Source organism: Tauraco erythrolophus, chromosome 8 (assembly GCF_009769465.1).
Source record: "Tauraco erythrolophus isolate bTauEry1 chromosome 8, bTauEry1.pri, whole genome shotgun sequence".
Lineage (NCBI taxonomy): Eukaryota > Metazoa > Chordata > Aves > Musophagiformes > Musophagidae > Tauraco > Tauraco erythrolophus.
This window is the reverse complement of record NC_141472.1, coordinates 43,468,932-43,757,289: the sequence shown is the minus strand read 5'-3', so window position 1 is coordinate 43,757,289 and position 288,358 is coordinate 43,468,932. Positions and strand designations below refer to the sequence as shown.

Here is a 288,358-nt window from a genome sequence, read left to right as displayed (position 1 = left end):
CTTGTCCTGCCACGGTGAGCCAGGATCTCAGGAATTACTCGTCTTGAACTTGCCTACTACAATGAAAATTACGTTTCAAACGACCCCTTGCTGTGATTTGCTCCTTTTGACACAAATCCTTAAAAAACCCCAACATTTCATGGCGTGGGCAGGACAAACAGTCACCCCAGTCCCACTAGCACTGGCTGTGTGCCCCTCTAGCCGAAACGCCAGGCCACCTTGTGTGCCACAAAGAGGAAGAAAAGTCCAAAAATTAACATAAATAAAATAAACTTTCAGTAAAACTAGCTTTTCCCCAAAAAAGCCTGTTTTTCTGCCATCCCACCGGATAGGTGGAGGTTGACTTTAACCGTGGAGCTCCTCTCACCATCAAAATACAGAACCCAAAATCTCCCCCACCACGGGGCCGGTCGGCATCCACCAAGCTGTGTCACCTGCCAGGCCGATCACAAAGGCTTAATTTTAAATAACAAGATATAAAAGGAAACTATGTCCCTGAGCGATGGTTTACTAAAACACAACGATTTCTCTCCAACGCACGTGGTGGAGGTTGGGCTTCGCTGAAAGATGTTACATGGAATCAGGGGTTTGGGAAAACATTGTTTGAATTTATGGGTACGGAGAAGAGTTCCAGCTGTACAGAAGTTACGTGCTCCTATAAATTCTGGGGTTTTTAACCGGAAGTATTTCATAAAGTTAAGTATGTTAAAATTGCAAATGGATATTCATTTTGCTTTAAGTGTAAATATTAATCACCATGCAAACATACCGGCGAGCCTTGATTTTAATATATGCAGCCAAAAGGCGATAAATTTTGCTTCAGAGCACATATTTTGCCAGCTGGGCATTAATTCGAGGAGCTCTACTGCAGCACTTTATTAAGCTCCCTGTTTATATCACGATCAGAACAAAGAGGGCGAAGTGAGAAATGGAAAAATATTGGCTCCAACCATTTACCTCTAACTGGTGCCAGCTGCTCGCTTCTCCAACGTGGCGTTAGCACATGCCAGCCCCTCTGGGGAACCCGGGATGTCATCACTCCCCAGCACACAAGTCCCCTCAACAAGGATATTTATTACTGATTTCTTAGGTCTTAAACTCTCTCATGCGCGTGCCCCACTCTATAGAGAATTCATTAATTCTGGCAGAAAGTGGGTTAAAAAAATGAAATGGTAGTCGTGGTTTTTTATGTTCAGACACGGTATACTTTTTTTTTTGTTCGCAGAAGCACAAGAAGATAAATTAATTGTGCAGAAAAATTGTATTCAGCATAAGCAAGGAGTTCAGTATCCGACTTGACTATCAAAATCTGCTGTGATGGAAAACGAAGCGGCGGGAGGCGAGACAGGTGCTGGATCCTGGGAAAAACTGAGCCGAGGGCACAGCTGAGCAAGCAGATTGGTCTGGCTTTTCTAGAATAACAACTTGGCAGTATTTACTCCCATGCTAATCCCAGATGAATTATTTCACTAGAAGTAGCTTGCAAAAAAAAAAAAAAAAAAAAAAAATCTTGCAGACACCATAACATGGATTTCCAATGAAACCTTGGCAGCGTATTGGCGCCTTTCGCTAGAGAACAGCCTGGTGAGGGATCCCGCTGGCTGGAGCTCGGGATAGCTGGTGGCAGGGGGAACGTTGGTGCTGCCACACCAAAAGCAGAGCCCACTTCAGCACGAACGGGACGTGCCTGTGTCTGAAACGTGCGGCGGGGTGAGCCCTGCCAGCCCGGCTGCAATTCCTCGACCTTTTTTTTGACAGTGAGCGATGGAACGCAGCCACCTCGAGTTTAAATATTTATACTCTGAGCTGAAACGTAACAGCTTTCCTGGGATGCTTGATTGTTTTATGTTCCCCCTCGTGTGTTTAGATACCTGTCCCTGGGAACGGCAGCTCGCTCTGCCTTAGAACCACTAATGCTTTTTGTGCTTTCCGCCGCGCACCGGAGTTTAACGCGTGCTGCGCTCGCCGGGCTCCGCAGGTAAAACGGGATTTATACGTTTGTAGGTGGCACCAGCATTCCCCAGTGCTTCACAAAACCAGCCCTGAGATATTGCAATGCCATCTGGATTTTTAAAACTCCGGTGCGGCAGGGGTGGGCTAACCCCAAGGCCACGGTGGTGGCCAGGGCATCCCCTGCGGCGGCCGGTGCCCTCCCTTCCCCAGCCCAGCCACGCAGGGACCCCCGTGCCATGGCACCGTGCCAGCCAGGCACTGAGCCCAGCCCAAGGGTAAGGCTGGGGTTTAGGTGGAGATTTGCTTCCAGGCACCTTTCCTGTGTGCTACTTGGAGCAGGCAGGGGTGAGATGAGCGAGGGGCGGCTGCTGCTCATGCCCCCTGCCAGGACACATCACTCTCCCACTCATGCCAACTTCTTAAATGACCAGTTATAGACTCAGCACCGGATTTCTGGCACTTTGCTGTTGTCCCTGCACCAGGTCCCTGCGCCAGCGAGCCCTGCCTGCCGCAGCGGCCGTATCAACCGATCATGGCAAGAAAACTGCTGCCCCTCGGCTGCCCCATCCTTGCCCACCCATTCAAAACCGTGCAACGACGTTAAAAACACCTTCCACCTCCGATGCTAACTTTCAGGTGTCTCCTGCCAGCTACAAAAAGCTGCACAGGGATTATGCAGAGAAAAACATGATTGGGCAGCATAAGCCAGCTCCCAGCAAGGGGTGCAGAGATTTCCTGGGCTGGGGGCTCCCCATCGCAGGGAACCAGAAGCAGAGAGCGTGAAATAACTAAAAAACACTTTGCCCTGATCCTTAGGAGCACCCAGTCCCACCCAGTATCCCAGACTGGGTACTGAGGAGCTATAAACAGCCTTTTTCTCTGACTCAGTATAATAAACGGGATGTTTTCAGGCTGCAGAAGTGCTCAGACGGGCACGCTGAGCCTGCGGACCGCGACCAGACAGGAGGAGACGGAGGTTTGGTGCCTCCGGCTGATAAGGTGGATCAATGACACCGGGTTTCTGGAGTATGGCCTGGGTCCCGGCTGGCGGCTGCGCCTGATTTATGGTCAATAAGCGTCGTCTGCGAGGGCTCGTATTGGAAATGAAATAACACACAGGAGGAAGGAGGGAGAGAAAGAGGGTGTCTGGGATAAAGTGGGCGAAGATAGCGTCAAAGTCGTTTCTGGAATGCACAAGGTTTGTTTTATGTGACTCTTCTTTAAGCAGTTCATTTAGCTGCAGAACAGTATTTACTGACCTCATACGCATCTCCTGCGCGTTATCGTGTCTCTGTAGAAGCAACGTTTCCAGGTTTTTGTCTTGTTTTCCTTGGCGGGGCAGGTCCGGAGCCAGCCTTTGCTGCCTGATGATGCACAGAGCTCCAGCCAGCAAGCGGAGGTGGCCGGACCCTGCTGCTGCCTTCAGCCATCTCCCGCTCGGAGATTTGCCTTCTCATTCCCTTTGGCATATTTGGATGCCGCCCCGGCTCTCCCTGAGCCTCCTCCAGCACCGTGGAGGTTCCCAGGAAATGCCCGCTCCAGGATGGGAGAACCAGCCTCCACTTCAAGCCGTGTTCTTCCACTATACATCAGCAAAATAAAATTTAACATTAGGATCAGCATCTCGCAGCCTTGCAAAAGCTGAGATGGCCAAGCAGTTGTCTCCCCCTCAGCCTGGCCAGGTTTTCCCTCCCGGATATAAACCCCTCTTGCCATGCCACATGTTTGTGCCCAGATGGGGAAAAAACATCTCAGGGTGTTCCTCGAAGTCACTGCTGTGGATTAGGATTAGGCTGTTGGCTCCAGGCAGCAGGGAAGCGTGCAGGAACAAATGGAAGCATATGCTGTTCAACCAACCTGCCCGAGAAATTTTATACACGTGCAGGAGAATCAGCATGTGGCTATTAATATTAACTCAAACTTAGGGGTTTATATTTCACACGCTGTAACACTCAGCTGGAAATCAAGTTGCTTAGTAGATGGACTGAACCTAAAAACGGTACAGTATAAAATATTTCAGTGTTTGCTTCGTTTCACATAACAGCTATTTTTATTATTAATTGCTGAGCAATTGAAACACCATTTCTCTGGAAACAAATGCATAAGAAATATGCTTCTCCTTGAGTGACATCCATGGGAAAAATAAAGCGCTACGGAAGGGAGAAGTAACAGATGTCACTCAGGCTCCCCTGTTCCCATCTCTAATTAAGTTTGGAACCAACCAGCTTTTATTAACTTTTTTTTTTTAATCATTTTTCCTCCAGCTTAAAAATACCACATTTCTGTAACACAAGCATTAGCTGCTCAGGCAATATTTACCTTTTGTCAAGACTATCTATTTGCACATATATAATATTTTTTTTTAATGTTTTTGTATGATTTTGCTATACTCTGCAGAATGAACTGCCAGGAGCAGCAAGCAGCAACCTGGCCCGGAGGAAGCCACGTGAGCCATCCTTGGGCACGGAGGAGGGCTCAAGGAACCCTGTTACTGGGGCAACACACCTGCATACGCTTGGGTCAGTCGTGACAAAACAGTGGATTTATCTGGCTTTTTGTGTCCTAGGAAAATGAGGGGGAAAAAACACTTTTTTTTGCATAAGTGCTGTGGTCATACCTTTGGGAAGGATCATATCTGCCAGAGGGTTTCTGCTGTCTTAATCTATTCCAGCAGGATCCTCCCATAAGGAATCAGTGGGAAAACACCTGGGAGGTGCCAAGCGCTCGGTGGCACGCATGCGGAAATCAGGGAAACGAGGAAAAAAGGATGAAGTCATTCTGTAGGAACGTAGGAAGTCATTCTGTCTAGGTTTTATGAACACCCACGGTGTGTTATCCGACAATTGAGATGCCACCTCCAGACATTACTGAGCTGAGCAGCAAAGCTCATCCCAGCACGGGGCTGGCTCGGACCGCAGCGTGCTCCGCTCACGCTGTTCTCTCCCACCCTCTTTACTCCTCAGCCACGGGGATTGCAGGTATAGACGTGCATGGCTTTGAAATTAGGGACAGGCAAGCGAGCACAGGCTGGAATCAAAGGTTAATGCTATTCCCACATCCCTCCCAAGGAAGCGATGAGGGTCAGTGAGTTTTCGACGCGCCTTCTTGCGGCGTTTGAGAAGCTGCGTTCCCGCTGCAGAAGCCACGGCCATGCAGTCGAGATCCGTGGGAGAGATCATCTCCAGAGGTCATGTTTCCAAAGATCACAAATGCAGCTGCTGGGACCAATCTAATTTAACTGCTAAATTAAATATGGTTACTGCCTCAGGCACCTCTGCGTAAGAGCAAGGTATAGCTGTCATGTTTCTCAAAACCAAGAATATATGTGGCAGATTTGAAACAAGAGCGCAGAAGTTAATTATTTCCCAAAATAAGAATGCTCGAAAAGAACACCTAAGTTGTGTTCCTTCTGGTTTTGCCTCCGGAAGCAGTCCATTTTCTGAGCCAAAACTGAGGATGCTGGTGCCGAGGCTTCACCCGGACCCCATTCCCTCATCTCCTGCCCAGCCGCAGCCACGCTGGGAACGGCTCCCGCATTTTCCTGGCTGTGGCACAGGGGTGGCAGGATCCTCATGTCCCCTCACCATCTCTGCTGGGGCTTGCTTTGCTGCTGTGAAGTTTAGCTCAGGGATGACGGACGTTTGGTGGTTGACCCCACCATGACCAAGCCATGGGGAGCCTGGGCACGTGCTGACCCCCTTACCTGGTCCTTATGGCAAAGGGACTGCGAGGGAGGCAGAGCACCCAAGGGAAAGATGTGCCTTTCATTAAATATAGACCCTGCTCCCCCCGTGCTCCACAGCCTGGAGAGGAGCCACAAAAACCACTTTTCTGCCAAGCGCTGGGTGGGAGCTGCTGGAGGAACTTACGGGCAATTGCATCGCTCCGCTTCCCAGAGGGAACAGAGAAATTAAGTCACTACAAAATTATGCGTGTTCCTAAGGTGAAACTGAATTAAAATGAGACCTCCAAATTGAATAAAAAGCCAAGTAAGGCTGCAAAAACGAGTAAGCCTTTCCAGAGGCTTTTTAAAGTCCTCGTCAAGATGGTCAGAACGTGCAATAATGAACAAAGGAACCGCAGTGTATGGATTATGCCCAAAAAAATTATTGACATGCAAAAATGTAATGAGAAAGCAAAGGACAAGAGGGAAAGGACAGTTTACAAGAAGCGATGACAAAACCAGCTAGAAGTGCAGAACATAACAAAGCGGTTCATCCAGGAAAAATAGTTTCTGAACAGCAGAGGGGAAAATGGTGAGCAGCCCCCCTTGTTCTCCACTTCCCTCAGCCGAAGCATTTACAAACAAGCACAGAGGACAGATGTTGCCACGATGCCCAGCTACTCGGAGCAAAGAGTTGGTGTTACTGGGAAGAGCCAGCAGGTCCCACCCCACGTGATGAAGGAGAACCTTCTCCTTGGCTGGGAGCAGCGGCAATGGGCTGCTGGGGGCACATCTAGAGCACAGCCCCATCCCACCTCCACAGCTGGCCAGCAGCTGCTCACACGCTCCCACCACAGCAGCGCTCAAAGTGCCACTGGTTTTAGAGATGCTGGCATAGAGACATGTCTTACAGTCAGGAAAAAAAATCGGGATAAACATTGTGTGCCATCAAGAAGTTAAAGTGCCATAAAACACTTTCCCTTGAGAGCAGCAGAACTTCCAGCCAAACTCCACTGTGCAAAGGCAACTCTTATCTCAGCTTACTTTTTGCAACTGAAAACGTCCAGCTGTAATAGAGGGAACACAACTGTCTTGCTTAAAAACTATAACCTTTCTGCAGGCGTTACAGCTCACACAAAATCTGTGGGAGGCACGCCAGCCGAAGGACAAACCAGGCACCAAAACCGTCGCGTTTGTGTACACAGCTACATCAGTGGATTCAGCTAAAGGATTTCCGAGTAGTTCTATTAATAAGCCCTTAGCACAGAGTTATTTGGGTTTGGATAGCATCATGAAATGTCATGACACAGGGCTGTAACACCCATTTAATGGTATTATTCAGTTCATGAAACACGGCGCAGGCAGTCAATAGAGAGAGGCGAGACCGACAGGAGAAAGGCACACATGGAGGAGAGCGATTCCCACCACGGCAGGACCTGGCTCGCAGTGAGCTCCCAGACAACAGCACCGGGTAACTGCATCCCCAGTACCCGCCAGCATTCCTGCCAGATCCCATCCATCGATCCCTACCTCGTCAACTACTTTACAAAAAACACACCGGGAAAAGACAAAAAGTATTACTCCTGTCCCCTCACCCCAGCTTTGGGCTGTTTTTTCTAAAATCTAAAACAATTGTCAGCAATATCTCCTCGTTTAGAAAACAAATGCAATTTATGACATTTTTAAACGACATCTTGGCACAAGTGGTTACGGTCCCAACGAAGCCAAGTTACATCGGTTATATGGATTTAACCAGAGCCCACCTCCCTTTGTGGTCCTCCTGTGCTGCAATGGAAGGTCTCCAGCTTGCAAGCCATGGCCAACGCGAGGCAAGTGGCAATAAGACAGGTCTGGTCCCAGCTGTGAGCTCCTGTGCCAAGGAGAGACAGAGTGCGTTGAGGAGAGGAGGGGATTTTGGCCACGCTTGCCACCAAGGGTGGCCACCGCGACAGCCCAGGTCAGCACAGGGCTCAGCTACCACCAAACACCAAAAGGCCTTTTTAAAACATCTTATTTTAATCTATTTTTTGAATTCTCCCGTACTGGATAAGAGAATGTTTCAGCTTTGTCTTCCAGTCGGTGATAGGGCTGGCCAGTGATCTGCACAAGCAGGTATTCTAACACATGGGCAACTGGACTAATTCACGTTGGTGGCTTGTGTTAGAAGGTGGCTCTCCAGTGAGAGGGTATTATTGAAAGATCCATTTCTCCTATTCCAGGATGGAATAGTCTTTTCAACAGATAGTAGGATTTCCTATTTCGTATTTTGCATTTTATTTCCTTTTTAAAAATACTGTTTCTCTGGAAGAGTCTTAGGAGAATCTTGCAAACCCCACTTCTGCTCACATGTAACGGAGCAGCCCGACCCGAGGGAAAGCGTTGCCCGGATCGAGTGCCCCATAACGTAATAGATTGTGTGGCAATTTACTGTAGCATGCTGTAATCGCTTGTGACAAAGCGCTTCCATGTGTCAGCATCTAATGCTGCTTCCCAGGACAATTGATTTTTGAGAGGGAGAGAACCTGAATTTATGTAACAGCAGGATACGATGGCATTTCCTGCACTGTTCAAATGCCTCGGGTTTTCCTCTCGTCTTTTACTTACTGATTTCGGCAGAGAAGAAACAAAACTTGCTTTATCATGGAGGTGTTTTATACAACCATGCAGTTGCCACAACAGATCCTCATGGGAGAAACACGGCACGATGCCGTGCCCGGCGAAATAAGCTGATTTTTCTCTCTTGCCTGCCTTGGAGTCGCACAGAAAAATCCATTTAGGTTTCAATATCGCTGCAGGGCAATTATTTTTTCCAGGGCACTCTTCGGTGATGCCCTGTCACTGTGGAACATCTTTGCTTGGACTTTTTTTTTTTGCACAGTTGCTGATGTCTGGTTTGAAAAGCCAAGCTACTAAACACTGACCTCCCCCCTCTCCCAGTCTGGGTACCAAACCCCCCCCACCGGACCACCGAGGCTGCAGACAGAAACGCCTCCATGGACCCACAGCTTCCAAACGCCATCAGGACTTGAATCACTAGTCCTTTCCTAAGCCAATCCTCCCAAATTTGGATGTGGCAAGCAAATTACTCTAAACAAGATTGATAAGCCCCTTGGCTTTTTGGTTTGGTTTTGGTGTTTGTGTTTTGTTTTGGGTTTTTTTGTTGTTTTTTTTTTTAAAGTACTTAGATTATTTCAGATTGTCTTGTTGGTTCTCACGTGAGGTCTCATTTCAGATTGCTCCATCCAGTAACTTCTTTCACCCGGTTTACTGTATGGTCTCTGCACCAGTTTCCCTTCCCACCCATATTTCAACCCCACAGATATGAACATGGTAGGTATCAGCAAGGGAAAAAACAAGTTCTTCACCTTTTGATTGCAAGACATTGGGGTCCCAGATACAGTCAGTCTGCTTGAGCCCAGCTTCATTTTGGAAGCAGACTGCCACCACCCTGCATTGCCCATGTCCAGCTCTCTACCCCCGACTTTCTCCTTCCTTAATTATTATTTGAAGAAAATACCGAAGCTCGAGTTTTTCACAGCCACTCCAGCACCCTGATGGAAAAGCCTGAAGACAATCATGTTAAAACTTAGATACATCCACACATCAATTCGTGTATCTCCCTGAGGAGAAGGACTTGGGAGTACTGGTGGACGAGAAGCTCAATATGAGCCGGCAATGTGCTCTTGCGGCCCAGAAGGCCAACCGCGTCCTGGGCTGCATCAAGAGGAGTGTGGCCAGCAGGTCGAGGGAGGTGATTCTCCCCCTCTACTCTGCCCTCGTGAGACCTCACTTGGAGTATTGCATCCAGTTCTGGAGCCCCCAACATAAGAAGGACATGGACCAGTTGGAGAGGGTCCAGAGGAGGGCCTCGAAGATGATAGGAGGGCTGGAGCACCTTTCCTATGAGGACAGGCTGAAAGAGTTGGGGCTGTTCAGCCTGGAGAAGAGGAGGCTCCAGGGTGACCTGATAGCGGTCTTCCAGTACCTCAAGGGGGCCTACAAGAAAGATGGGGAGAGGCTGCTCAGGAGGGCCTGTTGTGATAGGACAAGGGGTAATGGTTTTAAAATAGAGGGAGGTAGATTCAGATTGGATATTAGGAAAAAATTTTTTACCATGAGAGTTGTAGAACACTGGAACAGGTTGCCCAGAGAGGTGGTGGATGCTCCATCCCTGGAGACGTTCAAGGCCAGGTTGGATGAGGCCCTGAGCAACCTGATCTAGTTGGAGATATCCCTGTTTGTTGCAGGGGGGTTGGACTAGATGACCTTTGAAGGTCCCTTCCAGCCCTAACGATTCTATGATTCTATCTCCAAGTACTTCCCAATCTCTATTCCTTCTATAAAAGGCAACCAAAGATGTGAAAACCACCTTCATTCATTGGGAAACAATCCTTCTTGAACAAGGACCTACTCTTGGCCCATTACCAGCCTTTCCAGGCTGTCACACTGTCTGCTGATGGAGGCATTTGGGTCCTTCTCATACCCCCAAATGGGGCAGCTGTGAGAAAGCCAAGAGTTCCTGGCCCCAGATGCATCTCCTGAACCAACCAATGATGCATTTTAAAGACAAATACTGGAGCAAGGTTATGTCTGGCGGATCAGAGGCCACACCAGGGTACCTGAGAGGTTTTTATAAAAATCCCCCTGGCTCCGTTAGTGCTAAAGATGCTTCTTCTAGCAGCATTTTAGGTGTGCAGACTTCATTAAAAAAGGTCATCAGCCTTGCAGTGAAAAGCATAACAGTCACCCACAACCTGGCTTTTTTTTTTTGATCTTTTCTATTATTCACCCCTCATGTTACCAGAGGGTTCAGTCATCTGATGCTCCCAGACTGCTTTTTCCGTGATGAATTCATGCTTTGACAGGTTTAAAATTTGAAAGTCCAACTCTTCAACAACAAGCAGCAAATAAAATCAATAGTAAACACAGCATATTGAAAAGACCAGGGCTTAATAATAAAAAAAAAAAACAGACTCTGAATTCAGTAATTTTCATGTTCCAGAGAAAAAGCAGTCGATTCCCAAGAAAGATTTCATTGTCACTGCCAGAGGTTTGTTTTAAAAGGGAGGCATAATGCCACCAGCAGCCTCCCATCGCCCAAGGTCTTTGCTTGTTCCTGATAGACAATAGGGAAAAAATAATAATAAAAAAAATCTAATCACAGCAAGCTTACAATCTGCACTTCTTAATATTATAGTCTGTTGTTCCCTCTTATTGCACCATCTGCCTTTGACAACTCTCTCTGCTTCAACCTTCACCAATGCAACAGGTTCTGCCGTCGGCAGAGGCATCAACCACGAGCAGCCAGGCTTTTCTGAGACACCCACGACTCCTGCACGCAAGACAGATGGTTTGCTAACCAGGCTTAATCTGACTTCAGAATTTCTGTTCATAATCTTGCTTTAAATACACCATATCTGCATAAAATATGTTTAAGAGACTCTCGCAGCTACGTACGCTGTGATGCAGATTTAATGAAACTAATTTGATAAAAACAAGCCAAAGAAATGTGATTTTTTTTTTCATCATTTCTCTTTGCCTTGCAAATTTTAAGAATTTATTAAAAAATATTTTAGTTTGGCTTAGATCAAGATACGTGGACAATGTGGCAAACTCAGCGTCCTACATTTTGGGGGTGAGGTTCAAAAAGCATTTGGCCTAATGTTTGCCTGCAGAAAAGTCTGATTCTTTGCTAGGTTTGAAAAATCTCTGACCTTCCTTCCCAGCCACAAAATGAGAAGCATGAGCACTTATCACATAAACGGCTCTTAAAAGACAGAGAGTAGAAACCTCAAAATGATGAATAGTCACATGGACTTCTGCCTCGATTCAAGGACAGCATGAAGAAAGCATCATGGAAAACGAAAACATAGTTATGTAAAATATCTAAATACACCCAAAAAGGGGCTTATTCTGCCAGTAAGGATACAGGCGTTAGTTATCCCGGTGAGAATCAGTGAGACCTCTGGCAGCTGCTGAATATTGAAATTCATTTTCCATCAGAAGGTGACACAGAATATCCAGATAACGGTCTCCTGTAGAGCATGGGAGCATCCTATTAGCCTCATTAGAGCTGCAAAATTAACTTGAAATCCTGCAGATATGACAGGTTTACCGCTCACCCACGGGGCTTGGAACAAAACAGCAAACGGAACGTAACACACCGGTGAAGAGTCCAGGCACGCGCCGAGCAGCTCCATCCCCGCGGCGGCTGACGAGCAGATTGCACGTTAACCTGCCCCGTCCTCCGTGGAGGAGGCTCGATACACCCTACAGGCTAATTTCTGGTGATGGAAAACACACTGTTACCATGGAGCCCTGGTTGCCTTGGCTTCTTCCAAGAAAAGTTTGCAAGGATAAAAACGAAGGTAAACTTCAGATTAACTATAACCTGTCACGGGCAATGGGTATCGGGCTCTAGATCTGCTCTTGGCTGCTGCTGCTGCCCGGATTGCAGGTGCTGGGGAGACTTAATGAGTCTTCTTTTGTCCCAGCTCTCAAGTGAGGCTGAATGCTCTTCATGTACAATCAAAAATTCAAAAAAAAAAAAAAAGAAAATCTATGCAACGCTTTCTAAAATAAACTGCCTGAAGATTCAAAGCAGCGCTGGCACTTGGGCAAGATGGGACGCTGGAAAGGGATAGGGGTGGGATGCTGGAGTGCTTGAGCCTGTGATGACAAACTGCATCCCCCCGTACTGCAAAATCCTGCTGGGAATTCCCGATCCAGAGGGGGCCAGGACAGGGCCAGCCACAGCATTTACTCCCAAAGCACGAGGTTAGAGATTTTGCCCAAATCTGGTTTACACAACAGCAGCAGAGGGCAAACAGGGACCTCTGCTAAAATGAAATGGGAATGTGCATCCAGAGTCGGGGGAGTCCGGAGGGAAGGGGAGAGCAATGAGCCTGGGCAGGACCAGGCTCAGGATGGGGAGCTGGGAAGGAAACAACAGTCAGAGATTGAGGAGAAAAGCAAGCACATGGTTTTGATTGCAGCTCTTGGTGAGACTCCTGCAACACCTGAGCACCTGCTAAGGGTGGACCTAGAGGTTGCTGGAGTAGATCAAAGTGATCACCAGCCTTTTTAACAAAACTAGCCTATACCTAAGCAAGAAACAAAACATAAGAGTTCCTACCTAGCTGGTTTTGTCCAGGAGAGCATCACACTTCCCTTGATTTTCCCAAGCAGTGCTCACACCAGTCGTTACTCCGCTACCAAGCACGGGGGAACATGCCGGTGCCTCCAGCTTTGCCTAGGAGAAAGGCAGTTACATTGGCATAACACAACAGAAATCCAACAATACAAAAGATAAGGGGGTTACTGAGGTTCTAAGAATGTAGTTTATTACATTTTATAAAAAAAAGAAAAAAAAATGAAGAGCAGCACTGCAGTGCTTGATCTCATCCTCACAGTTGTGTGAACAAGGGTCAAATTTTCTGAGAAAATTCACAGAAACAATCCACATATGAGCAAGTGTAAGGTTCAAGGAGAACACAAAACAGACCTTTTCCACTCCAGTTGCATGTCCAGAACCCCAAAGTGCTGTTTAAGAATTGTCTTGAGAAGCGCTAAGATGAAATCGTTTTTATCTCTCATAAAACCCTTCTTTCCCATGAAAATTTGTGTATCCAAAACCTAGAAGCAACAGGCTCGTTCCTCGCTCATTTGAGGCTATCAAGAAAATGAGAAAGTCCACCACTTTGGGACAAACAGGGCAACACACCTGGAGACCAAATTGCTCATTTTGGCTTTGCTTGAGAAGTGCTCCAGAAGCAGTTTAAAATCATAAACCATAAAAAACTTCAGTTTTGTTCAAAAAAATGTAATGCCAAGATGCTGAGGTCATCCATCCACCTGTCCCCCTTTTTAGTATTTGTCTTCTTCACTACACCTTCTAATTCCTACTGCAAAGATATGAAGACACTGCAACCCTTGCCTTCAACTGATAAAATTATCATTTACTTTCTGTAGCACCCTAATGAAGTGACATCCTCTGGGTTCCCAGCACAAACCCCACTCGTTGAATCAACCAAAAGTGCCCGAAGCATTCATCACCTCCATGCCCAGATGTGCGTGGAAAAACATTCCTGAAGGCTGATCTATGCTTGCCCACTGCTCCCACGCCTTGAAATGCTGTGATTAATTGAACAATCTAAATCAAGAAGAGTATAGTTGCTTCCAGAGTTTGTTGACTGTAAGAGTTAGACCAGAGAGATCAGGTCGTGATAAGTCATCATTAGATTTTTCTATGGAGAATTTCAAAGATAATTGTAAAATAAGTCCTGCTCAGAGAATTTACTGTAGGGAAAAAGTTCAACAGTTCTACAGAAAAACTCTTGTGTGAAAACAGAACTGTTTATCATGCTTATCCTCTAGCAAACTAAAATTAGAAACGATTGCTGGAACAGAGAAGCAGGGTTCCCCCCTACCCAGGTGAAAATATGGGAAAAGCACCAAATTAATCCCTGGAATTATACCCAGTGCAAAGGCAGAGATAAATTTAGTAGGAAAGATGCCAGCCCCTCTCTTGTGTGGGAGGTGGCCGGAGGCAGCTCCCTTGTTACTCAAAGAGATTAATGGCTCACCTCGGTGATGGAGCTGGAGCTTCTGTTGCAAACGGAGGGACTAGAGAACTCCAGAACCAAACTCTGGATGAACCTAGAGGAGCCTCTGCAAAAGGGACCACGCAGGCATAAAAACGATTTAAAACCTAAAGGCACCAGGACCAACCGCTGCCTCGCTGGTGCCAACGCTACCCATGGCACTGACTTCAGCAGGCTGAGTATTTTACACCCAGTGCTAACTGATGTCCTGCCCCATTAGTTAAGTGTTAACGATCTGTGGAGACACCACAGGTCCATCATGTGCTAATCTCCAGACACAGGTGCTTGGAAGGATATCGAAAGTAGAGGAACAAGAACAACCTGTTTACATGACATCAAAAAAAAACCCAGTACCTTAAAAATAAAATATCTTTTTAGAAAACCTTTACATCTACCTAGTACAATAATACAGCCACTACTGAAAAACACTTCAAAAGTGGTTGCTTTCAGCTTCAGCAGATCTCTGAAAAAATAAATATGAGGCCTTAACCCTGACTTCAGTTGTTGCTATAGAATTTGGTAGACACTTTGCATACTCTCAGAAAATTTCCAAGCTGTTAGATAGGGTGGTTTTGGTTTGCTTGGGTTGGTTTGTTTGGGGTTTTTTTGTTGGTTTGTTTGGGTTTTTTTGGTTGGTTTGTTTGTTTGGATTCTAGTTTTTTGTTTGTAAGACAGTTGAGTGTAATAATAAAACTGAAAAACCCATCACACGGCTCAGAAACTGAACCAACATCCCTTTCCACAATTATTTTGTAGTAATAAGTGAAGTAATAAGCTGCAAGTAACATCCTTTGGAGTCTTTGAATTGGCAGCAGCTATTGTTTGGGGAGTTGAAGACAACAAATTAAATTTTTAGTGCTATGTTCATCAGATAAGCCTGTTTCTTCTTAAAATGGTTTAATTGGTTTTAAGGTCCAGAGGAACCACAATAACTTTACGATGCTTCTTGCTAACTGACACGGCAGTAACGCAGCCGGCACCTGCCCTGGCGGGGTGATGATTTGCACCAGAGTTCGAGCATCTCAGAGGGTTATAGCTAGTCCTTGCTTCGAGACTTGGAGGTTTCCATAATTCACCACGCAGTGGTGCTTCATTATACTCGCCCCCAAACGGCGACGCTGTTCCTACTGCTGAATTTTCATTTCCCATCGTTTCCAAACAGAATTGCCTTCTGCACAAAGCCGTTTTCTTTACACCAGTATCTTCTCATTTTACCTGAGTTTTTCCTTAAGGAGAATATTCATGTTTAAAGTAAGATAAAGTTAAATGAATATTTCTTTAAAGGAAATAATTCGGGCTGCTAAGCAGCAGTTTAGCAGCTTGTAAAAGGAACAAGTAGGAGAAAACAAAATGAGCTCTTTTAAGATCAGCTCTGTGCCGCAGTTAAAGCATAATTTAGTCTTAAAATAAGGCCAAATTCTTATCACACTTTGTGAAGGTTTTGAGAAATAGTCGGATGACTCCACCAATTTCCGTCCTAGTCTAATGGCAAGCCAACTGCATTAGCTTTGAAGACTTAATTTAAATAGTCGTTACAATTAGTGGAATGGGAGTGAGTCGGCCATCCCACTGTCGGCACGGAGGCACCCGACCGTGGCCAAACCCAGACGGATCCCTGTGCTGTACGTCACCTCCTCCGTAACAACTGCTCAAGGCAGCCAGAAAAAAAACTCATATCATGACCAGTGGGGTCGCTGCCTCAGTTTCCTCTTGTGCAACAGCACAAGGAATAACATCAACCACCTCTGCAAAACGAGAAGAAAAACCACAGAGATTAGGGGTAAAAAAATACTATTTAAATTAAATAAGCACAAAAGTATGCAGAGTACTGTTGGACTTAGTGAATAATTTACATTTCCGTTTAGGAGCAAGAGGAAGCAGACCAAGGTAAAAATGGTTTTTATCCCTGTACAGATTAGTTTTTTGATCTGTTTTATTTGATCTGAATATATTTTGTTCAGAAAATAAACATTTGAGTTTAGACTTAAACTGTTCATACCGTCTGCGCTTAAGAACTAAGAGCTACTGTTTATCTGGCCAAAATTTTTCAATACGATGAGCCTTCTGAAATGAAATGTTATTTTTTATACTTTAAATCAATCCAGTATTTGCTGAAATAAATGGAATAGCTTCAAATTCTATTTTTGGTTAATTTATATTTAATCCCATGACTAAACCGAAATTCTCCGGCCAACGGAAGCCAACTTTCCATGAGGAAATTTAATGCATTTCTACACAAGGAAGATCACGCTTGCCAGATATCAAGGCACAAAGCCTACTTGCTAAAGCTCTTCAATCAAAATGCATTGTTTGGGGCCAACATATTTTTGTAAAAAGATGATTACGGTGCCAAGGGAGACCTTCACCCTTGTAGGGACAACTACCAGTGGGTCTGAACATCGTAAGCTCTCAAGACCATGCAAAGTAGAGCTAAGTGGTCCGTGCAATTGCAGCAGGACCCAACCCAACACCCAACTGTGAGATCTTCACACCAGCCACCGGCTCAGCCCACCCAGCACAACACACACTGGCTTTGCAAGCACCCCTTGCACAGCCCTTTTGTTCACCCTCACTACGGCAGCTTTGAGGCATTCCCACCCAGCAGCACACCCAGTGTGTGAAAAACGTGTTTTTCTTTCTTTCTGTGGGCTTGCGGCGCAGGAAAATCAAGGACCAGGGGCCAGAAAGAGCCACCACCTCTCTCTCCTCTTTGCAGGCAAACACTGCCCACTCTCCCAACTATCATTTCCCTATGGGGGAGAAATTTGCCAAACCCTCATCTTCCTCCTCTGTTTTCAGCTCCTGGCAGCCCACAGGCTTTTTTTGGAATGAATATCTTTGATTTCCTACCCATAGTCAATGCCAAACTGAAGTGATGCAAGATGACATAAGAGCCCCCAGACTGCACCCAGTTTTGGGGCACCTGGAACAGCGGAGCCCTGAGAGCACTGGGGTGCAGATGGCCCCCAAAGAGTCCATCCCACCTCTCCCCCCCATCCTTCTTCGTTATAACCCAATAACGAGGCTTCACACAGGCAAGATGGAAAGTGATTTACGCAGCTCCTACACCTGTCTATTATTCATCGCCTTATTGGATAGAGGGTTATACAACTCCATAGCCTTGGGTAGCTTACAATACAATAATAAAATACAATAAACTCTATAAAGTACTTTTCCTGTCTCACATCCCAAGGCACTGTGCAAATACAATTTAAGAGATAAGGTCCATCCCGATTTTATGAGGAGAAAGTGCAGTAAACCGAGACTGAAAAAGGAACCATGACACCAGCCATAAGTTACTCTAAGTCTACATAGAGCAAGGACTGGGTTGTGTTTTAAAATGTACTTTGAGTCTTTTTTTTTTTCCCCTGACCCTTCCTCTTTAAATAGGAAAAAATTAGGAACCTGCCATAACCAGCGTGAGATGGTGTGAACACACGGACAGTGCAAAGCATCTGCCCACAAAAGCAACTGCTCAAACCTGGCGACGATCCCAGGTGTAAAATTAAATCCTTCAAAAATCGTCAGTCAAGTCTCAGGGGGCAGAGAGGGGTAGATAGGAAGATGGCAAAGATGCTAACTAGAGAAAACAGCTTTATTGAATTGATCTCTATTAAAGGGAAAATGACACCTCAAGGGCAGCAGCCAGGCAGCACCGTCTGTGGCAGGGCTTTTTTCAGAATTATCCTTAACCAGTTTTGAAACATGCAACTTTAAACGTCCTTGAGCAGACTCTCCGTGTTTTGATGCCACCATGCAGATCAGCAGGAAAAGCCAGACAAATTAAGTTGTTAAGGTTTTAAAGTTCATGTGTGGGTTACAACATGTTCCTTTTGCAGGAGACCAGACCAAATAAAGAAAAAAAAAATCCCACAACCCCCAGTGGATAAGGACTTTGTGAGTATTATTTTGTAGCAGCTGTCCAAGTGAGGTGGGAAGAAGCGCTCAGCATGGCTTGGGACACGATGGATAAGCAAAGACAGGTGCTGGGGCAAAGTCCTGAGGATGGGGAGCAGCTCCAGCATGACTGTGTTGGGTATTTCTGCAAACAGTAGGGCAATTAGCCCAGTCTTAATTAAGAGCAACAGCAATACAAGCATCAGTCTCGCTGATCCGTATCAGTCAGGGGATACTTAGAGCTGTGAGCAAAAGCCCTACATGGAGTAAGAGACCGGGCTGGACCACTCCTAGACACATCCCTAAGTTTACAACTGCCACAGGGTATGTACACGGAGCACGGGGCAGGGATGGATGCCAGCAGCATGCAGAGTTTCCCCAGAGAGGGGGGGAAAAAAAAAAAAAAAAAAATATCACACCATGAGGGTCAAAACACACAAAGAGTAGTATGAGAGGTTCAAGGCAGTAAGTTATCAAAGGTTAGCACACGGAGTAGCACGTTATTCAGCAAAACCCATAATTTAGGATACGTTCCTCTGGCAATAACCAGTTTTAATGACATTTAATGGAAGCAATTATCCTTGAGAAATACACACTGCTTTCAAATGGGTCTAAAATTGGGCTGTGTGTCCAAATTGGAGAATAAGGAGCTGAGACAACACTATCCTACTGAAAATCCATCTTAAAAGAGTCATTAATTTGGAAGACACAACATACATAAGAACTGGGCTGGGTTCACTGTTCTTCAAAAACGTGGCACTACAGTTTCCAATGCAGGTTACTTATTTTCAAGTTGAACTCAACGTCATGGTAGCTTTTAATTAAACATAATGCAAAAATAAAGCATGTGTGAAAATGCTGCTCACCTGATGCCTCCAACACAAGGTGTTTGTTGTCACCACAGTGCAGAAGTACTTTTTATTGCCATCACCTCCATGGGGTGGGTTGGATGCCCTATGCAGCCAGTTTGTGTAATTAAGGGTGAAAGTATTGGAAGTATATTTCTTTTAGAGAAAGAAGGAATTGCCTCTCAGCGTGGAGATGCACATCACATCTCCTGAACAGTGATGACTAAGAGCTTTTGCTGTTTATCCCACTCCCCTTATGCTGCTCGTTACCACGTTTTTCTATTTCTTTTTCAAACACCAATGCCTTTACTGACATGGTCACACTGTAAACAAGGCTGCTAAAGTGATCTGGATCAAGAATAGCTGTAAAAATAAAGAATAAGGAGGGAGAGACTGGTTCCAGCCACCGGACGAGATGCTCCTCATCATTGCACCCCACCGTGCCCTACAGTTCCAAAGCTGTTGTAAACGGTGGGACACAAAGGGACCAAACTGGGGTGAGGGGCCAGGACTGATTTGCCAGAAATATCCTCAGCCACGTTTGCTGCCACAGCAAATAACACGTGTCATGTTTATTCACAGAATTTCACGTTTAGGAGCATTTGAAAGCAAGTTTCATAAATCAAAGCGCTAATTCAAGATTAATGATTTTGAGCATTTTGCTACTAGAACGTGTCCAGCTTCATGAAAGCTGCCCAGAGATGCTTCTGTCAGAAAAAGATGCCAGCCTTCAGCCTACCAGCCTCTGACCACCCCAGTACATCTCCTCAATGGACCTTTCAACCAAAGCAGCCCAGCCTCAAGTCTCCTCTTCAATCCAGATTGGATTTGGAAAGAATCTTTTTCCACAAACTCCATCATAGGAGACCGAAACAGGAGAAACAAAACCAGCAGCAGAACAGTCGGCTTTCATTGCACTCGCAGGATTTGATTTATATTGCAGCTTTATTGTGTACATTGCTCAGAAACATGTGTAAATACAACTATTGCACTGCAAAACTAACAGAGCAAGAAAATAAAAAAAAATCAAGTGTGTTAGCAGAGCTGCAATGCATGTTGGTATTGCACCACTGAGAGCAATTTAAAGATTGATATTTATTTCTGGCACTATATAAATTACATCTTGGGAGCAAAATTGCAAAATAGGAGACATCGTAATAAACCAGCATTTTGTTCTGACTACTTTATTACCTTTAGAGGTGAATAAAACCAGAGAACCATGTTTTATTTTCTGTATTATAATTTGACTCTTGTTTTTCCTGAAAAAAAATGAAACGTTTCAAATCCGTTGATACCCCTAAGAACTATCCCCCTCCTACTGTGATTTTACTTTCAATGGCATTCACCAACATCACTCATGACTGGCTGCAGGAACGCAGCACAGCAATGTTCCTGCTACCCTGTTTAAATGGCAAGGTTATCTTTGGTCTGTGCTCTTTAAATTTAGCAAATCAGCACTAAATACGAGATCAAGCAGTGCACTGTTACTACAGGCTCCCTCTTGCACCTCTACTGAACGTTACTTTCCAGGGCTTTTAGAAATTATGGAATGTCAAGCATCAACCAATACATTTAAACCCAAATACAAGCCTGGTTTGACTGTTCTGAGTCACCTTCAGATGCTTGTAGATGCAGCATCTGGCCATCAGCACTGTCTGATGGGGGGAAAATCCAGGTTCTCATGAAGGCAGGCAGGTGGAGAGGGACAGCCCAGGTTTGTCAGCATCCACTGCCAGTGCAGTGCCACCCAGAGAGCTGGGGTTTTAGGGAGACTCCTAAAGTCCCACAGGGCTGGCAGCAATGGGAAGCATTATGGGAGTATTTATAGCCTATTTTACATTACAAACTGCCAACCCGTCAGCAGCAGGGATGACAGTCTGCCAAAGCACCCTTGGTTTGGACCAACACTATACACTACTGCATCCTCTGACACGTTTCATCCATCCTCTGCCATGTTGCCATTTCCCAGCGTTGTTGCTGTCACTGCAAATGGTCACACTGAGCAGAGGCAAGGGTTCCCCAGGCAGACTAGAAAGGGACATCATCTGTTCTAGAATGAGTTTTTATAAAATAAAACCAAAAAAAACGCTCCAACTGATGCAACTCTAACGCAATTCTAGCTCCTAAAATCTGGCTGATAAGGCCACTGATATCAGCTGTCCCCAGGCTGACAAGGGGAGCAAGCGAGTCAAACAGCCAGTTATACGGGCTACGTATATACATAGGTAGGCACTGTGAGGTGCCATGGGCTGGCAGTGGGGTAACATCAGCATCTCGGACACGCTCGAGCGAGTCCTTCTGCACAAGGATGTTACAGACGTTGTAACGAGGCTCAAATACTTTTTCTGAGCCAGTTGTCCAGCCACGTACAGCGATTGCTTCGGACGGCGGCGTCGCCTTGCAATAGGGCACGGAAAAGGGAAGATACGAAAACCGTGACGGCGGTGGAGGAAGGTTTAAAGCAATTGATGGCAGCCCAACAAAAGACACAAGAGGCAAACGATTTATTTGTAACCTCTTGGTTGCAATGCTTGGAGACTAACACTAAAAGTGGAGTTCAGAAGACTTGTTTTATTACAGCATAAAATAATATGATAGGGGAGAGCCTTCTTTTTTTCTACATGACTTTTAGCTGGGTAAATCAAGTTTTTAAAACCTGGATCGCTACTGTCAAGAGTATTTTCTGCACAAGATCATGGTCTGTCAGCCCTGTCACACGTACAGCTGTTGACTGTCTTCCTTTCGTTTTAAGTTTTAAACTGTCTACTTGGCACTGTACCTTTCATCTGTAACCTTTGGAAAGACGCGCCCCGTATCTTCTGGCACGCTGCAAAGATGTAAAGCTGATGTGTGGTCTCAAATGTCAGTGGATAAAACCCAACAGAAAAGCCCAGCACCAATCCTGCCAGCAACACGCTGGTGCCCAGCTCCAGCACCGCAGCTGAAAGGATGTGGGGGCCACATAGCACCCCCAAAAACACCCTTCTCAGGCAGCAGGAAAGACTCAAGCAACCTACATCAGTCACTGCCTTCATCCAAATCCAAATATTTAGTCTTTCCAAGAGATAAAGGCTGCCTTTGTGCTCGTGTCTGAGGGACCCTATTTATAAAAGGCAGGAGTTTACTCTACAGTTTGGAGATTGTCATTTTTTTTTGTGGAAAAAGCTACTTTCACTGTGTATGTGTGGCATTTTTTCAGCACTGCTGTTCGTATTAAAACAGAATTAAAGGATCCATTTGGCAAAACAAGTGAACTATTACTCACAGGCAGTAACAGCCACTGTCAGCCAGGTAACACAGAGCGGACTATTTGCATTATCCAAAATAAAGGGAGGGAAAGAAAATCAATATATTTCTCTAAAACAGGCTCCTTTTCCTAAAGTGACGTTTTTATAGTATATAATTCTAAATATTTGTTTCATCTCCAGGTTAAAAGATCATTGCTCATGTCTTGTGACTGGGTTAAAGGAACAAACAGCCCTGTAAAGTCCTGCATGACACCCCAAATCAGGCATCCTGGCCCTTCTCCCACACTCCACAGCCTCCCAACCCCACCCTGGGTCTCCCATTAGTAATTAGGCGTGCACATGCCTTGCTTGGGCAGAGGCTTGAAATTCACAACAAATCAAAATTAGACAAGGTGTAAGAATCATGGAATGGTTTGGGTTGGAAGGGACCTTAAAAGATCATCTAGTTCCAACCCCCCTGCCATGGGCAGGGACACCCTCCACTACACCAGGTTGCTCAAAGCCTCATCCAGCCTGGCCTTGAACACTGCCAGGGATGGGGCAGCCATAGCTTCTCTGGGCAACCTGTGCCAGTCCCTCACCACCCTCAATGTAAAAAATTTCTTCCTTAGATCCCATCTAAATCTCCCCTCTTTCAGTTTAAAGCCATTGCCCCATGTACTGTCAACTACATGTCCTTGTCCAAAGCCCCTCTCCAGCTTTCTTGTGGCATGGACATCTCCTCCTACTGGTGTGAAATAACTTACAGCACGTTAAACCAATCCATTGGTCAAAAAAATCTCTATGGCACTTGAGTACCCACCTCTAAGGCAGTCCAAACACACCCTCCAACTACTTCTTTGAACAATTTGCTTAATTAATACCTGTTAAATATCCACCATCGAGTTGGCGAACAGGAGCCGCTCTTTCCGCGGCAGCCTGCGACGCGCTCCCCAAGCACACGCGTGCACATCCCTGGGTTGCTCAGCTGTCAGCACAGGGATGGTGTTTGCAGGGGAAGCAAAACCCCCAGAAAAGGCACGGAGGAAAAATCCCTCCCTGCAGCCAATGGGCCTCATTAGGACGCTTTGCACAAGGCTTTGCTCTTATTTATGTCGAGCGATGCCTTAACTCTCTGAACAGTCTTTCCTCTCCGAAATCAAGGATGCTGCTTCCCAAGGTCAAGGCTTTACCCAGCACGATGAAGCCTTGCCTGAGCGTGGCTGTGTGAGCTAAGCACCGTCCACCAACGCTTGACCGTGTTGCATGCAACCAGTTAACAGGGCACCGAGGTCGCAGTGACTACCTGGCTCTATGGCAAGGTAGCAAAAGCAAGGAAACATTCCCAGCTTTACCTCTATTTCTATGGAAAGGAGCCCCTGATGGCCCTTTCCCAGGGAGGAAAGCTGGCAGAGGGGCACACAGCTCAGCACCGCTGCTGGGAAGAGCAGCCTGGAGAGTAGGTATTAAACAGCAGAGACTGTTTTATAAATACAGTGCAAATTTTAGCAGCTGCTCAGGCCTCCTGCAACCCCAGGCACATCTGGGCTGGCAGCCACGGGGCTGCAGGGGTGGCACAGCCACGGAGATCAGAGGGTCCGACCAAGGGGCCATGCCAGACCTGGCTTAATTTTTAGAAGACAACACAGGATGGAGGGGGAAAGAAAAGAGGAGATAGCTATTGACTCATTTTCACAGTTTAATTAAAATGAGAAGGCAATTGTTTGGAGCTCAAGTCATTTAGCACATGTAATTAAGCTCTTTGGTCTTACCTCACAAACGAGCAATCGTTACAGCAATTCCAGATTTGGGTTGAAGAGTTGCCAGTTTGGTTGTTCCTGCACTGCAGCTCGATGAACAGAATGGTTGTGTTTTTAATATGGGAGCCCTTGCAAAAATCTGACCTACGGAACATAAAGATGATGAAATTTATTTTAAAAATTGAATTATTTTTATCTGATAGGGACATATCTTCATCGCCAAAATTATGTAAAAAAAAAAGGACTTGCAGTCATTTTAACAATGGCACTTTTTACAATCTATTTTTGTAATACCAGAAGTATTTTGAAGAGTTACAGCATTGCCCTCTATCATTTTAATGAAGGCCAAGATCTTTTACAAAGCCAACGCGACAAGATGATATGGAAAAGAAGTCGCAGTAGTTGAAAATTACTAATTATTTTGTGTGGATGCTTAAGGGCTCAGACCTCAAAGGTGTGCTCTGCTGTGCTACGTGCTGTACAAATACATCAAAACAGACTTACCATGAGGAATATATAAAGTAAAAATACAAAAAAAAGTCTTGAGGTGAATCACATTGGGTTTTAATTGGAAGTACAAAGCAACTTCTTGGTGTCACAAGAAGTTTATTTAACTGTTTAGCAACTTAGGGCTTTTTACAGACTTTCTGGAAAGTCTAAATGGGAGGGGAAAGGGGAGCAAGTTGGGAATATGTGCAGCCCAGCTTCTCCAAGCACAAGAAAATACACAGGAGCACACATGGGAAAGAGAAATGCTCTGGGAATTGCCACCATCAGTAGGGCAGGCACAGCAGCTGGGGTAAGGGGGGGGCCAGGACCAGCAGGACCCCTGGGAGAAAAAGAGCCCGAGTTCACACTGTGAGCAGTGCACGTGTAAGGCAGTGACCGTCAGTGGTCCACGCAGAGATGGCAGGAAGACATACCAAAGCTCAGCTTGGGCAAGGGTCATGTTTGCCACCGACACAGCCTGAAGCCAGGAGCAGCCCCTGCAGCAGGGTGATGCACCCAGTTACCAGCACTGCCAGGACAAGCCTGGAGCCCAGAAATTTGGCGCAGACCAGCGCACACAACTGGTAGCCTGGAGATAACTTCTTTAATTATGGAAAACTTCTGACTCCTGCAGCGAACTGGTTCACATACCAATCTGTCATGGGATTTTCTGGAAGCCACTGCTGTGAAATTTCTTGTTTAGCCCAAACGTAACGCTAAGGAAAGTGGTGATCAATTCTGATTTGTTTTTAAAACATAAGTCGTTTTTCATCTCTCACAGTGGGACAAGCACTCTACATACAAGGGTGATGTGAAGAACCTGCAAAACAGCAGGAGGAGGGTATTCCATCTTTGTGGTCAAAGAGCTCCAGAGTTTCCTTGCCCCTTGGCTGGAAGCAGCCCCTCTATCTTCAGCAGGGCACCGCGTGGTCTTCAGATGCAGGCGCACGAGAGCTGGATGAAGAGAGCATAAAAATGCCAAGAGGCTGCACTCATTCGGCTAATTTTAGTTTCAGAGAGCACTCTAAACCCCCACTGGGTCCAGCATAACTCACCAGTGGCCTTTCAAACCACCTCAGTCATCACACATTACCAATAACTGCCCATGGCCCCATGGACCCCAGCCAGCCCTCTGCAGCACAGGCACCAGTGGGACTCACTTCCCACCACATCACTTTTAGGTCCTCCCTCACCCAACCAACTGGTCCTTCCCCAGCCTCACCTATTTAACAGGAAAATTGACCTCAGCTGATTGACATTGAGCCTTCTCCCAGTGGCATCAGACCAACTGGCCATCATCCCTGAGACCATTTATCAACACAGCACAGGGCTGTGCAGAGCATCCCCAAGTGCCATCCCCTGTCCTGAGCACAGGGGCCGTGGCCCCATACATCCCACCCAGCCCTGCTGCAGTTGCAACCACCCAAAAGGAGGAGCAGGAGGGTGGTGGGGTCAGTTTGATCTCATTTTCATCTCAAGATCTTGGTCATGTTTGGTTTTGTGGCTCAAGATACCGCTTCTCCATACAGCAGAGACCTTGGGGAAAACTTTTGCTGTTATCAGAAATGATTAAAATAAAAAATAATCTGCTTAACCTGTATTATTCCAGCCTATTAACACTTCTCTCCAAGGAGAAAAAGGAGGAAATAATGCAAAAGTCCGTGCCTTGAACTCCTTTCCTACAAGGACACTTGGACATAGGAAAGCTTGTTGTTTTAGAAGGATGCTCTTAAGAGAATATTTCAGGTTAATATTACCAGAACAGAAATCCTGCTCTAAAGGCATAGCAGGACAGGCTCTGCTCCCTCCTTTTCGAGGATAAGTCAGTCAACACTACTATTTCTTCATCCCTCACTGTTTCTTGAGATTCTTAATTAGAGTAAAATGATTCTGTTTGAGAGTTCCTGACCATTAATGCCCAATTAGCCAACAGCAAAGATCAGCCAAACACTGGTTGATCTGATGAAACCTGTCCCAGCTGCTGTCCTTGCCCCTGCTCCCATCTCAGTACAGCAGAGCTGAGGATGGTGATGCTCATCTCACACCAGAGGAGCCTTGGCACATCCAAATCATGTTTTAAAGAGGGCAGAGGTAGAACAAGACACTCTAGATTAAAGCAGGGGTTTGGCAGAATCTAGTCCAAGCAGACTGCAATGATTTACAGCTGTGAAAATTAGTTGGGTGAGTTTGGAGTGAACTCCTGAGCTGCTGAGGTGGGTTTCACTCTTCATCCCAACTGAGATGCTCAGAGAGGTCTGGCTGAGGCACCACAAAGGGTACACCAAGCCAAAACAAAAAGAACAAAATCCCAAATCAAAGGAGTAGAGGTTCAACTTGCTACGTAAGCAAACCCCTCCTATAAAAGAAGAGCTGCACAAAATCTGGTCCAAGTTCTACAGCTTCATCAAGGGGCTGATTTATTCATTCTTCAGAAGGGGAGGAGGCAGGGGCTTCACAATGACGGCAATAGTCACCTGCTCTTTTTATTTATTTCACTTTTTTCCTCCCCACATTCCGCAAACACATCTGCTGAACCCACAGCTGTGTATGTTGCCATCCACAGAAACGCCAATATTAAGAAATCTGAGTGCTGATGATGGGATGATTTGGTTATAATTCAACATTAAAGGAGGGGAAAAAAGCAAACCAATGAGGGTACACAGGAAACACAGCCAGCAGCAGTCTTACATGGATTGCATGCTTTAAAAGCCCCTTCCTGCTGGTCCTTCCTGAACCTCCCTGCTCTGTGCCAGTGACGGAGCCGCAGAGGAGCGCGGGGCTGAGCACGGATAACCCGGTGGGGCAGGAGGATGGGCGCCTGCTGCACGGGGACACCATCCGACCGCGTCCGCGCTCGCCAGCAGAACCCATCGATCGGCCTTTGCACACGATCGATGACGCCGGTTAATGACTCTGGGGTCCTGTGCGAGGGGGAATTTCGTCAGTGGTTGGTGTGTTACAGCTCCAAGCAGCACAGCCCTGGGATGAAGCACAAAGCCAACGAACCCAGGTGGCAGTCGTGTGTTTGATAGCCTTCATCATGAAAACCTTCCCACTGCCAGGAACCCACATTTGGGGTTCCTCACCCACGTTTTGGGCCCTGCAGGCACTGCCCTACCCATGGGGTTTTCTTTGCAAGGGATGTGGGGGTCACACTGTGCCCCAGGATGAGGTCCCTTTGGGTGCCCAGTGGACAGGGACTGCTGGGACAAGCACTCCACTGATGGGACACATAAGAGGGATGAGATATGGAACTGCCCTTTGGTTAGCACTCATAATTATGTTATTTCACAGCAGGACTGTGTAACAACTCTACTGAAAGATACATTTAATCAAAATAAACACAGTGAGTTGCCCACACTTTTGAAGTGCACCTGGCAAAACAAAAGTCAGATTAAATGAAACAAAATCCTTTCTCCTCTCCCACGCTGCAGATTAACCATCAGAGCTGTGCAGTGCTAGCTCAGGGGTGTCCTTACAGCTCCTGGCTTGTACTCCTCACCCACCTCCCCTCCTGTAAGCACGGCTTGAGAGAAACGGCGAGAAAGACAATGTGCAGATGACACGGAATCAATAGAACCCACTCACATGGAAGGGGAAAGACAAGGGAAATCAGCTGCCACAAAAAGCTTGCAAAAAGGAGTCAAAGATAATCAGCGGGTTGGAGAGGAACGGAATAGGCTTTGGGCTGGGAAACACTGTCTGTGCTGAGCTTCGAGGGAAGCGAGCTCCTGTGTGCTATGGGTGAGTCATGGAAGGGTTTGGGTCAGAAGGGCCCTTCAAGGTCATCTAGTTCCAGCCCCCCTGCCATGGGCAGACACCTTCCAATACACCAGGTTGCCCAAAGTCCCATCCAACCTGGCCTGGAACACTTCCAGGGATGGGGCAGCCACAACTTCTCTGGACAACCTGTGCCAGTGCCTCATCACCCTCAGTGTAAAAAATTTCTTCCTTAGATCTAAGCTAAGTCTCCCCTCTTTCCATTTAAAGCCATTTCCCCTTGTCCTGTCATTACCTGCTCTTGCCCAAAGCCCCTCTCCAGCTTTCTTGTAGCCCCTTTAGATACTGGAAGACTGCTGTAAGATCATCCCAGAGCCTTCTCTTCTTCAGGCTGAACAACCCCAACTCTCTCAGCCCAACTGGATATCTAACTGCTGACATGAAAATCATAACACATTTCTGAATATAAATATTAACCTTATGCCAAGGATGCAAACAGTCACCCATCAACAGAGAATCACACCCGAAGATTACACAGATGCCATTAAAACAAACTAGCCCAAGCAATGTTTGTTATAGCACCCAAATAAAGTAGCACTAGCACCCAGAGTACACGGGTGGGGGGCTCCTGGCTCGGGCTGCAGGCAGGATGGTCGTGTCACACAGCCACGGGTGTGCGAAGGGACCGTGTGCCACCAAAGAGACGGGCACTTGGGGCAGCGGCACTTGCCAGTCCCAGTGTCAAAAGCCAGCTTGCCACAGCAGCCCACGCAGGGATGTCTTGAGACCATATTGCTTCTCCTTGGTGAATTCAACACCAGTATTCTCCGTCCTCTCTTTTATGTGTTTTGTCCTACCTGCACTGCTTTTGAGTTTCAAGGACAGCGATGCCTGTGTAACACAACAGAAGCTATTGTATTATTTTATAATCACAGATTACAGAACATTAGTTGGATAAATTAGTTATTTCAGTGAAACAGACTGAAATAGTTACAGAAGCAAAGATCCATAAGCCTACCAGTATATCCTGCTATTTTATTTCGAGTGCCTAGAAATTACCATTTTCACTTCAGAGACCACATTGCAATTTATGTCTTGAAAATATATTTATTCAGAGCTCTCTTATAATGAAATTCTTATTTGACAAGTTGTCCATCAAAAAAAATGTTTTCAGCTGCAACAATGCCATGAGTCACACAGCAACCAAGAGATCCTGACCTGTGTCTGTTTGTTTCTCTGTCTTGTCAACTAGCAACCAGCTCATTCGATGGGCTGTAAAAATGTCTCCTCAGGAAAGCAAATATTTTTCCAGATTGCTTGGAAGAACAGCTCTTTTTAATCAAGACATAACATGAAAACATTTCCGCACTTCTTCCCATCGTTGCTCAGTTTTGATTTTATTCTCTAAAAATTAGTTGAGGTCTGGGCAATGTCAAAATAAACGACTAAACTGAACATGCAACGACACATCTGCATGATTCGTTCTTTGAAGACAAGGAAAAAAGCTCTTTACATTGAAGTAAAATACTCTGAGCATACATTTTCTTAACCTAGACTGAGGAAAGACCAGGTGGGATCAGATAAAATAGACTCACTAGAGTTTTGTTTGCCAGAACATCATCTGACAACCCTTAAGAAACACTGACCAGCTAGGAGCTCAAAGGCAAAGGGCATAAAACCTTCAAGTGACTTATTGAGTTTAAAAAAAATAAAGGTATGCCTTAAGTCAAAAAGTTTTACCTGGACAGAGAAGGATGTCTCTCCATTTAATTAGAGGTAGGTATAGGTGAGCTGTTGATATAATAGTCTGGTTTTTAAGTGTGGAACTCTGAGGGCTGGAGCTTGTCCCCACGCTTAGTCTAGGTGACAGAAGAAAAAAAACCCACACATATACATACACACCTCCACCCCTAAACATTCAGTCATGATTATCAAATGCTAAACTTTTAAGGCTTAAGTAAAAAGGCAGCTGTATTTTCCTCTTCTTTACTGATCTGGAAGCTTTCAGGGAGAATTTAGTTCCTGGAAGTTTGATGAGGATGATCAGACAAAAAACCCCTCTGAAGCTGGTGATGATCTCTGAGTTGGCCCAAGAAAATAGGAGAGCAGATCTGTGTAAAAGTCACCACCTTGAAAGGCTTCCTGTTCTGCACACAGATTGCCTTATTCTTAATTTCTATCGAGTCTCTGGCAAGAACTGCTAGGAAGTGATGGAGGACTAGCCTTACAGACAGGACATGTCATCTGGGAAGCAACAAACGGATTCATGTGTGTCCCTGAGATTGTCAATTTGTTTAAAGACTGAAGAATTCACAAAGTTGGAAGGTCATTGCCTCGGTGAGCCTGGTTCGAAGCGAGCTCACGGTGGTATCTCAGGTCTCATCAGAGATGAGCAGCAGCAGCAGTGGGAGACCACTCAAAATGCTCGTTTCTAATCAGTTCTGTAAGACTCATTTGCAGAGGAGATTTTTCATTTTGGTAACAGTACAGAATGTCACATCTTTCAAGAGAGCTTTGTCAGAATAAAAACAACAAATAAAATGTCAAATTCTGACGCTGTAAAAGTTCACTGCAATGAAAGCTGTATTTCATTGCTTTACCTCTGGAAGTAGCCCTATACTCAGACCTTCCATTATAATCAGCTACAGACAAGAACAAAGGAACTCAGTCGATGGATAAACTGTTGTGGGAATACGTAGATGTGATCCCAAAGCTCAATATAGCCAGGTCTGGAGCACAGATCTCCCAAAGCTAAAGAGTTTTTTAGGATTCTAACAGGTTTAAGTTGTTATGCTCAATCTCACCTGCAAACGCAAGACGACCAGTGCAAGAAGCTTTTGCAAAAGGTTTAGAGTACAAGAGAGTCATAGAATCACAGAATGGTTTGGGATGGAAGGGACCTTAAAAGACCATCTAGTTCCAACCCCCCTGCCATGGGCAGGGACACCCTCCACTACACCAGGTTGCTCAAAGCCCCATCCAACCTGGCCTTGAACACTTCCAGGGATGGGGCAGCCACAACTTCTCTAGGCAACCTGTTCCAGTGTCTCACCACCCTCATTGTAACTTGGAAAAAGGTGATATTGACAACAGGTTGGTTTCCCCAAGAAGGACATAGAGAAATAAGGGCAAAGCAGACCATGATCAACTAAATCAGCCAAAGGTCAATGGAGAAAAATAGCTACAGAAGTTAAGGAGTTCTGGTCCTGCCAAAAGGAAGGTCAAGGGAGGCCTCACCTGCTGAATCACACCCATCTTCCTGCCCGTGACACTTCATTGCTCTAATTCAATCAGACCAGCAGAACTGTTTAATCTCAAGCCTGAAAGGATGCAGAAATTTGAAAAAACTAATAAAATGGCTTAAGATTGTGAACATCATCTTAGTAGCCATAAAGACTTTCCAGAAACAACTGCTGAGGAATCTGAAATGTTTCCTGACAAGTATTTATCAAGTGCTGGGGAAAATGAGACTTCTGTAGTTTGGTGGGTTGTATCCTCTGACCTTGGAGAGAAGGTGCATTTATTCCTCAGTACAAAAATAAGCCTGCATCAGCAGAACATCGCCTCGAAATGAGCCATTGCCATCATGCCATTAGAGTTGTTCAAAAAAGCTGTTCATCTCCTGAAACATATAACAAGGAAACTTTGCATTTTGGATCGAAATGGAGAGCTTCACTGCCTGATTATACACCACAAAAACCTGCCCTCGCCACAACCAGCAGAAACTTCACCCTCAGCTTCAGCAGAGCCATGACAACAGAATCCATTACAATTTATGGAGACAGAGAGTCATTAGCAAAAGGAAAAAGCCTGAAGAAAATTTTATTTTATTGGCACTCGTTGTCCCTGTCCAAGGAAACCTTTATGCTAAAGGCTGAAGCCCAGTTGTCTGCAGTTTCCCCACAAGTTTACAGAGGATTGATGGGCTCACAGTATTTACATAAATAAAGTAAAAAGCCACTCTACTATGGAGTATAAAATTTCACCGAGGACTCATCTTTGCTGATCTTTGTCTTATCCACCAAGGCAGCAACCCAATTAAATGTCTTTGTTCCCTCTGCAGTGGAGCTGATCCCATGTTTCCCAACAAATTTCAAGTGTAGAAGAATAAATCTCAGCCCATGTTTTTATCATTCTAAAAGAGGCAAACAAAGCTGTCCCACGCAGCTGCACATCTTGCCAAGCCCCTCTGTCTATTACTCCTAGACTATTTGCTTCTATTAAATCAGCAACCTGTTAGTATTTGTTCTTTTTTTAAAAAAAAAAGAAAAACTTGGATCACAGAGAGCAATAAAGTGTACTGAAGCCCACACAAAGCTAATTTGTGTAGATTTTAGCTAACTGCAGCCAGCTAAAGATGGGGTGCACTGCTGGCATCACCCCAGCTGCTTCTGTCTCATTTAGAAACAGCACAGTGAGTGGTTTAACACGCCTGTGAATACATAAATTAGATAAGATTGGAAAACAGAGACCTAGCAGCAAAATATCAGCTTGCTATAATATACCCAGAAGCCTTGAATAAGTAAAACAAACTGAAGCCACCATGCTGGCAGGGTCAGACCAAACTCATGGCACAGCCCTACGGCAGCGATGGTCAGACCTGTAGAGCCAACACCTCCTCGGCACCCACGGACCACACAGCCCCGAGATTACCAAGGCAATCGTGCTAACAGCTTATTTTAACCCAAATCCTACCTTGAGCAGGGCACTGAAGGCAGCAGGGCTCCTCATTGCTTCAGCATGCCTCAGGAATGCTGGATGAGTCTTCTTTCTTGGTGCTTACGGAAAGCCAACGTCAAGAGTCTCTCTCATGCTTCATCAAGAAGCTCAACGTTTTCCAATTTTTATTACAGCTATGCTTAGCTCAAATTGGAGCTGGGTAGAGCCCCACGTGCTTTTCAAGCAGCTTTTCAGAAGCTGGCACTCATTTTAGAGTGTTTTATTCATTGCACATAAAAACAAGTTTCCCAGACCATTTTCTCTCACTTAAAGCCTCATCTCAGCTCGAGCAGGTATCCCCCTCCAGGCCTCGACCAGGTCTCTAGGCCAATTGATAGCACCAGGTTTAACACATTCTTAATTATGACTAAAGCCACAACAGGTCCATGTGTTTTGGGAGGGAGTTGCATCACTGTCTTTGGCTGTTACCTACAGTCCAGTCCTGCCAGCAGGTGCCCAGCTCTGCCCACAGCCCATAGACAAGGCCATCACCACAGCCCAGGCTGCAGATCTCACCCCAGTACACGGTGTATTCCCAGTCAGCTCTCCCTTAAATCCCTGTATCACCACTATCATTACAAGACGTCGGAGAGAGTAAATCCAGACTGTGCCGTACGTTATTTACAGCCCTTGCTCCATTCGGAGAGAACAAATACCTTATTCAGCTGCAACTTATAGGTGTTTAGTGGAAAACGACACGCTTTCCTGCCTAGTTAAATTTGAAAGTAAGGATTTATCTGTCCGGTTTAGTCTGTAACACGCCTGACTTTGTTTTATCAGCAGCTAAGAGAGCTGAGTAAGTACAATTACCCGCAGCACACAGTGATGATAAACTGCATCCTGCGTGCCTTATTCAGACAAACTCTTTTGGATTTCAGAGCAAATTTTGACCAAGTAAGGCATCTGAACCCAAACTATAAAACTTCTGATGCCATCTGGTGATTCCAGGGATTTTCCAGTAATTAAAAGACGACACACAAGCTTAGTCTACTGCTGATTTATAAGGACTACTACCTACACCAGCAGAAGATGAGTTTCTTGTGAATAGACCCAACACTTAAAGCACCAGGCACATGGGTGCAGCCTGCAGGTGCTGGGACCCCCCCCAGCCCTCATCCCTGCCCCGTGGGTTAGGACCAGCAACCCCAGGGCAGGGCTACACTCCCATAAACACAGCCTCACCAAGCAGTTGGCACACCCTCATTTTTAAGGGAAGGAGTATCACCTTCCCAAATAAAACCAAGAAGATCCTCAGAAATCAAAAGGATTCCTACAGACATGCTTAAAGCATTGGAAATGAGAACAGCTCAAGCTGAAGGTCTCTTTTTTTGGCACCTTGAACGTCACAGACCCATGGCCAGCTCGGAGGCGCACCCGTTCGACTCACATGCACACATCTCTCCATGCCCACGGATTCAATTAGCCAGGGAGCTGACACACATGCCTTAATTGCACTTTCCATTACCACCACTGCTCAGACACTGCGATTCCCCCTCTCCTTTCTGGCAGCGCCGTGTCCACTCCCTGGGATGCCCATTAGCTAAAAGCCCACGTGCCAAGCACTGGTACACAGTTACTTTTTTATTTTTTTTCCTTCTTTTTAAATAGCTGGGCCTATTGCTGGTTCCCAGCTAATTGCCCGAGTAGTTCAGGACTGAGGTTCACTGTGACCTGACCACACACAACTGCTCCAGTCTTGACAGCACAGGTTTACTGATTCTGCCTACTTCTTAACTAATTTCAACATTGCTCACCCCCCAGGGAATAAGCTCCTGTAAGAAAATCCCGTTAACTTCCCCCTGTAACTCTCAGTACAAATTCAAATCAGCCTGGAAGGGTAAGAAGCAAAGCATGTTTTAATTACCTGGGAGCAGTCCCTAAAGCAATTTGCCCAAACCTCTCCCATAACAGTGAGCCAGAGCAGCTGAGCCTTCCTCAGGAGCTGTTTAACAAGCCTGGCTTGAAATGAGGAAGGTGAAGTGCATCACCCCCTTCCACTTCTAAGCCATATTTTGAAGGTGAAGTAAGAGACCAAATTTCTGGTAGACAAGCACAGAAGAGCTTTAGATCAGAGCAATCATTTTACAGTGTGTCATTTTGCTCCATTAGAGTACTCATCTATGTATCAATGCACATAAATTCAATGGCCCCACCAAAAAAATCCCTCTTTTCCATCAGCACCAGCTGCACAAGTGACCTCTGGGCAGCACAATGGGCTCCCAGAGCCCCAGGCAAAAAGCCACCTTCCCACAGTCACAATTCAGCTCATCATTTGACACCACAAGGTAACAATTGGGTTTCTTTTCTGTTATACTGGCAAGCAAATCTTCCAAAGAATGCACTTACATGGCCAAGGGGTGCCCCAGTGACTTGCCGTTAGTTTTGTCCCAGGTGATGGAGGCTGAAATGTCACATTGCACCCAACGTAGATGGGAATTCTGTGATTTGTTATGTTACACTTGCAAAGCCCAGACTGTTTTCCCTAGAAACTGAAATCCCCCCCAGCCACATCACACCTCCACCTCAAAGAAGCCTCCAAAGCTGCTCATGGAAACTTGGTCTCTCACTCTGAAATGTGTCAAGTGAAAACCATTGCTCTTCATGTGTACGCAGATCCTACTAATTGGGTGTCACCACAATAAGTTGCTGATTTATGGAGAGGGCTAACACACAAGGATCCTCTTTAAAACAGGTGAGTTCCCAGGGGTGGGGGAGATGGGTGGGACAGGTTGGGTTCCCAAGTTCCCATCAGGCTTCCCTGCCAACAGGCTCTGGCTCCTCTGCCACTAACCATCATGTTTGCTGCTGCCCTTGGGATCTCGTGCTCTGTTCTAAGTGCCACTGCTGAACTTAGTTTTCAGAGTATTAGAAAGTGGCTTGAGTAAAATCAAATCACAATCGAAAGAAACTAAAGCGGGGAAGATTTGAGCAGCAGTGAAGTATCGAAATCAGAACAGGTCTGAAGGAAAGAAAAGTCAAAAAAGTTATGTATCACGAAGGAAAGCACTGCATAAGAGCAAGTGGCCTGTTAAAGTAGAAAAGGAAAGTTAAATTGAAAGAGCTTATGGCCAATGAACAACACATTCCTCTTGTGCATTTTGAGAACTGCTCAAATTTTGTTGCTCTTAACGTTCATCAGCCTGCAATGGGAGAGCAGTGCCCAGCCCCACGTGCAGGTGTCCCTGCAGGGATGACGTGCTATTCACCATGCCAACACCACTCCAAACCCTGCACCTTCCTCAGCAACACCCCACCAGCAACGGAGACCTAAAAACCACACAGCCTCCTCCCACCTGCTGTCAGCTCTGCCGAAATCAGCCCGCAACTTCTGAAGCAAGAGGGTGAACAGCAGAGAAATTGCAGCATGACCCCAGTTATTTATTCCAAGCAGCTGATCAAGACTGTGACAAGTGTTCATGAAACGAGGCTGATGCTCTGGTCATGCATGGAGTTCAAACGCTGCCAGATACAGCCCTCAGTTAAAACTGGTGAAAACACATACACCATTGCCTTGCAGAACTGCTTTTGGTAGAGGGCTGGTTTAACAGTGAGTAAGCAAATGTTGTTCTACTCAAAAACACAATTAGGGTCAAGCAAACACAGTTTGCTTATGATTTTGTCAAAGATTCAAATAAAAAAAGATACATTAGAGTTTGATGATGCGTTTAGTGGTTTCCCCTGAGAGAAGAGTTTGGGGCTCAGCCCACAGTGATGCTTCCAAATCTGTCACATGGATCAAAAATTTACCTTTTAAAGTATAATTCACTGAAATTGTATTTGTACAAATGTCAGAGTTTGGCCACTGGACCGAGTTAGAGTGCTGGTCCACAGAGCCCTTAAAACAAGGTATAAGCACCATGCAAGTCATCCTGGCCTGGCTCGTTGGCCATGGACAGGCTGAGCAGTGTAAGGGAAGGACTCAGAGGTAAGTTTTAGAAAAGTAAAATAAGCAAACATCAAAGATATCATATTTAAGTTGGCATTCCTGTGGCAAACGTTGATGTCTGAAATGTAGAAGTTACCAAATACATTCTCATTTAAATGTATTTTTCACAGCTAAACATCATGGTGCTCCAAAAGTGAACTCCGTCCAATATTTATTTAAACTTTCAGTGCTTTGCTGTTGCCTCTCATGTTCTGATAAGTTCTTCTGTTAACAACAAAGTCCTAATTCATTTAGCATCGATGCTAAGAAATGATCCCTCCCAACAGCACAGCCTCAGGTCTAATAATTCCCAGCAGGAAAAGTTAATTGAACAGCCTTCTGGCTGAGACAACATTTGATTTTCTTTTTTTAAAAGCCATCAGCATCTGCAGGTGTTTTGGCCACTTTCTGGGAACAAGCAAAGGGAAGAGTGCTTCCATTTCAGAGAGGCACATTATCTCTGATGAAGAACAATTTGTAAAATGGCAAGGTTTTTGCAAGAGGGGGAAGTGAGGAAAGGTGTGATAATGAAAGTCTGGTAACCTGTAGGCTGTACATTATCAGTCAAAGGAAGGAACCTTAATAAAGGCAAAGGCAGAGTAGTGAAAAAATAACTGCGCCTGGAAACAGATAAAGACAAAATGCAAATTCACTACACTGAAAACCACGTGGATCTTATCTCCAAAGACTTTGTTAATCCTGCCATATCCTTTATTTAACAAACTCGGAGCTGATGCTATCAGTTCCACTTGCCAACAGACAGGCACCTATACGAATGATGCCCATGCAGTGACCTAGAAGCAAGACAACAAATTCAGAGATGATGATCTGAGATAATACAAAGAGCAATTAGCACAGCTCAAGTCGTGCTGCCTGAAATGAGCATGACAAGCTTTATTCTTCTTGTGTGTGTTGGCATATTGCATGATTTTTCTAAAGAGCAATACCTGGTTTTTGGAGGATCACGCGATGTAGTTGATCATTACTCCCAACGGATAGCAAATAATATTGATCATTAAGCTGAGAAAGTTCAGTTGCAGCAAAATTTAAGAAAATATTAGAGCTTTCCCATGTATAAGTAGGAGAAAGTGCTTCACTGAGGATGTTGAAAAGATGCAAACTGGAAAAACACAATACTCTTCTGTCTTAGAGGAATCACCTGAGAACCAGTGGTTTACTTTTTCCTCCCACCTCTTCCTCTGTCTTGGTTTTACAGGCTTGCATCACTTAGACCCTAATGTCCTCAAAAAAATTCCACTTAATTTTTGGTGACAACAGTGGATGGTCAAGACAGCCTTTGCAAAATTCTTACTGCATCTCATTGCAATGAGAATTTTGCCTACCTAGTAAATAGCGTAAGGGAAATAAGGCACTTCGGGGGTCCAGCACAACTCACACCATACAGATAAGGCTCTTCCCATCCCCATCCCAGCTGGGACACAGGATCTCCCAGCTGATCCTGCAGCTGCACGTGTCCAACGAGGCACATCCTCAGGGCAGAGGAGCTCCATCCTCGCAGGACCCCCTGTGCCTCAAAGCTAACTTGTCAAACAGCACAGATCCCTGCGGCACCGTGAGGTTTCCGCCGTCACCCTGCACGCACGCACCCACTCACGCTGAGCTCTGCTGGGTATCAGAGGGCTTAACTTAAATATTTAGACTACTCAGTTCTCTGCCCTCAGACTCAAAATGAAAAATGCATGACTTATTCTTGGTATTTATTTTTCATCTGCAAGCATCTTCTGTTTTGTCATAAAATAAATTCCACATTAGACTCTAATATGTTTCACAGCTTTGCATCTTCAGGGGAATGCATGAGATTAGATGTTTTTCCCAGGGAAAAAAAAAAAGAAACTGCTCAAGAATTCAGTTAACTTGTGAAACTTACTGCCATTAAAGACAATCAAACACAAAACCATGAAGATACGCAAACAAACACATATCTAGTCATATGACCAAGAAAAACCTTCTCAAAGCACATGAAGGATGCAATACATCACCCTGTAATTGTCCTAACACACACATATATGGTGCCAAAGCAGATTTACGTGAGTGATCTTGTTTCTGGTGCTTTCCAGAGAGATTTTCCCTGCCCACCTACACAACCCAAGCCCATAAAGCCCCAGGTGCTCCATGGCCAGGCTCGCTCCCACCCAAATCTTGCTGCTCCCAACAGGGACTTGAAAACTGGGACACTCCTGCAGCATGTTTATGTCAACTGAACAAATTCTAATAAAATCCTGTTTCAGCCACAATTCTTATGGCTGGCTCTGGTCTGACATCAAAACAACAGGCTGCTCTTGTCCTTGTTTACTCTTTCCTTTGATTCAGATTTCATTTTATTGCTCACAAGCAGTGCCAAATGGATTCCTGAGAAGATGCAAGAATGCTGCCTAGTCCTGGAACAGAAACATGCAGAGGGAATTGAAAAATGCAGCTTTTCTCCGAAATCTTAATGGAGAAAGCTGCATTCAGTACTCAGATAGTTTGTTTCCATGGCCCGTTTATCCCTGGGCCTTACCAGGTACAAAAGCACCAGCAGACACAGTGAAGGATGGTTCGAAACCAATTAATTCACAACTTTTGTAATAACCAAAGCCTTAAGCAATGTCAAAAGACTCACTGCAAGAGTAAAAAGCAGTAGTTCCTCTCATCTAGTAACACCTTCCTTACAGCCGTTAGGACTTCAGGGGAATCCTAAAGAAATCGCACACAAAGTTACCCAAATTTGAAATCTTGGCAGGTGTTGGCTAAAGCTGTTGGCCCACAAAACTCAGAGTCAAAGCCGAGTTACATCAGGTAGACGAATTTCTGCAAGGATCACTTAACTTCCCAGTGTTTGCACTCCATCCTAGAAGTTTTTCTTGTCAGAAGAATAACTTCATCTTCCTCACCTACACCCAGATGATGTTATGTGTTTCCCCATGCCCCCCAAAGGACCGCCACAGTGCCCAGTCCCCAAGAGGACACATCCAAAGGCTGCATCGTTGCTAAGCAGACAACAGAAAAATTTGGCAGAGGGGTCTAGTCACTGCTAGAGAGGTGACTGATTACAGGATTTACTTGATTATAAAGACATAAAGGACCCAGAGGTTCTCTCCTGCCCCATTTTGCCACCAGCTGTGGCATGGGCAGTCCCAAGAGCAGAGCATCAATTCAGACTCCCCATGTAGACATGTCCACCAACAGTTTGTCAGCTTTACTGCTTTGCCTCTTGAGTTTTGAGCAGAGAGTTTAGAGGAGAAAACAAAGCTTCTGGGAGTATTCTTATGATTTAAGGCTTGTCTGGAAGCCCAGTATGACTTACATGTGCTCATTAAAATATAAAAATAAAAGATGCTTGTTACCCACATAGAGTAGGTAGATTAAGCACTGTGTCTCCTCAGTCATGGAAAATTGACACTGCTAAGGCTCAAAGCATCCATCTCAAATTACTTTGTGAATCATTTTCCCTTCTGGGGAAGGAAAAACAAAAAAAGAAAGATAGAAAAATAAGCAGCTATGCAGCTATTTTCTGTTTCTTTTTTATCATTTCACCATTGCCACCTGCTGTGCAATATGTTATGCTCCATTTCTTCCAGTTACGCTGTTTCTAGGTGAAAAAAGTCATTTATTTTGTTCAGGTATGGGAGGAGTTTGTGTACTGCTCTACAGCAACAGACACCTATGAAATTTGAAGAATAGGAACACTAAGCCAGCACCAGGGACATCAGCCCTATGGGCAGAACAAGCTTTAAGGAGGCTATAACCATTCTCATTCCCTGTTTCACCCTAAGAACATGGATCTTTTGCTTTATGATTTCAGGTAAAAACATGGAAAAGTGAGACCTAGATGAGCCAACAGAGATAAGCGTTCTTCAACAGTAGCTGCTCCAAAATAGCATCTTTTAAAGATACGACCAACCCAGAATGTTTCTGTGGTTTCCACGACCAGCTGCAGCCACGGCTTCGTCTTCCCTGGACTGGCAGTTGCAAGACTTTCTCCCACTGTTACATGGAGCAAAGCTTCAGGGCAGCGCTGACTTTCCTTCATTTCCAGCCCCAGTGATGAATCTGATGCCTGAAGCCCAATTTTCTTCTTTCCTGGACTCCTACCAACACAAACCCCAGACAGCCTGTCACTTTCCTCATAACCTCAGAAGAATTATTACAGCAGCTGCTAACTATTCTAAGACGACACGGATACGGTGCCTCAAAACTACACATTCATCTTTACAAGAGAAACCTAATGATTTTTTTTTTTTTAATCCCAAGCAAATATTAGCCTCAGAGATTCAGAAGCATATTTTATTTAACGATAGTACTGTAAACAAGATAATCCTCGGCTCATCACGCTCCATGTTGCTAAAAATAGAGGCAGTAGTGGCACCCTGCCTTCAGGATGGCATTATTAGACAAGTCCACTTGTGCTCATCAAGCTAATGCACATGCCCCTGACAACAGTCCACACCACAAGTGTGATGCAGAGAGAGGGAGCATCAGCACTGGCACGATGTTTTGATGGAGCAGCACATGAACCATCACTGCTTTGCAGTCATTTAACCGAATCCCTGAAAGACAACAGATTTTTGTCTCCACATACTTCATTGACCAGCACTGCGTTGCTGTAAACATTTGCACATGTTTCCCTGGAGATACTGGTATTCTGAGTTAAAACAGTACAATTTTACCCACCAAATACTGATTCTATGATGTTTACTCAAGTTTCTCCAATTCCTGGCTCTTCTAGGAAGCAGTGGTTGACAGTACAGGAAAAAAAAGAGTTAGGTGAACAGATGAGCAATTTCTAATGTGCTTTTATTGCCACATCTGATGTTCAAACCAGACCCCCATTCCCTTCTGCTTGCACAAGGGAGAGCTGTGCCAGGAGCACTAGGGTCCTTCAACATTTTTGTTATTACTGCCTAAATAGCCGTTTTCATACAGTAGTTACTATTAACTACTCACTGGGTTTTTCTAGGCAGGAGTTGGATAACCCAGCAAGATGTCCAAGCCTTACCATACCTTTCCAGTACTCTACTAGCAGGCTCTTCGAGCCCCAGTTCTCCTGGTTAACCAGAGAGAAGCGTTCACACCAACCCTGGCACTCAAAAGGCTGAATGCAAAGCCCATGGGCTTGCAGTGGATCTGGAAGCAAGAGATCCCCAAAACACTCATTTTGGCCCAACTCTGTCAGAATTAGTAGAAAAAGACTGGACAAGAAACTTGCCCTCAAAAATGACTGTAAATTCACTTAGGATATAATTCAGGGTACAAGTTAAACTGAACATGTGAATTGAGTCTTGCTGAAAATTTTATTTTCATGCTTTAAAGCAATTTAGCTCACAGCAGGTAAAAGCTAATGCTTGAAATCCAAGCAGGTGAAGGCAGAGGCTTCACTGCCAACACACCAAAGCAACAAGGAAATGATAGCTTGAGATAATTCGGGTAGGATGAAATATATCGATGATACACAATTTGACATACTCAGGTTTTACTCAAGAGAAACTCATCCTCCAGAGCTATTGTCTGTGATGTACTCAGCTCCTCGTTCTGCTTGCAACCAAGCAACAACCTCTAATATATTGGACTAAATGAAATGTTACAGTGCAAACCCCCTGCGACCAATTGTTTGTGGGTTTTTTTTTTAATAAAAACTTTTGCCTGTAAGGAGGATCTTTTATTTTGCACAAGTCCATCATTTTTGCTGTCCTCTGTGACCTAAAGTAAGCTAAACAAAAAGTCTTTTACGCCTTCCTCTTGCTTTTCTTAGGAGTGCTATGAACATTTAAAGGTCACTTACAGCTGTGTTTTAGAAATAACACCACTCTCCAGCTCTCCCTCCCCTTTGTCATGTGCCTGACATTTCTCAGGTGAATTTTGTCTTTTGTGCCCCCCCCATTCATCTGCTTCACTGTGTTTTCTCCTTTGGAGAAGGAACCCATGTGTTAAGCCAAAGCACTTGCCCAGGGGTGGTTGCAGTGATCTTTACTGTCTTCAGAGGTGCCAAAGCACCCATCAGGCTTGAGAGGTGTGTCCATGTGAACCTCGAAGCTCAACAAGGCCAAGTGCAAGGTCCTGCATGTGGGTCAGGACAATCCCAAGCAAAAGGACAGGCTGGGCAGAGAATGGATTGAGAGCAGCCCTGAGGAAAAGGACTTGGGGGTGTCAGTTGAGAAGCTCACCATGAGCCGACACCGTGCGCTGGCAGCCCAGAAAGCCAACCGTGTCCTGGGCTGCATCCAGAGCAGCATGGGCAGCAAGTCCAGGGAGGGGATTCTGCCCCTCTGCTCTGCTCTCATGAGACCCCACCTGGAATACTGCGTTCAGCTCTGGAGTCCCCAACACAAGAAGGACATGGAGCTGCTGGAGCGGGTCCAGAGGCCACGAAGATGATCCAAGGGCTGGAGCACCTCTGCTATGGAGACAGGCTGGGAGAGTTGGGGCTGTTCAGCCTGGAGAAGAGAAGGCTCCAGGGAGACCTTCCAGCACCTTCCAGTATCTAAAGGGGCTACAGGAAAGCTGGAGAGGGACTTTGGACAAGGGCGTGTAGTGACAGGACATGGGGCAATGGATTTGAACTGGAAAAGGGGAGATTTAGATCAGATATAAGGAATCATAGAATCATTAGGGCTGGAAGGGACCTTCAAAGGCCATCTAGTCCAACCCCCCTGCAAGGAACAGGGATATCTCCAACTAGATCACGTTGCTCAGGGCCTCGTCCAACCTGGCCTTGAACGTCTCCAGGGATGGAGCATCCACCACCTCTCTGGGCAACCTGTTCCAGTGTTCTACAACTCTCATGGTAAAAAGTTTTTTCCTAATATCCAACCTGAATCTACCTCCCTCTATTTTAAAACCATTACCCCTTGTCCTATCACAACAGGCCCTCCTGAACAGCCTCTCCCCATCTTTCTTGTAGGCCCCCTTGAGGTACTGGAAGACCACTATAAGGTCACCCCGGAGCGGAGCCTCCTCTTCTCCAGGCTGAACAGCCCCAACTCTTTCAGCCTGTCCTCATAGGAAAGGTGCTCCAGCCCTCTTATCTTCGTGGCCCTCCTCTGGACCCTCTCCAACTGGTCCATGTCCTTCTTATGTTGGGGGCTCCAGAACTGGACGCAATAACTCCAGAACTGGATGCAATAAGGAATAATAAGGAAGAAATTCTTCCCTCTGAGGGGGGTGAGGAAAGAAAGATTAAAACTTAGGTAGTCATTGTGAAGCTGCATCCTTCACCCAAATCCACATTTTACCCTTAACAGCAGGCACAAGCCACTCCTACAGATCCTTTAACACACAGACACCCCCCAACAGCTCCTGCCACCTGCTCCCTCCGTTCATTCTTCTCTTCTGTTCCTTGGTTTTGAAATACAGCTGCTTTACGTTACAGACATAGCAAAGATAAATGCTAAGAGTTCATTTTCTGAGGGAGACAACAGAAAACAGCATTGAGAAGCGACTTCTGTGCCACAGGATCTGGGCTGGTATATTTTCAGGAACTCAGGGAAAATATGTAACCCAAGGAATAAAACAAAGCTGCAAAATTTTCTGCTATCTCCTTGATTCACAACTCTGACCAAACCAGTCGGTCCCACTTTGCCCTGGTTTCCCCTCCATCAGAAGGGGCACATCCACCTGCATACAAGGGTTAGTGCACCCTAAGAGAGTATTTTAACTCACACAGACATCATACTTGGTGTTCAGTGGCTCAAACAATTGCAACACCAACTCTCCCTGGATGGGAAGTGAGAGAGCAAACAGAAGGTGGGGATTTGGCTGGAGCAGAACACAACAGCAGTTAACCATCCATCCCCCACAACAGCCTACCCAGGAGAAACATTTCCCTTTTCCTCTCCTTGGAAAGAGCACCATAAAAAACACCTGTGCCATTTTGGCACCACCATAGGACTTTTCCACACTTCCACTCGCTGCCACTTCACACCTCTGCGTTACTCCTGGGACACTCATCCTGGAAAGCAGCCTGAGATAGATGTCACACTGTCCACAGGAGTCATGTGTGACCTGAGCAGAGCAGGAGGGAGACAGACCCCCAGCACTGCTGGCCATCAAGCTGTAGGGTTTGTGACAGCAGCAGAACACCCAGCACAGCTTTATGTCCACCAGCTCATCATCCTCAGGCCTGAAGTCACACACTTATTCAGAGGAGAGACAGTTCGAGAGCTCTCTGCCTTCAAAGATCCTTGCAGGATTTGAACAATTTCCACCAAGACCCACACAAGCATCCCCTCTTCAGCTGATTTTTAAAGGGCTCTGTCAGGACATGCTCCCTTGACACTTGTGCTTCTAGACAGTAAGGAGAATCAAATTGAACACAGAATTTTTTAAATTAGAAGCTAATACAAATGCCACATCTCCAGCGATGAACACATCTGGTGACGAGCAGTTGGCTCACCACAGCTGACTTGCTGGTTCTCCACAGCTTCCCTAACGCAAAGTAAAAGGGAAAGTAAGGCTGGTCTCACCTCATCAAGCCAAAGCAGAGATATTTAGCACAACCAAGTGACACATGGAGTGGTTTACCACAGCAGGCTGGAGTCCAACACAACCTCTAGATAGTAAAAAGGGACGAGTTAATTTTACAGATAGTAATGAAGCATGTATTTCTGCATGATAAAATGCAATTAATTGAAAAAAATTGCATCTTGTGTTTTAGTGTGATAATTTATTGCTGTAGGGATGAAGAATGAAGTTTTACTGCTAATTCACTGGCTAAGTGGTCATTGCTGGAAACAGGTACCCACATACAACAGACACAGACTCCTGCTCTGACCTTGGAAGCCACGTTAAGAAACTGCCAGACACTGATAAGAAAGATGACATAGCAGAGTAAAATGCTGTTCTTTATTCGTTCCTGATAGCTGCAAGTTCTGAGGTGTATTGGTATGGTATTTCTTCCCCCAGAAAATGGGGTATTAGAAATGGTATTTGTTCCCCCAGACATCACCCTGGGGTGAATTCCTGTCAAAGCAAAGCCCTGACACACATGGCAAGATACAGCAAGGAGGATGTGCCACAGCTGCTGCTGGTGCCAGCTGCGCCCAGAGCAGCATCATGGGGCAGGTGAGCCAAGAGCACATGGAGCACAGCCCTTCCATCTGCTCTTTGGGACATGCACCAGCCTTCCTGCTCCACAGACCAAGAACCATGGACCAAGAACCACAACATCAGATGAGGGACAGGGGAAGCACTCACACATTGTGTGCTTGTAGGGGCTCCTGCTCTTCACCTACACTGCTCCAGCTAGTAGCAAAGTGACCCATATCTCAGCTGGAGTAGGGAGATACAGCTTCATCACCTGCAGTAAAACTACATAAGATGATCTGGCCATGTGTTTGCACTTAAAAAAAACCAACAATTTGATCAATACATCCATGCAAAACCGCACATAGCTAGTGTGTGCAAGGGTGTTAGCATTATCACAGCTCCTCCAGCCCTCCCATGGTTCTGGTATTGCCACTTGCCAAATCCCTGTTCCTCAGCGATATGGATATTAGAATAACTTGGGTAGCAGACCCAGGGACACATCAAACAATAATTAGTAATGAACAGTAACAGCAGTGAAGAGTGCTGACCTTTCACAGGGCTGAGTGAAAAAAGCCATGAAGTGAATCTAATGATTCCCAGCAAGTTTAATGGGATTCACATCGGTCCCAAACTGAAGAGTTATCCAGACGCTGTTGGAACAGTGATAATCTGCCTATGCTGTCCCCACAAGCAACAAATGAAAAATAAGACAGCAATGTACACAAGGCTGTTTCCCTCTGCGTATCTCAGCTTCTACAGTGTTATCTTCCCTTTGCTTAAGTCAGTCTCTAGAAAATAACCAATTGTTTGCCATACATATCTATGAGTTGCTTGCATATTAGTCAAATTTTCAGCACAACTTCGTAGTAAGGAGGTTTTGTGATATTTTGCCTTCATTAAAACACACATTTTTCCCTCTACCCCTTTCCTTTCCCCCATGCAGGCAGAAGTTCATTGAACATTTTTTGACATGCAGATATATTAGCAATATCAATTTTTTTTTTCATTTCTGAAGTTTATGAAAGACTTGGATCAAAACAAAAATATTCCAGCTTCGCTTCCAGTTCCTGCATTCCCCTTTGTCCCTGGTGAGGCAGGCCATCTGCGTGGGCTGCGTTGGGTCTGGAGCAGCACAGGAGCACCACACACTTACATACAACTCAAAGGTTCAAACAGCAAAGAGGATATTTCTCAACAGCTCTCCCAACACCACCCTCCTCCACATCAGCTTCTGCGTTTTCATCATGAATGTTACTGATTCCCCAGGGACTACCTGGGAATAGCAAATATCCATTTGCAGGAAAAAGACTCCCCTTTTGGAACATCCCCTCGAGAACAGGATGTGCTGCTGAAGGCAAGAGCAAGCCAGTTCCTTCCTGAGCTCTTATGTTGATGTGATCCATCACTGAAAACCCCTCCAATTTTATTACATACAACCCACAGCCTCTTATGGTGCTTTGCCATTCAGTATTAAATTGTCTCATGGTAAAAATCAGGAATCTCTGTATTTTTAGGGATACAACTACCAAAGATAGATGACAACCTTCTTCCACATACTGCTAAGGGAATAATGATCAAAATACACTTGGGATAAAAAGTGCCAATTAACTCTGGAGATGGCAACATGCTTTGATGCTTTCTGCCTCATTAAGGTGCCAAAAATGCTTAATGCTTGTGAAGCACTTGAATTAGTACCATTTGTAGGCACTAAACCAAACACGTACGCATTTCTGTGGATGTTAAATTTCCCATCAGCTGGCCTGGAGATCTCTAATCTTTCTTCCATGTCATAAAGGTACAAGTAGGTCCTTCGTTCTGAATAGCATTTGCATGAAACCCAGGTTCCAGTTAAAGCCTCGATCTGTTCCTTCTCCATTTGAATTCACAACTCCCTGGGATATCACAGCTGGATACTACAGACATTAATTCTGTGCCCAGACACTGAACTTGCGGGACGCTCATAGGAAGCGTCCAAGAGCAGTGGATGCTCCACATCAGCCATATAAATATTACTTAATCTAAAGGCTGGCAATACATGGAGGTCCAGGGCATCCCATAGAATCAAGATTAGCCTTTCCTCAGCATAAAAAGGAAATATGTAAGCATTGAAGGATTTTTTTTTTTTTTTTAAAAAAAAAGCACTGCTCAAAGCTGAATCCTCCTCCCTGGATAGAAATCATCAAAAAATAATCCTGTAAGCATTGCTGTTAGAGGCAGGAACAACTTATCAACTGAAACAGAGGAAAGTCAGATTCCATGTTTCTGGAGCGGACTCCACCAGGTGTTAGCATCACACATGATGTCAGAGTAGCACAAGGGAATCTCAGAAGACCTTTTGCTCTGCAGGGAGAGAAGCAGCAGCAGCGCTGCCATGGCTGCACCCTGGGCTCTCCCACTGGAAAGCTCGTGTGTGCCACCATCAACCAGGGTTTGCTGCCCTTATCAAGAGCCAAAGGGAAACGTGTTTTTATCAACTCCTATTGATAGCAAGGTGAGTTGCAATGAGCAAACAGAAAACTTATTTACAACATACCTGATGCCTGAGAACAGCACTGGGGCATTGTAGCCTGTCCGTGAGGAATGCAATAGGCCAGACTGGTAAGAGGCATCCGTCTATTTGGTTGGAGAAATACAGAATACTGCACAAGTGTGTTTGTCTTGGCTGTGTGATGGGTTTGTGGTTCTGGTGGCAGGAGAGGGGATTTGCTCCCTGTGACTTCCCTGGTTTTGGAACTGGGTCAGACCCAGCTCTGGCCACCAGATTGGACTCCCATCCCCCTTGGGGATGAGCCAAACAGCACCTCTGCCAATTGCCCTATTTAAGTTGGGACAAAGGAACCGGAAAAGGTGCTTTGCCCGGGGGTGAGGTGAGAAGGGAGGAAGGCACTGCCCCCGCTCCCTGGCTCCCGGCCAGGCGCTGCCTGCACCGGGCCAGCACCACCTGCTGAGGATGGTGGCAGCAGAACCATTTGGGGAACTCGGGAGCAGGGTGCTCCCGGGGTGCCCACTGGGCTGAGTTCACCCAGAGAGGGCTGAGATCTGAGAGAAATGGCCACACCAACACCAGGTCAGTGCAGATGAAGCAGGAGGAGGTGCCAAGCTGAGTTTCCCCTGCAACCGGTGGCGAGACGGCAGTGGCCCCCTGCAGCCAGGACAGACTCGGCGGGGCACAGACCCACTCGCAGCCCGTGGAGAAGCCACGTCGGAGAAGAGATGCTGAGCCTGAGGGAGGTCGTGGAGCATGGGATGCATGACAAAGAGACACATCCAGAGTCCGTGGGACAATCCATGCCAGAGCGAGTGGCAACAACTCCCTAAGAATCCAAGACTGTGGTAAAACCCACACTGGAGCAATCCCAGTGCGCAAACCCTCACTGAAGGATTGCATCCTGCGGGTAGGACTGACGCTGGAGAAGTCTGTGGATTTTTCCTTGTGAGTGGGGGATCCACTGGAGCAAGGGAAAAGGGTGTAAGGACTCCTCTTCCTTTAAGAAAAGGAGCAGCAGGAACAACATGGGATGAACTGACCTGTACCTCCCCATTCCCTGTCCCCCTGTGCTGCTGGGGGAGGCAGCAGAGCCGGGAAGAAAAGGAAAGAGGGGGAGGTGGTGTTTTTATGATCTGGCTTTGTTTCTTCTTACCCTCTCAAGTAACTGTTAATGTTTCTCTTTATCCTCTCAAGCAATTCTTAATAAATTGTTTTGCTCTATTCCCAAACCAAGACTGTTTTGCCCGGGACCATGGTTGGTGGGTGCTCCCTCTGTTCTTGTCTCAACCCTCAGTCCTTTTATTATATTTTTTCTCCTCTCCACTTCACCGGAGAAGGAGTGAGAGCGGCTGTGTGGGGTTTAGTTGCTGGATCAGCCTAAACCACAACAGACTGGAAGCTCAAGTCACCGATTGAAGAAGCAAATACCCTCACCACCAGCCAAAGTGTTTGCTACATCCATGTTTCTCTATTTAAGGTTCTGGGATAGGACTCTGACAGACCTCAATGTCTTCCAAGTACAAAATAGGAAGAGAGGAAGATTTTGACAAGCCTTACAGAATGAGAAAAATCATTTTTGCCAGCCAGAAACACATCTATCCTGTACAGTTAAATTGGTACCTAATATGCTGAAAAAAATTATTACTTGCACAGGCTATTATTTAAATAACATTTCTGTAAACATCAACTAGCAGCACACTCAGATATAAGGTTTTTATTTTTCCCAATGACTTCATGCTTTTCCTAAGGATTATTTTATACTCCATAGTAAACTCTTGCACAAGGACATCCCATTTTGGAGAAACGTGTACTGAATTAGCCTCCAGTTTTATCTTTTGGAACATCAAACGTTGTTTTGCAGACTCAGCTTATTGCAGAGATGTAACAGTTTGTGAAGAAAATCAGCAACAGAAAGACAAAGTCATATTTCAGAAACAGCAGAAATAAAGAATCTCTGTATCAAGATCCATCTCTAAGTGTACTTTTACTGCAGACTTCGATATGCATTTTTAAATATCTTGTCTCACTCTAAGCTACACTTAATTGCTATGCATCAATCTTGACATTACTGCAAACGAGTAGGAAAAAAATCATACTTGGAAACTAAGGAGAACACTAAGTGCCATGTGTGTCTTTGCTATAAATAAAGTTAATATTCACCTGTGACCTCTCACAACAGGCCAAATCCTGACGTGTAGAAATCCCAGCATCGGTGCACAGTAGCACCACTCGTAGGGTCTGTGAAGGCTTTTAGCCCTTTTGTGCACCTGACTGTCTCAGCCACAAAGCTGTCAGGGGCTGTTCAGATTCAACTAAGAAAATGCTCCGAAAACAATCCCTTCCCCTGCTGATAACTGATGCTTTAGTCTCTCCACCCCAGCTATCAGGGACCTGCATCTTCGCTGGGGCAATTGAGGCAGGCTGCTTCAAAAGCAGCCTTCAATGGCAGGATTAGCCCTTTGCTCACTCGGTTCCCATGTCAGATTGTCCTTTACAACAGGGACTTGCAGGAAAGGCTTACGAGGAGCAGATACAGGGCAGCAAGACATTTTGCAGTTTAAATCCTGATGATGTTTGTGTCACATCCCTTTTCTTTACCTAGAATAAAAGTTTGTAGGTCATGACCATCTCCATAATGGAGCAAGAAACTAGAGCTTCGCTTTGGAGGGGGTGGTTTGGGAGCAGAGATGCAGAAAGGATGATGGCACAGACATGCATTTATGTCTTCTCTGCATGCGCCCCCCCCATTCAGAGCCATCTTTCACCCTATGATGCCGTAATTAAGAACCCCTGTGGTTGCTCCAACTCAACATTTTTAAACAGCTTCCAAACTACCACGCAAAAACCAGACTATGGTTACACATGTGCAGTCACTCCTCTCACCAAACTGAGCTTGCACAAGAGAAAACAAGGCTTTTTTTTTCTTCCACCCAGACCTTTCTAGGAGGAGGACACACAGTGGTATTTGCAGACACGACAGTGTGATCCAGCTGGCTAACAGTCTTCTCCACTTGCAGCTCTGTCAAGTGCCCATATCCCTTGCTCACTGCAGAAAGTTACCTCCTAAATACTTAAAATTTCAGGCTAGCAGAATTATTTGATGAAGCACATATCCCCATTGGACATCATTTATCCCCACTGATACCCAGAAGCATCCCTTGCTGTTGTATGAAGAAAAAAATTTGCAAGAGCATTAGGTTCAAGACCACTTGTAATCCACAGACTCCTGCACCTAGAGCAGGAAACCAGTAGCAGGCTGCAAACTGCAGTTTTCCAAACACGCATTATGTTTCCCAAACATGCAAAGTTTATAGTTGCATGCTGGAAATAACACCTGGTAGTTCCAGGTGTTGGGTAGACAACAGTGCTGATTCCCTAGCTCACAATGCAGGAACACAGTAGATAATTATTTTTTGTGAGCCCAGAAACACAAGACCGGCAGTAATTAGCCAAGATATCTACTGAACAACGGAAAAATAATCAACAGTAACTCCCACATCCTCCTTCCCTGCCATACACGTGCCCTCATTAGTGCCAGTTCGGTGTTTTGTCCCCAACAAAAGGCATGCTCTGAAACACCACATTCCCAGTAATCCATACGTTGTTCCCAAGCTCAGCTGCTATCAGCCTGTCAGACAAGCAAATAAAAGCCTGGTTTGAGGAGCAGAAACTCTCACTGTGGCATGTGAGAAGCACTGCAGAGGAGCTGGGCACAGCGAGCCCCTCGCCCGCTGCATTCCCGTTTGCCAAGCTCGTGTCTCCGCGGAGCCGGGCTACCGACGGATAGGAGAGCTGTACTGCAGAGCAGTCGATTCCTTGCCTTCAAGGGGATTCAGACACTCCCACTTCTGCTGAAGACAGTTATTAAGGTGTCTTGTTCTTCTAAATATTTCCTAATTGCATTTTCTGAGATACAGCACTCGTTTCACAAAGCCACTCTTAAACCTTATTTCCTCGGTGATTCGGCATTATAATTCATCCCAAGGGAGGCACAGCAATACAAAAGCAGCAGAACAGGTACAAATCATCTCAACACCTCCTCATCACTCAAGGGGTCAGCCGTAAGATACACAATCTAGTAATAAGATGAGTTAACAGACTGCTGCAGAGAACCTGGTCACCAAAAGCACGCGAGCTCGACGCGGGGCATCGTGACGCCGAGGCAGGAGGACGCAGGCTTTTCTGCGTTTATCACTGTCAAAAATCTTTGTATGAATAAATGAAGCCACAGAGTGCTTCACAGCACGAAGTAGTGAATTAAAACTTAATGACACCACTGTTGCAAAGAATCTCCAACCCTCGCCTTTGTTACCAGAAAGCAGGATATTGCATAGTGAAAATAAATCATTACAAGTGCACAGCAGAGAGTTTAGCTTTAATGAGTTTCCCTAGAAATTTGTCGTTGACAGGAAAATTTGCAGGTTTTGCTTTATGAAAGTGAGAAGCCCTCATCACTCACCAAGGATGATTAAAAAAAAAAACACTCCTGGTTTTGTGACAAGCATGTTCTGATTTTGCTACTTTCAGCAGCTTTCAAGTCACTGACACAATCTGGTTTTGTGCAAAAAAGGCACAATTCTGTCCAACAAAACCACAACAATAGCAAGGCCAAAAGAAACCCCCCACACCAGCAAAGGTGGCCAAATTCATACTGGACTAGTCAAAAGAACAATAACAGCCTAACACAAACTATAGCCATCGTTCTCATTAGGCAGCTCAAACTGCTATCACACCTTGATGGACAGAGTTAAAAAACTCAGAAACAAAGAGAGACTCACAGGACAACATTATTGGGGGAAACAGTGTCTAATAACAGAATGAATTAGGCATGTCCCAAAAGTTTGAGTACTAACACACATCCTCCCATCCCTCAAACTCTTGAAGCCTTCTTTCCATGCTGATTTTCTAACTTTTTATCTCTAATCCAGTGCGTGCCCTAACCTGATGGTTTTCCATATCTAGACATCATCATTCCCCAAGCCCCCACAAAGGCAGAAGCAAAACAAACCTTTACCAGTGCTGATTTCAAACGCCAGCTCCAGAAGCAACTCCTAAACCAGCCTCCTCCACACCCAATAGCCACCAGAACTGCCCTAACTCATCTAACTTATACACAGAGGAGCTACTAACAGGTGTAGCTAATGATCACCACCAACCTCCTCCCTGCAAAGCTACATCTGGGAGGATGATATTCAAAACGTTATAGCAATTACCAAAGCCTGATAGGTAACATCTGTGTTTCTGCAAAAGATGCCTTTCACCACTTCCACCAGGCTTTCCTACTTCGTATTTGGAAAACACCTGGTCCTCCTTCTCCACCTTCCCAGCTCAAGCACTTGAAAGGACATGATCATCACCATTGTATGTCATTTTTCATCTTAAGGTGAAAAATCCCAACATCCAAGATGCCTGTAACTTCAAAATTGACAAATCCACATGGTATTTGAGCAGGTGATTAATCATTAGCAAACAACTTGTTAATTAAGATAGCTGATTAAAAGATGGGAACATCAAAGCTGCACCTGCTTTCTAAATTGATCTCCGTTTAAGCGTAAATATTTTGTCTATACAAGATGGGAAAACAGAATGTCACCAGTGTTTAATCTGCACCATTCATCACAGATTTATATTAACCTTCGGAAAAGCAGCTACTACATCCCAGCACTCAGGATGAACCTCTGTTAAGAATAAGACCCAAATCAATTAAAAATTGAAAGATGGTGCTTTACTAAAGGACAGAAGAAGAAGATGATGATGATGGTTATAATACCATTGCAACAATCCTAAAGCTACTGTTAAAGTAGGACTTGCCTCTGGTGTTTTATTGTCACACAGATAAAAAAATAAGTTAAAATTTTCAATCTAAATAATAACGTTTGGTTTTAGTTCCCAGGGAAGAAGTTTGGTCACACTCTCAGGTGATTGTTTTAGACCACCCCGAAGCAGAAATCCCTTCACTCAACTCTGTTTAACACAGCTCGAAAATTTCACAACAAAAAGACGTAACAGAACATAAGAAATAACTGCCTGAAGCCAGGGGATCATAGTAAAATAAGTCAAGTATAAACGCACACAAACAGCACAGGTATACTTTCATCCATTTGTTCTAATAGTCCATCAAACTGATTCCCAAATTAACTGATGGAAACCAGAGAGGCAGAGGGAGTAAAAATAATATTTACCAAAACCAAGCACCAATAAGGCAGGTCATCCTGACTTTGTCAATATTTCTAGTTATGAAGTCAAAATTTAAGCACAGGAACTAGGACATTTTTCCAATTCAAACAGAGACCATAATTTGTAACGTCTATAAAATTATGCTGTTAATAAGAGGTATGGAGGGAGATGATGAAAATTACTTCACGCACAATTTCTGGATTTCACGTGGAAGAGAAATAGATGCCCCGAGTTCAGCACTGGGAACACACCTTGCGCTTGGGCTGTAATTATTTCTCTCCGTGCTATCGTCCCACTTGACACACGCGACAGGCGGAGAGACTGGATTTCAAGGCAAGTTCACAAACTGGAAAAGCAAAACGAAGTTAAGGACCCACGCGAGTGTACGGAATTTCGGGATCTGACATTGTTCTGATGCCACGCTTCAGCACCCATAAAAATGAAGAGATGCAGGAATGAGATAGTAGTACGTAATTATAATGTCAGAGGCTAAAAGATGCCTGAAAACACGGGCTAAAATGAGTACTGTTGCCTAGTACATTATCTTCCAAACTCAAAATGGCAATAGTTTTACTGCATAATTGCACTTTTATTGTTTTATTGCACTCATTAAGAGCAGCCTTTCTCTCTTTATTCCTTTCTGACTACTTGTCTCCATTGCTCCTGGCTGCTGGCCCAAATCCCTCATCCCAACCTATCTGCAGAGCAACTGGCAATGGGCTGGAAACAGCCGGCTGGTCCCACGGCGCGTCCCTTCATAGAATCATAGAATCATAGAATAGTTTGGTTTGGAGGGACCTCAGAGATCATCTAGTTCCAACCCCCCTGCCATGGGCAGGGACACCAGCTCCCAGATGCTGACCTCCGTTCGGAGACAGCTCGGCAGGCTCTGAGAGTGGCCATGGCACTGATTTCCCCCAGAGCCCCTCGCTGTAGCTGGCACGAGGAGGTCAGTGCTGTGCCAGGAGGAAGGGAAACAGTCCGTGCAACCGAGAAGGTGGGAGGCTGCGACCATGGGACTATCCTACGTGCGAGGCTTTCACCTCTGGAAAGTTTATTTTTGCTTGACAACCCAAACATCATGCCGAAGGCTGTTAAATCTCTGAATGTCTCTAAATCCAATGGGTCAGCTCAGTTTGTGACTTTCCTCTTCATTTTTTTTCTTTTTGGGCCCTTGGCATGTACCCATGCAGATCTAACTCCAGCACACGTGGTATCACTTGTGGATGGCATGGTATTCACGCACTTGACATGGAGTAAATCTCTATTAGGACTAAAATATTCTTGCTTGTACGAAGGCAAAATGTAAACATGACCTTCAAAGAGAGGTATATCAAAGACTGAGCTGACTTGCTGCACCAGGCTGGTCACCACTGAAGGAAGACGTGACTGTCACGGTGTCGTGGGTTAGGCCGATCCGGCAACTAAACCCCACGCAGCTCTCCCACTCCAGCAAAATGGAGAGAAGAAAAATGTAATAAAAGAGCTGAGGATCAACACAGGAACAGAGGAGCACCCACCAACCACGGTCCCGGCAAAAGAGGCTGTTTTCTTAAAGCAAAACTATTTATTAACAGCTACCTACAAAGAGAAAAGCACACAAAAACGGTTACTTGAGAGAATAACAAGAAAACAAGGCCAGATCTTAAAAACAACACCACTCCCCCCCTTTGCCTCTTCTTCCCGACTCTACCTCCTCCCCCAAGCGGGGCAGGGGGCAGGGAATGGGGGAGGGCAGGTCAGTTCATCCCGTGCTGTTACTGCTGCTTCTCTTAAAGGAGCAGGAGCCCTTACACCACTGTCCCTTGCTCCAGTGATCCCCTACTCACGGCGAAAGCGTGAATCCTGCCCGCTAGGAGACAAATCCTTACGCCATCAGATTTGCCCCAGTGCGGGCTTTACCAGCCCTGGGCTTTTAAGTAGCTGCAGCCACTCGCCCTGGCCTGGGCCATCACACAGACTGTAAATGCCTCCGGCGTGGGGCGGCACAGCGACCTGAAACGCGGCTCCGCACAGACTGAGATGCGCAAATGGCCTCGCCCTGTGCCCGGGAGTCACAGCAGGCTCCAGCTCGGGCATCTCCTTTAACCAAACCCCTCCCCATCGGCGGGGGCATCCCACGGACTCGAGATGCACCGTGCTCAGGCTCTGGCATCTCTGCTCGACGTGGATCCTCCACGGGCTGCGAGTGGGTCTCTGCTTGCCCCACCGAGGGCTGTTTGCAAAGGGGCTGCTGGCAAGGGGCACTCAGCCGCGGCACACGTTGTCCCGTCCCATCTTCACTGACCTCTTATCTGTGTGGCCGTTTCTCCCAGATCTCAGCCCTTTCTGGGTGAACTCGGCCCGGTGGGCGCCCCGGCAGCGGGGCTCTCCCCGAGTTCCCCAAGCGGCTCCGCCGCCGCCATCCTCGACGGGGCGGGCACCGGCCCGGCCGGGAGCGGGGGCCGTGCCCCCCTCCCTTCTCCTCGCCCCTGGGCACAGGCACACACCTTTCCGGTTCCTTTGTCCGACGTAAATAGGGCAATTCGCAGAGGCGCCGATTGGCTCAAGCCCCGAGGGGGATGGGAGTCCGGTCTGATGGGCGTCCGGTCTGAGGGGCAGCTTCTGCCACCCGCACCTCCCCCACACACTTCAAACCATGACACATGAGAAGAAAAATCTCATCACAGTCCCCAGTGCTGCAGACACTGAAGTGGGATTTCAGTCGAAATCAGTGGGATTTTGCCTAGTTTTGGCAAAACGATCCAATCCTTTTGGAAGGCCACGTATCAAAGGAGCAGGAATTACTGTAGGAGCAGTAACTGAATTTGCAGTGCACTGGCAGAGGCATTTCCAACATCTGCTCACCAGAGGAACAGCTGTCGCTTAGTTAAGCATCATTTTAAATGAGACCCAGGACCAAATTTGCATGCACTAATGAACAAATAAATTATTGACTCTAAGTGCATGGTCGTACTTGTTCCACTAGTCTTGAGGGTCAAGCTTGCCAGAGGGGGTGCAGAATAACAGTTTGTCTTTCCATGGCCAGTTATACGAGGCACAATCTGGCTATTTAAGTGCAGGTCACACTGACTTTGATGACACTGTTTACTGATGAGTTACGCACATGCGTGAAGAACTCATAAAGTCAGACCCAGAGGCTGCCCACCTTTTAAGGCAAAGCATGACCCTATTTTTCAGAAAGTTCTCCACACCCACAGCGCTTTATAAATCATTCCTCATAAAAGATGGTGGATTTAAACTCTTGGTGATCTCCAAGTTCTCGTGTCCACACTGGTCAGATCCAGATATGGAGAGTTTGGGGCTTGGATTATTTTATATCTCAATATTTTCTCCTAGGTTATTTTATGTGTTTATTGTTTACTTTGTTAGATTTGTTTAGATGTGAAGGCATTTACAAGGAGGAGGTGGGAATAACTCAACAGTAAACAGCTGTCTGTCACCAAGAGACCGTACAGACACAAGTCTACACAGAGTTGAAGAGCACCGAATATTAATACGTATCATATTATCAGCAATGTAAGGAAACAAAGAAAGCAGAGATGATTCCAATGTGGTAGTAACATACAACCTCTAGAAGGAAGGCTCGTTAGTAGAAGTGTAGTGAACCTGGTGAAAGGTTACAAGATGATCAGTGAGGACGCCGGCTGCAGCGGGATACCTGCTCGTGGTGTGGCTGCAGGTCCAGACCTCCGTCCCACCGGTCCTGAGGGCTGCAAAAACCAAATCTCCCTAAATCAGCTCGTGGGCACGTTGATAACCACCATCGCTGTGATGTGCACTTCACAGAAAGTTCAGTTCTCACAAAATACTGCCCTGGACACGAGCAAAACAGTGAAACCAATAGCACCGGCTATTGAAAGGTTAATATTGACACTTAACACGGCTCATCCCAGGGTCCCAAACTGCTGCACAGGAGAACCGGGAGCTGTTACGGCACCGAGATGCTGCAGGGACTCAGCGAGGCAGCTCCAAGGACCTTCTGACTCCCAGCCAGGATATTGTGCTCTGATACACTTGGTCTTGCAATATAATATTAAAAAAGAAAAGAGTCGCTTCAATGTGCTTGAGAGTAGGGAAGTTGATATTAAGGACATCAGTCAGGAAAGCAGCAATACATGATTCAAAGAGTTTCTTGAGCGTTCAGATCTCTGCCAGGCGCCAAGACAGCTCTCCAGATTTTATTCTTCCAATTCAGTACGAGAGCTCCAAGAGAGAAAAAAAATGGAATCGATAACCCAAAGCTATGCTCTCTGCTATTAAAATGAGAATTCAGAATATTCGGAATAGCAAACTGGTAAGTCATTTCACGCTCTTTTGTTAAGCTTTGTCTTAGATTTCAAGGTCCCTGTGCCTATAAGTGGCACACAGCTTTCCCCAGAACTCAATGATTTATTAAGAACTGGTTTGGACTTTGATCAAGACTCCTAATTCGTGTTTGATAGCCCAAAGCCCACAGAGGCAGCCCTCGAGAAATGCAGGCAGGCAGAACTACAAGGCAGTGTCAAATCCCGATGTCTTTAATAACTAATGGAAAACAATATCTTTTTTGTGGTGATGTCAACACGTTCAAAGCTTTCCAATCTGGTGTGAAAGAAGTCAAAATGAACCCAAACCAAATAGCTCATTAAAAGCCAGCAGTGAAAAAGGCTACAGATGGGAAATAAGTAGTCATAAGCTGATCCAAACCGTAAAGCAACTTTCTGGGATCACGGATATTCTTACATAATTTTGGCAGAACTCGTTCAGCCAAAACAAAATTGTTATACTCGCTTCGTTTGCATGGGCTGCTGAAACCAAACCAAACCAAACCAAACCAAACCAAACCAAACCAAACCAAACCTTCTTCCCACGCAGCTCCCAACACAGACCCTGCGGCTGACGTCCCCACCGCAGCAGGCTTCAGGCGTGGCTTCCCAGTTAGGCGGTTTGGCTACTGGGAACCAGGCACTGGGAAAGGAACAAACCCCCAGTGTCAAGCCCAGTTCAGCAGCCATGCCGTGCCGACGGCGGGTCGGGGTGCCCCGGGGTGGGTCTGCCATCAGCTCCATGCCCCGTGGCATTTCCCGTGGTTCACAAGAGCTGCACAAGAGCACGATCCAAGCAGGAGGTTGGGTCTATCAGGCTGTTATTAAACCTCCATCGATTGCAAAGACATTTAAATTTTCACTTCTAAAGGGAGAACTTAACCCAAACCACCATGTTAATGCAGCTGGACTGTATATCATATAATATTTACATACACCGTGTGTATATGGTACTCTGGTATAAACGTGTATTCGTGTAACTGTATATTAAATCATTTGCTACAAAGCTGAAAGTCTTTAAAAGTACAAACACATGCCTAAAATTAACTGAAGCATTTGTTTTCACCATTAAGTCAGCTGGCAGCGTAAGCAAGAGCCAGGCTGTATAAAGGCACACGGGAACACATTAGTCCCACAAATAATAAAACATAACGATAATGGTGCTCCGAATGGAAATTGTTGTGAAACCAGGGCAAGCACTTAGGTCATTTCATGCCAGACAAATCGCCTGCCTACAATAAGATATTTTCACAGCCAAAGACTAATTGAATCAGTCAGCCAACAGAGAGTGGCCTAAAATGTTTGTTCTGCCAATTTTCCAAGTTTCTAGTTTTCGATACGAGTTTCTAGTTTTCGATACGAGTTTCTAGTTTTCTCAAGTTTCACGTTTCTAGTTTGGTTTTTTCAAGGCCAGGTTGGATGAGGCTTTGGGCAACCTGGTGTAGTGGAGGGTGTCCCTGCCCATGGCAGGGGGGTTGGAACTGGATGATCTTTGAGGTCCCTTCCAACCCAAACCATTCCATGATTCTATGATTCTATGATACGGCTCTGCAAATCCAAACCGCGCATCGTGCAGGATCCTGCGCTTCTGCAGGCAACGAGGAATGGCAGGAGGCAAAACACAGGGTTGGAGAGCAAAGTGAGGTGATGAAAAAGCAAAGTGAGCCAACAGCACCCAAAACGCTGGCACGGCCAGCTGGCCAGCACCTCGGCTGTCGGCGGCAATTATACTTTTCCCTTGTAGAGTTTTTTAATTTCTTTGGTTCTTTTTGTGCTGGAATCACCGACGTGGCACACGTTAAATGCTATGGGAGTAGAGGAAAGAAAATGTTGTTATCAAACCATTTGCATTTGGAGGCAGGTGAGTCCTAGCACAAGGAGCAGTGTCTTTTTGTCTTTAAAAGGCTGAGGTTTCTCTTTTTTCAGAGTGGGATGTGGTTATGGGTAAGGTCCTTCCTCTGCTGCTGGGAGATAATATTCCCCCCCCCAGCCCCGCTGCCCCCGACGAGGGGTTCTTCTGCCCTACGAGGGTCAGTGATTTCAGTGCTAAAGCAGTTAAAGGCGGTTTTGTTACATGCACAAGATCTTTAGCTGTGTTTTCACCGGAATTTGGGAAAAGGTTCGTTGGCACACTTGCAAAGGCAGCCCCCAGCAATACCTGGGGAAGCGGTCGCCTGTTGCAGACTGGTTTTACAGGCACAAATTCCGTGGGACCTGGACCTACACTGCCGGGACCACCGAGGAACCGCACTGGGGTGTACAAGAGGGCACAGAAACTACATGGGAAAGTCTTAAAAATCCAGATGGACTATGCCGAGAGCAACGGTCAGAAATTCATTACGTATTTCAAACCATATCCCCGCCATGCTCTGCCCCGTGCGCGCTCGGAGGAAGGACAGGGCGGCCCAGGAGCGCTCCGCCAGCGCAGATCCCGACACGAGATGCAGGCAAAGGGCCCCAACCCCCCCTCTTCTGCCAGAAACAGCCCCCAGACCCTGATCCTCATCTCATCTAAGGGGGAGCAGCTGCCGGCACTGCATTCGTTCCTCTCTCATATGCGGTGGCATCAGCATCTGGCAGGAGCTGAAATCTCTGCTCCTCGGCCACGGCAGATGCTGAACATCTGGTGACAATTCGTTCTGCTGCCCTGGGACACACACAGAGGAGATATGGGACAAGGGGAGTGTCTACAAACTTCCACAGAGGGCGAAAAGGACCAGGGGGACAGAAAGTGAACCCATGGGACACCAGCAAAGACTCTCACTCAGGAAACGCCCAGCTGAGGACTAACGAGGAGCACCGGCTTTGCCACCCGCTCTCTGGGCAATGCTGTTTGGGGCCAGGACGGCCGGAGGGGAGCTGGGCCATAGCCCACTCCATGTCCAGGATCTGGCCCCACTGTGAGCACTGTTGGCTCTGACTTTTAATGTCTTTCAGGCTGGTGATGGACAAACAGCTGTTACCATCACCACCACGTCAAGCAGAATTCGGCACAGGCAGCACGTGTTGGCATGGTCAGGTCAAACTGGTGAACTGGGTCCTGCAGGGAACCCGGTGTGCAGGGCCATTAGCTGGCTGAACGTCAAGCACCACCGGGGATATATGAGCCTAAATGCTCAGACCAGTCCAGGTACATACAATAGGAGAACTTGGAAATACCAGAAGATGTGTTTTTTTGTAACTTGCTTATGGCATCTATGCACTATCAGCCAAGATTCTTGGATGACATTCTTGAGTGTAGCTGTGTCAAGTCCAGCCAAATTGCACTTTCTGGATCTCATTCCAAGAGTTTCCAATCAGTGAAGAATTTAAACTCCGTGTGGAAGAGCCAGGGATAAACAAAGAGGTCACATCACTGGTGGTTCTTTGCTTTCTTGCCATCGTAATAAAAAGCAGCATTAAAGCTCTCCCATAAACGGGCTCTCCAGATAAAATATTTTATATCCCCCTAAAGATTCCCACTGATAGAAGAGCTGGTGACGGACTTGCTGGAGGAGAGCAGCCCTGTGCTGAACCCCGTGGGTGCCGGGTACCGCACAGGGATGCGGTGAGCCCCGTTCTTTGCCTTTATTCTCACACACCTGACACTATTTTAATTAATTTCCTTGCTCAGAAAGCTGACAGCGTGGCTGACATTGGACTTGGAGTATGACTCTAAATGTGTATTTGTACCATACTGTGGGTGACAGCCGGAGATGAATAAGCAGCAAGAGCAGAGGACACCACAACTCGTGGTGCACCAGATGCTCTCCTGGTTGACTTGCTGTGTCTCCTGACCAGTTTGGCATAAAAAGTAGCAAAGTGGCAAGAAACTCATCTCCGACATCACAATTGTCCTTGAAGATGTGAATTGCTGTTTCTGGCTTAAGTTAGGACATAATTCACTGATAAACGATGCTCAGTAATGAATGCTGTGAACCACAGCACTGCTCTTCAGACAACTCAGCTGCTCCAGATGTGAACTGTTAAACACAGGCAATGGAGAATCTCTTTTATTCTTCAGAAAATCTTCCGATAAAGCCCAGATTTCACTGAGAGTGCTCTCACTTTGTAGCATAGGCTCCTAATTTGTAGATAAACCACTTTCTGAGGGATATTCATCAGCCAAGAGATTATCTCTACATTTGTCCCTATTCCATTTGCAGTTCTGACTGAATCGCCAACAGGTTTAAGAACAGTGTGAGCAGAACATCTCCAGCCCATCCTTTGTAATAAGGGAGATGACAGGACGCTATTCATCTGCCTTCTCTCGCGAATATCACACAGAGGGTCTTTCTGACAGCTTGGAAGAAGAAGAAAATGAAAAATGTGCAAATGGGAGAAGGGAAAATAAATCTCTCCATGAAAAATTTTTTGCAAGAAAGATGATGGGCTGAGTTCTTCTGCCCAGACCCTGCATCCAAATCCTTGCTCACCGGCGTACATTGAGCATCTCTAACAAGGAAGGATGGCAGAAACAGGGAAACATGGACCCAAGTCCCTGTCGCGTTGCCTGAGCAGCCACTTACACTCCGCAGCCCCCATTTCTAAGCCTCCTTCTGCAGGGATGTAAATGGAGCTGTTTTCCATCCCAGCAAGGTGCCCTAAACATCAGGCTGTGGAGGAACCTGGAGGTACTCCTCCCAGCCGCTTCTTCTCATACAGTTGCACTCCACAGAAATAAATATTACTCAGAGATTTGAGCCCAGCCCAGCATCCGTCACCTCCAGGCTGCAAGTTGCTCTTTACAAGTCAAATCAGACCAAACAACTCTCAGAAGGAAAGACAGATGCCCTGCCACCATATTCTCTAGGACGTGGCAATTCCTGCATTTCCATCCACCACAAGTCAAGATTTGGGCATCCCCACTCTGGTCCTCCTAACTGCGGCCATAATGGACCTTCTCGTTGCTGTCAGTTCTTTTTACATGCGGTCCGTGGTCCATGGTCCACTCTGATGTGTGTACTCCAAATTCTCAGTCCTGCTCCAAAGCCCTCCAGACATAGTCCTCAAGCACCAGGAGCCTAAGAGGCAATGGCAAGCACCTAAGTAGTTTGGAAATGTGATCAACTTCATGCCTTGGGTAATTGTAAGGATAATTACATTTATTTGTTAGAAAACAAGACTACGAGGAACTTCAAAATCCATTCTCATTTAAAAGTTATTCATCTCCACTATAAATTCCATTTATGTGTTGAATTCTGAGATGACTGAAACCCAGGAAGTAATTGCCACTGAGCTATCCAGGTGTGAAAAAACATCGGCAGCGTTTGCCCCAGAAAAGTCCTTACTTTTCATATCAGGAAGCCTGGCGCAGTCTGCTTCTGATGTCTCATTAAAAAGGGCCACTTTCCTCCACCTTCATCAATGTTTGAGACACTGTTTTAGTACCATCCCAGGTTATTAAATTGGACACCATGAGAAGTGCAGGAGATGCCCACGGAGATGGGAGAATGAGCCCCATCTCAAAACACCTCACTCGAACTGTTAAAGGCTGGTTTTGCTAATTTGGAAACACAAAGTTCAGCAATACTTAGATGAAATCAGAGCTCTGCTTTTACTAACAATCAGCCATTTCTTTTAAAGCACCTGCTTTTTAGGTGGACAGCACATCAAACTTTGCCGTGAGTCTTTTCCCTTCTCTCATCTTCTGCTTTTGGTTTTCTTCTGTTACCTACAGCTACATTTCACGTTTTATTATACAATTGGATATGCTGATGGTGTTTTACTTGTGCATTTTTACTTTCTTTTTGTTTCAATGTTACTGAAGAAATTCCAGGAAGATTAACAGCAAATTTTATAAGAAGAATTAAATTTTAGAGTGTTTATAATGGAGACAGATAAAATTCAAAGACACAGATGTAGGTTTGTTTTGGAAGAACTGTAGCCAAGCCTAATTACAAAGTTCCTCAATAATAAATCTTCATTGTTCCCTCCCGGTATTTACAGCATCAGGAACAGGGGAAAGGTAAAAAAAAATCTGGTTAATCTTGTGTTACCTTATGTTATTGTCTGAGTGAAGCAAAGGAATAAACAACTTTTGATGATGATCTCTCCTATGAATAGTTTTTCCCTGGAATAGGTGGCTGGGTTTGCTCTAATCATTTGATATGCTTACAGCGAATTATGGAGGTATTAAGATGTTCATCATCTACCTGTAAAGTGAGATTTATTTTGGATCCTTTATGTTCTCCACAGCCCAAAAACTTGCTGTACATACTAAACAAGTCCTAGGGCTATTAACGGGAACCCTTCTGGAACTGGTTTTAAAATGCAAGTATTGTGCACAAGCAGCAGCCATGCAATTAAAAATAACCACAGTCCTACTTAGCAAACCAGGTGAGGCATTCTCAAGGTGCTTAGTAGAGTATCATGGGCAACATTTAAATCAACAGCAGAACTCCCAGGCATTTCAACAGCTGTAACACTTTTTTCTATTTCCAGTAATTTCTTAAGATGTTTTTTCCCAAGCAATTCATCAGTCTCCGACGGGTTAGGCTGGAGCTGCTGTCAGTAAAGTTGTACACCAGGAGAGATCAATCCTGACCATGCTCAGAGGTGTTTCCCTGGGGCATATTTGGCCTCCTGTGTTAGACATCCAAGCTAGATATTAATGTTTCCTCAGCCAGCCAGTTTATTAAGACACAGCGTAATTATCCTGCACAGCTCTCCTGCTGTCGCACTTTGCCTTTGGCAAACACTATTCCTGGAACTTTTGGGGGAGACACACTAAGCATAAGGCCCGTGTTATCAGCCATGCCTAAACGGTGATGCCATGGCTAAAAATGGGTGCAAACATGATGGAAATATGGAAGATGCTCCTTGGCACACCAGAGGGGGAAGTGAGGGTTGAGCCTGGCACGGCTGTGTCTGTCGCAGCTCCCCTGCCTGCAGCTGCTGCTTCCCTCCTGCTCCCCACTCCCTCTGCTTGGATTATTTCGCATTCCAGATTTACCCCTCGTCCTCCTCCACTCCGTGGGGTCAGTGCAGCAGCTTCATCTCAGTTTGGAGTGACAAGGTGCCAGCTGTGCATATTCGGAGCTGGTATCCGGATGGAGCAAGACCTGCTTGGAATACACCTCCGGCAAACGAGCGCAGCCAGCCCTGCCGGCCATCTGTCCCCTGCTCCAGAGGTGTGACAGAAATGATAATTGTTATTCTCCACAATGACTATTTGGTATTTGGAAATGATATTCTATCCTCCAAAGAGCAGAACCTATGTTCCCTGATCCCGCACACATGGAGCATCTCCGCAGCTTAGCAAACCAAGGATGCTGTTAGAGCACAAAAGCACGGAGCGATTCATTACGGAAAGCCTCGTCAAACACAGTTTGAGGCATTTGGGATGCCTCATTTTCATCAGAAGTCAACCCGGCAGCTAATTGAGGGATCATAACTCGACTTTTTGATTGTTCTCTGTATGACTTAACAACCCCGAGAACATCCACCGTTTTGACGGCGCCGAGCCTTTTAATCAAGCGCCACAGTTTGCAAGGACTGCAGAGTCAGTTATCCGTCACAAACGGCTCACTGCCAAAAAATATCAGATAGTTTCTGCAATATTTATGTTAAGAAAACTTAATGGAATGAACATCCTGGCATTAGCAGGGGACCTATTGCAAAAAAAAAGTGATCTTCAGAAAGCTGAGGGCACTGTAAACTCTGGGATACGCTATTAAAAAATATATAACCCTTACGTCCTGGTGCTGCAATGGGCACGGTCTAACAAATGCAGAGGATTTCTTGATTTTTCTGCCCTTATTGTCATTTATTCATTTTGGAGTTGCCTGGCGGGAGCCCCAGCCCCAGCCCCAGCCCCTCGCTCAGCATCCCTGCAGGGATCCCAGGAGCAGGAGTGCAGAACGGCACACTGCCGGTGACTGGAGAGCTTTCTGCTCTCCAGTCTGCAAAACCAGACCATCCTGCACCTAAGATGCACTTAGCATAGAAAGGGATTTTAGCAGCAGTGAACAAAGAATGCAGAAAACCCACTGCTGAGATCCCAGCGAATCGACCGGGATGCTCTTGACCTCATGTATTTCACATGCAGCTTCTGCTTTTTGAAAACAGGCCAGTGCTTTATCACTCAAGGAGGCAAAGTGGATTTGGGTACACATCTTATGAAATTCTGCTTAGGAGATAACACTGACCAGATGCTAAAAGATGTAAAAGGTGAGCATCTGAATAAAAACCACGGATCTGCAAGATAACTTATTCCTGAATATAAATCATTAATATTAATCCAGCAAAAATTGAAGACTTAAGGGGGAAGCATTATTACAAAGGTGGCTATTAGTCTTTATTTCTCTCCTTTCACATGCTAAACACTCTCTATTGTCTCCTGAGTCTACCTAATTGCAACTGGAAAATTGTTGCCATGGATGCCACTAAGGTATGCAGATTGCTCGTTTCTATTTTTTCAATCGGTTTCAGTGGTTATTCCCAGGGTGGGAGCGGGAGCGCCGCTGGAATCCGGATGAAAAGGAGCAGTTGGGTGGCAGATGAGACTCAGCCACTTTGCACCCGGACAAAAGCAGAACAGGAGCGTTTTAGATCTCTTGGAGACCCTTTTGTAAAACTTCAGCTGCTCAGTCAGCAAACGATGCTCCAGGGAAGGGAGAGGGAGGTTTGAGGAGTCGGCTGCCGGGAGGGGGCTGTGCGAGGGGGGTGAGGAGCGGTGGGCAAGAGCGGGACAGAAGCCAAAGGGCATATTTAGCAACATCACCATGGGTTCAGCTCTGGCACCGAAGCTCAGCGCTGGAGAGCGGTCGCTGTCGGCACTTTAAGTGGAACTATTGCTCCATCTCTCTCCTAAGGTCTGCACGTGCCATGGAGCCCCAGTAAACTGGCTACCAAACCAGCCAACGGGCTCGCCAAAAGTAGCACTGCTTTTTGCAAGAGTGTGTAGTGATAGGACAAGGGACGATGGTCCTGCACGGGCCTCCCCAAAGTGAAGCTTTAAAAGTTTGCTAAGAAATCAGATTATAGCCACAACAATCAGACACACCATTCCCTCTCATTCCTCTTTTACAGATTCCCAAAACAGGAAACCTATTGATATTGGCAAACGAAGGGATGCAAGAGGTTTGGTTTCAAATTAAAACAAATGTCCTTCATCTCCATTACAAAATCATCGACCACCCAGTTCCAACCCCCTGCCATGAGCAGGGACACCCTCCACTACACCAAGTTGCCCAAAGCCCCATCCAACCTGGCCTTGAACACTTCCAGGGATGGGGCAGTCACAGCTTCTCTGGGCAACCTGTTCTAGTGACTCACCACCCTCAGTGTAAAGTATTTCTTCCTCAGATCTAATCCAAATCTCCCCTCTTTCAGTTTAAATCCATTGCCCCGTGTCCTGTCACTACACATCCTTGTCCAAAGTCCCTCTCCAGCTTTCTTGTAGCCTCTTTAAGTACTGGAAGGCTGCTGGAAGGTCTCCCAGAGCCTTCTCTTCTCCAGGCTGAACAGCCCCAACTCTCTCAGCCTGTCTCCATAGCAGAGGTGCTCCAGCCTTCGGATCATCTTCGTGGCCTCCTCTGGACCCGCTCCAGCAGCTCCACATCCTGTTTCAGTTACTACATTCAGGACCAAAGAGAAACCAAATAAAACATTTTTTTTTCTTAATTATTTCCCAAGAAAAACGCTAGTCACAGTGGTGGCACCACACACTTGATTCTTCCTCCCACCCAGGTCCTCCTGAGCCCATGGGACCGGTGAGGAGGGGCGGCAGCAGCAGTGGGCGAGCGGGGCCGGCAGCTCGGGCTGCCAGCGACCTGCTGGGCTTCCTGTGCCCGAGCCAGGAGCACTTGCCAGCTACTTCACAAGCCTGTTGTGACCGTTAATTACACCGTATTTGTAGAGAGCTTTGAAGATATTATTATGTGAAGAGCAGCCTTCAGGAAATCATTCAATACTTCATATGTAATTTCAACACAAAGTACTACTTGATGTTATTGTACAAGCACCAGTACTGAAATTTATTAAATGCCAATGGCACAGATGAATCGCTTTTTCACATTAGAAATGGTAATATATTTAGATAAAAGCTCAGAACAATAGAAGTTTCTATTTATTTGTATCAAAAGCATAAAAGTCTCAGCAAATGGCATTTTAAACACTGAGATAGTTTTTAAGGCATTTCAGATTAATAATAGAATTCTGTCTTAGCTTTCATTAAAAAGATAGGCAGGAAATATTTTAGCAGGGCTTTTAAACCTTCTTTTTACTAGTTATTTCAGTCCCTGTCTTTGATAAAATAAACACAAACATACAACATTAGTGCCACTACGGGCTGTGGTTGAAGGCTCAGGCTTCCTTTACAGTTTTCCCCACTTCTGCCCCAAAGTAAGTAAAATAGTAGAAAAAACACATGTTGCAACACAAAGACTGTCTCTGGGCCCTCATGTGACTGATGTCAGCGTTGACAAAAGGCTATTTGATAATACATATATATATATGTAAACTTGGTGTAGCAGTCTATAGTTAACAGAAGAAAATTTGGCAGTAGAATTATGCGTTGTAGTCTAGCAAGAAAAAGTAAAGACTAGAGCTCTCTGGGAAAAGGATTATAAAGAAGCTGAGTCTCCCCTAGCCTGTCTCAGCCCTCTTGCCCCAGCCATGGCAGCCCCCCAGCAACCCCTGATGCTCAGACCATCCTCAGCGTAAGGAACGAGAGGCACATCACACACAGCAACGATGAGAGCGGAGGAAATGCAGAGCATAACCAGAAGCATAAGAACAAGACCCAGTACCAGTTTCTTCAGTGTGAGGCTGGACTGGGCAGTTAACCCTTCCAGAAGTGCTGCTAATCCTGCTGTTGAGTGTCCAGTGCCAGGGGCAGGAACACCAGCTGGTATCCTCATGCCTTTTGGCTTCCTACCATATATATACACACACATCTGTAAGAACTGAGTGCCAGGTTCACCACTAAGAGCTGGTCACAGGTACAACCAGCAGGTCCGTACCACTCACAAGGACCCACGACAGGAGTACCACTTATTTTCTAGCAAAAGCAGAAAGAGAGCAACGGGGCTTTACTGGTGCTTCTCGCTGCCAGACACCAACACTGCCCCATTGGGAAAAGGGGAAGGTTTCTTTCAGTCCACCAGCACTGCTGCCTTCTCCCTCAAGAGCTACGTTCTCGTTTTGTTCTCGAGCTTTTGCACTAGATGCACGGGGTATTGCTGTAATGCATTTTTATTGCTTAAAAAAAAAAAAATCAGCAAGCATCTCGAAAGAGACATGCACAATATTTCACTGCTGACAAAGCAGGACAGCAGAAACCTGCTTTGAATGGCTGAAAGAAGAAGAAATTCTCGTCCAGTTTGCAGTGAACTTGCAGAGAGTGATATGGGTGAATAAATCAGCTAAAATAACATCGCTTGGTTTTCCTGCAGCTTTTGAGGACAATGTGCTCCTCCTCACACGGTGCAGCCAATTACAGAAATGCAAATTTAAACAAGTAACAGGTTCAGCTTCCAAAAGAAAAAAATAAATAAATTGGGAAACCTTTAGTACAAAACTAAACCGAACAGTACATTCCAGGTAAGAGCCTATTTAAAGAAACATTTAATTAGAAAGTCATTTGCTCTGCTTCCACGCTCAGTTCTCTGCACAGGCTGCCCCAGCAGACCGACTGCCACCGTGCCAAGTCAGGAGGCTGTAGATGATTCCCACAGTCCATACGAATCACTGCACCAGTTCAGCCCCTCCAAGGAAAACGCAGACGGCTGCTGTGGTGATGGCTACTGGCAGCACCATCCTGGAAATGTCCGTGTTGCTGCTGGCTGCTGCTGAAGGGCAGGAATATCTGCATCAGGAGCCAAGGCTGCCCCAGCCGGGGTCCCAGCAGCTGCACACGTGTTGCCAGCAGTGAGACGGGATTCCCATGGATGCTCCACGTTTCTTAATGGTGGGGTTGATGAAGGTGGCTTGTTTTATATAGATGCTGGTGAAACACCTCGCCAACCTTAGCTCCTCTCTCTAATCAGGTTTTTCTTTTCAAGTAATGGAGGAAGCTGAAGTAAAACTTTCTCTCTCTTATCTCCGTTACGAGATACACAAACCAACTCCTCCGGGACAACAGTGCTATGAAATGTCACTTTTTCCCTCGTGGAAAGCCAACACAGGCACTCACTGGTGTCCTTGGACTGAACCATTCTCCCTCGAAACCACAGCAGCTCCCTAACTCCCAGATGTGTACTTCTACCTCTTATAATTTTGTAACATATATTAATATTTCACCAGTAAAGAACTGGTCCTCAGGCGTGAAGTTTGATCCCGTTTCATGTATCCATGGCAGCAGTGGCTGGAAACTTGCGTATAAAAATGCTGCAGCATCAACTGCTTTTCCAGGCACTCTTCTTTCATTCCTTCTCAAAAACCCTCTTTCCCATCCATTACAATCCAAGGCAGCGAGCGGAGACTCCGTGTACACGATCCTTGAGCATCGTACATTTCTAATAACCATTTTACCTTTTCTGTCTCTTCTCCATCTGCTTTCTTCGGTTCACTTTGCGTGGTTTTATTTGGCCTCCCGTAGCCCTTTCCCTGACCATAGCACAGGCCGAGTGCCAGAAGAAGAGGAATGATGGGATCAAAAGCTCAGTCTGGATTTCCGAAGCCACTCTTGCATCTACAGTATGTGCGAGCGTCTGAATAATTCATTGCTTCGGATATTATAACACAGTTTTTGTAGGTCACGGTTCCCAGCGACAGACGTTTAGCACACACCAACTGTTTTAAATTGCTACATGGAGTGAAATTTAATCCAGATCTGTGAATTATTCGGAAAAGCTAAAAATAAACTTCAAAAATCCCCAGTGAACGTTACGCGTGCTCTAGGAAGCGCAGAGATCGATTTCACACACTGTATGATAAGAAATAGCGCATCACTACCGGATGCTGAAGGTGTTTCGGACACATCCAGGGGGATGATGTTGCAGGGAACTGCCAGGGCTGAAAGATCACGTTTCGATCCACAAATGAGGGAAAAAGTGGCAGAAGGGATAACGCACCCAGGCATGACTGCGTTACCTCTCCGCACTCTTCCAGCAACACGGAATTGAACCGTATCGACTGCCTTTGCTGAGTGCTTCCAGAAAGCCACGTGGTGAGAGAAATCCAAAAGCTGTGGATAAACCTGACTCTGCTCAGAAGGAAGGTGCGAGCCGGGGACAGGGACGAGCTGTCTCTGTCAAACGTAGCCACAGCCCATACAGGATCCTCGGAGTTGCACCGTAAAAGAGCCCGAGCAGTTTCCTTTGGAATTTCAGGACAAGCACATGGAATGGATTGCTGTCCCCAGTGAGCTGTAACTCGCCCAGCATCGCCCACTGCCCAGCTCCATGCACATGTGGGCAGGTTTGCTTCATCCCCATGGGAGCACCGCTGCCTTCCTCCCCGCAGCATCTCCGCTCTTCCTCACTAAGGGGGTAGGACTCCGCTCTGGCAACAGTCCTGCTAAGTTTCAAGATGGATTTTATTTAATAGAAACAGTTCCTGAAAGAGTTGAACCAGGCCCTGCAAAAATCCCTTTGACTTTGAAACATACTTATTCTAAATTCTTCAAATAAGTGATAATTAAGAGAGACTTGAAACGGGAGCAGAGGTTCGACTCCCCACTCACGACATCGACGGCTGGAGGAGGAAGAGGACAGACCTTGTTTGACTGTCTTGCGTAACAAGGACAAAAACTTGGCAAAAGATTTCACAGCCATTGCATGTATCAACAAAAACGGGGGTTTATACATTTTTAATTCGAGCTGTCAGTCACAGAATACCTGCTGTGGCTGCTTTTTATTCACATCTCTGCAGAAGCCTCCTGTGACAGGCACGTTTTCACAGTTACCCTGCAAAGCACAAAGTGCAACTCGGGTGACAAGCTGGACACCAAAGCTGGGAGGGTAAATGGCTGTACCACCTTTCCCAGTGGGATCTGGTGCAAGGGAAAGGTAGCACGACCCGACCACCAGTTGAATTGAAAGAAAGCTCAACTTTTCAGTGATCTCACACTCGATACAACTGTGATCCATGCCCAGGCGCTTTAATGAAAGCAAAAAATCCAGCACACCATTTGGATGGCATGGTAATTTAGCCTCCCATGCTGCTGCTTTTAAACAAAGCTCCTTTTCCAGACCAACCACCTCATTACACAGCGATGCTAATCAAGCCCACTTCATCTGTGTCCTTTTTATTTGTCCTCCTTGAGCTGTAACAAAGCGGCATGCAGGGAAGGGTAAGCACGTACTGGACTGGTCTAGGAGAGGATGGGGCACTTTTGGCCAACGCCGTCTCTGCCAACCAAACCTTTGCAGCTACTCGTCTTTTGATGGAACCACGCTTCACTGGATGGTGACAATGGGAATCCAAAAAGACACTGAAAGGATGACATCTATTTCATGTGACACTCAGAAGGAAGTATAAATACATTAAACAGAGATCTCACTTCCTTCTGAACTTTTCCCAAGACAAAGCAAAAAAGTCTACTCTCAGAGTGCACAGCCGTGCCCATTCTGCATGAAACGCTTTGGAGAGCAGGACCTGCAGAGGTGCCCGGGCTCTGAACCTCTGCAGGAGCCCAACACAGCTGTCTGCACTGCATCCAACCAGTTAGTTGCCAGCAAAAGCCTCCTCTGTGCTCGGACGAGCATCTGAAGCAAACACCACACTCACTGCGTGGTCTGGGGGCCTCAAACACAGGTTCTGAGAGCTACAGGCGTTTGCATCAATCATTGCAGACGTACAGTGCTTTGTAGGCTTTGCCTCCCATGTCCAAAAGGGCTCAGAAGGGAACTTAAGGATCTTCTTACTAGAGTTTTAACACCAAATGGGCAGACACTGGACATTTCAGCCACTGACAAGACAAGCAGCTCTGAGAAGCAACAATGACTTAATTTGACTTTACTGCCAATCATGGGCAAGTTAAGGAGTAGGTTATAACTCCTACCTACCTGGATTTTAGCTGCTACACTCAGCTGTGAAGTCATCATGAGCAGACACCTGGTCATCATCCCCAGCAGTAGCTGCATCAAACACAGCACCCAGGAGAAGGCCTTAAAACAAAGACAAAGTCTTCCAGACCCACCCACCTACCAACACATACTGTGTCACAGACAAATTTAGTCTATTTTATGTAGTCATTTTCATTAAGAAACATAATTGCCCACTTAACACAATTGAAGGAGACCACTTTACGTGCACCAGCTGAAGAGAATTACATTAGACTTTCTATAAGCAAGAACAATCCTTACCCTGACTAGTCTGGTGCTGCGAACATAGACCCCAATTCTGTCCTCAGCACAGGACGTGAGAATTACGGGCTGGAATAATTTGAGACAAAACGGTTTTGAATCGAGGAGAGGTTCACGTGGTTAAGGAACGAAGAATGGAAATGCTGAACTGTTCCACCTGTCAACAGTGTTTGAAAAAGTATTCACAACCACGCCAACAATATTCTGCAACGACACAGGTCAGAAAATACAGGTTATTATCAAAGTGTTTAGATCTATGGTGGTTTTTGTGCAGTGAAAAGTGGGAAAAAAAGAAGACACTGAATTTGATAACAGCTGTACGTATAGGTTTACATAGCGAAAATTCAATTCCATATACATGTGCTTTCATATAGAAATGGGTTTCAGAGTACAGTCAACTGTTGTGCCATCTGCCAAATTAAATATCAAGACTGTAAATTCTTAAGAATATTGACTTTGAAATCTTATCATTTTACTTAGAAATTAATACTTCTTCACAATTTCAGTTGTAACATAGAAGCAGTTTACGTTTATCTGAAATAGAATTTTCTTCTGATAGATTATATTAAACAAATTAAGTGAGACAGACCAAATTCCATCATCTATCACTGCATCATATATGACTGGCAGACTTGATCTTCATAAAAGCATGGGAAAAATACTGCAGGAAAGATAAGCAGTTCTATATACTTCACAAAGACAAAAAAAAAAGAGTAATAGTTACTTCTGCGGCTCCTCAGCGTGTATATCTGCCAGCTAATTCTAAAACCCATGAATATATACAAGATTTAAGTGTAGAAGAACAAAGCAGCATTATTAGCCTTTGTCTCTTTGTCAAAATCTTATATTCTTAGCGTGAACATTTTTGCATATAAATATTGCATACTCACCTTGCAGGTAAATACAACATCAAGTAGTTTACGCATAAGATTGAGATTGCTTCTAAAAACATAGGAATGAGTCACTTGTAAAATCAGATATAAAAAATTATATTTTCTCTGAATCCAATAAAAATGCTTAAATAAATTCTTCCCTGCAGCGTTAGGGGGGAAAAAAAAAAGTGCTGTATAAATATCAGAGCGCCCAAGTGCTTGACTATATGAACTAAAAATTGCTGATTTTTTAATCAGGTATAATTTAAAGAGCAAGAGCAGTGGGAAAAAAAAAAAAAAGAAAGTTGCTGGACTTCATTAACATCTTTAATTGCAAATTAGGTTTTTCTCCTTTTACTTGCACCCCTACAGCACAGCTAGAAACACAGACAAAAATACTACCAAAAAATCAGAAAATATCTTATGGGTTTGAAACACTGTCTGCTTTTTCTGGAAGATAAATAGTCATACTTTGTACAGAAGCATATGTCCCCTTCCCTTTTTTCTTACACATAACACCCACTAACTCTAAGGCCTCATTTACAGAGCTGAAACACAGAACAGCCAACTATTCCATTTTAAGACCTGAACCATCGTTCCCTACAGTGTTATTTAAGACATCAAACTGCATCGGTGGGCTCCAGACGCATCCCCAGGGAAGCACCAGCAAACCTCGAGTCACCACACCCACCGCATCGGGTACCACCAGGAGGCAGGAGCAGCCACCGCACCACTGGGGGCTGCCATGGCAGAAACGATAGGGAAAGAATATCCTGTTGGTCCCTGCAGCAGGAAATTGGAATGTTAACACAGCAAAATTCATTAAAACCAATTAACTCCAAGGCTTTACCCGTGGCAGATTCCTTCCTTTAGTCTCTAGAAGACAGTACTGCTTTAACAGGCAAAGCCATGAGTAAGCACTCATGGTTGGGCATTCATAACATCTCCCACGTGACTTTTTTGTTCTGCAATAAGAGCTTTGAGCTCTTTTTTTCCCCTTCAAGCTGGGGAAAAACATCATCTCTTCTGCCAACCCCTTGTCTTTGCAAGCTCTACCCTTCCAGTTGCACCAAAGGTGCCCAGAGAGCTCCAAAGGTCTCCTCTGGGTGGTGGCTGGGAACAGAACAAAGGGGAAGACACAGACAAATGCCCTCATCTCCTAAGTCCCATTTTATCAGACATGAAGCTCAAACAACCATCATCTGAAGGCTTTGCAGGATTATGAGTTCAGAAGCTGGTTTGGTTGCTCCAGTTTATAGGGAATTGCTGGCTGCACCCCCAAAGCATGCTCACCACCCACGGTGCAGCCGAGCAGAGGAGCATGGACAAAGGACCGGACAGGCATGGAGACACTTTGGAAAGCAAACATTTTGGATTATTGTTTTAAAGCATCCCAGAACAGCAGTGGAAGAGGAAAACACAGAAAACACTTTTGCCCAAACAGAAAAACGTTCCCAGATTTCTACAACGTACCCTAAATTTAAGCTCCTCATTGGTGGATGCTTATGTTTCCACTGGAGCTACTGTTTAGCATAGCAAAGGAATTTAAAACAAAATCTGACCAAAAAAAGCACAAAAGAAGAGAACCTTGCCTGAAAACCTGATCAGCACATTGACAAGAACAAACATTAATTAAACTCTCCTTCCACCATCTTCCAGACATCTGTAGGACCCAGATTGAAACAGACAATTTGCAATCATTTCAGCTTTCCAATTTAGAGACTGCGTTGCCAAAAGCCATTAGCAGCAATCTTCATACAACATGGGCAGGATCCAACCTTCCATGCCATCGTCTGCTGCGCCTTCGGACCAATTTTAGATGTTTATTTATAATGCATTACCTTGGAGGTCCTACTCCTTCCTGGGCTGCAGCAGAAACAAGAGCTGAGATACTGCAACCAGGGCTGCCCACGATGATGGCAATAATTCAGAAGTAAGCTTTGCAGAATCATGGAATGGTTTGGGTTGGAAGGGACCTCAAAGATCATCCAGTTCCAACCCCCCTGCCATGGGCAGGGACACCCTCCACTACAACACACTTCAACCACAAACTCTTTGCTGTGGGATTCAAGGAGAAGTTCTGGGTGGGAAAACTTTTTGCAGCTAAAAAAAAAGTGCACTAGTGCAAAAAGGAGGAGTCCTAAAACCAAAACACAATTAAGGACAACAACAACGACAAGCCCATGTCTGACTTTACAAGTGCTTGAGCCCACGCACCACTGTCAGATCTCTGCTGCAGCTGCCGTCGGCATCACTCTGGTCTAAACGAGCTATTTTAACGCTCTGAAGTAGTAGGAAAAACCAAAAAATCATTGCCACGTTTGGTGTCCACTAGTTCTTGCAGGAAGTATCAGTTAACGCAGCATTAGCTGCCTGTGCGGTGTTTGCACAGAGGAAGGTGGTGGTTAACCGTCCCACTTCGGGACCTCCACCCTGGGAGATGCTGGAACCCGGCTGGACAAGGTCCCCAGTGAGCTGATCTTCAAGGACAAACCCACCACAGAGCTGGTGCTGCTCCAGTGCTGGCCTGGACCAGGCAGCCTCCAGGAACCTCTTGTTTCCTCAGAAATGGGTTCCAGGGCGTTCACGGACACAACCGATCATACAATTGTTTTCTGGAAATACATAAGAACTCTCTGGAATTGGGATTGTTTAAGAAGGGAGAGGGGAGCAATGAAAATGGACAGCACCAGTGCAGAACTTGGGCCCAGCCAGAGACTGCCAGAATTAAGACAACATGTTTTATTTGCATTTTGCAGACAAATTAAAAAATTGGATTCTATCCAACATCTTTAAACATACTTAATGAAAATTGAAAAATTATTCAGGAACTCTCCCCTAATCATGGCTGACTCTGTTAGCACAAGAAAATGCTTAATTATATTTCTTAACAATGACAGTAGGCTTTGATTTTCAGGTTTGCTCATCTGCAGAACCAGCTGGTCACCAGGAAATCCCTCTCCTCGAGCCACCCTCAAACACTTCTCCAAACCCAGATTTTGGACAAGGTGACAGCCCCGTGGGTTTGCTGCTCACGAAAACAGAAAGCTGGCAGAAAGAGTTGGTTGTTGGACGGGCTGTTCTGCTCTCCACGCTGCCCGGGCTGCGAGCACATCCGGTGGGAAGTGACATACCAGCAGGAAAACGTGGAATTTTTTAATTGTTGGCATCATTAAAAAAGTTGCCTCTAACAGACTTTTCCATCATGCATTAGGAAGATCAGTAAAGCTGCTGAACGGTGCCAGAAGCGAGCAGGTGTACAGACAACATTTGGTACTGTCAAACCGATTTCCTTTTCCATTACGCACCACATGGATTGCCCAGTACACTTGAACGTGATGGAAAAAACAAGCAAAAACACTTCACAGCAAAACAGGCTGAGATTTTGCTGTATAAAAAGGCTCCGTAGCAAGGGGTAGGGGTAGCAAACGTTAAAGTCAAAGTCAGATGGAACACTGAAAAAAGTTACTCGTCGTAAAAGCTGTTTTAAGCCAAATAGAAACGTGGCAGGGCGACCAAGCAGGAACTGTTTGCTTCTTTCACACAGATTACTGAAAAAGGCAGTTGTAATTTCCCCATTATTTCATCCTTCGGCGTACACCAGTGTAATTAAAAAGCTTTTTTGAGCTACTTTGGAGACAGTGCTCCTAATGCTTCTGGGACAGAGCTCTTCCCAGGTGTGGGACATGGTCAGAGAGGGAACCTGCTATTGGGCACCTCTACCTATGTTCATCCTATTTCTCATTTAGATTAACACATTAATCCTGATTACCTTGTTCCTCATACTATTATTTGCAGGATTGAGCAGCAGGTTAGAAAACACCCACCATTAAACAGGATGGCTTCTTTTAAACATTTAATCATCTGTGGTCTCGGTGACTTTTTTTCCCCAAAGATAAGCCTGGACCTGTCCTTACAACATGCTCAGAACACGACTCACTGCAAAGCAAGAGCAGAAGATGTAGTAACACGCCGCAGGCAGACCCTCCTGCCAGGTGAGATCCCATTTATGCAACACCAATGCTCGGACTTCACATCTTTAATGGATTCCCTTACACTCGTTCCGTGTTTAGCTGTGCAAGTTCAAATCAGGACCATCAGAATCCGGGCAATACATTCCCATTGGAAGCCTGACCAACAACAAAGCTGTGTTTACCCTGATTTTCAGGCTTAAATTCGCAGAAAAACATTACCTGCAGAGACAACTTCCTGGACCTCGGCAAACTGACTCCTTTTCTCAAAGCATTAGGAAGTGTCCCTAGGAGATGAACTCCAGAAGTGAAATAAAGTGTTTAAGACAGTATATTATTTTTTTTTTGAGTGGGGGGAAGGCATTCAGGAAGGTTATCAAAGAATTAATTTGCCTTCCTGAAGCACGGGCCGCACTCAGGTACAGAGCAAGCTGCATTTCCACAACTATTTCCAAATACACACTTTTGGGGTTTCTGTTCTGACTTTTCCATCACACTTGACATTAACTGGAAAGGCTGGCACTGTTTTTCTGTCAGCTACAAACCCCTTCGTGCTGACAGGTGCCCTGAAGTGAAAGAATCCACCTTCAGCAACAGGGAGAATGTCCAGGCAGCACAAGATCTCTTCCTACTGCTAACGTTGTGAATTAAATGTAGCTCGATTGCCCTTTAAGCTTTATCCCTGGGCTTTTATCTTTAGCTTCATTAGTCTCTTTAGCACACATTTCCGACAGGCTTCAAAGCTTTCCCATGTAGAAAAAAAAATTCAGATAACCTGGACTGTTATTTTATTCTGATTTTTCCCATACATTGCCTTTTTTTCCCCCCTCCTCCTTTTATTTCCTATATCCACAGACTTCAAAGGCTCATAACTGTTGGTTGAGAGGGATGGATGCTATTAAGCAGATGTCATTACTCTCTTCGGTTTTTAACATTTCTCTCGAGAGATTTTTTTTTTTCCAACTTTAATCCTCTCTTATGACTTCAGGATTTGTTTTTCAACCAATAGTCCAGAGTACATTTTTATTTCTAGCACTTCCTAGTAATGAAATACGGATTATTTGTCTTAAATCCATGAATTCATCAGCTATACAGCAGCAGGATCAAGCAACGAGCATCACTGATCTATGTTTCATGGCACGATTTTTATGAAACAGAACAAGCATATGAACACAATAAAGCGGGATACCAAATTATTTAGCGTAAAATCCCTTATTAGCTTTATCAGAATCAGTAATTAGTCACTTGCTTCAAGTTTTAACACAGATTCTACTAAAAAGGCAGGTGAAGTCATCAAACATTTACCACACGAGACCTGCAAACACACAAGTTATCCATCTCAGAGTGAGAATTCCCCTGGGTGTAACACACTCACAGAGCCGTAAGCTACCCAAGGATGAAGATGATTTTATTTTTAATTGTCACGTACTTTTGCTTTGTATTTTGCCTGAAATTTCTTCTGACTGCCTGGCATCCTTCACTCGGCACTGGGTTTGGATGTGTTTCTTCTCATGGTGCCTGGTACCCAAACCCCTACCTTCCTGAGCTGACAGAGAAGTAAGGATTGAACCGATTCCCTAAGAACCCGAGTTTTTCAGGCTCCCAAAATCCCCAAAAGGATCTCAGGAAACAGACACCTCCAGGATCAAGACGCTCAAAGGAAGTTTCAGACCCTTTAAAGATGACACCTCATTCCCAAAGGCATTCCTGCTCTGTTTCTTCTGACATCTATCACACGAAGTGCTCCCTAGAAATAACACTGTACTCATTCTTTACATTTTTCATAGCCTAAAGAGTGAAAAATAAGTAAAATTATCCAGAGGAATAAATAAGCTGCAAAGGACACTTCTGGAATAAGGGAAAAAGCTCCCTACAGCTCTTTTCAGAAGAGACTAGGGTTATGTGCTGAATACATCTACCTAGAATATATCAGACATCCCTGGGACTCCTTGCAAGGAAAAAAAAAAAAAGACTAAAACCACCTTTACCACAACATCAAAATTGTACTTTAAAAAAAAAAATCAATTCAATTCTTGAATAACTTATGAAGCACTAATGGAAAAAATAAATCCTTCTGTACAACTTGAAGCACATCTGTTGTGAAATAGTAAGACACACCAGCAAACCAAAAGCATAAATAGGTTCGTGTAGAATATGATTTCACTCTTTTTTTTTTGTTTGTTTTTTAATGTCCAGAGAGATTTCTGTAACTCAACGTGTTAGAAACCAACAGGTCTAACCTACCCAGAAACTAAGGCCATAGTTGCTAAGGCAACACTGCCTTTTAGACCAGCTTGCTCTTTGCTCCACACGCCAACATTTGAAAATATTTCACCAGTGCATATGAAGCAGAACAGAATTCTAAATGGCAATCCAAAATAAAAAAAAAAATCTTACAAATGTTTTTTTTCCTTACCAAGCTGCTCCTGTTTTATTAACTGAATCCCAAGACAAGCTGGAGGCTTCACGAATATTTCTGTTTAGATTCTGTTTAGGTCTTAAAGCACATTCTGTGTACAAGCCCTCACCCTGCTGGCCAGACCACAGACTGCCTGCCTTGGAAACTGCTGTGTGCCCAAAATAAACCAGCTATACCTAAAAAATAACCAGCTATACCTAAAAAATAACCAGCTATACCTGAAGTGACAGCTGTGTAGGAAACATTTGAGAGTAATTTTCTATTTAGCTTACACATAGAAAGCGTAACTGCATTTCTAAGAGCAAAAACAACAGACCACTGTGTATTTAAATATACTCCGAGCAGTTGTGCTGTCATTCCACTGTAAAAAAACTTAAGCACTCCTCCTCCCTGCCAATTCTGTATTTCAAAATACAGATGTACTGGCAGGGGAGCTTTCCTACAGGGCCATAAAGGAAGGAAAGGTGAAAAACATGCACTCTATCAAAAGACATGAAATACAATGCAAAAAGTTAAAAACTTCAGGGAAAGAAAAAAACATTAGACTTATTTTAGGCAGCAATGTCTAATTAAAAAAAAAGAGAAAAAGAGACTGTAAATCACAATCTTGCACCTTGGGATAAGAGCAGGAAGTCTGACCCTCTGTTGAGGCGATGCTCGCTGCAGGAAATCAAAAGTAGATTCAACTCTCTGGAACACAAATTCCAAAATCAATCCCGTTGCTCCTTAGGACAACTTGTGTTTTGAAATCGCTCCAGGCTGCGGGGTTTTGGGGCAAACCGGCGTTCTCACATCATGCAAGTTCAAGTCGGGACCTTACAGGCAGGGAAGTGCCAGAGGATGAAGGGGTGCCATGGCCACAGGGAGAGGGTCACAGCTGGAGGAGGAGGCAAAAATATTCAAAATGAGGGCGAAATGCTCACACAGAGGGCAAGAACATCTTTCAAGTCCTCATTTGGGAAGATGCGCCCAAGAAACGAGGAGCTGCAACTACAGGTTCCAGTAGCCAGCACCCAAATCCATCATAAATCACAAGGCTCCAGAGAGTAACCCTGGGAGGAGTCAGGAAAAGACAAAGCATCTGCTTTCAGATTTTGCATGAGCCCCCTTACCTTCTTGCACAAGGTGGGCACATCTTGTTTGGATAGCAGGATGTTTCCGATTACATGGGATGCTTTAGCAGCACCGTTAACTCTAGACAGCAAATAAGAGACTTAAAAGTTTAATTCCACCACGGCAGAAAAATCTGATGAAGTAAAGAGCTTTTATATATTTAATCTGGACTCTGCCAGAGGTGCAAAAATTATGGTTTATAGTTTCATCTCTAATTTTGATATAGAATCACAGAATGTCAGGGATTGGAAGGGACCTCAAAGGATCACCTAGTCCAATCCCCCTGCCGGAGCAGGACCACCTAGATCAGATCACACAAGAACGCGTCCAGGTGGGTTTGGAACATCTCCAGAGAAGGAGACTCCACAACCTCTCTGGGCAGCCTGTTCCAGTGTTCTGTTACCCCTACTGAGAAGAAGTTCTGGAAGGGACCTCAAAGATCATCCAGTTCCAATCCCCCCTGCCATGGGCAGGGACACCCTCCACTACACCAGGTTGCTCAAAGCCCCATCCAGCCTGGCCTTGAACACTTCCAGGGATGGGGCAGCCACAGCTTCTCTGGGCAACCTGTGCCAGTACCTCACCACCCTCAGTATGAAAAATTTCTTCCTTATATCTAATGGAAATCTCCCCTCTTTCAGTTTAAAGCCATTGCCCCTTGTCCCGTCACTACACACCCTTGTCCAAAGTCCCTCCCCAGCTTCCCTGTAGCCCCTTTAGGCACTGGAAGGCTGCAATAAGATCACCCCGGAGCCTTCTCTTCTCCAGGCTGAACAGCCCCAACTCTCTCAGCCTGTCTCCATAGCAGAGGTGCTCCAGCCCTCGCATCATCTCCGTGGCCTCCTCTGGACCCGCTCCAGCAGCTCCACGTCCTTCTTGTGTTGGGGACCCCAGAGCTGAATGCAGCACTGCAGGGGGGGGGGGGGGGGTGTCTCAGGAGAGAAGAGGGGCAGAATCCCCTCCCTGACCTGCTGCCCACACTGCTCTGGATGCAGCCCAGGACACCGTTGGCTTTCTGGGCTGCCAGCGCACGGTGCCAGCTGAGCTTAAGACACTTAAAACACGTCCCTGTGGAAAACAGGTCTGTACCCTGCCCTCCCTGAAGCAACCTGGACTTGTGCTGTCCCCAAACTGGGAGCAGCCTTGGGAGGCTGGTTCCAGCTGGGTGCTGCCTCTCATGAGCTGCAGCCCAGCGTTAAGGAACATAGCAGTGCAATGCCAGTAAAAGACAAACATACTCCTGTATTTTGCAGCTACAGGAAGTACACTGCGGTTACAACAGTTACATAGTAGCAACAGAAAGACAAACATGACATGTAACAAATTAACAAATAAACTAACAAATTAGCAAACGCTAACTAAGGAGCAGGTCTGCGTGCTTTTTGTCTCTCGCTCCTACAGAAGTTATTTCCAGAAGTTTTCGACTAAAGGTGTTGAATTTGAACTCGTTTTAGCAGCACATTATCCCACAGAAAATTGTTTAAGAAAACAAGGCTCTATGCATAACAGCATCAGGAAATAGCGCCAGTTTTTCAATTCTAACTAAATCCTCACCCTCCAACTTGAGTTTATCATAAAGCCATTTTTAAAATTACTGTTTAATCTGAACATGTGACTAATTCAACCTGCAAAGCTGCCGTCTTTGCACAGGGAACACCTGCAGTAGCCACTTCTTCAGCACCACATCTCACCTCTGTACCAGTTCCGTACCAGTTCTGTACCAGCTTGTTACTCCTTTGGATCATTTCAGGTCACCAAAGCGACACCAACGCTGGGCACAGCAGAGATCACTCCCTGGGTGTCTGAAACTATGCTCCTGTGAATCTGAAGAGCATGTTTGCCTGCTCCATGACACCATCAACTCCAGTTCAGCCCAAACTGTGCTCCAAGAGCCCTTTCCTGAACCACTCCTGCATCAGCTGTTTCCACAGGTGGGCCTCAGCAACAACCTGCATCCCAGCTAAACTGGGTGTTGCAATTCAGTGGCACAAAACAAAATTATAAATGATTTGGAATTTTTCTGCCTTTACCACCCCTCCAGCTCTTCTCCCACTTGATTCAAGTATCTATCCCATTGACTAAATCCACAGGCAGCAATTTTAGCATTAAGGTCATAGGAAATGATTTCTTACATGTGCAGTTTCACTTGCACATTCCTATTAGATTCCTTCATTAAAACCAGAGCATTTAGTCTAAGTTTAATGAGTGTATCATATTTAAAACACACATTTCAGCAACAGTCACAGCATCTAAATCAACACCACCATAATTATGACGGCCATAGGTACTAACTGCTGAGCTTGGACAAGTATTTAGTGACTCCTTAACTTACACTCCAGTTACTTACTGCTGCTGTAACACAGATCAACATTAGTTCTTTCCACTACTCTGAAAAAAATAAAATTAATAACTCTTAAAAACCATTCTAAAGGCTTCCACCTAGCCTGGCAGCCCACACAGACAAGTCTATGATCTGTTAAACCAACACAGCTGGTTTCTTTCGAGACCCCTTCTCAGTGGTTTGCTAATCGAGCTGTCTGGTGAATGTATCATTATCATTTAATCAGCAAAAGAAGAAATCCACCACTCAACCTCTGCAGAGACTAACGATGAGAACACAGAACAGCTGTAACACAACCAGCTCTGTTCAAACAAACTGCTCAACTTTGCAAGATGTTTTTAAACAAGAGATTAGGTAAATTCTTCAATTCAGGCAAAACTCTTACCTCCATCCTCTCTAGGATATTTTTCACATCTCTTATATGCATCCCTCTTGTAAGTTTTGAGTACAAACTGGTAGTTTTTTTTTTTTTCCCCACAGTTGAGTTCCTGTAACTTTCACAAAACTATCAAGAACACACACCTGTTGCCTTCACTGAGGGCACAGCACAAGTTCAATCATCCCTAGAAAATAGAGAAATTATCCAGTAATTCATTCACAAACACGAGTCTGTAAAACTTAAAACTTTGTTTCCGGCACTCACAGCACTGCCTGCTTCTCCCTTAAAAATAAAAAAATCATGAAATCATGGTCTGAAAGTGCTTTTCCAGAACTTTAAACCCAAACATCTTCTTTACTGAGGATAATAGTGCCTTCCCTGCTGAAAGCAGGGGATGGTGTCCTGTCTTCTGATAGCTGCTGCCTCTGGGCACATCTTTAAGATGCTGCTCTGACCACATCTTTAGGACAAGACGAGCTAAAAAGAGTTATGAAGCTGAGTTTCCAGTGCTCTTCTGTTGCAGACAGTAGCCTTTTAGTCACCTCTAACCCACGTGGGCAACACAGGCAAACAGAACCGACAAGTTCTCCAGCAAGACTCAGGATTTCACAGATGGGGACCATTCCTTCCCATGATGAACACCAGATGACATCATCTACCAAGCAGCACAAAGCTCACATAAAACAACCTCACACACTATCAAACCTGAAGGTCCACATTCACAATAGATTTTAAAAACCTGCAAAAATATGTATATTGTGCTCACCTCTACCTGTAAGTTACAGAGACAGAAAACTTTGAGTTAACACTACACATACATAACATAAAAAGACACATACCATACAATTTTTACCTTAATAAATTAACTTCCTCCACACCAGAAACTTTTCAGTAGGTGAATATATTCTTATAAAAGCTAGCTACATACCATATACAAAAAAAAACCTACTCAGTTTACAGTTTTTACAGTTTTATTGAAAACCAAGAGTTACATTTTACACTAAATTTCAGTTGAAATCACAGTGAGTTTTAACATCGGGTGAATTTTCAGCTCCCTTCTGGTCTTTTTTTTTTTTTCCCCTCCTCCTTCTCTCACCATTTCCAGCACTGAATCTGACCACGATGTATGAAAGGGGCAGAGGGACCAGGACAGTTACAGCTGCAGGACTGAAACAGTAAGGCACATTCTGGCCTGAAGTCAGGTAGAAAGAGAGAGAAAACACAAAGAAACAGTGAAAAACTGATGTTTGAGATAGTCTGTTGGTTCAAGGCAAGCTCTAACAAACCCAGCTTACATTGTCTAAATAAAAATGAAGTAGTAGAGCCTTTAAGATTACTTTGAACCCTTATCAATGCCCATCATATTATCTGTAACAGTATTTTGGAAACCTTCTCATTCGTAAAATATGAGTTTAATAAAAATGCTGCACAGCATTTGTGAAAATACCGACGCATTTGCAACATCACACCGTGCCCAGCTGAGCCTCTCCTACTAGACCGCTATTCGAGGCGGTAGAACGGGATTCCTAAAAAGGATAAAACCCCTCACGTTCTTCCACAGTGTCCTTGCAAAAGACCAAAAGCTTCAGAGCCTGAAGAAGCCCTGATTTAAACAAGACTCTTAATGGCCGTCTATCTGTGTATCAGCACCTCGACTCGCCCTAAACAAACCAGCGACTGGAATTTACGGCGGGACGCTTCCCTGAGGCGGAGGAAGACTCACAGAGCTGTCAGCGCTGATTTTTTCCCGGGCAACAAAGCCCCCACACAGAAAGCCGCCCTCAGGGCAGCGCTCCCCGTCCCGCTGCCCGCGCCGGTCCCGAGCGGAGCTTTTCCACGGGCCCACCGCGGCCCCCGGCCTACCGCAGCCTCCCAGCCCCGGGCTGCCCGCCCTCACCACAGCGCAGAGCGCGGGCTCAGCCTCCGCCCGCCCTGAGGAGCCGCCCCCGCCATGGCGGCCGTGCCCCGCTCCCTCCTCAGGCGGCGCCTACCACCGCGCGCCCGAGGCGGGGAGGCGGGAAAGAGGCCGCGCGCCTCTGGCCGCCCCGCCCGGCACGTACCAATCCGGGCCGGCACGTACCACCTGCCTCAGGAAGGAGGGGAGCGCGGCCGCCACCCCCCAGCCTGCTGGAACAGGCGGCGAGAAGCGCGCCGCGCGGCTGCCCCCGCTCCTTCAGGCGCTCTTGGTGCCGCCCGGCTCCCACCACCCCGCCCCCGGCCCACGTGACCCCTTCCCAGCAGCCTCTCTGCTCGGCCCCCGCCGCGGCTCCTTCCCCCCGCACCAGCTCCGCGGCCCGGTGCCTCGATCCCCGCGGGCAGCGGGCCGCTCTCGCCAGGAGGCGCTTCTGCTCGCTCCGGGCCCGCCGCGCCTCCGCTCCAGCCCGGCCCGGCGCGGCGCGGCTAGCCGTCTTCTCTCCGCGGCTCCCCCGCACCCCCCCCGGTGCGGGGCCTCCCTCCATCCGCCCGCTCCTTGCCGCCGCCGCTCGGAGAGGCGGAGAAGAGCTCCGCGCGGCCGGGCCGGCGGCCAGGATGTCAGGTGGGGACTCGGCGGCGGCGGCGGCGACCGCCTCCCCGCAGCCGCTCCCGTTCTCCTTGCCGAAGCCCCCTCCCCTCATGCAGCTGACGCCGGGGGACGCCGTCCGGCCCGTCGCCTCCGCCGCGGACCAATCGCCGAAGAGCACCCGGCTGGCGGGCCGCCCGGATTGGCCGGCCGGGAAGCCAGTCAGCCTGCTGGCCCCGCTGCTCCCGCCCCGCGGGGAGCCCGAGCCACTCATGCCCTTTGGCCCCTCGTCGCGGCAGCCACTCAGAGGGCGGCTTCTTGGCAGGTGCAGCGGGGGCAGCCTGCTGAGCCCCTCGATGCGGCCCGGCGGCGTCGACCGCGGCTCCCTCATGGTGAGTAGGGCGGCGGCGGGGAGTGGGGGACGGGGCCGCGCCGCCCCCTGCCCGCCCCTCCGGGGTCTGCGGCCCTCGGTGGTGGGACCGGCTTTGCGGTGCGAACCGGGGGAGCTGGGAGGGCGCTCGGCCGCGGCGGGCTTCCGCCGGCGGCGCGGCGCGGTCGGGCCCCGCCAATGGGGGGACCTTCTCGCTCTCTACAGTTACCTGAGAGGAAGTTGTAGGGAGATGGGGGTCGGTCTCTTCTCCCACGTTAGGAGTGACAGGACGAGAGGGAATGGCCTCAAGTGACGCCAGGGGAAATTTAGGTTAGATATCAGGAAAAATTTATTTACAGAGAGGGTTGTGAAGTATTGGAACAGGCTGCCCAGGGAGGTGGTGGAGTCCCCATCCCTGGAGGTGTTTAAAAACCATGTGGATTTGGTGTTGAGGAACATGGTTTAGGGACCCTGACAGTGCAGGGGGAACGGTTGGACTCGATGATCCTGAGGGTCTCTTCCAACCAGACGATTCTACGAATGGGGGCGCAGCTGGGGGGAGCAGGGGCTCAACCAGTGCCGTTCCCGTCCTCAGGTGCGGGGACCGGCCGGGGGGCCTGGGAGGTGACAGACGGCGCCTGGTTGCGGGTCCCTCAGAAAGGAAAAGAAAACGCGTTTATGCTCGAAGGAGGGTTTGAGGAAACGTTGTTCTTCTCCTTGAGTTGTCTGGGCAGCAGCTGCGGCTCGGGGAACAGGCAGGCTGTCACTGTGCCTTGCGAGGCTCGAGGGTGTGGTGGGGGGTCAAGTGTTACCTCCGAAGTCCCAAACCTTCCTAGTTGTTTGTGATTTCTTTGTGGGAACCACCGACTCCCAGCTTCAGAGTGTCTTCTGGTACAAAAACATCATGGAGAAACTGGTTTTAAACACATCCAAAGTGTGACTTATTTTTTTTTCTGCGAAGGACCCTTCTAAAATAATATTTTGCTGAAGAACAGTTTTTGTTTTAATAAACTGGTGCACTTTTCTAACATTCCTGTATGTGTAAAATGCTTTCCAGAGTTTATCTCAGGGTACTCTTAGACTGTTGCTTCTGACTAGAATAGAAAGCTCTTAGGATGTTTTGGTAACTAAAACGGGAAAAACATCCTTATCCATTTTTGTACTTGCAGTGTGACTATTCCAAGCGTTAGAATAGCAACAGGATTCAGGTTTTTAGGGAAGTACAGAGACTGGGGTGGAAGTCAGTGTAGAAGCTGTTTCTGACTTTGACACTGGGAGTATTTTGTTTCTCTGGTTGACTTTTATGCCACAGGGTTAGTTGTGTTAATCTTAGTTGTACGGAAAAGCAAGCAGGAGTAGCTGCATTCCTGAATTTAGTGTGTTTTCCTGAATTTAGTGTGTTTTTCTGTAACAAACCATAAGATGAAAGAAAATGGATTTGTTAATTATGATTAACTCTGGCTCCAGAGGACCTAGAAGAAAGAGGGAACGATCTTGTTTGCTGTTTTGCAGCATCAATCTAAAATTGCCCCGATCATTTTCAGTTCAGCTGTGGGCCTCTTTGTCATTACTGCTTTTGTGGTGTTTGGGTCTGCTGACGTCATGCTGTTTTTTTTCCTTTGGTGCTGTCTTTCAGATGGGACACCCAGGCATGCCACATTATCCTCCCATGGGAATGCACCCTATGGGTCAGAGACCACCAAATATGCCGCCGGTTCCACATGGCATGATGCCTCAGATGATGCCCCCCATGGGAGGACCACCAATGGGGCAGGTAAGGCAGTTTTGCCATATTATTTTTCCTTTCTTTATTCCCACGATGATGCCAGGTAATCCCTGAGGTAGGTAAGTCTCATACAGCAGCTTGCACATGGTAACATCAATAATTCAGAGTATTTTGTGCCACAGTCCCTATCCATGCAGAAACCCTCCTCATTTGTAGACAGGTGATTGATGCCCCTCCTGTGTAACTTTAATCGTAAACAGTCGTGGGTGTGAATCTGTAATTTGGTTTTTATTAGATTTAATTTTCTTTAGATTTTGAGGAAGTAAGGTTGGCTTACTAGCACGTGCTAGAAACGTAAAGTAGTGGTTCTTCTCAGAAGTAGTAGTGGTAGAGAACTTCGTGTGTCTTTAGTTCTTGGCTAACTCTTACATCTGCACAGCTGAAAAGTGTACGGAGATGCAAGGGAAGAAATAATGACAGTTTGCATTTTTGCAAAATTCCTTCTTGAATCCTAGGGAGGGGTTTTTGGTTCTGGGGAATGTACTGTTGTTGCCAGTGTCATGTGGCTGAAAAATAAACTTGGCCACTCAGATTGACAGGTAGAGTAGCCAGAATCATGTCCAGGCTTTTGTGAATTGAAAGCTTTTCTTTTAAATGATCAAAGATCCTTCCCTGCGTGATTTCTGGTTAAATCCTAGACTTTTAAAAGAAACAGTTATGTTTCTGGGTATCATAAATGCTCTAGTGCTACTACTGGTGGTGATGGTTTGCATAAGCAGAAACTGAGTGTCATTGACTAGACCAGAAAGGCAGAGCAGACAGAGGATGGCAGAAAAGATTAACCCTTTGAGAAAAGCCCACAGAGTCATGCTGGCAACTCAGTGTCTTCCTTTGCAGTACCTTGGATAGAGTGTGTGTCTTTTTTCTTTTTTTTCTTTTCTTTTTTTTTTTTTCTTCTCTGCTATATAAAGGCTTGGTAGGAATCTTCAGCATGGTTTTGCAGCCTGTTAGGGCTTCTTGTGTAAAAATAATGCAGTTTTAAGAGGTGAAGGAGGATTTGACCAGGAGCAAGATAGCTAATAGCATGAGCTTTTGTGTGCGATCGTTAGAGACTTAAACAGCAATTCTGTTTTATTCCTCTACTTCACAGTTCTTTTGTGGCTTCTGTTCCACTCTTCTCACTCTCATTTATTCAGTATTTCGATCTTTAATATTTTAGTGAGCAATATAGAGAGCTCAGGAGTTTTTGGTAGTTGTTGAGGAAAACACTAAGCATAAATGGGATGGCAGAGAGGAGATGGCAGAGATGCAGGGGAAGAAATAAGGACAGTTTGCATTTTTGCAGAATTCCTTCTTGAATCCTGAGAGGATTGATAATCTTGATCCTGAGATTATCTCAGAGGTAACTGATAGGCTCAGTTAGCCTGCAGCCTTAAGGACGGGCCAGGACAGTGATATTCTCACACCAGAATTGTTGTGCTGGAAGCATGAACTTGTGTTAGTTTGTTTCCTTGAGTGATAAGCTCTTCCTTCCAGCAGATCTCAGAGGTTTATTTGAGAGGCTTTGCAGGGTGGGATGTTCAGTAGCTTGTTTTCTCCTTTCTGAGGTGAACCCCTGTAGGACAGGTACTTTGCATGGATAATAGCAACAACCTCCTGCCAGTGTCAATCAGTGGAAGGTCTTCTGGAGAAGAATTCACTCTCCTTCCCAATGTTTTTTTTTTTTCCTTAATGGACTTTGGGTTAGTGTTGTGCAGAAACAGAGCAGTGTGCAGGGTTTCTTCAGGACCTGAGCCAGGGCTTTTAAGAAGTTTCACGTGCTCAGAGCCCCCTTAGTTGCAAGTAGCAGTGGGGCAAGAGTGCTTTCTTCTCCTGCTTCTACAGGATGACAAGAAATAGGAGGGGCCGATTCCAGTCTTTCCTTCCTCCCTCACCCTCCCAAGAAAACCTTGTGGATTTGAGGGTGGAGCAGTAGCCCTGCACATATCCCTCTCTCCGCACGAGATGCAAGATGAGAGTGGTAACCTGGTGCTCCCTGAAGATGCAGGGGGATGGGGTCTCTTGGCCAGCCTGCCAAGGACCATAAAGGTAAAGGGGCATAACTGAAAGGTTGAAGGGGGTTGACTTCTCAAGACCTGTTTGGGATGAGTGGCCAAAACTTCATGTTCCTAATGACCTAAATTGTATATTTTGTTCCTTTCGCCACGTTTTTACGGCTTGTTCGTTCTTAAAAGCCAGAATCAGCAAAAATAATGTCAAACGTGCAAGGTGTTAAACACTTTCTCAGTGGCATTTTCAACATCTTTTCAGTGCACCACTTCAGTGCTGCATGCCTTCTGCATAACTGCACCTTTGAGACTAAAAGCATAAAATATTTGAGCAAAAGCTGGCTTACCTGAGTGGCAGCCACGTGGTTTGGTCTCATCAGACACCAGGCAAACTCGGAGACAAGTCTAGACTCCAACGCTTGGGTTCTGTCAGGTGGTGTGTCCCCATTACCAAGTTCACTCTGTCACACGGTTTAATGTTGTATGTCTGCCTTAAGGTGTGTTTTGCAGACATGGAAGAAAAGAGTTCAGAACTGGTTTAGAGCTTTAATGTTTAAATTCAATAGTGCTCTTCATCCTGAAGTGGTTTGCAGGAATTCCTCCTCCTAGCATCCCTGTAAAGTGTTTGTTCCTATGTGTGAGGGTAGAGGAAAGGGAGACAGATGGAAAGCTTCCAAAAAACCTGAGCAGAACTCTACTTAGATTCGGATTTTACCTTTCCTTTGTTTAGTTTATTCCATGTGGCCCTGGAATTTTGCAGAAGTCTTTCCCAACCTTGATTTTTCCTGCTTTAATTTAGAATTTCAGTAACAGCTTGTTAACAGATCACACATCTCATCGGTTGCTGTTCTTTTGTAGTTTTAGTGGTGGTCTTTATTAATATTTCACATCAGACTTGGGAGTGCCGTAGACATGTTATTCCTCATGTCCCTTTTGTAGGAGTGTAATGAAGGGAGTCAGAATTCTGCAAACCTGTCCTACTTTTTGTCACCAAGTGCTTGAAGAGGTTTTATTTGGATTAAAAACTAGTCCAAGATAATTGACTTTAAGTAAAAGGAGTTTAAAATATACAATATGCCTGAAATACTATTTAATTCCAGATGCCTGGAATGATGCAGTCAGTAATGCCTGGAATGATGATGTCTCACATGTCTCAAGCTGCCATGCAGCCCACGGTTCCGGTGAGTTTTCCTGAACTTTCTGTTTTTTAAAATTACTTTTGTGTCAGTCGCTGGGGTTATTTCAGTAGGGGAATGCCTTTGTTTTCCTGAATTGGTGAATTTTCCTCTAGCTCTTGAATTATTGTCAAACATAAGATTTCTGCACTGAACTAGTGGATTTTTGTCAGTTTCAAACTCCTCTCTGTAGCCCTGTCTGAATTTCCTTTCTTACTCTCTCTGGATTCTGCTTTCTCTAATGCTTCCTGTACCCCTGGCCTCCTCCCTCGTCCCTTACCTGCCTGTAGCTTGGCAGGAACCAGTGTGAACTCTGGCTGTTTGGAGGGAGGGCGAATTGTCTGACTAGTGCATTTCTGATTTTCGTTAAAGTTTCTGAAATCCAGTGCATTTGAGCTCTTGAGTAAAGTTTGCTGAAAGCATTGAAGATAGGAAGAAGCTATTTGGGTGGAAATGGAGAGGGAAGAGTTAACATGTTACAGATGAAGTCTCCCTCTGAAGTGGAAGAGGCTAAATTTCTTCCCTATTAACATGATCTTTTCAGAGATTTAAACTAATGGTAGGGGATCCACTTAAAACCAGTTCTGTCCACTTAAATTTAGAAAGAAATTATTTTTTATTTTCTTACCATGCAGATACTACATCTCCAAGTCAGATTTGTCCTTGTAGAACTCTGAATTTTTTCTGTGAGTGTTTCATCCAAGTGTGGTGGGCTTTCAGACCACTCCTGTGCAGATTCGCTACCAGTTTACTTCCAGAAAGCTGGTTAGAACCAGTGGAATTCCTAAAAATGATGATTTCAGTCAGGTTAGTTCTCTTACAATGCACAGCAAATTAGAATGGGATGTGGAAACGTAAACATGAGCACAGGAACATGTCAGAAGAGCTCTGGAGCTGCAAATTTAACTATGGCCTTGCTTAGCTGAGAACCCGCTCCAGCACCTCAACGTCCTTCTTGATGTGAGGGGCCCAAAACTGGACACAGTACTCCAGGTGTGGCCTCACCAGTGCTGAGTACAGGGGGAATATCACTTCCCTGCTCCTGCTGGCCACACTGTTTCTGATCCATGCCAGGATTCCGTTGGCTTTCTTGGCTGCTTGGGCACACTGCTGGCTCGTGTTCAATCGGCTGTTGACCAGCACCCCCAGGTCCTTCTCTGCTGTGCAGCTTTCCAGCCACGCTTCCCCAAGCCTGGAATGCTGCAGGGGGTTGTTGTGGCCCAAGTGCAGGACCCAGCACTTGGTCTTGTTGAATTTCATACAGTTGGCCTCAGCCCAGCGATCTAGTCTGTCCAGGCCTGTTAAAGGCCTTTTGATGATGATTCACCTGGTTTAGTCCCATCAGATAATACAAACCATAATTGATCCAATATGATTTCTTTTCTCTCTTCAGCAAATTTTGCTTTTTCACTTGAGGAGTTTTTTGCTAATAAAATTTGCAGGAGAGAACTGAAAGATAAACCCTAGCAAAAGATAAACCTGCAGGCTATGTTTTTGCCTACAGAAAAGGAAAGAGATTGGGAAAACGCTGTTTGAATTCTGTTAATCATTTTCTTTAGTTTGAAAGAATTTCAGAAAGTGTATCTGTAAGAGCTTTGGCCATTTGCAAGCAGCTTTATGAATGCAGCACTAATCCATTCCAAGGCTTGTGCCACGTAATTCCAACAGAAGCCTGGTAAGCTGCTCCAGCATAAATTGAGAATCTTTTTTTCTCTCCCAACCTACTCATGTGGGTGCTGGAACCACGGCAAGGGGCACCCTGGTGTAGTTTATGGTATATACTGCCTCTCTGAAAAGTAGCTTGATGTCCCTAATGGCTTATTTCAGGAGCAGTAAGGATTCAGGGAAGCTAGGAATCCATATTTAAGGCAGTAGGGTGTTTTGTTGCCAAAAGCACTTGTTTGAAAATGTTGTGTGTTTATTGATGGTTTAATTACGATTGCACTCCGTACTTAAATGTCTGTTGTTTTTACAGCCAGGGGTGAACAGTATGGATGCACAAGTAGGTAAGTATAAACAATTCGTTACCATTTCAAAAATATTTCACCAAAATTAGGTGAAGTATTTTTAAAAAAATTATACTTTTCTGTAAAATGTGATTTACCATCTCGGTAACCAACATCTTCATTGATTCCCAGAAAAAAAAATTTCTTTCAAACAATGATTCACTAGAGTCTTTATATAGAAAAATACAGCAACATATCCCTTTTTAAATTATTATTTTGTTTTATTTTATAGGCGTAACACCTCCTGGAACTCAGGTATGTGAAAACCAAAATGCCAGAAGATTGTGATGGCAGTGTGGTGGTGTGTGTGCATGGCTTTTTTTTAAAAGAAACCTGTATCTTACTTTTCTCCTGTAAAGCTTCTCTGCTTATTTGACTGTCAGACTGTAATTAACGTTAAAGTAGAGTGGAAATATAACAGAAAACGTTTTCTGTTATATTTCCCCTTATTTCTGAGCTTTAAAGTCTGTTTCTAGTTCTCGTAGTACGCAGGACAGCAGTGTGAAATGTTTCTTGGGATGTTTTTAGGTCTTTTTGCCCTACCTGAGCAGCAAGTGAGTTGTAGCCTAGATACCTACATTACTGCAAAGCCAACTGCTTGCAGATTTAAATCTTTGCAAGTATTGGGCTACATAGTTACTCAGGGGAGAGTTGAGGGTTTGTATGCACTGAAGAGGATTGAAAGTTGTTCCTCTTTCTGTGCTTTTCCTCTTTTTTTATTTTTATTTTTTCCTTCCATATCAATGACCAGTTTACAAGCAGATTTTTATTTTCCTGACGTTTGGGTGGCTTTTGGCCTGTTACATATTAATATTTTGCTTTAGCAGTTCTAATATGTGTAGCAGAATTCAGTAGGCAGTGATTAAGTCATAGAATCACGGAACGGTGGAAGGGACCTCAAAGATCATCTAGTTCCAACCCCCCTGCCATGGGCAGGGACAACCCTCCACTACACCAGGTTGCCCAAAGCCCCATCCAACCTGGCCCTGAACATGTCCAGGGATGGGGCAGCCACAACTTCTCTGGGCAACCTTTGCCAGTACCTCACCACCCTCAGAGAGAAGAATTTCTTCCTTATATCTAATGGAAATCTCCCCTCTTTCAGTTTAAATCCATTTCCCCTTGTCCTGTCACTACACGCCATTGTAAAAAGTCCCTCTCCAGCTTTCCTGTAGGCCCCCTTTAGGCACTGGGAGGCTGCAATAAGATCACCCCGGAGCCTTCTCTTCTCCAGGCTGAACAGCCCCAACTCTCTCAGCCTGTCTCCATAGCAGAGGTGCTCCAGCCCTCGCATCATCTTCGTGGCCTCCTCTGGACTCGCTCCAGCAGCTCCATGTCCTTCTTGTGTTGGGGACTCCAGAAGTCTTCCATACTTGTTCCTTAACGCAGGAAACGCCAGGTTATTTACTCCTGTGTGATTTATTGGAACCTTTATTAGCATTGTCAGCTTACTGAGAGTTTTCTCACCAAATACTTTAGCAATAAAAAGAGAACAGCTTATATAGTTACCCAGAATAATTTTGAAAACATCACTCCGGTTTTTGAAGAATATCAGGTACTAACCTTGACGTTATTTGAGACAAAGTGACGTTGTCTGGACGTTGTCTTGACATAATTTGAGATTGGCTTTTGTTAATGTCTCCTTCCATGTTTGAGGGAACACAGCATAATTCACCAGCTTAAGTAGGGATAAATGCTGGGGAGGTTGCAGGGAAGGTGATTTAACGTAGGTTGAACTTGTAAACAGAATGGTGCTTGCAGGCCAAACTTGCTTCATTAGGTGGTTTTCTGTCATCTTGCACCTTTCCATCCGATGGAAAATCGCTGGTGGAACAAAACTGGCAATGTTGGAACTTTGGAATCACGAATTGATGTACCTTTGTGTTGATGTAGGCAGGTCAGCTGGAAGTAATCACAAATTTTGTCTGTCATGGCACCTTGAATGACCATGAATAGCTTTCAGCTACTATCAGATCTCTATTTTAAGTTTTATAAATAGTAAATTAGTTCTCTAGAAGGTTAGCCCAGACATTTACCTTGATTTTTTAAGACGATGAAGAAAATAGCTTGCCTAAATAACTTCAGAGGCAGAATCTGTAAAAATAGTCACGTGGCCTCGAAGATAGCCCATTGTATAGTTTTGGTTATTGCTTTGGAATTTGGGGACCCTGTGTAATTGTTAAATGTCGGTGACTATAAGCTGTGCTTTTATTTGTGTGAGATTTGCATTCTATGGAACTGAACAAGGCAGTTGGACCTGAGGAAGTTGTTTCTCCTCAGCCGTGTCCAGTGACTGAAACAGAGCAGATGGCTGAAGCTGTCTTCTGCCAGTCCCAATTTCAGAGTTTGTGTGAACTGCTGCTGAAAAGCAGTAGGAAGGTGCTCCTGAGTTCACACGAAACTCTCCAAGGCAGAACCTTCTTGAAGGCAGTTTTTCTTAGTTTTGAAAACGTGGTGTGCATCTGGGACTTTCACTTGAAGTTGTTAGAGTCCTATCGCATTCACTTTTGCTTTCTTTTCTTGTGGAGATTGGCTACCTTGGATGGCTGAGCGAGAGGAGAATGTAGAGACTCTTAATAGATTTGTAACAAATAGTTTCTTGAGTACAATACTGACTTAGATGTCTAAATTTTGCCTTGCTGCCTTTCCTTTGCTGCTGAATTGTTGTGTTTAATCCACTTACTCAAACAGAAAACAACTATTAACCAGAATGTCTTTTCAGAGCTCTGTTTTGTTTCGCCCTCAGACAACACACCCTGTAGTTTGTGCAGCCCAGCAAACTGCCACAACCAACAGTTCTGTTAATGAAGAGCACTCCAAACAGGTTTATCTGCTTTCCACTTGTATTGAACTTTTCCCGGGCTTTCGAGAGCGTCTCGGTCAGCAGTTATCCTTCATCATTAATGGTGTCTTTGACTTTTCCTAGAAATCCACGTGGACAGAGCACAAATCACCTGATGGAAGAACATATTACTATAATGCTGAAACAAAGCAGTCTACTTGGGAGAAGCCAGATGATCTCAAAACACCTGCTGAGGTAAACTAAATCTGGGTGGAGATTAGTGCACTGTGTGAGTTTGTGTGAACACAAGAATTTACCAGCCTAACTGCCGTGCAGGAGCATAGCTGTTCCAATAATTTTGTTTTTTTTTTTCAGTGAGAGCAAACTCTTCAAATAGGAAGTGTTGCCAAATGTTTTTATCGTGCTCCTTATGTTGGTAGAATTTGAGTCTGCAAATGGACAAAACTCTCAACAGTTTTCCTCAGTTTTTAGATACATTTTCCATATTAAAAAGATACGTATTAAAAGATATTATAAAGGCATTCTTTAATATTTAGATAAGCAACGTGTGTGTTTATTGCTAGGGCAAATTTTCCTTGGAAAGTATATGCCTTGTATGCGTTGATCCTTAAATTATTTCTTGGCGTGGTGTTTGTGGCTCACTCCTAGCTATCCTTTTAATTCGAAAACACCATTGTAAGTTTGATTTTATGTTTTTGTTTTCTGTCCATCAGCAATTGTTGTCTAAATGTCCCTGGAAAGAGTATAAGTCTGACTCTGGAAAGCCCTACTATTATAATTCCCAAACAAAGGAATCGCGCTGGGCAAAACCCAAGGAGCTTGAGGATCTTGAAGGTAACGTTAAGGAAAAACCAGTAGGGAGAGTGGCAGTGTGTTGTAAAAATAAAAAATAAAAATTGTAAAAGAAAAAAAGAAGGAAAGATCAGTTTCAGGAAGCCCGACTTTATCTGTTCTTTGAACTAGTCTTTTAAAATTAAATAATTATTTTAAACCAGGAAGTTTTCCTTAATATACCCTAATCTTTATGTAATGGGATTTCTAAATTTCATCTTAGTCTGAATTGATTTCAGTCTTTAAAGGGCACAAATATTAAAATTAGTGATAATAACAAAATATTGAACATTTTATTAAATCGTGTTAAAAGTAACATTTTACATGCATATATAAACTATATTTGAAGCTAGATTTTGATTGTTTTTTCCCCTTTCTCCTCTAGCAATGATTAAAGCTGAAGAAAACAGGTATGTTTTTCATTATATGCTAATGTTTTTTACTTAGGCTGCCTGTTATTTCTTAAAGACGGAATCTAGTCCTTGAATCTTAAAACATACTTGTTGCAGCTTTTCATGCCAAATAGTGGCTTAATACATAAAAACTCAAATAATATCTTCTGGGTTTCTTTTTTTAATATCTTCTGGGCTTCTTTTTAAGTGATTGAGCTATATAGGTACACAGATTCAGTAAAGCATTTCCTTCCTCTGAGCTAAGGTCATTTTGTATTCTTCTGAGAAATCTTTGTAACTAGACCTAAACCTCTCATTTCATCCTTTATTGACTTTTATTAACTCATTTAAACTACGAGTTTCTCTAAACTGTTGAGTTGTCCAATACTTGTATGTGACTGTTCCTGTTTTTTGTGGCTGTCCCTACAGCACAAAGGCCGAGGAATCCACTCCGGCGACATCTGCTCCAGCTGCTGCAGCAGAAGCAGCAAACACCAGTGCCACAGCCACCACTGCTGCTGACACTGCTGCAGCTGCCACTGCCACCGCTGTTGCCTCTGCAGCAACAGCAGCCCCTGAAGCAGAAACTGCTGCAGCTGCTGCTGGGGGAGAAAATGAGAGTTCTGGCACCGCTGCAGGGGAGGAGCAGGGCCAAGCAGCTGCTGCAACTGCTGGGCAGGAGCAGAGCGGAGAAGGTGCGGCGAACGCAGCAGATGACTCTTCCAAGCAGGAGGCTTCAGCAGAGTGAGTGAAATTACGAAGCGTGGGGCTCGACTGCAGTTTTGTGTTCTAGCATCTGGTTTATTTTCAGCTGTAGGTGGCCAGGCTTCTTGGACAGGTGTTCCTGCAGTGAGACGTGAGCACGAATCACTGGCAGCAGAGAAGAATAATGAGTGAGAAAGAGAGAAACAAGTATTAAATCTGGTTTTAGAAAAAATAGTGCCCACACCTTGCCAGCCCTCTCCCAAAGCTCTTAAACCCTACAGAGAAGATGAGTGGCTTGAACATTTAGTGTGTTTTTTGAGAACTGTAAGAGTTTCCCAGGGTAACATCGTAGGCTTACCCTGTGTGTTTCCCCTCTGTAGATCTGTGCAGTGGGGGGTCAACAGAAGAAAATGCAATACTAACTAGATCTTTTCTGTTCCACCAGAAGTGAGATCTTTGGTTTTTAATGATGGAGAATTGATGATGTGGAGAATTACAGCTTACGATTTGTATCATTCAATCAAAACAGAAACACCCTGTGGAGGATTATAGCCAGCAGGAGATAATTCAGGGCAAGAGGCATATTTTTAGGCACTCACCTTTATATTTCATATATTATACGTATAAATATTCCTGCTAAATTTCAGCGTTATGTTTTTGTGAATTATTTCTAGATAACTTAAGCAGGTAGCCGTAAGAATTTTCTGAAATAGTTTGCCTTTTTCATCAGCTATGCATGGTGTCTGTAAGAAAGTCTTGTACAAATTGTGGTGTTCATCATGTATAGCGTTATTATATTTCCCTGAGTTGCTATTCAGAAAATTCATTCTACCTAATTATGGGGGTCTATGACTCTACAGTGGCTCTAACTTAGGAAAAAAAATATGCTTAAATAATAAAATTACTGATCTTTGTATGTAGTGCTGCTTCAAAGAAAGAGGATGATGATGCCCAGCCGGTTAAAAAAACCTATACGTGGAACACAAAGGAAGAAGCAAAGCAAGCATTTAAAGAACTGTTAAAAGAAAAGGTATTTCAACTATTCTTTATTGAAACTACACAAACTGCATTTGCCAGAAATTGCTAGGCTTTTGTGAAGAATTTCTCACTGTTGTGGAAGAGGACTTTTGTGCTATACAAGAATGAGGGAAGTGAAAACAGCACACAGTTTAAACTGTTTCCAGCTCTTTGGGTGAGTGGGGAGGTGTTGGGTTTTCATCAGGGCTCTCAGTTCATTTTTTTTCTGATTTTTCTTACTTTTACATGATCCCCATGCTGTAATGCAGACTTGTAACCTGGTCTTTGTCCAGAACTCAAACTGGAGCAGTGAGTGATTTGATGGACAGCTTCACTAGGTGCTTCAGAGACAGGCAGTGTAGAGGTCTGTGTGGAAAAAGGACAAACTGTTACATTTAATATGCAGTGTTTCCATAAGTTACTGTCATTTAAAGACACGGTGTTGTTTTTTCCCTGTGAAGCAGTAATTCTAAAACTGTATCCAAAGTGTTGTGGAAATTCTGGTTATCTGGCAGTGAGGTGTGCTTCTGATAAGTGTTGCCTGGTTGTCTGAGCCCTCAGTTTTTGATCTTTTTTTTAAAGATGGAGATGAAGTGGGAGTAAAACAAGACTGGCTTTGGTTTTCCCTCAGAGAATATGGGATCTATTTGTGTTTTGTCTAATGAGTCAACATAGTTGTGTAGTAGACAAACTAGCAGAAAAATTTATTGCAGAAATAGCAATAATCCCAAAAGTACCTTGTTTCTTTTTCCATGTTGACTGCTAGTAATAACATTTTTTAACAATTTGTGACAAAGAATGATATCTTAACCTCAAAAGTGTAGTGCTTTGTTTGTTGCTTTGTTGTTTTTGGTTTTTGTTGGGTTTTTTTTTTTTTTTGTAAAGGCTGTTTTTTTTAAGGAATCTCTCGTTGGATGTTGGTTCCATAACTAATGAGTTAATGATTTAATGTCTTCACAGCGAGTACCATCCAATGCTTCTTGGGAGCAAGCTATGAAAATGATCATTAATGATCCTAGATACAGGTACTGCTTGAATCTTTCCTCATTACATTTCTACACAAATACTATTTGAGGTAGTTTGCCTTTACTGATGTGACTTTTGGTAGTTTTAACAGACACTGTGCACTAGTGAATGTGTACTATTGTCAGGGAACTTTGTTCCTTTATTACATAAAGAAATACAAGTCATAGACTTAGTTTTTCATTTGGAAAAGATGTGGCAGTTGTATTTGATGATCTTTAAATTATTTTCTTGGGAATAAAAGCACACATTTACAATAATGGAGCTAAAGGCTCTCTAGGTTACTTTTTTAAACAGGTGGCTGCTATAAACGTTGGCAGAAAAGTGGTTGATATCCATGATAAAAATTTTCAGTATAATGTGAAATGTGTAAATGCAACTTGAAAGCGTGACAGTAGCTTGTGTTTTATTATTAACTGCTTTTACTAGCAAGTGATTGGTTTTGTTGCTTTTTTGAAATGATTTTCCATAGTCCTGAGGGAGAGACAGTGGGATGACTGGCCATTAAGGTTATATTTCATTTTGTCTCAAAAACCTGGATTATTCAGATCTGTTATCTCTTGGCTCTGGTTTTGTTTTTCTCATTTAATTCCCTTTTGTATAATGGACATTGTTTTCTTTTTCTTTGATATGAAGTGCTTTGGCAAAATTAAGTGAAAAAAAGCAAGCCTTTAATGCTTACAAAGTTCAAACAGAAAAAGAAGAGAAAGAAGAAGCAAGATCAAAATACAAAGAAGCTAAAGAATCCTTCCAGCGTTTCCTCGAAAACCATGAAAAGATGACATCCACAACAAGATACAAGTAAGACTGATCTTAAATGAAGTTCCAGCCTTCACTAGCTTGCCAAATTAATAATCAATTAATTGCTCTTAGTGGATGTTAACCTTTGTATATGCTCAGCCTGGAAAAGCCTGTAACTAAAATTTTTATAGGAACACAAATATTCTCATTTTCATAATATATATATGTATATATGTAATGATTGCCACGACAGTGCCCTGGACATACGCTAGCCCTCAGATAAAAATACTTAGGTGAGGCACTGGATGTGAACTTGCACCTCTGTGGAGAGGAGTGTGTAGTGGCATCAGCTTTAGTTTTTAACTGTTCCCTTTGTTTATAAGAGAGAGAAAGTTGTCACAGAGAAAGTTGCCCAAGACAGAAAATCAGGGAAATGTCATATGAAAGCATGACTGCTTGTAGCAAGGTTCATTTAAGGTTATTGTAGGCCAGTGGCACAACTTAAATCGCTGTTCACCAGTTAAAGATTGTATGCTTTGCTTTTCTTTGTACAGAAAAGCTGAACAAATGTTCGGAGAAATGGAAGTCTGGAACGCGATATCTGAGCGTGATCGTCTGGAAATTTATGAAGACGTCTTGTTTTTTCTGTCTAAGAAGGAGAAGGTAACGTTCTTTCAAACTTACCTTTTCACTTGCAATCTGTAATTAGTGTATACCTCTGAGGAAGGAAATCTTGCAAGCAGTGCAGTTCTAAGTGGGGGCATGGAGAAGCGAATGAGGACATTGCTGTGTAACTGGGAACCATGTACTGCTGACAGGGTACAGGTGAGGTTACCACCTCTCAAAGGGGTCGGGGAGAAAAAGAGAGAAAACAACAGAGGGAGACAAGGTTTATCAACCATGAGACACTGTGGAGAGGGGCCCTTCACTTTAGAAAGATGTGATGGGAAGGGGACAAAGAAGAAAGCATTAGTGGGACTTCAAAACTATGACTGGTTTTGCAGAGGTGAATTTGGAGGCAGTCGTTCCTTGTTTCTTAGTGTATTCAAGGAGCATTCAGTAGAGGTAGCAGGCAGAAGGTGATGAACCTTTACCTTAACAAACTATTGGAAGTTCTGATCCTGCACAGTACAAAACTGAAGTTGTGGAGCTAACTGCTGCAGAGTAACATTTTGGAGATGAGAATTTCCTGAAAAGCTACCTGTCAGAAACTGGGAAGCCATCTAGGAGCAGATTACTTGTCAGCTTTCCCTAGTTCATTGCAGTCTGCTGGTGGACAAGATGGCCCCCTGATTTGACCCTGTCTGGCAGATACAAGAGCAGTTTCTTTGAAAGGTCTTTGTTCTTATTGAGATGTGTTGCTGCTAATTTTGCAATGTGTTTAATTATTAGTATGATTTTAATAAATAACATAGAATCATAGAATGGTTTGGGTTGGACTTAAAGATCATCCAGTTCCAACCCCCCTGCCATGGGCAGGGACACCCTCCACTACACCAGGTTGCCCAAAGCCCCATCCAACCTGCCCTTGACCGTATGATGAATGTGATGGGGTTTATTCTGAAATGCTCTGAATCAGACTGTGAACTATTATGGGCTTGTTACAGAAGCTGTGCTTCCTTTCACCTCAGTGGTGCCACACCGACCGCGAGGATCTGGCCCTCACTGTGTCTGGTCATCTCATCCTCACTGCAGTTCAGTAGTGATGCTGGCACTCGCCAGCATACTTGGGTAGATGGAAAGCAGGCAACTGGATACAAATTGTGTAGCAAGACTATTTCTGGAGTTGATTTAAGTTAAATTAGTGTTAAGGTCCACTTTTGCTAGAAAAGTAAAAAAACAGACAAGAGGCCAGCCACCCAAACACCACTGCTGAAGAAATGGCCTGTGGTGGCACACTGTGTTACATCTGCTCCATGGTGCCTTGTTGCAGCACTGGACTGGCAGTTTCCTCTGGTGTCTCTGGAAGAGGAGCTCCCTTTCCTGAGCTTTCTCCATCTATTGGGAACAGTCCAGAGATAATAGTAGTGAAATGGTTTATCTGTGGATGCGAGGGGTAACAGTACGTAAAAATCCTATGTAGGTCCAAATTGCATTATCTTGCTTTCCATGTAAATGAAAGATTAATTTGTGTTTTCCTGGAGAACATGCTTGAGGGTTTATGTATTTTTTTTTTGTCAGACGACCTCAGATTTTTTAAAAAAATGCTTTTTCTCCTCAGGAACAAGCCAAACAGTTACGGAAGAGGAATGGGAAGCTTTAAAGAACATACTAGACAACATGGCTAATGTCACTTACTGTACTACTTGGTCGGAGGCTCAGCAGTATCTGATGGACAATCCGACATTTGCAGAAGATGAGGAACTTCAGAGTATGTAAAAAGTCGATGTGTTTTTTGGAAGAGAATGGATTTTTCTGTAGCAGTGAGGACTCCTGACTAAGCATGGCTTACTCTTGCCTGTTCTAGAGCCACTGTGACAGCTGCTGAGCAGAACCTGTCTTGGTTCTTAGGAGACAGATGTCAGCTTCAGAAATCATTACTGTTTGATCTTCCTGATAAAGCAAAGGCTACCTTTCTTGTGGGGATTGAGTTGTCGTAGTAGCTGGTAGTCTTTGAAGTCTGAATAATTATTTGACAGTGTCATGTGTTGCAAATACTTTGCTACCTTCTGCTAGGCTGAGGTCCTGCTGTGTTTGTTTCCTAGAAAAGTAATTGTTTTGTTCTTCTAGAGTAAGAAGGCAGTTTTTCCATTCTGAGCAAATTTTTCCCCCAAACGAGTCGATCCTGTATTTTAGGAGCAGCATATCCCCTTACACAGCTGCCAGGGCATTTGACAAAGATGCTCTGTGTTCTTACTTCTGTCCCGTGGCTTTAAGATAGTCGTGGCAATGTGGGGAGATGCACAAGTGCTCATTTACATCACTTTTCTCGCGAAGACTCCCGTGTTCTGTGTTGGCAATGAGAATTTATCCAGGTTGGGGAGGTGGGTTTTTGCTGCTGCACAGGTCTTCGTGTGTTTCAGTGCTCAGGGAAGCTTCTGCTGTTATCTCGTCGTAGGAAACTTCCTGCAGTTAGTGGGAAGAAATACCTGATTTTGACTCATTGCTCTGTTGTTATGTTTTGCTAGACATGGATAAGGAGGATGCACTGATCTGTTTTTGAGGAACACATCAGGGCATTGGAAAAGAGGAGGAAGAAGAAAAACAGAAAAGTTTGCTTAGAGAAAGAAGGCGGCAGCGTAAAAAACAGAGAATCTTTTCAGGTTGGTGGACTTTCTTTTTCTGTCTTAGGTGTGTCGTGATTAGATACTCTACATTTTCTTTAGGTTAATGGGTTCATATAGTGTGTCAGTTATCAGTGTTTGTAGTATTTGTCTGCTGTATGATACATGTGTTTGCCAGAAAGCTGCAAGAGTAGGAAGGAAAGCAAGAGGAAATAGATATGAATGGAAAGGAAATGCAATTGGAATATTGTAAATGGTGGAGGGAGGCAGGCAGAACCGATGATGTAAAAAATGACTTTTCAATCACATTGTAACAAAAATGGAATTCCAGTTATCAAGAGTATCCATTCCAGCTGGTAGCCAAGTGAAAGCATGATGAGTGACTACAAATTTGCGTTTCACTTGTATTTTGTAGCTGTTTTTAGATGAACTGCACGAGCATGGACAGTTACATTCCATGTCGTCTTGGATGGAGCTATACCCAACCATAAGCTCTGACATCAGATTCACCAACATGCTTGGTCAACCTGGTAAGAATACTGTCTCTTCCAACCCTTAGAAAGTCAGGTAAAAGTCTTGGGTTTGGGGCAGAGTAGAGCAGGGTTATTGTATATTTTCTAAATGTCAAAAAAATGCAGCTCTTTTATTAGAGCTAGCTTTGACTTATCTAGTTTTTTCGTCAGGATCAACAGCACTTGATCTTTTCAAGTTCTATGTTGAAGACTTGAAAGCACGTTACCATGACGAAAAGAAGATAATAAAAGACATCTTAAAGGTGAGAGGGGAAAACGCTCCGTTACGTAGTTCCCTCTTCTGATCCCAAATACGTCATTCCAGTGAACTCTTTGCTCCTGGGAGGTGGGATTTCACACCGCGTTAATGTCGCGTGCATTAGCACTGAAATGAGAGGTTCTGGCTTTCCTGATGCCAAGAAGGAATTTCTACAGGATAAAGGATTTGTGGTTGAAGTGAATACTTCTTTGAAGATTTTGTAACGGTCATCAGCTCAACTAAAAGAGCCACTACTCTAGACGCAGGAAATATCAAGCTGGCTTTCAACAGTGTAAGTAGTAACATATAGGAATGTTCAAAAACTCATTGTATGAAATCTCTTGTAAAAACCAAAAATTGGCACTTATTTTCATTGGATTGCTATGACTAATATTTGAGAGATGCTGTGCTTTAGAATTGCTTATCCTGGTATCAGTTCCTGAAATAAAGATTGCAGAGGTATATCTTTATTCAAAACATAATCATTTCAACTTGAGGAATTCTGTGACAGGACTTAAGTAATGTTCTCTAATTTATACATAACTTTTCTCCTTAGGGATTTTTGTGTGTGTTTCTGTAATTCTAACTTGTGTGATGTATTAACTCTATTTTAGATGCTGTTTGAGGAACAGCAGTCGCATGCGTTAAGAGTAACTAATTAGTTAATTTTCCTGTATGCCCAAGTGACTAGTAGAAAGCTAAATGTAAACTGGTGTTGGGCTTCCCAAAAATTGCATTAAGCTGAATTATTAGTCTTCCATTTTGATGTCTTTCAAACGATCTCACAACTTTTGTTCGATACAGCTGCTAGAAAAGGCAGAAGCTCGTGAAAGAGAGAGGGAAAAAGAAGAAGCTCGCAAAATGAAGCGGAAAGAGTCTGCCTTCAAGAGCATGTTGAAGCAGGCTACACCTCCAATTGAACTGGACGCTGTCTGGGAAGATGTACGTATTGTCACTTCAATTTCAAAGTCTTTCCAAGTGCATTTAACAGGCTGCTGCGTGCTAACGCTTTTAGAAGTCAACTTCAATTCTCCAAGCTCTTAGTGTTTCTGTTTATATAACTTAGACCCCTAAAAATGTTACAATTTCTTCAGTAAAACTTGAAATTTGATGTGTATAACTGATTCTATTGATACTTTTGTTTCAATACAGTTTAAAACAAAACAAAACAAAAAAACCATAAACCCAACCAACGAAACAGAATCATAGAATCACAGAATGGTTTGGGTTGGAAGGGACCTCAAAGATCATCTAGTTCCAACCCCCCTGCCATGGGCAGGGACACCCTCCACTACACCAGGTTGCCCAAAGCCCCATCCAACCTGGCCTTGAACACTTCCAGGGATGGGGCAGCCACAGCTTCTCTGGGCAACCTGTGCCAGTGCCTCACCACCCTCCGAGTGAAAAATTTCTTCCTTATCTCTAATCTAAATCTCTCCTCTTTCAGTTTAAATCCATTTCCCCTTGTCCTGTCACTACACACCCTTGTAAAAAGTCCCTCTCCAGCTTTCCTGTAGGCCCCCGTTAGGTGCTGGCAGGCTGCTGGAAGGTCTCCCTGGAGCCCCCAAACTTGATTTAAATGGATATAAAGCACTCTTCTTGGTTAAAAGTCTATAGCTTTGTTCTGGTTAAGATAACCTTTAAAAATCTTTCCTCTCACAGCACACTTTGTTAAAGCATGGATGTAAGCTTGCATGGACTAAAAGACACCTGCAGCAAAAACCAGTCTGACTCTGCGTGCCTCTGTTACAGTTTTACTGAAGGCTGTTTGGTTGTGAAGCTGGCATAAAAAAAGTTCAGCTTTGTAACAGTACAGTGCTTTTTCGACTGGTGAAATCGTGTCTTTTTTAATCATGATTTTATTTCTGAATATTTATTCATTTCTGTATTTCTGAATATTTATTTCTGTATTATATTTATTTCTGTATTTCATATCGGTATTTCATTGCTGGTTTGCTTACAGATCAGAGAGAGGTTTGTGAAGGAACCAGCATTCGAAGACATCACTCTGGAGTCTGAAAGAAAAAGAATATTTAAAGATTTCATGCATGTACTAGAGGTAATTATTACTTTATTTTTTCCTGGTTAGAGAATATACAAAAGAAATCTTAGTTGATTGGCTCTGAAATTGTGTGGGAAGGGAGAGGGATTTAACAGAATTGTACCGATTCCTGTTGCAGTGGACATTGTGTGTTACCTAAAAGTCATGGATGAGCTTGAAAGTAGGGACTGAAGAACATGTTACAGTTATTTGATACATAGTTGTTCTTTTAATCTGTTTCCCTGCAAGAATTTTTGGAAGTTAACATCAAAATGTCCTGGTTTATTTTAGAGAAATTGTTTATTGCTGGGATTTCATACAAAACACGATGAAATTGGAAAGAGACTTTCTGCAGTATTTTATTCCCTACAAATCTACTAAGCTCTGCAGATGTACTGTTTCTTGTGGGTTTTCCTGTAGCCAATTTTTTTTTTCTTGTGCCAAAGGGATGATGTAGTTCAGTTTCATTCTTCGTTTGTGGATGGGCCGCAGTAAGAGTTCAGCTGCAGACTTTTGACCAGTTGTTCTTGTTGAGGAAGGTGCTGGTTTTTCCTAGATAACATGAGATTTGATTTTGCATCACATGCTCTTGGGGTCTTTTTGTTTTGTTTTCTGGAGTTTGTAAGAGTTTTCCAAATGTCTTGACTTCAGCATCTGAGATTTGGCAAAGCAGGGTGCGCAGTGTATTCTAGGCCCTCTCGAGCAGGGGCTTTCAGTTGGAAGCATTAAAACAGGGATCCAGGGAGTAGAAGCTACGTGCATCCATACCTAAAGCTGTATGTTTCCTTGCTCCTAGGTGGTTGTTACTACAACTTTAACATGGCAGTACTGGTAGCTGTTTCGACACAATAAATGCATGATTTATTTGGTTTTTAACCACTGCTAGCCATAGATGCCTTTGTGGACAAGGAGAAACTTCACTACAGTTTCTGGCTGTGTCCTGTACGCCGGTTATAACGTTTGCCTTCTCTTGTACTCTAGCACGAGTGTCAGCATCATCACTCAAAGAACAAGAAACATTCTAAAAAGTCTAAAAAACATCACAGGAAGCGATCACGTTCTCGTTCGGTAAGGTGTTGCGTGGTGTCTTAATCTGCCTCTGTAACTCTTCCTGATGCTGTCGTCTTGCTAACCACGTGGGGTTTGCATCCAAAGGGCTCCGAGTCTGAGGATGATGATAGCCATTCCAAGAAGAAAAGGCAGCGCTCAGAATCCAGATCAGTTTCTGAGCGTTCTTCCAGTGCAGAATCTGGTACGAGATTTTTTGTTGTTTGTTTCTTTTTAGTGTTGCTGGTTTATTGCTGAGTCTTTTGTAACTTTATTGATGTATTTTTGTTTCTTCCTATATCTGCAGAGAGAAGTTACAAGAAGTCAAAAAAACACAAGAAAAAGAGCAAGAAGAGAAGGCATAAGTCCGTAAGTGCAGTTAACTTTTTTGGGTTGGCTGATGGACAACTCGACACCTCACAGTTTCAGTAATCCTTTTTGGGGATCTGTAATCATCCAGCTGTCTTTGGAACAGGGACTGTGTGGGATCAGACTGGAGGAGGGTATTGGCAGCATAGTAGCTTTCTGTTTACATATATCTTAATATTAAACCATTTAAGATGCTAAATTCAGGAGTTTCAACTGCAACCGTGCAAGCAGGTGTGAAGGACTGTACTCGCAGCCTGATGTTTGCTGTTTGTCATGGCAAATCTTGGCGCTCACTTTTACTGACTGTGGAGAGCTGGGAAGAATCCCCAGTTGTCTTTTCCGTAAGCATTGTTCCTTTTGCCTACTTGAGTTGTCAGAGTTGTATTGGAAGCTCTGATATGGAATGTACTGGAGCATCCAAGGGACTTTAGGAGCAGAAAGAGCTTTCACTCTGTATCGGTTGAGGCCAAAGAATATTTTTTTTTTTTTTTTTTGTCCCGGGTAAAGAAAGAAGCTTGGATGTCTGACCTCTTGTTGGCTGCAAAACAACAGCCGTGTAATGGAAAAATGTTTCCCAGATTTCACCGTTTCCAGAGATGTTACTGCAGGAATAACAGTTGTGCCCAGAAGAGCTGTGTTGTATGGCATGCAGCGTGCCCTGCCTTTGCACGCACTGGGAATGGTGAAAGTTATTCTGTGTTAAACAAACCTCTCTCCTTTCAAATCACTTTGTGTTACTTACTTGCTGTGGTTAATAGGGGTGTTCAATTAGTAACCACTTTAAACAGTTTTTCTAATGTGGCCTATAGTGAAATGGAGTCAGACTCTTCTGAGGTGTGGACATTCTATAAATTAAGATATTTAATATCAATATTTAATTATTTTTTATTTACACAGGATTCGCCAGAATCAGATCTCGAACGAGAAAAAGACAAAAAAGAAAGAGAGAGAGAAAGCGAAAAGGATAGAGCTAGACAAAGATCTGAATCCAAACATAAATCTCCTACTAAAAAACGACCTGGAAAAGATTCTGTAAGCTCTCATTTCCTTTTTGTCTGGTACTTTCAGCTTTACTTACCAGTGGGATGCAATAGTGTAGAACACAAGCTGTATAGGTTTACTTTAAGTAAGGTGCTAGAGCTTTATTCATGTTTTGTTTTTAGATTAAAAGAATCAAATGTTCAAGCAGAGCTAAATCATACAGATCCTATTCCCTCATTTAATTTTTTCTTAATTGATGTGTGAAATTACTGTTTGATTAAGGGCTTTTATTGTTGCTCGTTAACGTCGAGCGTGAATGAGGCATGTTCTTTTACAGACAGTACTGAAGTTTGGTCCATAGTGTGACAAAGAAGTATTTATGACTAAACCACTGTTCTTTTTTTCATCTGTTTGGCCAAAAAAGAGATGAGCAGCACAGCTGGTCAAGCACTTGGGTGACTGTGTGGCACCTGCAGTCTAAAAGTTCAGTAGCTGCAGTGCTGGGCTGGTGCAGGGCTGACACTGGAAAAAAGTCGTAGTGGAACAAAGTTCCACACACAGTTCTTGCATTTTTTCAAGCTGAGAAGTCCCGTGGGAGCCTCCTGACTGCACTCCTGCTCTCTGCTGCTTGGTTTGGAAGGGGCTTAGAACAGTGTTTGCAAAGGTGCCCAAGAGTGTTTGAATGAAAGATAGAAACTTTTGGTTCAGCATCTTGTGGGGTTTCTTCAGGAGGGAATTCCGTACCTCCCTCTGGTTATTTCGCTTGTGGTGGTGTCCTTGCGGATAACACCCCGTATGTTCCACCTTCTGAGGTGAGAGGGCAGATGTCTGCTTTTTGTATTATCTTAAAATAAGCTGCCTTGGCTTCCAGAAGCCTTGGAAAAACTCAGTTACATGGGCTAACGCAGGCATCTTCTACTGAGGAGGTGAACTTGGGTGCGATTAGGCAGGCACAGTCTGCAGGAGGACCTCAGCTCAGCTCCTCCCTCGCCCGCCCCATGTTCTGTTCCTAAGCGTGACACTGGTGGCCTGCAGAAAATGACTTAACACGATGCTTGAAAGCCTCAGATGACGTTGGAAGCGTGTGCCAGGGCTTCAACCGGGAGCCCTCTGTGCCACGTGCTCCCCAACTTGGTGTCTGTGTTCCTGCTGAGGGCCGTACGGGTAACGTACGATCCAGCACGGAAAATAAATGGTGCGTCTCTCCGCAGGGCAACTGGGACACTTCTGGCAGTGAACTGAGCGAAGGGGAGCTGGAAAAACAGAGGAGGACTCTTTTGGAACAACTGGATGAAGATCAATGAGAACATTATTTATACCAAATATGTTTACATGGTGGCATAATAAAAGAAACCAATGTCTAATTCAGGACGTGGGTTCTGATATCCCGAATTCCATTGTTGAAAAAACAGTGGGTTTTAATTTTACCCCAGCAATACCTTTGAGTACTATTGTTACAGGCCTGGCATCAAACCTAGACAAGTGAATGAAATTCTGAGGTCGGAGTTGAGTGTCCGTCCTGGACCTGCGAGGCGGGATGGGTGCCCCGCTCACCGCGGAGGGAGCACCGTGGCGGAGGGTGTTGCCCCGTGTGCCAGATCTTGCCTGCAGGCCCAGGGAAGCGTTGGCACCTTTCTAGCAAAGCATCTCTTTCTAGAAAGGTAGTCACGCTGGTTTGCCTGGCCAGGGTAGGCAGATAAAATTTCATTTTTAGAAAGAGATTGTTCATATAGTTTCTTGTGGTTTAATTTGTTTTATTTTGGAAAGGGGAAGGCGATGGAAGGAGAGGAATGAATCCCATTTCTTGATCTGTACTGCAAAACAAAACAAAAAATAATAATCAGATATTGGAGTTGCTGTTTTGTGAACTGCGTCACTGGCCGAACCAACGCTGAGCTGTGTGCACGACACGAAGGCCTGACTTCCCGGCTGAGACCGGCTCCAAGGACCGCCTCGGAGCGAGTTTTTAAGGCAAATTTTCAAACCCCTGGAATTGTGGTCGATGGGAACAGAACGGGCCCTCCCTTGCGGTGCTGGCAGAGGGTGCTGTGTGTCACAGCTGCCTCCGCCGTTCCCCTGAACCGTCTGGAGCAGCTGCGGTGTTATTCCAGCGTTTATCTTCACGTTAGGAAAATTTAAAAGTGGAATTGTGCTGAAATTCCATGTGTTGCCTTAAGGACCTGCTGCACAGTGTACCACCGCCTCTCGGCAGCAGCGGTGTGGCTGTGTCCAGAACATCCCTGGGACAGGGGAGAGGAAAAAGCCGAAGCCCCGGCTCCTGTTTGGGTGCCCCTGGCCAGTTGGCTGTTGGGAAGGTTCTGCCAGCCCTGCTCGGGCACGGGACACAGTCTGAAACTCGCCCAGGGGAGTGTTTTTGTACATTTTTATCAATAATTAAACCTCGTCTTCTAGCGTGTACTGGTATTTTTTTCTCGTTTTCAATACCCTGTACAGCTCTGATGAATTATTGCTGTCTCTGATCGTTGGGTGCCAGCGAAGTGGGTGCTCACGGAACTGTTGGAAGACTGTAGTGGGAATTCTGCTTCCTTTTCAGTGCTTTTTTTTTTTTCCTCATACGTGACAGCCCAAATCCCCAAAAGGTCCAGTTAAAACCCTGCGCTCTGGCTGGGGTGGTTGTGTGATTCAGCCCGATTCTTCGGAACACGATTTGAGATTGGAATGAGGCATTTGAAATAGGAATCGCTGGCAGCTGCGCCGCTGGACTCGGCAGGACCCGAGGCCTTTTTTTATGGAGGTGAGGTGGGATCCGCGGGGTGTCCAGTACAGAGCACGCTCCAATCCTGTTGTTTTCCAGCAGGGAGAATGGGAGTTGCTCATCCCCGACTCATCGCCGATCACTTAGGGAAAAAATACCTGAGTTGGGTCCAAGGTGACCTGCGATTCGTTGTATCCAGTGCTGCGTTTCACATGAAAACCTGGGAATGGGCCAACTGGAGCCTTGGCAGCAGCTTTGTTCCCAGTTTCACCCTGCAGCACGTGGCTCTCCCAAGGATGGGTGGTAGCTGCTGCTCCTGGGACTGTTCACAATCCGCTGAGACTTTAAACATGTATTTTGCTAATTTTGTAAATCCACTTTCCTGGATTTGCGTTGTATTGGAATGCGTAGCTGGGGTAGCAGGTGGCAGTGCCCGAGTGGGAACCAGCCCAGCTGTGGTTTGGAGCAGAGGAGAGTAACGGTTCCCTGTCATGGTGATGTAGAGCTGGGATGGAGAGGGAGCAAACTGGTCGTAATGGTTTGCAAACGTGTTAGAGCTCGTGTACAATATTTTGTTACTGCCTTGCGTTCGCTTAACTTGCAGAAGGAGAAAGCGTTTCTAAGTGAATATTACTTCTAAAAGGTTTGCCTTTATTTTTCCATTAAAAAAATTAAAAATTGTAAATGGAAGATACTCTAGTGGGTTTTTTTTTTTGTCTGTCTTTTAATTAGATCTTGCAAAACATGCATCTTAAAAGGCGACTGCTTTCAAAACACTCCTGGCAAGGCATAATTCGTTTTTAAGGGAATGAGTTCAGGCTTTTTTGCAGGGTTTTGCATTTTCCCTCCTCTTTCCTCTTCCGCAGCCTTGTCTGTTCTCGGTCCCCGGTGTGGCAGAGCCGCGGTGCCCGCGCAGCACCCGTCTCTCCGGCCCGGGCAGCGCGATGATGCTCTGAGCTCAAACTCTCCATTTCTGCCTTGAAATTAGAAGGAGTTTTAGCAAGATCCATGATTTTGAAGAGTTAACAGTGGCTGTCAGTGTTTCAATCTGCCTATGAACAGAGCTACTGTTTTGCCCAGCTCGCTGGCCCTTTGAGATGGTTTAGTCCCGATTCCCACCTCCCCGCTGCCATCCTGCAGCTCCTGAGCTCCGGCCCTGCCGGAGTGGCTGCACCCGCTCTCTGCATTTATTTTGTTAAATCCTCCTAAAAATTAAATCTGAATTTTGACTAAAGCAGGAAGTAGTTCTCTTTTAAGTAGAGAACTTAAATATTTGTACTGTTGTTTTTCAGGTATTTGTGGCAAAATACCGATGGCCACAATTACCTGGAGACTTCCTTTGGCATCGGTGATGCGGGTTAATCGCTGGCAGCAGGAGCCGGGTACCCAACAGCAGGAACCCATGGCAAAGGCGGCCTTGGCGCAGCGTGAGCGCTGCAGGGGCTGTGAAAGACCCTCAGAGGGTCCCTATTCCCCCTTTCCCACCTCCAACAGCCCCAAAAAGTTACACTTTGGAAGGGGAGAAAGGGGGGGGAAAAAAAAAACCCAAAAACCACAAAACCAAACTTCTCTCTGCCCCTGCTGGCAGCTCCAGCCGTTTACCTCCAACATACCACTGCAGGTGGGGAAAAAAGAAAAAAAAAAAAACCCTAAGGGTGACAAAAACCCACTCTGGGTTACGGTGTAGTAGTGTAAATAGTTTATTTGATCTTATGCCAGGAACAGACCAGGAAAGTAACATGAACTGCTTTTATAAAACACTTCTAATATTGCTAAGAAGCAGAAAAATTACTTTTTTACTAGAAAATATTAAAGAGAACATGCCAGCATTATACTCGCGTTGTATGATAATTTTTGTCTTCAATTAAAAAAACAATACCTTTGAGCTTAAGAACGTGAGAGCTCCTGCTTTTAACCGCTTGCCTAACAATTTTTTGAATTAAATTTTCTTATGCAGATTAAAAGCCTCTTCTGTCACTGCCAGTGAAGAAAGAGGCGGTATGTGGCATGTTCTCTTTAGCATGTCGAGCACACGTGGCTGTAAATGCAAGAAGGTGGCAGTTTTTAAAGAAAACTTCCTGTAAATAGGTAAGCAGAGGTCAACGTGGTAACTTTGAGCCCCGAACTGTCCATTTAGTTAAATATAAAAACAAAAACTATAAGTTAAAATAACATTCAGATTGTATAGCACAGGCTGATGCATTTATTTTTTTTTTTTTTTAAACAATATTTACAATATTACCCAGAGGCTAAAGTGGGGATAAAAGAGAAGTGTAAAAACCATAAAAAACTGCACCAATTTTGTAGCAAAATATCTGTACATTTAAAAACAGATTATCATATAACTACACATTATCCAAGAAAAAAAAAATACGGGACCTTCACCAGTGGTTCACATAAGCACAACATAAAAGAAGAAGAAACTCAGTGGTTAAATACTATACAATAAATTTTACAATTAACATATTGATGCAATGAGACCAGGAAAGGGAAGCTGTAAGCACAACGGAGCTCGGAAAGTACAAATCCCTCTTCAGTCCAGTTCTTCACTCCGGAGAAGCTCGCGTACGCTGCCGGCACCAGTTTGGCCACACCGCGCTGCTCTGGGGCACTGGTGCGAGCCAGTGGCGGGGGGGGGGGTGCCATGCTGCCCAAGGTGGTCTCCTGCCCCTTTTCAGAAGCTGTCGCCCACGGGGATGGCGCGGGTGGGCTGCGCTGCGCTCCCCCAGCGACCCTTCACCGGGGAACTGGAACCGGATTGTCCGCTGGAGCGGGGTATGGATCCCCCGAGCAGGGCGCAGGGCCCTTCTCTGCGCGAGTAACTGAACTGCGACGGTCCTCGGAGTCCTAATACTGATTATTGAGATGTTAATAATACCTTAGTGCTAATTAATAAATACGCTGTTATCCAAAAGCTGCCTCCAGCTGGAACCCACAGCACGCGCCTCCGCCACCCTCCTCGCCGCGTGCGTCGCCAACACCTCCGTCCTCCCCAGCCCCACCGTGCCCCACGCTGCACCCCACAGGCATCACACCCTCCGCGTGGTCCTTGGCTACACGTCCCGTGAGCGCTGCCGTACACGGCCCCACGGCCCAGCTACGGTGGCGCAGAGGGAAAAGGTACCAGGTCTGGGAATTATTTCTCTATTATATATAGGAAAGTCCTTAAATGTCTTCCTTTTTTTTAAAAAAAAAAAAAAACAAACAAAAAAACCAACCAAAAGCCAGTAAGTGCAGCTGAGGCCAAGGTTAACCCCTCGGTGGCCAGCACAGGAATGCATTTAAAAGCAGAGCACGTCCAAGTGTTACCTGTTCACGACCAGTTGGGTCCGCAGGAGACCCGTCACTAAACTTTTATATAAACCAACCTAAACCCCCCGAAAACAACACGTATTTTACATTTTGGTTAAAAATACTGAATAACGTATTGGTGTAAAAAGATACCCAATCAAATCAAGTCCTATTGCTTTGATTAATTTGAGCAGGTACTTCAATTTTAGGCACTTGTTAGCTACGGTTGAGTGGAGAGCCCAGAGCCGACGTTCCTATGCATTTGTCTCGGTCTTTGAGCCCTTTAGGTGAATTTTACTGTTCCCAAGGCTGATAACGAGTGGCAGAACACGAGCGTCACGCGGACAAGGAATCACTCCAGCACCCCCTTTCCTTGACACCTGCAGGCCTCCGGCTCACATGGTTATTTCAGCACCGTTCGCAGAGCGCAAGTTCTGATCGTCGAAGCGCCGCCGGACGCTCCTCCTCACCGCGTCGGCCCGTCGGTACGGCTGGTTTCGAAGATCTGCGGAGAGGAAAGCGGCGCTCGTCACCCGGCACGGCTCGCCCGCGCGCACGCACACACGCACACACGCAGTCTAGACAAGGGAAAAAGTCCTGCTGGAAGCCAATCAAAGCAGCTTGTGTAGGAACAGGAGAGGGGACTTCAACCCACGGAGAGAGCAGAAGGGAGCAAGTATTGACGTGCCCTCTTACTACGCACCCAAGCAGCAGGTAATACTGGTGAAACTAAATGGAGCGAGGCCGTCGAGTTAGCGTGAACGTCTCCCACCCATGGGCTGCTGGTGCTCGCCAACGGCAGGAACCAACTGGAACCAGTCTGCCTGACCTACACCTGATGGAATCTCAGAAGGGTTTGGGTTGGAAGCGACCTTCAAGACCACCCAGTTCCAACCCCCCTGCCATGGGCAGGGACACCTTCCCCTAGACCAGCTTGCTCAAAGCCTTGGTCCTTCACGCAGCCTCTCAAACGCTAATGTGAGCTGAAGGAGTTTTCCAAAGCGGGATGAAGCTCACTGGAGGTGCGTGACCCAGGGTACAACAGTGCAAGTGTTCAGCAACACAAGGAGGGGGCTGCGCTCCCTCTGCACCCATCTATTTAAAAGGGGGTGCCCTGAGAAAAAGGAGCTGGTACCCTGCAACTGGCTGGCAAAGCTCCAGCTGCTGTCCTGCCCCACTGCCACCACCTCGCCAGCAGCAGAGATGCTTCGTTAGCCGAAGGCAGTGGAGTGGCTGACCCCCTCCCTCCTCTTCCTCCTCCTCCTCGCAGACCCACCCTCCCGCTGCTGCTGGGGAGGTGAGTGCATGGGAGGGCAGAGGTGGAACACTGAGCATGCAACAGATGGAATGGGGGAAAGCTGGAGATGGATGGGTTGATGAAAGCCTGGGTTACATGTGCAGTTACACGTGTTACATGTGCAGTTACACGTGTTACGTGTGCAGTTACACGTGTTACGTGTGCAGTTACACGTGCCACTATGATATAACGAGCACACTTGGTACACCTGAAGGCTAATTAAACTTAAAATCTGGAAAACAAATCTGCGCTGGACTGGGCAAACCCTCCCTCAGGTTTTCTGGATGACTTACATCTTGGTTTAAACACAACTCCCAACCTTCTCAGCTCGTGGTGCACCCCAGCAGAAGGTGCCTGTGCTTGAGGCTGCCCTCTCCCAGCTTCACGCTTTGAGGTGCTGGTTGTCCATCTCTCATGTCCTGCTTGGTGGCTGCAGCAGGACCGAGACGGGGCAGCAGAATATCCAGGGAACTATGGGGGACAAGACTGCCTACCTGGGGCTAAACTTGGGAGAGGACGGGCCAAAATGGAGAGAGGATGAAGACGGTCACCAGCCCATGGCCTATGGATCCCCTGCACCACAGAGGGTGGAAATAAACGGTCTCGGTCTCCACTGGCCTTTAGGCTCTCACCAGTATTACGCTTAGCCACATCTACCAAGAGGCTGTCTGGCATACAGAGAGAGGAGGAAGCTAAGTAAAAAGTGATGCTTGCCAGCTCTGTGTATCCTCCACCACCGGTGTGCTAGAAGAAATCCTTACCCTCGAGTGAACATTTGGAAATTTAGTGATATTATTCTTCTTTAGGGCTAAACAGAAAAAAAAAAAAAAACAGAACAAAACAAAACACAAAATGATGGTTAAGTAAAAAAATGGGATGGAAAATGAAGAGCAAGTCAACTCCGCGTTCAAAACTCCCAGGCACGTTAGCCAACAGAGCAAGAAGGGGTGAGGCCGAGGCTGCGAGAGGAGGTTAGACACGGAGAGGGACGGGCAGGAGGGCCACCCCGGCCTCTCGCTAACCGAATTCCAAGCTGCTTTGAAGATTGGCTCCAGGAAGGCAACACAGCAATTAACTCGAAAGAGCAAATAACCGTTGAGCTGATTACAGTTTGCAATTTTTATTAGGAGCATTCGTAAAAATACACATGGCGGAAGTGAAACACCGTTGTCTTCTTAAGCCGCTGAGGCCTTAATTCAAGACAACGGTGTCACCAGGCATGCTGGGTTAGACACACCGCGCCAGGTGAAGCGCTCAGTTCCATGCCAAGCTTTTCCCCACGGCTCTGGCCCGTGGCTGAGCCTCTCCCCAGCTCAGCTCCTTCCCTCCACCCCGATCCCATCGCGCCCCGCTGCCCAGCCCAGCCCCAGCACTGCGCAAAGTCCACATGAACTGGAACTGCCCAGTGCTCAGCAAACACCTCCGATTTCCTTTCGATAAAGTTGGCATGGAACTGAGAACGGTTAAACATGGATGTGAGCGGACGAGAAAAGATTTCACGCTGTTTGTTTTATCCCCTATCTCGCATGCAGACAAACATGCAGGTGCTGGTTAGAAAGTCGAAAAGGAAACCCTGCTGGCAGAGGACGGACGCTGTTACAGACAACCCCTCCAGGCCAGAAAGCAAACCCCAGGAAAGTCCCACTTCGTTCATGCAGCGGGGATTTTGCTCTGGCACACAGCTGTGCCACATGCACTGGACACAGGCAGACTGGCCCGCAGAGGAGGGCTGCAGGCCGGAAGGGATGACATAGAAAAGCCAAGTGAACTGTCACTTCGTGACTGCGTCGGGTCTCCTTCCTCAGTCTCGTGAACTGTAGGAAACCTGCGCCCAATCTACCGTGACTTCCACCACTCGCTGTTCTATGGCATCTGCCATGAGGGTGAGAGATGCCTTTGAAACGCACGGATGGCCAAAAGCATCGAGAACAAAGTCGATGGGATGGAACAAAAAGTTACTGGAACACAAGAACATGCAACAGAGGGGACAAATACAACTTCAGGGGGGGACGTTGGACATTACTATACACTGAACATTCACATGGTCCTGGCTGAGATCCGCACAAACGGAGAAGTGTCAAAAATCTACAGCAACCTTTCTTTTTTCTAAGAGCATCAGATGTGAAAGAGGAATAGTTTAGTAATGGAATTCCTCAGTGAGAACGGGTTCGCAGAAAAACCGAGAGCCCCGCTTGGCGGTTCGAGCGGTAAAGGGCACAGTCTTCAGCACTGCATGGGAATAACAGCCAAACAGACAAACAGAGCCGTGAGAAGCGGATCCATGGCATTAGTCCGGTGTTAGTGCTCGGTTACGGACACCCAGGGGTGGACTCACACCTTCCACCGCCCTCCAGGAGCCTTTGGCAACGAGGCCATTGGAGCAGCAGAGCTTTTCTGTGCACCTGATGGGGCACCACCCAGTTTAAAACGACACTTTTCATCATTTCCGTACCACTCACAGATCTCCTGGGCCGTCCTGAAGTGACCTCGGTCCTACCTGACTGTCTGTGCCTAACTTCTGTTATCACATGGCTTGAGGCCCTCAGAGACACCCCCATAATGGGCAATAACAGGCACGAGGCCGTAGGAAATGTTTAATTTGAGTCTGCTGCTCCCTCCATGGCCTGCCTTTTGCACGTGGATGGTCTTGGGCCACACAATCTGTTTCTCCCGCAGACCAGGAGAAGCACTTTACCAATTAAACAACCTTCCAGGAGTCTGAAGGAGTTGGAGAAGCAGGAAGAGATTAGATATTATAGCGACTCTCCCCTTTAAATAAAGAATATTATCTTAGGAAGCTATTAATCAGAGTTAAAAATAGTTGTGAAAGCTTCAAGCATTCCAGCCCTGACATATAGTTGGGCAAAAATTCCCTAGCATTCCTTAAGGTACGGTAAAACAGCTCTCCTGCCCTCCTGCAGGAAAAATGTGTGGAAAAAAGTTCAGGAGCAGCAGCCAGGAAATCCTTCCCAAAGACCTTCCTTTGAGCTTCTGTGCAATGGAAACAAAGTGCTGTAAAGCTACTGAGGTGCCGAAATCGTTTTTCTTTCACACCATGGGTGAAGAACGTGCAGTAAAATCAAAGTACTGCACTCAGAGCAGCTGTACAGATTCAAAATTATTTGACTCCTGAGCAAAATGCAGTTTAGAAGGTGGCTTTTTATCAGCAAACGTTGGCACCAAAGTCCTGACTGTCTCTGGCTACGACAGGGGGTTCTGCCCCTCTTCCTCCAGCCCCGGGTGGAGGCTCAGTGCAGGCTTTGCCCACCAAACTGAGCAGCAGTAAAACCAGAAGCAGTTCAGGTTCATAAACCATTCGGGTTTGACTAAATGATTTGCTGTGACTGTGCAATAATGTGCAATTACTGTTAGTACATTTTAATGAAAACGCAGGCTCTTAATAATGTTAACCATCCGTCATTCATTCCATTTACGGGGAAAAAAGGGGTCTCTGGGAAAGATCTGAACTACATGCACAGCCCCACGGCAGCGTTTGCTGAGACCAGGCACTGAACTGGCTACTCCCAGGATCAGAGACCGAGTACTTCTCAACATGCTGCAAGAGAAGAACTAAGCACGAGAGCGCGTGCCCGAGGTCTGTGCACTGGGGCACGTGAAGGCAGGTTATGGGGTTGGTTTGTTACACACCACCAGCAGAAGTTCCAAGACTTGATTCACATCTATAAACCGTTTCCTAAGCTGTTGTGCTCGAGGAACGCTTTCTTAAGAAGAACACACGGCACTTACAACAGCTACTAGGCAGATAACCATTTCTATCCTTTGGGAAAGGGCCTCCGGGAGTAGGGAACAAAAGGTGTTTACCTGTTATAATATCTTCGATAGCACCATCCTTCCCCTCGTACACGTGCCTGTTATCCTTGACTTGCCGCCGCCGGAGCTCCGCAATCAGCTCTTGCTGCTGTCTCTTGGTTTTATGCGAAGGAGACTGAAAGCAAAGAAGAGAGGGTCTGTCCTGATGGGCTCCCGCTGTCCTGCTGCTCCCTCTGAGCCCAAAAACCACCAGGTGACCCCGCTGGCAGCAGTCAGCAACCAGTAACTGCCATTTTTCTGCCCAGTTGTGCTAGACCAGGGGAACACACGTGCGGGGACGGCTCACATCCCACGGGGAGGACGGGCAGAGTCACGAGCTGCCCCAGCTGCTTCTCCTTCTCATGCTTGTCACCTACTTCCAAACCTTCCCCTCGCTTGGAACTGGAGCTCCAAGCTCTCACCTCTGAAAAGCATTAGGGGAATGCAGAGGACAGGCTTTCCTTCCGAGGGAAAAAGCCTGGCTGGGATTACAGGTCCCTGTTAACCACGACAGCTGCGGGAAGCAGCACCGGCCGACGACGTGGCTGGTTCAGAGCCATGGGAAACTTCCTCTAGCAACTCGGAAGTGGTACCTCAGGAAACAAAAGCACATCAGGAAAATTCCTATGCAAGGTACTGCGGGGCTCAGCCCTGCTGCCGTGCTCTGGCACGGGAGGATGTGGGGACGACCGTTCCCTGTCCCTGGAAGCGACGGGAAGCTCGGCACACTGAATGCCCGCAGGGATTTGCCAGATCCAAGGCCAGAGAGGAACGGAGTTCCATCTCATGGCGACGTGGATGAGAGAACTTTGTTCAGTTTTTCTTACTTTTGCAGACTTCAGAAGTAGCAGAACCACACACGTAACAATTTCGGCTTATTTCAGTTCTCTCCACATAAGGAGAAAACTTCCAGAGACTCTTTCTAGACAGCTCTAAGTCCGGGCAACAGAAGTTCTTACACAGAGCTGAGGTTCTGAACTGCCAGGAAAAACACAGGAAGATGATGACTCCTGCCTCTAAGACGTATCTGTTTCCTACCTTTTGGTCCTGTTGCTCCATCAATGCTTCCTGCTCCATAAGTTTTTCCATTAAGGCCTGTTCCTGCTTTTTTCTCAACTCATTCTCTTCTTCTGCCTGCTGTTTATCACAAAAAGCACAGCTTTTAGCTTCCAATTGCTAGAGAGAACCTAAACATTACAAATGAGTAACGCTACCACTTGCTACCACGGGGCTTTCCAAGGAAGCAAGATTAGGTGCAGCAGTTCAGCTGCCTCTGAACACAGTCAGAAAAAACTGGGTGGGGAGGGACCTTCCAAGGTGGCACAAACCATCCTCTCCCAGTCCCAAAAGACACATATTTAGGGTTAAAGGTGTAAGATGCAGCCACTCAGGAATTCAATTTCCGAGGATTCCTCCAGCGTCTTCAGACAGCCCAGTTGGCTTTCAGTCCCAAAAATAATCCCCAAACGACTACTTGCCCTGCCCCGGGCCAGTGCTGCCGTGCTGTCGAGGACGGCTCATGTCATGCCAAAGCTAGAGGGAGCCTCAAGCTGCTTTTTGGGAGCCCGGAGCCACCAGGTACCGAGTCGGGTTGGGAAGGACAGAAGAGAAGGGGAGGATGCTCCTGTTTACCTTGTAGGCCTTCACAAACCGGACAAACACTGGGAAAAAGACCGAGGGGGGTGTCGTCTTGGGATTCTCCCCGAAGTACTTCACAGCATCATCAAAGGCATCCTGCAAAGATCACCGAATTACTGCGTTGCACAGATTCCCAACTAAATTCACCATCCTTTCCCGCAGTGTTCGGTGTAAAGAGTCTGGATTTCCCCTGCACGTGAAACCTTGGCTCAGCCCAGCACACCTACGTTAGTGCCTGGACTCAGGAACAAATCCAGGACATCTCTGCACCTCCTGCTCCCTGCAGCGCCCACAAAAGCACCGCCTTCGCAGCAACGTTCTGCTGCTCCCTGCCACTCGCACCCCCTCGCCAAACCCCCAGAGTGAAGAAACACCTGGGCTATTTTGGCGTCATCTTGAAGTTTCTTCAGCTTCCCCTCGTTGTTCTGGATGAACTCCTTCAGCATGGTGTTGTGGTCGTGCATAGTGTACTCGCGTTTCGTCAGGTCCAGGCCCCTCTGCAGCTCCTTCACGTCCAAGAGGACGTTTTCAAGAGACACTAGGAAATAAAGCAAAGCCACTGCACCGCTCCTGCTGTGCCAGCACCTGAACCCACAGCACGAACAATTCCCCACCGAGAAGAGCCCCACAGCCCAGGTGTGCTGTGCTGTGATGTCCCTCCCATGGCATGCATGCCACCACCACGGGCCAGGCACGGCGGGTGACGGTACCTGCAGCAGCCTTCTCCACGTAATGAAGTTCGTTGTAAAAGAGGGATACGTGCTGGTACTTCTCCTTGACCACGTTTGAGATATAGTGCAGCAGGGTCTGCTTTCGGTCTGTTGACTTTGTTTCGAGGAGCTGGGGAGAAAAGGCACAGAGATCATAGAATCATAGAATGGTTTGAGTTGGAAGGGACCTCAAAGGTCATCTCATTCCAACCCCCCTGCCATGGGCAGGGACATCCTCCACTACACCAGGTTGCCCAAAGCCTCATCCAGCCTGGCATTGAACACTTCCAGGGATGGGGCAGCCACAACTTCTCTGGGAAACCTACTCCAGTGCCTCACCACCCTCCGAGTGAAAAATTTCTTCCTTAGATCTAATCTAAATCTCCCTTCTTTCATTTTAAATCCATTGTCCCTTGTCCTATCACTACACGCCCTTGTAAAAAGGGATGGCTGGGGGGAGGTGCAGCAGGCTCCAAGCAACATGAGTGACTCCATCGGTGCTTCTCCACCGGATGGGGACGGCTGTAAGAGCTCATGGGAGTGTTTAGCAGGTGGGTTTTGAGCTGTGGTCTGCAGAGCCTCTGACCACATGTGGCCTTCTAAGGGGCTCCCCAAAACGATGATAAGCAAAGCAAACTCATACCACCTGGCAGGGAGCACCTTCCTCACTGCCCTCACCACCTGGAAAGCCCCGACCCGAGTGCCCAGCAGCCACTCGCCACGTACGTGGAACGCAGTTCCCACTGTGTCCCCACCAGGCACTGCCCTCGGCACCTCGGGGTTACTTACCAGGTCTAAACTCTGCAGTTTAAATCCGTACACAGCTCCTCGTTTGCTGCTGTTCATGTAGTTTCCAAGAGCCAAGATTATCTGCCAGGATGAAACAGAGCAGAGCGTGAATTTTCAGGACAAATGCACAATGGTCCAGAAATCTCTGGAAGGAGAGCTGGTATGTCAGCAGCCAGGTACAGTTTCCAGAGGCATAAGGGGAAGCACGGGTGAGTGGCTGAGCTATTGAACGTATCTAAAACCAGACCTACCTCCAGTATTTTCTTAAGCTTCTGAGATGACTTTATTGAGACAGATGCAGCTATTATGGCGTGAAGTTGCTGCAGATAAACACGGGAAGAGATTTGGTTAATGCACATCCAACCCAAGAGTAAAATTAAAATCTAAACGCTCACACTCTGAAAAAAATCTCCTGCTTTTCAGCCATACCATGGGCCCTAGCATGAACGTTATCCTGCCCTGACACGCCAGATTCCACACAATTCATGTGCACCACAGATTTACCCCGCTCAGATGTGGCTGGGTGAACGTGTATTCACATTCCAATCCTTACGAGTGTGGAAGATGCATCAGGCTGAACGGGACACACTTCAAAGGGCCCACGGAGCTGCACTGATAATCACAGAATCATGGAATGGTTTGGGTTGGAAGGGACCTCAAAGATCATCTAGTTCCAACCCCCCTGCAATGGGCACGAACACCTTCCACTACACCAGGTTGCTCAAAGCCCCATCCAACCTGGTCTTGAACACTTCCAGGGATGGGGCAGCCACAGCTTCTCTGGGCAATTCCTGGCCCAGTGCCTCCCCACCCTCAGAGTGAAGAATTTCTTCCTTAGATCTGTCTTCCTTATAACAACTGTCCCTGATGATACCAACAACTAGATTTTCATTTAAACTGGTTTTAAACATTTACATGGTAAAGAGACAGGACAGCATGGAGCAGTCCAGGGCACGAACAGCACCTGGGGTACCAGAGTTGTCAATACATGAAAATATAGCTTGAAAACTGCTTTTTCATTTGTCTAATTGTTTCTTGTTCTGTCTCTGTGAGAACTGACAATCACTCCACGACACCCAAACCATCTCTCTGTCTTAGAAAAACTAAAATCTCTACAACCTTCACCAACTGGCCCACATCTTGGCACAGCTGCAACGTTCCCCACTGGCTGACCTGTGCCACAGAGCGCAGCTCCCACGGGCAGCCCGAGCCCCCGACCCCGCACAGCTGACATGTCCCCAGGGGCTGTCCCTCACTCACCGGGGTCAGCATCTGGATGCTTTCTGCAAAGTTGCCTATAAACGCCATGATGGTCATCTTCTGCATCAGCCTCTCGATCTTGCTGAACTGCATCATGAACCGGTCTTCGTCGGACAGGTTCTCGATGGGTTTCCTCTCCCGCTCGTAGAGCCGCAGCACTTTCACTTCGTTCTCGGTGGGCAGGAACCGCATCAGGCACTCAACAAAATCCACCGGCAACGTTTTCAGGTCAAACCTGTGTGGTAAGAAACCAGAAGAAGTGGTGTTACCCCAAGGCTCTACATGAAATGATAGAACAGTAAGACAAGTGCAAAAGCTGCCAACGGCACGACCTCTGCTTCCTACGCTGCTCAGCTACACATGAGCCTGAGTCAGAAACTATAAAGATGCTCTGAAGTTACTCCTCTCTTGTTGCCCTGGCTGGGGTGGGGAGCACGGTCCTGCACGTGAAGATGTGAACGAGGTTACTGTGCTGGTGTGAACGGTGCTGCTGGGCACCCTGCTTCTGTTTCCAAAGAAACAGTCCCACCACTCCTCCATGGCCACATCACATTTTTATCGGAGAAGACAGGTGGGGAGGAGCAAGGGGCAGTCCTATTTAATCTGGCCAAAGCCCTGTAAACCCCAGCGGCTGAACACGCCTCAATCTGCAGCAGTTCTGGGTCACCCTCCTCACCAGCCCACAGGTAACGCTCACACATCCAGATTTTGAAGATATCCCTCAGCAGAGAAACAGCAGATGTTCATCATGGCCACGAGTACTCAGTGCTTCTGGATGGACTGTGGATCGATGCCGAGGAGCAGGTACACCCATGCTCCATCCGGGAGCTGCCGGGGTCAGCAGGCTGCACTCCCGTGGCCGGGGTCTGCCACGTACCCTGGGTACACCCACACCACACCGGGGTTTGGCACCGCCTGGGGCTGTTACATGAACCCAATTCCATGCAAAACCCTTTCAGTCCACTTGGACTAAACTCCTGAATTATGGAGCAAACTAAAACAGTTGTCTCCTGCTGATCCTCTGGCTTTTGAGTGTTCACTATAGCAGAAAGCCCTGCGCAAGCAGAACAAGAGATGCCATATGCAATGGCATACTGTGGCTACACACGTATTAGCTTCTTTAATAAAAGAAGTGTTGATTTGTTAAGCCTAAATAGTGATGTAGCAACATAGTTTTTTATTTTAGTTCAAGGGAATCTGAATTCTGGGAAATCACAATGGTCCTATCCTTACTCTTTGATTTTTTCCAGATGCAAAAACACATCAACTGCCAATTCCAAACCATTCCACTTAGCAAAAATCACAGCAAATCTTAAACATTTCTTTGCTGATAAGTGTGTTACTTACACGTGAATGGCTTTGCATATTTCATCTGCCGTCTTTCCAGCTTTTCTTAAAGTAATGGCAAGATTTTTGGCCCTGTTGGCATCCAGTAACGTGACTTTGTTCGACCCTTTCTGAGTTATCTTTTGCTTGCTTGAAGTAAGATCAATGGCTGGACCTTGGGCTTTTGTTTTGAATATTTCTTCGAATTCATCCACATTTAAATCCTAAAAAGGAAAGAAAATGACTTATCCCTCCCGCAGCAAACACTAAAACCCGCGCTGCCTACTACCATTCCACAACTGCGGTACGAACCCCGCGATGCCGTGACTATGGTCCAGTATTTCCATCAGCAGCTGCAGGTCGTAACGACCACAGGCTCCTGAGTTAGTGCTCAGGAAATCTGGCTTCCACCCCCGATTGCACGCTCAAAAGTGCAGGAAAATATTCACGTCAGCCCTCGGGTTTTATCCAGCCACGTGCCCAAGCCTGGCTCCTCCAGACCGCACCAGCTGGGAAAAATGCATCTTCCTTCTCTTGGTTGATCCGTTTTAAACAAATGCACACAACAGGTATGCACCATCAATACTACCAGCTACCAGCCCTAATTCTCCACCAAGGCACTCATGCTGACCTTACACCTTTCCTACGGGGCACCAGGGGCCACTGGATGAGCTGTTTGCCAAAATAATTGCTGTGACCTATCCCCACAAAGAGTGATAGTCACTGGTGCTGTGGACAGAAGTGGGAGGCAGAAGGTGGCCAGCAGCACTCGTACCTCCAGGATTCTTTCGTCATCTATTTCGTTGAAGACCGTCCCGTTGATCTGGTTGGGTTTGAGGGCGACCCAGTTGAACACCGGCATGCGGAACTTGGTCTTGATCGGCTTCTTGATTTTCACAGCTAAAGACAGCAGAGGAGAGGAAATGACAAACTCCCCAACGGCTGAAAACCACCTCCCGTGCCCAGGCTGCCGTCTTTATCAGCACTGGAGGGAGAACTGGCCAGAGCTACATTATCACACTGGAAAAAAGGCAAAAAGCAGCAAGCAGCTTTCCCCCAGCCCCTGCAGAACTGCACTGAACGCCAGAGGCTGCACAAACTTCACTAAAGGAAACGTCTTATGACTTTCTTACCGCATGTTGTCTGGATTGATCCAAAAGCCTGGGCTATTTTTATGGAGACAGTGGTCGAATTTAACCCTGTCCTGCTGGCTGCAGAGCCCACCCCAGCGTGAGCTGATGCAAAGCCACGCGCAGCTGATCTGCGATCAGCATCACAAAACTCAACACTGAACAGGTGACAAGAAGCAAAAAAGCCCCTTTTCCAAGGTTTTGGTACAGGGAGCAGCCCTCCTGCTGCCTGCTGCAATGGGGCAGTGCTGCTGCGCACCAGGTTTGTCTTTGGAAGCAGAAGGGGGTGGGCTGCAGCACATGTGAGCTTTAATATGGTGGAAATAACAGGTTTAATCTTCTTGTGCTGTGCAGAACCAGTAAGTGATTCAGTAACTTACACAGAGAAGCTATGAAAACGAAGTGTGAATAGAGTACAAAAAAGCCACGTTGGCACAAGGAAAACAGCACTTTTCTATTGCTATTCCTAAAAGGCCTGGATGGTACATGAGTAATTTCTGTAATTCCATCCTCATTTCTTTCTATCTTGATGTAAAAATGAAGTTGTTAGTTGCTACAAAATCAGGATGCTCATTAAAGCGCTCAATCAATGCTTTGCTCCCAAATTACTTAGAAAATAAACTGTTTCTTTCCAAGCTGCAAACGTGAAACAGAAATCCTGGTCTTTCCCCTCCAGTGCTGGAAAAACGCGCCGTTCAGCCCGCCGCGGCGGTCAGGGGCAGAGGCATGCAGGGGACACCCCCAGTGTGTGCCCATGCCAGTTCACCACTCCCCCCAGCCCAGGATGGATCCCCTTTGGTTTAGTTCCATCCTGAGCTCGCTCCCAACTCCTGCCTACCCTGCGCCTGCGGCAGGACAAATCCTGCCAAATATCTGATGCTCTGTAGAGATGCTACATCTTTCCCCCTCGGTTTCAGGAGACGGCCGGGTTCCCAGGTTGCAAAGCACTTGAGCAAATAATTATTTTACTTCCCCCTAACAGTTCTGCAAGTATGTTTTTGCCAGGACAGACAGGACCTATTTCAGGGGACACTCCTGTCGCGCACCGGAGGTGGGTGAATGCTGGAAACATTTCTCTTGCTTTGTCATTCCACTTCCAAAACAAGAATTGAATTGTGTGTCCATGTCCCTTTCAGCTGGTGATCATTTTGCAGGGACATTGCAAAGAATAAATTACTGGCAAGAGTATTGAAACAAAGAACCATAAGTGAATAACCAGGAACATACACAATATTCAGCTGTGGTTTTTGAGAATTATTTTCATCCAACTGGAAGACATAAGCACACGTGATCAAGTTCTGCTCATCTAAACTAAACAGAGCTTTACTCTCTGCTTAATTAGTGTGGTTACTACAAAATAACTCCTAAAATAAAAAAAAGAAATAGCTTTTTCCCTCTGAAATACCCATGAAAAAAAGCCATATTCCACTTGCACATGCATTAGAATAGATTATTAACAGCTCCTGGGTTATTTCAGGACAGGAAAGGAAGCTGCCTGCCTTGTGGGCCAGTTCCTGATGCAGCTAATCAAAACCTCTTAGAATTTCTCTTCCGAACGTCCCTGTGCCAGGGCTCTGGAATGGTCCTCCATTCCAGAGCCCTGGCAAGGGGATGTTCCTGGGAGCCGTGCTGCTGCCAGCAGCGCAGGGGGGACGCGGTCTCGGCTGGGGACCAGACCCCGCAGAGGGTACCTGCAGGTGGCCAAAGCTGCTGTAGCTCCGCACGTGGCCTCGTTGGAAAAGCCCATCCTCAGCGTGACCGGTGCCGAGAGCGCACTCCTTTGGAGCTCCAGGACGGCTCCAAAGAAACCTCACGTCTTAATTAATTGCTGAAGTGCTTTGCTGAATCAGGGCCCCCCGGGTGCCAAATCCTGCCACCTGGCAGCATCCCCAAAGCTCCGGCTCCGGCCGGTGAGTCCCTACACCAGCCTGACCCCGCCACCGCCTCCCCATGCCCACGCGAGCCCCCGGGCACACACACAGGCACGGCACGGAGGGAAACGCGGGGAGGGAGGGAAATACTTAGCAGAAAGCAACCTACAGAAGAGCTTGATTGGCCCGTCTTACCGGGAAGCAGGAAGAACAGAGAAAAAAAAATGTTAGTACAGGTCAGAAAAGTAAAATTTGTTATTTCCAAGCGAGGAGCTGGGCTGCCGGGCTGCCCCTGCCAGCGGTGCAGCTCAGCAGAGCCGTGCCAGCAGCAGGGCTGCTCTGCTCCTCCCATCCCCAGTTCACACTGTGGGGACAGCGGGCTCAAGTGGGGCGTCTGGGCACCTGCTGGCACAGCCCCCCGTGCCCCCAGCAGCCCCTCGAGCATCAGTACGGCCACGGCCAGCACCGCTGCCGCCTGCACCGCACGCTGCAGGACCACTGCTGGCTCTGCCGAGCCGCCGCGGAGAGACCAGCCCGGAACCTCAGCTGTGTGCTTTGGGTTTAATATGCCCGGGGACCCTCTAGTTCCATGATGCTTTTCACTTCCAGAAGAAACTTTAAAGGCTGGAATACTTAATCTTTTTTTTTTTTTTAAAAAAAGGCTTAATCAGAGCTCCTGGATTTCTCTTTCTGAACTCGTATCGTGCTCTTGAGATTCCCTGGGGGGGGAGCAGTGAGATACCAATTAGCATTCACTTGCTTGGCGTATTTCAGAGAGTGCATAAAAACATGATTAAAGACGGTCAGTAGATTTTTCTTCAAAAAAAATTTGCCATTTTTTTGCAAAGATGTTTCTTCATGAAGTTCTCAGAAGAAATCAAAACCATGAAGCTTTGCGTTTCTTTCAAAACCATATTTTCTTTGCTTAAAGCCAAAAACGATCATGTTCGAAAAATATTTTTGGCAATAGCTTTAGTTTCACTGAAGCAGCTGCTTCTTCCAGACCAAAACCAAAACCGTTGGGTTGATAAATGCCCTTTCCTTTTATAAAGCCCCGAGCAGAACACCAGTAAGAGGTCATGGGTGATATTTAGGTGACTAAGAAGCAAAGTCCCACCTCAGCACCCTGTCCCCTCTGGCCAAGGTGCCCTGTCTGTGCTGCGTTTTACCTGCAAGCCCTGAGTTGAACACCACGGTGGGAGAGGCTGTCCCGGGCAGGGGGGGTGCCGACGGTGGCGGCGGTGGAGGCAGCGGAGCCGCGGGAGCCGTCTCCAGTGACGGACCTGGGAGAGGAGGTGGTGGCGGTGGTGGTGGAGGTGGTGGCGGAGGTGGCGGTGGAGGCGGCATCGACATTGACACAGGACCGTTTTGCACTGTGAAATGAAGGAAAAACAAGGTATTGCCATGAGCACCAACTGAAATATCACAAGCACGTGCAGAAGTTGCCACAACATCCACCCTATCTCCCACTATGTATCTCCTCTCCACCACTACACTGGCCTAAGCATTTGTTGGACCCTTCACCAGACTACTTCAGTGCATGAACATGGGAGGTAACTACCCTAATGAAAGAAGTTCATACTTTTTTGTGTCAACTGAAGGGCTCAGAAATGGATCAGACAAACACGGAGTCACCCAGAGCAAGAGTGCAATCACAGCTGGGGACCTCAGCATCCTCAGCCGCTGCAAGGTGCCCTGACCTGCGGGCTCCTTACAACTGAAGGTGGTTTTGCCGGCGTAAGGCTGCTGTGACTGTCCCCAGCACAACAAACTGCACCTCCAGCTCCCAGTCAGCCCATGTCTCGGGGACAAAACCCTTCTTACCTGCCTCAGATGCCGCTGCTAAGGCGGGTAATGGTGGTGGAGGTGGTGGCAACGGTACTGAAGATGCAGCTCCAGCAACCGGTGCGACACATGTGCCAGCCACAGCTTCTGACCCTGCCGGCACCATCCCAGAGGCCAGAGCAATGGGAAGGATAGAGATGTCACCATCGCCCTTCTTCTGGATCTTAATGGTTCCCTGCTTCTCCAGTTCATGGATCTTTTTCTCCAACGTTGACTGGCGCTGGATGGCTTCTTCTTTTTCTTTCACCATTTTTCTCAAGGTGTGAACCTGGGTATTTGCATCCTTGTAGATTTCCTGAGGGTGCCCCAGAAACAAGGAATTTGCACTTGTACGCACAAACCAGAATACCAATACCAGAACAGCCTGACATGGGAAGGTCACTGCACCAGGCACTATCTAACAACGAGCCTGGACGCAAACCGTACGTCTTCAGGGGTGAGGAAGCATTTGTTTGGTGTTTTTCCCAAGGGAGCAGCAAGGCTGTGTACAGTACCGAGTCCTGGCAGAAATCTCACCTGTGGGCACCAGCACCCGGGGGTGCAGAATTTCTCAGTCATCACTTCTTCATGGTGCCTCCCATTTCTGATGGTAGCCTTACATATCTAGTGTAGGTACTCTACCTCGATTTTGACTTCAAGAGAGAGCATCTGATGCCCTGCTGGTTACTGTGCCCATCGGCAGGCGCTGGCCCATAAAGGGAAGCGGGAACAGAACTCCTGATCTGGAGGGGAAATTGTACCCGCAAGCACCTGGGGCAGACACACAGAAGGAACTCTAGAAGCAGCTGCACTTTGGGATGACATTTAGGCTGACGTTAGTTAATACTATAATCATAAATTTTGTTACTAAGATTGTACAAGAAGAATTAGTCTGGACTGTGCACAGAAAGCTGGTGGCACTTGCCAGCACAGACACCGGGCACTTGCTCCCATCCCGGGGCTGTACAGCCCAAGTCTGAAGGACTTCAGGTCCACCTCCAACACCCCAACCACCCGTGCAAAGCTCCAGGCACAGATGCTACAGACCCAAGTGATAAGATGCACCAGACTCATTCACTGATTTGCTGGAGAGCCTATGTCCATCTTTGAGTGCACACACTAGTAATTCTACTTGAAATTTGTCCTAGGTTCAAAATTTGGAAGCCACTAGGAGTCACTCGGCCCGTTAGGAGAGTCATTACCTCCCAAACCGCAAGCACGCAGGAGATGGCTCCCCTGAAGCGTGGCAGCCAGCCAGAGCTTTCCCACTGCACTCACCCGAATCACGTCCAGTTCCTTGTTTCTTTGCATAAGTTGTTTTTCCAGTTCCACAATCTTCGCCATGGCTTCATTCTCCGTATCTTGGAGTTTTTCTGATAACTATTGTTCAATAGAAAAACAGATTACACAAGTGGAGAACAGTAGTTTGCTCAACCAAAATATCAGGAACACTTGTTGGAGCAGTGGTACATGGTAAATTATCAATGTTCCACCAAACTTTGAAATCTTTCCTTGGAAAGAGAAAGGGTTCCTGCATGGGATCGGGAGGGCACCAAGTGCCCTGCTGAAGGTTCCTCTGATGATGAATGTCACCATTCAGGTACCCTGGCCAGACTGCAGCTGTGAACCTGCCCAGGTAAGAGAGCCTACTCTACATCAAAGCACTTAAAATGCAATTATTTTCATACACACTAAGTCTCACCTGGAACTCAAAAACCCCACAGAACACCATAGTGGCACTGTTGCAAAACCAGCAGATGTTTAAGTGGTGGAACCTATAAATATATCCTCTCAGACTGAGGCCAATTTGATCAGTAATGAATTAAAGAGGGTTTTTTTTTCCTTTTTCCCCCACGGTCTTTTGAATTCTTTTTCAATTTTGCCAGCCCAGTAAACCTGAGATCTGAAAGCCCCGCTTTTCTTGTTGGCTTTTTCCATCACCACCAGCCACACTGAGTCAAGTGAGGCTGCAGAGGTGTGAGGTGGCATCAGTTGCTGTGTTTCTGAGGTAAAACTATTATTAGTATTTCTGTCAACACATGACAGAAAATTACATCCCTACTCCTGGGACGAGTCTAGTTTATGTAACAAGAGATCAGAAGCAAGTCCTTAAAAATTTGCCACCAGAGTAAACCATTAAGTTTCTAAACAGGTAGAAGGAGGAGATCTGGGAAGCAAAGAGTGTCCCTTGTACTGACTCACTTGCCTCTAGCAGATGGGCACCTCGGAGGGGCAAATACTGCCCAGCAAGTTGTTTTAAGAACACACTTACTCCAAGTGATGGCAATGCAGGAATGGTAAGGGAATGATGACCCTTTTATCATTTTTTTTTTTTTTTTAAGTAGTGAAAACCACTTTGGTTTTAAAACAGCCAAGCCACATTTTCTGGACTACAGCGACACCAAGAAGGTACGGGACAGAAAAGCCGTGAGCAGACACTGGACTGAGCAAACACGGAGTGTCTGCACAGCACTCTTTTTCGGTCCCTTCCCTCCTGAGCCCAGCAATGTGCTTTAAGACACAGATGGGACGGCTGCCTGCTCTATTTACTGGTACTGCACTGCTGAGGAATTTACAACTTCTCTGGAAATTCGCTTTCCCAGCTCATAAGGCCACTCTGCGCAGAGTTAATTAAAAGGTGGAATATGAGGTTGAAAACACAGCATGAAAGCACCCAGGAATTTCACCTGCTTGACATCTCCCGAATTCCTTCACTTGCCAAACATCTGACTACTCCCCCAGAAGTTCTAAGGCTTTTTCTAAGTGACCCTCACACCTAAGGCTGTAGCCCTGCTGCACCCTGTGCTCCCACCTCCCAAAACGGGCAGCAGCAAAGCCCCCGCGCACGGCGGGCTCCGAGCCACTTCAGAGACAGAGGTGACAACGCGTGGTACTAACGTGGGAAATGTTTTCTTCCAGTTCTTCAACTCTTTCCAGGGCTGCATTCTTGGTTTCAGCATCCTCCAGTAAAGCTCCCACGTCAAAAACGTTATCCAGGTAAGCTTGAATCTGCACCTGCAGCTTGTCGCTCTCCGTGTGTTTCAGTTTCTGCAGATGGGAGAAGACAAAGGTGTCACTCCGCACAGCGGCGCTGGGAGCTCAGGCCACTTCCATCACCCAGGAAAACACTTTGCATTTTAACACTAGCTGGGGTCAGAAGCAATAAACAGTCATTTGTAAAAGCCAAACATCCAGAGCTTTCACATATAGCTAAGCAGCACCTTATCTCCTGTTACTACAGAGGATACTACTGCTTTCCTCCGTGCTTGCTCCTTGACCGTGGCAAGCCCTGAATCCACTGCGGGTCCTGGGACGGCGCGAGGCCAGCGAGGTGGGGAGCTGGTGGGACCACCCCACTGTGCCCACCAGCTCGGTGGCCGGTGGGCAGAAGTGAGGCCATCACTTGTGTTGGGGTTCGAAGCAGCCGCACGGTCCGGAGCGAATCCTTGGATTGCTCTTGCCGACCTGGCGTTGGGTTTGCTCGGTTCCAAAGGAGCACGCTTTATCTCCAGGGATAACATCAGAGCACGCTTTGAACTGCTCTGCCTGGTCCCGATGGGACTGCAGGGTTTGTGGGGTTTCTGGGTCCCCAACACATCCGTGCTCAGAATATTTCTTGTAGACATCAAAAAGCCTCTCTCCTGGTAACCGCCGAGCAGAAGTCAGCAGGGACAACTGATCCCTCGTCAGCACCAGCGCTGCTTTCGTGTGTGCGCTCCCAAGGGCAGGGACAGGGAGAGGGAGGAAAATATAAAAGGGGAAACAGAAAAGCAGCTTTCTTCTGAGAGAACGTTTCCCACTGGCCACCAGAAAGCGCCTAGCTGTCAGGAGAAGTCTCGGAGGAGGATTTTTTCCCCCGCGGAGCCGGAGGGGACCCTTGCAGCACCTGCGCCAGGGCCGACGCGACGCCTGCAGCCCATGGCTGGAGGTCAGGGACGTGGTGTGGGCGAGGGCGACTGTGGTTCATCCTCCCTTTGTTATAAGGCGAAGCTCCAAATTTAGCTCCCGGTCTGTAATTGCAGTCGGCTGCAGTTGATTTTCCTTCTGCAGGGGTGGCTCCGGGCCACAGCCCCCAGCCAGCGGCCGAGCCGCTGCGTTTTTAGCAGAGGCTATGTGACAATCTCAGATTAGATCTAAGGAAGAAATTTTTCACTCTGAGGGTGGTGAGGCACTGGCACAGGTTGCCCAGAGAAGCTGTGGATGCCCCATCCCTGGCAGTGTTCAAGGCCAGGTTGGATGGGGCTTTGGGCAACCTGATGTAGTGGAGGGTGTCCCTGTCCATGGCAGGGGGGTTGGAACTGGATGGTCTTTGAGGTCCCTTCCAAACCAAACCATTTGATGATTCTACAGTTCTATGATTCTATAATCATAGAATCATAGAATGGTTAGGGCTGGAAGGGACCTTCAAAGGTCATCTAGTCCAACCCCCCTGCAAGGAACAGGGATATCTCCAACTAGATCAGGTTGCTCAGGGCCTCGTCCAACCTGGCCTTGAATGTCTCCAGGGATGGAGCATCCACCACCTCTCTGGGCAACCTGTTCCGGTGTTCTACAACTCTCATGGTAAAAAATTTTTTCCTAATATCCAACCTGAATCTACCTCCCTCTATTTTAAAACCATTACCCCTTGTCCTATCACAACTGACCCTCCTAAACAGCCTCTCCCCATCTTTCTTGTAGGCCCCCTTGAGGTACTGGAAGACCGCTATAAGGTCACCCCGGAGCTTCCTGCTCTGTCCTCCCAAAAGCTCTCGGGCAAGGGGTTTAAGGAGGTTTAAGGCTGGGCTGGGCAGTGGCAGTGCCAGGGGACACGACATGGAGCCTCCCCGGCCGCTGACAAGCCCCGGCGGGAGAGCAGACCCACGCCGCCAGGCAGCGGCACGCCGGCGGTACTCACGTCCAGGTACTCATCCAGGCCCAGCTTCGTGAACTCGTACTGCAGGTGGACTCGGAAGTTCATGTCCTCCACCGAGTGGACCACGATGTTGATGAACTGCATGCAGGCCACCTGCAAGGAGAACCACCACGCATCAGGGGAGGCGGCGGCGCGGCCCCGGCTGCCCCCGGAGGGTGCGGGGTCGGAGCGGGCTCTCCTGGGGCTCCACGGTTGGACACAGCAAACAACCACGTTTCCCTGTGGTTGCTACGAGGGGAAACTGTGATCCACCATTCTGTGGCTTTTTTCCAAGCCGGTGCTGGATTCGGGCTTACGGGGCGTTTGTTGGCTGCAATAAAGGCAAACATGGGCTCCAGGAATGAAGTCATGCCTGCAGAGCCCACCTTCACCGCGGCCAGACACCGCACGAGCTGCTCAGAAAACAATGCTGTTTCTGAAATGGCCTGTAAAAGCGAGATTCATTTTGCAACTGGGACGCCTCGCTTCGGAAACGGGACTTTCACAAGAGGCGCTCTGTTGTTTGCAGAACGCGTGTTTCCAAAGCTGTGGTTTGGTCACTGAACGAGGGGCTGGATCATAGGAGCTGGCACCAAACGCATCCAAGTAGAGCGAAGGAAAGGAGAAGTCTCTCAAGGGAAGCGGGTCATGAGCAGGAAGCTGGGGGCACCTCCTGCAGAGAGGGAGGAGTGGGGCTGCAAACCCCAAAAGGTTTGCCCGTTACTGGGATGTGAGGCACGGCCAAGTCCTGCTCTGCACAAACATCAACAACCACCTTTCAGCTCACAGATGCCCACGTCTGCTGCCCTCTGGGCTGCTTCCAGGGGCAGTTGGCCAAGTCCTTGCTGGGTTTTTTCAAGGGCATAACCCTGTCCTTCCGGCAACACCACAGCAGGGGTAATACCAAACTGCTCAACATGTCTGGGAAGCATCTCAGTAGTTCTAGAACGAATCTGAGAGAAGATAAAACCAAAGCAACCTGATTTTACCAGCAGACAAGTGTCCAGGAGACCCTCACGTCTCTGGGTCATGTGTGGGAAGAAAGAACTGAAGGGCACTCTCTGGATTTCCAGTTTGCTACAGGAAATTGGCCAATTCTCTGTGATCTGCTATAGGGCCCAGAGGATAAACTTGTGGGCAGCCATCTGCTGCGTGGTGGCCTTTGACTACAGGCCTGGCTGGGATGCCCTGGGCTGCTCCTCCCAGCAGCTGCTCAGCTCCCATAAAAACTTTCTTGGCTGAGCTGCCCAGTACTGCCCAGCTTTGGAGCCGGGATCACAGGGACACACAACAAGCCACAATGGTTAAACAAAGGTCAGTCAAAACTTTTCAGCTACATCTTCCCATGCAGATCCTGACCAGCATTAACCACTCTGTCTCCAAAATGACTTTAATCCTACATAATGCAAAGTTGTGAGACTGGTCACAGGGACAGTCCCAAGGAAGAGAGGAAGGAGGATGGTCTAAAACCCCCTATGGCAGGGGGGTTGGAACTGGATGATCTTTGAGGTCCCTTCCAATCCAAACCATTCTATGATTCTATGACTCCAAAGACTCATCCAGGAGTTCCTGTGATGCCTCATCCCCACCTCCCAGTGTGCATCCGTCTCCTACATGAACAACCTGCTCCATCAGCTGGAAACATAACTTCAGGTTTTGAGTCTTTGTAGGACCCTTTCCAGTTCCTGCAGGGACCCCTGGTTCCTCCTAGTGCTGGTTCTGGCCTTGGCCAGCTGACAGCTGTCCTGTCCCATCACCCAGAGCCAAACTCCCCTATTTCAAAAGCACTTTTGCTGGACTTGCTTTGGCTCTCGCAATGTTAGGGCCAAACTCTCATTTCCTTTCTCAGGCCCTTACATACACGACAAAGGAACTTCTGATGTCAAGAAAACTAATTTGAGAAAGCTGCCTTTGAAATGAAGCAAGTCAATGTCAACAACAGGAACCTTCTCTAAAATACTTTTGCCTTTTTGCTGCTCTTTCCTCCCTGTCGGATCCATGCAATTAACTGCAGCCCCTTCCAGCTCCGGCTTCCCAGACAGCTCTCTCCTTCTCCACGTAGGGCGGCGTGAAAGCCAGGCCCTGCACCATCAGCTCTTGGTTTACGTTCAGTTGTTGCAACTCCTTCAATTACTCGAGCTGTAACGTTACATCCCGGGGCCCGGGCTCCGGCACCCATTTCATCCTGCCCTGCGGAAAGGAGCGACGTCTGCCCCAGGCACAGCCTGGTGCAACGTGCTGGTATGGCAGCGAGCCGTATTTATCCCTTTTCAAACAAATTTCACCACTGCCTTCAACCTACAGCCTGAGAGGATCAGGGAATTTTCTTACAGGCCGTCCAGATGGATGCTGAATATTCACGGCTCACCGGGCTCGTACGGACACACACTCACGTGCACTCTCCCTATTACACCCTTATATTACACCCTTTCATATCTTCAATAAAGATGAGGGATGATTTTTTTTAAAAAGCATGGACAAACTGCAGGCTGCTGCCACCATCTCCATTCCAGGCTGCACCGAGCTGTGCTGCCCTCCCGCTCCCCAAATGCCATTCCTCTTCCTTGTGAGTACAGGAAAAATGAGTTGGGTGTCGAGGGCTGATGAATCTTCTTGTTAAATTACAGACTAAACTCTACGTACCTCCGAGGACACTTAATGTATACTGCAACTCCCAACATGTCCTTACTGGGACTGCGGGAATAAGGAACAAAACCAACTGGAAAATGTCAGACAGTTACTAAAAGCAGCTTGTTAACTTGAGTAAATTTGCAGGAATCACTGTAAAGTGTTGGGGTTTTTTTTTTAAATACAAGAAAGAGGCCATCCTCTCTTGCTCATGCCACCTCCTCTCCATTCCGCTGCCCGCTCCTTGGTGGGAGCCTGGTGTGGCTGGCAGAGCTGCACGCCACTGACACCAGTGTTCAGCACCGCACTGGGGGCTGGAACACCTAGTTCCTGGCAGAAAGAGATCTCTAACACGAAGCTCAGCACTGAAGCAGTATAAAGTGTCACAGGTGCTTAACAGAGGTCTCAGCAGAATGGTCAGTGTGACCAGGTGGGAAGCCCTCCTGCTCTGCTCTCACCTCAAAATGGGATCACCTCCAATCCAAGAGGCACCGGGCACTGCCCATGCCAGTACCGCATCCCTTTTGGACTTCACATGAGCACTCAGTTCCCATAGACTTTGAAGAACTGGACGCAGAAGGACTTGTGATATGGGACACATAACCAGCCACCCTCACTGCCACGGCCTCTGCCTTTCCCGTGCTGCCAACGTGGAAGCTGGCGCTGGTGCTGATGGGTGCCAGCCAGAGCTTCCCCTCTCGCCCGCCGCTCTTGTGCTCCAGGGGAAGTGGTTTTGGTGAACAATCATGCATATGCACATTGAGGAACCAAAAGCAGTGCAAACTACTGCTATATTTATCAGCAGAGAAGGACAGACAGCAGCTGCAGCGTGTCTCTCCCGCACTTCCCTGTCTGTGACTCCGGGGACGTCGGCACACGGACAGAACGCGCGCCTTGATCCTGCGGAAGCTGCTGCTCCGCCGCAGCGAAACGGTGCGTGCGACCAGAGGGCCACTTTCCTCTTACCTTCACGATGGAACAAGGCATTTCTTGGAGAGAACTGAATTGAAGCTAAAAGTGAAACACACATGATGTAGTTTGGACATAAAAAACCACATTGTGGCAATTTTAGGCCAAGGATCAGACGGCAGATCAGGACCAGACACTGTCAACACTGAAACCAGAGTCTGCTGATGATAAATGGCACTCACCATGAAGTCTATATTGTTGTCTTCGTTTCGGAAATGCTCCATCAGCTTCTCAAAGCGCTGTTTCTCTCCACACACCTGCAAAAGAACGGCCGCGTGTTTGTTAAAGCACAGCTTGCGAGAGAGAGTATGGGAAACACTGAAAAAGCAGCTCATCTGCTTGCTCAAAACCCCTCCGACCGGCCTTCCTCTCTTGTTAAAAACCTTCCTCTTCACGGCAAATCCAGCGGAGGAATCACGGGTGAACACCTGTCTGAGGGGTCGGTACAATTATAACGTAACTCTCTCCCTTTTTTCCTTAAAAATTTACTCATACCCACTGATGGACGAAATCCCAGAGTTGCCCCAGGCTGTGCCACGGGAAGACTCGGCCTCTTTCACAGCGCAGAACTGGCTTTCCGCTGTGGTATAATGTAATTAGGAAGAAGACCGAATTACAGGGAAGCAAAAAAGAGAATTATCACTGGCTAAACAAGGAGCGAAGTACATCAGCGTAACTACCAGCTGGTCAGAATCACAGAGCCCTAACACAGGGGTGTTGGCAGGAAACACAAGCAACTTGAGGGAGAAATAAGACTTAAGATAAAGCAGGTCTCAGGATATTGTTTAAATCTTATTACTTCCCAGTAGCTGCTCTGGCTCAGTCCTACTTTTCCCATCACACAAATGATCCTCAGACACTGGTTGTTTGCAGAGAGACAGGAGCAGCTCTGAAAGAAGCGGTTTTGCTCTTCAAGGTCCTGCAAAGCAGAGCCTGGTCATCTGGAGGGTTGAAACTTCCCTTCTGCTGAGGAACAAAACCCTCAGTGAGCCCAAAAGGTTCCTTCCTTCCTTCCTTCACCAGGTTTCACTCAAATGTCCCAGGAGCACTGGGTGCTACTGATCAGGAGCGGACACGGCAATGGGACCTCCAACCCAGGCCATATGCTCAGGGTCCACCAGCCTCACGCATCAGCTGCTGTTTCCTTCAGAGCCAGCTCGTGGCACAGTAGTTACGTGAGATCAGCCAACGAACGGTAATTCAGGGTGGGTGGAAGCACTGACTACTTCTTTTTAGAAACTAACCTCTCCGGGGCAGAGATCGGTTCTTTGTGCCTATTTCTACGTTTGTGTCTCCCACAAGGAGACCAAAGCCCCGATCTGGGTTTCTAGATATTCCAAAAAACAAATTCTTTACAAAGCATGCACTGTTACTACTATTCCTGCACCAGTTTCCTCTTTGTAACTGCATCTATCTTACAGCATGTACCTACACAGAGATTAAGGCACCGAGCAGATCTCACTCGAGTCAGAAGAAGTTTCTCCAGGGAGTTTAGTGGGACCTAAACTGAGCTGATCACGAGATCTGCGAAGCACTGCGAGTAGTGGTCTGCTGGGTGACCCCTCGCCACACCTTCTGCTCTCTGTTATGATCAAATAAATGATTATGACCATGCTTGTGGCGTACGTGATACATCTTCTGTCATTCTGAAGCAAAATTGCCACAACTGGGTTATTATTCAGGTATTTGTGGTCAGTACCTGATGTCAATGGGAATCCTGCCACTGGAGCTCTGTGAGAGGACAGGGACACTGGTTATGATGAACTATTTGATAACATCATTAAATTCATTAAGAAGTTTTTCACTCTGAGGGTGGTGAGGCACTGGCACAGGTTGCCCAGAGAAGCTGTGGCTGCCCCATCCCTGGAAGTGTTCAAGGCCAGGTTGGATGGGGCTTTGGGCAACCTGGTGTAGTGGAGGGTGTCCCTGCCCATGGCAGGGGGGTTGGAACTGGATGGTCTTTGAGGTCCCTTCCAATCCAAACCATTCTGTGATTCTATGATTACCATCAACATCCCTGGCCACAATCCCACAAGTTGCAACTAACGGGCTCCACCCGCACACCTCTGCTAGGCAGGGTGCTGAGATCGCCCGCAAACGCGCGCTAAAGCTGCACTTAAATGTTTCCAGCTGAACTTTAAAGACTCACATGGTAGAACAGACACACTTAAACAACAAAGCAGCACCCTCGTGAAAAACAGATTACACTTGTTGGCCAAGCAAATTATCATGATGTTAAACCCAAAGGTCTCGCCTCTCTCTATAGCCTATGCCATGAAAGCAGTTTTGAATCACAGAATGGTTTGGGTTGGGAGGGACCTTCAAGACCATCTCGTTCCAATCCCCCTGCCATGGACAGGGACACCTTCCACTACACCAGGTTGCTCAAAGCCCCATCCAGCCTGACCTTGAACACTTCCAGGGATGGGGCAGCCACAGCTTCTCTGGGCATTAAACACTTCTACATGGGCTGCTCTGCTAAGCCCATAAAACACACATTAAAGTGTAAAATAGAGTGAAACAGAGTCGAGACAAACTCAGTCTTGGATGGAGCAAGTGTCCCTGGTGTGGTCTGGCCTGCAGCTGTGCAAGAGGCAAAGCGTGATTTGTCCCTCTGCTTAGCACAAACGGAGTCCCTGGGACACGGAAAGGACGGGTGAGTCTGAAAAGCCATTGCCATCCAGCTTCTCGCTGAAAATCTTCAGTCTAATCTTGGGCTTTTCTTCAGGAGCGATCCTCATCAAGCCTCCCTACAGCGTCAGGAAGCACCTTGCTGGGAGATCAAAGCCCAAACGCCGCATACGCATTGCTGATGGTTAGAGCAGCTCCAAGGAAAACTGAGGGCAACTGAGTAAGCCCCTGCCCCAGCCTCCCAGCGTGCTCGCTTTGCAGTGGGGGGCTCAAGAGCTGGCGTCACTGGGAAAGAGCCTTCGGCTCTGCAAAGCCACCAAATGGCCAAACTCAAATCCAAAACGGCCAGGAGCGCCCTTGGGAAAATAGGGAGATCGTTGTGAGCATTTTGGCATGACTATCCTGGTTTCACAAGCACGGGAGAGGTGGGAAGAGCGTGCTCCAGTGGGGACCAGAGCATCTCCACATGAGCACCTGCTGGCATCCCACCGGCTCCCCGGCTCTCCGCGTGCAGGACCAGAAACCATTCTGTCACGAAGACGCTCAAGTTCCTTGAACAATGTGACTACTGCGGGCACTCACCACGAATGCCTTACCGGGCACCCTCTTATCAAGGGCCCACCAAAAGCAGTCCTGGCAGGGTGCAGCCTGTGGGCACACAGCTCTGCTGTGGCATACAGCCCTCCCGGGACACGTACGCTTCCGTGCAGGAGCCACACGCTCTTCAGGAGGGAACCAGATGAAACGCTGTGAAAAGGTCTGCCTCTTCTCCAAAGAGGAAACCAGAATCTGGCTGAGTTTCAGGAACCTACTGGCACTGTAAGGATCAAAGGCAGCAGCTGCCCGCCGATGTAATTTGATTTTGGAAGCGTACGCTGGGCCTGATCCAACTCCTGCTCAAAGCCAACCCGAGGAACCCTCTCCTTGACGTGCACCACAGGCTCCTTAGAAACACTCGTCCCTACGTTATTATCCCAAACCATCTTCATCCTACTATAGCAAGGGAGATGACATTTCTATTCGACCAACTGCAAACTCTGCCAGTACTCTCCCCTCCCCACAAAACAGTGAAGAGTCCACATAGCAGAAGAAAACAGTAGTTTCATCTCAACTTGGAACTCTAAACAATCATGTCTCTCTTGTACCCACTTAGTCGATTTAACCAAAATCACACAAAAATCACCAAAATCACACCAATGGTGCATAGGATCGCTCAACAATAAAAGCCAGGAGGACTGCTTTCTGGGAAACCTCACGGAAACCGTTCCGTAGGAATAAGAAAAGCTGATAGAAACAACTACGAGCCGTTTACAGCTGACTAATGAAATTCCAGAGCAACCCCAAGCGACACAGCCCCGGCAGGGAGCTGCTGATCCCAGGATGCGAGCGGCCCTGGCTGGCTGGGATACAGCAGCTGATAGCAAGGGGAAAAGCAACAACAACCTGCGGCTTTCGGTGGCTGCTCGCAGATATTTCACACCATCATCAGATGAGTCAGTGCCGGGAACGTGTGCGTGTCGAGAGACAGCGAGCTGACTTTCACGAAATGGTTATCATTTATCCTGGAAGATTAAAGAGAAGGAAGCTGCAGATGAAGCCTACAGCCTGAAGATTGGCCAAAGTCCAAGACGAACGCTGAAATCAAATCCCACCACATAAACCCATATGTTGCCATTTATATTTGAATAAATTTCCAAGGTCTGTCATTTGAAAGCATGGCTGGGACTAAGAAAGGCTGATCTTTCTTTTATTAGCATTATTCTGTGTAAGAAGCAAGATTAAACGGGTTACCACAGCTATAAAAAACCTCTGTCTCTACTTAGGCTGCGAAAAAAAATTTTAGGTTGCATTAAGCCCACGTCATTCTAGGAGAACAATGTGGCTTTATGGAAAACCACCCACGAAGGGTCCTTTCTCTGGAAAGCTTCGATGGGTGCTAACCAAGTAAACCCATCACAGAACTGTTGCAGAGGTGCAATGCAATCCTATAAGGAAGCAAAAGGATCCGTTAGGAAAAATGTAGTGACGATGACATCCATATCCATCTGGCAACGCTCTCAGGCCATACAGTTCACATCCAGACCACCCAAGAGCAAAGTTCAACTATGACCATAAGATGCTCCAGAAAGGCGACCCGGGCAGACAGCAAAAGCCAACAAGGGCGTTTTGGGAAAAATGAAGATGTTTTCATGTGCAGTGTCAGGCAGAAAGCGAAAATCCAGGCTGCTTGAAGCACATCCATCATCCTCCCACCTCAGACAGTTATCTCACGACACGAAGCACCACCTCATTTCGCTGGAGAACGGAGCTCGTAACTAAACCTCACCACAAGCAAATAGAGCGTGTTCCATGCGGAGATGGCAGCAGTACTTGAGGCTCTGGAGCTGTGCCTCGTGCCAGACCGCTATCTCCCCCACATCTGGAGGACGGATGCTCCGAAGGCTGAGATGCAGAGCCCCATCCAGACACAGCAACCGCCTCGAGGCCAGTGTCGGGGTCTCAGCAGAGAGAACCACAGCTCTGAGCTTGTAGGAAAGACATTCGTGAGTTCTCCGACTCCCAAAACCTCCCTGTGCCAGGAAGCAGGTCGTGCCTGGTGGTCCCAAACTCCACACAGAAAACGAAATCATTTTGGCTGCATTTACACTCGAGGTGAGTATGGTCTGGCATGGCAAAGGCAGCTGACAGTGACCTCAGGGCAGGAAAATGATTCTCCAAAGGATCAAATTAAAGCACCTTAGGAAAGGCTTTGCAATACAGGATGTTTTCTGTCAGCGCACACGTTAACATGACCATCTAACCATGTGTTGCCCAAAGTTTGTTCTAAGCTTCTCCCTCCTCCTTCCATAACTTTTTGAGTTCCGTAAGAGCGAGCAGCGGTAGCACAACTCCGCAGCGAACACGCACCGTGCAGATGAACGCAGCCCATACGGGATGTGGTGTTATAAACAGCCTGATGTATATGCAACCCAAAAATTCTTGGGACCCTTTGTGAACCTCTTTCTCCTGTCTGTGCTCCTTTGTCCAGCGCCACAATGCTGGCTTTCTCTCCCCCACAACAGCCCACTGTGAGCAGCAGATCCCACCACCGGCGAGCGGCACTCCACAGGAGCACTCTGTTTGGACTGACCATGCTGACATTTTTGCAGTTTGCTGAAGAACAAGAAACCAGTTTTCCCATAAGTTACTGGTTAAGTAAACAGTTATTCAATACTTACTAGGTTAAAACACCTTTTACTTCTCTAGCAGCAGGGTTAAGGCCCTCTCAAAACACTGCTGTGGTGCAAAAGACAACAAACACATTTACGTTTTCCAGCACGCGCAAACAGTTTCTTCCAGTCCTGAGTTATCATCAAGGCCCGCAAGAATAAATTCAGACCTGCTGTTTTCAGGGCTGCCGTTCATTATTCAAACAGAAAAACCTGGCTCTCAATTAAGCACTGTGAAAATCGAGGGCTGAACAATATTGTCTCTCTTCGCCGGAGTGCAAACTCAGATGTTTCGGAGCAGCAAACACATAAGTCAATTAAACTGATGCTAAAACAAGAGGGAGCGCCGGCGTGCCAGACCCTGCTCCTCTCTCATCCCCCGCTCTCCAAGTTTGGCCAGTTCTTCTCTCCCCAGCACATGGGGGAGTTCAGATGCTGGAACAACCACCAGACGATGAGCTTCCCAAAAGTTTTCTGGGTTAGCTGAATTCCGTTTTTATTTTTTTCGTGTTTCTTCCCATCTTGGAGCAAAACAAGGGTTGAAAGGTATGGTTCATCTTAGGAAAAACACCTCAATTTGGTTTTTATTTTTAAACACTAAAATTATTTCCTATACAGAGAAGCGCGCAAGCACACACTCACCTTACCAAATTCAATTATCCTGCTATATACTCGTATAATAAGCAATTCAACTGCTTTGCTGGACAAGAGCCAAAGTCAGGAAGCGTTCCCTGCAGAGAGCCAGGATTATTTCTGGCTGGCTTTCTGTCTCATTACTGATCCCAGTCAATTCTTTTGCCTCCTTGGTTTGGATCTGGTTTAAAACTACTATTGTGCTTATTAAAAAAAAAAAAAAAAAAAAGAGAGAAAAAAGAGTGGTAGAGTCCTTTGGTCTTTTCCCAGAAATATTTAGCTGCTATTAAAGTAAATTCTCCTACGTTTCAAATGGAGTTTAGCAATGTAAGATTGTGCTCCTTCAAATGTTAGTTCCGAGTGCTGTGAAGTACATTCCAAAACCGTCACTTCAGCTGAGGAAATTAATATTTGCAAAAAAAAAACCCCAAAACGTCTTTGCAACTGTTTTCCTGATGCAATCACATTAGCACTGTTGGGTTCTGATTTTTTTTCCAACGTATCTGCAAACTTGCTGAAGCTCTTTGCTTAGTGGCTGCTCCGCTTTCAGTAAGTGAAAAACACAAAAACCGTGTAAACAAAACAGCTAAACTAGAAACGCCGCAAAAATTTTCAATTTTGAAGCAAGGCCATAAGCGAGCTGGAAAACAGCTTTCCGCACTCATGTGCTATTTCTGTTTGGGGATGTTCTCCCTGGATTTCACACCCTTGCTCACAGTTTGCACGTCCTCACTTAGGTTTGGTAACGCTGCGATAGCTGAGACCAAACGTGCAGGCTCCGAGCTGGGGAAGGGGTTTATTTTGGGTGGTGGCACCATGGGAGGTCTCAAAGCTTCTCCCCAGGGACACCTCACAACGCTGCCCGAGCTCCGTGTGCAATCAGGCTAATCCAGGTATTTCTGAGGATATATGGTGCAGTAAAAACTTTGCCTCCAGCCTCTCGCAGCGATGTTGTCTACAAGCAAAGAGAAAAGGGCCGAGAGACTCTGGCTCAGGTTGTGAGCAAAAGCTTCTTAAAACTAATCCAAGAGTCAAAGTGTGTCTATACATATACATGGACATATGTATATCGATATGGATATATAACGGGCAAAGCGTTATGTAATTTTTCTCGGAACACACAGCCATAAGAAAGCTCATGGTGAAGCAGACCTAACCCAGAGCACAGCTCGGAGCTGGTCCCAAGCAGTCCAAGCCATGGTCCCCATCACAGCAGCACCCAATAACATCGTTATCAGGTTCCCATCCACGCTGGCTTCAGGCTCCCTGGGAAGGGGCTCCAAGAAAGAGCCAGTCCCAGTTAAATGGCGCACTGGTCTTCAGAACACAACAGAGGTCAGCCGGGAGAGCAGAAACTCCTTTACGAGCTGAGCTTCCAAGAGGAACACACACAAAGCAAGGTGGGGTTTCAGCACTCAGATCAGAAAAGAGAGAAAAACACACCCTGAGGTGAAAACTGCTCCTGTACCCGAGGGGTGGCTTTGCCGAGGCGCACGTGTGATCGCACGGGCAGACACCGCGCCGCTGCCGTCCAGCCCACGGGGAGTCAAGTGGTCAAGGCCAGGTTGGATGGGGCTTTGAGCAACCTGGTGTAGTGGAGGGTGTCCCTGCCCATGGCAGGGGGGTTGGAACTAGATGGTCTTTGAGGCCCCTTCCAACCCAAACCAGTCTGTTATCCCTCACCTGCCCTGCGGATAGGGACAGCCAGTGACCAGCCACTCGCTATGCAACTGCTGAAGGGAAGTCGGGTCACACACATCCGCAGAGTTCAGTGCACTGAAATTTCCCTCTTCAGTATTTTGCTACGTTTAAAACTTATTTTCCCCCAATTCAAAACAGCAGCCACCTGGAAAGCGGAATTTTCCCACGCACAGCTTCTCACCTCCTGGGCCGAGACCTGGCCAGGTTCACTTAACCCAAATTACAGCTGCCGTCTCGGATGGGAGGTGCTCGGGTTTTCAGCCTGCTGAAGACACCTTTATCTCACCAGAGAAATCTTGACACGACAACAGCAGGTTTGGTTATCCTCATATTCTTTTCCCCAGCTCTGTAAAACCTTCCTCATCTTCCAACCAGTATCAACTGCAGCAAAGCGTTTCCCACACAATTTGCTCTCGGCTTACGAGTATGTTAGAAGTATCCAGTCGATGGCAGTGAAGATTAAAAGATCTTCTCCATCTGTAGAATCTCATCAACACAAAAACATCCTTCCTTGACAAGCCAGCAGTTAACGAAAGCATTTTGATTATGGCAAGATGTCATCATCTTTGGGGTCCTGAGCGAGTCACCACCGCATGGCTATGTCTATGCGAAGCCCCGTGTTGGCTCTCACCTTTTCTGATGGCCACAGGCAGATCCACCAAGCCCCCGACACGCCTGAGCCCCGGTGCCATGTGCCTTTGTAAATTCAAACCAGCACTTCCAGGAAACAGCAAGGGGAGCCAGCAATGAACTAACAGTAAACCAAAGTTTTATTATGGGCAGTAAAAGATGGCAGCTTAATTCTCTGTATACCCACACATGCAATCACACGATTAAAACGAATTTTAACTGCTCTGAATAAGCATTAGGAAAATGTATCTTGTTTTCCAACAGTGCCCTCAGCCTGCTCCAATTTAAATGGGGCACAAGCTTCTAGCATCTGGTCTGTGACCCTTGGAGCTCCCCCAAAGCTGTCTCGCAGCTAACTCTGCTCTCCTTTTCATCCCCTGCCATTCTGCTGAAGTGCATTTGCTCCTCCTGCAACACAAATCCCAGGCAACTCAGATAAAACCTTGTAGCCAGTTCTCACAAATCCATGGAAACAAGCACAAAGGGCTGGGAACGTGGCTAAGGAAGCCCACTGGCAAGCGGGTAAACCCAGGGGTTGTGGTCGTGCCACGCCAAGGCTGCCATATCCCATATGCCATTCCAGCAGCGTTTGCCTTTGGTGGGAGGTGCTGGGAATAAGAGGTGGCTGCAAACAGAACTGGCAACAGGCCAGAAAGTATCAAAAAGACAAGGGAATGGCCAAACAGCCCAGCTACTCCAGTGGGTTACCTGCGGCACAGCAACTCCAAACCCTTTCCCATAAACACAGCAGAATTCGGTCAAGCATCACTCAGAAAAAGGAAGTTTTCCAGCTGCAGAGCGCGGGTGGCCGGAGCACAGCTGGAGCCCCTCGCTGTAGGTAAAGGCAAAGCCCAAACCCTGCTCCCGCCGACAGGGCTGAGCGACGGTCTCCAGCACCACCCCGACCACCTCCCGCTGCTTCTGCTCCAGGACCTTTCAGAAGGTGTTTGAGGCCGATGACCCCGAGAGCAGCTGCAGCCACACCAAAGCGTCTGCTGGCCTTCCTGGCTAACAGAGATCCTCGGAACCAAGATCTGCCCGTCCTGCAAGTACCACCTTAGTGAGCAGCTGAGCCTGATCTTGATGTAGGGGTTGAGCAGCACTTGGACTTCAAAAGTGATGAGAGTTATGAAAGTAACGTCTCCGAAAAGAGAAACATGGGATGGTGTAAAAATCCACTTTGCTCAGGAACAAGCAGGGATGAGGTCTTCGCAGTTTAATTTGAACTTTCTTTCCCATTTAGCCCAGAGTGAGACCTCCTGAAAACGGAGGAGCTGAATTTAGGCTGGAAACTGGGGACGATTCACCCAACGTCTGTCTGGCCTGGAATCACAGAATGGTTTGGGTTGGAAGCGACCTCAAAGACCATCTGGTTCCAACCTCCCTGCCATAGGCAGGGACACCCTCCACTACACCAGGTTGCTCAAAGAAGGAAGGAACAACCAAACCCAGAAGTGTGGGTACATTTGGGGTGTTTCCCTCTCGGAGAGCTGGAAGATGCCGTTCTGTCAATGCTGGATAGTTCCCAAAACATAGAGCAGGCTGCAGAAAGCAGACACCTGCACCACGAGTGACTGACCGAAACCATCCCCTGCGTGTACTCAACACGCAAACTCCTTCAACGTTACAGAGAACACACAGGAGAAATACAAAGATGGATGAGAAAGCAATACCAATGTCTCCCTTAAAGTTCCTGATTTATTCCGTACAATGCCGACAAGGATTTCACTGTAACCGCTTCCTGCCTTTCAGTAAACAGCTCTGCCACTCACCGGACTGCAACAGGGGGCTTGTGCTTCCTACTGCTGGCATGACTGCCTGAAGTCTGGTTTCCTCAACTCTCATGAACGTTGCATAAATCATCTGGGGAGGGACTTTTTACAAGAGTGTCCACTGATAGGACAAGGGGAAATGGGTTTAAGTTGAAGGAGAACAGATTTAGATTAGATCTTAGGAAGAAATTCTTCAGTACGAGGGTGGTGAGACTTGGGAATAAATTGCCCAGAGAAGTTGTGGATGCCCCCTCCCTGGAGGTGTTCAAGGCCAGGCTGGACGGAGCCTTGAGTAGCCTGGTCTAGTTGAGAGGCGTCCCTGCCCGTGACAGGGAGGTTGGATTAGATGATCTCTAAGGTCCCTTCCAGCCTACGCCATTCTATGATTCTATGATCTGCCTTTCCATCCATCCATCCATCCATCCATCCATCCATCCATCCATCCATCCCAAACTACTCCATCCCTCTCCTGCTCTCCATTCCCCATTAGTAACAACTGTTCTGCATTTTCTTTTCCTGTTGAGTTCTGCTTTATTCGATTCCATCTCAAGCTCCCAGTTTGTTGTAAACTTCTTGGGTGGCTTTGATTTATCCTCATGTTTCTGTGTTCAGAAGTGACCTGCTCAACTTGGTCTTGATCCTGGACGGAAAAGTGAGCACTGGGCTACGGTCTGTAACACACAGAGCTGAGCCCCCACGAAGAGAAACAACCTGCACACAGGAATCGATTATTTCAGGTGAAGTAACTGGACAAGAATAATTTTCAAGAGACAGCTTAACAAACCAAACCATCCTCCATTTGAATATCCTGACCTTACTCAGAAAAAGATTGGCCTGCAAAATAATTTTCAAATGAAAAGTCATTTTCAAAAAAGATTCTTGACAAGATTCAGATCTACTGTGGTTTTCCAGCTCAGTCAGACCCTGAGAACAAAATTCTGTTCTCGTTTACATCAGAGCAAAGCTCAAAGCCTAATGAAATATTTGATGTTCACCCTGATGTAAATGAGAGCAGAATTTGGTCCAAAATATCCTGTTTTCCCTACTGACTTTATTATAGGGTGAGTGTTAGGCAGGAGTTCAGGTTTCTTTTGAAGTTACTTTATGGCAAGGAGATAGAGTGGCAGAGATCTAGTTCAACAAGTCTAATCTGTCCTAAATATGCACATGTGTCTGATGAAAGAACCACAGAGAAGCTGTGGCAGCCCTGCAACGCATAGTTACAGAAGCCACACAAATATTATTGAGCTTACAGTAATTTAAATTGGAAGTATACTGCTAGAAATCTAACCCCGGGTACTTTGCATGTCAGCAAGTCAGAGATTTTTAATATACCAGCTGAATGAGTTATAAACACGAAGACTTGAAACCATTACTGACAAATTGCCCAGGAGGAAACTGGAAAACAGCACAGGGCAAGAAATAAGCAGCGTAATGGGATAAAGAGAAGAACAGCCAAAAGCAGAACTGAGAAAAGTACAACCCCCTCCTTGAATCCCTGCTTCACCTGCAACATCCAACAGCTCCACTAGAGCAAACAACTTCATCGAACGCAACCAGGAATGGAGTAAATAAATAATGGCAGACACACGGAATGTGTTACACAGGAGTTTTCGAATGTCAGCAGGAGAAAAAAGAGATCACAGAGCACTTGGAAGGAAGTGAAGGAGCCAAACGTCAACTAAAGATGTCAGGAAGGTGAGAGAGCAAACGGGAGTTGACACGTCCCTCCCTGTGACATGCAAAGGGCCTGTTCAAGGAGCTCTACGGACCCTCCCCACCAGTGGGACTTGGGCTGTGGTCATTCGCCCAACTTATCTGTAATCCCTCACACTGTCCTCCCCAACAAGTCATGTTTCTTCCACAGTACAGCAGTAACAAGCCAGAGGAATTTAAGCCTGGGATAACATGTACTCTGCATGTTTACGGTGCTTCTCCTACTTGAAGCACTTATCTCCTATTGCCTGACTGTTCTTCCCGACAATTTCATCCACGTTTGCTTCTCCGATTCCTTCAGTTCACAAAGGTGCAAACAAGGACAAAGATAGTGGCAGTTTTCCCACGGCTACAGGTGGATAAATGAAAGAACCAGACTACAACTTCCAGTTCTGTGCCTGGGGGCTGCAGACCTTTCCCCAGCTTGTGGCAGAACGTCTTATAGAATCATAGAATGGTTAGGGCTGGAAGGGACCTTCAAAGGTCATCTAGTCCAACCCCCCTGCAAGGAACAGGGATATCTCCAACTAGATCAGGTTGCTCAGGGCCTCGTCCAATCTGGCCTTGAACGTCTCCAGGGATGGAGCATGCACCACCTCTCTGGGCAACCTGTTCCAGTGTTCTACAACTCTCATGGTAAAAAATTTTTTCCTAATATCCAACCTGAACCTACCTCCCTCTATTTTAAAACCATTACCCCTTGTCCTATCACAACTGGCCCTCCTGAACAGCCTCTCCCCATCTTTCTTGTAGGCCCCCTTGAGGTACTGGAAGACCGCTATCAGGTCACCCCGGAGCCTCCTCTTCTCCAGGCTGAACAGCCCCAACTCTTTCAGCCTGTCCTCATAGGAAAGGTGCTCCAGCCCTCTTATCATCTTCGTGGCCTCCCCTGGACCCTCTCCAACTGGTCCATGTCCTTCTTATGTTGGGGGCTCCAGAACTGGACGCAATACAATTTAATATTATACAATATTATTACAATACAATACAATATTATTCCCATATTCTGACCACCCCTTCCACTGGCGTAAGCCAGGAGCAAAGCCTTCCCAAGCTCACACTGCACTCCCAACTCGACTCCCCCTTGGCAGCCGGGAAGCCTCCGCAGCAGCCGTGCCGTTCCCGTTGCCTCGCTCCTCAGGCAGCTCTACACACACAGCACAGCTCACACCCAGGACACGTCTGGTCTTGCAAAGCTGAGGTTCCTACAACAGGCCCACGCTGGAGATTACTTCAAACCTTTCTGCTCTGGCTCCGCGGAACAACGAGCACCTCGGGAATACAGCTCTGGTGCAGCTCCACGACATGCAAATATTTACAGTGGGTGTAAATCCGAGATGGGTATCTCCCCACCAGAAGTAATTCCCCCAAGACAAAAAGTAAAAACAAAATTAACAACTGGGCTTGTTGATCATCTGCATTAACCCACTTACAGCAACCGTGGCGTTGAGGAAAAACATGATACAAGTTTATACACAGTCCAGTTGGGACTCACCAAGTCTAACAATTTTTGAGCTGGTGAGTCTAGATTTCATTTTTAATTTGGTAATAAATCCACACATATATCCAATATTCAAAATAAACTGGAACAGCAGCTTCCTAGGACTCGATTCCCACACTAGTGCTCCTGTATCTTCACACAACGTTCTCAAATCCCATTAACCACTGTATGCAAACATACACATGAATGACATGTTTTGTCCCACTTGAGCCTATCGGAATACCTGTGTTAGTTCCAGCAGTCAGTGTTCCATCACAGAGACCTGATTTTGTAATTTCTTCACAAATAAAATCCCTACTGATAGTACCAGCAGGAGTTTTGCATTTCAAAGGCTTGTGTAAATGGCTCTGGAAATGGGAGATCTAACACACCACTCCTGGTTGTTTCATCTAAGCACATCCAGAAGTGTTCAGAGACAGAAGAACTGCAGTAAAGCTCTCAACATCTCCCATTAGTTTTCCACTTCATGGACACAGCTTGACTCACCAAAAGGTAAAGGGAGCAATTCACAGTCTGGATTCATCTTGTTGGGATTACGGCTCTTTTACACAAAAGTGCACAAAAACGATGGCATCAACACCACTGTCTGATTCTTTGCACTTGACTTACGGAAAATCTGCAGTTTATGGAAAATCCTTACTCTAGGAAATTTAGCTGAATGAGAAATCTCTAGCCAATGCCATGCAAGAGAACCTAGTGCACCTAATCCTAACAAAGCAGAGTAACGTACCTCCTTAAAGTTATCGAACGCAGATAAGATGATTTCATGCCCTCCTCTGACGAGGCAAACGGCTGCTAAAAGTTCCAAGACAAGGGCCTTTGTCCTGCGAAGAAAAGAAACGGTGACAGTCAGTGACCACCACATCATGAACCCCCTTCCTTCCACCTGCTTGCAAAAGGGATGTGGAGACACTGGGAGAGGCAGTTTGCATCCCGGGTAGTTTTCATCTCTTGAAACCAGTAAACCTGCAAGATGCCTAACACCGAGCATCATCTGGTCCAGGGCATTTTGACTTTCCCAGGACCATGCAGTTTTCCCCCATTTTAACACTCCTCAAAACATGCAAAAATTTACATCACAGATTATACTTGTGGAAATCCGAGCAAACCAAAGGCAGTTGCATAAATCCGGCAGAGAAGGACCGAGTCACCCTTCCGCAGCTCGTACTCCCGGAGAGCTTCCCTGCCTGCACCCGGAGCGGCGGCAGCCTCGCACCGCCGGCATCACCGCACGCAACACAGCCCACCTCCTCTGAGCCCACTTTTTAATCAATGTGCTTATAATTTAGATCTGTATTTTTTTTTTCTGATACAAATCTGAATTATTTTCCATGATAATTTGTATTATTCAGAGCCACAACCAAAGATGTGGTTCACTGCAGGATGCCTTAGCAGGACTTTCCCCTCTTGAATCAGAAATCCAGGCAATTGATTGACAGCAGTGCTAACACAGGCATATTAATGAGAGAAGACAAATGATTACTGAAAAAAAAGCATGCAATAGACTCAGCGTAACTCCAGCATAAATAATCCCCAGAACTTCCTTACAGGCTTCACACAAGGCAAAAGCACCAACCGGACTTTATGGTCAGATGAGCTCTGAGCAGATATTAACATCATGCAGACACATGTGAAATTAGTCTCATGCTAAAGCACTGACTCAAACCAGATGTTACAGAAAAGAAATACCTTTTGGCTTTCAAAGTGTCAAGGTTATCTTTGGAAACCAGATAAAATGTTCACTTTCCTAGGAAATTTTAAATGTATCATTTGCAATTCTTACTCATCATTTTTTTTTTCCCTGCCACAAGAAGAAAACCCAAGCTCTTTTCAGAAAGGATCAAGAGGTTCTCATCATGGATCTTCAGTAACACCCCCTCCAAGGGCTGTGAGCCGTGCGTGCGGGGAGAGGGGAGGGCGATCTCCGTGAGCCCAGGGGCATGCCGGGGTCTCCGACGCTGCCCAGAGCACTCACCCACCAGCTGCCCACACATCTGGGGCTGGGATGGGGAGAGGACAGTTACAGCTGTGTCGGTGGCATCTGTCTGGGCACAGCCAGAGGAGACAGAGTCCCTACAGTCGCCTGGCCTGCCCGCTCCGGCAGCACTGAGCCCAGCAGCGCCCACGGTCTGCGCATGGGATCAGCTCTGCAGCATCTCTCAGAGCTGCTGCTTCCCTTTCTGCACATCTCAGCCAACCTTAAGCACTCCAAGCTCTGGTTTCTTCAAAAATTATGATGGGGCTAAACCGAAAAGAAATCAGGTTTTGAACAGCATTAACATCGAGTTTTGTCTTCGGATTATTTTAGCCACGTTTGAAAGCAATTTTTTTTTTTTTAATAAACAGAAATCTAAATAACCCACTTCTTTCAAAACTGACAATGTAAGATCTCTCTTGATCACCTGATTTCCAGGCACAGGAGACCAAAAATGATAAAAACAATAAACTTCCCATATCCTTCCCATTTATCCCGTGCCTGGGCTTGCTGACTTAGGGCTAAATAAACGCAAGGAAGGAAGTACCTACTTCCATCAGGGCAAGATTTCAAGCAGTGCACTGTAAGGCAAGCAGAGAGCCTATGTAAAGGCTATATATACACACATACATAGTGCTGTTTAGTTTTTTCTCATCCCCTGGTTTCACCTTCCCTTGCAAACATCAGTACATCACATTTGGTTTCGTTGAGACATGCAGGAGGTCCGGAGCTCCAGGCTTTGCTGGAAGTGGCTGCCACTGCAACACTATTGCTGTGGCTGAACAGCAACCCGACAGAGAGCAAGAAGGGAACCCTCTCTCAAAGAAATTCAAACCTAAGGACCCCTCAGACAACATCTAGTAAAGAAGATTTTCCTTCTCTTCAGGAAAATCCCACGCTAAGCTGCTCGTTATCAGCAGGGTGTACTTTGCACTGCAACAGAGCTGCAGTGCTTAAGCAGCAAATTTTTAGCTGAAGAGTCAGTGGCTCCTGAAACCAACAGAATGAGGTGGCCATTGCTCATCTATTTTGCACCATAATACAGATTTAATCTGATTCAGAATGAAGTCTGAGTTTTGCCACAGGTTTGTGCAGAAAAATACCCCTGAAAGTCTCTTTCCATGTACTCTTTACTTACCTACTTCTTAAACTCTCTAAAACCACGTGCAGCCTACCTGGGATTCTTGTTGTTCAAACTTAGTGCAATTTCATTAACGGCATGTGGATGTGACATGACCATGTTGAATCCATACTGAAAAGAGAAGAGGAAAACATTGTCTCAGTTTTGAGACTGAAATGATTATTTTTGAAATCCAACAAATTACCTATCTCTGACCAGATCTGGCAGCAGTCTCTGGCAACGCTGGAAGTCAAACAAAATATTGTCCAGTTTACCAAGGCAGCCAGCACATTTCCATCCACCACCGTGCCTAACTTCTCTGCCACTAGCAGTGGAAGGACTCGGTTTGGTCATGTTAGTCAACAAAATGGGGTCCAAGAGCTGCTCCTACACCACTGCCAACCCCTCTGCTCGTCATTTCCTCCCTCCAACGCCTTTTCAATTCTGACAGTCAAAAGTGCCACTTACTCCCTAAAGAGGAACCTGCAATTCAGTGCCAAAATCACCCCTTTTCCAGCACGCATGCTGCCACAGAGTGACTGCAGCATGCAGTTACTGCACCAGTACTGCTGGCTTTGCCCTCCAAAAATGAAAAAAGGAATTGTTTTGGAAAATACCGGACTGGTTATTAGCACAGGATTGTTGTTTGCATCCTTCCCATCAGAGGTACGGCATCCTGTAAATCCCAGGGAGTTAGTATCCCCGAGGGCAGAGTTCACATATGCATTAGAAACACCTCGTACGACCACACAAGACGTAATGAAGGTGTTCACCTATATTATAGCCTTTCTCTGAAATACGTGACTTTTAGCTGTCACTTTTTTAGCAAAAAATCCCAAGTCTCTGAGGCTATCTGGGCATGTCCTATGACCACAGCATCCCACTGATGAGCAAAGAAACTCATGGAAACAGGATTAGCTTTGGTCTGGTTTCTTCTTTGACTTGCAGTTATCGCAACTGCCTCGTGACGACCATGTACCAAGAGCCAAAGCTTGGATTTTCCATCAGCCTATAGCTCTTCTGAAAAATTCTCCTATTTCCTAAGCCTTAGTACGGAATTTTGAGACAAACTGTAACTTCAGTTGTGCAGCTGCATGTCTAATAAGTTAAAGCCAGTTGTGTCCATCACTGCAAAGAGGAACCAGTTTGATATGCACATGCTCTTATCTACACATGTACTAAATCATCCGTGTGGGTACACAAGGACTATGTTACATCGCTTCCCAAGTTCACAAGGACTATTTTACACTGCCTGAGTAAGAATTCAAACCTTCACCTCAGTTTTACCTTCACAATTCACCCCTAACCTTTTCCTCCCCGCTCCCAACAGAATATTTACATGGTCGAAAAGAACAAAAAGGGAAATACCTGGTAATTCATTATGGCCCGTAAACACATGATGCAGACGTGAACGTCATCTTTTTTACTCACTAATCTGGAATTTTTTAGTGTTCTTCGGCTTGGCAAGGTGTTATACCTGCAAACAAAAACAGCTCTCATCAATCACAAGACTAGCTTTAGGTGGCAAGACTAAAGGAATGGAAACATCCCTCCACTGGGGGAAAAGGCAGACATCCTTCCGTCCTGCAGAGCAGATGACCATCGGACAACACACAGGCAAATAAAGCAGAAAAAAAGCCACGGGCTGTTCACACTGGCAGCAAAGGAAGTTCCAGATGCCCAGGATGCCACCAGCTGCAGCGTGACCCAGCCAAAGCCAGGTACCTCCAGCTCTCATGGCATGCAGTGGGATAAAGAACGACCCACCCGCAAGAGAAGTTTGGCTGCCCCATCCCTGGAAGTGTTCAAGGCCAGGTTGGATGGGGCTTTGAGCAACCTGGTGTAGTGGAGGGTGTCCCTGCCCATGGCAGGGGGGTTGGAACTGGATGATCTTCGAGGTCCCTTCCAACCCTAGCCATTCTATGATTCTATGATTCATTCTAAGAGGAGGAATTCCGTATTTTTTTCCATGCACTTTACTTCGCACGAGCAACAGCCCAGACTTTTAATGGAAATGAACATTCACAGGCATCAGCAAATGTATTAATTCCTGCTGCATTTCATTTAAGAATGGTGCTTCTCTTCTATTCTGCAGCTGAGCTTTCTGAAAGCCTTCCAAATTATTTGAGGAAAATACAGCCCCTAGGAACTCTCCTCAGAACAGAGGCATTAATTATTTTAATGGTAACCCCTAAGTGGTAAATCAATCTTGAATTCAATTAAACGAGTACATGGAATAAACACAAAGGGAAATCTTTAAATCTGTCATTTCTATGGCATAGTAAATGAAAACCACATTTCGGCTCTTCCTGAGATACTGCTTATTTTCTTTAAGAAAAAAACATGCTTCGTGCGCTGAGCACAGGAAATTGGAGACAAGGAGACGGGCTGCCATATGATATACATGTATGGCACTGGAACATACATGTATGGCACTGGCACAGGTTGCCCAGAGAAGCTGTGGCTGCCCCATCCCTGGAAGTGTTCAAGGCCAGGTTGGATGGGGCTTTGAGCAACCTGGTGTAGTGGAGGGTGTCCCTGCCCATGGCAGGGGGGTTGGAACTGGATGGTCTTTGAGGTCCCTTCCAACCCAAACCATTCTATGATTCCACGATTCTATGTCCTTACACACGTGAAATCGAGTGAGCAACGAGAAGATTATGATTATGGCCAAGAAACTCTTTTGACAGTGATCCACTAAGTGCTGCCATCGGCCAATGGTGTCCGCGGTGCCGCCGCACTGCCCTGGCGAGCGCCGGGACCAGCACGCGGTGCAGGACAAGCCCCTTCCAAGCATGGGGGGTCCGTGCCAGGGACACGGAGGGGCTGTGCAACACTGCGCACGCTGCCCCGAGCAGCCCCAGCCAGCGGCACCGCGGGCGATGCTGGCATCGAAGGCAAAGGGTGGTGTTTGAGGTTGGAAAAACACATTATTTATCCTGCTCCCCCAATTTACACCGTAAAAATAGCTGGGAGAAAAGGTCCAGGCAGGTTCTCCATGAATCACAGGGCTGCAGCATCCAGAGATTTGCTCCTGATTTACACCTATGTGGGTGACAGCAGAGACCAGAAGGGCATCGGCTCAGAGGTAACGGCACAGAGATCCTTTTGCGTTTCCAACTATGACACTCAGGTCTGAAAATGGGGGAAGGAAGAATAAAAATCTGCTGATAGGAGGAGAGAAAGAAAAATAGTGGGATGCATGTGCAAATTCTGACATTTGTTACGCAAAGAGCAACTCCACCAGGGAGGAAAGAGAAATTCATAGGTGAAGCTTCACTGGTGGAGTAAACACAACTCCAGTAAAAACAAGGCTTCTTCGGAAAACCACAGCTGGCCTCACGCCTGCCAGTGCCGCCTTCGCAGCCTGGAGAACATGCAGGAGAAGGCTTTTCTTCCCTTTGCTTCGGGAAAACAACTGCAGAGGGGAAAGCTGCTGGATTACAGCATCCTGAGCTCCCACTCCAGTCCCTAACCAGGAGCTAAACGAATCGGTGCTGGTACCCAGCAATGGCTCAAAGCACAGCTGCAAACACACGCCGAGGCAGGGCGAGGTGGGCTGGGGAGCGGAGAGCTTCCAGGCAACTATCCCAACACTCCAAGAAAGTATGAGTGGCATGGAGGGAGTCAATAGGGAATGAATGATCTGTCATCATGTCTCGTAACACAGGAACTATGTGGCACCACATGTAATTACGAGGTGACAGGATCAAAGCAAACCTGGTAATTTTCGAGGCACTCCTCCACACAGTGCTCCGGAGAGCTGGAGCTCTTCAACACAACTTCTCCGGAGCCCAGAGCCTGGCACAGGCTCCAAAAGCATTTACACCGATTTGCAGAGGTAAAAATCCATCAAGAACCATCAGACACGAGATACAATCCTTAGATCAGGATGCTTAAATCTACAGACTGCTGGAAGCAGGAGCACGTACCAGCAGGAACATCACCGGGTACCTGCTTTGCTCGTGCTGAGCAAGTGCTCTGAGCTTCCCCAGCTCTAAACCTCTGCTCCTGGGCAACGTCAGAGAGGGCATGAGCTACAGCTTCGGTGTTGGCACGCTTCAGTTTTCCTCTTTCTTTCCTCTGCATGTTTTGAGTGCCCTTGGGGGTTGCCCTGTTTATGGCCAATGCTACTGTGCAAGTTACTTGCCTAATCCATACTACTCGTTTTGTTTAAAAAAAGAGATGCAGCTTTTAAAATCAGCAATTAATGCTATTAATAAGAATAGAAAAGATTAACAATAAATACATGAACAAGTAAGAACAGATATTTTATTCTAACTCACTAGCTCACTCTCTGACCCAAAGAACACACTTGCACATTTTCTCATTGTAGATGTACAAAACAGAAGGAACAACCCAGCTGGTGCGAGCGCACCGTGCGCCGGGCAGTGCCCACAGCCCAGCAGTGCCCACAGCAGTGCCCACAGCCCAGCGGTGCCCACCGCAGTGCCCACAGCCCAGCGGTGCCCACCGCAGTGCCCTGGCTGTGCCCGCCTGCAGGAGCCTTCCCCGCTCCGCAGCTCCAGCGCGGGATGAGAGTGGAACATGCCACGCGCTCCGGAGCGCGGTGCAAAACCACCCTGCCCACGGAGAGCCGGCGACTCGCGGGCTTCACCAATTCCTTCCCTTTGCTTTCGTTTTTCCAGGAGTGTCAAGACAAAAGAAACCCCAAAATTCAAAGAATTTAGTCGAACTGCTGGGATTTTTCTTCCCCCGTACATATGAATGCATAAATCAGCTCAGGGCACTCCAGACGATTTCAGGTTTGCGGGAAACATGACCTAGTTCTGCCTGGGAACGGCGAGCGGTGAAAGCAGGGGAGGTGGGTTCTGGGGAGCAGACCCCGAGGAGGGGCACGGGCTGTGCCCCGCAGCACCAGGACAGGATCAGGCTGCTCCCGCGCTGCGGCACCGGCCTGGCCGGCCCCAAGTCACCACGAGCTCTTTGGATGGGACCTGCACTGCACCACGTGCCTGGGCTCCGGGACACTTTGGCTGCTCCTGGTGGGAACAGGGGCGGGCAGGGAGCTCCAGCCGGGGCTGTCCTGCCTGCGTCCCCGCGGATGGGCTCACTGCCCACGTGCACACCCCGCACTCGAGGACTCATCCATCTTCCAAACCTCCTGTCCTGAGACCAAATAGGAGCAGTGCCACCTTTAACCGGGCATCCTACATGAAGTCTGAACTGGGAAGTGTGGAAGCACTGCCAGTGTTGTTGGAGAACGTGTAACCACGCTGCCCTAGCGTATTTCCATACATTCATTTAACTCAGTATGAAAAACACTGCGATAAAAGGATTTAAAAGTCATTTCTAGTCATACAGAGACCATGCCCACAACGATTTATCTCGGGTTTAAACTACTAAAAGCTGCATACATTATTTTCCTTTAAATTTTAAATAACCAGAGTAATTAGATCTTCATCATGCCACTGATAGAAGAAAAAAAAAAGCCTTTCTCAGTGCCTGGTGTATTGACTCCTTAAATTTCAGAGCACTTTTAAACATCTGGCAGAGTTTTGTCAGCTGTACAAAAGGGAGCAAGTCTCCTTAAAGTAATAAAAGATGACCACAGAGCCAGAATTTGGCATTTCCAGCCTCTTGGAGAGTGAGGAGAAGTGGAATCGGGGAGCAAGGACACTGTGTGATGCAGCAGGACCCCAGAGCACCCTGGGTCCCATCTCCCCGGGAACTCAGCCTGGGATCAAGCCACCCGGACGGAGTCTTCCCAGGCTGAGCGATGCTCCCCTCTCCACCTCTCACTACCCGCATGGCTTTCTGGGCAAATCCTGGCTCTGCAGAGCAATGCAGGCACCAGAAGGAAGGTCTGAAGTGAAAACAACACTTGTCTCTTCTGAAGAGGTGGACAAGACCCACAGAAACCCAACAAGGGCTGCAGACATCCTGCATGGCACTACCTGCCCGCAGCCAGGAAAACCACTAGATTGAAGCCTGGAGATGTTCACTTGGAGGATCCTCATACCAACCACCAGCCAAACAGGCGAAGTCCGAGGCAGCTGTCCTACTCTCTGCCCAAAAGCCACGATGACCCTCACCAGACACCCGGCCCCTGGCTGCACGCTGCTCGTGCATCACCAGTGATCTTCAGAGCCCACACCCTCCGCCTGGCAGAGCTTCCACCCACGCCAGTTTGCAATTAGGCTGAGAAACGGGTGTGGAATATGCAATGGAGAGCTGCAGTGCAGAGAAAATATCTCCAGCGCAGATGGGATTCTGCCCTAGATTCAGATCACTTCCCTTCAACAGATGCAAATTTCTTCGCACAGACATGAATGCCAAGAATTAATGAGGATTTTTTTTTGGACAGAAACTCTTTTACGACGACTCTGCACACTGGAACTAAGGTTCAGAGGCAATTGCAACGACCCCTGATGTTATTTGTTTCCTTCCCAAAGGCAGGGCAGACCAGCAGTAGCTCTAACACCTCCCTTTACACGACACGAGCCAAACCAGGGTGGATGATCTTCTTTTGCTTTTATTTCATTTCTTGTTACCAAACGTTAGGCTGATCCGAGCATCTGCACGAATTGTTGGGTTTGATTTCCTGTCTGCTGCAGGTCAAAGATTATGTCACCACGAGTATATTTATCCTGGTAATTAAATTCAGATGGTTCCTCTTTTATTTCCTCTGCCCCTCCTTTAAAGAAGAACTATAAAACCTTACTTCTGAAAAAAGCAGAAACAGAAAACCTGACCACGGGCAAGCTCCTGCAGCGCGTAATGCTTTCCTGCTGCCCACCACCGGTGCTGGGTACGGGATGTCACACGTGGGACGGAGCTGCTCCACAGCTTTGGGCCTTTGCTGCTGGAGGCTGGGGGGACACGGCAGGATCCGGCGTTCCCACAGGCGGGACATTGAACCCATGTGCAAAAACCAACGACCACTAAAATCCAGGCTAAAGCCACTGTTAAAACTGAGGCTGAACCTGTGCTGAAATAGACAGTACGATTTAAGGTTCTTTTTCTCACCCAGGTCTAACAGAAGTACATTTCTGTTCAAGAATAAGCCATTCATCACTTTTATTCAATTTATTAACAATTTACTTGATTCAGTGCTTGTAAAGGTGCCGCCGTGGCATCTCTGGAGACCAGGCTCCTACGGAACGGTGAGAAGGACCATTCAGCCCAGCCAGCCTGAAGAAATCAACTTTGCTAAACTGCTCCTGCCTCCCTGTCCACGTCACTTTGGTAACGTGATCAGCCAGAACTGCTGAAAATGTCCAGAGTGTCCTGGACTCATCCAGCACTTTGAACAACCAAGACCTAGAAAATGCACCACACAAGGGCGTCTTCTGGTGCAAAAGAGCTCACACTGACACTGAAGACCCACAGATGGGCTATTAAAACACCGACACGAGAAAAGGGGATACTCAAAGTAAATAAAAGCTCTTTCCACCATGGTAAGTGAGCACAAACCTCAATACAAACTCCTGCCGTCCCCACCAACTTCAATGAGAGGACTTTCGTGTTTAAAGCAGGGACACATGCGCAGTCCAACAGTGTGTTAACAACAAATACAGTTACAGCTGGTTTCTCTCACCATTTTTATCTCATTATCTGCCAAAGAATATCATGCCCTCGTTTGTCTACGCTGGCTGCCTCCACGTAGGAGCCATGAGAGCAGAGGACAGCCCAGGGTGGACCTCACCGCCCCACTGGCGGCTCGCCCAGCTCTGCGTGGGCTGAGGCTCCTGGTTTTCATTGGGATTTGGTGGTTTTCAGTCTGTTTTTCTGCGATTTTGGTGGTGGTGGTTTGTAAACGGTGGTGTTCGTAATACAAACGTCCTTGTGACAGCAGAAAGAGACTTCGGAAAAGAAAGGTCTTGGCACCTCCTGCAAACTTTGGATTTCTCTGATCTCCTCTTAGAGCAAGTTGCAAGCTGGGTCTGCTGGACGTGGGGACCCTGAACTTGAACCCCTCTGCAGAGGACAAGGCCCAGAGAGGGGAAGAGCATGAGCTTGTGCTCAGTGGTGGCTCCCACAAGCACTAAAACCAGTGGAGCTACCCTCTGCTGCCAGGGACACCACTGCCTGACCAGGGGCTGGAAAAATCGTGGTCTTCAGGTAGAGAAACCAGAAGAATTACAAGACCAACAACTGACTGCTCGAAAATATGGTCTGTTAACTTAGCAAGTATCTGACAACAATTATGACGACAAAGTCAGCTGGTCCCCGAGCAGTGAAAGTGTTAATGGAAAGTCCAAATCTCTGCAGCCTAAGAAGTGCCAAATTTGAATCCAATTATTGAATGCAGTCAAAGTCCATTTATGGGTTAAGATACATTCTCCTGGATCACTCTCTCACTACGGACTCCGTAGATTTTGAAGAAAGAAATGAAGTTTCTCAGTTCAATTCACGTAAAAACATAAAAAAAGTATTTGATTCAGAAGAAAGGGAATTTCTAATGGGCTGGGATGCTACAAAGTCTGCATTAATATTTATCTGACAGGAAAGTATGACTCTTATGTGAAAGTAATGCTCTTTCTCCCAAAAAAAGCAGCAATAAAATCCCCAAAGGTTCATCCTCGTTTTTATCCTTCTGCCCTCATTTTGGTGTTTGCTTCCCAAATCCCTGTGCCTCCTCTTAAAAAAAAAACAACAAAAACCACAACAACCCTCAGTTGCCAAGGAAACCCAGTGAGCAGGGAATTGGCAGGGCTTAGCACGACTGAAAAGAGCTATGGGAAGCCAGTTAAAGTCCCAATTAAGAACGGATAGCCTCAGCCACGCAAAGGATGGGACACGGAGCCTCCGTGCGGGAGTTCACACGGCAGGAAGCTCGCCCTGGCCGCCTGCAAGCCAACGGCTCGCTGCGGTGCGATGGGTTTGCCCCATCTCTGCAAGCGTGCAAGGGGCAAATCCTGCCACGACTTCCTAGCCCTGCTTTGTGCTGATCTCCTACACCTTTGGCTATAATCATATAAATATATAAATTATACAAATATATAAATTATACAAACATATGAATTGTATAAATATATAAATTATATAAATATATAAAATATACCTAATGAATATAAAAATAACGCGTCCACTGAACACTAGGTGGGACTGTGCAGGGTCCTGAGGGCTACAGCAGGTTTACAGGGATTGAACCCCGAGGACAGGCAGAAGAACTGGTGCCGTGCCACAGCCATACCGGCACCAAAAATGAGAAAAAACAGCGTTAAAGCTGGCAGGAAACATTGTCGCTCCACATCTTCTTGCTGTTTATTTAATAAAGAGGAATTCAGGGCAAATCTGTTCTCCTTTTTCACACTGCTATGGCATAGCAGGGATGAGTCCAGCTCCTGAATTTTAAATTACCCTGTTGAGATTGTGAGCCTCCTCCTTTCTCATCCAAGAGGGAGGACTGCTCCTTCCTTTCTCTCCATTTTAATAGTTTTTATAACAAAGATAGAAGAGGAGCTTCTACACAGAAGAAACTCTGGGTCCTCACACGTCCCAGACACATTGTCTACCCAGTGACAGGGAAGAAACCTCCTGGTTTTGACCAGAACCATCATCCTGCACACCCTCCTCCTTTGATGAGCACCCAGCTTGCTCTCAGGAAAAGATTCTGTTTCAGTTATCCAATATTTACTAATTATAAAAGAAAACAAACCTTCTTAAAAACTTCCCACCTACTTTTAGCTTTTACTTTTTTTAACACGCATAGCCCCGAGCTGTTGAAAAAACACACATTTTAAAACACAGAATTGCTTTTTTTATGAAACACAAGCCGAAGATGCTAATTCCACGTAACTGTCGGGCAGTTTCTGCCCAAGTTTCCTCAGTACCAAGATGGTTCTGCAGACAGGAGGGGGCACTTGGCCGAAAAACACCATCATACTGCATTACAACTCTGTGCCAATTTTGGATACGAGCAAAAGTCCCCATTTGTAATAAAAAAGACAAAATAACTTGGACAATGACTAAGGGCTCTACGTCTTATGCATGAAACTAATACACTATTTGCAATATGATACAGAAAACTAGTATCTCGTTCTGAGTAAAACATTTTATTTTCTCTTAGAAAATCCCACTTTACGGAAGCGAACTACGCTTTGAAGTTATAATGTGATAACCACACGTTTTGGAGGCTGAGGGCTCGCCCCGATGCTCCAGCGAGACGTATGGCTACCAGATTATACGGCATGGGGTGCGTGCCAGCCCCGCGGCCCCATGCCCCGCACGCCCGTGCTGCGGCGACCTGGCGCCCGGGACTTACGGGATTTTCCGGCTCGAAGCCTCATCGGCAGAGCGCCAAGTGAAGCCGCTCCAGAGGCAGTTGGCTGAAAAGCAGCTCTGGTGGTGTTTGAACTGAAGGTGCTCGGGCAGAGAAACCAATCTGACAGGGTGTGAAAGGCAGATGAGAGCGGAGGAGGGAAGGATGCGAGAGAGAATTGGAGAAGAGCGGTTGGAAGAGGGAGGGGAACGAAGGATGCGAGGAAGGAGACGTCGAAAAGGAAAATAAAATAGGTAAGGAATAAAGGGGGATGTGAAAAAGCAAAAAGGATGGAAGGAAACGAAGAGAAAAAATGTGAGAGACATGTAATGTACACCTGACTTACGCATTTTTAGTATAATTCATCACAAGCACGCCTCCCAAAGACAGAGAGCAGAATCAGACATCCTCCTGCAGGCACAAGACCCTGCCTCTTCTCTGTCATAGTGATTAAAGCTCAAAGAAAACTAAAACCACCTTTGCAACATCAAAAAAAAAACAAAAAACAACTGGTGAAGTGACTGTGCTGGACTCCACAGCCTGTATCTCTTTACCAGAACTGTGTGTCCGTCTCCTCCTCTCCGCTGCCTGAGGTCTGTGAACTACATCTTCCAGGTATCCGCTGGAACACCTCCGGCTGGAGGTGGAAGGCACCCACTTAACATCATCTGAAGAGCCAACATTACTATTGACTGACAAACCAAACCTGACTCTCGAATGGAAGATGCAGGAAAAAACTGCAAGTCCTCCCCACTTCCATCTTTTTGGGACTCCTCTATGCTCACAGTACGATGTAACAAAACTCCACAAAAGTCACAAAAAGTCAAAAAGCGGACGAGTACAATGCCATTCAGCACCCTGAGCTGTGGCCCTGGGTGACAGCTGCCAGGCTGAAGGTGATGTTTAGTATGTTTTAGAATAGCGAAGCATCGATGGAACGTAACAGAGCTGACTGCCAGTCAGTCCTGGGATGTGATCCTGCCTTTTCCACAAACTAAAAAAAAATCCCAGTATTCAGAAAGAGAGACTTTGCAGTAAAGCCTGGGCCAGTGCTAGTATTTACAGCTGGTTTGAAGGGTGGAAGTGGTCTTTAAAAAAAATAAAAATCTTGTTCATAGCAGCATGGAGGGAACGTGCTGCTAGAAGAGACCTTTTTGGACGAGACACCAGCTCAGGGCCCCAGACTGGCTGGGTCCATGGAAACCTTGAGGCACTCTTTGGAGAAGAGGAATTGCTTCCTCTGTGCAAACCACATTGTACTTGACGGAAACGTATCGTGCAGCCTTAGATCATTCTGCCATCGGAAAGAGGCAGAGTTATTTTTGCCTCTTCCTCAATCGCCCTCCATCGCCGTGCAGCGGTGCCCCGCGTTACAGCTCAGCGCTTCTTTCCACCTCCAAACCACCAGCACAACGACACGTTTCCTACGTATGTCAATCCTACACCGTGAAAAGAGGGAAGATGGAAAATATTCTGATTGGAAAACCACACTGACTCTTCTCACTCGGGCGCTCGCTGTTTGTAGGTCCCCCACTGCCCGATGTCACTCCGTACCGTAAAGTCGAGTGTCTGCCGGAGCGGGAGACGCTGTTGCCAACCGGTGAGGGCAAATTACTGCCTCTGTGCAGGTCCTCGATAGATCGGCTCCAAGGTTTGGACTTGTCCATCGAATTTTCCACGTTGTTCTCCAAACTTTCAAAGTCAAACCTGAAAGGAAAGAGAAATTCCAACGCCGGGTCGGAGAGAAAAGATGCACATAGCATTTTCCTTCCTGTTCGACACCTGCAGATTTCAGTAGGTGCCAAAAGATTACAAAAAGAAAGGAGGAAGGCGACGCAGGCTAGCTTCCCTTCGGCTGCTCCGAACGCACAGCGCAGCAAACCTGGAGCCTGACAAAGGGAGCAGCTAACCACACAAGCACTCAATTTCAGAAGGATCAAACGGCTACACGTTACTCTACTTCAATGTAAAATAAATACAATATTGGCTGCTTTGCTGATGAATAGCCCTGCCTTGAAGGGAAGAGGGAGAATGCTTAAAGCTGGCTCCGTTTTATTTCAGTAAATCAATACGTTGTGCAAGTACTAATTCAGTTTCCTCCATCAATACGGGACCGAGGGTTCACACTGGCCTGCTGGCCCTCACGAACCTCCCAGCACATGTAACACATTACCACAATCATTACAGATTTTCTTTGATTTCTGAGTCCTTGCCCATTGTACCGCTATTTCAAGCAAAAATTCCTTGTTCCCCTTACAGCTTTTGAGGTTATTACTCATGTTTACCACGTTGGAGAGGGGAAAAACCCAGCAAGCTAGCTTGTGCACATTTGTATAATTTTAGGAAGAAAGTCTTTATACAAACACTTCTTTTTGCTGTGCACAGTTTTTTCCAGTGTTAGTAACATTTTAAGACATATAATTTTCCTTCATTAATTTTATTGCAACCCCATCAAAAAACCTCTTTTCTGTGCGACGGTATATACGCATCGGATGGCATCTTTGCTAAAAATAAAATCAAATGTGCTCAGCTTGAGTTCCTAACTGCAACAGTATCTTTAACCTACTGCTTCTTTTCGTGCAGTTTTATACAAAAATCTATCGCTACAATATCCTGAAGTGAAAGCCTGTGGATATTTAAAACAAGACTCTCAGCTGAACACCTATTTCAAATTGCGTGATATCACGACTAATGAAAGCTAATTTTTTCCCTATTGTTTTTAATAGAGCACATGTAATGATTTATTACCTAAATGACTAAAATCTGACTCTCAGCTAACCAGAAAAAAAAAAAAAAGCTTGTTTCATTGTCTTCCTGACTTGCAAAATCACCTTGAAATTCCTACTGCTGTCTTGCAGCGCAACCACCGCGCACGATGCCGATGACTGTATCCCTACGACAGTCAGAGGCCAAAGCTAAAAAACATGTCAGTGCAGCCAAAGAGATAAATAATCTCAAGGCTTAAATTTAGGGTTTTTTTTCCTCTGCAACATGTTATGATCCAATGGATTTGGATTAACATTTCCATTTTCTCCGCTCTAAGGTACACACGTGGTATTACACCAAGCTGCTGGCAGGATAGCTCTGCTAGAAAAGCTGAGCATCTGCCCTGGCATTTCCCTCTTGCTCTGCAGGGATGGCAGGAGCTAAGCCCAGGGAGCACCAGGCATGTCTTACTTACGTGACTGCATACTGTGCAAAGGACAAGTACTCCACCAGAACATCCAGGCCTTTGTTTTCTTCATTCAGGAACTCCCTGACCCATCTGTTAGAAAAATCATTAGACATCAGAGTGTTTCACAGGCTTTGTGTAGTTACTGGAATTCTTGTTGGATAAACTAGAGAGAGATCCATTGCAGGAAAGGCAGCACTGCTGAGCAAAACTTCGCTTTCTCAATCAGGACTTCTTTAAAAATGTCAGTTATTATCTAGAGGACTTGAAAACAGTCCTTTAGATGACTTTACAAATGTACTGAAACGAGTCTTTTTGCAGCGCTACGATGGGAAAAACATTCCACTCAAAACCAAAAGCATCAAAACCCTACACGTGCTCTGCGTTGCTCAGAAACTGGTCGTTTGTTCTCCTAAGCGCTGAGCTCCCAGTTGGGAAGTGCCATTCCCACCGCAGTGGTGCTGGTGCAAGAGGGCCAGGAGTGTGCTGGGAGCTCGGCTGCCACCTGGCTTCGCTCCGGACCCAGGCTCATCTCCTCCCTGGCACACGCCGCCGCGCAAACCGCCGAGCAGCCGTTACAGCCGCCTTCGAGGGCACGAGGCACAGGGACCTGGCTTATTTTTTTTCCACATCCTGATCCGTAGCAGTATTTCAAAAGCATCCAGACAGCACACCGGCACAAGAGTAACAGCATCAAAGGTGAGATGTGGCATCCTGGATGCACATGACACAGTAATTTTGCCTTCTCTTTTTAGAAGATGTTAACTTATTGCTGTGAATTTTGCTCCCTGAGAATTATGCAGAATAATCTTCGATTCAGAAAAAGCCTGTTATCTTCCGAAGCTTTCAAAAATTCAAAAATGCCAAGTAAAGTTTGAAAATCCATACATCTGGGGGTAAACCCAGGTGAGCGAGGATCCTCAGCACAGCCCCAGCTTGGCTTTCCTCCAAACCCCAACCAGGGCAGCCGAAACCCCAACAGGAGCGGGCTGGGTGTCACTGGGACAAGTAGGGAGCCAGGAGGGAACCGGGGCTCCGGGCTCCCCTGCTCTCAGCAGAGTGGGAATTCACTACCTCTGAGTTACTCTAGTCTTCGGGCTCTAAATCATTTGCTATTTCCTGCTAAAATAAACAACCTGGCATTTTTATAAAACATATTTTGAAACACATCTTTCAGCCAAGTGAACGAAATCAATAAACATTGGCCTTGTCAGCCTCCTTTATTTATCTGGTGCAACATCACGGTTCCTTCTGCGCACCCATGAGCCATCATAAATCTGCAGAGCATCACGCTCTGGATGCCCTAAGTCTCTGGTGGGGAATCCTTTGTGTTGGGAAACGAGGGAAAACATAGCAGGAGCCAGAGCAAGGAATGCAGGAGAAGATTTTTGGAAATATCTGTGACGGTGCAGCTTGCAGGAGGGTCTCCCGCCGCGCTGGGGAGTTGGCTTCCATGGAGAGAGAACAGCTATTGCTCCCACAGTTTAACACACTCTCGTTTCCTCAAAATAAGAGCAGCATCCTGTAAAATGGATGGAATTGAGCTGGATGCATAGTGTGGTCAGGAAACAAAGCGCTGAAGAAAACTTCCTGGCTGTACCAGTGCTGAAGTGGCTTCTGGTCCCGAGACCCAAAGCAGGGAGGTGAGACCGGTGGAAACGCGGACGGGAACGGCACGTTCAGTAAAAAACTAAGTCTCTGGTGATTCTTTTAATTTCGCTATTTGAGAAGAATTTTCTGCTTTGTGGAAGTAAAATCCCAGTAACATTACTCACAGCCAGGCCTCATGAACCGCATCATGTTAAAGCTATAAAACAGCATGGGGGGGGTTATATATATATTTATAGCTGCAATACTATTACTATCCTAGACACAACCATGCTCACTGCTGCTCTGGCTGACTTGGGGTGAGGAGAAGTTAACCACAATCTTTTCACAACCTTCACAAAGACGTGGATAAACCCCAACATGAAAGGAATAAGGCTGAATTATTTTCCTGAGATGCCCAGCTACCCCTTAACTGAGCCCTTCAGGCTTTACCAATCAATCAATCAATCAAGTAGTATCACTGCTTGACATGCAAAGAGATATTTTCTCAAAGACATTCACCAGATGAGGTAAAAAAAACCCCAAACATCTTAGACCAGAGATCTTCAAAAATTCTTACCCGATGTGATTCGTTCTTAAAGAAATTTCCAGTTCTCGGAGTACTTGAGTAGACTCTTGGACTCGTCTTCTGAATTTCTGTAATTGAGTGAGCAGGCAAAAATAATAATTAGACCCACGTGATGCTATCAAAAATAGCAACATCTCACGCAGTGCAGATTGAATAAATAAAACACTAAGGTAAACTGAGAACCCCTCTAAATCCTGAGGAATGCAACAACAACAGCAGTCAACAAAAACGTGTAGAAAAACAACTTCTGTTCCCATGCACATTTGTGAGTTTCCAGGATTAAGAAAATTAAAAGCCTGTAAATAAATAAAACATTTCTTTACAATTCGAGCTTTGTTTTAGTATCAAACTCCCCATTGAGAACTACAGCATTTGGGTTTCGCTCTCAGCCTGGTGCTTTAATCCCGCTTTCGCGACACGACACCCACACCAAAAAACCTGCCGTGATTTCTGCATAATTACCAGCTCTGTGGGTGCGAGCCAAGAACGAAACACACGTGTGCTGCCATCTGCATGCTTTAATAATCTGTGCACGCTAAATTGTGTCTGCAAAATGAGATACTGGGAAAAGGCCATAAAACAGCAGAAGTAGAACACTGCAGTAGAACCAGCTGCAGAAAGACTGTCCCCTTCTCTCCTGCCTGGGGCTCCCTGCCCACGGAAACGTACCAAAACAACTGGATAAATTATTCTGGAGCACTTGTTTTGGTAAAATCCTCATTTGTGAACAGGCTAAGTGAGAGCAGAAGGGGATGGACAATGATAATCGTCTTGGAACTGCAGTACCTCACAACCAACCTGGCCACCAGTTACCACACAGGCAGACTCGGTGTGTTTGGAAAGGGCTTATAAATGTTTAGGACACGGAGCACCACTGCTGCAAGTAGGACCATGCTCTGAATACCAGGGGAAAAGGGTTTGTTCTCAGTGCACCACAATAAAAGCAAGGGGACTACTTGGTAGCTAATAATTCTCAGGATTTCATTTATTGAGGTGAAGATGATGAAAGGACGGGATTTACCTTGCCCTGCTGACCTAGGAGAAAATGATCAGCTGCCTTTTTGCCCAGGGTTTTATCACATGCTAGTTAGCACCGCTGGCTTACCTGGAGTAAGACTAAATCCCAGCTCAGAAAGCCACTGGCAGACTGAAATAGATGTCTCACTGTGAAGTCCTAGTAGATGCAGGCACAATTAGTTTTTACTCTGAAATAGCTGGTTGGGATCAGACCAACAGTTTCTCTGGACCTGGGTTAATTAGCTCAGAGTACAAGAACACAGCACCTTCTCTCCCGAGAGAGTTTAACTGTAGCTGCGAGCGACATGGAGCCTTACCTCTCTAGAAGTAAAGGTAAAATGCTGAGTAGCAAGAGGCAGACAGGAGGCTGGGGTGGGAGGGCACGGCAGAGAGTGGGAGCACGTTCCCACGTGGGATCATCATCCCACATGGGTTGCATCATCTTTGCAACCACGGCATGAGCAACGGACTGGCTCTGCGTTTGCTGGGCTCCGGCAGCCACCGGACTGCAATTTCTTTTAAAATGTGTCATTTCAACACTTTCATTTTCCTGTTTCCAAACGCAGCTGGGACGAAAAGCAATTGTTTTCCTGGGAAGAGCCGTTACGACCCCAATTACAAGTCGAAACAGCAGCATTTGGAGCCACCTTCTCTTGGCCACGTTGGGGACCATCAGCAAAACTACTGACACCACCTCAATTACAGCAATAATCCCAGTAAGACAAGCTCTCCTCACAATATCCTACATCCATCCAGAAGCCCATCTGTAAACCTTTCCGCCTCGCAGCCCCGGCTGAGGAAAGGCTGCTGGTGATACAGAATAACGCAACAAAGGAGAGGAACTCAATGGAGTTATTTTTAGGCTCCTTGGGTTTTGTCATTTGTCATGGGACTCTTATAGCAGCATTAGGATAAGAAAGGCTTCAATGTGCGCCCACGGAGTAACCACCCAGCAAAGCCAAAAACACTAAATGCATTTCAAAAACCCTTCAGGAGAAAAAAGACAAAGGCCCCTGTTCACTATTTAACAAAAAAATAAAAAACCTATAATCAGCTACGGGGAAATTTAAAGGCTTCCTACTAACTGGTTTCCTACTCCTCGTCAGAGCCTCCAACAAGAGAAGCACTGTCAGAAGATGTTACTGCAGCGATGGCACGCTGGAGGCGCGGGCACCCCGGGCTCCCCTCGCCTTTCGCCGGGATGGAGCTGCACCTCCGCCGCGGCCGGAGCCGGCCCCGGACTGGGAGCCCCGTGTCAGGATCCGCGTTTTCCCGCGGGGCACCGGCCTCCGCTGATTGTCCGGCGACACAAAGCAGCGATTGTCGAGGAGGAGGCAGAGCCAGGCAACGGCAGGATCTGCTGCGCTCTCGCTGCCTTTTTTTTGTTGGTTTTTTGAAGGCTATTATAACTATCAACACAGGATGTGAGCTGATATCCAAAGTGGTTCAATGCCAAAGGTTCAGCGACGGTCCTCTGAATGGGACGTTGGTTTATTGTTATTTTAAAATCCTGGAGGCCAGCACTAAGCCCATGAAAGTGGTGCAGAAATATCAGAACCAGGCACAATCCCGGTACAGGAGCCACAGTCAGGGATGCACATGGTTCACGTGGAAGGGCAAGTGAAATGCCTGAGTCCTTCACGAGTGATTAACAAACTATTTTGGACAAAATAATCTGCAGAAGGATGGGCAAGGCTCTGCCGTGTAAGCACCTCCCAGGTGATGTCTTTACTTTACAAACAACCTGAAAAACCCCGAAACCCTGAAATTCATGGATAAGGCTGTGAGAGGTGAACGGTGCCGCCTGTACCCAACTTCTGTCACCCAACTGCCCAGAGAAAAGGACTTAAAATTTCAATGTTCCTCTCACATGGGTCAGAAAAGTGCCATCCGACAGAGGTTTTACTCACCACCAGCTCTGCCCACATGGGATGCCAGACCTTGAGCACAGCTCAGTGATAATTTGTCACACTGTTTACTGAAGCTGAAGTTATTAAAACAATTTGCTTCGCGTGTCAGATGGTCCTTTCCTATGCAACATCCGTTCTCCTTTCTGAGCTGCGAAAACCGCAGCATCTTTCCAATTTCTCTTTGCTTCTCTCTGCAGTTTCTTACATCTCCAAGACTTTTACGGGGCCTTTTACACAAAGGCAGGAAGGAACCCGGACCCCAGGACCATCCTCATGGAGGGACAGGCGAGAGGAAACAGGACGCTCCTCACCTTCCTGGTTACGGCCGGGTCCAGATAGCCCTTCAACTTCTGGATGTATGTATGTGGAGGGTTCTTCACTTGAAATCTTTCCTGCAAAGGATACAAGAATAAACATCAGCCATTTTACAACATCTTCTGTATTTACTTACTATATATATAAAATGCATGCACATATATATTTAAACAGTATCTATTTATAATATAGTTTCCTATGTGCATACCTTACAGTCACAAATATACAATCTATGCACATAGAATATGCATGCAAATAAAATACATTTCCATTTATCTGAAATTTGATATTTATATAGGATGCATAAAAATATTCCTTACATATTCAATGGTGGTTTTGAATTTTACTTGCACATACAAACACACACATCTGAAATAACAGGGTTTCTGCAAGTCAAAAGTACTGACAGAAGAGAGAAGCATTAGAAGAGCGGACACATGTCCACGTTTGACTGAAAGGCATCACTGCAAAAGCTGAGACACCCTTTTTATCATTTGGAACAAGCCTAAAACCACGCTGCACGGTCAATACATGGGAGAAGTCACATCATTTCATTGTTCAGATTCCAGAAAAATGAATGCAAGAGTAGTATGTTACCAAGAAACAAGTAATATTTTAACTCCATTGATATTAAACTGGATTGTCTTCCTAAGCAGCCCACTAGCTCCCAGCCCAACCCTTACCGCTAGTTCCCGTTTACAAGCACTGGGGTGAGTGCCACGGGCACAGGCAAAGCCTCCCTTGCCATGGCCACAAAGAGGTCACACAGTATTAGGGCCACAGTGGGTTCAGTTCACCCTGGTGGACCTCCACAGGCAAACGAGGACCAGTTTTATTATTATTCAGGCTTTACTTCCATTACAAAGCACGCACGGGGCTGGCCAGCTCTCCGGGCAGTACCGATGCAGATTCATTACCATCCACCACACAGGAGGGCTTCTTTATTCTACACAGATACACCCAGTCCCAGCAGCATCTACGTCAACACAACGCTTGAGCACCATCACGTTCATCACGCCTTGGGGTCAGCTCCCCACACCATTTTTGCCAGCACCACTCGCACAGGGAGAGCACTGGTGGTCGAGCTCGTCCCACAGCTCCTGGAGATTTGCAAGGTTTCCCTCCACACCTGTGTCACACGAGGGCAGAGCTGAGGGATCTCCAGCACGGTGGGAAGCGAGCTGGCAAACGCTACGGAGGCCACTGTTCCACTTACCAGGGAAATTAGGGACCAGATGCCCATCCCCATCCTGCTGGGAAAGCCCAGGAACCACCACGTGCCTCTTCTCCCAACCAAGGCTGCAGTCTGATGAACCTCAGGACACGGTGGAAGGCAGGTTCCTGCAGTCATGGGCTTTACCCACGTAAAACATCTCATTCCCCACGTCTGTGTCCCTGCATTCTGTCGCACCCCCAGCGTGCCCCATCTCCCTGCCCCATCTCGCTCGCTGCTAGTTCGGTGCCGAGAAATTCCCACCTGCCTTGGAGACTCGCTTCTCCCTGAACGTCCCCCAGCACCTCACCTTACAGGGGGCAACTCCATCTGCAACCCAGCACTGGCCACATTCGGAACCAAATAAAAGATTCTGATGACAAATAGCAGGTCTGCAAAGTTTGTATTCTGAGAGCTGCTTGATTTTCACGTGCTTTTTTACCAGCTGCACGGCCGGCTTGAAATTCATCCTAAAGATGCTGCGAAACACGAGCTGTTCTGCGAGGAGTATGCTGTGTCCAAACCTGTTAAGAGCATTACCAAAAGTTCTGATACTATTTGTATCTTGGAAGAATTTTAAACTATTCTGCCCCTTCCCTTGAGGAAAGATCTCATAACAATTTCCTCCCAAAATTTCGCATTTTATAACCGATATTTGAAACCTCCCTTTATTAGGTCAGGATGCAATTTTGACTACATTATCTGAAAGTTATTTCATAATGAATAGGACGCTGCTGCCCAGTTACCAGAATGTACTGTCTGAACACCAAAAGTTGTTCCTGTTATTATCTTGCTGAAAAAAAAAAAAAAAAAAAAAGTAATTCATCATGGTCAGAAGGAAAAAATGAACAAAAAAATCTGCCCTGTGGTGCGCCAGCCCCGGGTGAGAGCTCTGTAAGTCAGACAGCAGACACTTCTTTCCTCTTTTACAACTGGATTTTTTTTCCATGCACCTTCACACGTACAGCCCAAACACAGCCCTGGAATTTGGCATTTCTTTTTTATCTGAAAAACAGTTCAGGAAACACGAAGTTCTTCGTTGCCAGCTCCTCTCTGGCCAAAGTGACATCCAGGGTGTCCGTCCCGCTCCATCCTCCCCTGCTTCCTCTTGGCTCTACAGGCATGGGTGCTTGGAGCCAGTTTCATCTCAGCTGGTCCTCATGGGTCAGATTGCCCCTTTCACACCCTTGTAGATAAATCTGCAGCTAACTGGAAGTGCTTCCAGTGCTTATATTAGCTCCACATTAGGTCTCCTATTTATACCTCCCCTTTTTGGGGGTTGTCTCATGCCACTGTAGTGCTGCTGTGTTTAGCCTAATCCTCCAGAAAAGCTATTTTACTCTCATGGATTTATTTCTCTTACTAACTAATCAGGCATCATCTGCTAAAGAGACAGGAGCTTTTCCTTACTGTCAGATTTAATATCTGGAGTCTTCAAAATGAAACGCTTGAAGACACTCAATGAGCACATTTCGTAGTCTGAGATGCAGATACTATATGTTTTTGTTTGTTTTCTTAAAACCCAACTGCAATTATGTATTTATGTAATAATCTCTACAGCAACTTCATTAAAAAGATGCTGCTCATTACTGCCTAGTAGAATTATGTGGGTTGAAGGATTTTAAAGACATTATCCATGAACAGCAGATACCAGCAATGCTCTTCTCTAACTAGTTCTAACCAAGAACCACTTGGTTAGTGGTTAGTCTACTAGTCCTGGAAACATTTTTATAGCCCTTTAAAGTGTTTCTTCTGCTTTGAGAGGTTAGCCCTTAAACTTGCCCTTTCCTGGCTATGATTACTGTCTCGGTTTACCCAGCTTTGACTGGTTTATATTAGAGGCTGCTACGTCGCAAGCTGCAGGAACCGGGGCTCGGTGCGGTGCAGCGAGGCAGCCCCAGGCTCCCCGCCGCCTGCGGGACACCCCGAACGGCTGCTTGCAGCCAGCGTCCTCCCAAAAACCTGGGCCTCTGCCAGAGGTCCCAGGGGGTGGGAAGGCACCGTGCCCATCGGAGCAGCGCGACTGCAGTCTGGTGTTTCACTTGCCATGTAGGTGACTGTGCAGGTTGGCCAGCCCAGGCTCCTCTCAAGGTCCTTCTGGTCCTTCTTCTTCACTTCCTTGCAGAGAGAAACATGTTTCATAGAATCATAGAATCGTCTGGTTGGAAGAGACCTTCAAGATCATCGAGTCCAACTGTTCCCCCTGCACTGTCAGGGTCCCTAAACCATGTTGCTCAACACCAAATCCACACGGTTTTTAAACACCTACAGGGATGGGGACTCCACCACCTCCCTGGGCAGCCTGTTCCAATACTTCACAACCCTCTCTGGAAAGAAATTCTTCCTGATATCTATGTATCCCAGCTAACATCGAGGCAGTGCTGTTCACACGTAACCCACTTGCCTTGGATACCGTAAATAATGAGTTAAAAATTGTTGCTTTTTCCTGTCTGCTCTTTCTTTTCACTTTTGGTTAATTCGCAATTGCTCACTGGACAAATCTGCTTTCAAAATAAGAATTGATATGGCAAGGGGTTTGACACCATTTCAGTGAGGAGGTCGGGGATTTTCACCACACATATAAAACTCAAAATCTGTATTTGAGTCTCCAAACTTCACGGAATAAAAAGCGTAAGCCAGTAGGTGACATCACGACTGGGACACGGTGGCTTCCCCTCCCCAGGACCGAGCCATTCAGACACAACAAAGTTAATAAATCCCAATGAAACCAATTTTATCTCCGCTACGTGACTCATAGAAGCACCAACACTATCTACAGCCCTGAACGGAGAACGGTGCAGACCAGCAATAACTCGCCCCTGCCTTTGTCAGCCACCTAGAAAGCAAACTAACTTAATTTCCCAAGGATAAAAGGCCCTTTCTTCCTTGAAAAATTGCTGAGGCTATAAGCCAGAAGGACGGACAAGCGCAGAGGAGCCAAGGGCAGAGAGCAGTGAGATGTCCTGGTCCCCAACACCTCCCTTTGGGGTAATAAATGACAAGAAGTGAGCGGAAAAAGCTGGAACAGGGGAGCACAACACTGCTCCTGTGCTTCTTTGCCCAGCAATCTCTAGAATTAGCACTTTGATGGATCCCAAAAAAGGGAGGCTTTGCTTCAGCAGCAAAGAGGAACTGCCGGATTTATGCGTTTCCTCTTCCATGTGATCCTACGAAGGACTCAACACAGCTCTTGTTCACCCAAATCTGGAAAACGTATTTATTCCATAACCAGGAAATTGTGGCTTTTCCAGAGATCTTTTGCTTCCAAAAACACTCAGGATATTTTCCGCACTAGTGAAATACGTTGTCGTTATTATTATTACCCTCGTTAACTTGTTTCATTCTTAGGATTCACACACATCAGGTAAGTGTGCCCGACCCAGTACCCCGGCTTGCCAGAAACGCCAGAGGGCAGTGGCTGCGAGGAGGGCACGAAGCACACGGATGGTGAATGCTGGGGAAAGGAGGTGGATGAGTAGGGCTGGAGACCAGCCCGAGGCACAAATGCGTCGTAAACGCTGTGCACGTTCCCACCGCCTGTCACCCACCCCACGCAGCCCCGGCCCCGGCGACCCAGCCGGCCCGCCGGCAGCATGGCACGTCACTTCCTAGGTCTTGCTATGGAATGAAATGACAGCAGCCGCTCCTTTCTGCGCTAATTAGGGGGCAAAGGGATCCGTTTCCACCTCTATTGGTTTTCTGCAAAAGCAGGTCACCAGTGCTTCTGCGAGGGACCCAGCCAAGAGCCACGAGAGCTGCAGACGCTCCCTCCACGGCCAGAGATGCTGATCCATGCCCACCCCCACACCGCTGAGCCTCAGACCCCTCGTGTCCCACACATGTACCTCCCACTGCTCCATCGCTCGCTGTGTAGGATTTTCAGTGAGTCACCCCTCTCAAGGCCAGCAAGTCAGATAAATGAAGCTGTGAGCACCCACCGCCATCCCAAGCACAAGTACAGGCTGGGCTGAGAATGGATTGAGAGCAGCACGGAGGAGAAGGACTTGGAGTGCTGGTGGATGAGAAGCTCAACATGAGCCGGCACTGTGCGCTGGCAGCCCAGAAAGCCAACCGTGTCCTGGGCTGCATCCAGAGCAGCGTGGGCAGCAGGGCGAGGGAGGGGATTCTGCCCCTCTGCTCTGCTCTCATGAGACCCCACCTGGAATACTGTGTTCAGCTCTGGGGCCACCAACATCCGAAGGACATGGAGCTGTTGGACCAGGTCCAGAGGAGGCCACGGAGATGATGCGAGGGCTGGAGCACCTCTGCTATGGAGACAGGCTGGGAGAGTTGGGGCTGTTCAGCCTGGAGAAGAGAAGGCTCCGGGGTGATCTTATTGCAGCCTTCCAGTACTTAAAGGGGCTACAGGAAAGCTGGAGAGGGGCTTTTCACAAGGGCATATAGTGACAGGACAAGGGGCAATGGCTTTGAACTGAAAGAGGGCAGATTTAGATTGGATATAAGGAAGGAATTCTTCACTCTGAGAGTGGTGAGGTACTGGAACAGGTTGCCCAGAGAAGCTGTGGCTGCCCCATCCCTGGAAGTGTTCAAGACCAGGTTGGATGAGGCTTTGGGCAACCTGGTGTAGTGAAGGGTGTCCCTGCCCATGGAGGGGGGTTGGAACTAGATGATCTTTAAGGTCCCTTCCAATCCAAACCATTGCATGACTCTATCCCAGCGAGCTCCATGCTGGCCACCAGCCTCCAAAACCCCCAGCACCTGCCTTCATTAGGCGTTTCTTTAGGAAAGGAAGAGAGTTCTACAAATAGGTCAGTGAGGATATTTTGGATGTAAACCGCATGACTTTCGTCTTAGGTCTCTTAAATCACTATTCCGCACACACACCTCCAGCGTTTCCAAAGGTGAGGACGTGGTGATGACCCTGCCACAATTTGCCATTAGAGGGCAACGAAGAACTTTGTAAGATGTCCCCATCCTCCTCCCTCAACACCCCTGTCCCCTCTGTAACACCTCATGGCATGCGGCTGGATAAAGAGGCCCGGAGCACCACAAACCATAGGCTGGCTCAGGTGGCTCACCATGCCAGAAAATGGTATCCTCTTCCCTGCCTGGATCCTGCCCAACGCTCACCCCCAAGATGACCACTGTTCAGCTGGCATGGACAACAGGTTCACTGGCTTTGCTCTTCTCCTCCCTCTTCACTAGCCAGAGGAGTAGGGTGTGAGGTTTCAGGACACCAGCAGCAATGCTTAGATGACTTCCAAGGTTTATAGACAGAGGACAGAGGAACAGAAGACATGACACAGGACATGCCAGCCCAGCAACCCTTACAATGATTCGCTACACCGTGCACAATCCTACTCATGGCAGATTGTTGTTGTTATTATTACTACTACTACGAGACTGGTAGCTCCTCACTTCTGTTAATCTCACTTCTGCAAAAGTCAGAGCTCCTTTCAGGGGCTGCACTCTCTCCCCTAATGTTCTCGACATATTTCTCAGACACATGGCCAGGGTCTGCTTTACAGACTATTTAGAAAACATCATTTTCTAAATGGACCCTTTTTCCTTTCAGACCTAAGTTGAAAACCAGCACAGGAGGGCAAGAGTTAATTTCCTCACGCTGCTACATTAATTTACATCCTCAGTTCTTCACTAAGCAAAAACGGGTGAAAATGGTGTAATGGGTGATACCAATAGAAAATAGCGGTTAAAATTTGCATCCGCACAAAAAAAAAAAAACATACATTCCATACAAAATCTATTCCTGGAAGTGCTTTCAGCCACGCACCATCATTATGTGGACAGCTATAAATATTTCACACCCCATATGCTGCATTATGGTGCTTTTGCAGACACACCTGCTTCCCGCTGCTCCAAGGTACAGCAGCTGGCAAGCAGTGCTGGGCACACAGTCCTGCCCTGCTTCCGTGCCCACCCTCTCCACGCGATGGGAAGCAGACTCATCCCAAGCCAGGGGTGGCCTCAGCGTTGTGCAAGGAGCTATTAAGATTCCCGATTACTCCAGATTGCAAATTTCCATCCGCTCATCCCTCCTATCTTGCTGTGGAGTTCAGGAGTGAATCAGCAGCAGCTGCACGACGCGCAGGGTGGATCCGCTCGGAGGTGGGAGTTTGCACGTCGAGGCTGTGATCCAGCTGCTTCTGCCTGCCCTGCTGCCAACTTGGTGCAAGCACCACGCCGATGCCAGCGCAACGCTCGCCCTTCCAGGCGCACGCTCTACGCAAACATCCATGAACCAAGCCACTTACAGTGGATTAAGCAATTTGTTCAGTGTCTCACCAAACTGAAACTTAAAACAGTTGGATGCTTTAGGTCTTCTGTCCAGAAAAACTCACGGTAAAAAGCAAGTAATTCTTTATTAAGCTTTACTTTTAAGGTAGCTGGGTTTTATCTGAGGCCTCGTCACTGTAATAGCTAAATAGGAAATGTCCTACGAATTTAGTTATTAAAATGTTCCTGACCTCACAGCATGACGGCACCTTCTGCCAAACTCTCATCCTGGTACGGCTGTGTTTACATTTCAAGGAAACATCCTACTTTCCCAGTCCTGGATCAATTATTTTCATTAGTGATTACTTTTGAAGTTTAAGGCAGAACCTGATTTTGCTCTTGGCTTGCAAATGGACATCCTACCTCCTGCACGCTTTGCTTTCTCTAAACAATGCAGTTGCTGTTCACTTGTCAAGGCAGAGCCAACCTGTTAATTGTTCTATATCATGGCCAAGCCTGCAGTCCCCAGCAGAGCCCAGAGATGCCCCAGCACACGGTGCTGCTTGATCCGAGCCTCTGGAGGCAGGAGGAGTTGAGGCTGCATCTCCATTCGCCTCCTCCTGAAGGCAACAGCTACAGCCGACTGCGTTAAGGGCTTGTGATGTGGAAAGCCAAATTCTCACCGGATCGAGACCGTTCATTCGTATTCCATAGGATAAGACAGACCAAACCCAAAGCACTCCCCGAAAAGTGACTGAATGTCACTGCCCAGAGGAAATGGGCACAGGGGTGACAGTAACATCAGAGGGGAAGAAATGTCACTCTGTGGCAAAAAAGGGAATTATCACTGCAAGGCTTCTACGAGTCATTACCAATGATGGAGCATAAAGTCAAAAAAATGAGCGTGTGAATCTGTTCAAATACCTCGGCACGGTCCCTTTCTACGCCCAGGACACCCAGTTTGCGCTCTCAACGGGATGGCTTCCAAGAGCCCTCCCGGCTGCCCTTACCTGGTCACAGATGAGCTCCCACTTCTTCTCGTTGTCGTACTGGCGCAGCAGCCGGGCTTTGTCGGGCGGCAAGTTCATCGCATTCTGCGGAGAGAGAGAAAGTAAACGTGAGGGACCACAGCGGGCTGGGGCTCCGGCAGAGCCAGGCATGAGCAAACCACGGCAACGCGGCTGCGGTTGCTTTAATTGTTTTAAGTGAATTCTTGTTGACAGGGTTACTCAGAAACGTTCCCTCTAAACGTCGTCTTTGGCCCCAAAAGCGCCAGTGAATCACAAGGCACCAGGGGCAGGGCTCGGTGCTGGGCGATGCTGTGACGCAGGAGGAGGTGAGCAACCAGAGGTCAGGACCAGCCACCTCCATCCAGAGGAAAGGACAGGGCTTCCCCATGGTGCCACCTTCCACCCCAGACGGGTCCCCGTGGTGCACCACATCCCCTCTTCCCTTCACCTGCCCCAGCCTGAGCACACTCACAAGGGAAACACCCGCTCCAGTTGTGGGCTGGGGGCTGCAGAAGGCAGTTCTCTCCAAACAAGATCCTGAAACACCATTTCCTTTTATTTCACCAGTAGGACGATATTCAGGTTTTTAAATGTCACCACACACAACCTTATCTGGCTAACGCAGGTCCCGGAGGTGGGATTGCTGTGCCCATCCTGACACCGTGGTGCTCGCAAGCGCAAAGATAACAATCCCTAGACTGTGAATGAGGACCCACAGTACGGAGCAAGAAGGCAGGGAGAGGCAGCAATTAGGTGATGCCTATCGTTTGCTGGCTCCTCTTATGCCAAGTGAAATGCCCTTCCCTGGGCAGCTGCCTGGCACAGGGCAGCACGGGCTGGCTACTCGCTCCCAAGGCAGTTTTCCCAAGAGCCGGGTCTCTACACGCGCAGCATAACTGTCGTGCTTAGCTCCTGGAGAGCCCAGGAACATCTCAGGAACGCCTTGAGAGCTTCGCTAACGCCAAGTCTGGAGAGCCTCCTATCAGCCCAGCGGTGCAGCAAGGGGAAGGGCTGAATGACAAACCTGCTGAGCACCTCTCCGTCTCCAGCACCTCTCAGTCTCCAGTCTGAATTCCCAGCCTAGCCTGAGTTATCCCCAATTAACCCTTCGGGACCACAAGCTACTGACAGTCCATCCCAGACCACGGCTGGGATGGGAGCAAAGGGCCAGCTGGTCTTTGTGGCACTGCACACCTCCAGTGCCAACAGGCACCACCCCTCCGCGTTGAATTGCAACAAGGCTGCGGGAGGGTCAGAAAGAGGCCAGAGCCAGAGGCTGTGAAATAATCCTGCAGCGAAGCAGTCACCAGTTTAGATACTGGACACTGCACTACAAGCACCCAGCTTCACCCTCTGGGCAACAGGCAGTTTTACAGATCTGTTAAACGCAGCCCATCCCAGGGATGCTCAGAACCGGGATGCGGGTGGAGCGCTACGTCCTCATTGCAAAGACAAGGCTTCCCCTGCTCACGTTCCAGGGGTTGGATACAACACAGGACTACCTTCCCCTGTGCTTCTAAGGGCTTTCATGCCTTGGTTGCCTTGCTAACTCACAGACCAGCCGGACTGTCAGCCTGCTCCAAGCCCAGCTCAGCTAATCTCAGCCCAGCTCAGCTGCTCCAGGGCCGGGGGAGCCGGGACGCAGCCGCAGAGCCAATGCTGCTCCTGACCCCGCTCCCTCCCAGCCGCAGTTTCAGATTTCCCTCTCTCTGGGCTTACTTGTGCAGCTTGGGCTGGAAACCAGGAGGGCTTGGGCGTGATCCAGCAGCAGATGTGGCATTCCTGCCCGCGGGCAGCGATAGCTGCGAGGAGGCAGGGCAGGGGAGCAGAGGCTGCTGCAGCCATCTGCTTTCCTGGTGCCTGCAGGGAGCAGCCCGGCGTGAGGCTCAGCGCAGGGGTCCCCTCGCCCGAGGGCATCCCCGGCCAGCCACCATCTCCCATCCCATCCCACCACCATGCTCTGCCAGCACCCTCCCTGCCAGCACGGGAGCACCAGCAGGAACAGCGGCTCACGCCCCGAACACCGTCCTTCCACATCTTCGGTGTGACGGCAAACGCCTCTCCGTGCCGGGAATAGTGCGGATCCCCGAGGGCCCCCTCTTTCCCTCCACGCAGGACCACGGAGGGAGGTGAGGACAGCGCAGGTCTCCAGCCGATCTCACCATCTGCACGTTGCAGATGTATTCGCTATCGTCCCAGAAGACCTCATCTCCCTGGAGCATCACCCACTCCTGGGGATCCTCTCTACCACCCCGCTGCTGGGATGACTGCTCTTCCTAAAGCTTGTTTTCCATCAGATATCAAATACTCTTCCTTTTGCTCATCCGTGCTGTCATGTTGACAGTATTTATAGGCAGTGATCGTATCTGCCCATGATTCTCCTCTTATCAGTTCTACTTACCATTTTAATGCACTTCTTGGTATTTTTCCCGGGGCTTTTTCAAGCCCCATTCCTTACCTCTGAGGATGCAAACGGATTTCATCGCTAGACTAAACCTCAGCTGTAGGAAAAGCTTCACTGTTTACCTGCAATACAGCCCTTGTCAAACTCTGATCTCCTTAGAGCTAATCAGCTTACCCAGCCGGGCTGGCGCTCAGACAGGGAACCTGCCCGGAAACCTTTGCGGAATTCAGTCGTGGCAAGTGTTCAGCAAGGCTGAAAGCCTGAAACATGGAAAACAACACCCAGGCAGCAGGTTCCAGTGATCTCATTTGGAAATGAATTCAATCTGATCTCACTCTGAAACGTGAACTCCTTCGCTCCGTGTCTTTCTGCTGCACGCAGCCGCTTCATGTATTTCCACAATCACTGCACCCCGCTTCGGACACCCCCTGCCCTGGTCCGACGGGTACAATTATTTCGGAATACACTGTGTGCAACCAGGTGCCAATCCCCACGCGTAAGCAGTGGATGATTTGCACCCACTTGCTTCTCAAGAAGAGATTTAAAGCAGTTCTGAAACCTGCTTGTGTGAAAGTTGGTCACCGTGCAAGGACAGGACCCTCCACTGAGGCAAACCATGGTGGGTCACCCCAGCAGCCCCTCCAGCCCCTTCCTTCGGTTCTTCTGGAGGGAACTGGGAAGGAAACGTTCCAGTTTCCCAGGAGGGAACTGGGAAGGAAGCGCTCCATCACTGGAGACGTTCAAGGCCAGGTTGGACGAGGCCCTGAGCAACCTGATCTAGTTGGAGATATCCCTGTTCCTTGCAGAGGGGTTGGACTAGATGACCTTTGAAGGTCCCTTCCAGCCCTAACCATTCTATGATTCTATGAAACTAGTGCTTCTGTTGTCTGCTGCCCCTCTGGCCTCGTCACTCGTGTGGTAAGGAGGGAACGCGCTCGGACCAGGACGGAACGCGCTCGGACCAGGACGGAATGCGCTCGGACCAGGGCTTTTCATGCTGGCAGAGTCAGTTTGACACTAACTTTTATGTTTTATACATAAACCAGTTGGAACGGCTTTCTTAGCAACTGCACCAAATAATTGCACTTGTTTACTGGAAGCTATCGCGAGATGTTCTCCCTCACCACCTGAGGTTCTCCACTTGTTGTGCAGGCTTAGTTCTGCTCCACTCGTGTCCTGCTCCCTGACTACGAGACATCCACTGAGCCGGCTCTCGGGATCTCCCGGAGCTCCCTGTCCCTCAGCTTGGCTCTCCGCAGCCTCCAGGCAGGTGCCCCAGCACACCTGACCCCACTCAACGTACACCTTCGTCAAGGTTCTACCAAATATCCCTTTCTTTGTACAAAACAACGCAGGTGTAGATAGTACCTTCTCCAAAACCTGGCCTAACACTGTTCTTCTGTTAACAACCATTGCCTGCTGGAAAACCAGTTTCTAAACCATGACATCTTTACTTAAATGGGAAGCACTATGTTTTCTTTATGTTTATGCACGGCACTACACCAACGGGCTTTCTGAAATCCGAGTGTTCTGTATCTAATTGCATAACCTTCAGCTGCTGCATCAGGACCTATGGCAAACACGGCTACTGAGTTGGCTGCCTCGGCCTTACCCGCTGCAAGAGTTTTGACTCCAGTCATGACTAACCAGACGCATTAGTAATCTGGATTTCTTGTTCTCCACGGATCAGTGAAATGACTCACAAACGTCTCCTGGCCACTTCCAGCCCTTACGATGGGTTTCACATATACCAGCAATACCAGCACTCTTTAGTTAACTACAGGTCTATGGCCTGTGATTTCTCTTTCCATCTTCACTCTAATTAGAACTCTTGCTTTGAAGGCTTTTGATGGGGTAACTATTCCACTCCTGATACAATCTAAATCCCTGCTGTTGCCAGAAGGGATGGCCCCACTCTCTCCTCTCCTGCCTGTGTCCCCAGTCAGGTTGTCCCTTACCGTCCCCCGTGTCACCACCAGCACTTGTGCAGCAGGAGGCCCTTTGCCAGCAGAGCAGACTTCCATCAGCTCAGGAAGAAGAACTGCACCTTTACATGGGATACCCATCGTCCATCAGGATCTCATCTTGGGCCATGAAAGACCATTTCTTTCAGTGACAACAGCAGCTGAAGCAGCCCCACTGCCTTGGACCTCACTGCTCTGCATCCCCATCCCCATCCCCATCCCCATCCCCATCCCCATCCCCATCCCCATCCCCATCCCCATCCCCATCCGGCCCTGCGTACACGCCTGCACAGCTCATACTAAACATATCTGGATTAAAAATAACCCTTTCTGGTCAAGTTATTTTTAATTCAAGTCGATGTCATGAGTCCGACAAGGCACACAGTGGCATGAACCAAGGGGCTGCTGTGATACAACCTCTCTGCATTTGGGTTCTTGCCTCTGGCACCCTGTCCCCACCCCAGGGCACGCAGCCCTGCGTAACACGCTGATGCCCACCGGCCCTGGCCGAGCACCTGCACCCAGGCAAGCTCTGCAGCTCGGCTCCGCTCCCTCCTCCCACCCATTCACAGCCTCAGGAAATTAGTCCCACCTTCCTCACCATACCGCAAATTTCCACTACGTCACACCACTTGTAGGACCGCAGAGAAGTAAACCGAAAAGCAAACCCCTGGCACCTCGTTCTGCCTCGACGTCTGCGAGGCAACGGGAAATCGGTGCGCGCCGCCGCTTTACAGCCTCCAACTCCTCTGAAACACCTACAACCCCAAATCTGGAGCAGTGCACTCCAAAGCAACTGCACCTAGGATCCTCCACGGCATCGTGCTGTCTGCGAGGGCCCGTTCCCAATCATATTTTGGCTCCAAAACCACGTAACTTCTCTTTTTTTCCCCACAAATTCCAAAGTTATTCGCGTCTACTGCTACGTGCCAAATAATATAGGTAAGGTTTCCATTCCGTTTGCTCCAGGTTGGCACTATAAAGCTAGAACTTAAATTAATCACAGTAGCAGACGGAAAACTGGGGGAAACACTAGCAGACCTACAAAATACTAAATTGCTTAAGAGTTAAAAATAAAATCAACAGCACATCAAGGAAAGATATGTATTTTTAACCTATGAAACAAAGCCCAGCTCTGTCCAAGCTGGCAGCCCCGACAGCATCTCCAAAGCACGGGGCCGGATGAGTCGGTCACGGCGCTGTGTACCAGGACACGTCGAGACAGAGTCTCATCCCGAGGAGATGATTTCACCCATGTCAGTATGATGGCGAGAGCTGCGGTCCAGCACGGGGCAGGAAAATGCTGTTTTCCTGTTATCTTCTGGCCACAAGCAGAGGGAGGACACAGGCAGCTCAGCTTTGCACTTCACGTGCCACCCTCGAAAAAGAGAAGAGCTTCATCACGGAGAGCCAAACTCCTCCATAACTCAAGGGAAAAGCTGTGGGTTGCACTTAGCTGTCCTGTTCAAAACTGACCAAATTTTGTGCTGTCTGCTATGACTGGTTGGCTTGTCAGTTGTAACCTTCTTACCTCCGTCCTCCAGAAGTCTCTACGGAAAAGTAGATTCAAATCAGGTTTTGAATTGACAGAGCCACCTGAATTTACTCCACAAACTGCGTAGCCTCCTTTTCTGTTTTTTGGCACTAAAGTCTCTTCGTAGATGAATTTGCAAGATTTGGGCACCACCACCATGGCGCTCAGCTTCGCCCTTGGGCTCAAACCTGGCCCTTGGGGATCTGCACATCAGCCCCTTCCACGGGAAAAGGAAGCACTGGCTCAGTCCACGGAGCCACTGGTGGCCACGCGTGGTGGCCCTGGCCACGGGGCAGAGCACTCCCACAGCACCACGTATTATCTAGGGAAATGCTAAACCAGTAGCCCACACGCCACATAGGGATAAAGCGCCCAACTGCCTGAGTTTATTCACATTCCAGAAACCATCCAAAGGTCCAGCAGCGTTTGTGGTTTCGCTGAGGAAAGGACCAGCACGTAGTTACAGGTCTGAACCACAGACCAGGTCACACTGGCACCAGCGTCGCATGCGAGATGCTGCTGGTGGGATGACGGAGCTGCATCTTTTCTAACTTATTCCTTGTTTTAATGAGAATTAAAAGGCTCAATGTTTTGGAAAACAAGCACAGCAGCAACTTGACTGACTCAAAAGCATAAGCACTGCTAATTAATAGCACTAGGCTGTAGCACTTTCTTATTAATCTTATCTTTAAGTCTAAATCCCTTTTATTTATGAATCATGACGTTAATGTGCTAGCAACAAACACGACAAGAGTCCTCCTGACCCATTTGCTCCCATGAATTGCCCTGCATGCATTAATAAGACAACTGGAGCCCATGTGCCCCTAAAATATGAGATGTTTCCACCAGCCTACTCCTATCTGCCAGATGGTGACGGGAAAAGCCAGCTCCACATCGCTCCAGGCGCTGGTACGGCAGCGAAGCTCAGCCTGGCAAGGAAAGGGGAGTCAGCCAACACTGTGAACCTCAGAGCTGGAGGAACACAAAATCTAAAAGCTGTTTCAGCAAAGAGTTCAACTTCTCACTTCCACAACGGTGCTGTTAACTTCAAATGAAATAAAGGCATCCTCAGCCCAAGCAAACCTTCTGGGCAACTACGGCATCTCCAGCGCGGCAGGGAAGGAGGAAGGTTAATATCCGCTCCTCCTCGAGATGTCGCAGAGTAGCTTATATTCCCGAGACCTAATTCCCAGCTCGCCTTCTCCTCCCGCCCTTCCTCTGATTTGGATTATTCCTGACTCACACTACTACGAGAGAGACAGAAAAACAAACCTGGGTAGTTTTTTGGCTTCACAACAGCATTGATGAAAAAGATCACGGCTCTAATACATTTAAAATGATATTCTTGGCCCTTGTAAATTAGATTCAGATTTGCATACCGACATCAAAGCTCTGCTCGTTACTCCACCAACTGCAGACTTCAAGGATCCCCTATCCTCACCTGGAATTTCCTAATCTCAGTTTATTCTCCGTCTCATCAGTGAAATTTCCCAACTCCTCGCAGAGTTTCGTAACGGCCACATCTATCGCATTCTGCCTCCAGCTCTCCTGGTTTTTATCTCCACCGGCTCCACCATGATGAGCTGCAATCTTAATTTTTTCTGCGTTACAGTCAGGGCTGTTTTAAGGCACAGCCTGAACTATTTTAAGCTTTTATTAATATCCAGTGAGTTCTTACAAAGTAAATCCAGAATTGGTTCATACGTCAAATCCATACCTCCCACCTTCGCAAAATTGAGAAAGAGCAGCCTCCTTCCCTGGCTAGAGGAAGCCTGGGAATGAGACACGGGCTCCTGAGTGGATCCAGGTTTACTTCTTGGCACTGTGAGGTGCCTACATCTTCCCAGAAACCAGGATCCAAAAGTAATCAAATTCCAAAAATAACAAAAAGAGAATGGAAAGCAACATAAGACGCAGCTCAGATCTGTTCATATATATTCATGAAGACACCGACATTGTCACCCTTCATTGTCAGATGTACGATTTTTGAGTTTGCAAATGTTCCTTCACCTTTTCTAAATTTAGGCGGTGCGAAAAGAAACCAGTTTATAATGTTACAGAGAGAAATCTTCTTTACCAGGCAGCAGCGGCAAGGCAGGGCTTTGTACACATCCTTTATGGCTTGAGTGGTGAAGGATGACTTGCACTTAACTCAGCTCTTGTCCTCTGTGGAGACAACCAACTCCAGAGGAGACAGTGGCTCGGGGCCATGATGCCATCACGAGTGAGACCTCCTTACTCATCCTACTCACTTAAGTTACTTCCGATCTCAGGTCTACTAAAGGTCTACAACATCTGAAGCCTTGGTAGATCATTCTTCATCTCAAAACACTTCCCCGGTGAAACACACACCGACCAGATCGCCCAGCGCCGCAGTGCAGGAGGTTGGTGCCAACCAGGTCTGTTTAGCCTGGGGTAAAACTCCAGCAGAACTAGATCCTGGTCTCAAATTCGCCTCACTTGCCGTCATCACTGGAGAAGTCACTGCCCAGGAGGAAACCCCCTCGTCCGATGACAGGAAAGAAGGAAGGAAAGGAAGGAAGGAAAGGAAGGAAGGAAAGGAAGGAAGGGAAGGAAGGAAGGGAAGGAAGGAAGGGAAGGAAGGAAGGGAAGGAAGGAAGGGAAGGAAGGAAGGGAAGGAAGGAAGGGAAGGAAGGAAGGGAAGGAAGGAAGGGAAGGAAGGAAGGGAAGGAAGGAAGGAAAGGAAGGGAAGGAAGGGAAGGAAGGGAAGGAAGGGAAGGAAGGGAAGGAAAGGAAGGAAAGGAAGGAAGGGAAGGAAGGGAAGGAAGGGAAGGAAGGGAAGGAAGGGAAGGAAGGGAAGGAAGGGAAGGAAAGGAAGGAAAGGAAGGAAAGGAAGGAAAGGAAGGAAAGGAAGGAAAGGAAGGAAAGGAAAGGAAGGAAAGGAAGGAAAGGAAGGAAAGGAAGGAAAGGAAAGAAGTCTACTGCCAACTTCAAGAGCTGCCTACTAAAACAACTCTCGATATTTTTGTACAGTATTAAAAATTAGTTCCAGGACCTGGCCTGTAAAACAGCCCTTAATATTCCTATATAATATTAAAATTTAAGTTTTTGCAATTTTCTGTGCTACTTAACTTCTCAGTCCTGCTACGGTGTGTTTATTTAGGGAAGCTAGAGGCAATTGAAGCAATCCCAAAGTTCGTTGACTTTACGACGAATCCAAGCTAGGCTAAAGTGAAATGTACTTATTGTTCTAATCCTCCTTTTTCTTTTCAGCTATTTTTTTTTTAATTAAACTGGTCTTTGATCTAAAAATACCAATGCTCTCGCTGCACCAGTCCTTTCTCCTCCTCAGCTCTGCAGGAAGAACGCTGCCCACGGAACGCGGAGCCCATGCTCAGAAACGTGACTGGAAAAAAACGAGGCAAATTCTTGAACTCTGGGTCCGTGACTGCCCACGCACGTCTCAGTGGGCTCACGAGGTCGTCCAGCAGCGTCTGCTTCACGCATGGAAGGGGAAAGGTGGGATCCAGAAAACTGCTGTGAGTACCTGCAGTTCCCCAGCAGACAGGGAGGGCTAAACTATCCAGAAATCCAGTGGCAAGGAAGGGTAAATCCCTCTTGGAAGGTCGGTCACCTCCTGGGTGTTTGGAGACAGCAGAACTGCTGGCAGCACATCAGCCCCGAGCCCCGATGGAGCACGGCCCGGAGACGTTCCCGACGAGGCAGCCGAGGGGTCCCTGCCCCTTGCACCAGGTCCACATGCAAGGCTGACACTCGGAAGCCACGAGGCTCGTTTCCATGCCTGCGTTTTACCATCACTGCGGTGCTCCCCGACGTCCCCGAGCCCCTCCACGTCCGGCCACACGCACCATCCCTCCTCTGAGCTTCCCCGTGCTGCTGCTGGTCACTTTGCTTCTCTGCTTCGTCTTATCAGCATCATCGTTTGCAGATTTATAACACATCAGCGTTTGACTCCAAAGCCCTTCACAGGGGTTTAATCCCCCCCCCCACAAATACTAGTGCAGGCATTGCACGGATGACAGCACCGACACGGAGCCGTGTAACGCTGCCGCGCGCGGAGCTGCAGGTGTGAGCCAGAATCCAGCATTTCTCCGCCGCCGCTCTGGGCTCGTCCCTGCACAGACACAGGCACAGCTCGTGTCCTGGGACAAAACCCCTTCATCTCCACGTGGGACCTCGCCGGGCAGTCACGACGCCTCCACCGCCGCTGCTGAAGCTTCATCTGGGAAACCTCTGGAAGGCTGTGGTGGCCCAGGATGACTGCTGCTGTGTTCCACATTTTGGAAAAGCTGAAACCTCATTAATTCACCACTAAAAAATAGTTTCATGATACAAAAGCTTCAAAGCCCAACTCACTGCTGACTCATCCAGCCTGGAATTTTGCTCCAAGCAAACCCTAAGGCTTTATTAAATCATTCAAAGGCAGTCGCTACTGATAAGGAAACCATAAAACCCAAAATTAAAGCCATTTTAATGAAATGTCTGAGAAAGTGTCTTCCAAAAGAACCAAAATATATACACCAAAGGCAGTGCTTGGAGTTGCACAGAGCTGTGGTCAGTCTGCACGATCCCAGGCTCTTGGGGCGAGCGGTGTCCTCGCCGCGGGGCAGCCAACCCCGGCACCAGGCACCCACCCTGGCTGCCGGACACCGCAGGACAGTGAAACAGTGGAAGACATATAGATGATGGTTTTCAGCAATTCTTAAACTTTTTCCAACCCTGCGCTGGCACGGAGCAGTACAAACAGAGGGGCAAAGCCTGAGCATCCTGACAATTATCCCAAATATGCTGATGGATTTTGATTATTCTCTTCAATTTTTATCTGGATGTCATTAAAAAAAGCTTTACTATAAATCAGGGGATCCCATCCTCTTGTGATGCTGTTCAGTACAAACCCTACGGAACTCAGAGTGAATGTTGCAGAGCTACCTGTGTAACCAAACTGCTGTTCATCAATCACTCTGTTGAAAAGAAAAATTAAAATTAAGGGCAGTGACACCTACCAGCAGCTGCCAAAAACCACCTGCCATCTGTGCGTGCAAGACAGCTGCAGAATCTCAGTATAAAAGCTGAGATGCTGCGAAGAACAGTTGGTTCAAAGGTGTAAATCTCATCTGCAAAATAAAGCAGTGCTGAGTATTGGTCCCTTGGTTGCAAGAGAGGAGCGTCAGCCTCGAGCATCCTGCAGGGAAAGGCGAGGGGGTGTCGTGGGCAAGAGTCAACCACGTCAACAATGAGAAGGATGCTACCCACACCCATCCTGAACATTTGGCAGCACCATTTTATATCACATCCCCGAGGACAAGAGAAGGGGTTTTGCAGAGGGTGGGTGCAATGCAGTCCCTCCAACCTCCCCTCCCACGTGGAGGACTCCCAACTACCCCACCACCTAAAGCGATGAACCTGGGCACAGACAGTCTGCAAAGTTGACCTCGTTGGGAAGAAGCTGCAAGCACTCACTGAAATAATAAAAACAGCAGTTAAACATCACTGAACTGCAATTTTAAAAGCAGCTGATGATCACAGATCCTAGAATCACAGAATGGTTTGGGTTGGAAGGGACCTCAAAAACCATCCAGTTCCAACCCCCCTGCCATGGGCAGGGACACCCGCCACTACACCAGGTTGCTCAAAGCCCCATCCAACCTGGCCTTGAACACTTAAATTATCCAACGTGCATTTCTTTGATAGCAAAAAAAAAAAGCCTTTTCCCACCATAAAGGCACCGGTGAGGAAGGGTGAGCCCATGGGCTTCAAAGGGCAGCAATACGCCGCTCCAACGGGGACAGAGGGACAGCTCCCTTATCCAGAAACAACGGGAAACAAGAGAAGGAGCGATCGTGCCCGTGCTCGGCTGCGCCCCGAGCCCAGAGCTCAGCACTTCTCACGCCGGCTGTGCACACGCGTACCAGCGGGAATTCTCCCAGTGAACGCCAGGGAAGTGGCACTCCTGCCTCGTCAGCAGGGATGGGTGAAATCGCAAAGCCCGCGCTGCCGGGGGTACCGCTGTCCCCACGCACCCCAGGGCAGGTCGCTGCCCAGGAACGCTGCAATAGAGACATTGGAAAAAGGATACTTCAACAACAACGAAGCTTCTTTCCTGCAAAATTATGGTGGAAAAAACGCTTTGGAATTAGATCATAAAACTAAGAAAACGTGGGGTTTTGTGTTATCCCGTGCACTTTCTTTTTCCTCTCATGCCCTTGTACTCTCGCTCTACTGAACACCTATCATGGAAGCAAACCCATAGATAATTCTGTTGGGAATCCGTAAGAACATTTGTGAAACACAGACTAACTTTGATTTTTCACACTGGTGCACATTAAACCAAAAAAGAAAGCCCTCCTTTTCTCAACCTACCATTTTAAGAATAGACACTGCATAGAGGATTGTAACTGCAGAGCTAGATTTGTATGGCAGCACAACTAAAAAAGACAGAATTCAGTGAAAGCTTGAACAGTTTCATAAATATGATTGCACCTTTTCCCCTATGTACATACACATATGGATGTAAACATGTCATTTATTTAGAGTGAGTTCCTTATGCAAATGCATACTGATATTTGAACTGTTCTATTTTATAAAGTGTCCACAAAAAAAAAAACCCACAAGGCAAAATCTAACCACCACCAACACACAAACAAATGTATAAAGCCCCCCCAAAACCAGAACAAACCAGAGTGACGCATACAGTGGGCAGAAATCAGAATACAGGTAACTCCACTTAAGACATGAGAGCAGACTGGTCCCAGGACACAGAGGAAACTGTGTAGGTCGGTGACTGCCCTGATGGATGTTGGTCTAGAAACAAAATCTTCATTTGAATAATACTAAGGGCTGAATAAACCAAGAAAAATAAATGAACTCAGGGATAAAAAGCCTGGCCCTCGTCCCGGTCCCAGGTTTTCTGTCTCCGACGGATGTCAGCACGAGCCCTCCTCGCAAAAACGCGTCTCAGACAAAGCTCTTCTGCTTCTGAAGCAGACGTGAACTCACTGATCAGGTGCTCAGAGTTCACTTCAGTAGCAGCAGCCTTGAGTGCCTATTTTTAATTTTCCCTCTACATAGCTGAGCTCCCTCCTCTGCCTCACGCACCCCTCCCATCTTGCCACTTTTTAAAAAAATTACAAATTATTTACCTTCCTCTTTTCTGCACTCAAGCACCTGATGAACAGCGAAAAGAATTTATCTGCAAGTTTGTGACGTGTAAAAATGTAAACACAAGAAAAGGCTCTCGTACACCAACCTTCAATCCCAAGGGAATTTTTAAAGGCAAGCTATAAACTTTGGTTTATATTGGAAATATTTACCGGTCTAACTGCCGCAGGCACCACCGCAATCCAACAGGAGAGCTGTACAGAAGCCAAAGTAAACCACAAACGTGTGACTTTCTCGCCATAACGAGAAATACTCCGTACAGCGGGACTGCTTTGTCCTCTGCTCCGGCATAACCCACCCCCACGGCTCCCTTCCATCACGTCCGCCTGGGCTGACAATAAAAGGGTCAGTAAAAACCCTTTTTTGGCACACAAGCACCCACATCATATGAATAATTTCAAGTGCCTAAAAATTATGCATCTTCAAACCACCAGCCCTGATACTCGCCGTTTCACCGGTCATGTTTTCATGCATCCTACTGGAAGTATTATTTTTTATTGCCTTTCAGCGTTCAAGTGTCAGACTCCAAGTACTTCCCAAGCATGAGGCATCAGGATCTGATCACACCATCACACGTGGCCGCTGAGCAAACACCTCTGTCTTTGCTCCCTTTGTTCCCTTCCCAGAAAACCCGTCCTCGACAGGCACTGGCTGCCCTAACCCCAAAAGCATCCCCGTGTCTCGCCTGGACAGCCCTCCCCAGCAAGCTCCCGCTGCCTCCTCCTCATCCTCCCTGCTCCAGACGGACGTTTTACAGCACTCCAGATGTCAAAGTGAACAACACACGAGTGTTTCTGGAGCACGCATGCCTTGCATGAAATATGAATGAGGAGCTGCTGGAAGCAGGGAAACGGCCCCAAGCGCCGCGCACGGCTTTGCCGAAACGCCGACCTCGCGGCGCGGACGCAACCGCAACGGCGCACGTGCGGCGCAAAAACACACCCCTGCCTCTCGCAGAACCAGAAGTCAGTGTTGGTGCCTACCCACAGCACACGTTATTTTGTATTAAACCCACCCAAAGTGGATTGGGAATTCAGACACGTGCCTTGCGCCAGTCTCCATCATTTTTTCTACAAGTATTTCTTGCCACGCTCACAGCTCCCGCCGCAGGCGGGAGAGTTCACGCAGCGACCCAAGATGCTACAAACCCCCCAACTCTTCGGTTAAGTAAATGAATTTTTACAAACATAAACTTTCCCCACTCCTTCTGTGCAGTTTTTAACCCTGAAGCCTCAGGATGCTCTTCTCAATGGAAGTGGCATTAAGGAGCAGCGTGGACACAGCTGACCTGCCTCATCCCAGCGGTGCTTCGTTTGTTCTCCTCCCCGAAATCTGGGATCGGAGCCCTGCAGCCTGGCACGCCGAGCCGGCCGTGCGGAAACGCTGCCGAGCTCCCAGGCTCGGAAAAGCTCCACTTCGGGAAACTCGCTTTGGTTATTCTTTAAGCACTTTTTACTGCAGCCATCCCCAAACCAGTCCTAAGGGTAGATGCTAGACCAATAAACGTTTGAACTCTCCCATAAAAGCTTCTATTAGGTTACTTTTTCCAAATAAAGCCCTAACCACGTTTTCTGGGCTCCTGCTTACGATCAGCGCGCCGAAGTTTCCAGCTTCACAGACCTCAGCTTTCCTCGCACGGTTTCTAATTCCCTTCTAATAAACTTTCACAGTAGGTCAGCGAGTTGTCTACTCACTAACTACTATTACCTAACGTCACACTCAGACAGGAACCAAATGAAGCGGTGTTAGTGCAGAGAGTCATGCACTGGAGTTAACTTGCTTAAAAATGCGTGTGTTGGAAAGTGATGAGGCAATTCTGGATGCTATTTTCAATCTCTGTAAGAAGACGAATACCAAATTTCTGGAAACTTCCCGTCCGTACCACACATACATGGATACCTATACACAGAAATATAGGCTTAATTTTTAATTCTTTATACATATATATGTACAAATAGCTAAAACTGCTTTGTATATTCAATCAGGGCTTAAGTCTGTACAGGTGCTGTACACAAATTAAATCCACAGCACACCCACTGCAATGGATAGGTTTCCTTTTTTCTTTTTCTGGTTTTAGCTTCACTCCTTACTGCAGGACACAAATCATCAGTTGATTCCTCATCGACAGCATGTGCCAGGACACAAGGAGAAAAGTCGTTGCCCAAAGGGCTCACTCCAACGTGCCAGCTGGTGGATTTCTCTCTGGCTCCGCTCACGCTCCCAGGTTCGTCTTCATTACCGATTCCCACAGGATTTCTCACCTGATGATAACACATGTACTACAATGGCCTTTGTTTATCCACAAACATGCTTCTAATTTAATCTTTTCATCTTAGAGATACGTCACCTCCTCACCCTCCAAGATATCCACCTCGTGATTTTCCCAGTGCACGAAGACTATAAACAGAGGAAACTTGTATTTCATCAAAAATCCCTTTGATGAATGTTTATAAACTACAGAGCAACCAGAAACGTGACAGAACATTACACTGCAACGCCGCTCTCTTACATCTCGTGCCTGGAGCACATCCAGGATGCTGGCTGTCAAGGGCAGGATTCAATTGCTTTGCTATTCCATTCCATTCCATTCCATTCCATTCCATTCCATTCCTATCCTAAATATCGATGTCTCTTTGCCAGTGTCTGTTAGGGGCATCCTGGAGTTCCGAGGGCCCCAGTATGGAGTGGGCAGGAACGAAACAGGACTCACTGTGCACTTGTGGAGCAGGAGGTGGAAGCCAAGCAGGTTACTCACAGTGCTTAAAGATACTAGTTTAGGTGACCAAACCTTTGAATCCTCCTAAAATCCCTCCCTTCCTCCCTGCCAAAGAGATGGAGCAAATCCACAGGTGTTCACAAAACTCAGGTCACACTGATATTAGAGGAATACATACACATTTTATCACTCTCCAGCTTACGCTTTGGGATCTGGCCTGCCACTTGACCATAAAACCTCTCTCCCTGAGTTAATCAGAGTATTTTCCATTTACCAGGGCAGATGCTGCAAAGCCTACGCTCCGGTCAGAGACACACAGATTCAGCAGGAGGCTGTTGCACTACGGTCCAGACAGGATGTCCTGACAGAAGGAGACCGGGTTTCCTCGGGAAACTCTCAGGCAAATGGCAAATACCTCACTCCTCTGAAAGCAAGCTCAGAGCACACAGCCCTCCCATGCCCCTCCTGTAATTCTCACCTGATGACTTTGATGCTGTAAATATCAACCAAAGAAGAGGGGAGAAAAAAAAAAAAGGTGGCTGAGCTTTCCGGAAGGCTCTGCTGCTCTTGTAATCATTACTCCTAGACAAACAACTTCCCATCTTTTTAGCAGATCTCCTCGCCTGCTGCTTCTGTGCAGCCGTGACACAGCTGTTACCGCTACGCAGCACCAGCACGCTTCGAAGAAGTTGGGCAAACCCAGGCTAATGCCTCTCCTGTCTTTATCTCCAACACGTAACCAGCATTTCCTCCCTAAAATCAGTTATCCAGAACAGCATTGCCAGGATGAGATCTACCAGCAGAGACCTCAAGCCAACCCAGCTGTCACCATTCAACAGCCCAATTCTTCCGGAGCAGCAAACAAGCCTCCGGGCACTGCCCGAGCGGTTAAAAACCTGCGCTCCGCATGACGAGGCTGCATGGCTGGTGTCCATCGGCCCGTGAATCCGGCTACTGAATGGAGAATCCCAGTTTCTCAAACAGCTCGAGCAAGTTTCCCAACTTTCACTGAAATCCTGGCGGGAGTAGGGATGGTACCGTGGTGCCCCGTGCTTTGCCGCAGCCCCAGCCCACCGCACGGACATCGGAAACGTACTCCTCACCCCTGCTCTCCCTCGGCTTCTTCGAGCCAGAGGTGCTGTCCTTAATTGCTGACTGCAAACTGCCTCTTAATTACCTGAGTTAGGGCATCAGGATGGTCACGGAGGAGGAAGCAGGATTCAATTATGCTTCACAGTCTTTGACTAATAACCAAGGACCCTGACTTGCAGACCCCAGGCACAGGGAGCTGGGCTGGCTGGCAGCGAAATCAGGAAACTGAATAGATTTGAGCTTAAAAATACCAAAAAGGGAGAAACAGTTGGAAAGAGCTATTTCTAAGGAGACTCTTTTTTGGTAACAAGGATATTTTAGCCTCTGCTGCACGCGGTGTAATCCCTTCACCTGGGGGCAGGTTTATTTATTACCCGTACAGCCTCCTACGCACCCCGGCGGCACCCAGGCACAAGGGCACCATCGTGCACGAGCCAAAGTCTGGGCTTTTCATGCCTAAGTCGCTCGGGCATGCAGCACGGGCAGAGTCTTCAGAAGTGCTGAAACGAAGATATCTCTGTTAAATCGAGCTCCGGCTTTCCTCGGCTTCCCACGCCGGGAGCTCAGGCCATCCCTGGGATGGTAATTAGGTTAAACAGCTCATGGGCTCACACCGAAGCAGAGCGTGGCCCTGAATGAAAACGAGCCCGTGTGTGAGCAAAAGCTCTCAGTTGGCACATGACCAAGATGACCAGCAGGATTCATCCCACACCGGCACCAACAGCAACCAGCCTCCAACCTGGTGTCAGCACAAGAAGCAATGGGTGCAGGCTGAAATACCTCAAATTCCACTTAAACCTTAAAAAAAAAAAAAAATCAAAACTTGTATATGGTAAGTACGATCCAACACTGGCACAGGCTGCCCAGAGAGGTGGTGCAGCCCCCATCCTCGGAGGGCAAACAGAACCCGGCCCTGAGCAACCTGCCTTGTGTCGGGGCCGGGACCACCTCAGCCCATCATCGGCTGGAACGAACCACCATGGGAAAACTCAAAGGACCTGCTGGTGATGGTAGAAGCGGCACCGATCCCCCAGCAAAGCACGTTTTCTGACAGACAGACCCAGAGGAAGTTTCGTGCTCCAGAACACAAACAGCCTTTACCCTTAGTTGGAGTTGGCAAGGAAAAATATCTTCTTCCCAGCGATTGCACATCCTTATCATACTCGTGCTTCATTATCCTTATCCGCAAAAACTCGAAGATGCTATCAGCCAGGTCCCTACTACGCACTTCCACGGCTGATGATGCCTCAGGGAAGGAACATCCAAAAAAAAAGTCCAATTCACATCCCTGAGTTCAGACATACTTGCTTCATACAGCACATTGGAAAGCAGGCGGGCCAGCTCCTTTTCCAAGCCCGGACACAGGTCCCACTGCCAACAAAAGCTCCCAGCCCGCGACGGAGACGGTTCCTGCTGGGAGCTGTACGCACGGCGGTGTGGCACGCACCCCCAGAGCTTTGGGAAGTGTCGCCCCGGTGCTTCCCTCCTCCCCAGCCTCCCCCACGCTCCTCACCTGCCCTTCCACCTCTTCGGGAACCTCTAAGGGAGGGACAGAACGACTTGCAGGTTAATTTTTGCAGCACAAAGTCACAGGGAAGAAGAAAGGACCTGAAACAACCACGGAGCCGCGGGTCTGGCCGGCACCCACGCGGCCAACGCTTTGGGGCAGCGATGCCAACATCCTGCAGGGCTGGAGGAGCGACAGCACGGCACGGCTGCCCTCGTAAACAATGCAAACGCAATCACAGACGGAGACAGCTCTCTTGGATGGCATTCCAGCAGGGCGGCAGGATACAGAGCCTGCGACGGGGTGGCACCAGCAGCCCCCTGCCAGACTCCGAGCCGGCAGGGTGCCACCAGCAGCTCCAGCCTCGAACACAGACGGCCGGGCACCAGGCAGACACAACCTTTCAGAAGGCTTCAACTCCTCAGCCGCCTTCGGGAGCGTCTTCTCAACCCTGACCAGCACCAATTACTGGAAGACAAAAATCCCAGTATTACCAAGGTTGCAACCAATTGTTCCTAATAATGCCCCTTCTGAACATATGTCCAGCCTTCTGTCGTTAAACACAAAGCAGGCTTTGGAAGCAGACGAAGCAGAGCCATACCACAAACAGGATTTCACGCTCCTCACGTGAACACGGCGCTCCATCAGCGGCACGGAGGGTGCCGTGCAGCAGGACGCCACGGCGTCCTCGCGACGTCGGCATCCTCACGCCTCTGCGGCAGAAAGCACGCAACAGGCACAGAAAGACTGGAGTGAAAGTTTCCAAAAGCTCACCTACTTAGATCTAAAGCCCCTGAACCCAGGTTTTAGCAGGCTGAACTTCCAGAGGCGCGACAGGCAACGCTGAGCACAGAGGCGCGGAGAGCTGCGACCAAGCGCCTGACTTCAAAACCAGGGAGAGGTGAGACAAATCCCATCCTAATGCTTCATCGACCACGGATTCAAAAATAACATCGGCAGAGAACGAAGCTGAGGCCGACACGCTGGGAGAAATGACTACAAAAGGAAGCTCAGCGTTGCTGATGGTGCAGTCTCCTGCCCATCCACTCTGTATATTCATTTATACATCAACTGAAATTCATACGTTAGAGGAATGAGTTGGGGCTGTATGTTGCTAACGAGAACTGCAGTCTTCCTCTGGTCAGGTTACTTCCCACATCATGCATGGCACTGGAAACTCAAGGAAGCGTCATAAAGTATGTTTCGAATAATAACTGTGTATTCTTATAAAAAATAGCAACTCCTCATGAGGAGCAGCAGGACCTACCGGATCACTCAGTATTTTGACTATTTTCATTAACATTGCAAGGAGGGCATAAAGGTATGTCATCCAGGCAAGCATAAAGGAAAACTTTCTTAATCCCCCTGTGCAGCCGTTCCCACCTGCTCGACTTCCAAATTGCCAATTCTGCTCGAAATTCGGAAGCGCAGAGAGAGCCTTCAAGTCCCCGCAGCCCCATGACCACCGCACTGCCCATTCCCTGCTCAGGAAAGCCCCTCCGCCACCCAGCCTCCGTAAATACACGGGGGGACTACCTGGAATTGGGAGCGGGGGGAATAAATGTGGGACCACCACAAAGCAGAGACGGGAGCCGCGGCACCGCAGGCGCGCAGGATGGGTGCCCGGGCAGCCTGCCCGCCCGTCCGCAGGAGCCGCGCCGGGCACGCCGATGGGGGAGGCTGGCTCCGCTCCTCGGGACAGCACGCAGCAGGCCCACGCTGAGCACAGCACTGGCTAATTAGTCTTCTTTTTCTGCTAAGCTAATGAGGGTGGGAAACGAGCACGGCGCTGTCACTGTGATGTCTGTATTTCAGGGCAGCTGACGTGAAAAGTTTTCCTGGCTTGAGCTGCTCGGCTGAGTAAAGGACTGGGACATGTTTCTTCTGCATGGCAAGAGGGGACAGGTCCTCGCACCTCCACGGACAGGCGTGGGGGAGAAGCAAACCTCTCTCTCTCTCTCTCTCTGTTTCAAAGGATGACAGTAGTGAAGAGCAATTAAACGTGCTGCCCTTACACACACATAGGATTGCTTAACCCCAGCAGGGATGAAAAGTCCTGAATTGGAGACGTCATTTCTTCTTTACCGTGCATGGAGGGATGCCCAACTGAGATGATTTTCCTATAGCCACAGGTGCCCCGACTCAGCTGGCGCACAGTGAGGGCATTTGGGGCTATCAGGAAGGAAATCTATTAAACACAGCCAAACCAAACCTCACAAACCAAACCTCACAAAAAAAGCAGCAGTCAACTTTATAACACCCATCTTCGTATTTCCTTTGGTCGCTGAAGTCTCTGCTAGCTTTCAAAGGCCAGTGGCTCCATCTTCATATGCTTTTGCATAACCCATTTTATTTCCATGTTTCTCTGATTGTATTTTAGATTTCTAAATGACGTTAAGACAAAGCCACACCTTAAATCCCTCTTAAAAGTCTGCGTTTCGAAGGAGCTCATGCTGGTGTGTATGACACGAGTACACGGCAGTTCCATGGATGGATGCTCTCAGCCAGATCAACCAGGAGAGCACAGGGCAGCCCCAGGGCACCTTTATTTCACAGGAAACCCATAAAAGACAGTACAGAAGTAGGAAGCCATGATGGACAGATGAAAGGAAAGGCAGCAAGCAGAAAGCCTAGTTTCCATAGGCTTTCTTTGAACCTCCTTTGAAAATTATGCAGCATTAACACTGACTTTGCAGGAATAATGATTGTCGAATTAGGCCAGGACCAGGACACAGTCTTTTCCTCACTTTCAGCAATATTTGGGGGATCTGAGCTGATACACTGGACTTAAACAGCAATTTATTAGTTTATTTTATATTGCTAAGGTACAAGGTTGATTTTATGGACAAGTATTTATGACATGAACTCCTCACAGTTCCAAGTGAGAACAAACCCTTAAATTTGAGCAAAACAGTGGAAACTTAGCTCAACAGACTCCAGGAAAAATACATGTGGACAGTTAAGTTTGGTGGGATGGATAGATGGATGTTGCTGCTGAGGATGCGGGTGTACCAAGGAAGGGAGGGCACGGCACAACAGCTTGTTAGAGCTGCACCTGCATGGCACCTTCTGACAAGGGATGTCAGAACTCTCTGCTTTTCAAATCTACACAGAATTCAGGGAATTCAACCCAAAACTTCAGACCCAAAGTCACCTAAACACAGGGGAAGTTTGGCTGCATCTCTAAATGGAGTGGTCGTCTTCTATTCCTCTAACGAACTGAAGTGCTGTGATTTAAACATAATCAACTAAGGAAACGGTTGAGTCAGGGTCATAAAATTCACACCACAGGTCCACCTTCCCAAACATCACACACACCAGAATATGCCATTTCCTGCACTGCTGTCTGACACCGACTCTGCTAACGCTCCCAGGCTGAGCAGGGAAAGCCAGTGGACCAGGAACACAAAGGGCTCTGCCCCAACTACTGCAAACGCTTAAAAAGCAAATTATTATCCAACCCCAAAAGTAAATTGGTGACGTATACAAATCCACAAATCCACGCTTGCCTGACACAAGTGCTGTCGGCCTACAAAGGATGCACAGAGGAACAAGAAGAGTGGCTGGGACTGCTCCAGCTGGGAAATGGGTCACCAACACAGGACTTGGTTCACAATTAAAACCCCTGCATTAATTAGTCTCCTCGGAAGGGACCAGCAGTAGCCACCAAGCTGCGGAGCAGCCACTTTTGCTGCCAGCAAGGCAAAAGATGAGCAGAACACGTTTGCAATCAGAAAATAATCTGGCAGGAGTGTTGCTGATGGGACCCAGCCACCTCAAAGACCAGCAAACACCTTCACCGCTCGTGAGCCCCAGCTGCTGGAGGTCCTGCCTCCACCAGCACCAGGGCCAAAGGAGGATGTAGGTACAGCCCTTTGCAGAAGGCAGGCGGGCGCCTTTGCCCACAGGCAGTGCTTACAACTCACAGTCATCACTCAGGAGTTTGGCTCATGCCTTGAAACAAGATTGGCATCCCCTGGACGAAATACCAGCTCGCAGGAGCAGCAGGACTCTGAGCACTGACCCCACCATTTCCCAGCACGGGAATTTCTCCCCACAGCTGGCACACGTTTTACTTCTATGCCACGTCAACTTATGAACAAGGCTGGTTTTAATTGGAAGTGAGAAAATTTTGCATGGATAAATGATAAAATATTGCATGTGCTAGGGGCTTAGCAGGCATCCAGGCTGATCTGTACCGCAGCACCCGTTAGGGAGCGCATTCGGCACACTGTACCTGTGCTGCTGCCAGTTAATGCAGCCTTCGTTTTGCAGATCTCTCTAATATTTTGGTTTTGCCTATAAGATTATAAAATAATCACAGAATCATAGAACGGTCAAGACAGAGTGTCTGGAGCCTAAATACCTGGCCACTTTTCTCTTTAAGGCAGCAAAATAACTAAAACAAATCTGGTATATAGAGATAAATCTTTCTTTTTTTGCTCCTAGGTGCCCACTCTCCACTTCCTCAGTCCACCACCGGTAGTCCAGGCACACCAAGGCTCTGCTCTGCCTCCTCACCTGCCTCTTGGCTTCTCCATCCTCCTCCCCAGCTCCTGCTTTGGGTAGGAAAACAAGCGTCCCTCCTGGGACAGGGCCAGGGGAACGCTCCCTGCTTCGGGCTAACAGACCAGGAGGTTTCACTTCAGGGAAGACTGAAGCCAAAATATTATTTTTGTAAACATTTGCGAAGCCTAATAACAACAGAAATATTCAAAACATTTTTTTTTTTCCCTCGTAGAAAGCGGCAGTCGAAACCCATTGCTGAAGATTCCCTTGCGGTGCTTAAAACCCAAACTGGTGGCACCACGCGCCGAAACGCAAACCCTCCGTAGACAAGTTAAAAGCAAAAAGCGGACGCTGAACCAGCTCCTCTGGCCAAAGCGGGCAGGAAAACGAGCACGGATAAAAGAAAAAAGTTAGGACAGAGAAAAAGGAGCGGTGGAACCGCTCTCTTTCCGTTCGGAGGCAAGGGGCGGCGGGAGAGTGGTGGTGCTTGGCCACAGCCAGCACCCTGCGCGGGGCAGATGGGAGCACCCTCACCCAGATGGACACGTGGCTCCACCGGACCATCACGGAGCAGGAGGCCACGTCGGCGTGACAGCACCCGGGGCAGTTGGAGGATGCTGGTGAACGCCAAGACACCGGTGCCACCAGCTGCCATGCCATCCACTCGCCCACATGTGCAGGACCTTGGCTGTCTCCATGGTACTGAATACTCAACACCCACCAAGCGCTACTGGCCACGGACCAGCACATGCTTCTGCACAGGCATCAGGGTCAGCTTCTCCTGCTTCACCATTTTTAAGCAAACTGGCATCATCAGCAAAGGTATGACGGGGTAAAGGCTAGGACCCCTGAGGTGAAGCCACAATCCTCCAGCACAGACCCCCACCAGTCCTTAGAAACACCCACTGGTCCCCTCCTGCCTCAGTAGTTCCCCCAAAACGACAAACGCTGTCGCTGCTTCAGTGCCCTCGTGACATCAAAACTGGCAGCGGCAGGAAAACTGACGCTTTCCTCAATTTCTCGACTTGGCTTTCCTCGCCAGCGGAGCCGGAGCTGCCGGGCACGCTCCCCCTGCGCAGGCTGCGGCGGTTCCCTGGCAAAACCGGGTCCGTGCTACCAGGCTGTGCAGGCACCACGTGCCAGGCAGCTGAGCAAAACCACAACCCAGCCTCTGCAAACAAATGGCACCTTACTGCCTCTTCGCCCGATTTCGAGCCATTTGCTCATTCCAGTTAACCCAGAATATCCCTGGGCCAGGCAAGGAGGAATTCCCAACTATCGCTTTGCCCAAAACATCCACTAGCATTAGTGGGCATTTCCCTTAGGAAAAGGGAACGTAAATGTTTGGAGGTAAACGTTATGATTTCACAGCAAGTATTCGTACCATTAAAATGGGTAGTTTTACTGCTCAGTTACACAATTAATGCCAGCTAAAATTATGGGCTGTTGGTTTAAAAAGAGACAGAAATAGAGTATTATGATAGAGGGCCATAAAGATGATGCGAGGGCTGGAGCACCTCTGCTATGGAGACAGGCTGAGAGAGTTGGGGCTGTTCAGCCTGGAGAAGAGAAGGCTCCAGGGAGACCTTCCAGCAGCCTTCCAGTGCCTAAAGGGGCCTACAGGAAAGCTGGAGAGGGGCTTTGGACAAGGGCAGGTAGTGACAGGACAAGGCGCAATGGATTTAAACTGAAAGAGGGGAGATTTGGATTAGAGATAAGGAATAAATTTTTTACAATCAGGGTGGTGAGGCACTGGAACAGGTTGCCCAGAGAAGGTGTAGATGCCCCATCCCTGGAAGTGTTCAAGGCCAGGCTGGATGGGGCTTTGAGCAACCTGGTGTAGTGGAGGGTGTCCCTGCCCATGGCAGGGGGGTTGGAACTGGATGGTCTTTGAGGTCCCTTCCAACCCAAATCATTCTGTGATTCTATGATTCTAAAGTCAGTGTGAAACTTTCCAAACACTACATCCATCTAAATTCCTCTCCGCAGGAGCAAATGCACGATCTGGCTGGGTAATGCCCATCCTAACACTTTGCCAAGAAAAACACAAAGCAACCAGATAGTTACAGCACTACGGGACTGGAAAAAATTATCAATTCCCAAATCACATAACTCAAAGCATCATAATTAATGCTTCTTCCAGGCAGACACATTCACTCCCAAGACATCAGGGAGCTAACGGTCCACAGTCTGCAGCAAACGACTTTTGGAGCAGTAGCAGGGATCCCTGAGCACCACTCTCCTGAGCAGGAGAACCCCCAGATCTCCAATGGACATTCTTAATATTATCACAGACGTGACTATGCTCATTTGCACTTGTAAATTCCTTCTGCTAGAGCAGCATCACAGCAAACCGGAGAAGGTACGCTGAGAAACAACAGCTTCCACCTTGTCACCCCGCAGTCTGAAAGCCGTGCTTGCAGCCAAAGAACAGCACCTACATGCAAAAGAAGACCCTGTATTCCCTGAAACGACAAAGAAATATCAGAAGACACACAGGATCAGACACAAAAGGTCACCCTGGACAAAAAAATAACCATCTGTGAAAGAGGAGAACAATACAATACTGTTCTTTAATGTATTTCTTGCACGTCCCTTTGCACCGCTGCAACAGGGCTGTGAAAACACCTCTCTCGGGGTGTTTCATTATTGTATTTGTAGCAAGTGCTCTTCCAGGTTAAAGGTAATCCTTATTATTGACACCAGAAAAGAAGCAATCAGGTAAGTTCTGGAAGCAAAAGTGCAAGGGACACTGCTTCAGATCAGTACTGAGTTTAACTGGAAAGAGGAATCGGGTGCTGCCTGACCCAGCAGACACCGGCCCCGAGAAACCACAGCCCCGCACCCGGATCTGGCTCTTCGGGCCCCCGCTGCCGGCGGTGATTAATCAGCTTGTGCAATCGAGTTCTCCACCACCCTGAGAAACACACGCCTTTGTCCAAAAGCATTTGTCAGAAGAAAAACAGAACCACCCAAAATTGAACATCACTCAACTACTTAAAAAAGAGAAAGAGTAAGCAAGCAGCGGGCGATGGGGGAGGATGTTTTCATCAACAGCAGCTCAAAAACTAATGAATGAAAAAGCCAGGAGAGAGATTTATGCAGTGTTTTCTGCAGTCTGACAATATTTATACCGGCGAGACATAGTTTCCCAACAGCAGGGGCTGAGCCAAGTTATGCTACTCCCGATACCTTCCACGGAAAGGAAGAGCAGAGAAAACACCTTTATGGTAAAGGCACCAAACACAAACCGACTGTGACACTGCCACAAACCACCCCAAAAGGAGGATCATGAAACTGCTTATGTCTACAAGGATAAAGACAACTGCTATACACTAGAAAAAAAAATACTTTTACATGAAATAACATGAACAACGGAGTTGTGTTTGAATCTCTGTGACGCGGTCACAAACCACTCCAAAAGGAGGATCATGAAACTGCTTATGAGGATAAAGACAACTGCTATACACTAGAAAAAAGATAATTTTACACGAAATAACACAAACAATGGAGTTGCATTTGAATCCCTGTCACCGTTGTCCCTTTCCACCGCAGACCACCAGCAGCCAGCGCGACTGCTGAGATGCTCAAACTGTGACTGCAGGATCCCTAAAGGGCAAAAGGCTGAGGACCTTCAGAACATGCTACAAAAACACGAAGAGCAAAGAAAGCCCCAGCCTGCGCTGTTACACCGGGCACCCAGGAAGATGTTTATTCCACCAGTCAAGCGGGGCCAGGCAGAGCCGAGGTCATTAGTGTGTTGGAGGGGCACAGCAGGTCCCGGCGCAGCCCAACGCCGAGGCTCCAGCCTGGGTACCTGCTGCACCTCCCGGCACTGCCAGCCCTGCCACGGAGGACGTGACTTTGCCAGTGTGAGAAAAACCCGGTGGAGCTTTCTCAGCCTATTAGCTGAGCCAGCCTGTGGCTTGCAAACGATGCGGAGCGAGCGGCCGGCCGGGACGGCAGCCCGGAGTCCAGCTGGACCCGAGCTCCTCGCAGATACACCCATGCAAACCTCACGCCAGTGAAATCCGGGCGTAGCCCTGCGGGGATTTCAGCCTTCCTGCGCTTCCCATCTTCCCTGACAAACACTGTCTCCGCAGCAAGCCAAGCAGGAGGGCAGAGGGCTATTTTAACGAAACGTGTTTTACCAATTAGGACCTCGTGATATCCATCAAAACACCCAACACCACACAGCGAAGCCATTAATAAAGCTCCACACACGGATCGGGGTTTTGCAGATGCTATCTCAAGCTGCGGGTCCTTTCCTCTCCAGCAGCACCCCTTGAAGTCTGCCTCAGTGGGTTTAATTAATTATAGGCCCTCGTTACCCAAGTCATGCCGTTTCCCCGTTTAGGTATGTTTAAAACTTCATTGCTCTATTTCATCCCAGGATTTTCTGCCGTTGCAGCTTTCCACGCACAAGCTCTGCCCTGGCCATTTTCTGCTCCGAGAGGTGTAAAAGTCTCCAGCTACTCGGAGCTGCCCAGGGAAGGGGCTGGCTGGTTTCTGTACCTATTTCTCACCTACACAGGCACTTGGCAGAGGCTTCTAAATGAAGAATATTAGGGAATTACGAATAATGCAGAGATATTAGCACTGATCAAGGCCTGTTAAGATTTTATTTAGCAGGAAAAGGGAACCATTCTGCCCATTATTAAAACAAAAACTCCATCCCACCCATTGCTATTCAATCAAACTTAACAAGCTCACGCAGTTTGACTCCACGCTGGCAGCCACGGCTGTTTCTGCCCCCTAGGAGGAACAACTGCAGTTATTCTGCATGTAAACGTGTCAGAGCACGGGATGGTCCTCGCTTCTGCATCTCAGATATGTTAGGGACCGTTTCCGACGGCATCTCAAGTGGCAAACATCCTTGGGAATGTAGCATATAAATGAGGTCAGGACACGACAGGACTCTGATTTCTTCTAAAGTCAGAAGACACTCCTGATGGCGTTGTCAAGCAGATTTTAAAACTAATTTATACCGTCTTTATTGTCACCTGATTTCAATACAGTCTTAAGGGAGATTTATGTATTAGTATTTAGCTTGCTTACCGAAGTCTGACAGTCTTACTGAACTTTTAGCCTCATTATTGGCACATCCAGATGACCCACCCCACCTCAATCCAAAACATTTTAATGACAGGAACCCATTTCAGCATGTCCCTCTTCTAATTTGTCAATCCAAGACACGTCAGCCAAGCTCCTACAGCACCTATTTATCAGGTGAATCTCTGCCCAAAAAACACGCTAGATACTGATCACACAAGTTGTGAGAAAACGCCAAGCAGGGTGACAGCGAAGCAGACGTGGTGCCCGTGGCGATGCAGGGCACAACCGGAGCGCAAGCAGCACGGGTGTCCGGGTGGTGCAGCACTAACCCCGAGGGAGCCGTGCCTGTGCGTTCAGTTATTTTAATGCATTACTAATAAAAAGGCAGGCGATTTTCTCAGGATTCAGTAAACAGTTTTCTTTTGCCAGTTATGCAAATTTCACGTATATTTATCTTAATAAACTTGGCCGGTCTTACCAACTAAAAAAACAACAGCGTAGCATCTCGATCCTATCTCTCCTGTCTCAGCTGCTCCATAAGGATCCAGAGCCAAAACCACACGGATGCCTCGACATGCCCGGGAAGCGCTCCCCTCACTGCCCCCCACCCCTGCAAAGCACAAGCAAGGCGCCTATCGCACCCCAAATTTCCAACCACCGCACCGCACCCTGACATCCTCATCACCTTCACTTTGCATTTCAAAGCTTTCTCCTGCTTTTCCCCACCGTCCTCCAGCACAGCTCGTCTTTCACAGCAGCGATTACTACGTAGGTGCACCCAGGAGAAGGGACGTGCCAAGCGCCCGCGTGCCTATAGACCCTTCCTCCTCGGTGCCATACCTATGGAGTTAGAGCATCTACAAACACAGAGGGGGAACCCGAAAACTCCACTGTAGCCCCCAAATCCAGTGGGACTATTTTTGTTCTTGGGAGGTTAAACGTAGGACTGCACAGCTTCTTTAACGGGAGCCCAAAGCAGGAGTTCACATCCCTGAAAAAGTGTTACTGCAGTGGCACAATCGTGGAAACCCTGGCAGCCGGTGAAAACCTGGCATGAGGTAGTGCTGAGATGAAGGTGATCAGAGAGGGTAACGATCCTGGGTCAAGAAAGGGGACCAACACCTTGAGGACATTTAAGTGTGATTTCTTTGATGAACAATAAGACTGATCTCTGCCCTAGATGACCCACAGAAGACACATCCAACGCTCCCCCCACAAGGTACAGCTCCCAAGAAACTCTTCCTCCCCATCCCAGGGCAGGGAATTGCACGTTCAGGAGAAACACCAGTTGTGGGAGTGATGTGCAACAGCATCTAGGGGAAGTGGGGACCAAACCTGGAGCCCGTCATCTTCAACACTCCTGCCCAGGCACTAGACTCTGCAACACCTCCAGCACACGTACCTGCACACGTTGCTCTTCCCCATGGCAAACAATTCCTGCTTTTGAAGGGCTCCGACGCTATCTGTGTGTTAAGTCATGACTTCATGACTCAATCCTCCTGCAGAACGTGGCTTTTATTTGGAAATGTATTATATTGATTTCCTGGCACACGACAGCTGTTGAAATGGGCGTTGGTATTAGTTTCCTGTCTGAGTTGTTTTAAGCCAAAGTCTCGTAGTTATGCTGAGGTTCATGTTGCTAATATGTATGTGCTACAATTCAAAAATAGTGAGTTTACTTTTATTTAAAAAAAAAAAAATCAATAGAATAATTTGATTACATTTCTTAGGGTCAAGAGCTATCTGGAAAACAGTACGTGCCAAAAACTCCCACGGAAGTCAGCAGGAAGCGTTCGCTGCCCTGGTCATTTTCCCAACCAGCACTTCAGATAAATACCATTCCCCACCCTTAACACAGAACAACTCACTCCCCTGTAACTCACTTTATAAACCTGCATTCACACATACGTTGTAAAATTTCACTTGTAAAACACTCCAGAGGAACCCTTCTGGAGATCAACGCAGCTGCTGCCGGGGTCGCACCTGCAGAAGACGGGACCTGGGGACTTGGGGCTCCCCCTCTCTCCCTGCTCAGGGGAACTCTGCAAAACTCACTTGAACGTGCTCCAGGACCAAGGAGGAGGACATCCTCAAAGGAGGGCTGAGCTCAGCTTGCAGAGTTGGTTGCCAACCAGATCCATACATAAAAACTTAATGACATGCCCTTGGGGAAGGAATACGCTTATTTAGGTGATCGCATATAGATTTGGGAGCCTGTCTTTAGATCCCATAAAGTTTTCTTAATTGCTGGTGAAGTAGTGGCCAAATTGTTAACAAGAGTGATAGGACTGACAAAAGAACAACCTGTGGACATACAGCAATAGCAGAAGATCCATCTGACCAGATGTATCCAGACAGGGACTCAACACCCATTGCTTTGACGATGGTTACTTGGATAACTGCTCCCATCCTCCACTCCTTCCAGCTTAAGCTCCCCTCAGCCCTGAAGCACCATAGACCACATCAGGAGAGCCCAGAAGAGTCCACACTACCACACGTGCCAAAAGCAGGCTTAAAACATCTTGCTCCAAGCCATATTTCTAAAGTTATTTCTCATTTTGGTGGTCTAATCTCCAAGCTATTCTCTGCCCCAACAAAAGTCTTTAAAAGAAACAACAGCCCAAAACCCTAAAATTCAAATCATTAGCAAATTTTTCACCTCTTGAGAAAGCACCAAAGTGTAAAACTCCATGCAGGCACTGCGATGATTTAGGTTACTAATTAAAACATTAGCAAGGGGGGGAAAGAAAAAAATAAACCTTCTTAAGATTCCTCTTTAATTAGATTTGTTTACAATAGCAATAGTATCGTTCTGGAGATATTCTGGGAAGCCTCCTGCCAGAAGTGATTTACCTTCCTCGGTGGTAAAGGTCAGGCAGGGTGCAGATTTAGCACTTTCAGGGACATCTGCTGATGCATCCGGAAAACAAAGGAGGAGGCAGGAAAGGCTGGAGTCAGCCAAACCCTCCAAAATATGTTATTGTACAAACAAATTTTTTTTTTTTTGTGCATCCCAAGAACAATAAAGTAAACTTTGGCTGGGTGTGTTTTGGGGCTTGTTAAAGCTGGCAGCTGGCTCTCCAAATTCTGCTTTTTATGATTGCGAAATCGGGATGGGACGGAGCGGTGATGTCAAGCTGGAACACGCTGGGTGAGGCCAGGCGAGCAGACGGCGTGGGCGCAGGGGAGAGGTGCAGCAAGGGCAGGCGCTCGCTCCAGACTCGCCCCGACAGCCTGAACTCCGCAGGAGCCCTCCGTGAACAAGGAAAAATCATCCCCCGTGCACGAAGAATACAAATTCATTACAGCAAAACAAGGGGGTACCTCCAAATAAAGGATAGCTGTCACTTGAAATTGTTCGCATCTGTTGAATGCCTTTCCTTTTTGGATCAAAGTTCTTTATAAACCTGAATCGATTAAGCTTCACAAAGCCGATGTGAATCACGCACCGTTTGCTTAATAATTCTTCAGGCAGAGCTTTGTGCCAAGCTGAGTTTGAGAGGAGACATATTAATATTCCTTTGAAGATTATTTAGTTTTTCAGCATCACTGAAAATCCCACAGGGTCATTCAAAAAGTCACAAGTTTATGATGGAAACTACGAAAACACAGGATGTACCTGCAATAGAGCCTCCAAGGGAAGTGTATTTCTCTCCATTTCTTTCCCATAGCTAGACCCTCTCCTTAACCCTGTTTACATAACTAATTATCACACGAGTTTTGCAGCCTTCCAAGTTTAACGATCCTTAAGGCTCTGAAAAGAGTTTCAAAAGCTGATGCGTAAGGATGGCTGGGCTGTAAAGTGGAGCCGAGTCAGGCATCATGGCTCCACCACCTCCAGCCTGCAGCCCCAATGATGATCCCTGACTGCCACTGTCCAGCCACTGCTGGGGGTTGAATTTCCACACCTGCAGCCTCAACTGCAAGGACAGCACTGGAAAACCTGACTGCAGCATTCCACACCTCCACCAATGCATAACTCCATGAAAACTGTAAGGACCTAAACTGAAAGAAGGTAGATTTCGATTAGATCCAAGGAAGAAATTCTTCCCTCTGAGGGTGGTGAGGCACTGGCACAGGTTGCCCAGAGAAGCTGTGGCTGCCCCATCCCTGGAAGTCTTCAAGGCCAGGCTGGATGGGGCTTTGAGCAACCTGGTGTAGTGGAGGGTGTCCCTGCCCATGGCAGGGGGGTTGGAACTAGATGATCTTTAAGGTCTCTTCCAACCCAAACCATTCTGTGATTCTATGACCTTGGAGAAACGTCAAAAAATCAAACACTGTAAATATATATTTGCTGTATTCTTGTGTGGTCTTTTAAGAAGTACCGTCTCCTTTGAAGGCAATAGGACCAGCACTCGTTGCCTGGCTGTGGAGCACACAAGAGTTTAGCTCAGATCCTAACTACTACAGCACCATTTATCCAACTCTGGAATACACCTGGAGTCTCAGAGTAACGTCTGCCACGCACGTAAATGTGTGCAGAAGAAAAGCATTCCCAGTAAGCTGGAAAAAAGCAAAACTGCCATTCTGGAGTACTCCGAATCCAACACCAGCTTTCACTCACAGAATGCATTTCCTCCTTCCCATCGCACCTAACCCCGACCAGTTTGTTTCTACCCTGTTAAAGAGAAGGGCAAGAAAAGTATTTCAGTTTTCATGCCGTTACTCCTTGTACGCGGATCACCGTACGCGTGCCGTGACCCACTTGCTCCGTTAGATAAATCCTGTAAACTTTCTGACCTTCCTCAGCAGCCCAAAAAAGCAAACTCATTTGATCCAGGCATTTGGGTCAAAGAGAAGACAGAGCGGGAGTTTTTTTGTGTTTGCTACAGGGCTTTTACTTTGTTCTATTTTTCGACTAAATATCAGAAAAACGCTGACAAACCCATTTTAAAGTGTGAACAAAATATTTTGCTGGTTTACCATATACTAACACAATAATGTCGTGTATACACGCACAACACACATACCCACACCCCTCCGGGGTTCAGAGCCTTTGCCCAGTGAGAATCCAGACAAAGGAACTATGGTCAAATCACACCACTTCCAATGAAAGCCGAATCTGGCCCAAAATAATTTCAGCCAGCTGCTGGTGCCATGTGTACATACGTGCAATGGTAAAGTAAGCAATTACTTTTTGGACAGAAATCAGAATAACAACTTAAAGTTAAGCTTTCAGTATTTCTTATTTAGCAACTCGCGCAGCAAAAATGCACATCTGTGGTTAAAAAATTACCGTGGAACAAAAAGCAACTAGAAAAAGGTAATAAAAACTCTTCTAAGTAAACCTGTTCTTGCAGTATTAAGAACACAGCATACAAATACTGAGCTCTGCCCACCACACACTCATGCCCGTGAACTCTTTTCAGTGGGGAGGTGTTGTATTGTCCGAGCAGCACCTGAGGATGTCCAACCAGGTTGTGTGGGTTACATCCTTTATAAACGTAACCCTAAAATCCTATTGTTGTATTAGTGCTATTTAAAGCAAGCGAGTCGCCCGGGCTGCCCGCCCCAGCTGAAGCGGAGAACACGCCTGATGCCAAGCTGCCCGCTCACGCCTCCCCTGGCACAGAGCACTGCAAAACCTCCCAACTCCCAACACCAGACCGAGCTCTCAGCAAGATGCTGTTTACTTTTCCGTGCTACCCTGGCCCCACTGGCTCTCGCTCCAGGTGCTGTGCTGCCCGGACAGTGACTATCACACCACCTGGCACTCACAAGAGCATTTTTCATCTAGAGAGCTCAAGCCTCTCTGTGCACATCCACTAAAGAGGAGGCACAACCCCACGAGCAGCACAGGTGATGCTCGTGCTCCCAGGAACTCCAGGCTGAAAAACCTCCAGAGCAACTTGCAGCTGAGCAGCTTTACTCATCTATATATGTCATCTGTGCTCCACAAGAACCCAACTGCCAGAACCACAACCGATGCAAAGTGATGCAAGTTCATCGGGAATTAATTTGGCTTTTTATTACAGCTGCTCTTGCTGCTTGAGCTCATTGTTTCCCCAGCTAAGACAAAAATACTGTTCCTGACCCGATTAAACTCTCATCTAAGACAACAAAAGGTGAGGAGAGGGTAGGGAGCCACTGGAGCAAAATTAGGCTCTTACACAGATTCATTTGGAACACGGCCCTCCTTCCAAACTGCCGAGCCACCTACAAGATAAATAAATGCTATATGCAAAAGACTATTTAGCCAGCTTGTTGCTTTTAGCTGTTTCAATGGCTCATCAGAACAGATTTACATAAAAAATTGTAATCTCTTGGGTTTGGTCCTGTGCTCCCTGCTCCCCATATACTTCCTTTTGATGTCACTGGGAATTTTCCCTGCGTGGGATTGGCAAGTCAGGCTCGTCGCTGAACAGGATCTCTTCCTGCAAGACGCCGTCCGGCTCACACGGACTCAGGAACTGCTCCGTGAACCTATGACTGGTCTTACACAAGATGGGAAGAAGCAACTAAGACTAGAAATTTGTAAAAGTCTTGAGTAGAGAACTGAAATCCAGGCCATTGAGAAGAAATAGCTAAAATCCCTCTTAGCTTAAATTAATCTAAGATTTCACTGCCTGGATCTAACACATTATCTTCTTACTTTCTTTACCAGATACAAAAACATCTCCCCACAGTTTGTTTTGTGACTGCTTTTAATAACAGCTATTTTTGCCATAACTTCTCCTTTGTTATCTACGGAAAATCCTCAGTGCTTCAATACTCCAGGCATCATTCACCTCTTGGACGCGTCAGCTCTGCCGTCAAAACACACACCACCTTCAGATTAAAACCCGAAAAAGAGCGTTGGGCCAGTGATTGTGTATAAAACAAAGACAAATAACCGCTGGAGAGCAGGAAGCCGGACGCTGCTGCACGCTCCAATTCACACAAGCCCATCCTACACCCACAAGAGCTTTGGGTCATGAGTTCCGCCCAAGAACCCTTTCCGTAACGGCAGCTATCACGCAGGCAAGGATGGTGCACAGCATCCAGCCCAGGAGAACAAGAAAACGGTAAATGTTTCATGCTAAAAAGCACTTTTTAAACAGCACAGAGCTGTACATAGCTCCCCTTTGGGTCGCGGCGCGATGGGGGACGGTAAGACCAGGCACGCAGAGGCTGGGGCACCACTGGAGACCTGGGGATGCTGCAGAGGTGGCCAGAGCAGAGATTAACAAGGCTGCGGTGGCCACCTACTTCATTTAGACGATGCCTGGGAAGGTACTGGCTACCAGTCCTGCACCGTAGACTGGAGAGACTGGTCTAAACCAGAGCAAAGGGGACAGGGCAAGAGCAGGATCTGTCTTTACGCACCGCAGCCAGTCAGACTGGTTTGGCCCACGTGAAATCACCCCGGAGCAGATCTCCTCCAGCAGCAGCACCCACGGCCCCGGCCCCGAGATGAGCTTTCGCCAACAACACTGAACCCAACGCTCCCGACGAGCAGTCCTCTCCGCAGAAGAGCGAGCGCATCCTTAATTCTTGAAGGCAGCAAGTCACCCTCTCCCTCCTCACGTAAAGGCAAGAGCAGGCAGCAGTGAAGGGATTTTCAGCCTTTCCCAGAAACACCCCGTGTGTTTTCCAGACATACTGCTCTGGCTCCAGGTACTTTAAGTAGAAATTAATCAATTACATGGAACAGCACAGCCAAAGCGGCACAAGCCCTTGCCACGTGCTGCAGGCACGGCGTGGGGCTGGGCAGCTGCTGGCTGCAGCAAGGCTTCCACCCACCTTCAGAAAGGCCAGATCCTGCTGGATCTACTCCTGAAGCACACAGCAACTCTGCATCCAGCACCCTTCCGACGGATAACCAAACAGCATCTGTCTCACTCTCCCTCCGGTCCCCCGTTTCCCTCATCTCCCAATCCAGACTGATGAAAACCGTTCTTACTGATTTGCTTTACATGTTTATTGTTTGAAATCTTATTGCTGTGACATTTAAAAGCTGTAATATAAATTATAAAAAGAAAAAAAAGCAATGACTTTCTCAGTGGGAAACAATTATTGTCTGCACCTGTGAACCTAACATATCCAACAAAAATCCTACCCAGGACGAGATATAAAGAGGAAAAAAAAAGTCCATAATTTCATGACTATGCCACTGCTTTCACTTCTGTGAGTGCCTACATGCACGTTCAAACACTCTCCCAGCTAAACACCTGGCTGGAATGGATCTGGGGGTAATTCTGCACAAGCCCATCACAAGTTTGACCAGGTTTCTTTCCCCAAAGGAGGCAAATTGCCGGCGGCCTCCTGTTCCTGCCACTCCAGCTTCCCACACCCATGTCCTCAGCCTCCCGTGGCAAGCCTCGTCCTGCCGGCACGCACCATGCTCCACTGGCCACTTGGCCACCAGCGGCTCAGGGAGCCGAGCTCTGAGGTGTGCACCTGTGAGTTTAAGAGAGGAGGGGGAAAAAAATTTATGTGAGCACGGAGCGCTTGCACCACGTCCCTGCCAAAGGATGAGCTGCCAGCGGACACAGTCCCACCCGTATCCACTCCAGGGAACCAATTTTTGAGCAGGAGAAGCTTTGCTGCACCCGGGCTGGTGACGACTCGCTGGCTGCAGGGCTGTGGTCCACAGGCTCTGCTCCGCCGATGTACAACGCAGTACAAGATGTCCCGTGGGATGGAAACTAGGAGAATAACGCAGGTTTCCTCCATACTATGTCTCCTCTTCAATTTTTTATTATTTAGGAGGTATATACAGAAAAGAAAAAAAAAAAAAAAAAGAAAGAAAAAAAAAAGCACTACAGGAAAAAAACACCCAGGAAACATGGAAAAAAAGAAAGGAAAAAAGAAAAAAAAATAAAAAGGAGAAAAGAACAAAAGAAAAAGAAAAATAAGACCAAAAAAAACAAGACCAAGAAAAAAAAGCAGTCTCTCAACAGTGCTGGGCGTATGCCTGCACCAGAACTGCGTAGTAGAACTACTGCTGACACCTGCACCACGACAGACAACCCATAATTTCATTTTATCATTTTGGAAAAGGCCAGGGAGGGAAATCAGAACTTCCACGGGCATCTTTCACGTGCTTTCTAACAAAGCAGCTGCCCTGCTCGCCAGCGGAGCCCGTGGGAGCCATCTGAAGGCGGGCACATCGAGGGAGCACGGCTGCAGCCGGCGGAGTCCACGGCAGAGCCATGGGTCAGGGCCAGAAGAATTCCAAGGGGAGAACTTCTCTTCCCACTGCCGGGGCAGCACACTCGGGCACAACGGAGTCACCACCTGAGCTGCACGGCGACCAGCAGCCCAACTACATGCAGAGCAGCCACGAGCTTCGCGGCCGCCTGGAACGACGGAGGCGAGGGAGAAGCAGGGACGCCCACGGATGCAAGTTCTGAGCATAAAGGCAAAATTTTCCTTATTTGTCATTTGTCATTCCCTTTTGACACGGAGCTTCCTGCAGCAGCCTTTCATGCACGCACAGCATGGGTTTAAGTGTCTCTGCAGGAAAATAAATGTTCTTTAATTTCCTACATTTTTTTTTCCTAGAATATAGAATACACACCACGTTCCTCCTTCCTTGGGCAGTTCTGTCACATTGAGGTCTCCACTTAAAACTAGGTAATTACTGGAGAAGCAAAAGCTTTTGTGATGTCTCGGTCACTTTCTATTCTTCAGATTCAGTATTTTTGATGACAACAATCCAGCACACCACTTACAGACTACTTCATGTCCTTTTATTTTCATAGAACTCAATGGCTTTCAGGGAAAACAGAAAACATTTCCAGTACTAATTCAATAAAGGCACCAAACTAGATTACAGCACCTTCAATAATTTTAACGTTGTCTTTTGTAGATGCTTGGTTTAAGGGTCTGCTTACAGCTACCCACATGGCCCTCTCACTCACAAAGCACTTGGGAGCTTCAACATCAATGACGTTGAACCTCAACATCGATGACATTGAACCTCAACATCGATTACGTTGAAGCTGACAGAGAACAACAGAAAGGATGGGAGTTCACCTCCCCTATAGACCTGCCCTCTCAATACAGACACGTACCTCTGAGCTCATGGTCCTTTGAGGCCAACACAGAGGAAGGAGCATGTGCAGTATCCACCTCCCCCATGAAAAATTAATAGAGTCAAACCTCTCACAGCCTCGAGTGCCTGTTTCTCCCCATGCTACAAGGGGCTAGTTCAGATGTAAACAACCCCATTCCCAACTACGGCAAAAGAACACCTTCCCTTTGCCCAGGGTGGGCAGTTCCCACTGGCAATTACAGCCCAACTGGAAGGAGTCAGCATCTAAGGTGAGCGGCCGCTTTGAAAATCAGTTGTTCATTTACTACTTCAATAGGAGCTGCGCTCTTTTGAAAATCTAGCCCTGACTAGCCACTGAGCTTCTTTAGAAAACTGGTCCCTAATCTCTCCACATCTTGGTTTCCTCACCCTTAATTAAAAGGTATTTAATATATAAAACTCCTCCACCGGGGCTCTGTCAGGCAAATCACACTCAGCTTCCCTTCCTGGGAAGGGTTGTGCAAGCGTTACGTTCGGTGATACACGCAGTGGCATTACTCAAAGAAGTATGCTGCCGAGAAAGCCAAGGAGTGTACCCCACCACGGAGAGCGTAGCATTGTATCTACGGGACTTTTGTTATTTCGTGGCTGTTGCACAGTAAGAAAGACCACAGGCAGCGAGGTAAGAGTCTTCTCATCCCTGTCCCCACAGTCTTCCCTCAACTCCGCGTTGTGTCCGACAGACAACGAGCAGGAGAAGGTCTATATAAACCCACTGGTGATGGTCACAAACGGTTGCACCAGCTGTCCAGCAGCCTCCTACAGCAGAGCTGCAGGAAGAAGAAACCAGGGCTGAGTTAGGAGGCCTGGCTAGGGCATCCACCGGCCACGGCAAGGGATGCAGATATGGATTAGGTCACTAATAAAACAAGCTTTAAATTAATCCCAGGGGGATATGCATCCCAAGCGCAAAATCCCCACATATTCCGGCACAGATGGAAACCTCTTCCCAAGAAGAGCCGTGCAGGAAAAAGCAGGGATGGAGGAGGGTCTGGAGAGACTGGTCAGCCCTGGGTCCCGCAGCACAGTCGTGCAAGGTCACCTGCACCAACACTCGCTGCCTCTCATTTTCTCAGGCATAAAACCCACTACATATTTTAACTAGAAACAGAAGAAACGATGAACAAACAGGCACACACACAACTAGCCCACCAGCAGGAGAAAAGGCACCTCTGATGGAAGGCTGTGCACTTGCCTGGGAAGACCGCCGCCACTGCTGTCGGCGGTGACCACATCCACTTGGCAGGAGCCGCGGCACTGAAATCACTTTCCCCCAAGACAGGCTCCACCACCAGCCCTCGGCAGAGGCTGCTGTTGCAAGACTCCCACAGCTGGGTGTTCTCGTAAGGCGTAGGTATTCGCTGTCACCCTTTTCTTACCTTAAGCACCGTACCCTCCCCTGGGCACCGAGCAGCTCCTCGGGCGCGGGAGCTACCCCTGCTGCAGAAGTTCACCCCAATCCACATCCCCGCTGCTGCCCCAGCGGGTCTCCAACAGTAACATGATGGGTCAATGCCAGGAGTCAGGGCAACTCAAGGAAGCCACAAACTAGTAATTAATTAACTGTTACAGTGCTCCAGCTACACCAGTGAAATCTGCGGTGTGTGACCATCATTCCCAGATCCCCACCTGGTGTAAAGAGGTAATGATGCTCTGGAACGAACGCAGCTACACCAATTCCCACCAAACAACCATCTCTCCCTGATGGGTAACTCATACCTTGCCTTACCAAACACAACACACACTGGGGGATCTACTTTGCACCTTTGCAGCCCACTCCCATTTTTGAAACCCCCCCATCCGGTCGGTGCCCAAGCCCCAGCTCCACAGAGCAGCGACTCCACAAAATCAGAAAGTTGAGCAGCAAGCGGGCACAGAGGAGATTGTAATGATTAAGTGGATTCTGCCATCACGTGAAGCCCACTAAAGCTATTTATACAAAACCACAACTTTAAGCCAAACATTGAATCGTATTATAAATATAAATAAATAGATATATATCCTTGACTCATCGTCTCCCTTGTGGCTCCAGCCACCAGCCTGCCAAGGCTGTCCCATGCCTCAGCCAGCACAGGCCCCCATCCTTCACAACTGCTGATCCCTCTCCTGTGAGTTGAGAAAGAAAATAACTTCCTTTGAGTTTTCCAGAGAGGACACTGCACACTGCTTGCTCCCTTCCCAAGAGGCTGCTTGGTCCTGCTGTGACTAAGTGCTGAGAGCACCCTCGCGTGCCCACGTTAACCCATACTCGTGCCCACGTTAACCCATACTCGTGCCCACGTTAACCCATACTCGTGCCCTAATCACGTATTTTCGGACCCGCAGCAAGGCAGGTCTCTCCGGAGCTGGCACATGCCTCCAGGACTAACCCTGCTCTGCTCCACCTGCCCCTGCAGCGGGCTCGGAAAACCATCCATGGAGCGTTTCACGGGGAATAACTCTTGTTTGGCACAGGTGCTTCCAGGGCATCAGCCAGCCCCAGCACAGGGCAGCCACTCTCCGCAGGAACGCCGGGAATGCGCGGCACTGCTCCGGGCAGGGTCCTGCAAAGCCACCCCTGCCAAGCGCAACCAGCGCAGGGGAACAGCCCTCTCCTGCTGCCTCCACATCTGCCCGGGTATTAGCCCTATGCAACCTGGCAGCCCGCAGTGCCCGCTGAGGTCTGGTTGGCAATGCCTGGCTCAGGGCCAGCTCAGCGTCCAAGGCAGGTACCGGCACCGCCGCGGTGGTGCAGGATGGGGCTCCCTGCAAGCCATACACCCAAATCACGGCTTTCTGTCCTGCTCTGCTCCTCTGTGGCATCCTCCCCAGGGTGTTTATGGCTCAAATCTCGTTCTCCAAAGCACCACTCACTCCTCGAAGGCTCACACCAGGCATGTTTCCACCAGGCAGCTCAGAAACCTTACTGCTCTCCTGTGAAACAGAGCTGGTACTCCACGCACTCGTCGAGGCCGAGACAAGCCGGAGGAGGAGTGGGGACTAAGCCTCCTTCCCAGTCCTAGCTGGCAAGAGATAAAATTGCCTCTGGTGGCATACAGATCTCAGGTGATGGAAGGGATTGCACCCAGCTCCCCGCAGGCTTGATGGCACCGCAGATCTGGCCAAGAATTTCCATGCATGAAGGCAACAGCATCTCCCTTCGCAAACCAGATCCTTGTTACATATAAAAGAGTATTTTCACTGCTCTAATTCTTCCCATAAAGTCACTTCAGTTCTCATCTATTTCGAAAGGAGCGATTATTGCCATTGCTTCAAGGTGAATAATATTCCTGTTAAAAGTGAAGAAACAATGCAAGGTTTTTCCTTCAACGTTACAAGTGGTGACAGAACCACCATCAAGTCGTAGCCTGTCTTGCCTCAAATGCAAAGGCAGAATAAAACATGAACCTACAGTTTACAGGAGGAACATGACAGTTTCCACACTACCCAATAAACCCCTAAGACGCTTTTATTGATTCTTTCAAACATTTTTTAGACCAGTATTCGCAGGCTACAAGTAGGGATGCTTGCCTGGAACGGCGAGGGGCTCCCACACAGCTCTCCCCGCACAGGAGCTGAATAACCATCTGCACCTCCCAATTTCTTGGGGTGCCCACATGGCAGCTCTTGGTCCGACTCGCCAGTCCCAGAGGCTGGAGACAGGCAGACACGGCAGGGGCTCCCCGGGCTGCGGCACGGCGTGCCCCGCCAGCTGACTGGCATTTCATTCCTCCCCTCGAAATATGTGCGGGGACCGCAGCATCAATGCTCCTTTTGTAATCTCCTCAGCTGACTTCATTCCTAACATATATCTGCATGGAAGAAATTAAATTACATGACAAATCCATGACATTTCACATCTGATGAATGCTGAGGAGAAGTATACTCACTGGGATGAATTACGTTTCTCTGCTGCCAAGCATGTATCTTAAGGAAACTGATAGTTACTCTGCCAAAGGGTGGGGGGAGACCAGATTCCCTTCCTGTCTGTAAATATTTTTCTGCTGCTCTGCTGCCTTCAAGAGAGCTCTTCCAGATTTCTGTCGGAGGGAAGGAGAGCTGGGGCTGACTCTGACGTAAGCCTGGAGCAACTCCAGCGAGATCAAACACGACGGCAACACCGGAGCGAGGGAAGAATCGGGCACAACCCACGCACACCATCTCCTACCCCTCCTCTCCTCCCAAAGACCTCACCCAAATCCCTTTGCCTGTCTCAGCAGGCTGCCAGCGGGCACCTGGGTCATGGGGAGATGATGATGCACCATCCGACATGCCAAAGGTCTCCGAGGATGCTCCCGAGACTCTCTGGTCACTTGTCCAGGACTGGACTTGCCAAATCTGAGCAGCAGGTGGCTGATAATTCGAAAATAGGAAGCCTCAATCTGTCTGCTGCATTTCTGGAGCCTCCGCAGCCACTTCTGCAACGTGCAAGGGAGACAAGCCCAGCAAGATTCTCAATGTTTTCACCAAAACGGAGGTCTCCAGGTCATATTTTTAGAAAGCAAGCAAAGAAACTACTATGCAAACACTGGAGGCTTGTACCTTAAATCTGCTCACCAGATGTGAACTTCAAAAAGTCTCTAAGTACAATTTAGCTGCAGAAAACAGCTCTCCGAGTCCTGTGCTGTGTAGATCTGACCTACATCCCGGCCTCATTCTTTACTTCTTCAGCAAAACTATTTCTTTTTTCATTTGACCTCTGATTGTTTCCCGTTTTATCCCAAAGGCTTAAAAGCCGTAAGAAAGTGCATCGCCAGCAATTTACAGGCAAGGAGGAGAGGCGTGCAGCTCAAATGAAAACCCTTTATTTTTCTGTTATACCCTCGAGGGCCCAGCATCTCCCAGGCAGACATCTAGAAACCCTCTACAAACAAACCCGAGAAGGCTGCTCGGGCACAGAGGTGGCTGAACAAAGGCTTTGTGGAAGCGCTAGGCTGAAATTTTCTCCCCAGGTATTCTGAGCAACGTTTAATGGCACAAGCATTAGTGCCTGGTCCATTCTTCCAGCTTTCTGCAGGACGGCTGATAGCTTCCCTTCTTCAGATGTCTACAGCCTTTTGCTCTGCCCTCCCTGCCACCTCCAGCACACTTGCCTGCTGCGGGACTCCTTCATGCCCACGTGCCGCCGTCGCAGGTGCCACGTACACAGGTGTATGGAGGGATGGGCACAGGTGAACCCAGGGAAGCGTCCCTTGTCCCACCCACACCACCACCACCTCCCTGGTCCTTCACCGCAGGAAGTTATTCAGGCTCAGAAAGAGCTTCCCGACGCTGAGTGATGGCAAGCCTGGAAAAAAACATGGCATGATGCCACGCAGCTCGTCCAAAACAATCTTAAAACACTGCAACGCAGTGCTCGGTGCCAGCCGAGGACATAGATGTGCCACTAACCCAGTAACACATTATCTGCGGGCAGCCGCGCGTGCAGCCCCAGCGCTGCCACGAGACAAGCACCTCCAGCGACACCAGACCTTCTAAAGGAATGTCTGAGGTGCTCATGCAGGTAAAACCAACAGATGAATCATAGAATCATAGAATGGTTAGGGCTGGAAGGGACCTTCAAAGGTCATCTAGTCCAACCCCCCTGCAAGGAACAGGGATATCTCCAACTAGATCAGGTTGCTCAGGGCCTCGTCCAACCTGGCCTTGAACATCTCCAGGGATGGAGCATCCACCACCTCTCTGGGCAACCTGTTCCAGTGTTCTACAACTCTCATGGTAAAAAATTTTTTCCTAATATCCAATCTGAATCTACCTCCCTCTATTTTAAAACCATTACCCCTTGTCCTATCAACAGAAGGATGAATTGGTTAAAGATCCTGCACTCTGGGAAAGGCACTCCTGCAACGTAACCAGAAGATAGAGGGGAAAAAAAAAAAGTTTCTGTCCACTGGAGTCATATTCCAACGTTGTTTACTCCCCCACACTTTTAATGTTTAAAAGGAAACGTGTTTTCTGGCTCACTTGCAATAGAGGTTTCCATACAAGCAACACTCTGCAGCACTGTAAACCATCCAGGAGAATAAGCATCACCAAGCCTCAAAAGCTGTATGTGCAGCTGGACCAAAGGGAAAAAAATAATAATAAAGGTTCAGAAAAAGCCCTCCCTGTTTGCATTCTTTCCTCAATATCATCAAATACAGCAGTAGCAGAAAGGCTGTGTCCTTCATAGAATGTCCTTCTCACGCTCAATAATAACGCCTGGTCTGATTTGGGTCTTGACCTCCCTTGAAGCAGAAGGACCAGAGACATCTTCTGGTCCCTTCCAGCCCCAGTGTCACTGCGAGTCCCTGAGCTTCCAGAGTCTCCCAACACACAGCAAACGTCGTGGCTGGGATTCGCATCCCGCTACCCATCATCACCAGTATCAGCAGCACAAGGACACAGGGTGTTCACTGCATCACTGGGGCTTCAATTACCTCTGTGATTAAAAGAGATGTCGGGCATGGGTCCGAACTGCAGCTCCCATCCTAAATTTGATGATTGCGTCACAATCCTCACTGAACACGTGCAGGATGCTAGTGAGTCTTGACTACTTGGTCTTTATCAACCTGAGACAATGGCATTTCCCTTTATTTGCTGACATAATCTTTTATTATGAACAAATCTCCTATTTTAAAACAACAGACACACCCACATATACAATAACAAAACTGTCTCCAGAACAGCATCAACGCTAACCTGCTTTCTCTCTTATTTTCTTACAGTAATTTATCTGCATCGCAAGCACAGATTCCTGCTTTATGCCTCTGCTTTTTTCTTGCATTTTATGATGACAAATTCCAGGAGCAAATCTTGAAGACACAGGCCTTTCACTGCAAACCCTCCAAACTGACCGGAGTTTATTTTAATGTCTCTGAAACAATATAGAAGCAAACACTCAAGCACTACCAGGAAGGGTCTTGTATTTCTCAGGGTTTAAATTATTATTTCTATTAAAGACCCAATTTTCTTATTTGTCAAAAACCAACTGCATGGAAGCAGACCAAAGCACTTGCCACGATGATGACCTACGAAGACACCAAGAGGTGTCCCCTGACAAGGCAGGTCCAAGGTGGTCCAGCAAAACATCAACAGATCCCGCAGCGATGCCGAGGGAGGACGAGGTGCCAAGCACGCCCGAGCTCCGACCCTGCGGTGAACGCCAGCCCTGTGTTTCCTCAGGCACTTAGAAGGAAGGAAGGGATAAAAATTTCATCAAGACTACCTTGACAGGAGCAGCCCATCAGCGTAGTGCCTGCTTGCAAAGTCCCCAGGGGAGACAGCAGCACTTATTGTCAGGTTGTAACGAGGTGATTTTACACAGCCCGAACCCGGCACTGGTTCCCAGGAGGACAGGTTTGACAGACAATGCAAAACGCTGTTCCCACGTTATGCACTGCTTCTGGAAACCAAACTGTAAGGTGAGTTTGACCTCATTTTATAGCAGAAATGCACCAGACCCAGCAAGAAGCTGGCATCACTGCCCCGTCCGTCTGTCCCTCCCTCTCACCTTAACTAAAAAACAGCAATATTTGTGATAACCCATGCAAAACCAGGAGCAGCAACACTCAACAGAGCGCAAACACATGCTCAAGTACTTGTGCCATCATGTTTTCCTTGAAATCCTGGCAATGTGTCATCAGAAGCTCTCATTGCTCTGCCCTCTCCTCCTCCCCTCCTTAGGACAATCCATAACTCGTCCCCATAGGAATTGTCATCAAGTCACCGGCACACGTTGACTCAATGGCACAAGGACAGAAAGAAGCCCATGGACCCTGGGATCCACCAAGCTCGTACTGGAAACGCAGACACACACTCACTAGTCCATCATCATACAAACCCACAACAAAAGTGCTGGTTTGCAGGGGAATTTTTTCTAATGAAAGAGTCCTTTCAACTCCAGAAGGTATGACGAGGAAGTAAACATGCACGTGGGTGTAAGAAAATACAGCCTTTTCATTTAAACAACACTTAGCATAATCTCTAAAACAACAAGAAAATCCAGGCATGCTTTTTGCTGTTTTGTTCCTGGCCGGTCGGACATTTTGCAGCACGGGTGGGTAGGGGTGTCTCCAAAACGAGCACAAAGCCTGCACCCCTCAGCTACCCCCTTAAAACCTCCTTTCTGCTATCCCTGGGAAGCTCTCCTGAAGCTCCCAGAGTGACACCCACTGACTGCAGCTCTAGGTTGACTTTAAAGGATTACTGAAGCCTTATGGAAAATTTGGGGCAGAAGGTTCACGTGGTGTCTCTTCCCTTGCCTCCACCTTAGCCAGAGACACGCAGGAAAATAGTCTAAGCAGCTCCACAGCCGAGTGCCCGCTGGTAACCTGCACTTCTGCTGAGCACCAACACGCCATCCCAACAGGGCTCCCACTCTGGCCTCTTCCTCACATCAACTCAGGATCCCAGTTCTGTGTCCATCAACACTCCGATAGCCCCAGCATCTCCTACCAGCTCCAGAGTCGGTGCAGAACCAAAGCCCAACGCAGGGTTTGGCCCATCACATCATTTGAAATGCAACATGCAGCTGGTGCAGCTTGTTTGGCACGTGCTTGGAGAAGACCCACCACTTTTCTTGTCTCTGCTCTGCCTTCAGATGAGGAGAAGTCAAAACCCAGAGCGGCATCACTCGGGAACTGGAAGGTACAAGAGGAAACAACTGGGAAGGAGCCCTGTCACCATCACCAATGGCGGCGTAAACGGTAAATTTAAAGGTAACAAAGTTTCCCTGGCTGTATAGCTAATTAAGGAATAATTAGTAATTCTGACCCACAGTTGTATGATGTGGCAAATCCACTCCCCATTCATGGGAGCACCCACCCTCCCTTGGGAGCTCAGTTTACCCAGAGCTGCAAAGACACAGATAACGACTGCATTGAAGGGTTTAATGAAACCTGCAAGCGAGGTAATTTAGTCACTAATTGTCATTCCAGGCAGCAAGGGGGACTCTTTCACTTCAGCAACCTCTAAACACCAATAGATTTCCACCAAAAATGGTGGAAACCTTGACTTGTTGAAATCCCTCCCCTATGGTGCAGTATCACATCCTCCCACCTGGGGACTCTGGTCCCACACCGAGTCCATCCGCCGTCAGCGGGATCCTGACATGACATCGTGCTGCTGTGAAAATTACTCCTGACTGGAAGACAGAGACCTCAAAAGCGTGGAGGGGGAACACTGGTGATGCTAAAGATTCATGAGTTTTTCTCCTCTTGTCTTCTTTCAGCCCTTCTGCGCCTGTCGCCCACTGAGCCCTGGGGAGGGGACCATGAGATGTGCTGGTGGGAGGGCAGCACCTGACCTCACAGGGGACAGAGGCTGAGCCGAGGACAAAATCCTTCCTCAAACTCCACCTCCCTCAAATAATCAAGCAAAGGAAAGGTGGGAAAACACAAGGCTGGTACATATCTTCTTTTCAAGGTGAGCATCCAGCAACACGCTGCCCTGTGACCAAGGCCCTTCAAAGAGCTAGCAAGGGTCACAAAGCCCAGGAGATGCCTCCTCGCCACCCAACTGCCCTCTGCCCTGCTCCCTGCAGAGGGGATTTTTGTCTCTAGACCAGAAGGGCTTGTGGTTTTCTTTCACTTTTAGTTTCCCAGTCTGTCATTGCAAATCTCCCTCCTGGTTTTGGATCAAGAGCTTATGCGTCAACTGCCTTGGGCCAGGAGCCAAAGCAACGTCTCCTGGAGCCTCCACCGCCAGGCCAGCCCCACGCCAGGAAATCTACAGGCTCCCTCCACAAAGGGGACATTTAGTGACAAATCAGAAATGCATTTAAAAGGGGTTTTCCAGATGTCCAATCGGAAATACAACCGAACTGACTACATGTCTCCTCTAAATGTAAGGGGCTGAAGAAACCCAGGCTCACTTTCCTCCTTTCACTTCATCTGCTAGAAAAGGAAACGCCTGCGTGACCGACCACGAGAGCTCGTGTTCGTGCAACTGCATCAAAGCCCGTCACAGCCGCATCCTCTCGGCATCGCAGCGGAGCCGTTTGCGTTTAAAAACACCCAAAAAAATCCAGCAACGCAAAATCCTCTGGCGAAAACAGAAGAATTCACAAAACCGTTTTCAAGTCGCTCAAAAAGCGGTTTCAATTTCTTCGAGTCACTTCGAAGCCCTGCGTTCTCTCACATCCATCTTTAAAAGCTGCTGCTGCTTCAGCCAAACACCCGAGTCGGAATTCACCACCTCTTCCCAAAACCATCCCCAGTTTTGGCGCGTCGTATGCTGCTTAAGTAACCCCAGAACCAGCGATCTCTGCTGAAGCTCCAGTGCAGGCAGAGGCTTGAACGTGAGCCCAGCTGCCCGTTTCGCAAAGGTCTGATTTCAGACTTGAAATCTGACTGTGTCATTCTCATCGAGTTAAATCAGAGCCTGCTTGGCTGAATTTGGGCTAATATTATCCCTGCTCTTTGCTAGCGTGTTTGGATGTGCAATCCATGTAATTATTACAGATAATATCCCTAGCCTATGACAATCACATAGAAATTAACATTCCTGAGTTGACTGTTAATGGCTCCACAAAATATATTGTTTTTTGAAAGGACTACACCTACCTCACCACAGTAAGGTTTTGCACTCACATTTTACTTCGCAGTAGTGACTTTGCACTCACATTTTACTTTTCATCCTCAGATCTCTACGCGTTTTACTGTGATGGATTATGTGTATCAGTATTTTCTGCGTTCGAGGAGAATCAGAGAAGGTAAAGCTTGTTTTATCTTTACAGCTGAGATTTATTAACATGTTAATGCTCCAGATTCTTTAAAGGTCCTCAGCCGTAAGTGAGGCTGGGATGTTCCAACGTTCACTTCCCGAAGCAGGCACCCAGATACAAAGGCCGGGTTGCCAACCCGCCCCGCGTCCCTTCGGCTCCCCTCTGAGGTTTCGGCCAAGCTGTGCTGCCACACCATGGCAGCCTTGGTGGCACCCTGCACCAAGGAGCATCCCCCTTCCCAAGGCTCAGCACCCCGCATCAGGCAGCATCTCCCTTCCTGAGGCTCAGCACCTCGCACTGCGCAGCATCCCCCTTCCCAAGGCTCGGCACGGGGGCTGCTCTGCCAGCGGCACAGCGGGACGAGAGCAGCTCTGGGGACAAGAATATGTTTAGGCAAGTCCGGTGCTGAAGCTGTAATTTTGCAAGAAGGAAGAAGCTCCTGTGAAACACCTTTCCGCGAACGCAGGCAGGTATTTACAGTTATCCCAGTGCAAAAAATGCAAAAAGTATATGTTCAGACATGTGGTCTGACTTGGAAGCATCAAAAAGTTTACGGTGCGATTCTGGAAAAGTGGTTCAGGAAAGATGTTACTTCCCTGGTACCAGTATCCTTTATTATTATTTTTTTTTTAAATACAACCTTCTTTTGCTGATCCTTCATTTTTAGTTAGGATTCTATTTAACCAGCGAGTATATCTGGTAAACAGCTCGGAATCCTAGGCAGCTCCAAATAAAGCATTTTAATCACCCTGTTGTTCATCTGAAGGTTACTGACTTGTTCGGGATTTTATTTCATTTCCAAGCACGGCAAACTCACTTCATTAAACCCAATGAGGCTTCAACAGGGAGCTTTTGTATCAGCATCTATAAATTACCACTAGCCATAAAGAGAAGAAGGGAAGGAGACAGCCAATTTCTGCCTTGCTCCAGTCCCGTCCCCCACCCCATTCCCGGGATCCCTTTGCAAGCACGCATGTCCGAAGCGGAACAGGCGCAGGCATAAGGCAGCAGCAGGTAACCCGGGCTGTCCCGTGAGCATCCTGCTGCCACTGCAGCCCTGCACCCCTATGGCTCTGCCACCTTCCCCAGACCCCAGCCCACCTCTTGCAGAAACCTTGCCAAATCTTCACCTTCGCCACGCTAAAGGGATGCAAGACTGTCTGACATGCCTACACCCATCCTAACACCTAATTCCAGCTCCCAAGATGAGATTTCTGCTGCTTTCACCACGACTCCCATTTTTACCTATCTAAAGCCAAAAGTGGAGAGGTGCTCCATGGACACGAAGCGGTGAGCCGGGTGAAGAGCCCCGTGCCAGCACTGGTGACCGCCGCGAGGGCGCACACAGCACGCTCCGGTACCGCAGCCTGCAAGTGTTTGTGCTGAAATCGCCACGACAGACGGCACTCACGGCACCTTTGCCAGCAGCTTCTGCAAATGCCAAGACTCGGAAGGCCCACCGCATCCCTCGGGCACGGCTCACACCGGCGAGGGTTGAGTCAGGACAAAGCCCAGCAGCTTGGACAGCTTTTCAGTGGTCAGACAGGAACAAGGTCACAACTGATAAAAATCCTCTCCTGCACTTCTCCAGGAACTCAGATGCAAAGTCTTACGAAATTTTAAGTGTTAAAAAGGTCTTTTTTTTGGAGGGCTCAGGCTCAGTCCAGCCGTACGTGGTTCGGAAGGTGTTATCCTCATGCCAACTAAAGAGCTATTCCTTTTTTGCTCCCTTGTCGTGGTTCAGAGTATCCCACCAGGAGAACTGCTCGTTTTCAGCTTGCCCCCACACCAGGTGCCCGCAGGTCTGGAGCCTGAACACCTGCAAGAGCAGCTCAAGCACAAAGAGAAGGGTCCTGCTGCTCCCGGCCCCATCCGGTGCCCGTGCAATACCTACAGGGCACATGGGCAGCGCTCACAGCTCACCCCACTTCAGAAATAAGATAGCACAGGAGTGGGACAGCATCAAAGCTGAAAGGTGCAATTCCAGATTCATTTACATCCGTGCAAGCCTGCAAATCCGTACCTAGCCAGGGAACAAGATTTACTCCATGCTTTTAAAGGCACTCCCTTTGAAAGTGATAAATGTGTCTCTCAGCACCCAAAAACATGCCACTAAATACAGTACAACAAATAAAAACACACAAACACACAAACGTGCACCAAGTCTCCAGCTTTCTTCCAAGCGCAAGAGCTGCAAAGAACGTGGAAAGAGTAAAGTAAGAAACTGTTAATGTTACGAGATTGCAAAATTTAAACATATAGCACTGTTTGTACTCGTGATTCCTTGACCTCCCACTTGAAATGCATTTGTGCAGCGTACAACAATAACAGGGCAAGAACACTAACCAGATCTGTGTGGGATAGGAATAAATTTGGGTCTGAAATGAGGGGCATCTGTTCTTTGTAATGGCAGCCACCAGAGATCTGTCTCTGTGAGCCAAAACGAAAGCAATAAATGCACAGAATCATGGAGAGCCATACTGCTACATGCATCCAGCTCCTCTTGACGTCAATGAAGTTGTCTATAAGTTAACCAAAACCAGAATTTGACCATGAATATATAAAGAACTGAACACGAATTCAATGTAAATTGAACTCTTCTAAAGAGACTGTGTTCTGCTAAAAAAGAAAACACAGGAAACACGAAGGATGAAACTGATTACTCAAGAGAAGCTACCACAGGGACCAAATTTCCATCCTTCCTGAAAATAAATCATAAATCACATATACACAAATCTAACTCTTACGCAATGACGAGAAAATAGAAACCTTTCATATGTATCCCTAAACTTATTATATGGTTCTACAGCTATACGATACAGAATGATATTATGAAAAAATACTACGCTATGCCACCATCTCTCATGTCCTAAAGAATGGGATCACATGTTGCAACAGCCTGGGAAAAGAGAGAGGCTAACCTCAAACCATTGCTGAGAGAGACTCAAAAAACACACACACACAAAAAACCCCAACCTAATAAAGTGTGCCTGGATCCCCTGGGCAGTGCTAACTTATGCCTTGATGGTCACAAACAAAAGGTGCAAAACTGACCAAAGCATAGCTCATCCCATTGTAAAAGTATTCCCAGATAAAGGATCACTAAGCCCAGGCTCCCATTTACTCAACTGAAATAGCAAATACCTTTCACTCTCTCTTGCTGAGTGTTAGCAAGAAAAAAAAAATCCCCAATAGTCTAAACTGGTATCACTAACACATTTTCAGAGATAACTCCTTGAGTGTTTTTACTACCCACCAACACCAAACCCCACTACTACTCCTGAAAATTGGAAATAACTCATTCTTCTGCTCGCGGGACCCCAGGGCACCGAACGAGGAACCCCAGCAATGTGTCTAGAGATGGTTGATAATTAGAAAACTGGCTGCACGGTAAGAGCAGGTGGCTGCTCCAGCTGGTGCCCACTACCAAGTCAGCAGGAGGACAGCTCGGCCGCTGACCCCCAGCGTCTTTCTGTATAATGTGAATTCTGAAAGTCACAGGGCTGGCACAGCGACTCGTCCAAGCCCTTCCCAAGAGAGGAGATGCAGAGCCTGCATGGCTACAAGGGATTGGTGGGTCACAACACGCAAATTTCACCCAAGGATGCCACGAAAAGATGTGCCACACTGGTGTGCGGAGGTGGACTGACATCACAGGAGCGGCAGGGACGCCCTGAAACGTTATGGCATACAATTCCATGGAAAAGAGAGGAGCTGCCATGCTCCACATGGAAAGCAACACCGCAGCATCACACAGGGCACGGTGTGAGGGTGACGGGTGAGGAAGGTGCTCTGTTCTGGGCACGGGAACATCGCTTCTCACTGTGCACCTACAGTTGTGCCAACTGAAACATCTACCATGTAAAACAAACATCACTAGATAATAATGCGTGCTAAACTCAACGTCAAAAAAGCTTTATTTAGAGTTTCATTTCCTCCTCAGATCTGTATTTCCTCGTTCTGTTTTATGAGAGAAGGTAACACCAGCTACTACTGTCACCGAGTCTAATGACCTGCAAACGTTTTGGTACTCAACTCTTGTTCCTTGCTTTCCTTTTGTATCTGCAGCGATTATGAAAGAAACTGAAAAGCTGCTAGGGGGGAAATAAATAAATAAACAGCTAAGTAAATAAATAAATATATGTCAGTGCAAGTTTGCCATTCTCCTTCAAGCTGTGAGAACTCACCTAAAGATGGGGAGCGCTCACAACACAATTCACCCCCAAAGAGCAGAGCTGGACTCAGCACCACGCGCCACTGCCTGGGCTGCCTCAAAGGAAGGATTCACTCCTTAAGGTGCATTAACACTGGCACTGTAAAACATTCAATGGCAAAGGGAACCATACAGATTTAAAAAAAATATATCTATTATTAAATACATCTCAAGCCCCCTGAGGCCAGAAGATTGCAGACACATCCAGATCTAATACGCCAGCCAGACGTAGGTTTCTGAGAGCTGGTCAGGCAGGGAATTTGCAGAAGGTGTACTTGTACCTCAATAACCTCAGGCTGTCCACGCACACAGAGCACGGCTTAGGGGGCTGTCACATAAAACACAGATTAGGAAGGTGAAACCTTCCCAGATTTCTAGTTTCTCTTTGTTAAGCAATAACAGCAAAGAGATTTCCCACCGCGCTTAGGGAAAGCTGATCAGCTGGACTAATCTCTAGTGCATGCACCGCCTGCAAAAAAATACTGCAGCAGACCTCCTAAAAGCACTCGTCTTATGAGAGTTAAATGAAGGTTTTGGAGAGAAAACCAGAGTTTAAAAGGGGAGCGGAGGGAGAGAAAAGAACCCTGGCATTTCACAAAAAGAAAAGGGAGCCAGAGAGACACGCAGTCTGAGGCTGGGAAAAGGGCCATTGTCTTCAATAGCTGTTTGTTAACTTGCTGTCATGTGTGTCTTTTGGGTCCTTTCTTGTCCAGATAGACTCATTTATTAAGTCCACCCAAAACCACTTCTGCAGTGTGAGCTACTCACAGGTTCAGGGTACGAAGACCCAACATTGACTCGTTTCAGCTCAGCCTGTTGCGCTTTACAAAAGCGACGGAGAGACAGCCCGGATCTCAGTGCAGCCAGAGGAGGGTTTGCAGCAGGGGAAGGTTTAGAGAGGGTTCAGTGAACAGATGGCCAGTTGAGAAATAAGGCCTAATTAGGGCGAAATTTTTGTCTCAAAGTGTTAATAGCTGAAGGACAGCAAAATACGCACCAGGCTACAGAAACTCTTTGAACTCGGTGCTCTCACGGTAACTACTACCAATACACTGCCCACTGGAAAGGTACATCTACCCATGTGCTCCAGTCGAGGGAAATCACTTTGATTACTCCCTCTTCGCGCAGAAAATGTGACCTGCAATTAAACTAAATTACTTTACGAGAATGTTCCATTTTCTTGATTAACACCTGCCACGTTCAACACTAAGCATCTTTCAGTAAAGTCTCTCTCGCAGTGCTCCACTCCATCAGCTCCACTGGGCAATTTCTACAAACAGGCCAAACCAGATACAGCTTCACACTGGGGAAAGTGTGGGTAGTACTTAAAATAATGTCTTCTCACCGCATCTCGTCCATCTTCAACCCTTAATTTTTCTTAAGTTGCCCTTAACCACTTGTGTCCCATCTTCCCTAACAACTGCTTTCAGAAACAAGACTCTGGTGCTACTCCCTGCTGTACAGCCAAGCAACGATTGCCAAAAACTACCAAGAAAGATTTATTAAAGTGCAGAGTTGATAAACAGCTCTCAGTAAGGATCACTTTGCACTGATAAGCCTAGATTCGGGTTTATTGTCGAGAAAGTTGAAGAAATTGAAAAGTTAAAATGAATTTCCTGTAATTTTAATGTTTTAGCCTACATTAAAAACATTTGCTAGAGTGATCTTCCTAAGAACACATCCATTCAATTGTATTAACTATCCACCTCTACTAGTACTCTCAACTAACGTGGTAAGAAAAGTATTAGTCAATCAACTCTGAGTCCTATATGCTCATATTTATGCATATATTCCTACACGAGCCAAGGTCTGTCAAAGCACACTACCTTAAAGGCCAGGAGTTGTGAGATGTCTGGGTGAGAGCCAAAAGCATCAGGCAAACGGGAAGGCTGATGGAGCCTAGAAACATCCTAGCTTTCAGGACTCCTAAGCTTTTCCAATCCATGCCCTAATTTAATGACCAGAAAGATTATTATTGCTGCTTTGAGTTGTCAGATGTCATTAATGCTACTGCCTTCAAAGAAATTGATGGAGATTTATCGTAAGGAATCTAGCAGGCAAGAGTACTGCTGGGAGCGTTGTGCTGCTTAGCTAAAATATTACTCATTTCTCTAAGTTCTAATCTTTTGGAAATCAGGGGGAAGAGAAGTCCCTGTTCAGAAAAGACACGGAGAAAACACAAAGCTCTATTTATCGCTTTGCGATTCAATCGCATCTTCTCGCTGGACGGGTAAACTGCATATTGCCTCACAATGGCATCGCTCTCCCAGCCAGCTGTTTGGTGCTGCAGCACTCATCACCAAGCATCCATGGCATCAGCTCAACAACGCAGCCTCCAAAGCAAGAAAAAGGCCGTTTTTATTTTCCATAGTCCAGGAGTTAACCTCAGCTGAGAAATAAAGACAAGCAGCACGATTCATTTTAAACATCTGCGGGCCAGAGCCATGCTTCTTTACATTAGGCTGTGTTTAAGTTGGTTTCCAACCAGGTCTCGTGGCAAAAGGAGAACGCCAGCCAGCCCCAGCGCTTCATCCAGCGGGAATGGCACGGCTGAGGACAGTATGCTTCGCTGCATCTTTCCCTGGTAACTCCCAACACATTGGCAGCCACGTCGCAGCCGGCTAATGCCCCTCTGATATGAAAATACAGGTTAAGGCATTTCAAGAAAGGAAGAAAAAACCACTGCATTTTCTACCCATTCGCCCAGACGCACTCGGAAGAAGCCAAGTGAGGAATGACTGTCCCTTCGCAGGTGCATGCGGTTCCTCCTTCCCCAGCCAGGGTGATGTGGAGCTAAGGGAGCTGGAGCACTCCGGGCTACTCCACAACTGATTGTGCTACAAATAACCCTCACACTGAATTACTGGAACAACTAAATTTTAATTGGTAACCCAGGAAATTACTAGAAAATTATCCTCATTTTTATATGTAAGCTGCTTAAAGGACACACAAGTGGAGTATTCAACAGGGAGAAAAAGGGGATAATATTATCCACACGTGAAAAAAAAAATGGATTGATTTAGACAGATGAGGATTAAGATATGGAAAAGTAGCTCTTGAAGCTCAGCCCAGATGAAAGGAGTCAGATACAACATAAAAACCTGCAGAAGGAACAGAATAAAAAGCTGTGAGCCCCACAGCTGGGCATGAGCATACCGTGTGCCGGAGAACTAGTCTGGCACGGAAAGGGAGAGGACCACTGGAAGGCAGGTGGCCAGCTGGTAACAGGAAGAGAACATATAAAGTAAAGAAGCATTTTCAGAAACCATGCTGGGCTTACCAACCACCTCACATCAAACGAGGCTGAGCTTTGATAAATTAAACACCCCAATCTTCAGATGAAGGTTTGAGTAAAGCATAAAGGAAGACTGCAAACTGTTGGGATGTGGAATATGAAGAGACAAGAGATGCCACATGCAATAGTAAACCCAAGTTATTTCATCATCAGTAAGGAATTCACAAAGCTAGAGATGGCAGATGGCACGAAAATACTCAGGTCAGAAGTTCTAGTCATTTTAAAAGGTTAAGAAAAACTGCATTCTCCTGGCAGAGGAGAGGCAAGGCAGGGATGGACCGCAACATGCCAGGCTCCAAAAGGAAAAAGAAGACACAGATAACATTTCAGTGTCACCAAAGAAATGGAAAGAAAAAGGGGGCATCTAAAACCAAGAAATTCAAGAAGAGGAACAGACAAAAGCAAATATTTTCCTAACTTTTCAAACCTTAAATTAAACTGCTAAAGTTGTTGCTGCGAGCGATGAACAACACGAACACTAGATAACTCCTAAGAGGTCCACTCCCCCAGCGTGGTGGCCCTGGCGGAGCCGGTGGCACGCCTGCTCTTTGTGCAAACGCTCCAGATCAAATCATAGAATGGCATAGGCTGGAAGGGACCTTAGAGATCATCTAATCCAAATCCCAAAATCCCACATGTAGGTTTTGGCTTGCTAAGGTGGGCCACCTGCAGCGCGGCTCCTGCGCAGAGCGCAGGCTAAGACGGCTCACCTGTTCTCTGGGATAAATGCTAAAATCCTAATGACAATTAACAACCTCGTTAAATTTTAAAAAGCCCAAGAAAAACGCAGAACTATCCAGCTATATCTGTATTTAGCAGAAAGCTTTCCAGGCCTTCCTAGAGCAGCAGGCAGGGCTTACACCGCGCCTGCAGCGACTCTCACCTGCTTTTTGCAGCCCTCCAGTGCACAGAACCCGGCAAAGAGCATCCGACGAAGGGACTCGCTCTTCCCTACAAAGAGCATCCGACGAAGGGACTCACTCTTCCCTACAAAGAGCATCCAACGAAGGGACTCGCTCTTCCCTAGCTCCTGTGAGCTCCCCGTAGCAAGGCAGCCTGCTTTCACTGCCAGCTCCTTCCCCAGCACCGGATCCCCTTTTCCTGGATTACTTCCTAGAAAACAGATTGCAGAACTCGCTCCTAAATACCAACGTTTAAATAAAGCCTTTTCATTTCATACCCAGCATTTTTTCCAGGCATCTGTCCCTCGTTTCGATAACAATTGGCTGCACCTTTGGTGGATTTCCAGCGCTAATATTCACATGCTAAGATGAAAAGAACACTCTACTTGGAGAGCTGGAAGTCACTCCTTAAATTATACATTTTCAGAGACAAAATCTCATTTGGTCTGGTGAGAATATGACTGCCTCGGGGTGATATCATTTTCTGACCACCCCAAAAGGGGATGCACATTACCGTCGAATTATCACAACCTACAAACTTCTTGCATTTTTAGTACTCTAGTGCTATATTTGCATGGGACAGTGCTTTGTTTCTCCCTAGATTTCTACTCCAAATGATTATTAAACTTGACCTAGCAGCATGTAAGGCTGTCTTTATTTGGAAAGTAGTTGATTCATTAGCTGTCAATTAGCATAAATTCAGTCGAAGCACTGTCTCCACTGCACTTAATCATCCTAACTCATTTTCAGGATAAGAAGAAAGAGAATATATGAACAAAGCTCTGTTTTTTTGGATTATTCAATTCATCTTATACATAAATACTGGTAATAGAGCTTATTAAATCTCATTTGAGGTTTTCCTCAGCTTCGTGACTCATAAATTAACAAAAAGAACAGCTTTTGAGGATTCAACATAAGAAATTTGGTAACTACGTATCTTTGGCTGTTACGCATTTCGAAGGAAAGGTGAAGTTCACACACAAAGTGATAAAGTACCTATCTGCAACACATATCATCCATCCATTGACAACCAAAACCAGGTTATTGCCCTAATTACACTGAACTCGGGCATGATGTATATGCCAGTGCATGAACTTTTCTAATGAGATGGCCAGAAACTCTAAGTAATTTAAATTAAAATTCCTATATAAGTAAATGGTTTCACCATTATTTAGAAACCTCTTCTACTGGTAACTGCTTCCAAGTGTTAAAGGCCTTTGGACCACGCATCCGGACTGCTCTCCTGCAGAACGCTCTCTTGCATTTTTTCATCCATGAAATGTTATCAGGAATGTGACCACCATAGACAATATTTCAGTAATACCTATTATGGAGCTGCAATGGACTTTAGTGCTACAGTACCGGTCGATTTGCTTCTGAGGTGAACACCCTTGTATCAAAGACCTTAGGCTTTGCCTTCACTTCAAGAATTACAGCAGCATCTTTTAATGAGAAGATAAAACAGTAAACCTGTCATCTCCATCCCAAGTCACTGCTGGCCCCTGCTTACAGAACACAAGCCATGACATCTATACCAAAACGGAAGCACGAGCAGGGAGGAGGCTGTTACGGATGCACAGAGAGCACGGGCACTTCAACTCCTTATTTCCACCAGAAACTCCTCCAGCAACAGCGGTCAGGTCAGCCACCCCCAGGCCCATCAGTGCCTCTCCTACGCATTAGCCTGCCCAGTCTCACAACGCCCACGGGCAATACAATACTGATTTCATGGAATCACAGAATGGTTTGGGTTGGAAGGGACCTCAAAAACCATCTAGTTCCAACCCCCCTGCCATGGGCAGGGACACCCTCCACTACACTAGGTTGCTCAAAGCCCCATCCAACCTGGCCTTGAAGACTTCCAGGGATGGGGCAGCCACAGCTTCTCTGGGCAACCTGTTCCAGTGCCTCATTCACAGTTACCAGACTGGTACCCAAACGGACCCCAAACACCTTCTGATACCACAGTCACTGCATCCCAGCTGCCTTTTAGCATCTTCTGTTCGCACCACCCAGCTAACTCCACACCTGCCTTCCAGGAGAGCAAAGGAAAGGCCGTGGCAAACTCCGCATGCCGTTATCCGTGAGCAGGGCAAGTCAGCTGCAAGGGCAGAGCGAGTGCCAGGGAACAGACCAGACTGAAACAGCGCTTCTGTAGCCTCATGTAAAATTACTATTCCCTGGCAAACAAGCTTTAAAACAAAAAGCGGGGATTTTTTTATTTCTGTGCCTCCGAACTAACACCTGCTTCTAACTGGTTCCCAGTTACAAAATCTGTTTCGAAAGAAAGAGAAAAACCTGTCTGTGCTGTGGGCTTATTCTTTTGATTATTAGAATATTACGGTTTTTAGAAAGGAAGCTCAGAGCAACTACACTCAGGCAGGGCAGTCTGAAATCTTACCGGGTAAAGAGAATTTCTCACCATCTGGAACTTGTGCACCAGATTTAAAAAAGCTATTAAGCTGTTTCTGACGTATCCCATGCTGACCACAGACACTTTGCTGAGGTGGGACATCATTCCTGAGTGCTCAGCGCTGCACACTGAAGAAAACTCATGCTGCCTTTTAGACTAGTTTAACATCAGAAAAAATACACGATGTAGAAACTGAAATATGTCTTCCAGATGATTTAACTATTACGTAAAAGAACAGTAAAAGCTCTATAGATGCTAAATCGTGTATGACTAAGATTACAAGTGAGATGGTTATTCATGTAACATAACCTCTGCACAACATGGTGCTACCACAAGTCAGGGACTCCGAGAAGTCTTTTGAAAAGATGTTACGTATTAAAATGAAAGTTTTATATTTTCATGTAATCTGAGGGTTTGAGCACTTAACAGAAAGAAGGAAGTAAAAAATCCAGTGTAAAACACTATCCAAAGAAGTCAACTCTTCGAGGTTTGAAAGTACAGTTATTGTTTCATCTAAAGTAAAATAAAACCTTTTCATTTTACAGAAGCTCATGTATAACATGCTATGTCCAGAAACAAATACATACTATTCCTATTACGTAAGGAGATAATATTGTAAACGGCCAGAAGTTAGCTTCACTCCTAAATTTCCAGTTAAATTTGTGCTTACAGTTACATGGAAGTCCATCTTGCCAGGCTAACAATGCGATTTATTACTCTCTCTTTCTTGCCAGCCCATCTCCAGATGCTTTTAACTGTGACAAGCATCGACGAGTTCATTGAAGTCTCTACATCGGGTCTGTCTCAGGCTGAATATTCAACCCAAGACTTTTTTGTTTCTTACAAGAGCCAGGCGAGGAAAACCAAGCAGTTTTACCCATGTTGGAAGTGCTCTGGGGAGAGCAAAAGGCACGGCCCTAACACAAACCCCGCCAGATGAAACCTAACGGTGGGAGGAAGGAGAAAAACAGGGAATGGGCACTTCACCTGACACCACGGACAAGGAGGGCAACACCTGCCACGTGCCATGGAGGGACCGACCCTGGCCACCAGCCACCCCGTGACACCCCTGCTCCCCACTCCAGCCTCAGGGTATTTCAAAACACTTGCTGTGTGTATTTCTAGTGTGAATCCTCTCCAGTTTAAGAATGAAGACTGTTGTAGATTAAAACTAAGAAAACACAGGCCAAATTCTGCCCTCAGTTGCATCAGTGAGGTTCTTAAAGAACTGTGGGTATTAATTTCATCTTATGCATCCAGACAAGAGATGAAAAAATACAAAAAAATATTTGTCCTGCCTTGTAATGCAGAGAATTACCACACTTAGAAGGAAGACTGTATTTTTTACCAAGAAGGAGGAGCAGAGATCATCTCTGGAGTCCATCAACCGCTCATAAATTTGTCAGATTAGGACAAAAGATTAGATTTGCACCTACAGACGCATAACCATCCACACTCCTCGTCAACCTAGACACAAAAATTTCTTGCAAGTTAGTGCCTTTTGCTGCCGTTGCTCCTCACCCCCAGCACGACCAGACAGCGCAATTTCAAATAAACTCAGAGCCCAATTCTTATGATGTATCTCTCTACAAATGGAAGAGCCTTTAACGCCAGTGAAATCGGGTCCCATGAACGCACTGAAAAGCATCTTTCAGAAGCATCAGTGGCATTTGAATTAAAAGTGCTATCCACCAGATGTTATCGACCAGCCATACGTTTCAGACGGTAAATACCATGAGATCAGCGGAATGACGTTTGCTTCAACTCTCCTATGAAGACAGGCTGAGAGAGTTGGGGCTGCCCAGCCTGGAGAAGAGAAGGCTCCAGGGATAACTTCCAGCAGCATTCCAGTACCTAAAGGGGCTACAAGAAAGCTGGAGAGGGGCTTTGGACAAGGGCGTGTAGTGACAGGACAAGGGGCAATGGATTTAAACTGAAAGAGGGGAGATTTCGATTACATATAAGGAAGAAGTTTTTAACGTTGAGGGTGGTGAGGCACTGGCACAGGTTGCCCAGAGAAGCTGTGGCTGCCCCATCCCTGGAAGTGTTCAAGGCCAGGTTAGATGAGGCTTTGGGCAATCTGGTGTAGTGGAGGGTGTCCCTGCCCACAGCAGGGGGGTTGGAACTGGATGGTCTTTGAGGTCTCTTCCAACCCAAACCATTCTATGATTCTATGACCTTCTTGCTTGCACATGGAGTGCTCAGATATGCACAGTCTCCCAACAAAACCCAACTCATTGGTGCATCCAGGCACCTGTGCAACAGTGATTTGTTTGACGAACATCATCTTTGATCCAGTTGACCCCATCTCAGCCATGCCAGCTCAGGAAGGTGAGGGTGTCCTCACCACTGGGGCTGAGGCTGCCCGCTCTCCCTGCCACTGTCTCCTGCGCTTGGGGCTGCATCTCCTCACCGGTCTGACGCAGCACAGCCTGGTACCCAGCCACCCACCCTGCCTAACCTCCACTCACACCCGCGCCCAGCAGTGTCAGAAGAAGCGTTCAGGAGACACGAATCCTGCTTTAAGACAAAACCACTGCAGTGTTAGCCCGTATCCGTGTGTATGGTCACTTGCAGGGGGCCTGAGGGACTATTCCAACGCCCAGATAAGCCTGCGGGATACAGAGCTGCGCCGGGCAGAGCCCACAGCCGTACCAGTGCTTTTACTCCCTGGGGATAGAGCAGCAACAGCAGGCAATTATCCTAAAAAGAAAGGGCTTGTCTTTTGATTTCTTATTCAGCTGGAACACTTGGTGACATTTCCCAGAGATCATAATGTGACATAAAAGTAGAAAAAATGGTTGCACAGTTACACGAGGTTTGCAAAAACACATGCTATGAAGATGCACCAACACCTCCGGGTTCTGGTGACAAAAACATGGTGGCAGTGCTCAGAAAGCCTCGCTGTTCCATAAGCTACAGGCTGAAGGAAGAGTGTAAAAGCAATCCTAACGTGAGAAAAACGTGGCATAATAGATCGCATCGCCTACCACAGGACACACGGCCTCAGCTTGGCAGACAAGATAACGGCACCAGCGAAGAGACGGTTAAACACCACTGTCTTAAACCGCAGCATCCCCTGAAGAGTGTTGCTTCCCACCAGCCTCCCATGCATCTCAGGGTACCCAACAAGGGGGACTTGCTCCAGCAAGTCAGGGGCTGGCACGGCTGTGGGGCAGCAAACCTAAGCCTTTTTTCCCCAAGCTCTATCATTATGATGAATTTTTCTTATACGTTGTCAAGTTGCTCCCCGCTGCTCAAATGCACAGTACGCGAGATCCCTCCCTCCATCCACCACCAAGTACACAAACAAGACAGAAACAACACAGTTCAGCCTCCTACTAATGCAAAAAAATTCAAACCGTGCTCTCTAATGAACTGTACTTGCTCATGGCATGTTGATATTTCTTCAGCCACATTCCCTCCCACAAAGTTAGAAATGCCTTCAAGATAACTGAAGGCAAACGGAGCAGGCTGCTCTGAAGTCAGTTCCTCAGTTGCATCTGAAGTGTCCAGTTAATGTAAAATCCATGTCTGCAATGAAGCCAGTGTGCCCTTTGCTTTTCTACTAAACATAATGAATGTGCCAACCCACCACCCAGCTTCTCCTAACTTTTCCATGAAAGACCACACCACTTGAGCAATCTGGTGTAGTTGAGGGTTTCCCTGTCCATGGCAGGGGGGTTGGAACTAGATGATTTTTGAGGTCCCTTCCAACCCTAACCATTCTATGATTCTATGACTTCCCACATGGCTGCACGGATCCACAAACAAAGCACAGCAACACAAAGCCAAGTCTGTATTTAGGCCAAGGCTCACGAAAGTACTAAAATGCCTTTAAGGTTCCCACACAGGTAATAAATAACTCTCACAACCCCTCCAAGAGCCCTGCTGGGTCTCTCTTGCCCCATAGGCCTGGCAGGTCAACCATCATGAGGTCCACCCCACCAGAAAGCCCTGCTTGGTAGCTATAAGATGCCACCTGGTAAAACTCCTGGAGCACAAGGTGCAAATGCAAAGACTCTAAGATCTCTATCATTTTAAAACGTCTCTGTCCTGTGCTGGCAGTTAACGTGGCAGCAGCAGCGATGCAAACGCTGCCTTTGCTGAAGACCAAACTCCACTCTCAGCTGTGCACAGCTTCCGAGAAGTACCTGCAGGAGGGACCCGCACAGGCATCTCCAAGGAAGGAGTTTGGCCAGAAAAATCCATCAATCTACTGACCTGTTCTATTTTAACCACTATCTAAAGCCTTTATTATTATTATACTATGCTGAGATGCTGCAACAGCTGCTGATTCCCACTCCTGTGAGGAAAGGGAAAGTTTCAATCCAAAAATTGCTAACCAAGGGAATTAGCAGAAGACGAAAAATCTCTACTAACTGAAAGAGGAAGAAGCAGTCCACAGCCAGGCCCCCAGCACCTGGAGTAAGGAGCAGCAACTTGGAAACCAAAATTAGGTCATTACTGAGCGTTGGAGATCAGTGCATAAAGCTTCCACAGAAGAACGGCAGACGTGTCCATGGACGTGGTATCACACAGCACAAGGTCAGCCACCCTAAAAGCTCAGCAGGATAACAGCAGCCACATCCAAGGCCTTAATCAGTGTTTTGGCTACACTGCTTTACAGTTCAGCAAAAGAATCCCTGTTTTTCACCAGTATCTTCATGAGAAAAGCTCTCACTGCAGTAAATCTTTTGGTGTTCCCCAAAGCTCCCCTGTGAGCCACCAGCCCTGCTGGGAAGGGCAGCCCTTGAGCAGACGCAACACATGCACCACCGAGGCAGAGCCATCACACGAGTAATATCTTCTTAACAAGTAATCCCTAGACCCACTGTTTCTGAAGATGGAATAAATCCAAATAGGGGTTGTTTTGGTGTTAAGAGGTGGTTTTCTCCTCACGCATCTTTTCTGCGGAACACACTTTGGCACAGCGGTAGTAATTGGGCCAATGTACTCCATCAGGTTTGTAGGTTAACCTTAAAAATATTACAACAGGTATTCTTTTTTCTCTTTCAATGTATCTATATGCTTATTTATGTACATTGCCCGGGTTGATTCAGAGCAAGGAACCCTGCTTTGCACTAGAAACACAGGGAGTACTCTGGTCTACACGGGCTGCCGCACCTGGAGGATCACCACCTCCTCAGAGCACCTAAAAGGGACCCGGTTTTAACCCCTTACTGAATGCCTTACAAGGGCACCTGAGGAGTTTTCACTCCACTTGCTAAACAGAAGGGATAACTCACCTTTAACAAAGATTTGCCATCAGACATAAAACACTAGCAAAAACAAGCCAGAGCTTTGAGCTTTCTCAGTAAAAGCCCTTTTTCTTTTCAGTTGGGCAACCTTTTGTCTCTGAGCCGACCAAGAATTCACTGCTAGAGAAGAATTTCATGCTTAATCAATTTTTGCCTTCCTCACGTTTGTAGGTATCTGAGTTCCCCATCTTAACCGAAGATCCAGCGTGCTCACCACGCACGGACTGCCCTCCGCGATTACTGCAGTATCTGAGGATGCAGGAGCGGTATCAGCACGTGAAAACTGCAAACTGGCTTTCCTGCCCCGCTCTGTGAAAGGATGAATTCATCTGCATCGTGCTTGCTGACGAGGAATCCTGCTGCTGCTGAACGGGGAAGGACTGGGCTCACCTAAACTCTTGTACAATTTCTTTTATATTCTAATTAAAGCACTTAATCTGCCAAAATCCTTCTCTAATACAGAGAAAGCCCACCTGCCTTCTGGTCTGAACAGCAGTCTGGATTTACAGGTGCATGCACAGCTTTGTTTCTGGAAGACATCTCTGCTGCTCACATACCAAGCGATGGGCTACAAACGGAGAGCCGCACAACTGCGGTAACCGTACGGTGCGGTACCAACGATCTGCTGCCCAAAGCTTTTGCAGACTCCCTGTGTGCAAGAGAGACGCCTCGCTTAGAGGGAAAGGTCATCAGTCACATACCTGCCCATGTAAACCTTCATGTGTGCTGATACGAAAGGTCATTTCATTTTCATCAGCTCAATATCTGACTCGGCTTCTTCAATTTCTCTTCTCCCATTATTTTGCCATTTGATCCAAATCAGCTGAATCTCTTCTCACTAACTTATGCAGCACGAGAAATATGCACAAGGAAATCACTGTTGACTATCTATCCCAGGTATTACAGGTTCTCATATACAAGGATTTAAAAAAAAAATAAGAAAAACATTTTCCCCAGTGTTTTGTGTACATCATTCATCTGCTCAGACATCTGTACATTAAAGAATAAATTTGTCTTTTTTCTTCTGCTAGAAAACACGGAATTAATTTCCAAGTCAAGATGATTCTTCAGACCCTCACGACCTCCTTTCATCCTCAATTTCCACATCCACGTTTTCCACCCCAGCTTTCATACTGCCTTTTACTTCTCCAAACGAGAGGTCCTCTGCGCGGCACTGGTGCTGCAGCACTTTGCGGGGTGTGCTTAACAGACTGCACAACAACCAGCTTTTCCAGACTGAAGCATCTGTGGATGAATATAATCTCTCCCACCTTCATCTGGACTCACAGACCAATTATCCTTGAAATACGCCTTGCGGTCATCAGAAAGAGATGTTTCAATTCATGCACGTGTGCATACACAAAGAGGGACAAAAACCTCATCTCACCTCCAGAATACAACAGAAAATTCAAAACCGGAAGGGGGGAGAGGCAAACAAAACCATTAATTCTGTCCCAGCCAAAACCAGGACAAAACGAGATTTTTTAAATACATCAAAGAGAGAAGATGCTCTGAAACACCAGAAAATAAACAAACTAAACTGCTGCTTTTCAGCTCCTGCCTAACCGAGCTAGGCAAATGAAAGACTTTGAAGAAAAGCTGACAGGGATCTGCAAAGGTGACTTCAAAGAGCCGACGACCAGCTGCCGGGTCCCCGATCCCCACGTGGGCTGGCGAGAGGCACAGCGGCTTCCCAATGTGTCCAACACATGTGCGCAGGGAGAGGAAGCCAACATTCCCATTTTCTTTTCCCAGGGGTTACAGCAAGCGCCGGGAAGTTGGGAGACATTACTTCTAATCTCTGTCCTGTTGCTGTTTTGGGGGGCTCACAGCAATTCAGCCTTCGTTTTTCGAAAAATAACAAGTGTAACTCTCACTCCTCGTCTTCCTCTGCAGCACTGCGAGGCTCGTCAAAGATTCACAGATAAAAAAACACCGTGAAGCACAAAAGTTCTTGTTTTATTTACCAAAAATAATAGTGTACGTTTGCCACGCTTAGATACTCATTTACATGATCAAGGGAACAGGCATTTGTAGTGGAAGCTCTGACACGGAGAACTCAGCACTTCACAGACACACCGCCGCCTCCCCGCGCGCTGGGAGAGCATCGCCGAGAAGACATGACAACTCGCAAACTATTTTAAGGAGCTGCAATTTTTAGAGAACAAGATTCACAACAATTCATCAGAGCTACCTGTGAGCCAGATGCTATCACAAAAGGATCTAAAGTATTACACCAAGCACTTCCTGGCTTAATCCACGGCGCGCTTTAATAATTAGCGCTACGTCAAACTGACAGCTCACCGGAAGAGCAGTGTTGGCAAAGGAGCAACATCTTATGCTCGTGAGACCCCACCTGGAATACTGCGTTCAGCTCTGGGGTCCCCAACACAAGAAGGACGTGGAGCTGCTGGAGCGGGTCCAGAGGAGGCCACGAAGATGATCCGAGGGCTGGAGCACCTCTGCTATGGAGACAGGCTGAGAAAGTTGGGGCTGTTCAGCCTGGAGAAGAGAAGGATCCGGGGTGATCTTATTGCAGCCTTCCAGCACTTAAAGGGGGCCTACAGGAAAGCTGGAGAGGGGCTTTTTACAAGGGCATGTAGTGATAGGACAAGGGGCAATGGCTTTAAACTGAAAGAGGGGAGATTTAGATTACATATAAGGAAGAAATTTTTCACTCTGAGGGTGGTGAGGCACTGGAACAGGTTGCCCAGAGAAGTTGTGGCTGCCCCATCCCTGGAAGTGTTCAAGGCCAGGTTGGATGAGGCTTTGGGCAACCTGGTGTAGTGGAAGGTGTCCCTGCCCATGGCAGGGGGGTTGGAACTGGATGGTCTTTGAGGTCCCTTCCAACCCAAACCATTCCATGATTCTATGATACCCTGCGAGCCGTGGCCTTTTGGAGGGGTGGCACGCCAACCAGCCCCACAAGCCTCAAAAGTACGACTGCACCGGGCAATGACGCGCTCACCATCGGCTCCCCTGTAAAACTCTGCACACTGCATCGCATTTCGACACCAGGTAACACGCCTGCCTGGAAGGTGGAACACAATTATTTAGATTTGCAGTGTTAGGCTTATTGTGTCTGAGAGAAGACATACGTTGACCTAACAGATGTGTGAGAGCGTACGGATACACAGAGGGTCTCATATACACATGCAACATCAAAGCTTCTATTTGACCACACTTTAAGTTAAATATTTGTGATAGTTAATTTATTTGATCTTCTGTATTTGTAAGGCTCAGAGCTGGGCAGAAAGCCCTTTGAAGCACTCCCAAACGCACTAAATTATTGGAAACGTTTGTCAAAAATCTGCTGTACAAGCTCTGCCAAGCTACCTCCACCGCTTCACAGACCCCTTCGGCAACGGTGTCGCCCACCTCTGCCCGAACAGCTGGCTTCAACACCGCCGGAGGCAGATGGGTGTTATCGGTCTGCCTCTCTTAGGAGGTGGAAAGCAGGATGAAAGGAGTCAGTAGAGGGACATGCCAGAGGATTAGATGGATAAACAACCAGAATTTCTGGATTGAACAATTTGCTGCTTCATTTTAATTACTGGCTTCTGAAAGACTTCAGAAACTTTGCCAATTTGTGCAACTCTCTATTCTTCGCTTTTGGCCTCAACTGTACAGTCATTTCGCAGACAAACAAGTAACAGATGTACAATCTATATTCACCCTAAGTCCTTTTATAGTAAAATGACTTCTGGCCCAATAAAGTATATAAAATAAAAAAAAAAAAACACCACAACCCAAACAAACACAAAAATCACCCCACTAACTCTTGTACTTTTAGGTATCTCTCACAACACTCAAACACACACTAAAAAACCTAAGACTTCTTCATATATACGCTCCTGGAGGCCTCAAGGATCTTTTGTCCAGGAGCAAATTCTGCCCTCAGCCAACACCCACATGGAGGAGAGCCCCAGAACAGGCCACAGACATTGGAGAAGGCAAGGGCAGCTCTGTGGGCTCCTGCTGCCATCACCGAGCACTTCTGTCTGCTGGACTAGGATACGACTTCTGAAAGGGCAGGAGGCCAGGGTCAATACTGCTCGCTCTCTCCACCGTCCAGGGACTGTGACGAGAGAAGTCCCATCTGCTGGGGGTTTTCCTGAGGATCCTTCTGACATGGGAGTTTTCTCCGGGGCACAGCCCAGGCTGCGCTGACCACTGCCACCCCAGCACTCCCAGCACACGGCAGGGCAGTGCCCAGGGTGAACAGCCACAGGGTGCCCAGGAGGAGGTGTCCCCGCTTGCCTCTCCAACGCTCCAGCCGGGAAGCGCTTGGGCACGTTTCCAGCTCATGATCAAGTACACACAGTTGTTCTCAAGAGTTGCAATGCAGAGTCCTGGAGGTCCACGCATCGCACAGCGCTCGTCTGAAGACCATTCATTTCCAATACAATACGACTATTATGTTGCTTTCTGACTGTCCTCCCCAAATATATGTTTAACGATGCACAGCTACAGAAGACAAACACTCGTTTTGTTAGAGATCCCTTGGTAAATTGAAAACGAACACACGTCGAATTTCTACAGCATGTAGAAATGTTACAGCATAACAGAGGATACAAGTTATACATTATCCAAGTCTTTATGCAACGAAACTTGTGAAAGGCAGCGAGATGCTATTTTAGGAAGACACGAAGCCTGGGACAAATTAATGCTTATGTTTTCCAATGTATCCATACATAATGTTGTGCATCTTGAGTAATTAAAACTACAAAGCAGACGATCAAGGTCAAAATAATCAGTGCAAGTGAAACAATATTCGATTAAAACAGGGGCACACATCATGTACCTTCTGCCACCGACAGATCCAGGAGCCCTTTGCAGAAGTAACCGGGAACACGGCATTGCTCAGCGACAACGCTATGGAGGTACGAGCACAGCCCTTCAGGGTCAACTGGTGCAACTGCACAAAGTCCAACTCCTAAAAACCTGCTCATTTTACTACACTGACCCTTCAGAACTGAAATTGGAAGGATGTGATAAACAGGGAATTACTGCTTTTTAAGTGATAGCCACTGAAAGTGCTTTCACCTGACCAGCAGGCTGAGGCTTTTGGCTCCAGTGATGCTGCAGCTCCCAACTGCTGGATTCTTAGGCTAGATATTTTTTAACACAATTATAAATCAAATTCAATGAGTTGGTGTCACTTATTTCCCATCCCAAATTCCCAAACGGACTCTTCCAAACAAACGAAGAAGAAAACAAACCATAATTCAGCTCAGTTTGTCCAAACCGTGGCTGCACCCTGCCCGCTGCGGAAGCCTTCCGGCGGCTGGAAGGGCTGCTTCGCTGCCACTGCCTGGAAGCGTGTTTCAAAATGCTCCTCTCGGAACAGGCAACGTCCTCACTTAGTTTTAAGGTCTAATCTTCCGGATACCAAGAAAAAAAATAATCATATTTACCTCTATTACTGCATTTTTCTCAGCGGAGAGAAAACCCTCCAGAGCGGGACACGCTCCATCCTGGGAGACCAACCACCACCCTGCAAAGCCCATCTGGAACAGCGGTGCCTTCTGCTGTCACGCGCTGCTCCCGAGGGGACAGTACCCGAAAGGGACTGGGAAAAACAACCGCTTCCCTTGCGATTTGCTTTATGGCTTCCCGTACTGGAAAGTAGTTTGATCCTGATCATAACGTGCTTAATTCAAACTCAAGAGGCAGCCCAGATGCTTAAAAACTAACTGGTGCCGAAGAGCATTGCTGCATTAGCATGTTTTGCATAATTCATTTCATCGTGCTGCGGAGAGCTCTTCAGTTCCCGCTCCGTGCAAGGTCACGATGGCAGTGCAGGGACGTGCTCCTCCACGGCTTCCTCCGGGCAGAGCCGGGCATCAGCCTTCCCTGCCCGGCCGAGTCACGCCAAGGAGGAGGTCTGCAAGCAGGGCACGGGGTGGCCACGGGGATGCTGGTATGATTTCCAGGCCTGCTTCACTCTCTCTTCTGGAAGACCGTCCTTGCAAACTCAAAGCAGGACAAAGAACTTAGCATTTTTAAAATAATTTCAAATTTGCAGTTCCTGTTATTTACGAACGCTCTATTCAGGAGCACCCTGTTAGCACCTCGATTTAAAAGGAGCTCAAATAGAGCCAAGTCGATGACACCCTTCCACATGAAGCTTCACATCTGGTTAGGCACGAGTCACCAACATCTGCCAGACATCCCCTCACGTGTCGGAGCGCACCAGCGAGCCGCGGTGTAAACACTGCCAAACCCTCCCGAGGGACGGCACCGACTCCGGACAGCAACTTGCGCAGCAGAATCTGCGGCAAAACCAACGAGGTCGACTGAACTCCCTTACCCAAGCCACACATCAGCACGGGGCACCAGCGCCGACGTGGGACTGGACGTTCCATAACGTACAAAAAGCATTAAGTAGTGGGCATGAGTAGCGATGGCATCACCGGAGCCCCAACCGGCCCCGTGGGACCCTTCCCTGGGCACCTCCCGCTCCCAGCCGCTCCGGAACCGGCTGCTCAAAAGCCAGTGTCACACGTTGCAGAAAGACCAGGAGTTGGGTCAGCGAAGAAAAGCAAAAGCAAAACTGAAATCAATCACAGGGATTTTCCACTCCTAAAAACGAACAGTGGGCTGTATTCATTCTCATTTCTCTGTTACCGAGTTGGAAGAAGAACAGCAACACCACTGAAAAATGGGCAGAAATGCTGAAAGCTCAAGACTAAAAACGCATTTGGGGGAAAAGGCAGTAACTGGCACTAAGTTTGCCCTTTAGTAACACCCCAATGACCAAACAAAAGATCAGAAAGTGAATGTCAAAGCTTGGTTTTGCTTCAGGATGTTTTCCAAGCCACAAATAATGAGGAAAAAAAAACAGCTACTCCTGTAGGGTCTTTCACTCCCTTAGCTTAAGAACTGACAGACCAAGATGACAGATTTAAACCATCTTTTCTAACAGACTGGGAAAAAAAAAAAAAATCTCTTTTATTCAGCAGGTGTAGGCTTCAAAATGAGAGCAAAAGACTGCCTGGACCCTGTTAAAAACCGAGGCGGTGTTGATCCGAGATGAAGCACCAGACCAGTCCCTTCTGCAAGCGTAAGGAGCACCCAGCACCCAAACCCCAACAGGGAAAAATACTCCCCAAGTGTGATAGTTTGATGTGTGGGGGGGTGTTCTGGTGGCAGGGGAGGGGATTTGCTCCCTGTGCCACCAGATCTGAGTCCCATCCCCCCCGGGGGAGGTTGAGCCAAGGCGGCGCCTCTGCGAATTGCCCTATTTAAGTTGGGACAAAGGGGCGGGAAGGGGCTTTTTGCTCAGGAGCGAGGAGAGAGCAGGAGGGCGCTGCCCTCGCTCCGGGCTCCCGGCCGAGCGGCCGCTCGGGCCCGGGGCCGGCGCCATGTGCTCAAGATGGCGCCGGGGGAGCCGCATGGGGGACTCGGTAAGCGCCCCACTCCCGGGGTGCCCGCCGGGCCGAGCTTCCCCAGAGAGGATTAATATCTAAGAGAAGACAATTACAACGACCGGGTCAGCAAAGATGGAGCAGGAGGAGGTGTACTGGAGCTGAGGCTTCCCTTGCAAATCAGTGTGAGATGGCAGGCGGCCCCCCTGCAGCCAGGGTGTACTCGGCGGAGCAGCGGCCCACTCATGGCCTGTGGAGAAACCCACGTCGGGAAGGAGATGCCTGAGCCCAGGAGAGGTCGTGGAGCAGGGGATGCGCGACCAGGTACTGTTGATAATGGGGCATGGAATGCACGACGAGGTCGTGGAGGCATCTGGAGACCGTGGGACGACCCACGCCGACGCGAGTGGCAGCAGCTCCCTAAGAGGCCGAGACTGGTAAAGCCCGAACTGGTGCGATCCATGGGGAGGATTGCAATCCTGCGGGCAGGACTTACTTTGGAAAAGTTTGGGGACTTTTTCTTTGTGAGTAGGGGATCCACCGAAGCAAGGGAAAAATGGTGTAAAGACTCCTCCTCCTTTAAGAAAGGAGCGGCAGTGAACAACATGGATGAACTGACCTGTACTCCCCCATTCCCTGTCTCCCTGCGCCGCTGGGGGGAAGACAGAGCCAGGAACGAAAGGAAAATAGGGGGTGGGGAGGTTGTTGTGTTTAAGATCTGGCCTTGTTTTCTCTTTTTTTCTCCTCTCAAGTAACCGGTTTCGTTCCCCTATGTCCCTTGTTTAGTAACTGTTAATAAATTGTTTTGTTTTTTTTTTAAGAAGATAAGCCTGAGTCATGTTTTGCCCGAGACCATGGTTGGTGGGTGCTCCCTTTTCGGTTCTTGTCTCGACCCTCAGTCCAAAAAACCACAACAATTTTGGCGCCCAACGTGGGGCTGAGGAATTCGAGATAGGAATAGTGATTGGGAGAGGTAACGGGCAAAACATGGACTCCAGAGTGGTGAAAACAGAGGGACCTTGGGAAACTTTGATTGTTGTGTTTGGTGAAGGGACTAGGGGTGGATTGTTTGTGAAATGTGTGTTCTTGTTCAATGTTTTAAGTGAAGTTGTGCCTAAATAGGGAATTCGCAGAGGCGAGGGGTGGAATGTGATAGTTTGATGTGTGGGGGGGTGTTCTGGTGGCAGGGGAGGGGATTTGCTCCCTGTGCCACCAGATCTGAGTCCCATCCCCCCCGGGGGAGGTTGAGCCAAGGCGGCGCCTCTGCGAATTGCCCTATTTAAGTTGGGACAAAGGGGCGGGAAGGGGCTTTTTGCTCAGGAGCGAGGAGAGAGCAGGAGGGCGCTGCCCTCGCTCCGGGCTCCCGGCCGAGCGGCCGCTCGGGCCCGGGGCCGGCGCCATGTGCTCAAGATGGCGCCGGGGGAGCCGCATGGGGGACTCGGTAAGCGCCCCACTCCCGGGGTGCCCGCCGGGCCGAGCTTCCCCAGAGAGGATTAATATCTAAGAGAAGACAATTACAACGACCGGGTCAGCAAAGATGGAGCAGGAGGAGGTGTACTGGAGCTGAGGCTTCCCTTGCAAATCAGTGTGAGATGGCAGGCGGCCCCCCTGCAGCCAGGGTGTACTCGGCGGAGCAGCGGCCCACTCATGGCCTGTGGAGAAACCCACGTCGGGAAGGAGATGCCTGAGCCCAGGAGAGGTCGTGGAGCAGGGGATGCGCGACCAGGTACTGTTGATAATGGGGCATGGAATGCACGACGAGGTCGTGGAGGCATCTGGAGACCGTGGGACGACCCACGCCGACGCGAGTGGCAGCAGCTCCCTAAGAGGCCGAGACTGGTAAAGCCCGAACTGGTGCGATCCATGGGGAGGATTGCAATCCTGCGGGCAGGACTTACTTTGGAAAAGTTTGGGGACTTTTTCTTTGTGAGTAGGGGATCCACCGAAGCAAGGGAAAAATGGTGTAAAGACTCCTCCTCCTTTAAGAAAGGAGCGGCAGTGAACAACATGGATGAACTGACCTGTACTCCCCCATTCCCTGTCTCCCTGCGCCGCTGGGGGGAAGACAGAGCCAGGAACGAAAGGAAAATAGGGGGTGGGGAGGTTGTTGTGTTTAAGATCTGGCCTTGTTTTCTCTTTTTTTCTCCTCTCAAGTAACCGGTTTCGTTCCCCTATGTCCCTTGTTTAGTAACTGTTAATAAATTGTTTTGTTTTTTTTTAAGAAGATAAGCCTGAGTCATGTTTTGCCCGAGACCATGGTTGGTGGGTGCTCCCTTTTCGGTTCTTGTCTCGACCCTCAGTCCAAAAAACCACAACACCAAGTAATCATACGAGCAAAGGACAAGGGTCAATAATTAGCATGCACACCTTGAGACAGCTGTTTTATTTTTAAAAGGATTTGGACGCTAATAAAGTTGCTTGAATAATTTACAGTCTTTGCTGAATGATGCAAAAACATCATAAAAATAACATGTACCACTATGTAGTTTCAAACAAACACAAGGTGGAAATCAAATGGTTTCGTTTGGTTTGGTGTTTGTGCTGGGTTTTGCTATTTAGGGAAGGGAGGGAAGTTTCTGTAGACTTTCATACCTTTTCACATAGCATGAAAAGCTAAAGTGATTTTTTTTTTTTTTGAATGAAAGACTAAAGGTAGACTCCAGTGGCTCCAAGTCATTCAACCATCAATGGAAAACAATTCGACAGCTACTGTTTTATTTAGGATCATCTTGTAAACTCTCAATTTCATTTTGTTTCTCGAATTCTTTCCCGAGCATCGCCCACTACATACAGAAGAGACCATTTAACACCCTGGGGCCAAGTTTTGCATGACCTCGCTTGGGAAGACAAAATAAAAAAAAAACCTTTATCTTGCACGCAGGGTTAAGGAAGTTGATAGAGATGCTTGATAAAGCTTCAGCACACGGGAGGAAAGACAATGGTGCAGGTTAAGGGTGAAGGCAGGGGCTTTGCCAGCTCTGTGTGCTCGGCAGGAGGAATTCAGCTCCCGCAGGAGCAACCGCCCCGCGAGCCCAAGGGTCACTACTCACCAGCCATCCCAGATGTGGGCACAGCCAGGGCAAGGACCTTGCCCCACCGTGAGCTCACCCCACCAGCGCTGTGCAGAGACCTGACCCGTGCCCAGAAGAAACATGGGACAGCAGCTGCGGGGTGCTCCCCAGAGCCTGGCACAGCACGGGGGCTGCGGATGGGAAGCAGGGTCTGTACTGCAAAAAAACACCACGCACACCTAAGGGAAAACAAGTACCAACCCTGCCAAGTTCACGGATGCGCACGTTTCTCACCCCGTTTTGTTTTCTGCCTGCTCAAGTTGATTGACCTGTTGTTATTCGCCTTAGACAAAAGCAGAGAGCAATTTGCAAGGGAATATGACATGATGATGGGTTCATACAGCACGCAGCACAAAAAGGATTGGGAAACCTCTTTGCCATCATTACCATATCCGGGTTTAGCAGATCCAGGCTTTCGCGCTGCCCAGGGCGCCCCTGCCGAGCACCCCCAGCCCTTTGGGGAGCAGGGAGGTGGGTCCAGCCCCACTGCGTGGGCATCCAACAGCAACCCCCATCACCTGGGTTCTTGGGCAAAAAGCCTACTGCTTCCTCCGAGGCTATTCGGAGCTTACGAACGAGTGACACACGCGGTTTGACAGAATGGGTGCAGACCTCCATCATTAGAGCCCAATAAGTTAAGGGGATTATTATTTTGTATGGAAAAATGGTACATAGAAAAAAATATATACATCTACATCAGCATAGCGATTTTTTAAGTATTCCGGGTTTTCAGGATCTGAAATGAATTTTAGGAATGTGACTAACTTGCTAGCAGCTGAATATCCACCACAGTATCCTTGTATTCCAGACACTCAAAAAAAAAAAAGTTTTACCAATATGTTCTCCTGTGATGTCTAGGTGGAAAAAAAAAAACTTAGACATGCCATCTAGTGATTTACAAGGCATCTTGACAGATGGGTCAGCACTAAGCACTACTTCACTCTATGAATTTAACCCTTCAGAAATACATATATTTAACGATGTGATTTATTAGATTGTTTCTTCAAGCAAAACATGTCATTGCTTGAATCACTTAAATGAGACCTTTGAGGAACGTGGTGTAGGGGAGGGTGTCCTTGCCCATGGCAGGGGGGTTGGAACTACATGATCTTTAAGGTCCCTTCCAACCCAAACCATTCTGTGATTCTATGAAAGAGCCCAAGGGCAGAAGCTTGTCAGAGACGAGGTCTGACCAAGACACCACAACAGGTCTCTTCAATACCTGAAGTTGAGAGATCTCCTTTTGCTGAAGGGGGTTCCTAAATCTAATTTAGTGTCTCTCAGCTTCCATATTACTGCTTTCAAATTCCACAAAACCCATACAAATTACGCCTGATATGAGAGTACAGGATCTCAACTGGAATTCATCCCATGAGAGTTCTGGTAAATTTGGGAATTGCAACACAGAATCCAGTGCCCCATCAACCCCATGGAAGCAAGGGAACTAATACTACCTCGCAGATACCTCCTGCAGCCATGTCATGCTCTTTAATGATTTGCAGACTCTAAACTGTATATATTATAAAACAATGCATAATATATTTGATAGAGGATTAGGAAGAGGAATGGAAAACAGCTGGGAAACGTTACGGCGTTTTCACACTGAGCTCTCAAATTCTTCAGCGATAGACACTAAAACTCCCTTGACTGGTATGGAAAACGATGCTCGGACAAAATCCACTGTGAAGAAGGAAATTCTTGCGGAACGAAGAAGTTCCTATCAGCAGAGCCTCGCGTGCGTTCAACAGAAGCAGAGCTGATGCCCTGCCTCCAGGTAGGGACCATCGCGGCAAACTGAGGACGGAGCACAGAAACACCTCCTCCCTCCACGCTCCCCTCACCCTTCAAACGCTTCCCTCCATCCTACAGGACCGGGCACAGAAGACTCCTTTATAAAACGAAACACCACTTGGTGGGGGTAAGAGGATATTTCCTGTTAGCCTCACCGCAGATTTGTAATCCAGCAGTCAAATTATGTCAATCACAGCTCATTAGGCAACAATTTACCCTGCCAACTCTGTCCTGGCTGCTTCCTCCAAACCATGTGTCATTTGCAAACGTGCAACGCCGTTACCGGTTCAGAGGAAGACCACCCTGCTGCAGGAGCCAGGAGCCTGGCTTGTCCCCCCACATCTCCGAACCGGCGACTCACTGCATCGGAGAGCGATGCCATAACGTCTGCGGCCACGCTCGGTTTGCAAAGGCGCTCGCACGGGCTGAACAATGGCTTCCTATGCAATAAACCGGGGTCGGTTACCAGAATTCATGATTTACGCGCACTTGCCCCATGTGTCTGTAGCAGAAAGCCAGGAAAAACATCCAACACAGCTGAGGAAGAAAAGCGAGAATGCTGGGGAAGGGACAGTGGCAGGAGGTTCCTGCAGATGTGCACCCGAGGGGCTGTGCCAGTGCTGGCGAGCTCAAAGTCGGTGCCAGGGCCAGGAGCTGGCTCTCAGTTTATCCAGCGTTCCTCGCGGGCAAATTGGGAACTCGGTGGCAATAACACACCGCCACGTCCCTGGACTTCACGCTCCTGTGTAAACATGAAACTAAGGGAATTAATTCACATGTCCTATCAAAAGGGGAGAATTCACATCAGTTTGAAGGGACGGAAAGAACACTTGGCTCACAGATAGAAACACGGATCTCTCTTGGGTTATGCTCCGCATTTTTCTCCTCAAAGCACACCCCATCAAATAGGATGTCTTCCTGAAACACACAGACAGACCCTGGTCCTCCCAAGCAGAGACGAGTACAAATCTCAACCCAACAAACAAGTCAGGGAAGCACGTGTACTACACCAGTCCCAAAAATAGCACCAGGAGACACAGACCCACAGGGAAAAGCCTCTCATGCTATTTGCCCAGCGGACCAAGGGGTGTGATGCAGCCAGACCCGGCATCGCCGTCCTTCACCTCGGTTGGGCACTGCTGCACGTGTGCTCAGTGCATCCTCGGTGACACCGATGGCACCGTTATGGACTGGAGGAGCGTAGTAGCACAGTTAGATTTCAGAGCTTCACCAAAAAACATGACCCGGAGCACTTCCCATCGTCTCCTGCAATTCATGCACCCCAAAGAGCGAGACTAACCAAGGAGGCAGTAAGGTGACTATGTTTGAAGTGGACAAACTACTTCACCAGAGACCTTCCTTCAGACTAAGGCTGCTCACAACCCAGCAAACACAAGCTAGTGCACACGTGCATCACCTCCCAGCACGCTGCTGCTCACCCATCCCCTTGCTGAAGGGACCACAGAGCTCCTGGAGAAGATCCGGAAAGTATGTTTAAAGTGGAAAAAAATGAAAGAACAGTCAATGTCACGGCACTTGCAGTAAAAATGTGACCCATCTGTGCTCTCCTCAGAGATGTGCACGTTTTAGAGGGCTGTGGCTCACTGTGCTCGTTTTGCGTAAGGAGAGAAGAACAAAACTTCAAAATACTTTTGTGAGGCTGCCCAGGAGGAACCTTTCCCGTGCAGCTCCACTCTTTACGTACAGAAATGGAGACGCATCACTCAGCGCGACGACTGTACACCTGCCCGCAGCTGCAATTCAACCGAGCTGCATGTTCATCAATGTCAAAAACAGTCCTGGAAATTTCATTAGCGGTACAAAAATTGCTATTGTCAAGAAAGCCCTTCGGGACCTCACCAGGGCTCTCCGAGTGCGCAAGCAACGCTTGTGCCAGGCTAATTTCTTAAGACAGTGTGTGAAGTAGGTGAGATTTGGTCCTATAACCTTCAGCGTCTCCTTCTTCATACTCTCATCTCCTGACTAATCCCCTCTCCCTACAGAAAATATTCCTCATCTTTTTTTCCCCCAACCACCATTCCTTTCTCATTAATCCCTGCTGTTCTACTGCCTACCCCGTTCTGGGGTTTGACCAGTGGCACAGTCATCTTCCCCTCAGAGCCACAGAGAAAACAAAATAATAACAGCCTAGGAGTTTATGCTTTCATAAACCGGTCAGATATTTCCTGGAAGCTGCAACAAACACCAGCCATCCCCGGCTGGCTTCGAGAAGAGGCTGAAGGCGATTTTTAGCTGTTCCAGCAGTGCTGTTTGGGCCTCATCTTGCAGCTCCTCCCGATGGGAGCAGACCATCCGAAACCCCATTTGTACAGACATGCATCTGTACGGCCTGCTGCTCCCTCCAGCAAAGCTACAGCACTCGTCCTCTGATCCTTAATTTAAGTCCATCTTCTAAAACCAGATGCCATCTACTCCTTTCAAGTACCTCAAAGAAATTACAGGCGTGGTCCTGTTATCTCCCATATTTACGTTATACGTACCTAACGCACTCTGCTTTCCCAAATGATGTCTCTTCCTTTTTCTGATCTAATCAATCAGTCCTAACTCAAAACCACTAATTTTCTCCCACAGATCATGCACACCAAGTAAGCCAGGCACCCTTTTGGCACGTTAAGATAAATCAAGACTTGATTCTGAGCCATGCGCTGCTTGTGGGGGCATTTCCCATCTGTAAGACAACCACGGGTTTCCCTGACAAGAGCGATGCAAGATCAGGTTTTTTTCCACTGTGCCTAATAATCAGAACATCTCACTCGCCATTTGGCTCATCAGTGGGGGTTCCTGATTGAATAGGCTTATTCTTTTCTTAGACATGATAATCTAATTGGGTCTAACCAGAAATAATCCCCAACACACACCGGTTTGTGAATCCTCGCTCAGCACCGGGAGTATTTCAAATACCAGGGGGGTTACTCTAGTACCTGATCCGGGAATTACTCTGGCAAAGGCTGCCTCGCAGGGTTTCACATGGCATTACGGGTAACACAGGGCACGGCACGCACATGGCTTTTATTCCTTCTCCTCCCCTAGCTTCTGTTTTTCACGCAAACGTTGCTCTAAAGCTAAGAAGGACGTGGAAGAATAGATGGGTCACGATAACTCGCTTGCACTACTTAGATACCTGAAAGAAAACAGGACCTTTGCCCAAAACACCCCCACGCAGCACCAAGGGAAGCGCTGCTCTTCCTCGGGAAGTTCTCCTGGGAAGGGGATCTCAAACACCGAGTCCGTCGTGCTTCTCAGGCGAGGGGAAAAAGAGAAAAAGAAAAACCAGAGCCCGACAGAAACGCCGACCGCCCGGAACCAGCCCCAGGTGAACCGCACACACGTGCCGGGGACGGCAGAACCGGCGCGTCCCGCGGGGGGGACCCACCGCCCCACCGCGGGCCCCTTTCCAGCCCCCGGGCTCCGGGAAGCCGCCAGGCCGAGGCGAGGCCGCACCGGGGCTCCCCGCTCCCCTCCGCCGACGGCCGGGGCCGGCGCCGCCAGCGAGCCGCCGCGGGCTGCTCCGTCCCGGCGGCTGCTCGCAGGTTCGCCCGCCAGGAGGGGCAGACCCCGGCGCTGCGGAACCGCCTCGGCTCGGGGGAAGGCGGCTCTTCGGGGGCTCCCGAGACAAAGAGCCGCAGCCGGCAAACACGCCGTGCCCCCCCGCGCCGCTCCGCTCCCGCCGCGGCCCCGTCCCGCCGCCTCCGGCCGGGCGGCACCGCCCCGCCGAGCCCACCTGTGCCACCGGCGGGGCCGCCGCCGCGGGGGAGAGCGCGGCGGGGCAGCTCCCGTCTCGCTCTCCAACTTTTCCCCGATCCCCAGCCGCGCACCAGCCGCCCCCCACCCACCCCGGGCCAGGCGCGGGGCCCCGCAACTCCTCGCCGGCCCCTCCGCCCTCCGCGGCGGCCCGCGGAACGCGGCGCCCCCTCCCCGGCGGCCCGACCCGCTCCCCAAAGACAATGGGGCCGGCACTCACCAGGACGACGGCGAAGCGCTCCTCCAGCTCGCCGGGCTCGGGCATGGGCAGCTTGAGGGGCGCGCTGTGCGCCCTGAACTCCGTCTGCTGCGAGTCCACGCTCCCCGCGTTGCCCATGGCGGCGGCGGCCCCTCCGCGCTGCCTCCGCGCTCCGCGCCGCCGAGCCAGGCGGGCTCCGCGCCCCGCGGTCGCCCTCTAGCACCGACGGCGGAACGCCGCGCCGCCGCCCGTCATGGCTTACCGCCCTCGCCCTCCCCCCGGGGCGGGCTCGCTCCGGCTCCGGCTCCCGCTCCCGCTCCGGCTGCGGCTCCCCCGCATGCCGCCCCGCCGCCCGCACAAAGCGCCGCTCCGCCCCCGGCCCCGGCCCGGAGCGCGCTGGGACTCGTAGTCCCGCCGCCGCCCCCGGGGAAGGGGCGGGCTGCGGACCCGCCGGGCGCCGCGGGGATGGCTTCGGAGCAGGGGGGGGAAGGGGGGGGGGAGCGTTTTGGGGCGCTGGAGGGGGCTTTCGAGGAGCCGCGGCCCCACCGCCCGCGTCTCGGTTCGCCGAAATCAGAACAACGGGGCGATAAGTGTGCACAGGTTCGGGGTGACACCACCCAAACAAACCGTGCACCGGTTCGGGGTGACACCACCCAAACAAACCGTGCACCGGTTCGGGGTGACACCACCCAAACAAACCGTGCACAGGTTCGGGGTGACACCACCCAAACAAACCGTCATCGAGACAACGCCGCCTCGGAGTAATCGGGAGAAGCGTCCTTCTCCCAAGAGTATCCAAGCTGCCAGCTCTTCAGATGCTGTTTTCCATTACTTTATCATTCCCTGCAAGGTCTCTCCAACGCAGTGGTTAAGCGTCGTGGCGGTCAGCCCCAGACCCTGTTCATGTTTTATTCCGGGCCGTCGTGCCGGGGCTGTGGTGGGAACACCAGCCCCAGCAGCGTGGTGCCGGGGTACCTCCCTCCGCTTCGAAGAAAATTCTGCAGCTCAGCTTGAGATAGTATCGACCCATTTGGTGACTGTGCCATATTGCACTCACACCAGTTTTATTCTCCAATCCAACACCTAATTCCCTTCCTGTCACTCCCCCCAACCCATATCCCACTGTCCTATATTAACATTCGATTATCCTTGCAGGGAAGAATGATTTTCACTCAGCTTTCACCTTCATGACGACACTCCTCGCAATTACAGGTAAAATTACTAAACGGCATTAAAGGCTTTCAGCACTCATCTGTGAAGTTCTGCCTTTTGGATGAGGCTTTGGGCAACCTGGTGTAGTGGAGGGTGTCCCTGCCCATGGCAGGGGGTTGGAACTGGATGGTCTTTGAGGTCCCTTCCAACTCAAACCATTCTATGATTCTATGATTTTGCTGCCAGCTAACTCAGAAAATTCAGTAAATCTCGTGAATCAAGCTACACGATGGTTTACTAACGCTGTTACCTGGCGGCCGGCAGTAAAGGTGCCAGCACACTCTGCAATGGGATTTGGCCGGATCCGTGAATTTCTGCTGGGATGTGGGAGCGTTTCTGGCTTTGCCTGGTAGGAGATGGTAACTATCCACATGGAGATTAATCTGGGGGCAAAAAAGCCATAAGGTAAGCATCACTGTTTAGAAAATGACCATTTCTTACTTTCATTATTTAGGACGGCAATCGTACTAGAGGCACAGCTTACGAAGCCGCCACGGAAGCAACGCGTTGGGAGTCACGGGCTGCAACGCACACAGTCCTGCAGTCGAAACCCGAGGAAGCGGCCGTAAGCTTTCCTCTGTGTGTCCTCATTCTGATTAAAAAAAGATGTAATATGTTCACAACTGGGACAATGAGCAACACACCCTTGTCCTGGCTTACACCCCACCAGGGCACCTTCCCCACGGAGCGTCAGCCAGTGCAGGACCCGGCCCGGGACCCTGCGCATTACTGAACATGTGGATTCCCACTCCGCACGCGCCAGGGAGCAGGACCGGGGAGGGTGTTACCCCACAGACAGGTCAAATTCATACAACTGCTTTGTTAAAAGCCAAAATTTCTTGCAATATCTTTAATAAACAAAGTTTTAAAACCCTAGACAGTCCTTGGGAGTTAATGTTATTGTCGATAGCGAAGGAAATAGTAATAGATACTTTGCCTGATGTCTTTTATCTACATCTGTCACAATTCTTTGAAAGATTAATTAGTTAATTAAGCTTCACAACACTGCTGTGAGATAAGGGAGCATTATACTATCACAGATAACATGCGGGTCAGGGTACAAGATCCTGAAGACAGTCTCTAGCCAAGGATCCATCGCTCTCCCAGCAGTGGATTGCCAGCTGTGCCGAGCGCTCACCGCTCCCTGGGCTGGTGGTGCAGGGAGCAGGACCTCTCTGACACCCCAAAGGGGTCCCAGGTGCCTGCAGCTGAGCCCTGCAAATCAGAAATCACCCTCAGCCCCCTTTCCAACCCCGCAGAAAATGTGGTGCTTCTGTATCCCAGGCACAACAGTTGTGTGGTGTAGGGAAGTGTCACTTGCCTTATATCACACACGGGAAAGTGGAAGGCATGACACAGCTTCATAAATAAACTCACCTTTTGCTGGTAATTACCTACAACAACAAATTTACTCCAATATGAGGAGTCCCAGCATTTGCCCAGTCAATAACTCCCACCATGGAAGCACTCAGGAGCTTGAGTTTTCTGCATTGAGGGGAAATCTTCTCAGCATTTTTAAGTCCCTCTGGACAAAGGGAGACGTTCAGGGACGGGGAGCCGCTGCCAGCCACACATACCTGGGAAAGGTCAGGGTAATTGCAGGGCAGACCGGATTCTTCGGCTTACATTTAGGCCAGAAGCCAACAGCAGCTCTAAATCGTGCTATAAGGCATATTCAGTTCAAAACCTGACTTGCAAAATTTTGAGGAAACTAACTATCCATACGTATGGTGACTGTTTAGCACCGATGCTGTATGCGCAAAGGAAGGGAATTCTTTTAAGAGAACGAGATGATTTTTGAGCAATTTGTTGTAGTCTAAAACTGGGATGTGAACAATTCCAAATGTCAAAATTAGCACGGCAGCATTGCTGAATAAAAAAGCTACTTAGCAGGCTCACACTTAAGCTAAAGAAGTTATTCTGGGATAAAAATTAATACGCAAGACCTTCGTTTTTACATTTATTTATTTAAACTAAATAACCAGCTACACAATGCGTAATTTGCAGAGCTCATCCCAGGCAGCCGGGCGACTCACACGGGGTGATGCCACCAGGGAAGTCATTGTCTGCGCCGGGGTTAATGGCTGTACCAGCTCTGCAAGGGCTCCGTGCCATGAGCGCGCCTGGAATTTCACTGGAGAATGAGACAAATACTTCTCAGCCTTTACTCAAGCTAACTGGTAGCTCTGTGCATCACCAGAATCTCCACATTAAAACCAAGCTGGAAGCTTTGGGTCAAGCCTTTCTTAAATTCCCCTGAAGCAGTGTCTGTTTATCTATGGAAGAAACTCGGAAGGGGAAAAAGAAGATCATTTTATGAACGCTCATTTTCTGCCAATGCTCAGCATTTCCAGAGGGATCCTGAGCATCATACCAGGTGATCTGATTTGATGTTCCTGAAGCTGGAGGGTCAGCATCAGGCTTTAACAAATAGCTAGATCCTAGCTCAGCAGCGGCAAAGGTAGGATTCGTTCACCATAAAGTGCAACCATAAACTCCATTGAGAGAGCTGAGCAGTGTACACTTAAGAAAAGATTATTGATTGCAGCACATGAACAGCTGACCTTGCCTAGAAGACTGCAGAGGATTTTTTCTGTAATAAATGCAAAAAAAGAAAACACCTTTCTGAGAACAGTCTTCTCAAGACAAATCAGCTTCTGCAGGATTTCCTGATGGTGGGAACTAAAAGACTTGATAGACAGTCTTTATCCTCACGCACATCCACTGCTAAAGAAGAGCAGGTTTCACTTTGCTTCATCATATTTTACCTAGTACAACATATCTACTTTCTACTTCAGTGCCTATCAGTCTCTTATTTATGGCAATTTCCTACAAGTACCAGACAGCTGCCTTATCTAGCCCCAACAGATTGCAGGAATAACTTGCAAAATAATGGTCAGGCCTGTTAGCCTTCGTGTTATTGCGGGTTATCTTAGAACAGCACGTATTTTGTTTGAGAATTAATTAAATACAAATCTAAAAACCACCTGGAACCAGAAAAGTTCACCATCATTCTGAAGGACCAAACCAATCGCTGTATCAACATCTGTTCCACAACCACCTGTACGCCAGCACATGAAGCCTCCTCAGCTTTGAGCCTACCTTCTGCCACATAGGTGGGCCTGTCTGTCTGTCTTCTGCTCTCTCTTTTCACGCTTGTGTCTACGTCCTCATTGCACAATTGCTGTTTCTGCATCTCGTGCTGAGATCTGAGCTTGTGATTGCAGATGGAAGCGCTCAGTCCCAGTACACCGAGTTTTTATTATATATGTCATACCATATTCGCCTTCTGATTTTTCTCTGTCTGCTAGAAATTAAATTATTAACTTTGGATCTGATTTACTTGCAGCAGCTATGGTCTGTTTTAAGTGTGCTGACGTCCTTGGCCTTACTTCCAACACTTGTTTGCGTGGGTCAGATGCAGCTTCATCAAAGCAAACTGTGATGTCAACAGCAATGAGATCAACTCCCAGTTTCTGCTCAGGACCACTCCTCTACCAGCAGCAAGCCCTAAATCTCACACCCAGCTGTCCTACAGGAGGGTGCATGGAGTTACACCTCCTTAATCCAAGACCAATCGATCCTTTCAGTCTCACAGCTTCTTTCCAAGGCGCGGGGACACCTCCCAGCCCGTGGCACTGGTGGCTTGGCACCAGGAGAGCGGGTCAGGGCTCAGCAGTGAGAGCTCCTGCTAGACCGGAGAGCGTGATTTTCAGAGAAAGCCTGAGCAGATGCATTTAGCGGAAGAGCTGCAGTAATGGCAAAGCTTCTGCCTCTGCTGGTTTACTGACCTGGATTTCTGAGACGTGAAGTAAGGCCCCCAAAATCTCCATGGGGCCTGTGCCTGGTTTTCTGCCCACTCGCTGGGTCGAAGGCAGAGCTACGGAGACAGCTCATCCCACCTTGGACCACAGGCATTATCCAATTGCTTCAGGCGGGGACCCAGAGCCCGATGCTGCCCACAAATGCTCGTGCCTGGTTCTGCTCCGCACTGCTGCCATCTGCTAAAACCAGCAGGGAGGCCAGTGGGCAGCCAGTTTGCAAAGTGGTTTGGTTTTTTTTTTCTCCTCCTTTTTCCTTCTGCAAGGGAAAGGGCAAGTCATCTGTGACCCTTTCCTGCAGAGCCCAGTAGGAAGAGCAGGGGCAGGATCACAAGACCATGATGGAAGCAGGCTCACTTCTGCAGCAGCTTTTCCATCAGTCCTGCCTGGATTCTGTGTCTCAGCAGCATCTCGGCTGCAGAGGTGGAGGGAACTCATCTCTCAGCTGCAGATCCAGGTGGCCCTCAGTGGCAGCACACAGTTGGGGTGCACCTTGGGGAAGGATGCTCATGGGACCCCACCATCTCCTGCCTGGCACAGACCAGCAGCACTCCATCCTCAGATCAGGGCTGGAATGGCTCCTGGGGCCCCACTCCAATCAGCACAAGTGCCCATGGAAAACACCTCCAGCAAGCCCAGCTCCCTCTGCCTTAGAGCATGGGAGGGGTGCTGCAGGCCACCCCACTCCACCCTGCAGGATCACAGCCCAGGAGTCTTGGCAGGCAGGAGCAGTGCAGAAGCCTGTTCATTTTTAAAGGTGAGGCCATATTGCTCACCAACATAGGCTGCAGCCCCATAACAGGTTGTTAATCTCCCACAACCAGGAGGGGATGGCCCACCTTTTGTAGGAAGGGCCTAAACCTTAATTGATAATTAACATCATTGATAGCAACTGGGTCCACAAGGCCACGCTGTTTCAGCAAAACTGGGATCATTCTCCTCGGTCGAGTGCAAACCTGCCTGGCACATGGGCTGCTGAGGACCCAGTCCAATTTATTTTTAGCAAAACTCAGGTTAGTCTTCTTCTCAGGACAGCTAGTCTGAATGATCTGCTATGCTTTGGAGAAAAAAATTGGTTGCAGAAAACGGCGTGAGCATTTGTTCCGTGGGATGAGTACAGAGAATGTCTGCTTTTAGAACATGTCCCTGAGAGAGGCACTTGCAAACACAGCGTGCTCGCTCATCTGTTACACTTCTTCAAGAAATTAATGCAATTTAGGGCTAAAATTATCTGTGCACCGAAAACGAGAGGATCCAGATTTGTGATCCTCGCTCAGCCTGGATCTGTGTGATTGGAGAAGCTCCCAGGACACGTGCTGCCCAGGAGATGCTCGGACGGCGCTCATTAGGTTTGCTGCTGGGCTGGGCTGCCTGATGGAGGGGCTGAGCTGTGGGGCAGGGGCCGGACATGGGCAAGTGGCTCAAAGCCTGCAAACCAGCTCAAATGAAAGCAACTGGTGAGCCACCAGAGCTGAGCTAATGGGACACGGGGGACCTCGCCAGCACGAGGATCCCAGCCAGCACACAACACACCCACCCTGCCTCCTCCGTCTCCCTGCCTCCCGCCTCCTCCCAACACATTGTGAGGGATTTGAGCATCCTGCTTTCAAACAGGAATCCCCCAGAAGAGCACTAGACCGTGAAGACGTGCACCAGGGGCTGGCGGGCACCGAGCACCCTGCATACCCCGGAGCTCTTGCCGACGTCGGGTGCCCCCGGCACGTGCCCTTCCAGCCTGGGGTGGTGACACCCCGACGTGGGATCTCTGTGTTCAGCCTCATGCCATCTCACTGGTGAGCAAATGTAACACGAGCGTTATTTTCCGGTGTGATGCACCCAGGCCGGGAGCTCGTTCATGATTTATTGGCAGGAAGGCGAGCAGACAAAACACAACTTCTGAATTCCCAGAAAGGCAAAGGATTGTAAATGCTAATGAAACTGAGATAATGGAGCAGAAAATAATGGCAGGGAATGAGTCAATATTTAATAAAGCTTGTATGTGAATGTAAAGCAGCACTTCTGAGCCCGGATGGAGACTGAGGCAGGACTAGCTGTGTCTGTGTGCTTATCCTCCAGCTTTGAACTGGGCATAAAATCCATGAGCAGGACAGAAGCATCAAAATCATTTTTTTAAGACGGGGACATTTTCTAACCTTTGTGGTCGATTGTTATCAATCACAAAAAGATTTTTCTCTCTTTTTTTCTTTTTCCCCGCAGAAGAGTTATCGGCGTGCGGAGCGGAGGGGCCGCAGTTCCGTCAGCTCCTGAGCCCTGGGCCGGCTCGTCGCTCCCAGCCGCGGCCGTGGGACAATGCCACCCATTGTACCCGCCGCAGGAGGAAAGCTCGGTGTGCTTCCACGCGGGCTTCCAACAGAACCGCCGCACAAGTTTCCATTGTTTTTCCACCAAAGGCTCTTGACAAAGAACTCCCGAGGATGGTTACGCAAGAGGAATAAAATTAATTTAATTTTTTCAGCTGATAGAAGCTGTTTAGAGGCCTTAAATGGGTTTCAGAACTCACGAGAAAAATATGGATTTCAATTTACAGAACTGATTAATAACATTTGTCTCCCAGCAAGGCAGGGGGAGGGGGCGGATTTGCAAGAGCTGGAGTTGTGCAGTCCCTGGAAACACCTTTTCCAGACCCGGTGGTTTAAAGCAGGTTTTCTAATCTCACCAGCTCTCTCTTTATCGACATATCGCTGCGGTCGAAGCTCCCGGCAGCACCGAGCTCCCCTGGCCGGGGCTGTGCCAGGCACGGCCCCCACCTCAGCCCCCTCCTTCCCCCGGAGCCGGAGCACCCCAGGGTGCTCTGCAGGCGCAAGGGCAGGGCAGGGCGGGGGCTCTGCGGTCCTTTTTGCTTTTGTTTTAAATTTTGGGACTCTTCTGCATTTCCCAAGTGAAAGAGTTGCCTGCATCCACGTCTGCATCCCTGAGAGCTGGAGAAACGTGGGGCGTGAGCTCTGCTGGGAACGCCTTCCATTGCTCACCACACAGGTCATGGAGTCGTAGAATCACAGAACGGTTTGGGTTGGAAAGGGACTCAAAGACCATCCAGTTCCAACCCCCCTGCCATGGGCAGGGACACCCTCCACTACACCAGATTGCCCAAAGCCCCATCCAACCTGGCCTTGAACACTTCCAGGGATGGGGCAGCCACAACTTCTCTGGGCGATCTGTGCCAGTGCCTCACCACCCTCAGAGGGAAGAATTTCTTCCTTGTATGCGATCTAAGTCTGCCCTCTTTCAGTTTAAATCCATTTCCCCTTGTCCTGTCACTACATGCCCTTGTCAGAAGTCCCTCTCCAGCTTTCCTGTAGCTCCTTCAGGTACTGGAAGGCTGGAAGATGATCATGTAAAGATGGGGTACGGGGTTTCTGCGTGTCGCTGTAGCCTGTGAGGTCTCATCTGGTCCCACGGTGTGTGTAAGGTCATGTGGAGGATAACTGGTGTCACAGGCTTCACAGGTCTGATTTTCACCAAGCTGGTGTGACTGTCTTCACCTCGAAGGGCCTGTTTGTAGCAGAGACAGATTAATCAGCCTCAGCTGACAGCTTTTCAGGGGAGCAAAAAGCACTGCCGTGTGAGCAGTACATGGATCTGGAATTCCTCAGCTGCCCGGTGAGCTTGCTGGGAGCTGGACACTTGGACAAGTCATTGCTTTGCTCCTGAGCCGTGGCTGGCTGGCAGGGGCACGGCGGGACAGGAAGGGGATGGTTCCATTTCCCTGTAGGTCCCACAGTGCAAGGTTCTGTTCCGATGCTGAATTAAATGAAAGACCAACAACACAGGTTTTCCCGTAAAACAAAAAGTTCCCCTTCCCAACCAACTCTGAACATCTCCACTTCTGTTGCAAGACAAGGATAACAGAAGTTCACGCTGAATTATTTACTGCCTCAGCGGAACAGGGACTGAAGGCAGACTGGCTCGCTTTGCCTGGACCCAGACAAGAGTGAAATGATGTTCAACGCAGGGAGCGTGAAGAAGTCTTGCTGCATCTTTAATAGCTTTTTTAAGGAACCAGCTGCGAGGGTTTGGAGATAGGAGCTGATACAACTTTTGAACATACCCCGTTGCCATGTCCAATGGTTACGGATGTGCCTGCGCGGCAGTACCACCGTGGGTACCAGCATAGCCTTGAAACGGCACATCCCAAACCCTCCTGCATCCAGCGGGGTCCCCGTGATGTCGTCTGGCCGGGGTTCAGGGAAAGTCTCAAGCCATCCCCTACCTTTGGGCACTTCTGGGTGCGTGCAGCTGCACCCAGCCAGCACTGAGACACCTGCTTTGGTCACCTTCAAAAAGGTGGTGTTGGAGTATCACAGAATCACAGAATGTCAGGGATTGGAAGGGGCCTCAGAGGATCATTTAGTCCAATCCCCCTGCCGGAGCAGGACCACCTAGATCAGATCACACAGGAACGCATCCAGGAGGGTTTTGAACATCTCCAGAGAAGGAGACTCCACAACCTCTCTGGGCATCCTGTTCCAGTGTTCTGGTACCCTTACTGGGAAGAAGTTCTTCCTCATGTTTAAGCGGAACCTCCTATGTTCCAGCTTATATCCATTTCCCCTTGTCCTATTGTTGGATGCCAGTGAGAAGAGCCTGGCTCCATCCTCATGACAGTCACCCTTTGCATATTTATAAACATTAATGAGGTCCCCCTTCAGTCTCCTCTTCTCCAAGCTAGAGAGACCCAGCTCCCTTACTGTAGTACTGAGCAGTCCCATACTGGCTCACACCTGATTTGTTTCAGGATAGAGCAGGGAACAGACGCTCCGACGCCGCTTCGGAGCCCATCTCGTGCTCTCTGCTCACCGGCAGCAGTTGCACAGCTGGAAGGATCGTGCCGTGTCCTTGACCGTCTGCGCTCGGGGCGGAGGAGCCCGCAGTGCCACCTCCCTGGGGACAAAGCCGTAAGACAGACACCGGTTTCCAAGTTGTTGGTGACATCATCAAAGCACGTTTCCCAGAAAACAGGATGGATCACGAATTGAGCCTCTTCTTTGCGTGGCGCAGAACTCGGGCTGAGCCAAGGCGTGTGCGTGTGCCTGTTGCGTGTTTATTAAGACACGTGCCCACATGCACACGTGTGTTAAAACGACGACCTTTTGCGTGTTTCGAACGAAATGAAGCTGTCACGAGAGAAAGTATTCCCAGATGGATAGCAGTCGCCGCATCCTTTTGGCTGGAGTTTGAATGGGAGCATCGCAAATCACCCCAGTCAGCCACAAAACCGGGCCGAGCTGGTAATTATTATTGGGGATGTGAAACGGGAATTGAGCGTGACCAGCGGCCGTGCAAAGTGCTCAGACGTGTGTCAGAGAAAATGCTTATTCAGAAAGATTTTAAACGGTGTCCTGAAATGTACTGCAGCAACGTTATCTCCAAGCCATTTCACGGGGCACTTTTCCATCCATGACCGCTATCCCGTTCCTGCCGACTCAGCTCCTCTTTGTTTTGCTTCTCCTTGCTGGCTGGAACAGAGATGCTGCAGTGCACGACTGGGTGGGTGACCTCAGTCTCAATGCCAAATGGATGACTAAAATGAACACAGAAAACACAATCCATTGTCTTCCCCCTGAAATGCCAGCTTTGTTCCACGTGGAGCTGCTGGCTTATCGCTATAACCCCTTCAGTGCTGCACCGACATTTAAACCCTGCGGTCCCTGCCCTATCACTAATTCAGATTTTTTTAAAAAAATGCCCTTATAAAGGCTTGTTTTGCACCTGGCAAATGGCAGATCAAGCAGGACGGTCGTGCAGTGCCACTCACTGAAAGCAACTCATCCTCCGCCTGCGGAGTATGGACAGTTTGGCACAAGCCCCTGCAGGAGACGGTGGTTTCGTCTCCGGCTGTGGCTCAATACGTGTGTGTGGACTAAAGAAATTTTTTTAACCTGTACAAAATTACAATCTTCACCATCTCAGCAACTGCTGGGCCTGGTGCCCTGCAGAAAGCAGGCAGGGGAGAAGCGCAGTGTGTGTTTTATCCAGTGTCTTGGTAGCAGATCACTTGTGCAGCGCACGAGACACTCTCCGCTCTCTCCTGGGTGAGCTCAATTCCAGCAAAACGTTCAGGGCTGTGGATCCCACGCGGTGCTCGGTGCTCTGGATTTCGGTGCTTAAATCCTGGAGAAGGGTTAAAGTCAAACCTTGCCTTCCTTGTTTTCTCGCGCCCAATCTGGGCTGCTGTTTGCTGGGCAAGTGGCTTTCCTGGGTCTGTTATCGGATACCTTCGTCTCTCCGTGGGCTGCGGGGGACCCCGGCTTGGCTCCGTGCCGAGGAGGCCAGCACGCCAGGGATGGAGGCAGAGGGACAGGAGGGATGGCGAAAGCCTTGGGACAGAGAGATTGTAAAAGGTGGGACATCTCCACCTGGGGAGATGATGAAGAGGGTGTGTGATGGAAGTCTGCACAATCCTGGGAGGTTGCTCACTAATTCTCAAAAATGATTAAATTGTGGGATTCAAGGCTGGCTGAATTCATGGAGGAGAAGGGTTATTCAGCAGAGCAGTGTAGGTGCAACCTCAGAGCGAGAAGGTCCCATCCCTGGACTGCAGGATGCTCGAGGTGGGAAACCACCAGGGAAAGGGTCTCTCCCTTTTATTATACATTTCCCAATACATTCCCTACTGGCCATCCCCGGAGGCAGGAAACCAGGTGGACCTTTGGTGCTCCCGTCTTTTAAATATTAATCTCTTCTCCAGCTGAAATCCCCAGATGGTAAGCGCGGACGGAGAACGCAGCCCACGCTGCGAGGTCAGACAGCGCCGCGCTCCGTCGCCGCACACGTCCTTCCTCGCCGCGGCGGCCGCGTGGGACCCCTTCGGAGGGGCTGGACCTAAAAGCGGCCAGGCAAGACCTCAAAGTCACCGTTTACCAGCAAACAAGCTCTACTGCTGTTATTGGTAATTCAGTGAAACTCAGAATTAAAAAGAATGTGTCTATATCAGCCAGCCACAGAATTGGTAAAGCATTTTAAAACATTTTTGGAGGCTGGGAGAGAAACCTCCCTCTTCCCCCTCGAGCCAGCCCCGTCGTATCGCTCCAATGGGTCTCTGCAGCCAACGTAAGCGGCAGACCTGGACCCCTGCCCCACGGAAGCCTCTGCAGGTTTGCTCTTGAGGGCAGAAAGGGAGGATTTGATCAGAAAACACATCTGTGGGCTAGTTTTGGAAGGGGCAGTAGGTAGCAGAGGTCACCGCCTGGTCGGTGCCGGGATGTGCAGTTCATAGGGATGGCTTTGGCCAGAACCCGGGGCCAGTCGCTCTACGTTTGCACGACACGGAGGACCCTCAAAGGTGCACGTCCTTCTCAGAGTCCACTTCATTGTCAGGCATGGAAAAAAGCTCTGCTTTCTGCTAAATGTAGCAAGTGACATTGATGTCCTACGTGGGCCGCTGTGATCTCCAGGGTGATTGGAAACTCCTCGGGGTTCATCACTCGGAGAAGCACAAACACGGCTCCTGCAGTCAGATGCTGCTGGTGGGGCTGGAGCTGCAGACCTCACTTCCATCACGTGCAATCCTTTCCTTGCTTATCTGCGAGCTTGGGAACGTCGTTGTCAGTTTGCTGTTGAATTTTCCAAGCACTTTAACACGCGTTGCGACGGGGTCCCAGAGAGAGCACGTTTCCAGCAGCCTTTTAAAGGAGCGTGATGGAGCGGGGCAGGGGGGGATGATGGACTGAGCACAGAGGTGACGATCGGCGTGTCCCTCTCACCAAGGCTCCTGCAGCACTCACTCACCAGATACACCAGATAAAAGGTCTTTGCATTAGATAAGCCACCTCTGTGCTGACAAGGACAAGCTCTGGATGAAAAGCAAGGAAGATCCAAACCTTACGGGAGCAGGGGGATCCCGCTCCTGGGGTGGGTTTCCAGCGCATCACTGTCCGTCAGTCCGCTCCTGCCGTGTTCAGGACAGACGTCTTGGTGCCCGTCCTGCCCGCTGGCCCCTCTCCCCTGCAGCTCAGTCCCTCTCTTGTAGGGGTTACCCACAAACAGGCGAAAAGCAGCAGAGTTTGTTGTGCACCCTGATCCCCGAGGACCGGGTAGGGAGTTTGCCACTGCTCACCCACCCGGCTGCTCCCGGCCAGAGACGTCCCTGCCCCGGGACGTGCCAACCCATCCAGGTGCTTGTTTGGGAAAAACGAGTAAATAAACAGCCAGCCCACACCAGAATCCACCCCGGCCAACTCCTCACGTCCTGCCTCTGCGAAAAGTGGGTTCGGGAGAGTCAATGGTTTTTCATGGTGTGGGTGTGATTAATGAACTTAATCACAGGATACTTTGATCCATCTCTTGTTTTTAAAGGATAGTCAAAAACAAAAACTGCTACCCTTTGTGCTTTTGTAATTTTGTTAATTGTGGAAACCAGCGAGACTTTTGCATAGTCAGCACTTGCATGCATTATAAAACATATTTGCAAAACTCAACACCACTCGCTTTCATATTCTGAAGCCAGCGAGTGTATCCTAGTTGGCAGAAAGCTCAAAGGAAATTTATGAAGACTCAAAAATCTTGCAGGAATTTAATTAAACCTTAATCTTGGTAACACTCATACATCTGCTTATACAGTGTCATCTGCAAGCAAAGCTGCTCCATTGTTTATGTCTCTGGGTCTTCTCGATTCGGTTCACTGGCTGCTCGTGGTCAAGCCTGCTCGCATCTCCCAGCCCAGCTGGAGAGGATCCTGCTCCAATGAGTCCCTCTGGCCCAGGGTCCTGTGCTCCCGTCTCACCTGCAAACGAACAGGGGAGAAACTGCGGAGAAACTGCCTTGTTGTGCACAGGGCTTTTTGGGACCGTGGTCCTGCGCACGGCGCTGCGCACCGAGCGGAGTCTGCAGCTGGAAAAAGGGCAAGTCAAAGCTAATTGGCATTTTGGGGTGGTGGAGTAGGGGCTGCATGGGCTGGTGACGGAGGGGCCACGTCCACCACCTCTCACGTGGAGCACGCGTTGCTTGGCAGCACCCACCAGTGCCACTGTCCCCATGCCACCGGGGATGGGTGGCACACCACCAGTGCCACTGTCCCTGTGCCACTGGGGATGGGTGGCACACCACCAGTGCCACTGTCCCTGTGCCACTGGGGATGGGTGGCACACCACCAGTGCCACTGTCCCCGTGCCACTGAGGACGGGTGGCACACCACCAGTGCCACTGTCCCCATGCCACCAGGGACGGGTGGCATGCCACCAGTGCCAATGTCCCCATGCCACTGGGGATGCGTGGCATGCTGTCTGCCCGTCCCCGGCGCAGCCAAAACGCAGAGCTGTCACCAGGCCGTCACTTGTCCTTGGCCTCACCTTTGCCTCTTGGCTGCAACGTTTGGAGAGTTTTAGCATTTTTCAAGACAATTTTAGCATCTTTCGAGATGATTGCAATTGCAGCTGCCCCTGCCCCACTGCCCGCAGCCCTCCAGCTTGGAGCACCCCCGAGCCCAAGTGGTGCCAGCCCCGCGGCGTGAGCCTCGAGGCATTTGGGTGACCCCAGCTGAGGTCAGCAGGGACCCAGCAGTGCCCCTAGAAAGCAGACAGAACATTTATGTAAAGGAAGGAAACATAGACTGAACTTAAAAATTAAACTTTTTTAATTAGTAAATACTTTCCTGAAGAACGATTTCCATTGGGGAGTACATGATTCCTCATTGCTCGAGGGATTTAAAACCAGACTACTCTCTGCTCCAAAAAAGTGCTATAAGCAACAGTTCTTTGCTTATAATGAACTGGAAATACTGGCAAGTCTCCATCTCCTTCAAATATTTTCCCTTGTATCTTCAGAGGTTAAAATAAATTACTCTGAGATGTACCAGATGTAGAATGCAGCCGGTGACATTCCTCCAGCTTTTTTAACCGAGTTTCCTTCCCTCTAAAATGTGTCAGAAGCAGCAGTGGTTAACGCCTGTTCCCTCTGACCGAGACGATTTTCAGAGCCGGTGTCCCCCATGATGGAGCAGCTCCTTCCGAAGAAGTTCCCCCGACAGAGAGGGCAGCGCTGGAACCACAGAGCTGGCTCCCACACAGCCTTTTGGACAAGACGATGGTCGTTTTTGGGTCATGACTAAAAGATCCCGTAGATCCCGTTAGCACCACCAGCGCCCGCTCTCCTCCCCAGCCAAACCCACTCCGTGTCCCGCGGTAAACGTCATGCAAGTCTGCTTCTGGATCTGCAATGAAATAACAGCTTTTTAAACATTAGGAAAACTCGTGTGACGCAGTATTTCAACTCATCGACTCATTGTACTGATTTTCCAAGATTCTGGCAAGGGAGAAGAGTTTGGGTTTCAAGACAAGAGACAGGGAGAGGCGAGAAAAGGTATTCCAGTGACGCCTCCGGTGCTTGGTGGGGAAATGCAGCGAGTTAGCAGTGGTTAAACAGGAATTATTTGACAATACCAGCAGGTCTAGATTAGGCATTTACACATCCACGTGCTTCTCTTATGATGACAGTATGGGGAAACCTTCCTCCCCTCTCCCTGGCCCGGCTTCATCGCAGTCGCAGGACCGCGGGAGGCAGAACCCTGACCTGGCCAGACAGAAAAACGTTGCTTTTGCTGTTAATTAAATAAGTCCTGATAAATCACTGTCTCGTGGAAACTGGCTGGCTATGACACTGGGCTATTTCACACACATTTATGCTATGTCTATAATCCAGCTTGGATTTCTTTCGGAAAAAAAAGGTAAACCACAAGACAAACTGCATGAATGTGTTTTCTTGGAGTCGCTCGCTGGCTGGAGATGGGAACTGGGAGAATAGAGGATAGTTCAGAAAACAGGGAATGAAGCCTATCATAGGAAAATATTTGTGATTATAACATTGTGTATTATAACAGAATCACCTGAGGGTTTAATGGTATGAAACATAGGAAAAGGGTTTTAAAAACCAATGAATTAGTCCTGGTGTCTGGAGGAGGTCTCAGACCAGGAGGATGTGCTCTGGTGACAGCCAGGACGGGTGACACTCACCCCTGGTTTGTGCTCCATTGCATTTCCATGGCACTCCGCAGACGTCGGAATAGGCTGTAGCACATCAACTATTTCAGGGAAGGGAAATGGTACAATTCTTGCCCTCTCCTCTTTCTATATTAAAAATCAAAAATAATCAGCTAGCTCTGAGGTCAGAGCCCTGGTTCAGAAGGAGGGGAGGGAGCAGCAGCCTGCTCGGCTGCGGGCACCCCGGGAGAGGCTCCGCTCGGGGAACGCGGGCAAAGCAGCACCCTGGCAGCTCGGCTGCAGCCTGGAGTCAGTGCCCTGGTTGCCCACGAGTAAACTCAAAGCTGTAACCTTTTTTGATGACATAAACAAAACAGGCAGCAGCAGCCTTTCTATAATTTAAACAAGTCCTCAAACCTCTTGGCCCTCTTCCTTTTTATTTTTTTTTTTGCTTTTTTAACAAATGCCAGAAGCCTTTTCTGTTGAAAAATGAAAATCGCCGGTGGCCAAACCACCAGATTTGTGCTTTTGGTCTGTGTCCTAATGGGGTGTTAGCACTGGCTGCTGCTTCGGAAGTGGCAGATGGTCGTCCACGCTGTTTATTTTGCATTTTCCCCTGTTCAGCTGCAGTGCCCACGTGTGCGCAGTGTCCCCTGCCACGGGTGGCCAGTTTTGGCTCACCGAGCCATCGCTCCGCGCCGAGCGCCCGACACCGACTGCAGCGCGAGTATCGAACAGGAAATACTACAATGGCTCTTCCCACGATTCATTAATCAGATTAAGCTGTAATTACGTTGCCTTCTGTTGAAATATTAAACAGCGCAACCTCCACTGCACGGAGAAGAGCCTCTTCCTGGAAGGGAGCTCTGCTGCCAGTCGTCCACCCGAGTGCCCGAGGAGCACCATGGCTTGCGTGGAGACTCCCCGTCCTCTGCCTTCGGCCCCGGTGAGGAGCGCCCGCAGGCAGGTGCCTTCTCCCAGGCACGTTGGACTCACGTTGATTTTTTGCAATTTTCCTGTACGTGCTGGAAAGAGTCTCTGAAACACTCTGCAGGGAAACGCTCTACCTGGAGATCTGCTCTACTCGGGGCTGGAGGGAGCTTCTGCCTTTGCAGGTAGAAAAACTCAGAAAGCATCAGCCTGGGGAGGGGACACGCATCCTTGAAGGAACTGGGGGGCTCAGGTCGAGCGCTCCCCAGGATGGGGAAGCCCAGGGTGGCCGGGCAAGCAGGTCATGGCCACCAAGCCATGTACTGGTCCAGCCCATGTGCCCACTGGCTCTGCCTGGGTGGCTCGCAGGCTGCCTGGCCACCGATTTCGGCTTTCCAACAACAAGACCTTTGGCTTTCCGACGGCAAGACCCTAAGCGGGAGGAGGAGCGAAGACGCGGGATCCCCTTGCACAATGGTTTGAATTAGCTGTTTCGGTGGACGGCCCCACAACAAACACGTTTGCTGTCGTGACATAAAGGAACAAAGCCAAACCGAGCTGGATTCCCATGTTTCAGTTAATATTTACAGGAAGCTTTGTTCTAATGCCGTGTGAATACAGCCCAAACAGAGAAACAAAAGGAGGAGGAGGCCAGCTGAAAACAAATGAGTTTTCCATTTTTAAAACTCAGAAAAATAAATTTAGGAAGGCTTTTCTCAATCTGTGATAAAATGCTATCTGGGCTTACAGCAGTGGAGGGAATTCTGCCTTTTGAACTAGCAGGATGGGTGATGGAAACTGTTCCCAGACCACTTGTGCGATCTTGCCCTCCTCAATGTCTCCTTGAATTTAAAATTATCTGTTTATGAGGTTAGAAACAGTTTGGCAACTTATGATTTTGCACTCATAAATCCTTTTTCATCTGAAGATCTCAGAGTAGTTTACAAACATGAATGAAGCCACAAAACACCCATGCAGGGCCTATCCTATCCTACTTGTCCAACAGGTGTGTGATCGGGAACAGAGCTTGCCCAGGTCTGCACAGGAGAGGACATTTCCTTACGATCTGGGGAATTTCCTGTAAGTGATACTGGGGCAGATTTGAAATACATACAAAAAAAAAGCAAGATAGGAAAACTGAAGGAAACATTTTCTTAAAGACAGTGTTAAAACAGGAAATTCAGGCAATCTTCTCCCATGTGCTGTTAATTGCAAACCCTACCAATACAGTGGCACTGATCCTGAGGCAGGAGCATCCTGGCATCACATTTGGGTGCCAGGGCAAACCTTTGTTCTTACAGGTAGATCCTGCTGCCAGTGGGACACACGCCTGCGAGCAAGGGATGCTTCAAAGGCATCACTAACCCCTTTGGAGATTAACCTCAGAGGAAGCAGAATTCTCTAGAAAACACCCCAAAAAGCAAGCTGTCTGTGGCCAGAAGGGTCACGGAGCAGGGGGCAGGACCGGGGGCTCCTCGGAACCCCCCTGTGAAGCCCGGTCCTTGCCAACACCCCTGGGTGGGAAAAGGCAGGCGCTTGCCTCTCCTCTATCATGCTTTTGCCGTCAGTCCCAGGAGCATCGCTTCTCTCGGAGTCTTCCTCTCTGGAGGGACCTCTCGATTCATCCTCCAGCCCTGCACCCCAGCTGCAGATCTTCGGGTGCCTCTGCTTTTAAATATACCATAGGTGCTGGGATTGGGGCGAGGACTGTGGAATTCTTTATTTAAGTATCTCACACTTCAATTGCCTTGTTGTTAGAAAAAAAATGTTATTTGATACTGTTTAGGAGAGGAAAAGAGTTGATGGAGCGACACTTTAAAATAGTACAGGAGCTCCCACGTTTCGGGTAAAGCTCTGAATTGCCAACAGTATTACACACTGCTCTGCCAGGGAGAAAAGCCCTTCCCAAATGAAAAAGTGAGAGCATTGCTGATGGTGTCACCGCCGCCCCCACTGTAAGTCCTGGCAGTGCGGATGCAGCAATTTCACCCTCCCTGCACAGCCCTGCTCCAGCAGACGATGTTGGGGTCACGCTCAGGATCCTGCTGACGAGAGTCTGGATTTGAAAATCACATCTGAAGGGCACAACCCAGAGCTTAACTCACAGACCTCTTTCATTTCTCTCTCACTCCATCCACCACCGGCGGAATGATTTCTCTTTTTTGACACATTTAATTTTAACCCGTGTTTCTCGTTCCCTGCAGGGGTTAATTTTGGCCAGCTTGCTAATGCGCCTCATGACCTCCCGAGTCTCTTTTTGGCATGGTTCTGTTTTTCTGGAACAAGACTGGCAGCACAAACCAGACACGTTTTGTTGTTGGGAATCAGCTGGTTGCTGAGCGTACATTAAACTTACACGAGGGTGTAGGTGCCTCTGACACAAGGACTGACTGTCTGGGGTGTAGCTCTGTCCTTTCCTCTACTTGAGCATCCACACAGGTGACTGTGTGTGTGCAGAAGTAATTAAAAATGCACATTTGCATATTCTAGACTGCCTTGTTAATGATACGCTTCGAGGCACAGGATGTCTGGATACACAGCCCTGCGTTAGGACGAGCGCCCCAAAACAACACGGTCTCGTTACCCAGCGCTGACCGTTTGCAGCCACAGCTCTGAAAGCACAAGCCAGGCTCCCGAGGTATCCTTACAAATGACGTATTTTGGGATACGTCAGCCACGGAAGAGGATAAAGCCGGAGTTGTCCCAGTGCGCTGAACGCAATCCCGCCGGTGGAGACGCAGACAGATCCAAATCTGATCTCCGAGAATCGCTTACACGCCGTCTGGGCGCGCGGTTACCCGATGACGAGATGCAAAGCAGCGCACCACAGTTCCCATTCAGAGCGTGAACGCTCCCAGTGAAAGGACATGGAACTCTGGAGCTCAGCAGAGGAAGCGTCTGATCCGAAATTCGGCTTGCGCTGTGAAACAGCTGGGATTGCCCGACAGCGTGTTCCTCCCTGGCGTACGATTATTCGGACGGGGGGACGTGGCCACGAGGCCATACGGTGCCAAAGAGGCAAGTTTGTGGACAAAACCCGGGACTCTGGTTTAGGATCTGCTGCCATACGGGGTGGGCACAGGAGCTCCCCACAGGACCTGTCACTGAACAAAACCACTTCTTTGAGACACATTTACTGGGTTACTGGAGCGCTTATCCTACCGCCAAAACACTCATTTCCTCTCAACTGCTGGCGGGAGGGGATGGCTGGGCAGGAAAGATGGTCCCGTAAACAGCCCAGTGCTCCTGCCTCCGATGTGCTGCTGTGAAGGAGCAACAAACGGGCAGGAGCTGCTCCACCACAGTGAGCCCCAGCACAGAGGAGCTGCTCCACCACGGTGAGCCCCAGCACAGAGGAGCTGCTCCACCACAGTGAGCCCTAGCAGAGGAGATAACCTTCTCTGGAGATGTTCAAAACCCGCCTGGACGCGTTCTTGTGTGATCTGATCTAGGTGGTCCTGCTCAGGCAGGGCGATTGGACTAGATGATCCTTTGAGGTCCCTTCCAATCCCTGACATTCTGCGATTCTGTGAGCTCCCACCTCTCAGAGACCCGGCAGGTGCTGTGCACTCACACACCACTGCAGAGTGCTGTAAGCATCCCCAGAAACCTACACCGCTGGAAGAGCATCTCCCCAAGACTCACTGGCCAAGGTCTCAGACAGCACCAGACATGTCTTCCCTACTGGAAATAGGGATTCACTCCTATATAAAAAGCTACGCTGGGGCCAAGCAGTGTACAGGGAAACATCTAAGGGTTGGGGTCTTCTGGCTGCTCCAGAAGCAGCCACCCATCCTGCTGGCACAACCCTGCCCTGGCTGAGGCTGTTTTTTGGAAGGAAAAGCTAGGCCCCAGGGCAAGGTCCATTAACCATTTGAAATGGTCTCCCTGCATCGGGATGACTACTGGATTTAGATGCTGGGTGGGTGCTGTGCATGACAGAAGTGGGGAAAAATGAGATGCATCAATTTAGGGCCTACAGGAAAGCTGGAGAGGGACTTTTCACAAGGGCATGTAGTGACAGGACAAGGGGAAATGGATTTAAACTGAAAGAGGGCAGACTTAGATCGCATACAAGGAAGAAATTTTTCCCTCTGAGGGTGGTGAGGCACTGGCACAGGTTGCCCAGAGAAGTTGTGGCTGCCCCATCCCTGGAAGTGTTCAAGGCCAGGTTGGATGGGGCTTTGGGCAACCTGGTGTAGTGGAGGGTGTCCCTGCCCATGGCAGGGGGGTTGGAACTGGATGGTCTTTGAGGTCCCTTCCAACCCAAACCATTCTGTGATTCTAATTTTGGCTGCCTGATCTCTCTCCCTCTTTCTCCTCCATGACAGCTCATGTAAGAAGGAGGAAGCCTACCGTGTAACAACAGGTGGAAGAAAACAGAATCTATAATAAAAAAATAAACATATTCCAGTCAACACCTAGTTTCCAAGCGTGCTGCAAGAGCCACACATGAAAAAGCGTCTGCGATGCTTTTATGAGCAAACTCGAGTGCCTGAGCTGAATAACAAAAGCCAAAGAAAACATAACAATAATGAATCAAAGTCTTTAAACAGCAAGGGCTTGCTCCATTAAAGTGGCATCGGGCCGCGCGTACAGCAGGATTTATTAAAAATGCTCCATGTTTTCCATACTTGTTCAAAGCAGCATCGTTTCTTGTGCACGGGATACGAAGTCTGTTCATCTGCCGAGCAGAGCACCGCGGACACACAGATTAACACTTTAAGGAACGTGTTCCTCGCCAGCTCCCTTCGTCATGAGCAGCACGGAACAGCAAAATCCGCAGAACTGAGGGGGAAGAGTTGTCGCATACATCTCAAAATGCTTTACACGGAATTATTTTCAGCGTTTCTCCGTTTAATCAGTTTCTCTGTCTGCATGACTCCTACACAGAGCACCAGGGGAGAGAGACCATTTGAAAAAGAGGGGAAAAAATATTTCAGTAAACCACAAAGTAAACTAGAGGGCAGCTGGAGAAATACAGAGAATCCAGTCGGATCCAAAATGAAGCCAGAAGCTTTAGCAAGTCACTTCTGTGCACTAGGAAAAAGCTTCCGGAGAGCTACTCCAGGCTTCTAAAAGCAAACACTTTGGACAATATAAATTGTCCTGTAAACATCTGCTACAAAAGTTAAGGCTTGAGATTAAATATTCTGAGAACACAGTTACAAAAGCGAAGGGAAAGCTGGGAAGTGGCCCCTCTGATGTGCCACAGGGCGATGAGGAGAGGGAAGCATCGACTTCCTACAAAGCCCGGCTGATCCAGCGGTCTGGAAAAACAGATTTAGAAGAACTTTTAATTCTGCCTTCCTCTCTAGTGCTTCCTAGGAGTTCTCCTTAATGAGTAATTTGTTCCTGCAGAAGCCAGGATAACTGGCAGTGCCC

General features: G+C 47.6%; 2 protein-coding genes across 6 annotated transcripts; one reads left to right on the top strand and one right to left on the bottom strand.

Moving 5' to 3' along the window:
• The first annotated feature begins 87,923 nt into the window (after positions 1-87,923).
• PRPF40A (pre-mRNA processing factor 40A) lies at positions 87,924-113,261 on the top strand. Its single transcript, XM_086616149.1, is given in 29 exon segments — positions 87,924-88,021; positions 89,636-89,773; positions 92,874-92,954; positions 94,924-94,954; positions 95,187-95,209; positions 97,701-97,778; positions 97,881-97,991; positions 98,471-98,591; positions 98,974-98,998; positions 99,410-99,724; positions 100,607-100,715; positions 101,663-101,727; positions 102,362-102,526; positions 103,021-103,129; positions 104,688-104,712; positions 104,715-104,837; positions 105,595-105,707; positions 105,709-105,729; positions 106,106-106,220; positions 106,374-106,465; positions 106,638-106,665; positions 106,668-106,753; positions 107,266-107,403; positions 108,425-108,520; positions 109,484-109,570; positions 109,658-109,754; positions 109,857-109,918; positions 110,816-110,950; positions 112,111-113,261. Coding segments are annotated over 29 exon segments (2,718 nt in total). The 5' UTR covers positions 87,924-87,985; the 3' UTR covers positions 112,204-113,261.
• A 4,040-nt stretch (positions 113,262-117,301) lies between these two features.
• On the bottom strand, positions 117,302-266,214 carry FMNL2 (formin like 2). Of its 5 annotated transcripts, none has more exons than XM_086615400.1 (27): positions 266,098-266,214; positions 185,177-185,260; positions 176,755-176,835; positions 173,508-173,584; positions 171,350-171,433; positions 169,723-169,875; positions 159,309-159,417; positions 157,996-158,072; positions 155,576-155,669; positions 141,235-141,309; positions 137,459-137,569; positions 135,460-135,609; positions 133,840-133,941; positions 132,562-132,877; positions 131,907-132,110; positions 130,907-130,927; positions 128,512-128,636; positions 127,758-127,960; positions 126,411-126,645; positions 125,402-125,470; positions 125,151-125,231; positions 124,362-124,491; positions 124,026-124,189; positions 123,646-123,747; positions 123,052-123,150; positions 122,026-122,149; positions 117,302-117,411 (listed from the first exon to the last, which is right to left on the bottom strand). In XM_086615400.1, the coding sequence occupies exons 1-27, from the start codon at positions 266,212-266,214 to the stop codon at positions 117,302-117,304; spliced, it is 3,297 nt and encodes a 1,098-aa protein (XP_086471526.1). The 5 variants fall into 5 exon arrangements, with proteins under 5 accessions (XP_086471526.1, XP_086471527.1, XP_086471524.1 ...); XM_086615398.1 differs by lacking the exon at positions 117,302-117,411 and adding an exon at positions 118,896-119,011; XM_086615401.1 differs by lacking the exon at positions 130,907-130,927.
• Positions 266,215-288,358: the final 22,144 nt, after the last annotated feature.

Coding starts and splice junctions, on each gene's coding strand:
- FMNL2 (XM_086615398.1), bottom strand. CDS start 266,214: ATGGGCAACGCGGGGAGCGTGGACTCGCAGCAGACGGAGTTCAGGGCG. Junction 159,418..169,722: donor GGCAGACACTCGACTTTACG/GTACGGAGTGAC, acceptor TTTTGTTTGCAG/GTATAACACCTTGCCAAGCC. Junction 124,492..125,150: donor AACTGCAGAGTTTAGACCTG/GTAAGTAACCCC, acceptor TTTTCTCCCCAG/CTCCTCGAAACAAAGTCAAC.